Source organism: Eleutherodactylus coqui, chromosome 5 (genome assembly GCF_035609145.1).
Source record: "Eleutherodactylus coqui strain aEleCoq1 chromosome 5, aEleCoq1.hap1, whole genome shotgun sequence".
Classification (NCBI taxonomy): domain Eukaryota; kingdom Metazoa; phylum Chordata; class Amphibia; order Anura; family Eleutherodactylidae; genus Eleutherodactylus; species Eleutherodactylus coqui.
Genome location: NC_089841.1, coordinates 98,507,558 through 98,795,915, shown reverse-complemented (window position 1 = coordinate 98,795,915; position 288,358 = coordinate 98,507,558). Strand labels below are relative to the sequence as shown.

Sequence of the window (288,358 nt, the reverse complement as noted above, 5' to 3'; positions counted from 1 at the left end):
TTTTTGTGCACCTACGTGCGCAATTCCCCCCCCCCCCCCCCCCCGCGCTCCATGCATGGTAAAAATGCGCATGACCGAAGCTTCGTGTGTTACCATGCCGTGGCTGCGGGTCCTCCCGGGGTGGCTGGGCACTGGGTCCCATGGTCGAGGTGCGTCCCCCCGACTTGTTGTCCGGCTGCGGGGGGCGTGGGTGGCTGGTCGGCGCGGGCCTTTGATTGGGGATCCGTGCACAAGCTCCTGTAGATTGGATCCTGCCGGGAGGTTGTCCCTCTTTCTCTCCGCCCCTGGGCGGAGGCCTCTGGTTATAAGGCTGGCAGTGGGGTGCATTCACTGCCAGTTATTGGTTTTTGTCAGCGTGCTTGCATCCTGCCTCTGTCAGTCTCCTGTTTGTCAGCTTGTTTGCTAGTTCTGCCAGGTTATCCCATTTGCCTCGGTCTGCGGTTATTTTCTGTTGGGTCAGTTCATCTGCCATTCCTGTCGGTATTCTACCCTGTTCCATCTTGGTACACCAGTCCTTCCTCTCAGTCCCTAGTTAGTGTAGGGACCACCGCCCAGTTGCCTGCCTGGGGTTAGCCAGCAGTGGAGGCAAGTAGGCAGGGACAGGGGTTGCAGACAGTTCTAGGGCAACCCGGGCTGGCGTATCATCGGGTAGGATACCATAACATAATGTCTGGCCCTTAAAATTGCCCAGCGGGGTTTGTTTTTGCTCTCCAAAAAAGGCTGTGAGTAACCTCGCAAGTCAGTTGCAGGGTTTAGTGGGCGTGATCCAAGACCGGTCCGGTCGTATATGGTGGCCCAGGAGTAGCAGCAGTATGTGCATGTTTCTGCTGAACCTTCCATCCCTGAGCCTAAGTTTCCTCTCCCTGAGGAGTTTTCCGGGGAGAGAAGTAAGTTTTTTGTTTTTCAGCAGGCATGTAGACTATATTTCCGGATGCGGCCCAGATCCTCCGGTTCAGAATCCCAGAAGGTGGGATTGATTATGTCCTTACTGCGGGGTACCCCCCAGACATGGGCCTACTTCTTACCCGAGAGTTCGGCTTGCCTGCAGTCTGTTGATTTATTTTTTTCGGGAACTAGGAGGTATTTTTGATGAGCCGGATCGGGCGGGGTTAGCAGTATCTCATTTCATGGCGTTACGTCAGTGGCAGCAGTGTCCTGAAGACTATTGCTCTAAGTTTAGACAGTATGCCGGTGAAACCTCCTGGAACGATAGTGCCCTCAAAGATGTGTTTTTGTCGGGCCTTTCTGATGCTGTCAAGGATCTACTTATTTCCCATCCCGCTCCTGCAACACTTAGTGAGGCAATGGAATTGGCAGTAAAAGCTGACAGGAGGCATAGATCTTGACAAAAGAAACGACAGGCCTGCAAAACTAGCGAGTCCTGCAGATCTGCTCCTACTTCTCCCATGCCAAATCCTGGAGCCGAGCCTATGGAAGTGGACCAGCTAAGTCCCAAGGAACGGTGATGGTTCGAGATGACTCACCATCTTTGCATCTACTGAGGGGAAGCAAGACATTGGGTAGCAACCTGTCCACAGAAGCAACGGCAACGTCGGTCTAAACCGGCGGAAAACTACAGATCCTAGGCGATTGTCAGGAGAATCACAGGTACTCCTTAAGTTGTTGGTGCCTTTTCAGATTGGCTTCCCGGATTTTATTCGGTCTGGTCAAGCCTTTATTGATTCGGGTGTTTCCACCAATCTGATTAATTTATATTTTGTCAGACCCCTGATAACCGAATTCCCCATGCTAAAGTCCCCCCATACACTTTACCAGTATTGATTCAACTCCTCTGTCCGTAGGTGTTATCCAATGAAGGACTCCCATTCTACAGTTCACTGTGGGTGTTCTCCATTCTGAGAATCTGTCCTTCCTGGTTATGGAAAGGGTGTCTGTTGATGTGGTGCTTGGTATGCCCTGGTTGGCACTGCACAACCCCCAATTTGATTCGTCCACTCAGGAATTGACACATTGGGTGTTGTCCTGTCATAATCACCTAACTACTATATTTATGTGCTCAGCAGATACCGTGCTTGTCCCGGAGTATTTGTCTGATTTTCAGGACGTATCTCCAAGAAACTGTCTGAGATTTTGCCTCCCCATAGGGAGTTGGACTGTGGTATTGATTTGATTCCCGACAGTCCCATCCCTAAGGGAGCCATTTTCAATTTGTCAGGGCGTGAGCATGAAGCCCTTAAGTCCTTTATCTCAGGGTCTCTGGCCAAATGACATATCCGGCTATCCAGGTCCCCTGCCAGAGCAGGTCTCTTCTTTGTAGAGAAGAAAGATGGGACATTGAGGCCTTGTGTGGATTATCGGGCTCTGAATAAAATTATAGTGAAGAACCAGTGCTGCTTACCTCTAATTCTGGACTTGTTGAGTCAGGTGGTAGGGGCCCACTGGTTATCCAAACTGGACTTAAGGGGGTTTACAATTTAATTCGCATTCAAGAAGGAGATGAATGAAAGACCACGTTCAACACCCAGTTAGGACATTTTGAATGTCTGGTTATGCCCTTCGGACTCTGTAACGCCCCCGCTGTGTTTCAGGGTTTTATGAACGCGGTCTTCCACGACTTCTTGGGGGTGTTTCTGGTCATATATCTTGATGACATTTTGGTGTATTCCCTAGACTGGGATTCACGTGTGTGACACTTGAGGTTGGTTCTGACCCGTTTGCACGAGTACCAACATTTTGTCAAGTTGGAGAAATGTATATTTGGTACCAAACAAGTATCTTGCCTGAGTTATGTGATTTCACCCATGGAGATTCAGATGGAGTCTGATAAAGTAGCAGCAATCTTTCAATCGGTCAGAGCAGATTGGGTTTTGCAAATTTTTACCGAAAGTTGATTAAGAATTACTCATTTATTGCTCAACCCTTGACTGTTCTTACTAAGAAAGGGGCCGACTTGGTAAGATGGTCGCCTGAGGCCCTAGAGGCTTTTAGTCATCTAAAAAGAGCATTTACTACTGCCCCAGTGTTAGTACAGCCTGACGCGCGGCGACCATTTTTCGTTGAGGTAGATGCGTCTAAGGTAGGAGCAGGAGCTGTGTTGTCTCAGGAAGTCAGTGGAAGATCCGGGTATTGCCCATATGCGTTCTGTTCACAGGAGTTTAGCTCGGCGGAACGTAACTATAACGTAGGTAACTGTGAGTTACTGGCGATCAAATGGACCCTTTAAGAGTGGCGACACCATCTTGAGGAAGCCAAACACCCCATTACTGTGTGTACCGATCACAAATACTTGGTATATCTCGCCAATGCGAAAAGACTCACCGCTCATCAAGACAGGTGGGCGTTGTTTTTCGCCAGGTTGAATTTCCTCGTGACGTATATTCCGGGAGAGAAGAATGTGAAGGCGGACGCCCTGTCACGGAGTTTCAGGTCGCCGGAAAGTGAGACAGTTACTCCTGAGAATATCTTGGCACCTGGGGTGGTGGTGGCAGCTGTAGAAACTAACCTCGTCCCTCAACTACAGAACTGTCAGCAGGATGCTCCTTCGGGGGTGCCGATGGTTTGTGCCAGAGACCTTACGTCATTGAAGAATCTCACTCTTCGGTTTTCGCAGGCCATCCAGGGCTACAGGGGACTCTGGATCTTTTCTTTAGACACTTCTGGGGGCCAGGCATGGCTCAGGAGATCCGCGACTTTGTTAAGGGATACTCAGTCTGTGTACTCAATAAAAGTCGGCGGCATCCTCCAGAGGGGCCTCTGAGACCGCTACCGGTGTCTTCTCGCCCGTGGTTGCAGGTATCGGTAGATTTTATCACCGACCTACCGGAATCTCAGAAGTTCACCACTATTTTAGTGGTTGTCGATCGGTTCTCGAAGAGGGCACATTTTGTGGCGTTGAAGAAGCTACCTTCGGCAATAGAATTTTCCAGGATTTTTGTCAAAGAAATCATTCGCCTACATGGGGTTCCCCAAAACATTGTATCTGATCGTGGGGTTCAGTTTGTTGCGCAATTTTGGCGAGCCTTCTGCAGAAACCTGGGAACGTTGCTTTCCTTCTCATCATTCCACCCGCAAACCAATGGTCAGACTGAGCGGAAGAACCAAGATTTAGTGCAATATCTACGGTTGTTTGCTAGTGAAAGGGCTCATCAGTGGGCAGAGTTCCTGCCGTTGGCAAAGTTTGTGCTGAACAACCGCACTTGTTCTTCCACTGTGGTGTCTCCATTCTTTTGTGTATACGGGCAGCATCCTCGCTGCCTTACAGCGATTCCTGCTCCGTCTGTCTGTCCTGTAGCTGACGTCGCCACAGATACGCTGCAAGGAGTATGGAAAGAAGTACAGAAAAACTTGGAAGCAACGGGGGCTCGTATGCAGTTGCGTAGTGGGAGGAGTCTGTTAGTGTCTGGACCTTACAGCGTAGGGCAGAAGGTATACCTGTCTTCTAAAAATCTCAAATTAAAGGTCCCGTCTTTAAAGCTGGCGCCGCGTTACGTGGTGCCCTTTGTTGTCACACGTGTAGTGAATCCTCTCGCCTATTAACTGGACTTGCCAGCTACATGTAAGGTTCACAGGGTCTTTCATAAGTCTTTATTGAAACCTTTTGTCCCTTCGGTGATTCCCCGCGGGGATTCAATACATACAGCATGGACCTTGCCACTGCACGGATGTCCTATCTTTTGCAGGTGCAAAGATTTTGCGCCTGTAAAAAATGGACATGTGAACATAGCATAGGAACAAGAGTGTGCACAAAAAACGCTCGTCTGACTTCGCTCTTAGGATGTACATATACATCCTTGGGTGTAAAGGGATTAATTGGATCTTGGGTTTTATGAACTATCAGAATCCTTTACCACTCCCAAAATCTTTTAGACAAGAATTCTGAAACCCCAATCCAAAAAAGTTGGGATGCTGTGTAAAATGTAAATAAATGTAAAGAAAAAAAGAATACAATGATTTGGAAATCTCAGGCCGGTTTCACACGGGCGAGAAAATCGTGTGAGATTTATGCGTTGTGAGACGCACAAATCTCACACAGATGTGAACCCCATACTTTTGAATAGACAACAGCTATGGCACAGTTCACATCACAAGGGAATGTTCTCCAATGTATACATTTAATATATGCTATTTAATAGCATATATTGAAAGTATACCAGAGATTGGAGCTCCAAGAAGAAAATTTACATATTTGCTTTGCATTCTGGGATGAATGAAGTCTCTGTGAGCGGTAAGATTGCTGGGTTTAGCCGGGTCTAGCTGCCCGGAGGACATCGACAGACTAACGGCGTGCAAAGTTGTATACCTACTAGCATCTTATAGGTTATATATAGAGATGAGCGAACGTACTCGTCCGAGCTCGATGCTCGGGCGAATATTAGGGTGTTCGGGATGCTCGTTACTCTTAACGAGCACCACGCGGTGTTCGGGTTACTTTCACTTTCATCTCTGAGACGTTAGCGCGCTTTTCTGGCCAATTGAAAGACAGGGAAGGCATTACAACTTCCCCCTGTGACGTTCAAGCCCTATACCACCCCCCTGCTGTGAGTGGCTGGCGAGATCAGATGTCACCCGAGTATAAAAATCGGCCCCTCCCGCGGCTCGCCTCAGATGCGTTGGGAGTTAGCTGAGGGAAAGTGCTGTTGTGTTGGAGCTGCTGTAGGGAGAGTGTTAGGAGTGAGTGTAGGCTTTAAGAACCCCAACGGTCCTTCTTAGGGCCACATCTATCCGTGTGCAGTACTGTGGAGGCTGCTGTTAGCAGTGTTGCACAATTATTTATTTTTTTCAAAATCGGCTGTGCAGAGCATTGCGCCCTGCAGTAATACTACAAGGACAGAAGTGGTGGTTAGGCAGGGAGAGTGTTAGGAGTGAGTGTAGGTTTCAAGAACCCCAACGGTCCTTCTTAGGGCCACATTTAACCGTGTGCAGTACTGTGTAGGCTGCTGTTAGCAGTGTTGCATTTTTTTTTTTTTCAAAATCGGCTGTGCAGAGCATTGCGCCCAGCAGTAATACTACAGGGACAGAATTGTGTAGGCAGGGCCAGAAGACATATATTATTGATTGAATATAGTCAGTGGGCCTTTTCTTTAAAAAAAAAAGGGAAACATTCTATTTGGCCTGCCTCTGACAGTCCTCAGCGTTCTGGGTACGTGTGTGGTGGGTGGAGAACGTAAAGAAATCATACGCAGCCAGCTACGTTTAACAGCAGGCTTGCGCCAATTTATTTCCTGCCTGGGAAAAATCACCGCTCTGCTGCACTTCATATAACACTGCAGTTCTGTGGAACACATTTCTTATCTGATTGAATATAGTCAGTGGGCCTTTCCTTTAAAAAAAAAAAGGGAAACATTCTATTTGGCCTGCCTCTGACAGTCCTCAGCGTTCTGGGTACGTGTGTGGTGGGTGGAGAACGTAAAAAAGTCATACGCAGCCAGCTACGTTTAAGAGCAGGCTTGCGCCAATTTATTTCCTGCCTGGGAAAAATCACCGCTCTGCTGCACTTCATATAACACTGCAGTTCTGTGGAACACATTTCTTATCTGATTGAATATAGTCAGTGGGCCTTCCCTTTAAAAAAAAAAAGGGAAACATTCTATTTGGCCTGCAGGCTTGCGCCAATTTATTTCCTGCCTGGGAAAAATCACCGCTCTGCTGCACTTCATATAACACTGCAGTTCTGTGGAACACATTTCTTATCTGATTGAATATAGTCAGTGGGCCTTCCCTTTAAAAAAAAAAGGGAAACATTCTATTTGGCCTGCAGGCTTGCGCCAATTTATTTCCTGCCTGGGAAATCACTGGTAATACAGCTTGCTGAGGGGTAGGGGTAGGCCTAGAGGACGTGGACGTGGCCGAGGACGCGTAGGCCCAAGTGAGGGTGTGGGCACAGGCCGAGCTCCTGATCAAGGTGTATCGCAGCCGACTGCTGCGCGATTAGGAGAGAGGCACGTTTCTGGCGTCCCCACATTCATCGCCCAATTAATGGGTCCACGCGGGAGACCTTTATTAGAAAATGAGCAGTGTGAGCAGGTCCTGTCGTGGATGGCAGAAAGTGCTTCGAGCAAGCTATCATCCACCCAGAGTTCTGCACCGTCCAGTGCTGCAAATCCGAATCCTCTGTCTGCTGCTCCTCCTTCCTCCCAGCCTCCTCACTCCACTACAATGACACATGCTCAGGAGCGGGAACACTCCCAGGAACTTTTCTCGGGCCCCTGCTCAGATTGGGCAGCAGTGGTTCCTCTACCACCAGAGGAGTTTATCGTCACTGATGCCCAACCATTGGAAAGTTCCCGGGGTCCGGGGGATGAGGCTGGGGACTTCCGGCAACTGTCTCAAGACCTTTCAGTGGGTGAGGAGGACGATGACGATGAGACACAGTTGTCTTGCAGTGAGGTAGTAGTAAGGGCAGTAAGTGCGAGGGAGGAGCGCACAGAGGATTCGGAGGAAGAGCAGCAGGACGATGAGGTGACTGACCCCACCTGGTGTGCAACGCCTACTCAGGACAGGTCTTCAGAGGGGGAGGCAAGGGCAGCAGCAGGGCAGGTTGCAAGAGGCAGTGCGGTGTCCAGGGGTAGAGGCAGGGCCAGACCGAATAATCCACCAACTGTTTCCCAAAGCGCACCCTCGCGCCATGCCACCCTGCAGAGGCCAAGGTGCTCTAAGGTCTGGCAGTTTTTCACAGAGACGCCTGACGACCGACGAACAGTGGTGTGCAACCTTTGTCGCGCCAAGATCAGCCGGGGAGCCACCACCAACAGCCTCACCACCACCAGCATGCGCAGACATATGATGGCCAAGCACCCCACAAGGTGGGACGAAGGCCGTTCACCGCCTCCGGTTTGCACCTCTGCCTCTCCCCCTGTGCCCCAACCTGCCACTGAGATCCAACCCCCCTCTCAGGACACAGGCACGACCGTCTCCTGGCCTGCACCCACACCCTCACCTCCGCTGTCCTCGGCCCCATCCAGCAATGTCTCGCACCGCACCGTCCAGCCGTCGCTAGCGCAAGTGTTTGAGCGCAAGCGCAAGTACGCCGCCACGCACCCGCACGCTCAAGCGTTAACCGTCCACATAGCCAAATTTATCAGCCTTGAGATGCTGCCGTATAGGGTTGTGGAAACGGAGTCCTTCAAAAGTATGATGGCGGCGGCGGCCCCGCGCTACACAGTTACCAGTCGCCACTACTTTTCCCGATGTGCCATCCCAGCCCTGCACGACCACGTCTCCCACAACATTGTACGCGCCCTCACCAATGCGGTTAGTGCCAAGGTCCACTTAACAACGGACACGTGGACAAGCACAGGCGGGCAGGGCCACTACATCTCCCTGACGGCACATTGGGTGAATTTAGTGGAGGCTGGGACAGAGTCAGAGCCTGGGACCGCTCACGTCCTACCCACCCCCAGAATTGCGGGCCCCAGCTCGGTGGTGGTATCTTCGGCGGTGTATGCTTCCTCCACTAAAGCACCCCCCTCCTCCTCCTCCTCCTCCTCAATCTCTGCCTCGCAATCTAGATGTGTCAGCAGCAGCAGGATGTCGCCAGCAGTCGGTGTCGCGCGGCGTGGCAGCACAGCGGTGGGCAAGCGTCAGCAGGCCGTGCTGAAACTACTCAGCTTAGGAGATAAGAGGCACACGGCCCACGAACTGCTGCGGGGTCTAACAGAGCAGACCGACCGTTGGCTTGCGCCGCTGAGCCTCCAACCAGGCATGGTCGTGTGTGACAACGGCCGTAACCTGGTGGCGGCTCTGCAGCTCGGCAGCCTCACGCACGTGCCATGCCTGGCCCACGTCTTTAATTTGGTGGTTCAGCGCTTTCTGAAAAGCTACCCACGCTTGTCAGACCTGCTCGTAAAGGTGCGCCGGCTCTGCGCACATTTCCGCAAGTCCCACACGGACGCTGCCACCCTGCGCACCCTGCAACATCGGTTTAATCTGCCAGTGCACCGACTGCTGTGCGACGTGCCCACGTGGTGGAACTCTACGCTCCACATGTTGGCCAGGCTCTATGAGCAGCGTAGAGCTATAGTGGAATACCAACTCCAACATGGGCGGCGCAGTGGGAGTCAGCCTCCTCAATTATTTTCAGAAGAGTGGGCCTGGTTGGCAGACATCTGCCAGGTCCTTAGAAAGTTTGAGGAGTCTACCCAGGTGGTGAGCGGCGATGCTGCAATCATTAGCGTCACCATTCCTCTGCTATGCCTCTTGAGAAGTTCCTTGCAAAGCATAAAGGCAAATGCTTTGCGCTCGGAAACGGAGGCGGGGGAAGACAGTATGTCGCTGGATAGTCAGAGCACCCTCCTGTCTATATCTCAGCGCGTTGAGGAGGAGGAGGAGCATGAGGAGGATGAGGAGGAGGATCCTGAAAGTGATCTTCCTAGTGAAGACAGCCATGTGTTGCGTACAGGTACCCTGGCACACATGGCTGACTTCATGTTGGGATGCCTTTCTCGTGACCCTCGCATTCAACGCATTCTGGCCACTACGGATTACTGGGTGTACACACTGCTCGACCCAGGGTATAAGGAGAACCTTTCCACTCTCATTCCCGAAGAGGAAAGGGGTTCGAGAGTGTTGCTATACCACAGGACCCTGGCGGACAAGCTGATGGTCAAATTCCCATCCGACAGCGCTAGTGGCAGAAGGCGCAGTTCCGAGGGCCAGGTAGCAGGGGAGGTGCGGAGATCGAGCAGCATGTTCAGCACAGGCAGTGCAACACTCTTTAAGGCCCTGGACAGCTTTATGGCTCCCCACCAAGACTGTGTCACCGCTCCCCAGTCAAGGCTGAGTCGGCGAGAGCACTGTAAAAGGATGGTGAGGGAGTACGTAGCCGATCGCACGACCGTCCTCCGTGACGCCTCTGCCCCCTACAACTACTGGGTGTCGAAGCTGGACACGTGGCCTGAACTCTCGCTGTATGCCCTGGAGATGCTTGCTTGTCCTGCGGCTAGCGTCTTGTCAGAGAGGGTGTTTAGTGCGGCTGGGGGAATCATCACAGATAAGCGTACACGCCTGTCAACCGACAGTGCCGACAGGCTTACACTCATCAAGATGAACAAAGCCTGGATTTCCCCAGACTTCTCTTCTCCACCAGCGGACAGCAGCGATACCTAAGCAATACGTAGGCTGCACCCGCGGATGGAAGCATCGTTCTGTATCACCATCCAAAACGGTGACATTTCTGCTTCATCAATCTGTGTATAATATTCCTCCTCCTCCTCCTGCTCCTCCTCCTGAAACCTCACGTAATCACGCCAAACGGGCAATTTTTCTTTGGGCCACAAGGCTCACTCATATAATTTTTCCAAACAATTTTTATACGTTTCAATGCTCTTACAAGCGATGAAACTTTAACTTGAACCAATTTTTCGTTAAACTGGGCTGCCTCCAGGCCTAGTTACCACTTAAGCCACATTAACCAAAGCGATTAATGGGTTTCACCTGCCATCTTGGTTGGGCATGGCCAATTTTTTCTGAGGTACATTAGTACTGTTGGTACACCAATTTTTTTGGGCCCTCACCTACAGTGTAATCATTGTAATTTCTATGTTCTTCGCCTGCACTCATGGTACAGAAAGGTGTGTGGGGTTGGCCTACACTTTTGCTACATAAATGTAACTGGGGCCTTGTCTATACTGCAGCTACTGAAATGTGAAAGAGACTGTTATCTCCCTAAACTGCTGCAATGGGAATTGTTACTGGGGCTTGTCTTGAGTGCTACTATTACTGAAATGGAACTAAGACTGCGCTCCTCCTATACTGCTGCTTCGGAATTGTTACTGGGGCCTGTCTTGAGTGCTACTATTACTGAAATGGAACTAAGACTGCGCTCCCCCTATACTGCTGCTAGTGATATGTTAGTGGGGCCTGTCCCTAATACTACCGCTGCAAAGGTTAATAATTCTGGGCTCTGCCTATACCGCAGCTAATGGTATGTCACTGGGGTGTGGAAACAGAGGCTTCACAAAGACATGATGGCGGCGAGGCCATTTCCCACCAACGCTGTTACTGTTAAGGTGCATATAACCACGGACACGTGGAGAGGACACATAGTGCCTCCAAAACATCCCCCTCCTCCTCCAACAATGAAAACATTCTTGGCAAATACCTTTGCATTGGTCCGTCTGGTGGCAGTCCAAGAATTTCACCTCTAACGACACAACAAGAGAGCACCACCACCATCCCCCCGCCACGGACCACTTAATCATGGCCACATTCCGAAAACCAACTACATAAAACCGCGCTACTAGGTCCGCAGTCACCACCACATTACCACCAACGAGGTTACTGTTAAGGTACATATTACCAGTCTGACTGGGGCATGCAGTGTGGGCCGAAGCCCACCTGTATTGTATCTGACGTTAGCTCTGCTGAGTAGGGCACTGCAATGGGATATATTTATGTACCGCCGGTGGCTTCCTGGCACCCACCCATGCTGTAGGTGCACACGGAGTTTAACCTACATCTGTCCACTTCTAAAGAACCCCAGTCTGACTGGGGCATGCAGTGTGGGCCGAAGCCCACCTGCATTAAGCACGACATTACTACCTCAGCTGTGTTGGGCAATGCAATGGGATATATTTATGTACCGCCGGTGGCTTCCTGGCACCCACCCATGCTGTAGGTGCACACGGAGTTTAACCTACATCTGTCCACTTCTAAAGAACTCCAGTCTGACTGGGGCATGCAGTGTGGGCCGAAGCCCACCTGCATTAAGCACGACATTACTACCTCAGCTGTGTTGGGCAATGCAATGGGATTAGAGATGAGCGAACGTACTCGTCCGAGCTTGATATTCGTGCGAATATTAGGGTGTTCGGGATGCTCGTTACTCGTAACGAGTACCACGCGGTGTTCTGGTTACTTTCAGTTTCCTCTCTGAGACGTTAGCGCGCTTTTCTGGCCAATTGAAAGACAGGGAAGGCATTACAACTTCCCCCTGTGACGTTCAAGCCCTATACCACCCCCCTGCTGTGAGTGGCTGGGGCGATCAGATGTCACCCGAGTATAAAAGTCGGCCCCTCCCGCGGCTCGGCTCAAATGCCGTGTGAGTTAGTGAGGGAAAGTGCTGTTCTATTGGAGTTGCTGTAGGGAGAGTGTTTGTAGTGAGTGTAGGCTTCAAGAACCCCAACGGTCCTTCTTAGGGCCACATCTACGTGTGTGCAGGCTGCTGTTAGCAGTGGAAATTTTTTTTTTTTTTCTCAAAATCGGCAGTGCAGAGCATTGCACCCGGTATTAGGGACAGAAGTGGTGCTTAGGCAGGGAGAGTGTTAGGAGTGAGTGTAGCCTTCAAGAACCTCAACGGTCCTTTCTAGGGCCAAATTTAACCGTGTGCAGTACTGTGCTGGCTGCTGTTAGCAGTGTTGCATTTTTTTTTTTTTCAAAAAATCGTCTGTGCAGAGCATTGCACCCTCCATTGATACTACAGGGACAGAATTGTGTAGCCAGGGCCACAACACAGTTATTGTTCATTGAATATCCGCAGTGGGGCCTTCCCTTTGCAAAAAAGCGAAAAAATTATATTTGGCCTGCCTGTGTCAGTCCTAAGGTCTCCGTGTACGTGTGTGCTGCGTGGAGAACGTACAAAAATCAAACGCAACCAGCTACGGTTTACTGCAGGCTTGCGCCATTGTCTTTCCTGACTGGCAAATACCTGCTCTGCCAGAGTTAATAACTCTGCTACACTAAAGTTGTGTGACACTTTTTCAGGGCCACACCACAGTTATTAAACGTATTGTTCATTGAATATCCGCAGTGGGGCCTTCCCTTTGCAAAAAAGCGAAAAAATTATATTTGGCCTGCAGGCTTGCGCCAATTTATTTCCTGTCTGGGAAATCAAATCACTGGTAATACAGCATGCTGAGGGGTAGGGGTAGGCCTAGAGGACGTGGACGCAGCCGAGGACGCGGAGGGCCAAGTGAGGGTGTGGGCACAGGCCGAGCTCCTGATCCAGGTGTGTCGCAGCCGACTGCTGCGCGATTAGGAGAGAGGCACGTTTCTGGCGTCCCCACATTCATCGCCCAATTAATGGGTCCACGCGGGAGACCTTTATTAGAAAATGAGCAGTGTGAGCAGGTCCTGTCTTGGATGGCAGAAAGTGCTTCGAGCAAGCTATCATCCACCCAGAGTTCTGCACCGTCCAGTGCTGCAAATCCGAATCCTCTGTCTGCTGCTCCTCCTTCCTCCCAGCCTCCTCACTCCACTACAATGACACATGCTCAGGAGCGGGAACACTCCCAGGAACTTTTCTCGGGCCCCTGCTCAGATTGGGCAGCAGTGGTTCCTCTACCACCAGAGGAGTTTATCGTCACTGATGCCCAACCATTGGAAAGTTCCCGGGGTCCGGGGGATGAGGCTGGGGACTTCCGGCAACTGTCTCAAGACCTTTCAGTGGGTGAGGAGGACGATGACGATGAGACACAGTTGTCTATCAGTGAGGTAGTAGTAAGGGCAGTAAGTCCGAGAGAGCAGCGCACAGAGGATTCGGAGGAAGAGCAGCAGGACGATGAGGTGACTGACCCCACCTGGTGTGCAACGCCTACACAGGACAGGTCTTCAGAGGGGGAGGCACGGGCAGCAGCAGGGCAGGTTGCAAGAGGCAGTGCGGTGTCCAGGGGTAGAGGCAGGGCCAGACCGAATAATCCACCAAGTGTTTCCCAAAGCGCCCCCTCCCGCCATGCCACCCTGCAGAGGCCGAGGTGCTCTAAGGTCTGGCAGTTTTTCACAGAGATGCCTGACGACCGACGAACAGTGGTGTGCAACCTTTGTTGCGCCAAGATCAGCCGGGGAGCCACCACCAACAGCCTGACCACCACCAGCATGCGCAGACATATGATGGCCAAGCACCCCACAAGGTGGGACGAAGGCCGTTCACCGCCTCCGGTTTGCACGCTGCCTCTCCCCCTGTGCCCCAACCTGCCACTGAGATACAACCCCCCTCTCAGGACACAGGCACGACCGTCTCATGGCCTGCACCCACACCCTCACCTCCTCTGTCCTCGGCCCAATCCAGCAATGTCTCGCACCGCAACGTCCAGCCGTCGCTAGCGCAACTGTTGGAGCGCAAGTACGCCGCCACGCACCCGCACGCTCAATCGTTAACCGTCCACATAGCCAAATTTATCAGCCTTGAGATGCTGCCGTATAGGGTTGTGGAAACGGAGTCCTTCAAAGCTATGATGGCGGCGGCGGCCCCGCGCTACTCAGTTCCCAGTCGCCACTACTTTTCCCGATGTGCCGTCCCAGCCCTGCACGACCACGTCTCCCGCAACATTGTACGCGCCCTCACCAATGCGGTTAGTGGCAAGGTCCACTTAACTACGGACACGTGGACAAGCACAGGCGGGCAGGGCCACTACATCTCCCTGACGGCACATTGGGTGAATTTAGTGGAGGCTGGGACAGAGTCAGAGCCTGGGACCGCTCACGTCCTACCCACCCCCAGAATTGCGGGCCCCAACTCGGTGGTGGTATGTTCGGCGGTGTATGCTTCTTCCACTAAAGCATCCTCCTCCTCCTCCTCCTCCTCCTCCTCCTCCTCAACCTCTGTCTCGCAATCTAGATGTGTCAGCAGCAGCAGGACGTCGCCAGCAGTCGGTGTCACGTGGCGTGGCAGCACAGCGGTGGGCAAGCGTCAGCAGGCCGTGCTGAAACTACTCAGCTTAGGAGATAGGAGGCACACGGCCCACGAACTGCTGCAGGGTCTGACAGAGCAGACCGACCGTTGGCTTGCGCCGCTGAGCCTCCAACCGGGCATGGTCGTGTGTGACAACGGCCGTAACCTGGTGGCGGCTCTGCAGCTCGGCAGCCTCACGCACGTGCCATGCCTGGCCCACGTCTTTAATTTGGTGGTTCAGCGCTTTCTGAAAAGCTACCCACGCTTGTCAGACCTGCTCGTAAAGGTGCGCCAGCTCTGCGCACATTTCCGCAAGTCCCACACGGACGCTGCCACTCTGCGCACCCTGCAACATCGGTTTAATCTGCCAGTGCACCGACTGCTGTACGACGTGCCCACACGGTGGAACTCTACGCTCCACATGTTGGCTAGGCTCTATGAGCAGCGTAGAGCTATAGTGGAATACCAACTCCAACATGGGCGGCGCAGTGGGAGTCAGCCTCCTCAATTCTTTTCAGAAGAGTGGGCCTGGTTGGCAGACATCTGCCAGGTCCTTAGAAACTTTGAGCAGTCTACCCAGGTGGTGAGCGGCGATGCTGCAATCATTAGCGTCACCATTCCTCTGCTATGCATCTTGAGAACTTCCCTGCAAACCATAAAGGCAGCCGCTTTGCGCTCGGAAACCGAGCCGGGGGAAGACAGTATGTCGCTGGATAGTCAGAGCACCCTCCTGTTTATATCTCAGCGCGTTCAGGAGGAGGAGGAGGAGCATGAGGAGGATGAGGAGGAGGGGGAAGAGACAGCTTGGCCCACTGCTGACCGTACCCATGCTGCTTGCCTGTCATCATTTCAGCGTGTATGGCCTGAGGAGGAGGAGGAGGAGGATCCTGAAAGTGATCTTCCTAGTGCGGACAGCCATGTGTTGCGTACAGGTACCCTGGCACACATGGCTGACTTCATGTTAGGATGCCTTTCTCGTGACCCTCGCATTCAACGCATTCTGGCCACTACGGATTACTGGGTGTACACACTGCTCGACCCACGCTATAAGGAGAACCTTCCCACTCTCATTCCTGAAGAGGAAAGGGGTTCGAGAGTGTTGCTATACCACAGGACCCTGGCGGACAAGCTGATGGTCAAATTCCCATCCGACAGCGGTAGTGGCAGAAGGCGCAGTTCCGAGGGCCAGGTAGCAGGGGAGGTGCGTAGATCGAGCAGCATGTACAGCCCAGGCAGTGCAACAGTCTTTAAGGGCCTGGCCAGCTTTATGGCTCCCCAGCAAGACTGTGTCACCGCTCCCCAGTCAAGGCTGAGTCGGCGGGAGCACTGTAAAAGGATGGTGAGGGAGTACGTAGCCGATCGCACGACCAGCCTCGGTGACGCCTCTGCCCCCTACAACTACTGGGTGTCGAAGCTGGACACGTGGCCTGAACTAGCGCTGTATGCCCTGGAGGTGCTTGCTTGTCCTGCGGCTAGCGTCTTGTCGGAGAGGGTGTTTAGTGCGGCTGGGGGAATCATCACAGATAAGCGTACCCGCCTGTCAACCGACAGTGCCGACAGGCTAACACTCATCAAGATGAACAAAGCCTGGATTTCCCCAGACTTCTCTTCTCCCCCAGCGGACAGCAGCGATACGTAAGCAATACGTAGGCTGCACCCGCGGATGGAAGCTACGTTCTCTCTCACCATCCAAAACGGGGACATTTCTGCTTCATCAATCTGTGTCTAATATTCCTCCTCCTCCTCCTGCTCCTCCTCCTGAAACCTCACGTAATCACGCTGAACGGGCAATTTTTCTTAGGGCCACAAGGCTCACTCATAATTTTTCTAAACAATTTTTATATGTTTCAATGCTCTTAAAAGCGTTGAAACTTTAACTTGAACCAATTTTTCGTTAAACTGGGCTGCCTACAGGCCTAGTTACCACTTAAGCCACATTAACCAAAGCGATTAATGGGTTTGACCTGCTCTCTTGGTTGGCCATGGCCAATTTTTTTGATGTACATTAGTACTGTTGATTCAGCAATTTTTGTGGGCCCTCGCCTACAGTGTAATCAAATGAATTTTTAGCCCACCTGCATTACAGCTGACGTTACATCCGCTGTGTTGGGCAATGCAATGGGATATTTTTGTGTACCGCCGGTGGGTTCCAGGGAGCCACCCATGCTGTAGGTGCACACGGAGTCTAACCTACATGTGTCCACTTGTAAAGAACCCCAGTCAGACTGGGGCATGCAGTGTGGGCCGAAGCCCACCTGCATTAAGCACAACATTACTACCTCAGCTGTGTTGCGCAATGCAATGGGATATTTCTATGTACCGCCGGTGGCTTCCTGGCACCCACCCATGCTGTGGGTCCACAGGGAATTATAAATGCATCTGTTTCCACTTGTAAAGAACCCCAGTCTGACTGGGGCATGCAGTGTGGGCCGAAGCCCACCTGCATTAAGCGCGACATTACTACCTCAGCTGTGTTGGGCAATGCAATGGGATATTTTTGTGTATAGCCGGTGGATTCCAGGGAGCCACCCATGCTGTCAGTCGACAGGGACTTCACAATAGGGAGTTGTACCTGCTTGTGTCTATGAATTAAAAAGCCTGGTCTGACTGGGGCATGCAGAGACACCTTGACAGAATGAATAGTGTGTGGCACATAGGTTCCCCATTGCTATGCCCACGTGTGCAGCTCCTGATGGCGGTGGCACAGGATTATATTTCTCATTGCTTCTGTACAGCATTGTGGGCTATCGCCCCGCCCCTTTTAAAGAGGGTCGCTGCCTAGCCGTGCCAACCCTCTGCAGTGTGTGTCTGCGGTTCCTCGTCATGGCAGACGCACTTCTAAATAGACATGAGGGTGGTGTGGCATGAGGGCAGCTGAAGGCTGCGCAGGGACAGTTTGTTGTGTGCTGTGGACACTGCGTCGTGCGGGGGGGGGGGGGGGTTGGGCAGCATGTAACCCAGGAGAAGTGGCAGCGGAGTGTCATCCAGGCAGTGATTGTGCTTTGTTGTAGGTAGTGTGGTGCTTAGCTAAGGTATGCGATGCTAATGAGGGCTTTTCAGAAGTAAAAGTTGTTGGGAGGGGGGGGGGGCCCACTCTTGCCGGTATTGTGGCTTAATAGTGGGACCTGTGAACTTGAGATGCAGCCCAACACGTAGCCCCTCGCCTGCCCTATCCGTTGCTGTGTCGTTCCCATCACTTTCTTGAATTGCCCAGATTTTCACACATGAAAACCTTAGCGAGCATCAGCAAAATACAAAAATGCTCGGGTCGCCCATTGACTTCAATGGGGTTCGTTATTCGAAATGAACCCTCGAGCATCGCGAAAAGTTCGTTCCGAGTAACGAGCACCCGAGCATTTTGGTGCTCGCTCATCTCTAAATGGGATATATTTATGTACCGCCGGTGGCTTCCTGGCACCCACCCATGCTGTAAGTGCACACGGAGTGTAACCTACATCTGTCCACTTCTAAAGAACCCCAGTCTGACTGGGGCATGCAGTGTGGGCCGAAGCCCACCTGCATTAAGCACGACATTACTACCTCAGCTGTGATGGGCAATGCAATGGGATACATTTATGTACAGCGGGTGGGTTCCAGGGAGCCACCCATGCTGTGGGTGCACACGGAATTCCCATTGCGGAGTTGTACCTGCCTGTGACTATTTATAAAAAACCGCGGTCTGACTGGAGCGTGCAGACACCTTGACAGAATGAATAGTGTGTGGCACATAGGTTCCCCATTGCTATGCCCACGTCTGCAGCTCCAGATGGAGGTGGCACAGGATTGGATTTCTCATTGCTTCTGTACAGCATTGTGGGCTATCGCCCCGCCCCTTTTAAAGAGGGTCGTTGCCTAGCCGTGCCAACCCTCTGCAGTGTGTGCCTGCTTTTCCTGTGGCAGACGCACTTGTAAATAGACATGAGGGTGGCGTGGCATGAGGGCAGCTGAAGGCTGGGCAGGGACAGTTTGGTGTGCGCTGTGGACACTGGGTCTTGGGGGGTGGGGGGGTGGGCAGCATGTAACCCAGGAGAAGTGGCAGCGGAGTGTCATGCAGGCAGTTATTGTGCTTTGTTGGAGGTAGTGTGGTGCTTAGCTAAGGTATGCCATGCTAATGAAGGCTTTTCAGAAGTAAAAGTTGTTGGGGGGGGGGCACTCTTGCTGCTATTGTGGCTTAATAGTGGGACCTGTGAACTTGAGATGCAGCCCAACATGTAGCCCCTTGCCTGCCCTATCCATTGCTGTGTCGTTCCCATCACTTTCTTGAATTGCCCCGATTTTCACACATGAAAACCTTAGCGAGCATCGGCGAAATACAAAAATGCTCGGGTCGCCCATTGACTTCAATGGGGCTCGTTACTCGAAATGAACCCTCGAGCATCGCGATAAATTCGTCCCAAGTAACGAGCACCCGAGCATTTTGGTGCTCGCTCATCTCTAGTTATATATCTTCACTACAATTATTGACTTTTAGAAGTTTAGAAGCGGACATCAGCTGACAACAAGGAAAAGGAGAGGAGCCATATGGTGAGCTGCAATGTTTGCTATAGGTTTACAGACCTACCAGAGGAAAAGCCAAGCTTCACCTGCCAGAATTGCAAGCTTGTGTCTCTACTGGAGGAAAAGGTGCAGAGTCTGCGAGAGAGAATAGCTACATTGAAACTCATTAACCCCTTAGTGACCAAGCTTGTTTGCACCTTAAAGGAGATGTCTCACGCCGAAACAGGTTTTTTTTTTTTAATAGCCCCCCCGTTCGGCGCGAGACAAACCCGATGCAGACGTTTAAAAAAAACAAAACAGATAGTACTTACCCGAATCCCCGCAGTCCGGCGTCTTCATACTTACCTTGTGAAGATGGCCGCCGGGATCTTCACCCTCGGTGGACCGCAGGGCTTCTGTGCGGTCCATTGCCGATTCCAGCCTCCTGATTGGCTGGAATCGGCACGTGACGGGGCGGAGCTACACGGAAGCGCTCTCCTGCACGAGCGGCCCTATTGAGAAAAGAAGAAGACCCGGACTGCGCAAGCGCGTCTAAAATCGCCAGAAGAGGCGATTTTAGACGGATCCATGGAGACGGGGACGCCAGCAACGGAGCAGGTAAGTGAAATAACTTCTGTATGGCTCATAATTAATGCACGATGTATATTACAAAGTGCATTAATATGGCCATACAGAAGTATATAACCCCACATGCTTTCATGAGACATCTCCTTTAATGACCAGGCCAAATTTTGGAAATCTAACATGTGTTACTTTAACATAGAATAACTCTGTAAAGGTTTTGCATAGCCAAGTGATTCTGACATTTTTTTTCACCACATATTGTACTTCATTTAGGTGGTAAAAATACACCGATAGAATTTGTGTATATTTATTAAAAGTGCCAAATGGGGAACATTTTGAAAAAAATTCATTTTTTCACATTTTCAACTGCAATATCTCAAATATGTACAAACATACTGTACACATTTTTGATGAGATATATATTTCCATCTGTTTACTCTATTCTGGACGCACATTGGAAAAACTTCAGTTTTTTAAAATCATTTAGAAGATGTACAAATTTAACATTATTAACATTTTGATGAACATTTTGTTTTCCTACAGCAAGCCAAGTTTGCAAAGGCTCATAGGTGTCACTAAGGGGTTAAGGAAGATGAGGATTTCCTTGGCAGAGCAGAAGAAAGTCTTCAAAATGTTGAGGGAAAAGAAATGTTCACTGTTCCTGCAAAAGCAGCTGGATGGGAGCATGTGACCCAAAGAAGCAGGAGGATCAGGAGTCACTCAGCTCCTATACTGTCCAGGAATCGGTACCAGGCTCTCATGCAGAAGAACAATGAAGAGGTACATCAAGAAATCACTTTGCCCACAAAGAACTGTGTAGTAAGCACACAGAGTCCTCTTGGATGGAGAAAAAAAAGTGCAGCTGTGAAGCAGAGAAGGAGAGTGGTGGTTGTGGGGGATTCCCTATTGAGAGGAACAGAGGCCGCTGTTTGCAGACCTGATACCTCACAAGAGGTGTGCTGTGTTCCAGGTGCACAAATCAAAGATGTCTCTGATAGGCTGTCAAGCCTGTTCAGTCCTACATTACACCACCCATTCCTCCTAATACATATAGAGACAAATGACACCGCAAAAAAGGACCTTGCAATTATATGCAGAGACTTTGAAGACCTCAGAAAGAGGGTGAGGGAACTAGGTGCACAGGTGGTCTTCTCATCCATCCTCCTGGTAGATGGCCATGGAATAAGAAGATGGAACAGGATTCTAGAGGTGAACAACTGGCTACGTCAATGGTGCCATCGGCAAAGATTTCGATTTCTGAAGCATGGAGTGAATTACCTATATGATGGACTGCTTGCTGTAGACGGGTTGCACCTTATAAAAACAGGTGAGCATATATTTGGCTGGCGCATTCTGCACTCATCAGGAGAGCTTTAAACTAGAACAATATGGGAAGGTAAGTGAAAGGCCAGGTAAAAATATACAGCTTATTAATACATTTGAGAACCTTGCTATTAGAAGTGGAAAAAAAGAACAAAGACAAAAAAATTAGAAGGAAAGTAGAGGAGCAAGAGACACCGATCACAAACTAAAATGTTTTTACACAAATGCACAGAGCATGGGAAACAAACAAGGGGAATTGGAGCTCCTCATACAGGAAGAGAAATATGATGTCATAGGCATCACAGAAACTTGGTGGAATGATACACACGATTGGAATACAAGGTTTTAAGGATACAACTTATTTATAAGAAACAGACTAGAGATGAGCGAGCACCAAAATGCTCGGGTGCTTGTTACTTGGGATGAAATTATCGCGATGCTCGAGGGTTCGTTTCGAGTAACGAACCCCATTGAAGTCAATGGGCGACCCGAGCATTTTTGTATATCGCCGATGCTCGCTAAGGTTTTCATTTGTGAAAATCTGGGCAATTCAAGAAAGTGATGGGAACGACACAGCAACGGATAGGGCAGGCGAGGGGCTACATGTTGGGCTGCATCTCAAGTTCCCAGGTCCCACTATTAAGCCACAATAGCGGCAAGAGTGGCCCCCCCCTCCCAACAACTTTTACTTCTGAAAAGCCCTCATTAGCAATGCATACCTTAGCTAAGCACCACACTACCTCCAACAAAGCACAATCACTGCCTGCATGACACTCCACTGCCACTTCTCCTGGGTTACATGCTGCCCAACCCCCCCGCACGACCCAGTGTCCACAGCGCACACCAAAGTGTCCCTGCACAGCCTTCAGCTGCACTCATGCCACACCACCCTCATGTCTATTTATAAGTGCGTCTGCCATGAGGAGGAACCGCAGGCAAACACTGCAGAGGGTTGGCACGGCTAGGCAGCGACCCTCTTTAAAAGGGGCGGGGCGATAGCCCACAATGCTGTACAGAAGCAATGAGAAATATAATCCTGTGCCACCGCCATCAGGAGCTGCACATGTGGGCATAGCAATGGGGAACCTATGTGCCACACACTATTCATTCTGTCAAGGTGTCTGCATGCCCCAGTCAGACAGCGTTTTTTTATAAATAGTCACAGGCAGGTACAACTCCGCAATGGGAATTCCGTGTGCACCCACAGCATGGGTGGCTCCCTGGAACCCACCGGCTGTACATAAATGTATCCCATTGCAGTGCCCATCACAGCTGAGGTAACGTCTGATTAAATGCAGGTGGGCTTCGGCCCACACTGCATGCCCCAGTCAGACTGGGGTTCTTTAGAAGTGGACACATGCAGTTACAACTCCCTGTGGACCCACAGCATGGGTGGGTGCCAGGAAGCCACCGGCGGTACATAAATATATCCCATTGCATTGCCCATCACAGCTGATGTAACGTCAGCTGTAATGCAGGTGGGCAAAAAATTAATTGGATTACACTGTAGGCGAGGGCCCCAAAAAATTGGTGTACCAACAGTACTAATGTACCTCAGAAAAATTGCCCATGCCCAACCAAGAGGGCAGGTGAAACCCATTAATCGCTTTGGTTAATGTGGCTTAATTGGTAACTAGGCCTGGAGGCAGCCCAGTTAAAATAAAAATTGGTTCAGGTGAAAGTTTCAACGCTTTAATGAGCATTGAAATGTATAAAAATTGTTTACAAAAATTATAAGACTGAGCCTTGTGGGCCTAAGAAAAATTGCCCGTTTGGCGTGATTACGTGAGTTTGCAGGAGGAGGAGGATGAATAGAATACACAGATTGATGTAGCAAAAAGGTACCAATTTTTTATGGTGATAGAGAACGATGCTTCCATCCGGGGTGCAGCCTACCTATTGCTTAGGTATCGCTGCTCTCCGCTGGTGGAGAAGAGAAGTCTGGGGAAATCCAGGCTTTGTTCATCTTGATGAGTGTAAGCCTGTCGGCACTGTCGGTTGACAGGCGGGAACGCTTATCCGTGACGATTCCCCCAGCCGCACTAAACACCCTCTCTGACAAGACGCTAGCCGCAGGACAAGCAAGTACCTCCAGGGCATACAGCGCGAGTTCAGGCCACGTGTCCAGCTTCGACACCCAGTAGTTGTAGGGGGCAGAGGCGTCACCGAGGACGGTCGTGCGATCGGCTACGTACGCCCTCACCATCCTTTTACAGTGCTCCCGCCAACTCAGCCTTGACTGGGGAGCGGTGACACAGTCTTGCTGGGGAGCCATAAAGCTGGCAAAGGCCTTGGAGAATGTTCCCCTGCCTGCGCTGTACATGCTGCCTGATCTCTGCACCTCCCCTGCTACCTGGCCCTCGGAACTGCACCTTCTGCCACTAGCGCTGTCGGATGGGAATGTTACCATCAGTTTGTCCGCCAGGGTCCTGTGCTATAGCATCACTCTCGAACCCCTTTCCTCTTCGGGTATGAGAGTGAAAAGGTTCTCCTTACACCGTGGGTCGAGCAGTGTGTACACCCAGTAATCCGTAGTAGCCAGAATGCGTTGAACACGAGGGTCTCGAGAAAGGCATCCTAACATGAAGTCAGCCATGTGTGCCAGGGTACCTGTACGCAACACATGGCTGTCCTCACTAGGAAGATCACTTTCAGGATCCTCCTCCTCCTCCGGCCATACACGCTGAAAGGATGACAGGCAAGCAGCATGGGTACCCTCAGCAGTGGGCCAAGCTGTCTCTTCCCCCTCCTCCTCATGCTCCTCCCCTTCCTTCTCAACGTGCTGAGATATAGACATGAGCGTGCTCTGACTATCCAGCGACATACTGTCTTCCCCCGCCTCAGTTTCCAAGCGCAAAGCGTCTGCCTTTATGCTTTGCAGGGAACTTCTCAAGAGGCATAGTAGAGGAGTGGTGACGCTAATGATTGCAGCATCCCCGCTCACCATCTGGGTAGACTCCTCAAAGTTTCCAAGGACCTGGCAGATGGCTGCCAACCAGGCCCACTCTTCTGTAAAGAATTGAGGAGGCTGACTCCCACTACGCCGCCCATGTTGGAGTTGGTATTCCACTATAGCTCTACGCTGCTCATAGAGTCTGCCCAACATGTGGAGCGTAGAGTTCCACCGTGTGGGCACATTGCACAGCAGTCGGTGCACTGGCAGATTAAACCAGTGTTGCAGGGTCCGCAGGGTGGCAGCGTCCGTCTTGGACTTGCGGAAATGTGCGCTGACCCGGCGCACCTTTCTGAGCAGGTATGACAAGTGTGGGTAGCTTTTCAGAAAGCACTGAACCACCAAATTAAAGACGTGGGCCAGGCATGGCAAGTGCGTGAGGCTGCTGAGCTGCAGAGCCGCCACCAGGTTACGGCCGTTGTCACACACGACCATGCCCGGTTGGAGGCTCAGCGGCGAAAGCCAGCAGTCGGTCTGCTCTGTCAGACCCTGCAGCAGTTCGTGGGCTATGTGCCTCTTCTCTCCTAAGCTGAGTAGTTTCAGCACAGCCTGCTGACACTTGCCCACCGCTGTGCTGCCACGCCGCGCGACACCGACTGCTGGCGACGTGCTGCTGCTGACACATCTTGATTGCGAGACAGAGGTTGCGTTGGAGGAGGAGGAGGAGGGTGGTTTAGTGGAGGAAGTATACACCGCCGCAGATACCAGCACCGAGCTGGGGCCCGCAATTCTGGGGGTGGGTAGGACGTGAGCGGTCCCAGGCTCTGACTCTGTCCCAGCCTCCACTAAATTCACCCAATGTGCCGTCAGGGAGATATAGTGGCCCTGCCCGCCTGTGCTTGGCCACGTGTCCGTTGTTAAGTGGACCTTGGCAGTAACCGCGTTGGTGAGGGCACGTACAATGTTGCGGGAGACGTGGTCGTGCAGGGCTGGGACGGCACATCGGGAAAAGTAGTGTCGACTGGGAACCGAGTAGCGCGGGGCCGCCGCCATCATGCTTTTGAAAGCCTCCGTTTCCACAAGCCTATACGGCAGCATTTCCAGGCTGATCAATTTGGCTATGTGCACGTTTAACGCTTGAGTGTGCAGGTGCGTGGCGGCGTACTTGCACTTGCGCTCAAACAGTTGCGCTATCGACGTCTGGACGCTGCGCTGAGAGACATTGCTGGATGGGGCCGAGGACAGCGGAGGTGAGGGTGTGGGTGCAGGCCGGTAGGCACTCGTGCCTGTGTCCTGAGAGGGGGGTTGGATCTCAGTGGCTGGATGGGGCACAGGGGGAGAGGCAGTGGTGCAAACCGGAGGCGGTGAACGGCCTTCGTCCCACCTTGTGGGGTGCTTGGCCATCATATGCCTGCGCATGCTGGTGGGGTGGCTCCCCAGCTGATCTTGGCGCGACAAAGGTTGCACACCACTGTTCGTCGGTCGTCAGGCGTCTCTGTGAAAAACTGCCACACCATAGAGCACCTTGGCCTCTGCAGGGTGGCATGGCGCGAGGGGGCGCTTTGGGAAACAGTTGGTGGATTATTCGGTCTGGCCCTGCCTCTACCCCTGGCCACCGCACTGGCTCGGCCTGTGCCCACACCCTGACTTGGGCCTCCGCGTCCTCGCCCGCGTCCACGTCCTCTAGGCCTACCCCTACCCCTCAGCATGCTGTATTACCAGTAGTGCAGAAACAGAACGCTGTAATTAAATGTGCCGCTTATTGGCCTGTGGTTGGAGGCTGACTTCACTTATGGAACGCATAGCAGAGGCAGAAAAGAATTTTGCGCAAGCCTGCTGTAACACTTAGCTGGCTGCGTATGAATTAGGACAACTACCCCCAGCAGAGACCCAGTACACTTGTGGACAGGAATACAGCGGTGATGTAAGAGGCAACACAGAGGCAGGAAAGAATTTTACGCAAGCCTGCTGTAACACTTAGCTGGCTGCGTATAAATTAGGACAACTACCCCCAGCAGAGACCCAGTACACTTGTGGACAGGAATACAGCGGTGATGTAAGAGGCAACACAGAGGCAGGAAAGAATTTTGCGCAAGCCTGCTATAACACTTAGCTGGCTGCGTATGAATTAGGACAACTACCCCCAGCAGAGACCCAGTACACTGAGGACGGTCACAGGCAGCCCAAATAGATTTTTTTCCCCAAATGTTTTTGCAAAGGCCCACTGCCTATATTCAATCAATATGTCTTCTGTCCCTGCCTAACCACCACTTCTGGCCTTGGAGTATGTCAAAGAACTGCAGAGTGTTGCACTGTGGACTGCAATACAGCGGTGAAAAAGCCAGAAAAGAGCGCTAACGTCTCAGAGATGAAAGTGAAAGTAACTCGAACATCGCGTGGTACTCGTCTCGAGTAACGAGCATCTCGAACACACTAATACTCGAACGAGTATCAAGCTCGGACGAGTACGTTCGCTCATCTCTAGTTTGTAACCAACAAGTCATGCTAGAATAATTTAACTTCCTTCCTGTTTAAACTAGGGACTGGGGGGGAGGGTAAAATGAGAAATAGTGGGGTAGCCAGTGTAATTAGCGATCTGGGTCCAAGCAAAGGGAATGGGGGACGAGCAGGGGGTGGGGTTAGTACAGTTAGAACTGATAGATCAGCCATAAGTACGAATAGCAACAAAACAAATTTAAAAAACAAAAAAAATGAAATAAATTGTATGATCACGAATGCACGAAGTCTGATCGGTAAAGTGGGCGAGCTTGAAGCAAGAATGGCTGATGAAAGTTATGATATAGTCGGAATTACTGAAACATGGCTTGATGATAAGTGCGATTGGGCGGTGAATTTGCAGGGGTACAATCTCTTCAGAAGAGACCGAAGGAACCAGAAAGGGGGAGGGGTATGTCTGTACATCAAATCGAACTTGAAGCCGAGGCTACGGGAGGATATAGGGGTAGGAAACGAACAGGTGGAATCTCTGTGGGTAGAAATACAGGGAGGAAAAAATAACAAAATCCTGATAGGGGTCTTCTATCGACCACCAAAAGCAACAGAAGAAACAGAAGACTTACTACTAAGGCAGATAGAAGAGGTGTCAAAACGATACGAAGTAATTATCATGGGGGACTTTAATTACCCAGATATAACATGGGAGAACGAAACCTGCAAATCTCACAGGGGTGATAAGTTCTTGAGAGTAATTAAAGACAATTACCTGAACCAACTTGTGCAGGAACCAACAAGAGGGAGGGCCATTCTGGACCTAGTGCTAACTAACAAACCGGAACGTATAAAGGGGGTGCAGGTTGAGGGGCACTTGGGGAACAGCGACCACAATATAATCAACTTCCAGCTGTCAATCAATAGGAAGCCTTATCAGGGAGTGACAAAGAAACTAAACTTTAGTAAAGCAAAATTTGATGAGCTTAGAACTACTATCGGTAACATTAATTGGGACAACATCCTCAAAAATATCAGTACGGAGGAAAAATGGGAAAAGTTCAAAAGGATCCTAATCGCCTCATGTGAGCAGTTCATTCCCTTTAAAAATAAAAGAAACTCAGCTAAAAGGAAACCAATGTGGCTCAACAAGACGGTACGAGGGGCAATAAACGAAAAGAAGAAAGCGTTCAAACTACTAAAGCAACAAGGCAGCGAAGAAGCGCTAAAATCATACAGGGAAAAAAACAAAATATGCAAAGATACGATTAAAACTGCCAAGGAGGAAGCGGAAAGACGGATCGCAAAAGAGAGCAGAAACAACCCGAAGCTATTTTTCAACTACATAAACAGCAAAAGGATTTGCAGGGAGAGCGCTGGCCCTTTAAAAAACAATGCAGGAGAAATCATTGATGATGACGAAGGGAAAGCAAATCTACTAAACAGTTTCTTCTCAAGTGTGTTCACCAAAGAAAAGGAAATGCCACACGAGATGCAGGGGAATAAAACGAACCCCTCACAAAATATCTCATACCTAACGCAGGAGGAGGTGCGGAAGCATCTAAAGAAAACTAAAATTGATAAATCACCGGGCCCAGATGGATTACACCCAAGGATACTAAAGGAACTAAGTGACGAGATAGCTAGGCCGTTATACCTAATATTTCTAGACACTATCAAGACCGGAGTAGTACCATTGGACTGGCGCATTGCCAACGTGGTTCCAATTTACAAAAAAGGGAGCAAAAGTGAGCCTAGTAACTACAGGCCAGTAAGTCTCACCTCAGTAACGGGAAAAATTTTCGAGGGGATTCTGAGAGACGCCATCGATGAGTACCTCAAGGAGATTAAGGGAATAACTCCTCATCAGCATGGATTCATGAAGGGTCGCTCATGTCAGACAAATCTGATCAGTTTCTACGATGAAGTAAGCTCTAAGCTGGACCAGGGAGAATCTATTGATCTTGTATATCTGGACTTCTCTAAAGCCTTTGACACCGTGCCACATAATAGGCTAATATACAAAATGAGGCAGCTCGGACTGGGCGAAAACGTGTGTAAGTGGGTAAAAAATTGGCTCAACGATAGAAAGCAGAGGGTGGTAATAAATGGTTCGTACTCTGATTGGACCACAGTCGCTAGCGGGGTGCCACAGGGTTCAGTATTAGGCCCCACTCTGTTCAACATATTTATTAATGACCTGATAGAGGGGCTGCACAGCAAAATATCAATATTTGCAGATGACACAAAATTATACAATATAATTAATGCAACGGAAGACAATGTGCGGCTACAAACGGACCTGGATAAGATGGGGGCTTGGGCAGAAAAATGGCAAATGAAGTTCAATGTTGAAAAATGTAAGACTATGCACATGGGCAGGAGGAACGGATGTCACAAATATTCACTTAATGGGGTACCGCTGGGGAAAAGCGATATGGAAAAGGATCTGGGGGTATTAGTGGATAATAGACTAAACTGGAGTAACCAATGCCAGTCAGCCGCTGCAAAGGCAAATAAAGTCTTGGGGTGCATTAAAAGAGGTATAGGGGCGAAGGATGAGAACATTATCCTTCCATTATATAAGGCACTTGTCAGACCTCACATGGAATACTGCGTACAATTCTGGACACCGGTGCTCAGGAAAGATGTCACAGTGCTTGAGGGGGTTCAAAGAAGAGCGACTAAACTAATACATGGAATGACGGGACTGGAATACCCAGAGAGGCTGTCCAAATTGGGACTATTTACTCTAGAAAAAAGAAGGTTAAGAGGCGACCAAATAACCATGTATAAGTACATGAGGGGACAACACAAGGATCTCTCCCGCGATCTGTTTACACCCAGGACCACGACGGTAACAAGAGGACATCCGCTACGATTAGAGGAAAGTAGGTTTCATCACCAACACAGAAAGGGGTTCTTTACTGTAAGAGCAGTTAGACTGTGGAACTCTCTGCCGGAGGAAGTGGTGATGGCAAAATCCATAGAGGAGTTTAAAAGGGGACTTGATGTCTTTCTGGAGAAGGATATTACAGGATATAAATATTAGGTTAAGTGTCAATCCTGGTATATAGGCAGGTAGGAACTATTAGGGGTTGATCCAGGGAACAGTCTGATTGCCATTAGGGAGTCGGGAAGGAATTTTTCCCCCAAAAGGGCTAATTGACTTCTGGCCTTGGGGTTTTTTGCCTTCCTCTGGATCAACACAGTAGGATAGACAGGCTGGACTAGATGGACAATGTCTTCATTCGGCCTTACATACTATGTTACTATGTTCTATGACAGAATCACCGACTGGGTTGATCAGAAAAATGTAGTAGATATCATTTATCTTGACGTTAGTAAAACATTTGACAAAGTGTCTCATACCATACTTAGTGTGTTCACACTTCTAGCCACTATAACCAATGGATTAAAACCACTTAACGTAAAACAAAACCTCAGACGTACTTAACTGTTGATGCAGCACACTCAGGTAAAAGACATTCCCCAGGCCTCCTCCTCCACACGTAGGTACGTCTATTAGATTTGAAGATGGAGTAGCATGATTCATCTTTCCATAGAATGTTCTTCCATTGCTCAATTGTCCAATGACAACACTCCTTGAACCATTGTAGATGGGCCAATGCATATCGCTTCATCATGGATTGCTTGTGTGAACCGACATAACTTGTATATCCAACATCGTGCAGTTCCCATCACAAACTATGGCTGACCCCATATTATATTATTTTTATGAAATGCAGGAGATTTATTTGATGCACTTGACTAACAGTCTGATGTTACCCATTCAGAGTGAGCAGAAGGGACTGCTCACGTGACACATTATAAGCTCCGGGATCCGGGCCTGTCTTGGCAAAGGGAGGCGAGTATGGAAAAAAGGGATAGAGTCAGCAGAGCTGTAGCTGCATAGCCATGCAAACAGCCCAGTTGAATTTATGCAGTGACAAGGCCTTTTTAAAGTGGGCACAGTGCCATCTTGCACTGCAAAAAAGTGGGCATCAAAGTACAGACACCTGTAGAAGAAGCTGCCGATGACCATAGAAAGACACAGGAACATTGGAGCTAATTTCACCAGGCAGGTGTAAATGTTGGAATTCTACCTTCCCAGACTTGACTCTTGGACGGGGGGCATGGGGCTGATCAGGAACATCTTCCCTCCTATTTTAAGATTTCTTCATAACTTTACAGGCAAGAGATTTTCTTAGGTTGTTGTAGTTAAAGACAAAGGCAAATATTGTGTCATGTGCTTAAAATATAGCAGAACGAGAACATCCAGACACTTTATGCCTGAGACAATAAACTTGGGGAAAGTTGCACCACATCAGCTCTAAAAGCAGTAACCAAGGAAACCGAAGAATATTATATGCTGCGGTCTAAACATGGAGCTGCACCAGTAATTACTCTCTATGTCAGCGCTTACATTTATGTAGCAGGTCAGATCTACTTCAGTTCTCTCCCTCTCTGACATCATATTCTAAAATCAGCAAAAAATAATCAAATGAAGCCAAAGATCCAGAGTAAGAAGTAAACAAATAAGTACATGTGTTTGCAACATTTCATAGAACGAGTCGGAATATTTACTTGTAGAACTTAACACAGTGTCTAAATGGATACATAGAAGGCATGAAATCTGATTGTGATCACTTATTACACTGAACCAAGGAGATGTGTTATTTTATGTTGCTTGTATAGCACCAACATGTTCCACAGCGCTGTATAAAGATTGTCGTGACTGATACTAATCCTTTACTTAATAGGGCTCACAAACTAATTTTCCTACCTCAAAAACACACTAAGGGCTCATTCACATAGGCATATTTACGGTCTGTATTATGCACATATTGATTGCATTGAGAGCTGGAAGTATTGACAGAGTGGTACAAAATGTCGAAAAATGAGAGAAAAATCATCCTAGAGGAGCCAGTACTGCTTCAACAGTAATATCTAAGTAAAGACAAAGACCATGGAGCTGCTGATAAGGCATCTCTGAATAGTCGAAAGTGAAAGCACAAGTTAATCCCGAATAAGCAAACAACAAGTGGAGTGATGATAATGTCACCAGTCAGGTCCTAACTAGAGATGAGCGAACGTACTCGGATAAGCACTACTCGTCCGAGTAATGTGCTTTATCCGAGTACCTCTCTGCTCGTCCTGAAAGATTCGGGGAGCGCTGCGGAGCTGGGAGCTGCAGGGGAGAGCGGGGGGGAACGGAGGGGAGATCTTTCTCTCCTTCTCTCCTGCCCGCTCTCCCCTGCTCCCCGCTGCGACTCACCTGTCAGCAGCGGAGCGCCCCGAATCTTTCAGGACGAGCGGAGAGATACTCGGATAAAGCACATTACTCGGACGAGTAGTGCTTATCCGAGAACGTTCGCTCATCTCTAGTCCTAACATAACTCTCTCGCCAAGACTGGACATTGACCTACAGAGCAGTTAGTCATTCACCATCTATCTCTTTTGACCATACTACTACAAATGCACGCCAATCCGTGAGACAGGATAGTTTGTTTTTTTAACCGTTTCCAATCCACTGTCTGACCTGTGAAGACATTATGATTTAAGGCTGTACAGCTCTGATGTTGGAAGACGTCCATGGGGTTCTCTTACTGTATATTGCCAGTCTCTCTGCTGTCGAAGCCTATCCAGCGTGTCACCTCATGCAGTACTGGCTTTAGCCAGCGTTGTATAATGGCAAAAAAAGAGTAAGCCCCCTAGAAAAAACAGGATACAAATTGGATTGGAAAGGGTTAAACCTGAATGACCATATTCATCTATAGAGAGGGCCTAAGTAGAGACAATTCTCAGCATTGATCTACAGTTTATCCAATATAAATATACAGATAATGTTCAGCACAAGGTTGCCATTTGGATACAGTAAGTAGCCCTCCGGCAACTGAATATAAGGTTGACTATAACATAGAAATTGCTGATTAGGTTCTAGACGTATGGCATTGAAGTAACTGGAAGATTAAGGACCTAATAGTTGCAAAGCGTCATTATTCATAAGAGTATATTATCTACATTTCTAAAATATTCCTTAGTAGTTTAAAGTGCTTTTAGTGAAGGGTGAAGCTTCAGACAGGTTTGATATCTGGTTATTCTTATACCATGTTTCCCTAAAAATAAGACACTGTCTTATACAAATTTTTGCCCCAAAAGAGGCACAGTGTCTTATTTTCAGGGGGGGAAGCTTATACTCATCTGGTCCACAGCATCCCGATCCCGATAGTGTCCTCCGCGCTGAAATCTTAGCTTCTTTCTGGTGACGGGGCTTTGAATACCCTGGCGTGATTGGATCAAGCACCAACCAATCACAGCCGGAACTCGATGAGCCAATCACAGCCATTCAGTGATGTCATTTTAATGTAGGTTAGCTAGAGCTTATTTTCAGGGGTGGGGCTTATATTTCAAGCCTGCCCTGAAAACTGGGATAAGGCTCATTATCGGAGTAGGTCTTATTATTGGGAAAAACTGTATCAACCGAAGACTATCGGTGGTTTCACATCAGTGCTTGGGGTTCCACTTTCCTGCTCCATTAGAGATGCAGAAAAGGGGAATCTCCGCAGCCGAATGTCTCTGTCTCATGATGGAACTAAACAGCGTCAAACGGACTCTATTGACTATAATGGGGTCTGGCCGCTTTCCACCCTGCTGCCCAGCTTTTGGATGGAAAAAAAAGCACTGCATGATGGTATCTGTGACTAAACCTCCGTCCGAAGGTGCCAATGCAGCCTATCAAAGGTCTGTGCTAATGCCTGTGTTCATATCATATAAAGTGTCACCATTTTATACTAAGTTTGTTTGTATATTAATATATTGACAAAGAATCCCTGATTATTTACTGTGTCATGCTTTTTTTGTCCTTGTAAAACAGGGGTGATCAACCATTTGGGGCCTCTGGGCTCCAGTGGAAGAAGGCTTGTCTTTCCGCCAGTTTGTAAAGATATAATCAAGCATGCATTGCATTTTCCTTTAGTTGCTCACAGAAAACACCTCCTTTTCCTTTGGGACTACATATTAGCACTACACTATGTTTTTTCTTCTTTTATAGTCAACTGATCTGTGAAATACACTGAACGATCGCTGGATTAGAAACAGCTGGTGCGTGACATTTCCTGATCAGTAACATGGTACCACGTGATAGGAATGTCACGATCTGCTCTCAGATAAGGCAATGTGCTGACCTCTCCCCTTTGCAGCAGAAGACAATATTTGTCAATCGTGGGTAAATAAGGTGACTAAAGTAACTTTGACTGCAGGCAAACAGTTGGCGCTTGAAGGTGTGCTGCCAGTATTTCCAAAACAGTTGCGCTTGTCGGTTGTTCTCAAACCATGGTATTGAATGTACGAAGACTGGTTGAACCATGGACAGACATCCAACAGAAGATTATATAGTGGCAGGCCACATGTGGTTGATGCTAGAGGCAAGTGTTGGGTGGCACATCTTGTATCATATCAATAACTTGCCACAGTGGATCAACTGACCTAGCAGCACAACAGCGGGGAAGTTAGACAAATTTTCACAATGATCATGTGGCGCACCTTGCATTGACTGCGGTTCAATAAAGGATGACCGACACGGGTTTCCCTGATGGAGCCATGAGATCGCCCCCGACGCCTCTTATGGGCCCAGGAAAGATGTCAATGTACCTTGGATACATTGCAGAAGGTAGTGTAAAGTAACAAGTCCCATTTTCTGCTGAACCACATGGATGGCTGTGTCTGCATTTGGCATAAACAGCATGAAGCTGTATCCTATAGGTGTACTGTTGGGGTTCAACAGGCCAGTAGTGGCGGTATAATGGTCTGGGAGCATTATACTGGCATGGCCTAGAACAGATGTCATCATACCACAATCCTTGAATCATGAACACTACAGGGACCTGTTAGCTGACCATCTGCACAATAAACTTAGCACATTTTCCTCTACCACAGTGCCATTTTTCAATAGAACAATGTTATGTGTCATCAAGCTTGATCACTATGGAGCAGTTGAAGAAACACCACTATGTATTCTCCACACTGCCTTGCTCCCCAAAAGCCCATAAAACATGTTTGGGATACGCTGGAAAAGGCTGTGAGATCTGCTACCACTTAGCGGCAAAATGTGCCCCAACTGATGGAGTTGTTGCAGCGGGCATGGGTTTAGTAGAGTATGGAGGATGTTCACTACCTTGTGGAATCTGTTCTCTGATGTCTGAAAACTATGATCGCCCAAAAAGGAGAACCGATCAATTACTGAGTAGGTGTTACTAATGCAGTGATCATTCAGTGTTTGCTAAATTGCATTAGTGCTCATTGTCATGTGATTAGCGATTGGTGCTATACTGCAGTTTTTAGGAAGATGAATATGATATAGTAGATTATATTTTATTGCTTCAGTTAAACTATTTTTATTTTTCTTATATACCTTATATTAGAGGAAATTTCGGTAACTGAAAAATCCATCCCCTACATTGGGCCATGGCTATATTGACAGAAAAATAGAAAAGCCATATTTATTTCAAAGAGGGAAGGAGAGAACAAAAAAAAAAGTAATAAAAATAACAGCGCCCTCAAGGTGTTAAGAGGGTTTTTGGTCGAATTGAATGCTAATGGATCATAACACTGAGTACTATGATCGCGAATGGGCTAAATGAGAAACTAAGTTTTGCACCATTCCTTTAAGTGACATTTCTGTAATTGGTTGTGTTCTCCTTTTATTTGTGTTTTTAGTATATTATCTCTCTTTTTTTAGATTTGTATAGGTTAGGCTTTACTCTGACGTCCGTATATCAGCCAGGTTTTCACGCCCAGCTGATATACGCTGTCCCTCTCTACAGGGGGAGTAGGCAGGCTGGGCCAGGAGCAGTGCACTGAGCTCTCGCCCCCTCTCCACTGTTTGCAGAGCTAAGTTCCGCCCCTGTCCCACCCCCTCCTATTGCAAATAGTCGCGAGGTGTGGAGAGGGGGTGGGAGCTCAGTGCACTGCCCGCCTCCTTCCCCTGCCAAGAGGGACAGCGTATATCGGCCAGGCGTGAAAACCCGGCCGATATACGGACGTCTAAATAAGCCCTTATTGTGAACTCTCTCCTTAATTTTGGTTGACCTTGTATATTACCACCCACATTGATACTACAGTTTCTGAGAAAAAAATCCCAAAAATAAGTTTAAAATAAAAACCTATTTTTTTTCTCGTATTCATTATGGATTGATAATTTATTTTCATATGCAGTAATATTTATTGGAACTGTATTATGTGAGTTATTGTGTGTGTTTATGGTTAATCTATTTATTAATGCATGATGCGATGTTGCTGGACACGGATTCTCGCGGTACTTCTGCTGTGCTCACAGCAGAAGTATCGTGGTATGGATGGCTTACAATTACTGCAATGGAAGCCGGCCGCGTGATTTTCCTCAAAGAATAGAACATGCTGCAATTCTCCCCTGCGAGCGGAAAATCACAGTTGATTTTCGCTTGTGGGCAGGGAAGGATTGTTTACCACAGCATGTCTATGGATGGACATTGCTGCGGAATTCGTGGCGGGCGTATGACCGCAAATTCCACAGTGATAATATATCCATGGGCATTAGCCCTTACTTCTTTTATAGGAATTAAGAAGGTAAGTAGCAGCTAGGTGCTGCTGATCAAATGCCCTTGATTAATTGATCACCAGCAAGTGTGACCACCACTATAAAAATAGAAGTTTGGGCAGTTTACTGATATGGGGCATTCAGGAACGTGTTAATACGATGCCAAGGAGCGAAGACTCCAGCAATGATCTTACAGAAGCAATTGTTGCTACCTATCAATCAGAGAAATGTTATAAGACTATTTCCAAACAATATGGAGTCTATCATTCTACGGTGATGAGAGATTATTCACAAGTGGAAAACAACATTCAAGACAGCTGGGAATCTTCTTAGGAGTGGACGTCCCAGCAAAGTCACCCCAAAATCAGACTGCAACACTCAGAGAAATTGCAAAAAAAACCACAAGCTATATTTCAAAAGACCTCAGTTAGCATGTTAGATGGTCAAGTTCATGACAGTATAATTGTACAAAGCCTGAACAAGTAAGGCTTGTATGGAAAGGTTGCCAGGAGAAAGGCTCTTCTTTCTAAAAAGAACATAGCAGCATGGCTAAAGTTTGCAAATTTGCATCCGAAGAAACCACAAGACTTCTGGAACAATGTCTTTTGGACAGACGAGATCAAAGTGGAGATATCTGGCCATGATGTCCATCGCCATATTTGGCAAAAACCAAGCACAGCATATTAGCACAAACACCTCATACCAACTGTAAGGCCGCCTGCAGACGGGCGGAAATTCCGCCCTTGGAAGCTGCCATAGGATTGCGTTAGCAAACGCAATCCTAGGCAGACGGCCGCAGTTTGTCCACGTGAAATCTCGCGCGGCAAACAAACCGCAGCATGTTCTGCCCGACCGCTGGCTTTGGTCTGCGCATGCGCCGGCACATGAAAGAGCCGGAGCTGCGGGGCGAAGGTGAGTACGCGCCGCTCTCTGTAGGCGCTCGGGTCGGGTCCTGCGGCAAGAATCCTCTCAGCCGGATCTGACCCGCCCATCTGCAGGCGGCCTTAAACAGAGAACGGTGGTGGTTTTACAGCTAAAGAATCTGGGCACTTTGCAGTCATTAAGTTGACCATGAGCCAAAGTATTCTAGAGTCAAATATGAGGCAATATATCCAAAAGCTAAAGCTTGGCTCAAACTAGTTCATGCAACAGAACAATGATCCAAAACACACTAGCAAATCTGAAATGACTGAAAAAAAAAAAGAATCAAGGTGTTGCATTGGCCAATTAAAACCCAGACTTCAACCCAATTGAAATGCTATGGCAGGACCTTAAGAGAACTGAACATAAATGAATGCTCACAAACCTCAATGAACTAAAGGCCCTTTTACACGCAAAGATAATCTTTCAAATGACTGAAAGATTTAGTGATCTACCATGTTTCCCCGAAAATAAGACACAGTCTTATATTATTTTTTGCCCCAAAAAGGGCACAGTGTTTTATTTTCGGGGGGCAAAAGGGCGTTTTACTCAACTGGTCCGCGGTGTCCGGATGGTCCGTGGCATCCCGATGGTCTTCAATGGCGCTGCGGCAAGTGTTCTCCCCGTCTGCCTGCTCAGCTTCTTTCTGGTGAAGGGTCTTTGAATACCCCACCTCCAGCAATGTGAGCACAGTGACTGGCTAATCACAGCGCCAGCAGCCAATCACAGCCGGCGCTCGATAAGCAATCGCAGCTATTCAGTGATGTCATCCACTGAATGGCTGTGATTGGCTCATCAAGCGCCAGCTGTGATTGGCATCCTTCCATCCTCCTGAGGTCAGTTTGGTGGGGAGTAAAAGATGACTAGGGAACGCAAAGCAAACCACCCCACAAAAACAGTCTGCCAATAAAATGTCACAATATGACATCACCCTAGGAGTCAGTCATGACTCGGTGCTCTGCACTGGGGAATTTTATCTTTTTTATATATTACTGTAATAATATGAACTTCTGTTAGCTGCTATGGATGATATAGAGTGACTAAGGGGTTAAGAGAAGGTCAGGGGCCCCAAGATAAACTTTTGCACCCAGGCCAATGAGCCTTTAGCTACACCCATGATTACATTCTTAGGTATTTTGAACCTCTTCCCATAAGATGAATTTGGTATGAATTCAGTTTCTGTTAATGCCCCAATATGTTTGTTGGGTTATTGAGTACCTTAATATAAATTATTGTGTTTATTTCTATGTATTTTATATCCTTATTTTTGGTGGTCAATGACTGTTACTGTTTTGTGGAGAGACAATGTTTTATGGACTGACTACTGCTTTAAACAGTTATATATAATTGTGAGGTAATATATAGGATATATAATATATATCTACCCACAAATCTGTTATTGAAGTTTGGGAACCTTGTGGTGTTAAACTAATTGCATAGCAAGTGAGAACAGGTGTAGAAAAAGGCAACAGTAATTTTGTGTGTTGCCACACTTCTTCTGGCCTTACATATCTAGAACATGCAATCACTCAACCACTCATATAATACACTGCAATATTGTATATCTGTATTGCAGTGTACTTTGCCTGCCATCATCATCACATTAAGCCCTACCTATTGTAAGGCCTAAAGTACTAAATTGGCAGACCTTGGGGCTTTCATTAGGCTCCCAGCTACCATAATAACTCATCGGCACCCCACAATCACATTGTGTACGGGGCAGTGATGGACCAAAGGAAGATCTCTAACTGCTTAGATGCCACGGTTGCTAACATCCACCGAGTATGAAGCGGGATCAGTTACTGCGCCTACTCCATACACAGACTGCGCCATCTGCCATAAATATATGACAGATGGCACCAAGTATATAAAATGTATGATATAACATAGGAAAATAACATTTCAAAAACATCAGCAGTTTTTAAATATTGTAAATTATGATCCAGTTTCATTTTTGGTGCTAAATATACAACCCCCATACAATGCCATAATATGTGTGTCTGCAAAAGGCCTAATATTGCAAATAGAGGTAATCTGCAGCAGGAACGTTTTCTACATTCATTTGGTATGGCGTTTTCCAAGTGATTTGCCTTATACCTTCATGTTACTGATTTTCTGTGAAGCTTACATTTACAGCTAGACGCTGCTTCTTGAGAACATTGCACAAGTTTGATTTGAGGGAAAGAGAACTTGAATCAATGTTTAAATGATATGTCTAGACTGCATCCTGCAGCACAATACAGAATTCCTTAACAAAGTTCTAGCATGGTTTAATTGGAGCCCTGTTTGTTGTAAATTTCTAATCATATTAAAGTGAGACTGTAGTATATGTAGCTCCCCATTTTCATTATTTATTTGGCTCTTTATGAGTCTTCTAGCATCTCCGATGAATCATTTTATTGTTACCCTACAGTATATATTGATTGACACTGATACATTACTTCTCATGCTTTCGACATGGTTTTAGATTCAGTAGATGGGCTACTGACACATAGTCATATGCATGATTGAAATGTTTGTGTTCCTTTCTTCTGGAAAAGAAGGGGTTTGGCAGGGAGGTGGATTATTTTCTTTAAAACGGATTTTCCAAATATTGTTAATGAAATATCTTCAGGATAGTTCATAAGTAGTTGATCAGCTGAGGTCTACCGCTCAGGACCCTAGCTGATCAGGTGCTCACTGTCAGCGCCACAACACACAAACATTTGGACTCAGTTAGATCTGGCCTTTGTGTAGTGGCCAACCCCTATGTAGTGACCAGTGCTCGTGATTGCAGACGCAATTCTGATTGATTTTAATTACAGCTGCACCTGCAATTATGAACACTGGCCACTAGACAGTGGTTGGAGCTAACTGCTTGCGTTCCACAGTCCTGTGTCTTCTGGCCCTGACATCAGGTGACTGATCAGCTGATTGGCCAGGGTCTCGAGCGGTGGACCTCAGCTGATCAACTATTTTTGAGCTATCCTGAGAATATTTCATCAATTATATTTGCCTGGAAAACCTCTTTTAAAGAAAAATCCTGTGCCCCCTTCGCCAATCCTTTCTTTTACAGTCATACAGCTATTGATGACCTATCCTGATCATAGATCATCAATAGTATTTGCCTGGAAAACCCCTTCAATTCTTGAATATTTTTTAACTTGGCCAATATCATTATATTACTATCAGTGGGCATAATCATTGGTGGTGTGAAAGGTTCAATCATACCTGGACCTGGAGCTGGACGGAGCCTAAAGTGTCCCTCTGCCCAATATAAAGAAACCAGTACTATATATCACATGTGATAGTTGCATTGGGTCCAGGAGCTTCATGTCACACCTCTGTTCAGTATTATGCCTTGTAAGACAATTTCTATATAAGTTAAAGGGAATTCCACCAAGTCAGACATATCAGATAAAATTATTGCTATGGTTCCTTGAGACCTGAATCAGACATTTTCAGCTATAGAAAATCACCAGCAGTACCAAAAGGAGTTTGTATGGTCTACTTGGTACCCCACATTTTCTGTTGAAACTAATTTTTACATTTCTCACAGCAGAAATTGGTCCTCTAAGCCGAAATCGGTTTGGGGCTGGCTAGACTTGAGTGCAAAGTCTATACGAATCTCCCCATTTTTCATCCTTAACTTCTGCAAAGAGATGTGGTCTTTCCTGGTTGGATTCCTGGGTCATGGTCAATAGAGTGATCACCATTTGGTGGTGGGTGCTCTGTTGCAAGGAAGCTGCAGCAAAGTCAGGAATGTAGCAAGGATAGTCAACAAAATAGCAGCCAGGATGCAACAAGCCTGAGGATGATATGAAACTGAAGTCAGTAGAGAAGTCAGAAGTCAATTGTAGGCATGGAACTACAGGAATCAGGGCACAAATGCAAAGAATATGACGGGTGCATATCCCAGGAACAAGGCCATGGTACAGGTCAGAATTAGCCAGCAATTTGGCCAAATATCCAATCAAAGACAAGAGAATGTAGTTTGAGCTGAGCTGACCCCAGGATCAAAGGACTAGAAGAATATTGAAGGACCCCTTTGTCATGAAGGATATCTACATCAAGCCATTGGTCCATTTGAAGGAGCACATATCCCTGTAGAGTAAAAGATCCATTGTGGCATTTGGGTTTCTGAAGAGTCACTTAGAGGAATCTGAAGTTTCTAGACAAGAAAAATTCCATAATATTTTTCAGCTGCACTGGAATCCAGCAAAGCCATAGTGGCTTCCTGGAGAAGCTTGGAAACACACGGTAACTCGAAGCAAATTCTTATCATCGGGGAAAGCAAGTGTCAGGCCCAAGGTCATCTCTCCTCTCTCATCTAGACCTAGGAATCCACAATGAGGCATAGGCCTTGTGTCAGATGGTGTCTTTCGTCCTCCATTGACAATGCTGTATAGCCCACTTGCATGTGCTCGTCTGAATAGCATCTGGTGGATTATTACCAGTAGGAGCTAGACAGGGAAAACATTAAATATGATCATTTGCTTGACATCTTTTCCTGAACCAAATTCCTATTCTGGTGTCCAGTGCAGAAGAAAGGTCAAGACCACCCCCAGTGCATCTTTAATATAGCCCAGTAATACTCAATGGAAGCCATAACAAGGGCTGATTAGCTGAATTCACTGCAGAGTTCAATTCCTTTTAAAATTGAAGTAGCAATAAATTATAGCAAGTGCTTTTCCCATGGGACATATGGTATGGGCTGTAATCTGAAACTGCCAAAAGAGGCTATGTTAATGCTTAATATTATATGTCAGCTGATGGAACCTCTATAGACTGGGCAGCAGAGACTGGTAACATCCCACACTAGTGTATGCACACTCCACCATGCAGCAGCAGTGAGAAAAGGTGATGTAGGTACACATATATACTTTTATCCTTTTCTGCATGTAGAACTATGTTATTCATGCAGCATGTAATCTAAAACAAGGAAATACAATGACAAATAAAGTGGCACCTGTCATGCTTGACAAGGACAGCATGGCAACCACTAGGATTAGGTTGGACAGGGAGATGGAATTCATACCAGAGCAAAGGACAGTGAAGGGTTGAGACCAATCCCCGATCTAAAAGTAGCAGAGCCTGCCTAAAGATCGGATCACCAACCCTGAAAAGTGTGACGCTGCGACAGGAACCTGAGGCTTCCCTGAAATGACCCTAAATGGAGTAAGAGAGAGGAGACAACCATGCAAGGAGATAAGGGTACAAACTGACGCTGAAGAAGAGATGACACAATGCAATGACCAAAAGTTACCATTCCATACCACCACTTAAGACCAGGAATACCAGGAAAGTGAATGGTATAACTGGCACAGAGGAGCCAGTATAAATATCCGAACAAAGTTACTGATAGGCTGGCTGAGATAACAAACAGTCCAGCCAGCCAATTAGTCACTAGACGGAAGGGAGATGTTCATTTTTCAGGGTCCTGCGACAAATTAAACTGAGCATGTGCCAGCAAATGCATTACGTGGCCCAGCACTAACACCCTGACATCAGCCCAGACCTGCGCCTGTGCCCTGACAGGACCTTTACAATGCATAGATCACACAAAATTGTTCTTAGTTCCATGATTGTTACAGAATGTATCTCCGTGATAGATTCTGTTTAATATGTGATAGAAAAATGTTGGTGATCTTTCCCGGCAACAAGACAATACAATTCTTTATAAAATATTCCACTCTTAGCACTGTATTTCGGCAAGACACCGTTCTTAGTATTCTGATGCAGTTACACAATTCTGAAAAACACTGTATAAAATTGCAGGTCTGCAAATTATTTCCCTAGAGCTGGGAGCTCTACCGACAGCCAGTCTGCTCCAGTCCTCTCCCTCCGTAGCCCAACCGAACTGGTATCTGTAAGAAATCTTGGAGACTGCATTGTGTTGGTATGCACACATGGAAAAAGTACAAAAAAAAACAGTTGTGGTACAATTATCAATACCATTAAAAAAGGAAAAATGTTCTAGGAATTGTTCCTAGAAGCAATTTCAGTAGAAAACAAACTGTGATTGCCATGGTTTTGAAAATAGAAAACACAGAACATCTTAGACATAATGCAGTGTTTGTATTGCATTGTGTTAAGTACAATGTAATACCTAAAAATAAAATACTGCAGTGGTCAAATCATGGCAACAGTAATATTTGTGAACACAACTTTAGGCTCACATATATGAAGCATCGTCGTACTGTGCTGACAGAGGGAAGTGGCAGAGGATCCAGGTCATGAGGGTAGTGGGGACAGATCCAAATGTACCTTGTTAGCAATTGTATCTGTTAGTTTTACTGTTACTAACTTTAACTATTACTTTTAGTTTGTTTTAGGAATCGCACAACCCCTTTACCATATTACAATCTAACAATGGTCATGACTGAAAAACAGCGTCCGATACTTTTTAAACAGGTTGTTTGGCTTAGACAACCTTATCCAATATACCCTTTTGTGGTATAGGGACATCTCTAAGGGGGTCTGCAGCTCAGGACTCCTGTCATTGAGTCAGAGCTGAGAGCCAATAACAGAGAGTGGCTCTGGCTTTTGTACAGTCATGGCCTAAAGTTTTGAGACTGACACAAACTTTTCACAAACTTTGCTGCTTCAGTGTTTTTAGATCTTTTAGTCAGATGTTTCTATGGTACACTGCAATACAATTATAAGCATTTCATATGTTTTACTCTTTTATTAACAGATGCACCAAATTTAGGCAAAGACTCAATATTTACAGTATTGAACCTTTTTTTTCAAGACTTCTGCAATTTGCCCTGGCATGCTAGATATCAGCTTCGGGGCCAAATCCTGACTGACATTAACCCATAACTGCCTAATCAGTGTTTGAAGTTTATCACAACTTCTATGTTTTTGTTTGTCCACTCACTTTTTGAGAATTGACCACAGGTTTTCAATGTGATTGAGATCTGGGGGGTTTAACTAGCCATGGACCCAAAATTGCAATGATTTGTTCACCAAGCCACTTAGTTATAACTTTGCCTTTTGACATTGTACTCCATAATGGTGGTAAAAGCATTATTCACCACCACATTGTTCCAGGATGGTTGGGAGAAGCTGATCTTGGAGGATGTTTACCATTCTTTATTCCTGGCAGTGTTCTTAGGGCCCTTTTACATGGGATGACCTGTCAAGCGCAGATGCCCAACCGGTTGCCCCAATGATAACCGTTACTGTGCTTTTACACAGGGTGGATCATTGCTAATGAATGACTGCCTGTTTACATGGGCCGATCCGTTGTTCAGCTTTATGCATGCATTAACCGGACGAATAACGAGAAGTGAACAAATTCTTGTTTGTCGTTTAGTTGAGGCATGCATTTACACTGAACGAGATTGTTCCGATTCTTGCTGGATGTGAGAATCTAAACAATTTATCAGCCCTTATAAAGGGCTTAGGCAAAATTGTGAGTGAGCCTACTCCATGAGATGAAAAGCATCCACACCCATGAATGGCCTCAGAATGCTTTAACAAAAGATTCATGGTAGCGCTCACCTTTTCTCCTCTGGACAATCATTCTTCCAGTTCTTGCAAACAGTCTGAAGGGGGCTGCATTAGTGAAAATATTGTAGACTATTGCAGAGCATAAATTAAAGGCTCATTTACACATAATGATTATCACTCAAAATTTGCTCAAAAGCCATCTAAATGCACAGCCATCGTGCACTGTTCATGCACTATTCGTTCATCACTTATTTCTTGCAAGCTCGAAATGAGCAATGAGCCTTATCAGCGCCGCACACTAATTTTCTCAGTGGGTGGCACTGATAGCATTCTTTAAGCTGGTATCCCGCTGGGACTTCCCAGTGGGATACCAGCTGGAAGCTCCAAGAACAAAAGAGCTGTTTAGTGCTCCTGCTGTTTCTCAGAGCTATCAGCTCAGCAGGACACCGAGAGAACAAAGCAGCTATTTGCATTTACAAAACAGCTGCTTTGTTTTCCGAGTCAACAGCTGTGTCCTGCTCCACCTGCATAACTCTTTAAGTAGCTAATTAGCTACTTAAGAGTTATGCAAAGATGATCGCTCAAAACTGTCATTTAAACTGTAGTCTAAATGCACCTTTAGATTATGGTGCTGTTCCGAGGTCACAGCTTCTTTTTAAATGCATATAATACTACATTGTTGTAGGGAAAATTGATGGCTGACTGCAGCTTCTTCCAGTGATAGAAGTTGATGGTCAGGGGTCTCGGAAGCCGGACCCACAACAATCAGCTGTCACTGGGATAGCTTCATGTCCAAATGGGACAATGCCTTTAATCCCTTAGTGGCATCTGTCATAGATTTGTGGCAAGTTTGCACAGGATGTTTATAGAGCGGGTGCAGAGGTTAAGCTTTCTCCATATGCAGAAGGTGCCAACTGCTTTGTACATCTGAAACCCATCTGCAATGGCCAGGATTGGAAATAAACTGCAATCTTAGGTCTTTAACCCCTTACTTGTCATAGTCAATAGCAACCACAACATCTAAGTAATTAAACGTGTCACCATAACACCCCCACCCCCATCCTGCAACATGATTGCAGGGTGCTGATTGGTTGCTATGGGAGCCAGTGCCAGGGCTTAGTAAAATAATACTGGGAAATACAATGCACCACAATACAGAAGCTTTGCATGGTAAACTAAATGCAAAAAAAAAATAAGATTAGCAAAATATATGAAAAAACATTAAAAGTTGAAAAAACTCTTCCCATTTAACACAAAAAACCTAAACAATAAAAATAAACACACTGGTATTGTCATGTCCAGAAACATCCAAACTATTAGAATATCATGCATGATATTTATCCTGCATGGTTAACACCGTAAAAAGAAAAAAAAACAGAACTGCTGTTTTTTTGGTCACCTTCTCTCCCAAAAAACTGAACAAAAAGTTGTATGCATCCCAAAATAGTAACAATAAAAACTACAGCTTGTCTGGAAAAAGAAACCGCCACACAGCCCTATTTATGGAAAGATAAAAAAGTTAGAATATGGTATCTATATATATAAAGCTGAAAGCCTTCACTGACTCACTCACTGACTCAATCACTGACTGACTGACTCGCCACTAATTCTTCAACTTCCCGATGTCATAGAAACATAAAACTTGGCACAAGCATAGATTATGTCCAAAATAGGAAAAGTAATTGGGTCCCAACTCAATTATTCAATTCTAGCGCAAAAGAACTAGCGTCCAAATTTTACGTACGGAACCTCATTCTCCAACTTCCCGATGTCGTAGAAACATGAAATTTGGCACAACCATTGATTATGTCCCATATAGGAAAAGCTTATGGGTCCCAACTCGATTATTCAATTCTAAGCGAAAAAGAATTAGCGGCCAAATTTTACATATGTAATCTAATTCTCTCACTTTCCGATGCAACAAATAATTACACAAATTTTTCCCGCACAAATGTGAAATTTGCCATGACCATTCTTTGCGTACTAAATATTGGAAATTTAAAGGGTTGCAACTTGATTATTCAATCCTATGCATAAAAGTAAGTGACCGCCTTTGTAATTTAACTAATAACACACATCTGTACTGCACAAACTTGAAATTTGGCATGACCATTCCTATGTTATGCAACTAATAACATATCTGTACCCGGCAATATATGAGACAGGTATCTTCTCAGCAAAGCAAAACGCATTTATCTAAAGTAACTATGACTTCATAAGATTTTCCTTGTAAACACCAGATAAACACCAGTACCAAATTAACTTGGGCGAAGCCGGGTATATCAGCTAGTATAAGATAAAGCAATAATTTTTTTTTGTAAAAGCAGTAAAACATGAAAAAGGATTTTAAATTTGGTTTATTCACAGTTGTACTGACCCACAGAAAAAAAGGTAACGTGTCATTTTTACCACATAATTAACGCCATAGAAAGAAGCCCCCAAAAGCCCCCAAATTTGTGCAATTGCATCTTCTTACCATTCCACCTTAGAAAATGTTCTTTTAGGGTTGTATATCAAATTGTGCCATTAAGAATTACAACTTGTCCCACAAAAACAAGCTATGAAACGCCTATGTCCACTGAAGTTTTTTTAAAAATTGTGGCTCTTGGAAGATGGGATGAAAAAACAAAAAAAAAGTCGCTGTCAAAACCACCGGCGGTGCAAAGTGCTTAAGACTTTATATTAGGGTCAGTTTAAACAATTTAACAGTGAGGGGTTCTCTACACTGGTGTATGCACCTCTATGGGCGCTGCCACAGAGCATAGATGTGCCTGAACAAGGTCGAAATATTTTTTTTTCCACCTTTCAAACTCAGCGCTAGCATGCGCAAGTTTGAAAAAAATAGTGGGAAGATAGGTCCTGCCCTATCTTTCTTACATATAGTATTAACTACGTGCGAGAAAGCTAGGGCAAGTCCTATCTTTTCTCGCTCATACTATTAACGGGCGAGAATCTCGCTAGTGAAAACAAAACCATTGAAATCAATGGTTTCGTTTTGTCCCATTATATGGTTCTGATTTCCATGACTGTATAACAGAAGTAAAACGCGCCCATCTGTTTAACCTCTAAGGCTGGATTCACGTGAGCGTATACTCTTTTGCACCATGTTTTGGCACATCGGGTGTTGTGTATTTACATGCACAACAGGTTTTTACTGTACTTTTTGTCTGCACACGTTTTGCGCAATTGCATGCACATAAAAACACGAACCGATGCTCTCAGCCAATTGAAATGGCCAGTTAGTTTTATGTGCTCTTTCCTTGTGCAAATGCGCAAGGAAATAGAGCATGCTACCTTTCTTTTTGCACAGTGGAATTGCTCACACCAAATGCAGGCATGTAACTGAACCCATTGAAATCAATGAGTTCTTTTTTCTGCATCTTGCGTGCGGATATTTTTTGTGCGCAAATACATCCGTGTGAATCCGTCCCCAAACCATACAGAATTAACCAATGAAGAAAACAATAGATTTAAAATCACTTGAAAAGCATAAAAATACCGTAATCAAGCGGGGTTTGTGCTAAAATAACTATATTGTATGATATTATCGAAATTGTCCAGCTGTATCCTCAGGGCAGGCCATCAATAGTAGGTCATTGGGGGTCCCCAGCTGGGACCCTCTCCTATCAGCTATGCGGATGCATGAATGGAACTTTAACTATAGTACCAATCCTGGCTACTGTGTTGGGAATGGATCTGCCTGCTTCCTACAGAAATCAACTTAGTGCACATTCACATAGCTTGGCGAACAGCTGATTGGTGAAGGTCCCGGGTGGTGGACCCCCGTTGAATTGCTATTGAAACTGGAAAATCCCTTTTAATGTTTTAATGCTCAAGTATGTAAAATAAAACCTAAGACTGTACAAATAAACTTGACTGGAAAGTTCTTACTGTTTTGCGTCTACAGCTTTTACACAAATCTATATGTCTTCATGATTACAGACTACAAACAAATCCTGTATAGCCCAATCTTGCACCTATATTCTTTTCATCTGTCCCCTACATTTAACCTACCAAGTACAAGTTAGCGGGAAGTAGGGTACAGATCAGACTGCATAGGTTTATTAAAGTTTTCATCTAGCATGTTGTATTTTGGCTCACACTGTTACACAGTGACGCACCCTCAGGCACTGACTTAGTGCAGTACCGCTTGAAACGCGTAGGAGTGTTGTGTGCTGTTATTGCCTTTGTCATTTTTTTATGGATTAATAATAGAGTTGAACTTTTTAAGGAAGTGCTGCGATTTTTTTCTATTTCTGGAGCACTCTCAGGCATCCCATAGACAGGGGACATTATTCCCGGTATGAAACTGCCTAAGTATAAGCAGTACGTGACCCAAAAGTACACAACAAACCCTGCGAGGCTTGACCAAACTGCAGTACTACTAGATATGGCACAACTTCCCCCTGCGACGTTCAAGCCCTATACCACCCCCCTGCAGTGAGCAGCTGGGGAGATCAGGTGTCACCCGAGTATATAAATCGGCCCCTCCCGCGGCTCGCCACAGATGCATTCTGACATAGCTCAGGGAAAGTGCTGCTGATGCTGGAGCTGCTATAGGGAGAGTGTTAGGAGTGATTTTAGGCTTCAAGAACCCAAACGGTCCTTCTTAGGGCCACATCTGACCGTGTGCAGTACTGTTGAGGCTGCTTTTTGCAGTGTTGCACCTTTTTTTTTTTTGTATATCGGCCGTGCAGAGCATTGCGTCCTCAGTCTGCAGTAATTTTACATAGTATAGGGCCAGTAGTGCTGAGGCAGGGACAGTGAAAAACGTGAAAGACATATACTGTCTATATAGGCAGTGGGCTTTTTCAAAAAAATTTGGGACAAAAAAATATATTTGGGCTGCCTGTGACCGTCCTGACTGTACTGCGTCTCTGCTGGGGGTAGTAGTCCTAATTAATACGCAGCCAGCTAAGTGTTACAGCAGGCTTGCGCAAAATTCTTTCCTGGCTCTGCATTGCCCGTTACATCATTGCTGTCATCCTGTCCAGAGGGAAACAGTCTGCAGTAATTTTACATAGTATAGGGCCAGTAGTGCTGAGGCAGGGACAGTGAAAAACGTGAAAGACATATACTGTCTATATAGGCAGTGGGCTTTTCCAAAAAAATTTGGGACAAAAAAATCTATTTGGGTTGCCTGTGACAGTCCTGACTGTACTGCGTCTCTGCTGGGGGTAGTAGTCCTAATTAATACGCAGCCAGCTAAGTGTTACAGCGGGCTTGCGCAAAATTCTTTCCTGGCTCTGCTGTGCATTCCGTAAGCGAAGTCAGCCTCCAACCACAGGCCGATAAGCGGCACATTTAATTACAGCGTTCTGTTTCTGCACTACGGGTAATACACCATGCTGAGGGGTAGGCCTAGAGGACGTGGACGCGAGCGAGGACGCGGAGGCCCAAGTCAGGGTGTGGGCACAGGCCGAGCTCCTGATCCAGATGTATCGCAGCCGACTGCTGCGGGATTAGGAGAAAGGCACGTTTCTGGCGTCCCCCGATCATCTCACAATTAATGGGTCCACGCGGTAGACCTTTATTAGAAAATGAGCAGCGTGAGCAGGTCCTGTCGTGGATGGCAGAAAGTGCATCCAGCAATCTATCGTCCACCCAGAGTTCTGCGCCGTCCACTGCTGCAACTCTGAATCCTCTGGCTGCTGCTCCTCCTTCCTCCCAGCCTCCTCACTCCATTACAATGGCACATTCTGAGGAGCAGGCAGACTCCCAGAAACTGTTCCCGGCCCCTGCCCAGAATCGGCAGCAATGGTTTCTCTCCCACCGGAGGAGTTTGTCGTGACCAATGCCCAACCTTTGGAAAGTTCCCGGGGTCCGGGGGATGAGGCTGGGGACTTCCGGCAACTGTCTCAAGAGCTTTCAGTGGGTGAGGAGGATGATTACGATGAGACACAGTTGTCTATCACTCAGGTAGTAGTAATTGGAGTAAGTCCGAGGGAGGAGCGCACAGAGGATTCCGAGGAAAAGCAGCAGGACGATGAGGTGACTGACCCCACCTGGTTTGCTAAGCCTACTGAGGACAGGTCTTCAGAGGGGGAGGCAAGTGCAGCAGCAGGGCAGGTTAGAAGAGCCAGTGCGGTGGCCAGGGGTAGAGGCAGGGCCAGACCGAATAATCCACCAACTGTTTCCCAAAGCGCCCCCTCGCGCCATTTCACCCTGCAGAGGCCGAGTTGCTCAAAGGTCTGGCAGTTTTTCACTGAGAGTGCAGACGACCGACGAACAGTGGTGTGCAACCTTTGTCGCGCCAAGATCAGCCGGGGAGCCACCACCACCAGCCTCACCACCACCAGCATGCGCAGACATATAATGGCCAAGCACCCCACAAGGTGGGACGAAGGCCGTTTACCGCCTCCGGTTTACACCGCTGCCTCTCCCCCTGTGCCCCAACCTGCCAATGAGATCCAACCCCCCTCTCAGGACACAGGCACTACCGTCTCCTGGCCTGCACCCACACCCTCACCTCTGCTGTCCTCGGCCCCATCCACCAATGTCTCTCAGCGCACCGTCCAGCCGTCGCTAGCGCAAGTGTTTGAGCGCAAGCGCAAGTACGCCGCCACGCACCCACACGCTCAAGCGTTAAACGTGCACATAGCCAAATTGATCAGCCTGGAGATGCTGCCGTATAGGCTTGTGGAAATGGAGGCTTTCAAAAGCATGATGGTGGCGGCGGCCCCGTGCTACTCGGTTCCCAGTCGCCACTACTTTTCCCGATGTGCCGTCCCAGCCCTGCACGATCACGTCTCCCGCAACATTGTACGCGCCCACACCAACGCGGTTACTGCCAAGGTCCACTTAACAACGGACACGTGGACAAGCACAGGCGGGCAGGGCCACTATATCTCCCTGACGGCACATTGGGTGAATTTAGTGGAGGCTGGGACAGAGTCAGAGCCTGGGACCGCTCACGTCCTACCCACCCCCAGAATTGCGGGCCCCAGCTTGGTGGTGGTATCTGCGGCGGTGTATACTTCCTCCACTAAACCACCCTCGTCGCACACGGACGCTGCCACCCTGCGCACCCTGCAACATCGGTTTAATCTGCCAGTGCACCGACTGCTGTGCGACGTGCCCACACGGTGGAAATCTACGCTCCACATGTTGGCCAGGCTCTATGAGCAGCGTAGAGCTATAGTGGAATACCAACTCCAACATGGGCGGCGCAGTGGGAGTCAGCCTCCTCAATTCTTTACAGAAGAGTGGGCCTGGTTGGCAGACATCTGCCAGGTCCTTGGAAACTTTGAGGAGTCTACCCAGATGGTGAGCGGCGATGCTGCAATCATTAGCATCACCATTCCTCTGCTATGCCTATTGAGAAGTTCCCTGCAAAGCATAAAGGCAGACGCTTTGCGCTCGGAAACGGAGGCGGGGGAAGACAGTATGTCGCTGGATAGTCAGAGCACCCTCCTGTCTATATCTCAGCGCATTGAGGAGGAGGAGGAGGAGGTGGAGGAGCATGAGGAGGAGGGGGAAGAGGAGGTGGAGGAGCATGAGGAGGAGGGGGAAGAGACAGCTTGGCCCACTGCTGAGGGTACCCATGCTGCTTGCCTGTCATCCTTTCAGCGTGTATGGCCTGAGGAGGAGGAGGATCCTGAAAGTGATCTTCCTAGTGAGGACAGCCATGTGTTGCGTACAGGTACCCTGGCACACATGGCTGACTTCATGTTAGGATGCCTTTCTCGTGACCCTCACGTTACACGCATTCTGGCCACTACGGATTACTGGGTGTACACACTGCTTGACCCACGGTATAAGGAGAACCTTTCCACTCTCATACCCAAAGAGGAAAGGGGTTCGAGAGTGATGCTATACCACAGGACCCTGGCGGACAAGCTGATGGTAAAATTCCCATCCGACAGCGCTAGTGGCAGAATGTGCAGTTCTGAGGGCCAGGTAGCAGGGGAGGCGCAGAGATCAGGCAGCATGTACAGCACAGGCAGGGGAACACTCTCTAAGGCCTTTGACAGCTTTATGGCTCCCCAGCAAGTCTGTGTCACCGCTCCCCAGTCAAGGCTGAGTCGGCGGGAGCACTGTAAAACGATGGTGAGGGAGTACGTAGCCGATCGCACGACCGTCCTCCGTGACGCCTCTGCCACCTACAACTACTGGGTGTCGAAGCTGGACACGTGGCCTGAACTCGCGCTGTATGCCCTGGAGGTGCTTGCTTGTCCTGCGGCTAGCGTCTTGTCAGAGAGGGTGTTTAGTGCGGCTGGGGGAATCATCACGGATAAGCGTACCCGCCTGTCAACCGACAGTGCCGACAAGCTTACACTCATAAAGATGAACAAAGCCTGGATTTCCCCAGACTTTTCTTCTCCACCAGCGGACAGCAGTGATACCTAAACAATACGTAGGCTGCACCCGCGGATGGAAGCATTGTTCTCTATCACCATAAAAAACGGGGACCTTTTAGCTTCATCAATCTGTGTATTATATTCATCCTCCTCCTCCTGCTCCTCCTCCTGAAACCTCACGTAATCACGCCGAACGGGCAATTTTTCTTAGGCCCACAAGGCTCAGTCATATAATTTTTGTAAACAATTTTTATACGTTTCAATGCTCATTAAAGCGTTGAAACTTTCACCTGAACCAATTTTTATTTTAACTGGGCTGCCTCCAGGCCTAGTTACAAATTAAGCCACATTAACCAAAGCGATTAATGGGTTTCAGCTGCCCTCTTGGTTGGGCATGGGCAATTTTTCTGAGGTACATTAGTACTGTTGGTACACCAATTTTTTGGGGCCCTCGCCTACAGTGTAATCCAATTAATTTTTTGCCCACCTGCATTAAAGCTGACGTTACATCAGCTGTGCTGGGCACTGCAATGGGATATATTTATGTACTGCCGGTGGCTTCCTGGCACCCACCCATGCTGTCAGTCAACACAGAGTTGTAACTGCATGTGTCCACTTCTAAAGAACCCCAGTCTGACTGGGGCATGCAGTGTGGGCCGAAGACCACCTGCATTTAACATGACATTACCTCAGCTGTGCTGGGTACTGCAATGGAATATATTTATGTACCGCCGGTGGGTTCCAGGGAGCCACCCATACTGTGGGTCCACAGGGAGTTGTAACTGCATGTGTCTACTTCTAAAGAACCCCAGTCTGACTGGGGCATGCAGTGTGGGCCGAAGCCCACCTGCATTTAACATGACATTACCTCAGCTGTGATGGGCAATGCAATGGGATATATGTATGTACCGCCGGTGGGTTCCAGGGAGCCACCCAAGCTATGGGTGCACACGGAAATCCCATTGCGGAGTTGTACCTGCCTGTGACTATTTATTAAAAAAAACGCGGTCTGACTGGGGCATGCAGACACCTTGACAGAATTAATAGTGTGTGGCACATAGGTTCCCCATTGCTATGCCCACGTGTGCAGCTCCAGATGGAGGTGGCACAGGATTGGATTTCTCATTGCTTCTGTACAGCATTGTGGGCTATCGCCCCGCCCCTTTTAAAGAGGGTCGCTGCCTAGCCGTGCCAACCCTCTGCAGTGTGTGCCTGCGGTTCCTCCTCATGGCAGACGCGCTTATAAATAGACATGAGGGTGGTGTGGCATGAGGGCAGCTGAAGGCTGCGCAGGGACAATTTGGTGTGCGCTGTGGACACTGGGTCGTGCGGGGGGGTAGGGCAGCATGTAACCCAGGAGAAGTGGCAGCGGAGTGTCATGCAGGCAGTGATTGTGCTTTGTTGGAGGTAGTGTGGTGCTTAGCTAAGGTATGCATTGCTAATGAGGGCTTTTCAGAAGTAAAAATTGTTGGGAGGGGGGGGGGCACTCTTGCCGCTATTGTGGCTTAATAGTGGGACCTGAGAACTTGAGATGCAGCCCAACATGTAGCCCCTCGCCTGCCCTATCCGTTGCTGTGTCGTTCCCATCACTTTCTTGAATTGCCCAGATTTTCACAAATGGAAACCTTAGCGAGCATCGGCGATATACAAAAATGCTCAGGTCGCCCATTGACTTCAATGGGGTTCGTTACTCGAAACGAACCCTCGAGCATCGCGAAGATTTCGTCCCGAGTAACGAGCCCCGAGCATTTTGGTGCTCGCTCATCTCTAATAAAGACCATTTTCAAAGTTTTTTTTATTATAGAATCACTAAAGCAATACACTATGCTACCAAAAGTAATTGGACACAGGAGCAAGAATCAAAAGACGTATTTATTTATGTACGTTAATGCCTAGTGGGGCCTCCTTCGGACCTAATGACATTGGATACGCTGCATGACATACTTTCTACTAACATCTGATACACTTCATTCTGCAAATGTCTGGCAAGTTCTCTCAAAGAAGATGGGCGCTGTTCATATTTCCTGACCCGACATTCTAGTTCATCCAAAAAACGTTCGGTAGGGTTCAGGACAGCACTTTGTTGGATAGCGTTGGATTTGTAATAAGAGGTGTTGTCTTGTTGGACGTATTGCTGACCATTCTTAGAGAATTGCCACATTGTCAGCAGCACATTATTGTCTGGAACAGTAGTTCCCAAAGTGGTCTATATGGAGTCTATTTTGACTTGCTGGGGGTCCATGTCAGCAAGAAAAATTTTTTGGGGTGCACATTATGTAAACGGGGGTCCACGTGAGCGGACTCCATTTAGGCAGGTCATCATCAACATTTAGGTGTTCTGTAAATGACATAATACACCTTTCACAGATTGTGTACATAATACTTATAATAGGCTTTAAATCCCTGCCTCCAGAAACACATGTGCCTTCAGCCAATCACAGCCAATGACAATGATGTCATTGAATGGCTGTGATTGGCTGTGGTTCTGGAGGCGGGGATTTCAAGCCTTTCATAGAGAAAGCAATAGTCTGCCGGGAACCAGGAGGGAGCAAGAGCCTGCAAACACCAGGAGGGAGTGACAGCCTGCAGGAGCGGCGCAGATCGTCTGAAGAAGTGAGTAATGCTTTTTATTCTTTGCTCCACTGTATTACCGGCGTATAAGGTGACAGTTGGGGGGTCGTCTTATACGCCCCGTCGCCTTATACGCCGGTATATATTTTTATTTTTACACATTTCTGGATGAATTGCAGGGAAGGGGTTATATATTTAACCCCTTCCCGACAATTCACCCCGCGCACGCCGGCAGCCCATTGCTTTCAATGGAGCGGCTGTATTGCCGCTCCATTGAATTCAATGGGCAAACATCGTTCTTCTCTGTCACAGCTGTTACAGCTGTGGCAGAAAAGAAGGATTTGTCTTCTATATGTTCTCAATGGGGTCGGCGCTGCTGCCGCCGGCCCCATTGAGCGCATATAGAGAAGATTTATGGCCTTTAGAAGGACCGTTAGGGTTCTTGAAGCCTATAATAACTCCTAACACTCTCCCTATAGCAGCTCCAACACGATAGCACTTTCCCTGAACTAATGTCAGAATGCATCTGAGGCGAGCCGCGGGAGGGGCAGATTTCAATACTCGGGTGACACCTAATCTCGCCAGCCACTCACTGCAGGGGGGTGGTATAGGGCTTGAACGTTGCAGGGGGAAGTTGTAATGCCTTCCCTGTCTTTCAATTGGCCAGAAAAGCGCGCTAACGTCTCAGAGATGAAAGTGAAAGTAACCCGAACACCGCGTGGTACTCGTTAAGAGTAACGAGCATCCCGAACACCCTAATATTCACCCGAGCATCAAGCTCGGACGAGTACGTTCGCTCATCTCTAATTATGAACTATCTCAAGAAAGTTTTTGATAGATTTCTCATCTCTATATCCTGTGGAAAGGGGTTTTAGCGCGGTCGCCAATCTAATTATGAAAAAAATAAATTGATTACAAATCACTGGACATGGAGATGTGAGACGATACCTCACTAATGTGAAGCTAAACATTGACCAATTGCTATCAGAGCGTCCGGCTCATCCCTCCCATTAACAGCATTATTTGTGTATCGATTGTATGTAAGCATTTTACTAGGTTCTGATTTGTTTCGTCCCAAATCCAAATATTTACTTGCATTTTGTGTCTTTTCCATAAAGAACTGAATAAAACTTGTACGTGTTTTTCTTGTTTTACAATTGTCCACTTTACAAAAAATATATGACCTGAATTTTGTTCCCATTCTAGGAAAAATAGAAAGAGTCTTAAATGCATAGAAATCTTAGCAAATTTAATGGTTCGGCAGGAAAAACCTAATAAAAATGGTAATCCTCCCGAAAACCCTCTACCTCCTATAAGTACTAGCTATAGATATCCCGCAAAATGTTTTCAACAAATTGAAGAGTTTGATCATTAAATGTATTTGGCAAAACAAAGGGTAGAATATACAACTCTAATCAAGCATAGGAAACTTGGAGGTATTGGTCTACCAGACTCTGAAACTTATAAAAATGCAGTTCATCTCAACCAAATAATTGACCTAACTCATGCTCCAAAAGACAAATTATGGGTTGATCTAGAACTACAGTCTTCAATGACTAAATTTCAACATTTGGTCTGGACAACCCCTTATAGTAAACCCAATCTTAAAGAGACCGGAAATCCAATAACAACCCTGTTACTTAAAATATATGGCAGAAATTCAACAAAAAACTAAGATTAATCCCAAATATTAGCGGATTCACACCCTTCCTAAACCTAATACCCAACAAATGTAAACTATCCAGCTATCAAGCACCCCCAATATCTCCTCCACTTTCTCTCTGGAGTTATATGAAAATAATACATTTCTTTCCCAAAATATGCTTAAATATAAACTAGGACTCCCTCATCTTAGCCACAAAGACTTTCATATTATTAGGGACTCAATCTCCCTATACCAAGCAGATATACTTAATACTAACCAGGACTTACTTTTAAAAAAAAAAAAAAAGGTGGAAGGATTATCGCTCGAAGAGGAAAATATCTAGAATTTACCAAACCCTTCTGTACAACAAAGAAACCCCCTCCTATATAGCTAGCTGGGGGAGAGCTTTAGATATATCATTCTCCAGAAAAAGTGAAACAAATCTTACAAAACTCACACTCAAGCTTAATATCCACGCGCTTTCAGGAACTAAACTACAAGATCATATCAAGATGGTACAACCCCCCCGAACTTCTCAATAAAATAGATCTAAACTATTCTTCATTTTGCTAATTAAACAGAATCGTTCACTTTTAATTTGCTCTTCTAGTAATGCTCTGCATGTTCGCAGAGAAACTCTTTCTTGTTCTTCTTTCCCATTTGCTTCCCGGGTGTCGATCCCGATAAGCGGATTTCCCTTTTTCTTTCTGTACCCACCCCAAAATTTATAAATAAAGAATTTATACAAAACAAAATTGTACATGTTTTTCCTTTTATAGACCGCCTGCACACGGGCGGAAATCCCGCGGCGGGATTTCCCGCGGGATTTCCGCCGCTCAAAGCCTGCATAGGAGTGCATTACAATACGCACTTCTATACAGACGGACGCGGTTTGGCCGCGCGAAATGTCGCACGGCAAGCAAACCGCGGCATGTCCTATTTTTGTGCGGGGCTCGCAGAGCCTCGCACAGATACGTCACTCACCCGGCCACCGGCTCCGGTCTGCGCATGCGGGTGTGTACGCGCTCGTCTCTGCAGGCGCTCGGGTCGGGTCCCGCGGTGAGAATTCTCGCCGCCGGATCCGACCCGCTTGTCTGCAGGCGGCCATACAGTTGTCCACTCTACAAAAAACACACTTAAGTGAGCAGCTCTGTGGCAGCTGGGAAAAACCCATCTGACTTTAATAAGTTAAGGAAAATTCAATATTATTCAATATTATAAGCGCTGCGGAATAAGTTGGCGCTATACAAATAAAGATTATTATTATTATATTAAGGCGGCTGCACACGGGTGGATTTGCATTGCGGAATCCAGAGCGGGCGTCCACCTCCGGATTCCACAGCATACACCATCCATAACATGCTATTGAAAAATGCTCTTTTATGCACAAATCAATTGCGATTTTCTGCTCACGCAGTATGTTCTAATTTTTAGCAAACTCCATGTGGACGGCTTCCATTGAAGTCAATGGAAGCCGCCCAACCTGCTCCCCTTACGCAATTGGCTTTGCAGAAAGGTCACAGATTCCACATGATCGCTAGGTGATGACATGGAGAAAGCATGGGTTTTGTATTTTTTAAATCTGCACTGTCCGACAGCGAGAAGAGTGGATCATCCGCTGTACAGAAAAGAAGAAGAAATGACAGGTATGCGCTGATGCCAGCTGGGCACAGGGTTGGATTCTGCTGAGGGCTCCTGGTCATGTGCAGCTGGCCTTAAGCAGGCAGGGGGTCTACGGAAATAAAAAAAATCGGCAAGTGGTCTACGGGGCAAAAACGTTTGGGAACCTCCGGTCTAGAATGTCAAGGTACACCTCCATATTCATGGTCCTTGCCACTACAACCAATGGACTGAGACAATGCCACGTAAAACATCCCCAGACCACAAGGGAACCTCCGCCATACTTAACTGTTGACACAACACACTCAAGCAAAATGTGTTCTCCAGGCTCCTCAACACCCATCTAATTTGAAGATGGAGTAGTATAAATAGTAATTCTGTAGAGCGTTCTTCCATTGCTCAACTATCCAATGATGACGCTCAATATGCTTTGTAATGGACGGCTTGTGCGCAATGGTACAACCCGTATATCCAATAGCATGCAATTCCCGCCACAAACTATGGCTGATACCTCCAAGGGTCTAAATGAAACAAAGGGGGTCAGTTAGCGCTCCACATAACATCAAATGAGTTAAAAACCAAAAAACGAAAAAAATAAATAAATAGATGGTGGGACTTACCCCACTAGTACCTCCATGCCCCAGCAGGTTTGTAGTAACAAATCGATATTCCTCCGTGTTGTCCTTTCCCCACTCTTTTAGATCAAGGGAGCTGCTTCGGGTGCTTGGATTCCCCAATAAGAGGGGGTCCAGTAGTGAATATTACAAGGATGAATAATAGAAAAAATCATATCGTATGAGCTTCTTTTATTAAAATATGCAACGCGTTTCAGCTGCTAGAGCCTTTATCAAGCATAGTTCATGACATAAATACAATCATTTATATACAGTTAAGAATTAACACTTACATGCTAAAGTGAAAAATCTGGTATCAGGGGGCCGCCATGTTGGGGTGGAGTTCATGACCCAATCGGTGTCAGAGCGAGGCTAGACGTGGGCGTGATGACGTACCCACGTCACTGCATTAGACCTGATTGAAACGCATCACACCCACGTTTAGCCTCGTTCTGACGCCGATTCCGTCATGAACTCCGCCCCAACATGGCGGCCCCCTCACTGTGGCATGTAAGCGTTAATTCTAAACTGTATATAAATGATTGTATTTATGTCATGAACTATGCTTGATAAAGGCTCTCGCAGCCGAAACGCGTTGCATATTTTAATAAAAGAAGCTCATACGATATTTTAAGAAGAACTCCGTGATCCATCCCTGGAAGCGCTGGGTTTTTTTCTTCTATACCCCCAAGGGTCTGCATCTTATGTAGCATGGTTTACAACATGTGAAGAGCTAATAAGGCATGATCTATTCTACTGATAGGGGTGTCCACATACTTTCGGCAAGATATTGTAAAACAATGGTTAGCAAGGTGGACATTGTCTTTACGGCCAAATTTAATGCAGTACTTTAATTTTCCAAATAGAATTGCTGAAATCTCAAAGGAAAGATAGGGCGTGATGTTAAAATATATTCAGCTAAATGCCTAAGAACTTTTTAAGCCGCAAGTTAAGGACGGAAGAAAAATGGCACTGTCAGGAAACATGTTGATCTTAAATAATTAAGAAAAACATTTCAGCATGAGAAGAATGTCCATCCTGCGCTGGATGCTGTCCTCCTACAATGAACAGGATCACAATTATGCTTATTGCTTAACATTGCAGTTGGATTTTTGGCAGGAGTCCGCGTACACGGTCAGAGCCAAACAAATGACATTCATCATTGCATTTGAAAAACATTATTTGAATGGACTACCATTTGGCACAATCATGATGCCTAATAACGTCTAGATGAAAATGACTGGGAGAATATGAACTGGCTGCCACAGGAGCTACACCATCGTATGTCGACGTAGATGAATAATAGGAATAGCTGTCACCTGTGGGTCTTACGTATAAAAGATACAATGGTCTGTGTAATTCAGAGCACATCATACTTTGCTGCAAATTACATGCAGCCAAATCGCGTGACTCTGTGACTGTGCCGCTATACAGCAGCGCATACAATGGCAGGGGAACAGATGGCGAAATACTATTATTACCGTTATTATTATTCAATTTACTTTTTAGGCACTAATTCTGTGACATAAAACCCTGAACCCCCAGAACAGCGATGACCCATTTTTACTTTGGTCAAAACCAGCATTGATATAGTTAACGTGGTTGCCCTACAGTAGCTTCAGCGCTCGAAATACTCACTGAATTATGTAAGAGGGCTTGTATGTAGTAGAGATACTGTTCCTAGTGTATTAACAGTGTTGGAACCTGGTGATTACACACTGGGTAATACCACGCTGCCAGCTGTGATAACACCGAGTTCCTTCAACATTAAACTCATGGTGAGTAAAGACTGCAGACAAGGCTTGTGCAGCATACCTGCCAAGATTCCTGCAATGTGCATAGATATGGAGCAGGTCATTTCTTTCTAGTTATCTACATATGAAACCAGATCGGACCCCCTGTGGAATGTCTTTTGGCTTTCCTGAACTCGCAGGTCCAATTCTATCCTTGGCGTTATGTACACTGAATGGCCACTTTATTAGAGATACCCATCTGGTAGCACGTTGGGCATCCTTTAGAACTGCAGCAATTGGTTGCGGGATTAGTTTGACAAGGTGTTGAAATCTGCAGGAATATTGGTCCATGCGCTTCTTGCAGTTGCTGCAAATTAGATGAAGGTGCTCAGAACAGGTGATAGGAAGGGTTTATCAATGCATGCCGCTTGTGCCAAATTTTGACCTTCCCATCAGCATGGTGCAACATAAATCTGGATTCATCTATTTAGGGCTCACGTCCACAGGCAGTTTTTTCACATGTGCAATGCACAGCAGCAGCGTACACAGTGAATGGAGTCAGTGAAAGTCAATGGATACGTGCATGTAGACACTGCGTGTAGATACACACAAGAAATAGATCACAGCATGCTCTATTTCTCAGCGTACCACGCAGCATGGGACCTATACCTTTGTATAGGAAGCGTATGCAAGCGCTGTCCATACAGCAATTTCATACGCAACCCCGCTATGAAACAGTGCAGGGATTTTTTTTTTTAAAAGACAGAGTCACACTTCACTTGTGTGATATGTGGGCATGCGCAGTACATTCGCTACTGTTAGGTCTGGCAGACATGGGCGTCATGCTCTGAATCTGTGATTGCCTTTTTTCCAGCACTGTCATGGTTAAATTGGTTCTGTATCTTCCACCTAGCTGCAGATTGTTGTTCATCTCTTCACCACTATATGGAGGCCTCAGACCTGATAGCCCCTGCTGCAGTGTTGCTGTATGAGCCTTCATATATGCACATGTCACAGCTGCTGTTTGTTCCTGTGTTTGCAGTTTATGCTTTGTCTTCAGTTTGCTCAAGTACTTCCAGCCTGGTCCTGCACTTGCTCACTCCTTGGTTCTCCAAACAGCGTGGTGTTATCCAACTTCCTGGTGATCAGTCCTGACAGGGTTAATCAGCACCTAGATTCCCGCGCAGGGCCGCCCTTGTCAGGGCAAATTCTCTGCTGTTGATAGGCAGGGTTCATCTCCTGCTTTCAGTATAGGGCTAGATCCCCTGGTCACCTTGCATTCCAAGTCACGCCTTCCAACGGTGTGCATCTGGGTTTTCAGAGTTGGCTGTCTGCCCTGCCGATCTGTTCTATTTACTGGTTGGGCGAGACAGTGGATCCACATCAAATCGCTAACAGCTGCCCATACGCTGTCTCTGCCACCAATCTGCTGGTATCCTTCTGCAGCGTTTTACCATTGCGGCAGTGGACAGGAGGCCTTAGACGATGTTTTTCCACTGCTCAGTGATCTAAATTTTGTGTTCTTTTGCACACTGGAGTCTTGTATTTCAGTTTCGCTGGAATTGGTCATCTGCTGTTATAGCCATCGATGACTTGTGCATTTCGTCACAGTAGTTGGAGGACCAGCATTTTATTCAGTTGCAATTTGCTTGATTGTGCACCGTGCTGCTCGTCAGAATGATTCTTGACATCTTCCTCTGACCCCTTTCCTCAATGACCTACTTACGTCCACAGGTTCCCCTTTCAATGGAACGTTTTCCTCAATCACACCATTCTCGGTTTACTCTCCACACTGTTACATGACAAAACCCACAAGGTTGGCAGTTTTTTAAATACAGGCCTCATTTATCCTAGCACCAATGACCAGGTCTTCTTCCAAAGTCACTCAGAACACTTGATTTTCCCATTCTAATGTGGATTCACACAAACCATGTTCACTTGTTTTTTTTTTTGCTGCACTCTGGGGTCACATGTCTAATTTCAAGGCAGCTCCAATCGTAAAAGGGCCAGTGTCTCTAATAAATTGGCCATTCAGTGTATATGGTTCATACAGAGAGCCTAAGGTTGGATTCACATATGATGTTCCTGCTGCTCTGCAGTTTTTTTTATATATATGTGACTATGATTATTATTAATAATTATATTCCAGGCATTAGGAGGTTCATGAACTATTAAGGAAACTCTCTGCCAGCTAAATAACTGCAGCTGAAAATATCTAGAAATCTTTGAAAATTTATGGAGGTTATGAAAACAGGAAAGTACGTGGCTACGGTAGAAGAAATGGTAAATGAGTATATGACTACCTCATAAAGAAACAGCATCTAATAGGGATTTATCAAAGATGGTGTGAAGTGCTGAATATACTGTACAGTAGCAGAGCTGAACGTGTCATTTAATCCTTTCACTGCCTGGACAATTTTCACGTTTTTGACAAACACAAATCAAACCTGATTGGAACATTTAAAAAAAAATCATGTTATCCCCCCTCATGCCTATACATTATCTGAAAGTACTCCGTCAGCATATTGTAAAAATGCTACCCAGCACTTTACAGTCATGGGTGTCTTCATGCAATTTTGCATCAAAGCGTAAGGATTTGTTGAAAAAAGGCATATAAATTCCTGTGTATGCCCCAAACAGAGGATACACAACACTTCCTGAATACACGGACACATTCATATGTCATATGTTTGGTCCATGTGCTGTCTATGAATTCCACGGACAGCACATGATCCCATTATATAGTTTATGAGGCTATCCACACAAGTGATTTTTTTTTTTTATATACAGACCAATGGTCCGGGTAAAAAAAATGCTGCATGTTCTATTCTCATACATTTTTACGGAGACCAATATTTAAGACTTCCTGTATCCCCCTTGGGGTCATCAGAGGTTGTACAAGGGGAGAATTGACAGGAAGCGGCTGTAATTTTTCTTTGTCATGTCGGATCTCCAACTCTCCTCCCTTACAGCAACAAAGAACTATGACATAAAAGTTTTCATGCTGCTCCCTGGGTTCAAATGACTGCTGCACCTCACACATTACATCTAGTATAATGAGCCTAAAAGTTTCTGGGTTGTAAACCCTTTGCGACATCCACCGTATATGTAAGGCTGTCAGCAAGAAGTTCCTGCAACTCGCCGTACATGTACAGCACTGTGATGATACGGGCTCAAGAGCTGAGCCCACACTATTGGCATAGGGTGTCAGCTTTATATTACAGCTGACACTCTGCTGGAACGGTCAGAGGGAGGGGGCTAACAATGGCCCCCAGGTCTGCAGTCTCAGTACATCTTTTAATAGGATACATGTCAGCAATACTTTTGTATTGGAGTGTATTTTAGCAGGGATTAGGCAATCACATAGTCAAGTTCCATAGTGGGACTAGTAAAAGAGGGAATAAAAGTTCAAAAAACAGTTTGTAAAAATAAAAATAAGTTCCAAAAATTGCCTAATTACGGATTGTGCCGGCTGCACCATAGCTTTCAGGTTCTCTTTGGGTCTGGGGTGATGTCTGCTTGTCACTCCAGACCATGTGATATGGCAGGTGGCTCATGCGCAATGCTATGCAGCTGTTAAGCTGAATGGGTTAAATGACGACTCATTTGCAGCATTAGTTGCCTCCAGAACACTCACAAACCAGTGTCCCTTTAGGTGTTTTTTGATATTGGGGAACAGATGGTAGTCAGACAGAGCCAGGTTGGGGGAATAGGGTGGATGGGGTATTAGTTGAAAGCCTGAGGAGGTCATTTTTGCAATACTTGCACCTGCAGCGTGTGACGAAGCGTTGTCATGCAACAGGATGTCACCTTTGGAGAGCTTTCCTTGACGTTTTCCTTAATATTGTTAATAGCTTTGTTAATAACGAACAGTAATATGTTGCATTAATGGTTGAACCCTTTGGAAGGTAGTCCACGAGCAGAACTGCTTTCTTATCCCAAAAAATGGTTGCCATCTGCTTCTGCGCTGACCTTTGCACATGGAACTTCTTTGGCCTGGGGGAGCCACTGTGCCTCCATTCCTTAGACTGTTCCTTTGTCTCTGGATCATAACAGTAGATCCAAGTCTCATCACCAGTTACCAGTTTGTCCAGGAAATCTGACTCATTTCTTGCAAAATGCTCCAAAACAGCCACCGATGTCTCCACACATCCCCTCTTCTGTTCAGTTGTCAAGTTTTGGGATCCACTTGGCTGTAAGCGTTCTCATTCCCAAGTCATTGGGGGTAATGACACCAACTCTCTCACGTGATATCCCCAGATATGTAGCAATACTTTTGGCTGATATTCAGTGGTACTCCATGATCACGTCTTGGATGGCTTTGCAGGCAAGGAGACGGAGACAGGTCTTCCACTGAGTTTCTCACATTCAACACCGTAATAACCAGTTTTAACATTTACAACCCAACGTTTAACTGTCTCATATGAAGGTCCACTGTCACCCAAAGTCTGTGACATTGCATCATAGATCTGCTTTGCACCTTTTCCTTGGAGAGACAGGAACTTGATTATGGTCCTATGCTCTTCCACACTGAACATCTTTGTAGATGCTACCCTGTGCACTTTGCACCGGAGGAAAAAAAGATAAATTAAAATCATAGGTAGTTGATTTTTCCATCATTGAATATAGACAAATAGACAAGTACACCCTGCAATGTACAGCTTCCTTGTTCAATTTTTGTGGGTAAGGCTCAATACTTACCAGCACCCCCTCATACTGCTTCTAATGTGACCACTGACTGTACAGCATGATTTGTAATAAAGTACTCTGTTCTAGAATTTAGTTATTAAGACTTCAGTCAGGTTATTACCTTGTCCTAGTTAGATTTAGTATTTAGCATTGTCGCCAGTTAGTATTGTTCCGGTGTCTCTCTCCCGTAGTGAAATCACATAACCAAGGAAAGACACTTGTTTAGTACCAAAAATGCATTTCTCCAACTGGATAAAAAGTTGGTACTCACGCAAATGGGTCAGAACCAGCCTCAGGTGCTGCACATGTGAATTCCAGTCTGGGAAATACACCAAAATATCATAGAGATAAATGACCAAAAATACCCCCAGGAAGTCGTGGAAGAGCGCGTTCATAAACCCCTGGGGGCATTACAAAGTCCCAAGGGCATGACTAGATATTCAAAATGTCCTAACGGGGTGTTGAATGCAGTCTTCCACTCATCTCCCTCTCGGATGCGAATTAAATTGTAAGCCCCCCTTAAGTCCAATTTGGAAAAGCAGTGGGCCCCTACCACCTAATTCAATAAATCGGGGATTAAATCAATACCACAGTCCCATTCCCTATGGGAAGGCAAAGTCTCAGACAGTTTCTTGGAAAATACTTCATGAAAATCAGACAAATACTCAGGAATAAATATGGTATCTGCTGAACACATGGATATAGTAGCTAAATGACTATGACAGGACAACCCCCAATGTGTCAATTCCCGAGTGGACCAATCAAATCAGGGATTGTGCAGTGCCAACCAGGGCATACCAAGCACTACATCAACGGACATCCTTTCCATTACCAAGAACGACAGATTCTAAGAATGGAGAACACCCACAGTGAACTGTAAAATGGGAGTCCTCCATTGTACAACACCTGCAGACAGAGGGGTAGAATCAATACTGGTGAAGCGTATGGGAATCTTTAACGCCGAGAATTCAGTCATCAGAGGTCTGACAAAACTTAAACTAATCAAATTGCCGGCAGCACCCGAATCAATAAAAGCTTGACCAGACCGAGTAAAATTCCGGAAGCCTATCTGACAAGGCACCAACAACTTAGGGAGTACCTGTGATCTGGTTTGTGCCAGACACCTTGCGTCCTAGAGTCATTGAAGAGTCTCACTCATCTGTTCTCGCAGGCCATCCGGGGGTTCAGGGGACTCTTTGTACTAGACACTACTTATGGCCGGGCATGTCTCGGGAGATCCGCGACTTTGTTAGGAGATCCGCGACTTTGTTAAGGGATGCTCTGTCTGTGCATGCAGTCGGCGTTGGCGTCTGGAGGGGCCTCTGAGACCATTACCGGTGCCTTCTCGTCCGTGGTCGCATTTATCGGTAGATTTTATCACCGATCTACCTGAGTCTCAGAAGTTCACCACTATCCTAGTTGTTGTAGACCGTTTCTCAAAAATGGCACATTTCGTGGCGTTAAAAATGCCACCATCTGCGATAGAATTTTCCAAGATTTTTGTAAAAGAAATCATTCGTCTACATGGGGTTCCCAAGAACATCATATCTGATCGCGGTGTTCAGTTTGTTGCACAATTTTGGCGAGCCTTTTGTAGAAACCTAGGAAAGTCACTTTCCTTCTCGTCAGCATTCCACCCGCAAACTAATGGTCAGACTGAGCGGAAGAACCAGGATTTAGTGCAATATTTACGGTTGTTTGCTAGCGAAAAGGCTCATCAGTGGACAAAATTCCTGCCGATGGCAGAATTTGCGCTAAACAACCGTACTTGTTCTTCCTCTGGGGTATCTCCATTCCTTTGCGTATATGGTCAGTGTGCCCCTGACCTCTTTTGATGCACCCCATGAACCAATATTTCTTGGTATCAGCTGACTGACGCTGGTTGCTCCAGTTGAGTTTATAGTTAATTTAATTCCCCAAGTCCTTTTCCATGTTTTGCCCAGTGGTTTCCCATTTAGTGTGTAGTACTGACATGTATTTCCCCTAACCATATGCATAAACTTACATTTATCAATGTTAAACTTTTGCCACTTTTCTGCCCAAACCCCCAACTTATCCATATCCATTTGCAACCGCCTTGTGTCCTTTCTTGTGTTAATTACTTTACATAGTTTTGTATCATCTGCAATTATTGATATTTTGCTGTACAATCCCTGACAACCTCATTAAGAAATATATTAAAAAGAATGGTAGCCTAGTAGGGATGGTGATCAGAGAATGTACCATTAATACCACCCTCTGCCTTCTGTCACTGAGCCAGTTACTTACCCACTTACATAGATTCTTGCCCAGACTAAGTAACCTTTTATATGCCACAGCATCAAATGCTTTGGAATAATCAAGTTATACGAGATCTAGTCTAGAATGTATCACCTTGTAGCTAATCAGATTGGTTTGACAGGAGCAAATCCTCATAAGTCTATTGTCGAGACTTGAACCTAGGACCTCCTGCAGTCCAGGCGGCGTCTCTTCCTACTGAGCCATCAGGCCTTTGAACAGCTCATTCTTGTTCCCTTTTCCTGCAATCCAGTCCCTGTCTTAGTTCCACCCTGTTCCTGATTGGGCATGCTATAACAGTTTGGCCTTACCATTCCCTCAGTGCAAGATTATTGTGATCTTTTCCTTGATCAAGCATCACCTCCTAAACCTGCTCCTCTCCTGCAAACGTGACTACCTGATAACGACTCCTGGTTTCCATCTGACTACGCTTCCTGCTTTAGACATTGGCACTGCAAACATGACTATCCAGTAACGACTCCTGGTTTCCTCCTGACTACTCTCTGGTCCCGCTGCTCCTATGCAGCACCGGTAAGACGTTATACACGTGCTGATATGCAGTTATAGAGCTCTATTCCTTGAGGTACTTCAGGATAGCATCTCTTAGAGAGCTTTCATACATTATACCCATAATAGAAGTTAGACTTACTGGCCTATAGTTTCCAGGTACGCCTTTTAATCCCTTCTTGAATATTAGCAGTACATTTGCTATGCGTCAATCCAGTGGAACATACCCCGTCACTATAGAGTCCTTAAATATAAGAAATAATGGTCTGTCTATCACATTACTTAATTCAACAAGAACCAGGTGATTAGTCTATTTTAATCCTTTTTAGGCAATTCTGCATTTTTTCCTAGTGACATTTAGCTTTATCACTCTGCATTTTATCTGATATGTCATTTTCCTGAGTGAATACACTGGAGAAAGAACTATTTAACAGATTTGCTTTCTCCTCATCACCCTCTACAATTTTTCCCTCATTACTTTTTAAAGGCTGAACACTTTCAGTTTTAATCTTTTTGCTATTTATATAGTTGAAGAACAGTCTGGGGTTAGTTTTACTCTCTTTGGCAATAAGTCTCTCTGTCTCCACCTTTGCTGCTTTTATTTGCTTTTTACATAGCATATTTTTCCCTTATAGCTTTTTAATGCTTCTTTGCTGCCTTCTTGTTCTAGTAATTTAAATGCTTTCTTATTGTTGTTTATTGCCCCCTTTTCATCTTTATGGAGCCACATTGGTTTTCTCCTATACCTAACCCTTTTAATTTCTGTACGGTATGAATAGCTCACAGTGAGTATTTTAAATGCTTTTAAACATTTTCCAATTATTGATTGTCCTCTTATTTTTAAGGACATTATCCCAGTCAATAAGGTTAAGGCCGGCTGCACACGAGCGTGACGGGCTCCGCCGCAGAATATTCCACGGCAAAGCCCGTCACGGCGCCCCCCAGAGACCCCATACTTACCAGCGGATCCGACGTTTTCGCTCCCGCACGACGCTTCACCGCCCACCGCCGCCGCATCACATGACACGCCCGCCGCGGTAGGCGGGAAAGCGTTTTCATGCTATCTTCCGCTGTGTTACAGCGGGAGATAGTGTGAACGGACGGCTTCCATTGACTGCAATGGAAGCCGTCAGCGCGTACACCCGCGGCAAATAGAGCATGCCGTGGGTGAGAACGGGAGATTTCACGGTGCGGAATTCCGCGGTGGAATTCCGCAATGTGTGCCCTGAGCTATTAGGTTCAATAGAACCTAATAGCTGCGGGCAACACAGCGGATTTTCGCCGCGAATTACGCGGCGGAAATCCGTTCGTGGGAAGGAGGCCTTAGGGCATCTCTGAGCTGATCGAACTTTGACTCCTAAAGTTTTGTATTTTTGTAGATCCTTAATAAGACTCCCTATTGAAAGACAAGTGGAAATGTATTATATTATGGTCACTATTTCCCAGGTGTCACCTGTCCTGCACCCATGTTATTCTGTCACATATTTTGGTTAATATTTAGTCTAAAATGGCCGCTTCTATAGTTGAGTCCTGTGCAAGTTGGATAAGATAATTATCTTTAGTTATTGACAGAAACCTATTTCTTTTATGAGAGATTTCGGCTTTCTAGTTTATAGCCGGATAGTTATCTGAGGCTATCTGCCCCTCTATCTCTCTGGTTGCCCTCCTTCCAGTCCCTAGTTCAAACACTCTTCCAACCTTCTAGCCATCTTCTCCCCCAGCACAGCTGCACCCTCCCCATTGAGATGCAGGTCATCCCTACAGTACAACTTGTAGCCAACAGAAAAGTTGACCCACTTCTCCAGGAACCCAAATCCCTCCTTCCGACACTAACTCTGGAGCCACTTATTTACCTCCCTATTCTCCCACTGCCTTCTGGTTCAGAAAATACTACTTTGAAGGTCCTTGCCTTAAGCTTACCTCCTAGTTCCCTGAAATCATTTTAAAGGATCTTCCACTTACCTCTAAGGCCCCCTGCACACGGGTGGAAATTCTGAGGCGGGATTTTCCCACAGAATTTCCGCCCAAGTCCGCCTGCATAGGATTGCATTGCACAACGCAATCCTATGCACACAGCCACGATTTGTCCACGTGCAAACACACGCGGAAAACAAAGCGCGGCATGTTCTATTTCTATGCGGGTCTCGCAGAGGCTCGCACAGAAATGTCAGTAGTGACGGGCCGGCTCCACTCTGCGCATGCGCCGGCTGGCCGGCAGCTGGCGCATAGCAGAGACGAAAGACGCCGGGAGCGGGTGAGCCGCAGGTCTCTGCAGGGGCGTAGGTCCGCATCCCGCTGCAAGAATCATGGCAGCGAGATCCGACTCAATCGTCTGCAGGCGGCCTAACTTTGACTTTGGTGCCAATGTGTACCATGATTGCTGGGTCCTCCCCAGCCCCCTCAGTAATTTGTCAATCGAATCAGTGATATGTCAAACTCGAGCGCCAGGGAGACAAAACACTGTTCGACGATCCCGATTCTATCCCGAGTGCCGTGTCTATCCCCCTAATAATTGAGTCTTCCACTAGCAGGACCTGTTTAGCCTGCCCTGTGCTCCTATTCCCCTTCCCACTTGAGCAGACATCTCCGTGGTGGTCAGAGGCCATGTCGTGCTGCAGCAGTGCCAATCCTGTAATTACAATCATTGGTAAAGTTTGCAAAGTTGTTGGGGTGTACCCATTTAAGAATAGCCTCCCTGGCATTCTTACCTCTACCCCTCCTTCTAAGGCCAGGCTCACACAAGCTTTAGATTACCACGTATTAATACAAGCCCTTACGTTGTTATGCTCTCATTTGTGTGTAAGCATTGTGTAATACGCGAGTGCAAAAAATAATGTAGCATATTCTATTTAGCCGCGTATTACACACATTGTTCTATATGGGCATGTAATCAACGCCACTCATTTTGCAATTACATTGCCTGTGGGCAGCGTATATATGCGTCATTGCGAAGTGACTGAATTGGAAATTTAAACAGAAAAAAACAACAGGAAGACACGTATGACGGTGTACATGAGATATGCTGTGATGTACAGTACAATATTATTGCCATACACGATGATAGGATGACTCCACTGCGGTAAAACCCTGCAGGGTTGTACGCACACGGTCATGTTAGTCTAGCCCAACTGTCACCCAGCTAGCTCCCTGATCATCCTGCACTCCCATATTATCATCCACTCCCACATCTACCCCAGAAAATGTCTAATCAGTGAGCAACCACTTTCCAGGTTGCCAATGGATCTCAGTGTTGCGACCTGCGCATTTAGATTCATGATCTGAGCTTCCAAATGTACAATACCCTTACATTTCCTGCAGCAGTATGCACCCTTGAATGGCTTGTAAAGGACTACATACATGACACTCCCTTCTAAAGTCTCCTGACTTTTAAGTCACCTAATTTTAAGTCACACACACTTAAAACAACCACACTTGAAACAAAACACACGTCACCACACTCCAACAGTCGCAATGTCGTCTGATTTGAATAGCTATCAGCAGCAATAACTCCTGCAATGAAACCTCTTTTTGGAAAAAAAGATAAATTAATAGTAAACCTAAAGTGAAATACATTAGACATTTCATTTAAGACAGACGTTACCACATTTACATGCACACTCGCTGAACATAAAACAAGAAAATAAATCCTCATTCTGGGATAGTTGGCACAGACATACAAATTGTTTCTTTATGTCCTTAGTGGCCAACTAGGCACCAAATAGAATAATAATGACCATGGAACACCTAGATATACCTGTGCCAACATTGTACTGCCTGCCATATTAATCAATTTCAAAAACACAGACATAGTTTACCACAATACTACCAAGAGGAGTCTTTTTTTTGTAATATCTGTAATAAACGGGAGCCTCCTGCTTATACAAAGTACAGAGCATCCCACCCCGAATATTATAATGCATTATAATGAACCAAGGTGCAGTTTCTTGACAATACTGTGAGTCTCTGTAAGTCTTGTAGAATTAGCCCCCCTTTTATAAATATACTCTATTGTCTTTATTTTTTTTTCTTTTTAAGCCAAACACAAACGTGGATCTAATAAAAAAAAAGTATAAGGCTTTCCTTGGATCAGATTCACATACAGGGTGTAGGTGTATTTATTGTGCACGTTCCCAGCAAGAGAAACCAAGTAATCTTGTAGATATGATACCTTTTAATGGCTAACAAAAATACATGATGTTATAGCGAGCTTTCGAACCTCGAAGGATTCTTCTGCCGGCATAATGAAATAGATCCGAAGAGGGATGCATATATATACACACATACTTATGACGAGGCACAGACATGGTGATTAATTTGCACTTAAAAGAATGCCACAACAGGATGAGTAGAGAAATAAATAAATACTTAAATAGTCCTCTGATAAAGATGTGAAGGTTTTATGGTCTCTGAATTAGTGTTAGGGGGTCACCAGGCCAGAGTGTGATCTGTGCTATAGATTTCTTATCCTTCCCAGTCATGCATGAATCCTCTTGAAGAATTTAACCCTCTGTTAAAAGTGTCAAAAGTTGTTATAAATTTGTACTCCGAAATTCTTTAATGGCTTTGTGATTTAAAATTGCCTTTAAGTATAATAACATGTGTTCTATGTTGTGTCTGTGACTAGAAAAATGCTCAGCTACAGGTAATTCTGTCTTTCTTTCTTTAATCGTGTGGCGATGAGATCTCATCCTCACTTTCAGTTTTTGCCCTATTTCTCCAACATAAAGGCCCACAACAGAACATTCACTGCACAGGATCGGGTACACAACATCGGACGTGGAACATGTGAGTGTCCCCGGGATCCTATAGTCCTGTTGTGTGTTGGGAATTTGTGTCCTGCCAGTCTTGCAGGGAAAAGTTATTTTTTGTGTGTTGGAGGGCAATGCACTCCTGATTATAAAGTTCCTCAAATTTGGAGGTTGCCTGTAACACAGAAGGGGAGGGTCTGGGTATATGGTTTTCAGCCAGTCATCCTTATGTATTGTATGATGGAGTTTCTTTGCTGTTTTCCTTAGTACCTCCAGCTGTGAATTGGTGACTACTAGAGGTACATGACCGTTTCCTTCTTGGTGTATTTTTTGTTATGTTTAAGGTGGGATGTTTTTCAAAGTCAAAAACACTGTGGCCAGATTTTTGCTGTTAGTCTACAGAAAATCTATTAAAAAATGATATCTTTACAAACAGCACCAAACTATATAGTAATTTGTGACTGTGTGTCAAAATTATAGACACCAGGTTTAACAAAAGCTGCAACTAACCTTCTAGCCTATATACAATTGAAATCCAATTTATTGAACTGCCATTGCAAATTAGCTTTATTTACTAAATTCGCAAACTTTCAGCTCTTTGCAAAAAGTAACTAGTCAAACAAGAACAATTTAAATAGCTCAACACAACTAATATAGCAAGTGGTTTCTCCAAATTCAACACAAAATGCCATTTTAAATGACTACTGAAGTCTCTGAATTATTCAACCACTGCGATTCTGTGGAGCAATGAAGCAAAACTGGGTCTTTTTGGGCCTATGGATCAGCAGTATGTCTGGAAGAAGAAGAATGAAGCATGCTGTAAAAAGAACAGCCTGCCTACAGTGAATAAATGGTGGTCGCTTGATGATGCTCTGGGGCAGCTTTGATTCCTCTAGAATTGGAAACCTACAGCGAGTCAAGGGCAAGAGGGATGCAATCAAGTATCAGGTAATCCTAGAAGAAAACGTCATGTCTTCTGTGAGAAAGCTGAAGCTTGGGCATTATTGGACCTTCAAACAGGACACTGATCCCAAGCATACCTCAAAGTGCATCAAGGCTTGGTGTCAAAAGTAGTCCTGGAAGATACTGGAGTGGGCATCACAGTCGCCTGACTTGAACCCCATGGAAAGTCTTTGGTGGCATTTGAAGAAGGCAGGTGCAGTAGGCAAACACAAGAATATTAATGTACTGGAGGCCATTGCTCATGAGGAATGGGCTAAGATTCTTCAGGAACTCTGTGAGAAGGTGGTATCTGGCCATGTATCACTTTTGTAGCAGAGCATAACAGCAAAAGGTGCTCTACTAAGTACTAAAGATACATGTCATGAAGGGGTTGAAAAATTCTGAGTCTGCAGTAGTCATTAAAAGTGTCATTTTGTGTTTAATTTGGAGAAACCACTTGTTATATTAGTTGTGTTGAGGGGTTTGAATAGTTCTTGTATATTTTGTTTTGCAAACAGATGAAAGTTTGTAAATTTAGGAAGTAAACCCAATTTGCAATGGGAGTTGAATAATTTTGATTTCAACTGTAGCCATTCTGAAAGCATTCTCTTTTTTGTCGGGGGGCTGGAATTCCGTAGCATGAAATTATGCCGCGGGCATACACGCGGACGGCTTTCATTGTAGTCAATGGAAGCCACCCGTCACGCTATACTTCCGCTGTAGCACAGCGGAAGTATAGCGTGAATACGCGTCCCACCCACCGCTGGCCGCATCATATGACGCTGTCGGCGGGTCATGTAACATTGCTGGCTCGTCATGCGCTCAACTGCGCATGTACACCGGAGCGCCATGCGGGACTTCGCACAGCGGATCCGGAGGTAAGTATGGAGTCTCTGGGGGGCGCCATGAACTCTGCTGCGGTATTCCGCTTGCGGAGCCCGTCACGGCCGTGTGCATAAGGCCATAAGGTATGATAGAAGCCAGGCGGACCCAATTATAGTCAATACTATTGGGTGCCATTCATTTCTACAGATCTAGCATTCCACTTCTCTTGCCTATGCCGGTACAGGAAGACAAAAAGCCAAATGCTTGTGTGAACAGAGCCTAAAGTATGAAGCTGCCACAACAAAAAGGGGGTAGCACATCAGTGGCCAAGGCATATTAGTATTATAAAATGCCAGCACAGATATCTTTAATATTATAAGTTCTAGAATTATACAATGCAGTAAACCTATAATAAAGAAATAAAGGCTACAGGCAACTTCCAGAACGGCAGAAAGATGTCTTATTTATTCTAGTCATGGTGCCCTCAGCTATAGAGCCAATTCCTTACAAGAAAGCTCTATGCCAAAGGCATCCCAATGACAGATTTCGTGCCCACAATTCGTGTGTTAACAAACTAGTGCCTGAGACATGATATTTCCAAACTGCCCCTCACAGTCTATCCCCCCTCCTCTAATTTGTTGGACTCCAGTGTTATAGGTGCTTACTATTGGGAGAAGGGATATAAAATCAGCCAGGCTGAAACCGCAACAACAAAGCAAGGAAGCCAGGGGCCTGCTGAGATACTATCAGCTAAAGTCTCACTCCCACAGGGGTGGGGACCCTGGGGGGACTTGTAGGTGAAGACTAAACAAAACACAACAATCCCAGTGTCAAATCGCATGGGGCTATTCATATTAGAGCTGACATGGATAAACCCGATGACATCATATTTACCATTTAGGAGTTGTGTTTTATCATAGTGTAATATTGCAGAGTCATTTCGTATTTCACATACCAGAATGTAATGTTTGTACTTTAGCAGACGCAAGGGTTAATTGTGAAGAGAGGGAGGGTCTAGGGAATAGCATGCTTCAGTATGTTTGTAGACAGGATGGGTGTGAAGGCTTTTTGCTATAACTGCCCCCTCCCAAGGTATGTAATATAGACATATATTCGAGAGAGAGATTCTGCCGCGTTTGTATTTAGAAAGTCTCCTTTTCCCAGGCAGAGGCGCAGACAGTAGCTTGTTTCCTGTCCTCCCTTAAAGGAGATGTCCCGAGGCAGCAAGTGGGTCTATACACTTCTGTATGGCCATAATAATGCACTTTGTAATATACATTGTGCATTAATTATGAGCCATACAGAAGTTATAAGAAGTTTTATACTTACCTGCTCCGTTGCTGGCGTCCTCGTCTCCATGGAGCCGACTAATTTTTGGCCTCCGATGGCCAAATTAGCCGCGCTTGCGCAGTCCGGGTCTTCAGCTTTCTTCTATGGAGCCGCTCGTGCCAGAGAGGGGCTCCGTGTAGCTCCGCCCCGTCACGTGCCGATTCCAGCCAATCAGGAGGCTGGAATCGGCAGTGGACCGCACAGAAGAGCTGCGGTCCACGAAGGTAGAAGATCCCGGCGGCCATCTTCAGCGGTAAGTATTGAAGTCACCGGACCGCCGGGATTCAGGTAAGCGCTGTGCGGGTGGTTTTTTTAACCCCTGCATCGGGGTTGTCTCGCGCCGAACGGGGGGGGGGGGTTAAAAAAAAAAAAACCCGTTTCGGCGCGGGACATCTCCTTTAACCCTTCTCTGCCTAGGACTAGAATAACCCGGCAGTCTTATAAAAGCCAGTATGTGAATAGACCGTGCACTATGTGATTTACTGCGTGCACTCAGGTAGTGGGACACATTTATAAATGATGTCATTGTGGGTCTAGTTTTACATCAATAAAAATGGTGCAGTTTCACGAGATAAGCACCAAATTCATAAAAATGAAGCATGGAAAAAGGTGAATTTGGAAAGTAAGATACATTAAAATACAACCTCTGAAAGAAGAAATGTCACAGTGCAAGATAAATGAATGTTGCATCGGAGGCATTTCTGTTCTGCAAAGGGCTGTCCACAAAAAGAGAAAACAGACTCTTTGCTGTGGATTTTGGTGCAGATCGCACCCTTTCAGTTGAATTCAAATTAAAAAAATGAAATCTACTGCAGATCAGCCATGTGTGAGCGTGCCCTTATTCCAGAAAAAGTGCTATTCTTATTTGTGGCTTGTGTCTGATACTGCAGCTCATCCCAGCTGTAGTGGACAGGGTTGAGCTGCAATACCAGAATAAGCTCATTGATAAAGAGTGGCGCTGTTCTTGCAATAACAGCAATCTTTTTTTCTAATCCCAATGAACCCCTTTAGTGGCTCATACACACGGCCATAGTACAGATTTGTAATATGATGCCTGTAGAATTCTATGGCCTATATTGTATCTTTATATGTCTCTGATTTTATATGGAGGTACACGGATGTTTTTTCTCATGGATTCTATATGAAAAAATATTTTGACATGCACCACTGCATGTTGTATTAAAGGGGTATTTAGGGCACTAAACCCCTTTTAGTACTGATGACCTATCCTCAGGAGCCAGGGTCAGCTGCTCAGGCTTCCTAAGATCCCCTGATCTCGCTGCAGCGGGGCCAGAGTTCCGCGTTGGGGTCGGAGCAGGAAAATTCTATGGAAGTTATAGCTCCTATTTATTTCAATATGAGCAGAGCCTTCTATTACATTTCCAGCTCCAACCCCAATGCAGTCAGAGCAGTCAACATCGGGCCCACTGCAGTGAGTGCAGGGGGCTGAGATCAGCTGATTACTGGGGTGTGATCAGCAGACCTTCACCGAATAACTACTGATGACCTATCCTGACAATAGGTCATCAGTACTGAAAGTGGTTAAATACCTGGAATACCCCTTTACTTAAGAAGGCACCATATAGCCAATTATGTAGGGACAAATGGGACAAATGTTCCTGCAAACACTTGTTCGCCCGCTAATTGGGCCGTGTAAAGGGGCCAACGATAGGGTGATAAACAAGCAAATGCTCTTCTGTCAGTTTATCGTCTTAGTTATGCAAACATAAAAATGCTCACTACTTGGCTGCCCATCTGCCCACGTAAAGCAGAAAATGTACAGCTGATCAATCACAGCTATAGGGGGATGAACAATTGTGTTAACCATCGGTCATCCCAATAGAGCAGATAATCTGCCCATGCACTTGGAAGTACAAGTGCTTACTGACATGCTCATTGTCGGTCAGTGGTTGTTAGCATGGGCAGATCAGCCCATGTAAAAGGACTATTAGCATCAGTGTGCCCTATATACAGTTAACAGCTGAGCTCTAAATCTACGCACAATGAACGCCTTGTCTATGAGCAGAAAATAGTGCATACACTTTTTTTTGTATTTTATGCACACTACACCACTAAAACAAAAATGGAGAGCCATAGAAACATGCAAAAAGCAGCGATCGGGCACTATATAGATTTTGCACACTTACACAATGATCCCACCTCTATTTCATGTTCTCCATGGTGCACTTCATACCTGCAGAATTCAGGCAGCAGTCACTTACATAGACGCAGGTAAGAAATTGGTCGGTTTGAAATGATTTATCCAAATTCCATGTCACATAAAGTATCGCAAGTTTTTACATTAGTATGCAGTTCCATAAAGGAAACCCTTCGTCAGGCTTAAATCAATTATGAACAGTTCAAGATCCTTTGGTGGCAAACCCCTTGCACACCACACAGCCTTACATAGCAGTCAGTGGCCTCTCTCCTTGTGCCGTATTATTGGTAGATGTTGGATCAATAGTTTTCTATTCCTTCAGTGTAATATACTGTTGAATATGTTGGTGCTTGCTTGAGATAGACCAGTAGTGCACATATGTTACCATCACCCCATTCATTCAGGGACCTTCAGGATCTTCATTCTCATGGTGGACTCCCACCAATCACATACTTATCCCCTTTCTTATGGATAGGGAATAAGTCTGTTTCAAAGGACAATCCCTTTAAAGAATTTCCTTTTAATTATTCAGTTCTTTTTTCACATAGACAAGATGACATCCCACCTTGGGAGCAGCATAACAAGGTTCTGAGAGCCACAGGCTTCAGTAACACATCTTGTAACATCTGTCACGTATGATTAGACTAGTCATTGCAACTGAAGATGATTAAATTCCGGAACTCAGACCGGCAGCTGGATATACAGGATATCTATGTTCAAACGTAGGTGACTAGAACGGACTAATACAAGGAACTCTGATAATAGTGACAATGTATTGCCTGAACCACCCAAACTGGAACAACTACTCAAGTGGAGCACCCGTCCCAAAAAGGGTGACCCCACTACGGGAGAGAAGCCGAGTCCAGGTCTGAGATGCACAAGCGACACCAACCATGGGACACCAAGCTAGAGAGTACTGGAGTACTAAACCATGAGCTACAGGGAAATTTAGCAGTAAACTTCTAAATACAGAACCTCTGAGCACAAGTCGACAGAACATTGGCCAGAACACCAGAAGCATAACCGGTATCGTTTGCACAAAGGAAACAGTTTAAACATCCTCACAGAGAAACTGATAGGGTGACTGGGCAGAAAGACAGCCCAGCCAGCCTATCAGCTTGAAACCAAAGGGAGATGTTAATCCCTTGGTATCCAGTGCTAAATGACATTGTGCATGCACTGTCCAGCATATCACATGGCCTGTGGCTGACATTGAGATGTCACCCCGGACCAATGCCAGTAAGCAAGGAGTCACAGCGCTCTTGGGCCATGACAACGTCCCACTTAGACAGCAGCACAACAAGGTTGTAAGAACCACGGGGTTCAGTAAGGAATCTCACAATGTATGCCAAGGATTAGCCATAATACCAAGTCTTGGATTATAGCACACGATGCTCTGTGTAATCTAGGCTCACCAAGATGTCCGTGTATGGAGAGATTATTTCCATTATAGCAAGGGCAGAAATGACCTGTTCACATATATACCGAGACTAATGAGCTTTTTCAATGGGTGTTCCTATAGGTTCATTTTAAACAATGATATCTATAGAATCAACAAAAAGATGATTTAGTCTTTTAAGCGAAATACTCCCAGAACCAGAGTTTACCAAAGAGTCTCCAGTTTAGAAGCGTCCTCTCCTATTACTAGTAAATATTTATGAACCGTGATGTATGTCTTGTTGTATGTACACAGCTTCCCTTTCCATAGAGGACAGAAAACAAGAATCCAGAACACAATCTGATGATTTTATCCCCCTGCATGTGCAGCTAGCAAATGTTTTATTACAGATGCAGAAGATGTTCACAGTATATCGAAGAAATGTTTCGGGCAACGTAACCTTATATCAAAGGTCAAAAACATCAGGGTCTGCGTAGAATAACAAGAGTTCAATTTCTGAAGGGACTAGTGGTTGAATCAAAAGCAGCACACTGGTGGGGTGTGGGAAGGGGCCCAAAGGGTGCTTGGATGGACTGTGTGCATCTGATGCATCTGTAATGATAAAAAATCCACAAACTTTTGCAAACTCAAGAAGTGTGAGCAACCCTATCTTTGGGCATTGGCTACTTCTGAAAGTTGTGATGGTGCGACCTTGAGACTTTGCATCACATTAATTCCTACCGGGGTAGTGCTGCTGGCTGCAGCTGAAGTAAATGTGCAGCTAAATATCCTTTTACCCATAGCTGTACATATCCAAACATTACTAAAGAAGAGGCCTTGTGTCTCGAAATGTGTTTTACTGCTGGTTTATATCTCAATAAAAACAGAAGCAGAGTATATCTTCTCATCTTAAGTTGTCATCATTGGAAGGTCGCGCCACACACCGGTTTTTCAGCCTGTAAATCCCGTACAGGCAGATTTTATCACAGATTTGCTGCGGATACATTGCAAAGGATGAAATCTAGTGATGAGCGAACTTTTGAAAAGTTCAGTTTAGCTGGTTCGGCAAACTTTCGCAAAAAGTTTGGCTCGGTCCAAATTAGTTTGAATCGAACCAGAAGTTCTAAAACTGGTGTATAACAGCCATAAACATCCTATTTAACACTCTGAGAGCCTCTGACACACTAGTGTTAGAGATGAGCGAGCGTACTCGCTAAGGCAAACTACTTGAGCGAGTAGTGCCTTATGCGAGTACCTGCCCGTTCGTCTCTAAAGATTCGGGTGCTGTCGGGGGAGAGCGGTGAGTTCCGGGAGTGAGCAGGGGGGAGCGGGGGGGGGGGGGAGGTGGGGGGGAGAGTGAGAGAGAGATCTTCCCTCAGTTCCTCCCCACTCTCCCCCACCGCTTCCCGCCGGCACCCGAATCTTTAGAGACGAGCGGGCAGGTACTCGCATAAGGCACTACTCGCTAGAGTATTTTGCCTTAGCGAGTACGCTCGCTCATCTCTAACTAGCGTATTTGTGTCCGTGTTCTGTCCAGGTTAATTCACGGATAGCACACAGACCTATTATAGTCTATGGGGCTATGCACACTGCTCTTTTTTTTTTAAGGCAAACGAATGGTCCGCATGAAAAAACTCACTGAATATACCAATCCTGTCCACTGCAAACAGTGTGTGGGGTGTCCATAGATCAGATAGCACGTGGTGGTGTCTGTGTGGTGTCCAATGCGAGCTGTGCTTGAACCTCTGGGGCACAACTCCCAAACACGGTAAGTTATACACCAGTGTTCAGGGCTAGTGTTGAGTGAACTGAACCAGTAGAACGGTTTTGGCTAGAACTTTGCTAAAAGTTTGGTTCAGGTTTGTGCTGAACTAAACTTTTAGAAAAGTTTGATCTTAAACAGGTTCTACTGGTCTGGTTCGCCCAGCAGCAGGGAAATTCATGATAAGGAGCTGAAGAATTACCATGTTGTGGTTTTAAAAATTTACACACTGATTTTTTTTGCAGTGTGCAGATCCCCTTGTTCAGATCCCATCCACTTTGCTGCTGCTGTTTTTCAACACTTGGATGGAAAATCCACAGCATGTCGTGTGTGGATAGGTGCTTTCACATCTGCGGCAGGGATTCCGCTTTCCTGCTCCATTCGGGGGCACAAAGGGTAATCCCCGCGACCGAAAGGTTCCATCCACTGGACAGACTCCATTGGCTATAATGGGGCCCGCCCGCTTTTCGACAGAAGATAAAGCACTGCATGCGCTGCATTTTCTTCCAGTATTTTCAGCCGGATCTGCGACTGAACCTCCACTCAGAGTTTCCAACGCAGATGTGAAACCGGCCTATGTTGGTGCTTCAATATGACATATACAGGGTTGTTACAAATGATCTTCCCGATGTGAATCCCTCATAACTCACATTTAATGACACTCAGATACATGAATTTGATATCAATAGAAACAGCAACTCAAAAGTTTCATTAAGCAAAACTGTCCAAGAGTAAGATGTCCGTGTTGCCCCTAGCAGCCAATCACAGCACAGCTCTCATTTCTCAAGATGCTAAGGGAAAATGTAAGCTGCACTGTGATTGGTTGCTCTGGCCAACAGACAGTCTTCCCGTTAGACAGTTTAGCTAAGTGAGGCCCAAAAACACTTATTCTGCTGTAGTCATTGCCAGGGGAACAGGAGGCATAATGGCTTCCAATGAAGACAGGAGAGTGTTTGTGTACTTGCTTTTCATGTCCACCAGTCTGTTAGTGTGCAATGTCATTGTTGAACACAGTTTAGTGAAGATCCCCCAGTGGTGCTACAATGTTAAGGAAAAAGGTTGCATCTGTAAGAGAAAATCATCCATCCGTCCACCATTAAGGCTGCCTCCAAAATCTCGTTACAAAACATCGCTCATGTGAAAGAACCCATTGGAAACCACGGGCTTCACATTGTAGGGAGATTTTGTAGCCCGTGCGGATGCAGCCTAAGCGTGGAGACAGTGGAGCGCGTCCAGGCAAGTTGTCACGGAAAGTACTCAGAAATCCACCGTCAGAGTAAGCAGAGATCTGGACGTCCCAAAGCCGGCCATGTGGGAGACTTTGTTCAAACGTGTGTGATGTTATCCCTACCGGTTGTAATTGTTACAGACCCTGAAACCGGATGACAAAGCGAAGCGACGTACGCAACAGTATGCAAACTGTAATGGAAAGCGATGGCTTCATGGAGTCTTTAGTGATGAAGCCGCCTTCCACCTCTCTGACGTTGTTACCAAACGTAATGTCAGAATCTGGGGGAGGAAAACGACACCTGTCTACGAGGAGCGCGACTCCCTCAAGGTGAACGTGTTGTGCGCTATAACCTGCAGGAAAGTGGACGGCCCCTTCTTCCTCCATGAGGAAACGATTTGGACCTGGACGCTACAGATATGTCTTCCAACAGGACGTCTCCCCCCCACTTTTAGAATGAAGTCAGAAGCGAGCGGTGACTACCAAACAGATGGATCGGCCATGCAGGTGGTGAGGATAGTGAACGTCTTCCTCGGCCCCCACGTTCTGCGGACCTTACATTTTGTGATATGCCCTCTTACCACCCTCCATGTATGATCTGGCAGTACCCATCTCCGAAGCCATTGCATCAGCCAGTCGTGATCCCTACAACATGGCTACAGGCTCCATGTGTGACAAGAGGGGGTCACACTGATCACCTCTGAGGCGGAAAACATTTTTTGACGCCGTGCAACAAAACTTTTTGAGTTTCTGTTTCCATTGATATTAAATTTCTGTATGTCATTAAATCTGTTACATATGAACCCGGTTCTGGGCTGGCATGGGGGGGATGATGCATAACAGGCGGGTGTTATTACAGGGCGGGTAGACGGTGAGACGTAAACAACAACCCCTGTAATATACATGTTATGGGCACCGGCTCCTGCACTGTATCTGCACCTTTGTGTGATATGTGCTGTCTGTACATGATTCTATACATTGTCCAGCAGTGTGGCGCCTCCACAGGCCGCAGCAGCTGCAGGCACACTGTCAGCTAGCCCGTCCGCCTCACATCCAGGCCGCACTTTCCTCCCGCCCGGCCCCCTCCTGTGAGCTATCTCCCGGCCGCGGCGGGCGGGCAGCCGCTTCCACGGAACAGCCAGTTGTTTAAAAATCCTTCTAGAACGGTTTCAAATCCCCCTTCCTCCCCCCCCAGCTCTGAGGAAAGTAGAAGAAGGAGGAGGAGGCTGAGGCAGCCTGTGTGCGCCCGTCCTGCCGGGGAGGAGGAGGGAGCAGCACAAGAGCGGAGGGAGGGGGAAGAGCCCGTCCATCAAACTGGTTGCTATAGCGAAGGGGCGGGGCCGGGCGCCGGGCAGGCCTATCAGGGTGGGCGCTGCTGGTGTCGCCATGGTGACGGGGTTGTTCCCGGGGAGGCTGTGATCGGTTGACAGGTGTGTGACAATCGGAGCTTTCTGCAAGCATGTACGCCAAAGGCAAGAGTAACAGCGTACCGTCCGACAGCCAGGCCAGGGAGAAGTAAGTGCGCCCAGCCCGGGGGGACGTGTGCGGGGGGCGGAGGGGGCGCCGGCCGGGGCTCACACAAACTTCTCCCCGTCGCAGCCGGTGCACCGGTGCGGGGAGGGGGGAAAGTAAGTTTGGGGCAGCAGAGAGGTGAGTGCGCTGCCTCCTCGCCATCCGCCCCCGTGCAGCTGCTGGTGGGTGCAGTGCCCACCTACCTACCGACCACCAGGCAGCCCGTCGCTCGGGCGCTGCAAAACTTTGTCGTGCAAAACATTTGCACAAATCGTGCGCTTCCCAGAACGCGCTGTGTGAGCGGGCGTCGGGCGACCGCGGGGTGCGCGCCCCGATCTGGGCTGCAGCACCAAACTTTCCCGGCTGCTGCATGTAGAGCGCCGTCGTCAGGTGCGACATCCCGGGGTGCACGACCGGGACCAGTCCCCTCCGGCTGCAGCCTGCCCGGAGCCGCCGCTTTGTTGTAGGACGTGCGATGCTTGGAGGGAAAGGAATCCTGACGGTGCGACATGATGAGCTGCAGCCCCATGTAACAACTTCCCAAGTCCCGGCCATGCGCCCATCATAGCAGGAGCCGCCGGACCTGGGGGAGCTGGGCTAGTGGGGGCAGCCGTGGGCTCCCCGTACTTGGGAATGGCTGCTTACAGGGAACAATAGACTGCATTCACAATTACCTTCAGCTTTACTACCCTTGTAATGCACTTGCTATCTGGGCAGTCAGTGCTTGTGTGTGGACTGTGTCAGAGCTCTGCGTGTCTGCAGATCTATATGGTGTGTAAAGCTATATATATGGGGGATATATATATATATATATATATATATATCTCCCCCATTCAAAGCAGATTTACTGTATTTTGTTTTTTATCCATTGGTCATTCCCTCCTAATGTTCCTGTCTGTTCTGACATTTCGATACTTTGTTTCATTTTTAGTTGCAGTTTGAAGAGGTTGTCCAAGTACACATTTGTCTTCTTCCTTTTTTAATGGAAGTGCATGCCATAAAATAACAAAAGAATAGACACTTAACTTTCTTCTCCCTTACCCCCCCCTCCCCCCCCCCCAGGAAGTAGCCGGACAGCTCCTGTGAATCTCCTGCTGTCAGCACTTGCCAGAAGCTAGGTGACATCTGCAGCCAATCAGAGGCTGCCGCGTCCCATTCCTGACATCATGGCGCCCAGGATGTTGGGCGCTGATGCTGCAATAATGGTCATCTGACTTCCTGACAGCACTGACAGCGGGAGATTCACCGGAGCTGCTTCCTGGGGAAAGGAGAGGGGTAAGCATTGATTCCTTAGTTATATTGTAGCATGTCCAACCATAATAAATACTAATAATCCTTATACTTGGGCTGCCTCTTTAAAGGGCACCTGTCACATCCCTACAGCACCATAAACTAAGTTATGAGCAGGGAGCCGGGCGCTGGATTTTTTTTTTTTCCATACCTGATTCCTGTAGCGCCCACCACTGCAGATCACAAACGGTACTGCATGTCAAACTTTTTCCCAGTGCCGCGCACGCGCCTCCCATAGATATGTATAGGAGAGTGCATGGGACACTGAAAAGAGCCAGATCTCCAGTAGCTGGCATCGCAGGAAGCGGTGAGTATGAAAAATTCCTCACCCTGCTCCCTGTCACCCTAACAGGACCATAACTTAGTTTATGGTGCTGCATGGAGGTAGCCGATTCCCTTTAACCTATTAGTGCCCATAGTAGTCAGTTGACAACTTTTGTTGTATTTGAGTTTTTTTAAAGTCGGTTCTCCGTGTTTCCATGATTGTCAAATGACAACTGCCTTCTAAAACATATTGGACAAGTAAAAAAAGAGCTATTTTATAATGTGCTTGCAACATATTTCACAATGCAAAACAAAAAGTTGTTTATTGTGGAGTGTTGCAGTGTTGGAGTGTTGTCAGTGTAGTGTAGTTTGGACCATGTGTGTATGTAAACAAGAATGCACATGCTGAATGTATCCAACCCTGAGATCCCTCCATGAGCGTGCCACAAAAGCTCATTTTGGTATAGTAACATAGCATGTTAGGCTGAAAAAAAAACCATGTCCATCTAGTTCAGGCTATTACACCCCCCACCACCCCGGTTCTCCTCCGGTGCTAGCTTTGGAAACCATCAGCAAGCATATGATTTGTTATAGGTAAGGTGACTACCATGACAGCTAGGCTCATTGCCTAATGCTGAGGAAGCCGTCCCTGTATATCACACTTTCCTACATCACAGAAGGATGGGATCTTGGAGCCGTGAGGAGAGGAAGCATTCCCTAATCTTGGGGATTGTTCTCCCTTGCCAATTGTGCTGATGTTTACTATTCTTCTGAGTCAAGATTTAGGGAAGAGATCTCCTAACCATGGTATACCAGGCTAAACACGTGACTATGTAGATATCAGACTAAGAGCATGGGGTGCTCTTCTATTAATAAAAAAGGAAAACTGATACACTATATGACCCCGATAGAGGGTCGGAGGTGGCGGTGCCCGAGTGCCTGACAAGGAGATTGAAAGACCACCATAGTGTGAGTCATGCCCTCCCCTTCAATTGAAAGGATGAACTCTGCTGCAGAGCCACTTCAAAATCTGCCCCAGTGTGTTAGTTTTTGTAAGTGTTTTTTTAATGACCAGAGCTATGAGGAGGCTTGAAGGCTCTAATGAACCAACAGACCCTTCACATAGCGGCGTGCAGAATATTCCGCCCGGTGTGATGGCACCCTAAAGCTTCCGTGTTAGGAATTCTATCTTCCATCTTCGAAATGAAAGCAGGAAAAATGGAACCCCTTGTCATACGGTTCTGTTCTATGATGGAACCAAATGACCCCCTTGACTAGAACTGGATCCATTCTGTTCCTGTCGCCCTTTCCAGCATTTTACCAGATGAACAAGTCCTGAGTGCGGGACTTTTCTGTCTGTCGCTTCATGCTGGATTAGTCCTGGAAGCTCTGAATGGAGTCTTTGGTGCAGATGCGAACAGAGGCTGAAACACATAAAAATATTTCATCCATAAACAGCAGCTTGCTGATTGTTTCCAGGTAGAAAGGAGAATTTATTTTTTCCCTACTGTGCTTAGCCTGGAAAATAGTAAATGCTACAAAAGATGTAATGTAGCGCTATGATGGGGAGGCTAGGATGCACACCTGCTATGTTACCAGTTAAGGCTTTTGTATGTTGCAGTAAATATAATCATGCTCACTAAGTATATGTTGTGCCTTAAGGAATCTTGAGAATTGCTGTTATAATGGGGTGTTGTATGGGATTAAAGCTAATCACTGGTGGTCCCAGCCGACAGCAACGCCTTTTCCTGTAACCCGCTTATCCTGTGGTGAAGGGGATGCTACGCCTATCACCAAAAAGGGGTTGATGCATGTTTCAGAGTCTCTTTGGGGGAGACGGCATTGAAGGTCCAGATGCTCTATAGGCTGTGGGGTTAATGGTAGCTGGAATGAATGGAAAACGATTCGCAAGAAAAATGTCAGTCTTCAGTAAGAAATGCAGTCTAGTCCCCTCCCTAGAGACCTGTGAGGCTGCATATGTATTTATTTGTGTAAGCAGTGTTGCTATCTACTTTATGTAGGCCTTCGGCTGTACAGTAAACATTGCTGTTAACTTTCCCTCCGGCTAATGATGGCGAGATGACTCTGCTTGTTCTGTCCAAATCTATACAGCAAAGCTAGTAATCGAGCTACAGAGTCTGAGCAATAATGGCTTATTGCATGTGTTCAAACATTTTTAAAAAAACTGTTAAGATTAAAACCTGGTTGATATAAAGTCCTCTTGTAATGAGACTTTCCCTCTATGCTGGATCAACGCATTCCGTTACTTCTGCATCTTTTTTAGATGCACTCCTGGCTTTTGTTTATAATCTGTGTTAAAGCTGCATGTGTGAATACAGTCATAAATAAGTAGTTTTAGGTAATATACCCAGGACTCGGAGAAAAACTCAGCGGTACTACGTGAAAACCACAAGCAAACTTTCTTTTATCGGCACACAGAACACCGCGGGGTTAGGGCATGTTGTGGTTTGAAATAACAGCAGTGTGGCCTAGAAAATGTGCAGCCTGTAACCTCCTTGTGTGATCTGGATTTATAAATCCCAGTGACTTCAGCTGCAGGTTTGTAGCTATGTTTTGTATGTATAGCAAACTGCAGCAGTGAAATGTCCCCAAACTGGACATAAGAGTATTATGCCATTGCCTCTTTCATAGTAATGATTTTTTTTTTATCAGGTTAGTGGGGTATGTGGACATAATGGGGGGGGGGGGGGGTCACCCGGGGGGGTCACCCCACTGAGACCCCTGATGTGAGTGGACAGCAGCTGACAAGCGGTGAATATCACCCTGGCGCACTCATGCATATATTACATGAACGGCCATTGGTCTGATTGACTTCATGTAATATCAAAAGGGGTCCTGGCCTACAGGGTCATCTGTTTAAAGAGGTCTTGGCACGGAACACAATCAGCGGGGATGGCTGCATGGCTCTTCACCTGCAGCCCTGCTGACTGTATCCCAGTTTTAGTTTTCCTCTCTTCGTCCGAGCAGGCTCTTTTTGGGTCCAGTTCTCAAACTTTCAAATGGGTGGCCCCCGCTATTTGCTCTTAACAGGTGAAGTTGGACTTGATTGATACGCTGATATCCATAGAGTCGGTGGAGAGGAACACCCAATTGACATTGAGAGTATCGGGAACCAGACCTTAGAAGAGCCTGTTCATGGGAAGGGAGGCAAGGAGGGGGAGGGGGTGGGGTGGACCCTGAGCTTGAGTCACCAAAGCTGGGGCTGTAGAATCACACAGCCAGCCCCGTTGTCTCTGTCCCGTGACAATTCTTTAAGAGGTTGCACCAAGATTGTAATTGACTCCCTATCCGCAGGATAGGAGATAAGTGTTCTGTGCGACTCCAACAGCTGGGACCCCTACTAATAACTGTGGTTCAGAGTCCAGTTCTTGGCCGTCTCCAGCAGTTCCATAGAAATGAATGGGGCAGCAGCATCCTCAACTGCTGCATGGGGGACCTAGGAAGTTCTGTTCCTGTGATCATAGAGGTCCTGGCAGTCGGACCCCTACCAATTTACTCATATCTGTATTTTATTGCATAAGCCAATATTATAAGCACTAGAGCCTATCTAAAGTGACCAAGAAACTGCAGGAATGTAGTTGGTACCCAGTTCTCTCTACATTTACTGCACATTTTCCAGCAGTTTGTAGTCGAGGCCTTATAAAGTAAAGTTGACTGGGTGGGGGGGGGGGGGGGGGGCGGCTGAGACCATCAATGGACGTCCTAATTCCTACATTTCCTCAGTGATTTTCATATGGCTTAATTTCTTCAAAAATCCACTGATGCATGAGTTTAAGTAAAAATTGCCCTAAAAGCAACATCTTAACCTATAGCGTACTTGCGATTCTGCAATTTCAAGGCAGGACGGTTTACACAAGCTCCTTCGTGTACGTGGGATATGCCCATAGGGGTTGTTCGCACATATCATGCAAATGTTTAAAACCAAAATGTGAAAATAAATTGGGATTAGAAGTGGTAACCAAACTCTTAATTTATGTTTGCTTTTACTAAAGGATATTGGCATATTTATTTGTGGCAGTTTTTTTTTTTAAAGTGACGACCGGAAGCGCAGCCATATTGCTTGTCGCTTTGCAATTTGCTTCTCAGCAACTGTTGTAAAAACGTGTTATTTTGTTATTGATGAAACATGCTGAGAAAATGATGGCTATAACCATAGGGGCTCTGTGTGCCGCCGTACACGCACCGCGCATATGGCTCTGCCTTGTGCATGAACCTTAAGTAAGACAGACTGATTATCAAACTTCAGCTTCTCCTGGAACTTTTGATATGCTTAATATTTTTAAAAAAAAATGTAATATATATAACAGGAATTCTAGGTTTATTTGGGTGGGGGTGGGGGTACCCTTCTTTGGACCAACATTTATTAACCAGAGTGGATAGTGACTACAGGATTATTTTGTGCTCTGGAGGACCCAGAACATCCATGCGTTACGTGAACGGCCAATTAATTTCAATGGTAACTGCTATGTAACTCCTTATTTCTCCAGTAGAGGTGCTGCTGGGAAGCTGAACACTTGCTTTAGAGTTCCTTTACAGCTGACTTCTAAGGTTCCAACAGACATTATCATAAGAGTCGGCCTAACAAAAAGCAATTGTCCTTTTTATATATGGGAAACTCTAACGTAACCTGCAGGTTGTTATGTTTGTATTAGTCTTGCTGGTTGTCCTATATATGCCTGGCTTGTCTTATGTGGATCATTATTTGGTATTCTTGAGCATGTAGTTGTTTGTTTCTGTGCATGAATGGAGAAAGTATAGGTTATGATCAATTGCCTTGGAGCATCTTTCTTCTGGTTCTCTGCATGGCGGTAGTATTTTGTTTGCTTTGTTACATGTTGTGTAGTTATGTATGTAGTACGCTACTGTATCTTCTCTAAAGAGATATATATCGCATCAAACTTTTAGCTTCCATCCAGTAGTGCTGATTACACTCTTCAGTCTACAGTGCAATTTGTAGTAGCACGTCAAGTCATTTGTCACTTGTCACCGTGAGCTGATGCAGGACTTGATCAGAGTCGGTGCACAACAAATATTATGTAATCTCCGTCCAGTTGACATTGCTTTAGAATTTAAAGGATATGTGACCATTTAAAGGGGAAAAATGGCAAAAACATTACACTGCGGAATACAGGCTGCACTAAACGGCAGCTATGATTAGCATTTTGTGCCTACTGGAAAGTAGTTGGGTTGCTGGTTAACCTGCAGCCTCGTTATCTGAATTGAATTATTAGTGAACGTATCAGAATGTAATAATCATAATATAATAATAAAGAAGACAAGCGGCCCAAGATAAAATAATGAATATTAAATATTGTTGTATAGAATGGCTTTCCATGTAACCTGTTGTGTGGACTACTGTACTTGGAACTTTCTAAGCTACTGCAGTCGGGACCCTGGGCAAAACTTATACACTTGCTTTGCCTTGAGCAGCACCCGAGGGGAGGATGCATGACATGGGGAGTCTCTTTTTTTTGTGTATTTCTGTTATTAAAATTGCTCCGTAATGATATGTAATTTGCTTCCAAATTGGAGCCTCAGTTAAAGGGAATGTATAGCTTTAAACTATTGACAGGATATTGGTGGGGGTCTACATTAACCCACACTATTCTACAATTTACTGGGCTGATTCACTCATGCAGACAGCTCTGTTCCTACTGCAGTGGTCTGGGTCTGGTTTGGAATTGCATATAAAAGTTCCCAATCACTTCAGTGTACTTTGTACTGGCTAAATAATACAGTTGAGCAGCAGGGGACCAGCTATCAATAATTTTAAAGCTGGACCCGACCCCCCCCCCCCCCCCCCCCCCCCCCCATTAAAACATACACATTAGATGAATGTTGGCCAAACCTGCTATTTGTAATGAGGCCGGCCAGCCTTTCAGCCCACAGCTATCTAGCGTTGGGGTTACTTTACATTGGATAGATGTTGGGCACATAAGCGCCCAACAATCGTTCCAACGACTATTTCTCCTAGTCGTTCTAGTGACTATCGCTCCTGTGCTTTCACACACAAGCAATAGTCGCTCAGTGAATGGAGGTGAAGCGTGCTGGAAATCTCTTCTGGCCACTCAAATCCATTCACGGAACAGGCAGTCAATCAAATATGAGCAACTGCCTGTTTACGTTGAGCAAGAACTGTCTCGCTAGTTACTTCCTTTTCGGTTAGCTGAAAGAAAGGGACTAGCAACTAATGAGCAATTTCTTGCGTAGTACCCTGTCCTTCCCATGTTTGCATGGAAGAACTATTGCTCAAAGTCCCCGGTTTGAATATTTTTTTCAGCTGGTGGTTGACGTGTGTGAAGCCACCCTTCTTCTCAGTTCAACCAACCATAATAGCTGTAGTAATCCATTTGTGGTGTACTGACTCAGAATTGCACAGAATCTCTCGTATTACTGTTAATGTGTGAAAAACAATTAATTTAGACTTGTGTTCTTCATTTTGCTTTGTGTCCACAGTTGGAAACCAAAACGATTAGCTTCGTAGATTTGCTCTGTTTGCCCAGTCTGCCCTCCGTTCACTTATTGTCCACAGAAGCTCAGACGTGGCATCCATCCTGGGCTAGACACTTGAATGGTAGCGCTTCCATCAGATGGACCATAGATAGTGTTTTCTGCTGAATTACCATGTGATCATACATCTTTCCTGTGCGTTGAGACGACCTAAAGTACTACAAATGGTGAACATAGAAATGGTGTGTTGATTAAATGACAGTGAGAAAGTGATATCAAGGTGTTACTACCTGCTGGAATCGCTACAGAACCGAGAGTCCCAATCGCTTTAAGCTGGAGCTACTTCTGGCTAGAACAGACGGTCTATAGGACCCCCACCTATTCGGGCACATTCGCCTCTGTGTGGCTCTTGCCTGGTACTCCTGCTTGCAGCTTTCTTGGAAAGATAGATGGATATACATTTCTGAATTCAAACTTCTGATAAGCTACTGTAGTAAATCTTGGCAGGCAGAGCTCTAACAAAGTATGGGGGATAGCAGAAGCAACATGCGCCTCTTGATGACTGTAGATTTCCAGCTATCTCGATGTAAGTAAGCTGCAGCAAAAGCTAAAGCCTTACCTTATGCAGGATTTACCTTTTAGGCATGCGACTTGTGCAGAGGGCATATCATTTGTCACTGCTGAAGAGGGCACCACTCATCCGGATGACCTGAACACTTGCACCCATAATTCCACACTCTGTGCCCAAACTTATGGAATGGCATTTGTGCTAGATCCAGCTACATTTATTGGTAAATTTATGAAGCAGTATTAGTTAGGCAACTATTTGGGCACTACTTGACACTGGCATCAATGTAATATACTGCACAAGGCACCATCCACCCTAAGGCTGGCTGCACATGGGCATATTTGCATTGTAGGCTCCAGGGCTGGCTTCCGCCTCCGGATTCCACAGCAAATACCGCTCAAAACATGCTATGGAAAAGCGCTTTTTTTCCTGCACACGAGCGGAAACCAATTGCAATTTTTCTGCTCGTGGGAGAAATCGCAGCATGCTCTATTTTTGAGCAGTATCCCTAAGGATGGCTTCCATTGAGGTCAATGGAAGTTGTCCGACCTGCGGCCCTTCCACAATGAACATTGTAGAAGCATAACAGGACCCGCCCTATTGCCTAGCGATGGTGCAGGAAAATTTGTACCGCACATGTCCGCCGGCGAGCCGTCTGGATCATCCGCAGTACAGAAAAGGCCGAGAACTGACAGGTACGCGGGGTCACCAGCTGGGCACAGGGTCCGATTCTGATGCAGGATCCTTCAACTGGAATCCTACCCAGTCATGTACAGCCGGCCTAAGGCCAGCTTTACCCCAATGCCATTTATAAGCTGTAACCTCCGGTGCCAAGTGTTACTGATTCTTTAGCATTCTTGGTAGAGGTGGCAGGAAATGGAGTCTCATCTGCACAAACTGCATGGAGTCCAGGTATAAGGTGGTCAACTAGTTTAATCAGCTCTGATACATGTTTCTGGACAGGGCCTTTGTTAAAATAAAAAAAATAAAAATAAAAAATTAAATTTTTTATATATATATATATATATATATATATATATATATCTATATACATACTCACTGTATGAAAATACAGGTTACATTTAATATTCAGGTTGAAAGACCTGGAAGAAGTAGGAACACGCAGGTCCCAGACAGAAATTTTAAGTTTAATTACTTATTAACATAAATAATACAAAGCAAATTGCAACTTTAAGTATAGAAGAGGTCATTACTTTCCTGCAATAATAATATTTTGGATTTAAGATAAAACAGAAAACAAGGTAATAAGGTAACCGATTGGCAATCGAAAAGATTCTGCCGCTGTTATGTGGTAAATGAGAAAGTTATCTGAATTCTTCAAACACGTTCAGGGTTTCACTTGTGGATGGATTTTTGGAAGCATTGGGGGAGTATGTGGAGGATGTATGATGTAGTAGAGTGCATGGGGTGACGTTCATGGACCCAAGCTTACCAAGGTTTCCAAATGCTTAAAAATGTGTCTTGTACCATTTCCCCAGTTTGCAATTTCTTCAAAGCGGCCCAGTTGTGAAACCCACTCTGCCCATTGAGACAGAGAAGGTGCCTCAGATCTGCGCCACATAAGCGGGATTAGGAGTTTAGCAGCAGAAATCAGGAAAGTTGGTGGGTTTCTGTTAGAGGGGTACAAATAGGCGGGCGGTTATCACAGGAGGATATTTACTAGGGATAATGGGATGTGAATTGAGCATATTTTGTTGATATGTTCTACTATTGGTGACCAATAAGGTGTAATCATCGGGCATTTCCACCAGATGTGTAGCAGAGAGCCGCTATTAGGGCCACAGCGCCAACAGCAGTCTGAGGTCGTAAGTTTTAATTCAAGATGTTTTCATTAACTTTTTCAGCAGTGGGGTAAGACATAGATGCATGTTATACTGTGATGGATACAATAGGATACTAGATCTTTAGCAAACATTCTTCAAGCATTGTGGTACATAGGTCTGGTTCTGAGGATTTAATTTTAGTTCATAAGAAACGTTTATAATATCCTGTTGCATCTTGGTAAAGGAAGAGTTTGGGGGAAAAGTTGGAAGCAAACCTTGTTGGCTTTATGAGTAATTTAAGGTTTGGTTCTTTAGCGTCTCTCTCCTCCTACATGGCTCCCTTAGCACCCCGAATTTTTGTGTAGTGGCTATACACGCAGGACTCCCCCAGGTCGTAGGTTTTAATTTAGCTAGGTGTCTTATACCATCTCGTAAGAAGTTTATAAGAATTTTCCTGGATTCGAACACCTCTACTAAATTCGTGGGAGTTGGTAAGTATTTTGACGGTATCTTCTCTGGAGAAGGTGGTCTTCAAGTCTCTCTCTCATTCCCTAAGGTTATGTGGTTACCGAGCCTTTTATTAGTAAGTGTACCGATTAATGCGGAACATGACCGCCGCTATTGAATGCATGCAAGACATTGAGTTCCTGCTGGTTCGGACTTGAAACGCGTTGTATCTGTGCCGATTAAACCGGTTGACCACGTTCTATCTAGCACTGATGATGCACTACCGTTCTGTGCTTCTGTTGCCTTTCTGATCATCCATTCTGTGACTTTCCCGGATAGACAGTGACGCAACTGTCTATATGGTATGTTGTGTGAAACACAACTACACAGCTAGCGAAATTAAACTTCACCCTAGCCCAGAGGCCTCTGAATGGCGTTCTGCTGCTCAAAGTAAGACAAAATTTGGATAAAGGCCACTTCAGACAATGTGCTTGCCGTTGATGGAATAAAAAATGAGGTGGCGCTGTAGCGGACCAGGTCTACTGTGACAGAGCTGTATGAGTGTTATATCTGAAGGATCTCCTCATCCTCAGCATGTTGTAGTGATTCAAGCTGGCTCGTTGCGTTCAGCGGTGGAAAACATGTTTTTTGCGAATGGAGAGCGCTGTTAAGAGAAGGACTTATCGTACACTTGTAGCGTGATTTTATGTAGCTGCAGCGCCACCTATTGGTAACTTTTTTACTCCAATTTTTATTCTCCTAAAGGTCGAGCACATCGTTTGAGGTAACCTGCGAATATGTAGGAAGCCGCAAACCATTAGTGTCCCCTCCACACCCCCACCTTTTTTCCTTAAATTCCATAGCTGGTTCTCAGTACACTTTCACTAATTGTGAGGTGTTCCATTTTGGGAAGGTTTTATTCTTCCCTCTAATGGGACCGGAGTCTCCGTTTCAATAAGTGGGTGAGACATGGCCTGAGCATGTCAGTACTGCAATATGTCTCAATCGGTTTGCCTTGTTGTAAGCGCCTGTTCCTAGTAATTCAGCTAATTTATGTGCCCCAGAAGCCGGGCTTCTCGATAAATAGTCCTGACAGGTTAATCATTACCAGTGGCAAATACTTGGAATATCCCCCTGAATAGAAGCCACACTTGGGTTTACTACTTGTGACTGACGCAGCTTGGCATGGAGTAACCTCAACAAGTTTGTTTCTAATATTCAGTCAGTGATGTGTCTGCTATAGATACAGGTTTATTAGCATCTGAAAAAAGGTTCTATAGTAACCTAAAGAAATAAATGGTGGTGGAGTCTTAGTTGTTACATTGTAATGAATGAGATTTTTCTCGATGCAGTCTTTATTTTACAGCCCTTGGGACCATAACCTTACAGGTCACTTGGATTGATGCTTGCAAATTGACTATGTACTTTGAGCTTCATTTATGAAAGCTTTGAGAAGAACATGAAGACTCTGTGAGGGTGCCCAAGACCACCAGGGATAATGATATTAATCACTTCTCTGTCCTAGACCCCGGGGATCCAGGATAACCTGGTTTCTAAGGATTAGTACAGTAATGTAGGATGTAAAGGCCCATTTAGACACAATGATTATCGCTCAAAAGATGTCCCCGCTTGTCTTCTGCATCCAGCTCTTCTCTGCTCGGAGCACCCGGCTGTTATGCAGCCGAGCGCTCCGTGCGGGGTATGGAGAGCAGAGCTGGACTGCTCAGCCTGTCATCAGGGAGCGGGATACAGCTGCAACAATAGTATCAGCTGTATCCCGCTGTGAATCCCTGATGAGGCTCATCGTTGTCTTTCAGAACAACGAGAAGAGACGGTTTAACGAAAACTGCACGGTTAGTGCAGATATATACAACGATTATCACTCAAAAGACTGCTTTTGAGCGATAATCGTTTTCTAAATGGGCCTTAAGGCATATGTTTATCTAGTTCAGCCTATTACCCTCCTCCCCGTTCCTTCCCTCCAATGTTGATCCAGGGGAAGGCAAAAAACCTCAATTGGTTAGAAGCCAGTTTTCCCCATTTAAGGGAAAATATTCCCTTTTGACTCCAATCTGACAATCAGATTAATCCCTGGATCACCAGCCCTTCTGAGTTAATGATTCTAACATATAATATTGTATCGCCCAAGAAAGGCATCCAGGCCCCTCTTAAACTTTTTTATCAAGTTTGCCATCACCACGTCCTCAGGCAGAGAGTTCCATAGTCTCATTGCTCTTACAGTAAAGAACCCCCTTCTATGTCGGTGTAAAAACCTTCTTTCCTCTAGAAGTAGAGCATGCCCCCTTATTATGGTCACAGTCCTGGGTATAAATGGAGCATGGAGATCTCTATATTCTCCCCTGATGTATTTATGCATAGTTATTAGGTCACCCTTCAGCTGTCTTTTTTTCTAAAGTGAATAACTCCAATTTTGATAACCTCTCTGGGTATTGTAGTCCACCCATTCCATTTATTACCTCAGTCCACCTGTGTACCCTCTCAAGCTCAGATATGTCCTTCTAGAGTACCGGTGCCCAAAACTGTCCACAATATTCCATGTGTGGTCTGACCAGTGACTTGTAAAGGGGGACCAGGGACTTAAATGACTGTCCAGTAGTTACAAAAGCGTAGCATGCTCGTTGCTAAGAACCCTTGACTATGATCCACAGTACAGAATTGTACCAAGCAGCGGTAATTCTTGCTCTGGCAGACCCATGCCTTCTCTATATAGAGCTGATCACTGCCATGAAACCATTCATTACAGAAAGGGTTTTCTATGGTGGCAGCTGCATAGAAGGGATTGTCTAAAGTTAGGAAAAAAAAGTGTGCCCGGAACAGAGTTGCAATACCAAACCTAGTCCATAGACAAGAGCGGCGCTGTGTAACCTCCAGTTGTGGTAGGAGCTCTGTTATGTAGAACCGCAGAGGGTCCGGACGTTGTGGCTCTAATATACTGCTTTTATCATGGCCGCGTGAAAGTGGTCTTTGTGCTGGCACATGTTAGTGTAGCTTTTAAGTCGTGCAAAATGCAGCTGGCTTATTAGGGGGCTTAGATTTGATATAGCAATTACTGCAGAAAATCCATTTCATGCATGCCAACCCTTTCAGATGGATGGGAGGAACGCAGAAATTTCTGTAACCAATGTGCCGTGTGTGAATGGACCCTTAAAGCCTGCGGACTTGTACTGAGGGGACATGGCCATATTCTCTACAGAAGCATTCTCATCACTCATAGACTTTTCTGGAAACATACGGTAACATTGGTGAATGCTGTTTGCCAATATCATGTACAAGAAGTAAAACTCCACCCAGATTTCCCGTTGCCATGGAAACACTCTATGTGGGAAAGAGTTATTTCCGATGGTAACTCTTGCCTGTTTTAACCCCTGAAAATGCTGATCGTTGCCTGTGAAGTCTAATCAAGAAACCGGTTCTAATTTTATCTCCTGTGACACCACATTGGCACATGTATTTCCAGTCCTACAAATTCCTAATTTTGACCCTCCCACTCCACCCCTTTAACCGCACTGTAAAGGCACCACCCTGGTACCTCATATGGCCTTGCTGGTTTTCAGCTTTTTGCTCCTAGGGAGATAATAATAGCTGCTGTGCAAACTCCGTAGTTTCCGTCATGGATATGGATGCCGAGAGAAGAGTAGAAGTAACACTTGGCAATATGACAGAGAGAAGAAACCACACTCGTCACATTAAAGGGGTTTTCTCTCTTTTTATGCAAATAAGGCTAAACCTTCATAGAATGAAAAGTTACGTGATGCACTTGATGCTTTTATTCTGCAGCGTCTCAAGATATCTGCTTGCAGTCAATGAAGAACGTCCGAGGAATAATTACTTATCATCATGTAATCTGGTTCACAAGGATCCACAGCTTGTTCCCAGAGAAGTCTGATTTTAGGGGGGTCTCACATGAGCGGATTCCATGATCGCCGCCCACCCAGGATAGAATTGTTCGCAGGATGGGGGGCAGATATGGATTTTTGTATACTAGTATGGATTTTATAGCGTTTTAACTGCGGAATGCGTTATTCAGCACAACTATGGCGTTTTTTTTTTTCGTTTTTTTTTTTTTCTCTTTCCATGTGAAAGGTCCTTTAGGCTAACTTCACGTGGTTGAGCTCAATATCGGGCCATGAATCCTGCTCCTATATTGCGCTTGATATGCATATGCAAGCCCTGAGGATGCGAGGCGCTTTCATAGTAAACCCACTGACATCCCTTTTGGGGTGCAGGGATCCTCCGGTGCCGTTGTCACTGCCTCTGCAGAGAATTGCGGAGTTCTCCCATTGCTTTGAAAACAATGGGTCTGCAATGCGAGAACATGCAGAAAGATAGACTATGCCATGATTTTGTTTCCAACTTGGCATCGCGTCTCGGTGCCATGCAGGAAAACGTATGGTGATGTGGAATTGAAAATGGCATAAACCTGCCTGCAATTCTGCATCCAAATTTGCAGTTAGACCTGTTAGATTTTGGCATGAAGTGACATACGGATTCGGGTACATCCTGCGTCCTAATTCGGCCCGTGTAATGGGTCCCTAACAAGCAAGGGGGACTTGGATCAACTGGCCAGGTTCACCACTGCATTACTGACCAGCAGTAACTAACGCTGACCGGTGTATACAGTGCATCTGTTTAAGGGCTCCTGCACACTAGTGTCTTTCTCCTACTGTTTTTTTCACCCGTGTGTGCGTGCGTTATGTTTTTTTGTTTTGTTTTTTTAACCTGAAAATCAATAGGGCTTTGTAATGTTAAAATTGCATTGCACGAAAATCACCATGCGTTTTTAATATTAGAAAGTCCTATTGGCTTTCGTGTTAAATGCAGCAATGTCGCATTAAAAAAAACACTGTGCGAAAACCATATTCTTTTTGGTACATTTTTGTTACAAAATTCCAGTTTTAGAAAACAGAGTCAACTAAACTGACTAATGGGGAAATAAAATGGCCATTCTTGACATGTCTGGTCCAGGGATCGTCTATGGATATGACTGGCTTACAGAGCCCTTTCACACCTCATCGGTTACGTGGCTTGGTTTAGTTTTATGTTTTTGTGATCTACTATAGCTGTTTAAATCCAGCGTTTCCTTTGCTTCCCCAGTTGCATTTTGATCTCCCGGTTGGTACATCCCTCCTAACCTGGCCGCTCCTCTCATCGCTTTCGGTTTCCTTTCTGCATTTCCCTTTATGTGTATGCATGCTGTCTTCCTTTATTCTGAGTTTATACAACTATGTTCCTACTTAATTGATGGTGTCCTAAGACTGGCTCTCCTATAGATGGATGCATTTTGTCAAACACTATATAGCCCCCTTATTAGAAACGTCCATCTAGCGGCGCTTGGACCTTCTTTGGTCTTCAGAACTGCAGCAATTCATAGTGGCAGAGAGTCCACTAGATGTTGTGCCTCGAAACCATTCCTTCACCTCCACCCGTCTGACCAGTTCACCCCTTACAGGAAGGTTTCTTCAAGTTATGTTGCTTGCACCAAATTCTGACCCTCCCATCAATATAGTACAAAAGAAATCTGGATTGGTCTGAGCAGACAATGTATCTCCACTGCTCAGTCATCCAATTTCTGCACGCTTTTCCCCACTGAAATCTCACCTGCCTGTTTCTCTGTAACAATGGCACTCAAAGTGGTTGTCCTCTGATCTAAGAAACAGCGAGTTGTGTGTTCGCACATGTAAGTTGGAGCACTGGTGTTGTATACGGCTGTAATTTGTTCAATTGTGCTCCAGCTATTGGTCAGAACGATTCTTGGCATCCCCCTCTGACCCCTTTTGTTGACAAAGTTGTGTATTCTTTTGCTGGATCACGCCATTCTCTGTATACTCTCCACACCACTGCATAAAACTACCCTGCAAGGTTGGAGTCTATGAAAGAAATCGTGGCCGCGACAAGTCTAGCTCTATTCCTGCCTCATTTGAAGTCCCTTCTTTGATCTTCTCTTTCTAATGTGGATTTACACTCAAATTGATCCACGGGAAATTTTGTTCCTTTGCTTTTATTCTGCACTTCGGGGTCACTGGACCAATTTTCATGCAGAGTCGCTCCCATCGGGAAAGGGCATCTGTCTCTAATAAAGTGTCCGTCAGTGCATGTACAACCTGTTATTTTATTATGATGTGTTGCATAATATTTGGGAAATGTCTATGCTAATTAAAAATTCTTTACCCAATTATTCTGGTGACATGTTTATTGTAATAATTGTATGTAATCATCATTTTATATAATAACAATGTAGGGAGACCTCTGAATATCCTATGTGCTTCACATCAGCGTTTCGGGATTCTGTTTTCCTGCTTCGTTCGGAAAACGCCCCCGCCAAATGGTCGGCACTGTTCCGTTCCCCCAGAACCAGAACCAGAACCCCACTGACTATAATTGGGTTTATTTGATTTCCAGCCAGCAGTCCGGCATTTTGCTGGAATTTACTGGATGAAATGGCGCAGCTGCTATCCAAATGAATGTATTCTATTTCCGATTAATTTCGGTTCAGAAATCGGAAGGAACAATTGTTTGTGTGAATATACCCTTGTGGCATTAGTGGTATCAGAATTGCTGTTGTGGATTTTCTTGCATACTTGTACACCTATTGTGTTGCCTTAAGGCTGGTCCGCACGGGGCTGATTTGCAGCAGAGCGCCTCCGAACCTGCACCATTTGGGATAGATTTTGTAGCGGGTTTTATCGAGTGCTTCTGTGTGGAATTCCCCCGCTTGCTGAGGGGAACTGAACTCCGCAGTGATAAAATTTGGAATGCTGCAGAATTGAATCCCACACCATGTCCATTTCGGCACGGCTTTGGTGCGGATTCCTTCCCCAGCTTGTGGATGAGCTTTTCAAAATCCCTTTGCTACTGTAAATGCCATGCAATTTCCATGCAGACGGTCCGTACGGAAATTCTGTGGCCCATCTGGACCCCTGCTACTTAGGCCTAGTACACCAGATGGGAGTGAGCACTGCAATGTGGCCTATAAATTTAAAGGCTTCTGTCATTGTCAAAATTGTATATACATTTTTATGTTTCTTCTCGTTTCCGTTAATATTCTTCTCGCCAGTTCATATATATACAAGATTTTATAGCCTGTTCACAAAAATGCAACATTTAAGAAATTTTAAAAGCTGCATTAGTATCTTGAGACTCCATTATTGTCATCATCCGATTTTATTTATAGAGCTCCAATGTATTAGGCAGCAATTTGCCGAGAATTTCCTCGCTCGCAACTGTCTCTGACCCATTGGAGCTCACGATCTGATTTACAGAACTTGTACTGAACGCAGTGTCTGTATAAGAGAGACTGTGTTGTAATAGAATAAATTGAGATAATATATATACACGTGTGTGCGTGTATAAATAAACATAGTATGTGTATATATAATACTTGAGTTTTTATTTTATTTTTTTTCCCTGAAGCGTGAGATGAACAGAATTGTTAGACAGCATGGAGATTGTTAAGCCCTTCCTGCCACAGGTATCGCTCACATTTTACTGCTAATTGCCAGGCTGCACCTGGGTTTGCAGCTTGATACTATTGCAAGTCCAGGTGCAGCCCAGCAATTAACGTTAAACCACAAACGTTAGCAGCGGCAGGTAATGATTGTGTGCTCGCACCTTTGTATGAATTGTGTATTACTTTAACAGATCACTGGCATAATTTACTCTGTAATCCTTAACGATCTGATTAATTTTCGGGTTGTTCGCTACAGCATCTATTTAAGCGAAAATGGATGATTCCAGGTGATCAGTTGTTCCGCGGATTACAGGGTGATTAAAAAAAAAAGTGGTGAAAAGTAAAAGCTAATATATTCCTACAGGAAGTGACATACAACATCCAGAATGACATGAGGAGATGAAGAACTCTTCAAGTTTATAATGCACCTTGCAGATGTTTGATGTGGGCGCCATTGGTGATAATTGACGACCTAAAACAACGCACCTCCACTGCAGTGCAATCCATAACAGGATCTGCCAGAATGCGTCCGGGTAGAGTTGGATCACCAATTTGACATTTTCTGAGTCACCAATTGTGTGCACATCGAACGTCTGAAAGGTGCAATACAAACTTGAAGAGTTCTTCTATTTTCCTATCATTATGGTCATTGTATGTCAATTCAGATATGCTTTACTTTTGCTCCATTCTTTTTGAATTCTCCCCCCCTCCCCCCTTTTTTATTTTTTTTATTTTACTGCTTCAAGTTTTTATTTTTATAAGTCCACGATGGTAAACACTTGTAGATGTAATGTTTTAGATAACGATCACCCAAGATATTCCATGCTTCAAATTAACTTTTCCATGACTGCAATACGCCTTTTTGCTGAGTTCAATAATGGGCTTTAAACCTATACATGTATCTTTTTAAGACTGATTACAGACAGCCAGGAATGAAGAAACCTCAGATTCTGTCAGTTTAACTCCTTACATGCCACAATCTATTGATTTTTGCAGCATGTAAGCAGATAACACGGGGAGAGGGTTCTTTCTATCACCCGTTGGCGCCCTGCAGTGCAATCACAAGGTACCAATGTGTTTTCATGGCAGCCAGAAACCTGACAAAGGTCTGCTATGTAACTTGGCCTATTAGACGCCGCCTCACACAGAGTCTAATATGCTGCTCTCATTGGCTCTGCAGAATGCAGTACATAAGTAATGCAGTGTACTGTCCTAGCGATCGAACGATCATTTTCAAGTCCCCTTCAGAGACCAAAAGATGGTGTCAAAAATAGTTCAATGAACATTGTAAATGGATAAAATACAAAAGACTTTTTAGAAAAAGCAACCCATGCTGTGGGTATTACCATGTTCATGACCCAGACAATGAAAACGTTTTAATTTTTCACGCACTGTGAATGCCATAAAAATCTTAAAAAGGAATATCAGAATTTTTTCTTTTGACTGCCTCCCAAATACAAAAATCACATGAAGCTCAAACTCTTCCCACAGAAAACAAGACCTTGCATAGCTCCGTTGCTGAATAGAAAAAAAAAAAAAGATGCGGCGAATACAGATTCAGAGGTTTTTTTTTTTTTCTTCTAAAAATCTTTCTTTTTTTTTATTTTTTTTTTTTGTGCAAAATTTGATTTAAAAAAAAAAGAGAAATAAAAAATCTAAACTTGGTTTCGAAGTAATTGTACTGATCCACATAAAGCCATCATGTTTTGACCGAATGGTGAACACGAAGAACAAAAACAATGGCGGAATTTTTTTTTATTTATTTTTTTTAATAACGGTCTTCCCGAAGAAATGTAATTAGTTATTCAATACATTATATGTACCCAGAGTGGTGCTATTAAAAAAAAAAATACAGCTAGTCCCACAAAATAAAAAATAAAAAAAATGCCCTCCTACGACTATGTCTACAAGTTATGAATCTTGCAGTGTGACAATGAAAATCACTTGGTCCCTAAGGCACAAAGTAATTCGAAGTCCCGTGTTTCCCACAATGTAAGTGATCTTGCAGTAAGAAATCTCTCTATCATTTTGTATCCCTCTCCTGAAGGAAGATTAAATGTTTAGTAGCGTCTAGCTTTTAGGATTGGCTCATTGGCGTACTTTCACTTTAGTGTATTACAATTCTTCCCTATTGATAACTTCTGAACTACAAATGGAACATATCGGCAAAAATTTCCAAAATTATTCTGTCACCATTATTTTGGATATAATTTTATTTTTTTTCACACAACTTTCACTCTTTCCTATAAAAGTACTAGAAAGATAAACATTGGCTGAATGCCTACAGTCGTCAGGGCATGCTGGGAGTTGTAGTTTCACAGAACAGAGAGAGCCACAGGTTGGAAACCATTTCTTTAAGCATTGGGCCTCATTTATTAAAAAAAAAAAAACAGCGGTAAAACTCTGGGAGAAGATTTATGAAACTGTCCAGAAGTAAACCCGTCTTTGTCCATACCAACCAATTGGTGCGCAGCTTTTATTTCTCATAGTGCTGTGGTAAAGTAATAGCTGCTCTGTGATTTGGTTATGATGGGCGACAAAGACCATTTTTCTTCGAGACCATTTCATAAATCTGCTGCAGTCGGTATTGCCCATAACAACCAATCACAGTGCAGCATCCATTTCTCAACAGCAGTTTTAGAAATGAAAACCGAGCTCTGATTGGTTGCTGTGGGCAATAGACTGTTTTCATAAACGAGGCCGAGTGTCTGCAGACAGTAACAATACTCCCAACTTAAACGGGTTGTCCCGCAGAAGCAAGTGGGGTTCAGCACTTCTGTTTGGCCATATTAATGCACTTTGTAATATACATCGTGCATTAAATATTGGCCATACAGAAGTTATTCACTTACCCCCTCCGGTGCTGGCGTCCCCGTCTCCATGGCGACGAGCAAACTGCTTCTCTGGTCGCACGAACAGTCGGGCTTGCGCAGACAGGAATCCCCTTCTGTAAGTTCCTTTCTCACGAGCTGCATCCTGGCTCCTCCCCCTTCTCAGCATCATTGCGTAGCTCCGCCCCATCACATGGTGCCGATCAGCCAATGAGGTGGCGGGAATCGGCAATAGAGCTCAGACAGCTGAAGAACATCCACAGTGCACCATGGGAGAAGACCCGCAGTGCACCATGGGACAAAAATGGGGTGCACCTTGGGAAAGGACCGGCGGCCATCTTGAAAGAAGAATTTTTATAAGTTCATGAAACGAGCTAATGGTGAGTAGAAACGCTCTTTAAAAACGCTTTCCACGGGTAGTGTAGTATGTTTGCTTTAGAAGGGGGACTGGGAAGAGAAAAAAATTACATTTCTGCCGCGGGACAACCCCTTTAAAGCTTACTTTTGCCACCTGCAAAAAATTCTATACGTTGAAACTAGTACACTTTCCATAGTTGTTTGCAGTCCTCCTATTTGAACGATCCTTTTCCGTATAAAATGGCGCTGCGGTCTTTCATATCCGCCTGTAAACAGTTTTCCTTCTATGTTTTAATCTTATTTGCTTTCACTTTCCATTTAATCTGGATGTAAACGGAAACCTCTCATAGTATTACTTGGGTCTAAATTTTAAAGGCCTCCATCTGTTGTTCTTCATTCTCCTATTCTGATGTGTTGACTTTCATAATCTATTTACCTCATGTACGAAATTTAAAAAAAAAAATTCTCGCTTCCATTGCTAAGAAATGTCCAACCGTTCTGTAATGACACACTAACAAAAATACGCCCCCCCCCTTCCCTTCATTGTTATCTGTACGACTTGGAGGCAGGAATCTTTAGGATAAATTTCACTCCATTCTGCTTTAATTTTAGACTTTCAGCCTCGAAAAGAAGGAACAGGGAAAAACAAAAATTTCAACTTGTTGGCCCAGTTTTGTGACTAAATACAATTTTCAGGGCAGATCTTCCGCAGACTACAGCTTGACCCTCACGGCGCTTGTCAAACAGGCAGATAATGACCTCCTGCTACCACGACAGTCGCCGGAACAAGAAGCCGATGCATGTTTATCTCCTGAGGAACGGCCTCTAGGTTAGGGAATTGCGAGCGCTTGTGTATGCCGTGTCGTCCTGTTAAGCTGTTTCTACACAGAGAACGTTTCATTTCCTTACCGACAAATGGGAACAGCGAGAGGCCAATATGAAGTGGGTTTTATTCTAAGCACTGGCAAACACAAAAGAGCAAATGTACACTGAGAAACCTCTAGAAACATTTCTCTTCTCAGGACTCTGCTCCTGGTACATGATGATCACATCTTTCACCATCAAGGGGATATTGAGCGTTGGCTAACTTTTTTTATGTTTTTCATATATGCATATCATTTCTCCTTCCAGGAAGAAAGAGAACCTATTTCTCTAGTGCTACCTATTAGAAATTAGCTACCCTAAGGGTCCATGGCAAGAACCTGGGCTTCAGGAGGCTTCCGCATTAGATTATGGACATCCTTTGTGCCTTTCAGAGTTTAGGCAGGAGATTATACCGCTTTTCTGATCATCTTTGAGATGGTTCAGTTGAGAGGTCAAGTCCTCGAACTATTGCCTGCTCTTGCTGGGATCAGATTTCGCTGCTCCTCAGGGTATTGCGGTGCACATGTGACTGGGGTTATAAAAGCTGGGGTCAAGGCTGGTGACTGGCATTGTTACCAGTCTTGACCCAGAGCTGTGAAAATAGAACTTCCCCCTCCCTTCTTTCCCTGTGATGTTTAAGTGCCATGGCCTTTTGATTAAAGCTGGGGTAAAGTCGTTCCTTTGATAGATGGACTGTCTTTTGTAACTTATGGGAGTCGGAGTCTATGGTTGGACTCTTCATTATTTTCAACAAAGTTTATGCTTTTAAAGTTAAATTTGATGTTTTGAGCTTTTTAATTAAGAACTCTGTGGCCATTTAGTTCCACCAACTCTGTGCCCGTGTAATTTCTTAATAAAGGGCTTCACGTAGGTATATTTTGTTGTAAGTTTTGAATATATCGTAAAGCAGGCTCCATAGATTAGTTGGCCATCTACCGGTATGTGGTTTTGTCGGTATTGAATGAAACCCATGAACACTTGAAGCGGAGAACATACTGTTACTGATCTGCTAAGATATGAAGCCAAAGCATAGTAGTCATTGGTACAAATCAGTGCCATTACTAGAGATGTCAGTTGACTTTCAATGGAGTTAGACTTTGCCAATGTATAAACGATGCTAACAAACATTGTAGTAAGAAGTGTGTTCCATCTGATGACTCTTCTGCCGTTGGAGCTGCATGTTTCCTCATCTCTGGCATTGTTCTGCTTCTGTCATTGCCCTGTATAGTAACTCATGGCTTTGGTTCATGAGCGGAAGTCTAACCCTAGTGATCTCTTTGCGGATGCTATGTAAATCATCAACTGACAAATAGGGGACGAAGTACTTTGAAGTCTCCCAGAGGAAGAGGAAGCTGATGGGATTATCAGTCATCCATCAACTTCCCCTATATCTGACCACTCTTTCTTTACTGTGTCTACCAGTAACTTGTTGTCTGCTAAAGCTAAATTGCTCATGTTTGATGAATGTTAGAAGTTCAGATGTTGATCTTGCTGTGTATAATTAACATCCTTCTGAATGTTGCGGGATAAGACAAATTCGGTGTATATGTTAAATCACATTTTGAGATGGCTTTTCAGAAGCTGTCGTGTGTGTACATTATAAAATTAGCGTATTATGTAGTACCAACATATTCCGAAGCACTTTACGAATCGGAGGATTCACGAACAAATCAGATGTTGCACACAATATGAAGTGCCCCACTCACAAGAGCTTACGATCTATGAGGGAATGGGGCTGACACGAGGTAGAAGTGCTTCTTCTGTATAATGGTATTATACATAAAGCTGTATAGATCTGTGTATATAACGGGTATGAAGTGCACTAGGGTATACACAGTGTGGGGAATATAGTGGTATGAACGATGTCGGGTTATGAGGGGGAATGTCAGAGCAGATTTAATGGGGAATATTCTCATTAGAAAGAATAGCATGGGTTGGGTGGTAGACTGAGATGAGGGAGGAGGTATAGGGCGGTGCAGCATTATGGATGAGAATAACTAGTTTTAAATTGTATTCCTTAGACTACCTACACACCGGCGAGGGTGATATTGTGTCCTCCAACGTGCATCTTCATGCCGCTCGCCCATTGAATCCTGCACCTAAAAGCCGCATCAGAGGATCGCCACTTTACAGAAGTGATGGGAGGAGTTTTTTTTTTCTCTGGCAAGAACACCTCCCATCACTTCTGTAAAGTAGCGATCCTCCGGCACGGCTTTTAGGCACAGCGTTCAATGGGCAATGCGTTACGAGGAACGCGAAAAGATAGGACACATCTCGCAACACCCCAAACTCGCACTAGATTCTTGATCATGTAAAACCAGCCTCGGTGGACATGAGGAATGACACAGAGCCATTATTTCATTTTGTATTCTACATTTTTTGTAAACCGCTTCCTCCTCTGCAGGCTCCATCTCTAATTTCTGATTTTCCTTTGCTGGTGGGTGAAGATTGGCTGCTACTATCCCTTGAAAAGAGGAGAGCAGGATCTCCTATCTATATCATGTATAGAGAAGCAGCAGTAGCATGAGATATCATAGAGAAGTATTGAGCAGTGTAGATGTGATTCTAGTGCTGTAAGACTATAAAGTACTCACTATTGTGTGTGTGTGTGTGTGTGTGTGTGTGTGTGTGTGTGTGTGTGTTTGGCTTTTTTTTTTGGGGGGGGGGGGTTTGCCTCCTTCCTCCTCCATAGACTTCTATGAGCAGCATGTAATCTGATCTGTCAGTGAGCTGTTAGTTCATTTTCAAGATAGAGTTCAGCTGGATCGAAAACCATACTCTGCTGAGCTTTCCTATACAGTGTAGTCTGCTTTTTTCTCACACTACATGGTGTGTGTATATAGAACATGTAGAGTAGAATTTTGAATATGGGGGCCCAAGTATCACATATGGCATACGTCAGTTCTTTTACGTTTGGCACCTACACGAAGGATAAAACGTGTTGCAAACAGACATTTTCATATTCTGTTTTTTTAAAGTGTTTTTAAAAATGTCTCTACTTAATTAAATGCATCATGGAGAAATATTTTTACTTGCCACGCTTCATTGGCACATGGCTAGAAATATCAGTGTGCCAAGTGCTTTCAGTCAGTGACATGACTACTTTTGTCGGCATGCTATGTGGTTCACCTTCACTTATTACGGATGCTGCTTCCTGCCTGATGGCGATTCCTTGAATAACAGTCGATTAGGAAATTACTATTTATGCTCTCACAGTATGTAAAGTGGCTCCAAACTGGATGTAGTCCTGAAATAAATCTGTGTCTAAGTTTGGGCAAGTATATTATATTTATACCAGCAGCTGACTTGCAGAACCATGGGGTGAACTCGCTGTAAATAAATGGTTTATTTTTATCCCAGGTGTGAACCACCCTTGTCTCCAAATCCTCATCACTACTCCGTCTTGCTGATTGCAATTCTAGTAATACGATTCTCCCAGTGGTACATTTTGTTTCTCGAAATTGCTTCGTTTAAGGAAAACGGACCCTCGAAATGGATTAATATTGTGTAAAATTAGTTGGAATTGCAGTTCCTCCAATGATTACATTAGGAAAATACATTAAGTAGTGGTTTCTATTCTTCTTCTGATACTAGTGTGATTTGGGGGTAAAGGGTTGTCTCAAAGGTTTCCTGCTGCCCCATCATGGACTTTGCAACCTCACAGATGCCCAAGCACAACGCCAACCCTAGAAGTGCCAGGCCTAACTCCCTTTAGTGACACCATAGTTCCTTTTGTGTTTTGTGAGTGGGAAGGAGAGCCATCGAAGCCTCATGCCCCGACTCGGGCAAACCACGCTGAGTGGAGGTTTTGTACAGAATTAGGCCTGGTTACTAGTGGCAATTCGGAGACTTCGCAATGTTGACTCCCTGCCTGTTTGTAATGTATCCCCGAAGATAAACCATTAACTTTATTAATAGTATTTAACAACAAAAGACTTCTGGCCTGTCTCTGGGGGTTTCAGTCGTTAGCTTTGTAAATGTAGGTTGTAAACTAGTCGTGACCCATTTCTGGGTGTTCAGGCCTCAACATGGCAAATAACGATGGTAAAGAAATCCGGAACCATGCACATGGTGTGACACAGTATGGACTTGAATATCGGGAATAATCTGTAGTAGTAGGAGGATGATAGTTGAGGACCTTAAGAGACTAATGTAGAAGAACTTCTCCTATCAAGGAGTTTAAGACTGTAAAGCGGCAACTGTTTCTCACACAACGCCTCACAGGAAATTATCTCCAGTACCTCTCTTGTCCGTGCGTAGCTCTCAACTGTCCACTTTCGACAACTCTACTACTCGAAGCCTCGCTCCTAATCCCCTCCCACTCTTAAAGCCATATATAAAACGCGTATTGGTTCAACACAAAAAAAAAACCCTGCTCTCCCCACCTAACACTAGGCCTTCTTAAAGGGCATCTGGCACTGGCCAATGTGTGTGATGTAAGACCTCTAGAAGGTGCCCTAACAAATAGTTTGTGTACTGTTCTGCTCTCAGTAAACCTTTTCCACCCCGAATCCTCTGTCTGTAAAATGGCACGATCTTCCACAGCATACACATGTATTTTAGCTGTCTAAATATTACTAAACTAGAACTACACTTTAATTTCTTGATATTCGACAGGCATTGAAGGCTCGATCTACTTAGCCAGCATTTTGATCAGAGGGTTGGGAGACCTAAATAGAGGAGATTCCGATGCTAGCAGGTTGCATGTTATGTCTGCATTCCTAACAGTACAGTAGCTCCTTGTGCACTAATCCTGGTACATTAACCATATCTTCTTCGAATCAGTAGTGCCCGCAAACTGCTGATACAGAGACACACAAAGGTTGATTCTCCACCCCCCCATGTTTACACAGTAATGTTTCCATAGTTTTCTGTTGGACATGGCATTGATGGGTTTACGAGATCCTTTTTTTTTTCTTCTGTTCTTGTAATGTATGTACTAAATGGTGTAAGCAAGCTCTACTATGGTATTTCACACCTTGGGATGGATGGTTACTGCAGTACTTTTTTAAAGGAGTCATCTAAGATAGTCTTGAGAAAAACAAATGTCACACCCTCTCCTCACCTAATTTAGGAGGAGCACACATCTTAACAAATTTGGCACATTATTTGCCTCCTATGCACTTTAGCGGAAACCTACCCCGGCTGTGAGCATGAGCAGATCTCCACTATAATTTATGTACATTATTGCCATAACATCTGGGGCCTGTTATACTCTACCCCCTCCTTTTATGTCCCACCCAGTTTCCAATTGCCAATTTTCAAAAGTGCCAAGATAAGGAAAAATAACAATAATAGTGAACTAGGACCCTTGGAGGAATACATTGAAATATAACTTTATCAATGAAAATTGTCTGTCTTCAGCCAACTTTTTTTTTTTTTTTAATTTAAATGTAGTGTGCCCCAAAGTTTGCAACTTTTATACCAAATCTTCTGGCACAAACCTTTATAAATATGCCGTACAGCCTTTTTTACAACAACTTAAAGTGAACCTGTCTTGTCCCAACCACAACGTTTGGAAGCGGTTTCCATTTTATAATCGGCGTTTCAAGCACTGGTCTTAACTTTATGCCTACTAGCACACTATGTGCCTAATACTCTGTCAATGCCATTACTAAGTGCTAAGGGCACCGTGGTGGTTAGATAGATAGAATCACCACCGCGGTGCCTTGCACTTAGTAATGGCATTGACAGATTTATACATTTAGCACACCATGCTATCTATAAAAATTTATATAAATTTTTTTTTTTTTTTTAATTCAAATTTTTTTTCCAGGTGGGGAGGCAATAAACGCATTCAAACACTAGCTGTAGGTCAGTTGGAAATTATTAAATGTACTACAAACAGTGCAAATTTTATTTATTTATTTTTTGTTTGTTTTACTTTTCTTCCTTCTTTGGTGTGTGTGGTTATTTGGTTTATTTTTTTTTACAAAATTGCAGCTTGCTCCAGGTAAAGTGTGTTTTTTTTTTTTTTTTGTTTTTGCAAGGTTCCTATAGGTGAAAAAAAAACTCGACAGAAAAAAAATTGCATGCAATTTTTATGTTGCTCATGTTATTTATTTTTGTTTAAATGTGATAAGACAGTGTGAGGGAAGTTATGTGGATATTATTCTTATACCAGAAGTGTACAACTATAATTTTGACTATTGTACACTAACATTACAGTTCTGCTGCCTGTAGTCCTAATCATTGTAATGTTAACAGTAACGTGTACTCTCTAGCACTTCTACTTCTTTTGTGCTTTTGCTTTTTGCACTGAAGATACTGTAGATGTAGCCGGACGTTGTAAGCTTTTTGTGCTCTTACATGTATGCCTGCTGCTGTCGATGTCCGCCAGATACTGCCGCTACATTGAAAGTCTTTCTTTATACCGCTGCATACCCCATTATAACTAATAATACTAATTCATATCCATTACTGGTTGACCCTATCCAATTCAGACTGACTAACCGAAGTCCGTGAATGGGAGGTGTCTGTGGCAGAGGGGCCCACTAGGCAACTATTTCACTAAAGTTTTGTAGGAGATTTTTCCAGCCATCCGAGCTCTTTGCCAATCTGCCTGAGGGGTCATTTTTTTTTGTTGTCTTCCAAGGCTCTGCTCCTGCCTCTAAAGTACATTCTTTGTAAAGCGGTACCATATGTATGTGATTAATGGTGCTGAAAGTCCCAGTTAAAGTGGCAGCCTCTTGTCTCTCCCATGAATACGCTGTTTGTCTCGTTCTTGTCGGCAGCAAGCATTGTGTTTAAATATTTTAAAGTCTTCGGAGGCTTCTGCTGGTTCCTGAAGTTTTCTTTTCGCAGTCTCTGTGTATGAAACATCTGCTCAGTGTATGGTTTTGTCTAACTCTAAGCTATTTATTTCATATATATATATATATACCCCACCAACATTGACTGTCACGTGCCACGGATTGGCGTTGAAATTAAACTTTTAGTAGCTTTCCAAATTATTTGACTTCTTTTACATTTTTCTTTTTTATTTACTTTTTGCTTGTTTATTTTTTACTTGTTCAGCCAACAGCTATGTCTACCGCCCACTCCATACACATTCAGTTTGGCCGAGCCTTCATGGTTTTAAAACCATTTTTACACTTTCCTGTCTCTGCATTCCCTAGCTGTCAGCCTGGCAAGTTGACGCTTGATATGTGCATCCGCCTCATCTCTGCACTCGGCACACATTAACAACTTGGGGGTTTGGTCACACTTGGGACCGCTGTCTTCTCCCCTCTAGATGGGTGGCAACTAGAGAGGAGCGACCGTGCTCGGCCACGCCCCTTTTTCGCCCGAATACCGCGATTTTCGAGTACTTCTGTACTCGGGCGAAAAAATTCGGGGGTCGCCGTGGCGGCGGCACGCCTCTCCCCGCCCCCCGGCGCACTTGAGTACTTTTCACCCGAGTAGTGAAGTACTCGAAAATCGCGGTATTCGGGCGAAAAAGGGGTGGGGCCGAGCACGTTCGCTCATCTCTAGTGGCAACACCTAAGGGATTCACTTCTACACAACGTCTTTAATAAAACTGTCTTTGCCAGTGTTTATCTGCATCAACATGTAGCCATATTCGCACTGTTGTCAGAGGCTTCACAGTGCACATACAAAACACCTAGCCGCCTAGCCACTAACCAAACGCAGGACCTTGAATCCTAACTAACCACAGGCTTAATGCTTTAACCTAGCATACCACTGTCCAAACCGTTCCTGGTGTCAATCTAGACTGTTCTTTCCAGTCAGACATCTTCTATGCTCAGTCTTGCTCCCTTACGCGTCCACAACACATGAAGAACAGTGTTTGCGCATGCACTGAATGCAGACATGAGTCAAATGCGTGTATTGAGTATCCACCTCCGGGGCAGACAGCAAGGGAACATGTTGAGTAAAAATCCCCTCCCCTGCGCCCCCTGGACATCAATTATGTTTCGGGAGGGGGGGGGGGGGGGGGGGAGGAGGAGTGACATCAATTATGTTTCGTGTGGTGTTTTTGTTTTTCGTGCGCGTGAAAAACCCAGTGAACACGGATGTAATAGTCATAAAAACGCACATGCATAAAAAAAAAAAGACATGCAACACTTGACATAAAATGGTGCGCTCTTCACATACACCCGTGTGAAAGAGCCCTAAAACTAAAAATAAAGTTTTTGTTATACCCAATTTGAAAACTCTATGCATGAATGTGGCTGTGTCGGGAACGTGTGACCGATCGTGGAGATGGTTGGGGGGTCAGACACCACAGATGTAAGTCCCAGATAAATGGATAGATTTCCCCTGCTACTTGTCCTGATCTTGTAAGATTCTAGTTCTGTGCCAGCACTGTGGCAGCAATGTTAATATAGAGAGAAATATAGATAGATTTTATATGGCTATCGACAATAATGCCAAGTTTTCATTGGCAAGAACTGCTATTAAAACTACTTGAATCTTGCCAAATCTACTTATTCACATTGCGGAGTCTATAATATTAGCGAGGAAAATCTGTTAGGTTTGTGAACGGGTGAGTTGAAGAAACAGGTGTTTCCAAAAAGATGTAAAAATATGTTATAGAAGTGAACTTAATGTACCACTATATCATAAACCATCAGCGATCGGTGACAGGTGTACTTATGGGAAACTGCAGGGAGCCACTCAGAAGCTCTTAGGACTGATTATGTAACCCGTGGATTGTACTTGACTAGAAAGTTAGATTATACTTTTTCAAGCATTTTACTTTTTCCTTTGAAAAACTTTTTTTAATGTGGTTTTTTTTTTTTCATATTTATCGTGTATTTTTCAACTATAAATGCACAATATTTATATTATCACAGTATTACCCAGGTGGGCATCAGTGACCTGAAACCCTAAACTAGCGTTCTCCTAAAAAGTGTGACTATCATTGGTTGCTTAATGAAGCATCTCTTAACACTGACCGGATTAATTCCGCTTTGCAATTCATTTTGGTTTATGCAACTGTACCAAAACCCACTGATGCTGAATTTTCTCCAAGCACATGGTTGTATTTGGGGGCTGTGTCACATAGATAGGACAAGAGTGTCCAAAGAAATCAATGGGCTCATAGTGGGTTTTCTAGGATTAAACTATTTGTGATTTCTCCTCGGGATAGATCAGCAGTAGTTGGTGTGGGTCCACTGCTCGGTATTCCTGTCCATGCAAGACACAGCGCCATATATTGTATAGTGGCTGTGCCTGGTATTGCAGCTCAATCCCGTTCACTTGAATGGGACTGAGCTACTTTTAGACCATGTGACTGCTGAAAGATGTTGCAGCGCTAACCCAAGCAACATTGCCTCTTCAATAAGCTGATCGGTGAGAATCCCGAGCAATGGCCCCCTCGACAATCGGCTATTGATAATGTATCCTGAGAATAGTTTAGTCCCAGAAAACCCCTTTAAACAGTGGGATATTTTTTTTTCTACATATGAATCCATTTCGTGCACTGCCATCCATACACAAGAAGTGGCAGTATGTATGTGACTTCCTTTTGCGGTTGTTTAATCCAATCGGCGGGACATTATTACATCTATTCTCCCCAGTTCTTACTGTTCAAGCTGCTTTTCTGTTACTGGGACGTGAAAGACTTATCTTTTTTGTTCCCCTGGCTTTTAATAGTCATCCTGGTAATCAGCTGATCTATTAGGATCCGGGACCTGCAATCCCTGGTGATTATAGCTGAAGGATTGACCAGCCATACATGTACCCGCAGCAGTTGCTGCCGCCTAGGAAATGTAGTATTACAAGGCAGTCATTTAAGTGAATGGCCAACGGTGTAATACATGCCCAGGACACACTTGGCAGCTCTCTGTTCTTGCTGCGACTCCTATGGGGCACATAAGTTGTTTTAATCATACAAGGTGCCATCACTGGTGGCATTCTCTAAACTTTTTTTTTTTATAACTAAATTGCCTTCAGTTTCTAGTAGTTTTTTTTAATTTGTTGAAACTAATGAATGTCCTAATTTGGTTCATTTAGTTTGTAGATTTACAGATTTGATACATTTTTGTTTGCGCTGCTTTTATGACATTTGCTAGACTAAATATGAAATGTCGAAAAACAGGAATCTTGCGTTTGGTTGAACTGCCTTTTACATTTAATTAAATTCAATAGCTTTAAATGATGGTTTTATTTTTTGATTTTGGAACATTTAGTTTTATTGCAATCTCTGTTTATATGTTTGGTTTGTTTTTTTTTCTTTATGATGGAAGAAAAGATTGCTATGGGAATATTACAGCAACATATTTGCATCTCAAATCCTGATTGGGCATTCCCGTGACCAATACATTGGGAATCTGTCATTTTCATGGAAGGGGTTACTTCTCTTGTGGTCTCTTGACAACGAAACAAACTTTCCGAGGGTGGTGCACTAAACATTGGTGAAGGGCCCACAATTCTGTTTTTTGTAGTATACTTCCACATGGGGTGTAAATGTGCTGCATTTATAGTAGCATAGTGGGCGAGATTATGTTAAACAATACATCAACCGTATCCATAGGGTACCGTTCATCTGACGGAGGACAAAGAGTATGCAGGATGCTCTTTATGATATGGTGGCCACTGCGAAAACAAAACGCCTAAGTCGGAATGTATGCTGAGTAGAAGTGCAGATTGTTACATTCAAGTGGGTAATCAAAGTGCAGAGCAATCTCATTGTACCAAGATAACGAGAGCCAAGTTCTAATTAACAAAGGTAAACACAACTTCATAGATAAAGATGCGATTATATTCTTCCTAATCAAACGAACATAATTGCTATTGTGTATCTCTGTTTACGTAGTGCTACTTTTCACTTATGACCTGTGCCTTGGTGTGATAAACTAGCTGCAAGCTCAAGTGGAAGGCTAATATACCTAAGTGGAAAGCTATGCCAAAAATGCTAATTAGAGTAATATTGTCAAAATCGACTTTTTGGTCTTTATTAGCATTAGTAATCCATGCTTATTTCACTCCCCTCCTTTTTTTTTTTTATTTTTTTTTTTTCCTGGTATAAACAATGAATTTGGCAACCCTGACAAAAAAAAACTAAAAAATATATATATATTTTAATATATTTTTAGGAGGAGAAGGGTGTTTTTTGTTTCTTTTCTTCTTCCATGTAGAGTAGCTATTGCACATTCAGGTTATACTCCTAGAGAGGCTCTGGACTGTTATACTCATTTGTAGCATATCGTTTTATGTTGGTATTTCTATTCCTGATCTGTATAGAAACATGTGACTCGCGACTACTGTTTCAATCAGTGTACAAAAAAAATCACCTACCTCATTGGGTATTTAAACTGTATAAACCATGGTCCCATTCAGGGCTGTGGAGTCGGTAAGCCAAACCGCCAATGGGAATGTGGCTCATTATTTGTCTAATTCAAAAGAAGATATCCAAGGAATATCCTCCAAAAAGGCCTATCTATAGAAGAGGGAAATCTGAGGACGTGACAAACCTGTTATTACAGAGCATCCAGTGTCTCCTATAGAAGAGGTCCCAACTAATGAGATATGCTAGTGCAAAGCCTTTTTTTGCCACCTGTAACCATGTCTGACCATGGATGGATAATAAGACGCACACCATCAGACAATATATTAACAGTAAGAGTAAAGGGGTTGTATACATTGCAAAATGCCCGTCCAAAGATATACATGGGGAAAGCTGTACAAGAATTAAAACGTAGCATTTGGAAACTTCTTAGTTCGGTTAGAGCTGGGCATATTAGTAATATACATAGTATCAATATTGAGCCCTTAACATTTTGGGGACTATGTCTTGTGAACCTTGGGCCACGAGGTGGGAACTTGGATTCCAAACTGATGAGAGAAGAGGCAAAGTTAATAATCAGATTAAACCGTAGAAGCTCCGTTGGACTGGACAAGGGTTTCTCGTTTTCTGCCTTCATTCGATGGGTTAATTATAGAACTATCATTTCTTTTCATTCTTTACTTTCCATTATATCATGTTGACTACGGTTTACACCTTCTCATCCTTTTCTCACAGACCTTGAGGAGAGAGATTTAAATGGCTTTTTGAAGGGAAAAAAAAAAGATTTATAACTATATAATTGCTTTAAACAGTATCCCTCATAATTGGGTGACTGATCCGATTGTAAGCCTGGGAACACAATAAAAGAGCGCGTTCTCCCAGGTTCTGGCTGCTGTACAAGGACCTCTGTTAGCATTGATCTGGTGTTTTGTCATTGTATCTGACCGACTGGATGATGTGTATCTTTGTATAGAGAAGTCTGTTATCTTGATTTTGTCTGTGGGTCCGTTTAGACCTACAGATTTCTCATTTGAACAAGCAAATGATGTCAGAGGCAGATACATCGTTGGCTCATTCAAATGAGAAATCGGCCATTCACTGAATAGGAGACTGAGAATGACCGAATGATTGGTATTTAAAGGGGTTGTCCCGCGCCGAAACGGGTTTTGGTTTTTTTTTCAATAGGCCCCCCGTTGGGCGCGAGACAAACCCAATGCATGTGTTAAAAAAAAAAAAAGTTTAGTACTTACCCGAATCCCCGCGCTGCGGCGACTTCTTCCTTACCTTAGCAAGATGGCTGCCGGGATCTTCACCCACGATGCACCGCGGGTCTTCTCCCATGGTGCACCGTGGGCTCTGTGCGGTCCATTGCCGATTCCAGCCTCCTTATTGGCTGGAATCGGCACACGTGACGGGGCGGAGCTACGAGGACCAGCTCTCCGGCACGAGCGGCCCCATTTACCAGGGAGAAGACCGGACTGCACAAGCGCGTCTAATCGGGCGATTAGACGCTGAAATTAGACGGCACCATGGAGACGAGGACGCCAGCAACGGAACAGGTAAGTGAATAACTTCTGTATGGCTCATAATTAATGCACGATGTATATTACAAAGTGCATTAATATGGCCATACAGAAGTGTATAACCCCACTTGCTGCCGCGGGACAACCCCTTTAAACCAAAGGATTGGTGAACGAGCCAACGATGATTCTTATGCCTGTATAAACCAAATGTTTAATCGTTTGATCGTTGGCTCCTTTACACTGAAGATTATCTTTCATTTTCACTTGTTTGAACATTTTTTTGAATGATAGTCTTTCCATTTAAAATGGCATTAGGTGTAGTATGTGTGTTTTTTGTTTTGTTTTTTTTTTCCTTCTCTTTTGTGTATGTCCTGGCTTGAACTGGCAAGCATGCCATTATTTAACGCTGGTCCTTGATACACCCAATGCTTACTGGGAATGCGCTGGCAGTGCTACTGGACTGGGCATTAGGGAATGATCTCAGTTAGTGGACTGTGCTGCCCATGAGTGGTAAGCATGTAGAATATCTCCTTACTGGGTGAAACTTTGTATGTGATCCCATTGGTTGTTGGATCGCTTGTCCTGGCTATATGCCCTGTAAGAGTTGTCCTTGCGGCGCTGCTCTCATTATAGACCCGTTCTTTACCCTGATGTCTGGTTGGGCAAAACATCTTTGGGTGGGAGGGAGCTACATTTTAGCTCAGGACTTTATTGCTGCTCTCTTTATACACATAGGAGATTGTAGTCGGTGCTTAATCCCTTCATACTAAAGCATGATAGAAGTTAGTTTGGCGACTACCCATTTCCATACCATACTATGATTCATGATCCATGACTGCTTTAGTCTATAGGAGCTGTAATTTTAATATCCTCTTATTAGAGAAGTAAAAAAAAAAACCTAATAAAGGTTGTTCTACTTTGCTGGGGTCATAAACAGGCTTTTGGTTGCCCTTTGGTAACTTTGTTCTTCTGTTAGTGTAATAGTCTAGTGTGACCCTGGGCATTCCTTAATTATTTGAGGAATCAGAGTTGGAGGTTTTATAACAATTTTCTCAGACTCCATCTCTGACTCCTTCATATATGACTCATGTTTTTTAAGTGATTTACTTATTAAATTGGTAGCATCGGGCTTTTCATCACCATTACGATATAATAATCAAGCTATATCCTACATTCCACATCCTAATTATCAATGTTTTTGATAAATAAGGGCTTATATGAGAGATGATATGCAATAAATTCTGCATTGAATTAATTATACCATACATATAAAAACCAGAGTTGGTACATTTCTACCGACTCCACCAAAATAGGACTCTTGACTCCACAGCCCTGATCACATTATATATTTTCCAGAAAGGTAAAAATACTCCACCCAGCATTTTTAGGAGTGATTTTAGCCACAGAGGAGCACGCAATTTGCAGTCATTTAAATTAATAATATGTAGGCATAAATGGGATTAAAAACTCGCTGCTTATACAGGAGAACATTCTTATAACTTCTGATGATTTTCCCTAACATTAAGTTACATTCACACATAGTGGATTTTTTTTGCAGTAGATTCCTAAGAAAAATCTGCGTCAAAATCTGCACTATTGTTGCGGATTTACCGCTGATGCACCGCACACTTCACCTCTTGAATTGAAAGGGTGAATATTGTGGTGTGGTTTTGGTGCGGTTTCTCTGTTCCCGAAAACTGCACCATTTCCACTGTGAGACTGTACCGTAAATGGAGAATTTGGGGAATTCTAAAACCATTTTACATCATGCACTGAACATAAGGCTCTATGACGTTATGCAAGTTGTCCAAAAGAGGCATGAAGCCACATAAGGGAATAGACGAAGACTAATGCAGAGAAAAGCAGTTGGCACGATTGGTTGTACATAGTAACCAATCAGATTACTGCTTTCATTTTGTAACTTGCGTTAGGAAAACGCGCACAGTAACAAGGCTACCTTTTCTTCCCCAACACAGTAATAATGCCTGCTTAAACCCGCATCAGTATGTATGCCCCCTTTAGTACATTAATAAGGTTACTTCTTCTGCCCCCATCAGTAATAAGACCACCTTTTCTGTCGCCACACAGTAATTATGTAAGGTGGTGTCAGTAGTAATGCTCCCTTTTCTGCCCCAATTAATATTAATGTTCCCTTTTCTGCCCCAATTAATGCTTCCTTCTCTGCCCCTATTGGTAGTAATGCTCCCTTTGTTGCCCTCATCGGTAGCAATGACCCGTTTTATACTATAAAATATAAGACTAGATATTCGCCTCTCACTGTCCCTCCACTCCGCTCCACCCCTTCCTTTCTGCAGCCGATCCTCGACCTCGATGTCTGATGGCAGTGGTTGGGAGCACCCGTCATATAACATCTAGCACTGTGATTGTGTTACCGGGCTGAGCAGAGTGACGGAGGAGAGCGGTGTGGACACACGCCCAGATCGGTCTTGTGTAGAAATGCGCATGAGGCTTTTGTCAGAATGCGGTGTGACCCTAGCGCAAGGGGTCCTGTCACTGCCCATGTAGTCTAGACTAGGGGTCCCCAACTCCAGTCCTCAGGGACCACCAACAGGTCATGTTTTCAGGATATCCTATAGTAAGAACACCTGTGGCAATGTCTGAGGCATTCACAAGAATTACATCACCTGTGCAATACTGAGGAAATCCTGAAAACATGACCTGTTGGCGGTCCCTGAGGACTGGAGTTGGGGAACACTGGTCTAGACCATGATATAAATGTGTTTTCCAGGTTGGTTAGCTCTGCTTGTTAGTAATTTCTGTTTCGCTCACGCACACTTCTGGCATTTCAGCCGTTTTAGACGTAGACAACATTAGTAAGCACAGCATGTACATCCCTGTATGTGAAGACCTGCTCTTATCTACCTAAATGTGGCCATCTGTTTGAATTTAGTATATCTGAAATCCAATTTTTTTTTTTTTTTTTTTGGCCGTTAAGCCATAATTAAGGTTACAAACGACTGTTGCAGTCATTATTTACAAGATTCCACTGCTACTTCATTTACGTCTCGTAGGCTAAATAGAGGTTAGAATGTTAAGGGGTTTCTAATGCTTGGCATACATGTTTAATCCCCAGGCCGCTGGCTATGTTCACACAGTGGCTGTCCTCATTATACAGTGTATAGACAATGAGTGCTATTTACCTTTACCCCATCAAATTATTTGCCTTAGGCCGGGGGTCACACTTACGTCTTTTTTTTATTTTCATTGTTCAGCTCCTTCATAGAAGCCTAACAATGAAAATGACAAAAATGTTTCACTGACGTGTTCAGTGCTTCATTGAATATAGTGAGATCCATTGGGTTTTCGACTTCCTACCTGGCATTCTTGCGGATAAAATAATTTCGCATGGTACTCTATTTTGTCTGGGATTTTTTTTTCCTGCATCAGACCCAGATGTGAACACAGCCTTACTTGAGATTCTGTGGCACGCTCCAGTAACAATGCACAGCGAGCACAAAGGACCCACCTTGCCATTCTGTTGGCCCGTAAGTGATAAGACGACATATTTTTCCCTTCTGTAACACGTCATACATTGAAGCATGCCACAATATTTTTTTGTGGTGTTGCACTAACAGGTCATCCTTATTTAAAGGGGTATTCCCATCTTAAAACATGTTGACCTATCATTAGGATATGCCATAACTTTGGTGGTGGTCCAGCCTCCAACCGATCCTAAGAACGAAAGGGCCGCTAGTTGACTCTGTCCGTTTTAGTCTTTCCTTGCACAGTGGCGCTCTCAGCCACTCATCTGTGCCGTGAGCCCCACTATAGATTGTGAGCTCTCCTGCTGCACTCGTGCCATGAAATGCTATTCTAAGAGTTGTAGTTTCAACACCGGTGAATGGCTACAGATTGCAATCTCCAGCTTTGCAGCCCACCAAGTGTACTTCCATACAGGATGAAAAAAATCTGCTGCAAAATCCACGTCTTGATGCTGAGTTCACCCCTCCGATTTGAAAAGGGTATGAAAATCTGCAACAGAAATTGAAATCCTGCTGATTTTTTTTAAAACTTCCAGTTGGCAAAACTTTGCAGCATGGGGATGAGATTTGTTCAGAGCTCATCCACGTGGCAGATACAGTAACTTGCTGTGGATTTTTCTTGTATCTGTTCAACATTTTCACCCTGTGTCCCTTTAACCTCTCCCCACCCTGAGGTGTGAATGTACGCCCTGGGTGAGAAGGGGTTAATAAGAATGAGCGTACTGCTACGTCCTATGGATGACACTGGCTCCGCTTCTGAGCCCCTGCCATCTGCAGTGGGAGCTGACTGTGACTGACGGCTGGCTTTCTGCTGCAACAACCGGGATCGGCGAGAACACCGATCCCCTGTTAAACCTTTACATGCCGCAATCCATGTTGATTGCGGCATGAAAAAGGTTCATAGAGGGAGAGTGCTCCCTCTGTGACATCAATGGCTCTCTGTCATGTTATTGCGGAGGGCTGATGGGTTGGCATGGCAACCAGGCGTGAGTTGCGATAATGAATTACAGTACAGAAGTACTGTAGTATCAGAGGGATCATAGCATTGCCGGTTTAAGTCTCTTACAATGTAGAAAACAGTAAAAAATCCACTTTTTTTGTGCACTCTCCCTCCTATTTAAAAAAAACAAAACAAAAAAACATTTTTTTTTTCTCTTTGTTTATTTTGCCTCCCAAGAAAAACGCAATACAGGTGATCAAAAAAGCCATATGTACCCCAAAATGGTACCAATAAAAACTATAGCTTCCTGCAGGAAACAAGCCCTCCTAAAGCTCCTTTGAAGGAAAAATAAAGTTACAGGAATTTAAATGCAAGAATGCAGAAAAACGGAATAAAAAAAAAAAAGGGATTTTATTATGCAAAAGTAGAAAAACCTAAATAGATAAAAATGCAGTTGTTTACGGGATGCTGCCAGTGGGCTATAGGGAAGCACTGTCTTAAAGAGGGTTTACGAGACTTTACCCATCCTGACCTATCCTTGGGATAGGTCTTCAATAGTAGATCGTGGGGGTCTGCCACTCAGGACCACCAGTGATCAGCTGATATCAGTACAGCTGTTATTAGGGATGGAGCGAGACATTGACCTCTCCATCTGCATTGCAGCGGCTCGGGTTGGTCATTGCGGACATGGCTCCCATTGAATTCGATTTTTACCAACCTGGGCTGCTGCAATGCAGATGGAGCTGTTGACTTCCGGCTCCATCCCCACTGATGACTGTCCCAATATCAGCTGATTGCTGGGGGTCCTGAGCAGCAAACCCCTATTGAAGACCTAGCCTAAGGATAGGTCATCCGTAGTAAAGTTCCGGAAAACCCCTTCAGTAATGACATGTTTTGTACAGGAAGATTAGTAAATTTGGCATCTGTGCTTGTGACTTGTATCCTGCCAATGTTTAATTATAAGTTGTTACTGTTGCGAGCAGCAGAGGGGTTTTCAAGTAACAAACAAATTCTTAGATCATGAAACTGTTGCAGCCAACACCAACATGAGGGGAGGGAAGAAAGTCCTGTTATTTTAAGAGCATGGCAGCACCTGCGCTCCGAGCGTGCGTCTGATATGAGGCTCTAGGCCACGATTTCCTAAGCACCCTTGAAGTGTACAACTTCAGCGCTCAAGAACTAAGGAGCTTCATCCCTGAGCGCAGGTGTATAGGTGCTTCATCGAGAGGGCTGCTGATTGATACCTGTAATGAAGCAGACATGGCCAATATTTACAGTGTGTATCTCCAGAGTCTTCCATATAGGTGACGTTATAGGAATGGGTCACTAATCCCATGAATAACTGTTGCTTTAGGAAGGCTATATAGATAAAATCAATTATTATGAGGTCTGTTAAACAAGTCAATGGGGTATGGCCTTGACGTTCCTCCTGGTTGTTAATACTTCTCTGGATTGGATATGTGCTAATTTGATTCCTACAGGATTTCCTATTCCTCCCAAATTATATGTTGTGGTTTTGGGATTTTTTTAGGATGTATCCTCATGCGTTTTGTCATCCTCATCTATCTAATCCCATGGAAATTTCACAAATTCAAGTAATTCTGTTCCCCTTCATTTTGCTATTGCAGGGGAAAATTTGACCCTGTTATTTCCTAAAGACTATTCCACCCTATACAAAAAATGGGCTTACCACTCTGGTAAAGGCAACCCCAGATAGTGATCCTGTTATAGAGATTCTAAAAGTATCCCTACCAGGCAATGAACATAATGGGGTCTGATTTGGGTCCCCACACCTTTCCCCTTCATTATGCCAGAAGGAAATTTGGTATTCAGCACTGCATTGGTAAGATCTGTATTGATTGGCGTAAGTGTACGGTCCTATGGCGAAAACCTTCAATAATACTGCTTTATACATAAGCTCATACTTTTGCATTTGATTATGTGGCAGTAGTTTGCTTTTATTCATGGTTATTGAATTAGAGGTTTCTTTTATATTCTAATAGATCGTAAAATAATATTTTTACTTTTATGTATTTTAAGGTGCCTTTTGATTTCCAGGGTACTGTACATATAAAAATAGGGGGTTTTAACTACCGGTACACTATATATAAAAAAAAAAAGTGGCAGTAACAATAAACCTCCTACTAAATAATTAAATTTATACAATGTGGAAGAGGTCCCTTTACATGAGTAGTTACAGATTACGAGGGAGGGGGAAGGATAGTGGATGACGGTAGAAGATGCTCATGCAGTGGTGGTAGCAGTGTTATTGCAGATAGTAGGTTTTTCTGAAGAGGTGAGCTTTTTTTCAAATTTTTTTTTTTTTTTTTTTAAAGCTTTCTAATATTGCGTAGAGTCTGTTGTTGTGGAGTAGGAAGATCCAGAGTATAGGTGACCCTCAAGAGAAATCATGGAGATGATTGTGTGAGGAACAAACAGCGGGGAGCAGAGAAGTTGGCCTTGTGAGGGCCGGATAGTGTGTGTGCGAGGCGTTATTAGGCTATTGGGTCGGAGGTGTATGGATTGGACCGTCTCTTGTTTTTCATTGGTAATATGTTCAATTGGATTCTCTGGACCATGGGTAGCCAGTGAAGGGGTTAGTAAAGGAAGAGGTAGATAAACCGCGCAGCAGAATTAAGAACTGGTTGGAGGAGCGCAACAATGTTGTATGGGAGGCTGCAGGAAAGGATGTTGCAGTAGTCTAGGCAAGATATTATTAGGGCATGAACTAGCATTTTCCTTGATTTGAGGCTGAAGAAAGAACATATCCAAGATATGTTTTTGAGCTGGAGGTAGTAGGTGGTGGAGAGGGCTTGTATGAGCGGTTTTAATGAGAAGATGGAGTCGAATGTTAGTCCAGAACAGCAGACTTGCGGGACTGGTAAAGTGTGGAGTCATTGATTGTGATTTGATAAATCTGTTGGGGCTGTTGAGTGAGATGGGGAAAGATTATGAGTTCAGTTTTTTTTCCATCTGGCGGTCTGAAAGTGAGAAGAGTGCAGAGAGCATATAGCCGACAAACACTCTTGGATTCTGAATAGAGGAGCAGTAACCTCAGAGACGTATGCTAGATGTCAGTGGCCCATAGGTGGTACTGAAAGCTGTGGGATTCTGTGAACTGTCCTAGGCCAGCGGTATAGAATGAGAAAAGTAAAGGAGCCTAAGACAGAGCCTTGAGGGACACCAACAGAGAGAGGGCAGGGGGCGAATGTGAATGGGAGACTAGAAGAAAAAGAATGGGTGGAGCAACCCTGTGGTTGTGCCTAAAGGTAAAGGCTAAGGGTTGCTTTAGACGAGCAAATGCGCTTACCCCAGCACAAGAAATTTGTGCAGTGAATGAAGTTGATTTGCCTGTGTTTTGGGGAATTGTGCTGTTCTTTTTTGCGCACACAGGGCCTCTTCATATGTGCGCGAGCCCCCCAACCCCTTCCTCCTGCCCTGATTTAAAAGGCTAATTGGCCTACTGAGGTTCAGAGGTGGTTTTTCTCCCTGCGGTCTTCCACAATGTTTCACGCATCCACTTTCGTATTGCACATGCATTTGTGCACCTCCCACAGACTTCTATGCGGACCCTTGGAACGCAAATAAGCTGGAAAATAGAGCAGATAGTATGTTTTTTTGCATGCTACGGAAATGTGCCCAAAAAAGTCATGTGAAAGATCTCCTGTGTTCTATTTTCTGCATATTGTGTGCGTATATCTTGCGTGTGTAAATACATCCATCTGAAGAAGCCCTTACAGTGAGGTCAAGGTGTTTGCGTGGGAGACCCTTGAATAAATGTTAACATTTAATATTGCAATTCCTCATCGTTCTAGTTGTGAGGAGAAGGAAAAGCCTGGTCAGACAAGGCCTCCTTGGCAAACTCTGCTGTTTGCCAGCAGCCGAACATGCTCCTTTTCATTGCAGCTGCATTCTTGAAGACTTTGTGTCTACGATGAGACAACTCAACTTTTTTTCTTTTTTTTTAGCAGTTTTTTGATCAGTATTCGTTCACACCTTTTAAGAAAAACTTGGTACAGATTAATACATTTTCACTTTATTTGCTTATTATCTGAAAAGTGACAATACAATAAAAGAGAAGCGCTTTTTCCCACATGACTAGTAATGTGAGTACAAACGTGATCCCTGCAAGTTTTTGGCTACTAGTCTACACTCAACATGATGAGAGTTAATTACATTGGCAATGCTGTGTAAATAATGTCAGCACACATCTGAAGCGGTGTATCATTTATCCAGTAATTGAATCATTGTCCTGACTTCTATTCGGTAAGCATTGTTGGAAAAACAAACTCTGCCAATTTTTCAAGGTATAGATATAAATCATCTGCCTGATAGGAGCCTGCGTTTTGCAGTGGCATTTTGTAATAGTTCTCAGTAATCTGTCTAAGCAATCTATTTGAAAATGTGCGCTCTCTTGAGATGCGCTTTTTAGATTACGGTCTTGGAGACTTCTTTTTTTTAAATTTTTTTTTTAATTCTTTTTATTCCCAGCCTTTTTTTTTACCCTCCTTCAAACATAGCGGGATGCGGACTGTTGCAAAAAAAAAAAAAGAAAATTATACTGACAGTATCTCAAATTTTGCTTTATCTACTTAAAAGCGTTATCCAGCTTTAAAAAAAAAAAAAAAAAAAGCTTGCTGAATTCATTACACGAATAGTGTTTCTCCAAAAATAAGACCTACCCCGATAATGAGCCCTACCTACACTACGTGTGTTTAAAAAAAAAAAAAAAAAAAAAAGGAAGAAAAAAACAAAAGCAATACTCACCCAGTAGACGTTGTTCTGGTCCCCTGAGCTGGGCTGTGGCACGCCTGAAAGCTTCCATGTACTCCTGAACGCCGAGTAGTTCTTCCTGGTAGCGGAGCTTGAATACCCCACCTCCAGCAAGCCATTTGCTCTGATTTGGTTCATCAAGTACTGCGTCAGCCCATCAGAGCCGGTGCTTGATGAACCATTCACAGCCATTCAGTGATGTCATTCACTGAATGGCTGTGAATGATCAAGTGCTGGTTGTGATTGTCTGGCACTCGATCCATTCACAGTGCTTACTTGCTGATGGCGGGGGAATTCAAAGCCAAGTAGAGAGATGCCAATAGGGAGAATTGCATAGCAGCTTGCCACACCGCCGGGGACACAGATGCTGGCTGGGAGGTGAGTATTGTATGTTTTTTTTTTTTTTTTACCTAGTCCCACACTCGAGTATAAGCTGAGGGGGGCTTTTTCAACATTAAAAAATGTGCTGAAAAAGTCGGCTTATACTCGAGTATAGAGTGTGTGTGTGTGTGTGTGTGTGTGTGTGTGTGTGTGTGTGTTAGTGTTAAAGCTGGATAAACCCTTTAAGATGCTCTATGCAGAATTGGTAAAGCTTTGGCTACTTTCTTCCAGAAAGCAACTTTTTCCAAATGCTATACAACCCCTTCAGGTGGATTACTTGAAAATGTCATTTGTAGAAAAGCAAGGTTAAAGGAAATCTGTCGGCTACTTGAAGCTCTCTAAGCTAAGCCTATGGGCTTAAAGTAGCTGACCTACTGAGTCCAAGGATGTGGGTTTTATATTTGCCTTTCCTGCCATTCCCCTGTTGTCAGCATGCAAACCTGCTCCTGAATGCACTAAATGGCCTACATAGTTCTCCTATTCTGTGCATAGAATGGGAGAACTACTTGGTGAGCGCTTTAATGCATTAGGTGGGTTTGAGGACTGATGACTGGAAAACTGTAGGGAGGTAAGTCTAAAACTTACATCCCCAGACTCAGTGGATCATCTACTTTGAGCCCATAAGCTTAATTTATAGGGCTCATAGTAACTGATGGAGCCTCTTTTTAAAGGGGATGTCCTATCTTAGCAACTCCTGATCTCATACCTTGTTGGGGCATATCTATTTCACAGAATGGGGTCGTACAATGCCTTCCTTGGGAACGCTGTGCGCGCATCTTGTGCCATGTGTTTTTGAAGTCGCTCCATACTGCCGTCAGCCTTTTAAATGTTTTCAGATTCATTGTGTGCTTTGATCTCCCAACATGGGACTGTGGCATGCTGTTTTTTTTTCTCCATCATTGAATGTCTTAACACATTTGCGTACCTTGAGGTGTATATACATCACTTTTGGGAGTTAGTTGAAACATTGAAAAGTATATTCATGTTCTAGTAATTCAATAAGGTACTGTAAATTTTCTGGACAGCTTAGCGAAATATCAGGACCGCAGGTTTTTATGGGCAATTCATTTTAAAGACCCGAAATGACTCAAAATGATTATTTATAAGTGCCACCTGTTTATGTCTACAGCTCAGATATGAGACTATAAGCAGCATTTATTGGGAATGGTAGTCTCCTGGTCAGAAGAATCATACACCTCCTTTTTTTTTTTTTTTTCATTACTGGTCAGTGTTAAGGGAAGGGTCTCGCATGAAACCCCGGTGATATGAGAGTGTGGGCGCCTCAGAAACTTTGGATCCTCAAGAAAGTTATTTGACAAAAATCCTCAAGAAAAAAAGTTGACATCAAGGGTATAAAGTGAAACCCACCTTTCCCCCCTCACAAAGGCAAATTTGACTGTGTGACACTTACCTTTTTGGACTTTTTTTTTTCTACTGGTTTAGTTGTTTGAAGTTTAAGGGGGATAGGGGAAGTCTCTACTTACCCTCTGGGTACTGACTGGTATGAACCCACTGCGTACAGACTGGTACGAACCCACAGTGCTCTGTACTGATTGGTACGAACCCTGAAGCACTTTGTCTGTAGATGGGTTGCTTTTTTTTCCCCAAAGAGTCTCTTGTTTGGCTGACGTGAGCTAGTTTTCTTCTGTAAAAGGATATCTTCTGAACATTCACAATTTTCCTTTGTAAGTTAACGCTTGGAGAAAGCAGTGGTTATCAGCGGGTAAAGCATTCTGGGGGAGACGGAGCTCTAGATTAGTTCACTGATGACTGGCTGAAAGTGCCTTAGACCTTGGTCTACCATGGTCCTAAGCTGCAGTCCTTGATATACATTATCCTACCAAACCTGAGCAAGAATCAAAAGTAGTATTTATTTCCATATGTTTAATACCTTTAGTAGGGGCTCTAATGACATCAGATGCTTTCCGTGACATCTTACAACTAACACCTCATACACTTCAGCTGGTATTTCCCTCCATCTTTCAAATGCTTGGCGAATTCTCTCAAAAAGATGGACACTGTTCATATTTTCTGACCTGACATTCAAGTTCATCCCAAAGATGTTCAGTAGGGTTCAGGCTAGGACCCTGCAGCCAGTCTGATGATGGAACATCCATATCCTCAAACCAATGTAAAACCGCGTTGGATTTGTAAGTTCCCCTGGTGTCCGCACTGACGTCCCCAGACTCAATGGGTCACCTACGTTCAGACCATAAGCTTAGCTTATAGGGCTAAAAGTAGGGGATGGTTTCCCTTTAACTAATTATTCTTTAACACACTATTCCTCTGTGTGTGTTATGTAGCAAATGTTTTTTAAAACACAACTTTACTTGGCTTACAGCATTGAAGTACATTGTAGTTAACATGAAGTACCAGTCATGTTGAAGATTGCTACATCTGTAGACCCATTTATTAGACGAGGGGTATCCTCATGTAGAACTGTGGTCAGGGCAAGACCATAGGGGGCGTATGGCCCTTGGAGCAAAAGGATCGAGATCTCCTCAAAGGATTGTCCGTAGACGAGAGACTATAATGTATATTTTTAACAACTAGACGTCTTTGTTTTTATTTACCATTTCTTAATTGCTTACTTGAAATCTCTATTTAAAACAGCACTTTGTATAATTAATTACCATCAGTAGAAGTAATTGTGAACACTGTGTGTGCTCTTATTGCCATGTAAGTGTTGCATTGGGACCATAACTGATAACATTGATTATTGTACAGAGAAGCTGCCTTGCCAAGGCTTTGCCTTTTATTCCTAAATTACCATTGTGCTAATTAATAATAAACTATAAATGGTCTATTACTCAGTGCAATTATTTTTTGTAGTTTCAAATAATAGTTCTGTTTTCCGGTTTGATGGCCATTGAAACTGTGTATGCATTGAAAGATATACATATTTATAATCCTAGTGTAATGATGCCATTGCTAAAGCAAATACAGACTCATTAGTTCATGTGACGGGATGTGTGAGCTTTTGAAACCAAATCCTCAGGCCCTATATGCTTGGAGCCCTACAGAACTGCACAGCCTCCATAAGCTGCTATACAGCCTCCATTGGGTCCTGAATGTAGCAAACTACATTTTTTTTTCTCCTTTTTTTTGTAAAGGGGAGAATACCTTCATATGTACAAAGTCCCACGGAAATATCACAAGCTTTCTTGTCCTTTAACGTGAGCATGGCCTTAAAATATGGCCTTACAAGATTGTTTCCGTTAGGGCTTATTCAGACGACCGTATATCGGCTGCGTATTCACGCCGGCCGATATACGGCGTCCCTCTCTGCAGGGGGAGGAGGCTGGAAGAGCCAGGAGCAGTGCACTGAGGTCCCGCCCCCTCTCCACCAACTCTCCACCCCCTCTCTGCCTCTCTGCACTATTTGCAATGAGGGGAGGCAGGACGGGAGCGGAGCTAATTACCGGAACTTAGCCCCGCCCCATCCCGTCTCCTCATTGCAAATAGTGCAGAGGGGCGGAGAGGGGGTGGAGTCGAGGCAGAGAGGGGGAGGGAGCTCAGAGCACTGCTCCTGGCTCTTCCAGCCTCCTCCCCCTGCAGAGAGAGACGCCGTAAATCGGCCGGCATGAATACCCGGACGATATACGGTCGTCTGAATAAGCCCTCAGTCTTGTAAAAATGAATGAGAGTTACGTAAAAGTCGTTTCCATCATCCCAGCCACCTCTCTACTCACTATTTCAACAGGTGGGGCAGTAATCGGGTGACCCATGTTCTGATGATGGATGCTGGCCTCCACTTCTGGCACACCCTGGGGATATGCCATTACTGTTCAGGGCTTGAAAGCTTGACTTCAACATCAAATAAATGTCCTTTTTGGTCCAAAGACTATATAGAACAGTTAAGGTCAGCCAGATTTTGCCCAGTCTGTGGCTACTATGTAAGCGTTTATCCTAGGGGTGTTCACATTGTCTGGCCACTTCCTGATGTGTAAGATGTCACTCTTCGTAATATAAACTAAGTCGTAATACTATAAATTTAAAGTAAAAATAAACAAATTTCGTAAAATCAAAGATGATCGGTGTTACACTTTGGGTGATTTGTCCTGTAATGACCCCAATACAGAGGCAAAAACAAAGAATAGGTCATCCTGCCGTTAAAAAAAACATTGCTGTGAAAATATGACCATGTAAATAGATACATAGATTTACATTAGCTCCATATTTCGGTCCGCAAAACATGACCCAAATGTGGAGTTAATGCGGATTTTTAAAATAAAAGTCAACCATGATGGCTGATTCAACTAAGTGAGCAAGCATAACCCAATGACCACTATCAATCAGGCAATAGCCGTCCTATCCGTTGTTGCCGGTCTTTGATGCCGTATTGATAGTCGGCTATACATCAGCCGGGATATGAATGAGTAGAAGGGTAATTAATTGAGTTGAGTTTGTTGCTTCCAGTTTAGTGATTTCTTCGTATTTGCTCCGGGAGCTTTCTCTGTCTTCTCCTAAAATTTGCATGAAAAATGTAAAGTGAGAGTGTTTGCATAGTTTGCACCTGTAGGTTGTAATCAAGTATAATCTTGTAATCAGAAGTAATATGTTCTCTTTATCTTTGGCTGTGTTTTCAGTTTGCATACTTCTAGTGAAGCAGGCTAGACTTGGGTTTGTGGTTAAATATTGTATATGGTAAATAAGCAAACTTTTTGCTTCTCTTGTATGTGACTATATAGATCTCTCCATAAGGGTGCGGGCAGACGAGCGCATAAACGGCGCGTTTTTGCGACCAAACGTATATACGTGACCATCTGAGGCAATGGTTTCGAATGTATTCGTTCACATGGGCGATTTTACGGCGCGTAAAAACGGCAATTCGAAAAAAAACGGAACATATGCGACCGAAATACGCGCCAACGCATATTTGATCGCCAAAAAGACCGTTTGCAAAGTAGGAACAAACGAAAATACGCTTTCTAGCTCTGGTCGTGATCGGTGAAAAACGATCGCTCGGGCGATTATACGTTGCGCTCGTGCGAACGTAAATACGCCTACGCTCGTCTGCCCACACCCTAAGGTAGATGGAGAGAAGAAGACAAAAATACCCAACTCTTCAATTCCCTGTTAATCCAGGTTGGCAGTCAGTCTGTCTTTCTGTTTTACAAGCTGCCTTCAATACCAGCATATTACCCCTGCAGTGAATTGAAGGTCTCTTTGATCACATGCTATACTTAAGGCCCTCTTACACACAACGATTATTGATCACAATTCGCTCAAAAGCCACATTTTGAGCGATAATCGTTGTGTGTAAATGTGTCCATCTTTCACTTTTCTGACAAAGGATGGTTTTTATGTTTGGCATAAAATCCATAGTTCGGCAGAAGAGCTGATAGCAGGGACTTCACATTGTGCTCTGCCCGGGGAGCGCTGATAACATTGTCTTAGCTGGCAGCACTGCTGCAGAACAAAGGGAATGTATTCAGAGAACAGACCACCTGTTCTCTGATTATAGCTCCTGGTGGCTCACATATATTAATAAGCTACTAATTGGCATTAGTACCAATTAATATTTTATGCAAAATGATCGTCTTTGTGTGTAAATGAGCCCTTACAGGCTGTTCAACTCTGACAGCCTGTAAACAAAGACTGGAGGGTGGTCACCAGCGTCTCTGATGGATCGGCAGTGGATTAAAGAGATTAACAGTTTTTGTTGTTGTGTGTTTTTTTTTTTTTGTTTTTTTTTTAGTTTTTTTTTTTTTTTTGTTTTTTTTGTGTGTGAACAATTGGACAACTACTTTTTAAAGGCAGATGACCAGAAAAAATAATACTATATGTGTAATCTTTTTATTTTTTATTTTTTTATTTTTCTTAATGATGTGTAGAGATGAGCGAGCGTACTCGCTAAGGCAAACTACTCGAGCGAGTAGTGCCTTATGCGAGTACCTGCCCGCTCGTCTCTAAAGATGCGGGGAGCGGCGGACAAGAGCGGGGAGGAAGGAGGGGGGGGGGTGCGAGATCTCTCTCTCACTCCCGCAACTCACTGCTCTCCCCCGCCGGCAGCCGAATGTTTACAGACGAGCGGGCAGGTACTCGCACAAGGCACTACTCGCTCGAATAGTTTGCCTTAGCGAGTACGCTTGCTCATCTCTAATGTTGTGTCAACAAAATATCCACTTGTGCTTTTTCTTTTCAGCGTATTCTTTGTATAATAAAGTTATGCAATTTTCCAATAGACTTCATTCCTCTGGAAGTAAACCATGATGGTCTCCATTTAATGATTATAAACAGAGATATTAACCCAATAACAACCATGTATGGTGTTTGGTTCTGGGCTATGAACTCCCGCCATTGTAAATGCTGTGCATGGCTACCGGAGGTAGCTGGGGATTCTATAAAGAATACGGAAGTGCTTTTAACCACCTTTTCGTCTTCTCTTCTGCAACCTACATAGCACCATGTACAGAATAGAGGACACGGCAGTGCTGTTCTCTCCTTTTGGATTTGGCTATTATGGGATCACTTGGAGCCCTCCAGAATGGCAGAGCTGCTGTATCTTCACATCCCACTTACACATCCCACAGTGACATTAAGCATTGATGGGGCTCAGCTGTCTTTGCTATCGCCTGTAACTAACGCCTTTTATATGGATGCCCCAGACATTGTGACCCCCCCCCCCCCCCCCAAAAAATAAAATAAAATTTTTAAAAAAACTATATAAATTATATTCTAGCTAGCATGTACTTCAATTATAGGGGAAGAAAAACGCGCTTACCCACTTTTACGTAGGCCTATAATTGCCCAAATAATCACTCAAACAAGCGATTTACGGATGACTTGTCAGTTTGTGTACACACGACCCTGACGGGGCATGGAGTGAGAAGGGTCTCAGTAGACACTAGTCATTCCGTTTCATCACACTCAAATGGAACTATGGAACTACTGATAACGGTTTCTTGCTCAAAGGGAGTCGCTCAATCTGAGTGATTGCCTGTTCATCATGAATGTAGGCGGGCGGCCAGAAGAGATCGCCAGCTGCTCTGCCCCCATTATCTGACAGCCTATCGCTGCTGTGTAAAAGTTCAGGAATGATAGTCGCTGGAACAGCTGTGTGGCCGGCAATAGTACAGTGTAAAGGTACCGTTGCGCAGCTTCACCTGAGATCTAGGTTGATCTCCTGAAAGTGTTACTCATTTTGTTCCCCCTCCCCCCCCCCCCCCCCAAAAAAAAAAAAACTATATTGGATCACAACAGAGATAGAAAAAGCAAGTGCAGACGGAGCTCTTAAAGAGAGGTCAATGAGCCCAAATTATGTAGTGTAGAACACAGTCATATAGGAAATTTTCAGGTATACCTTGGAAGGATAAGGCTTTGTTCACACTTGTAGACCTCTGGCCACTTTCGAACCCTATTAACTTGTAATGGTGTCAGTCATGATTTCCATTAAATTTAGTGGGAAAAACTTCACTGAGCGAAACCTCTAATGCAGAAGTGAACATTGCCTAAAATGATTAAAACTAGTATTTTGACTTGTTTCATTACGCAGTGATGCCCATTGTTGACCCAGTATTGTACATGCAAGTTACTTTGAAACAATTGGGTACCATCAGATGGAGTTCCAATAACTTTAGGTTTTTTTCATTGACCCTGTAAATATAAACATGCTCCTAATCAACATTTATGAACCCAGCTACAGTAGAAGATCTCAGTGAGATGTTGTAGGACTTGCTACAATAAATGTTTTTGGCGTTCTGTACAGATTAGTCAAGCATTCTTCTGGGGACGTGTATTGCTAATGCTGCTGTATTTTATGTATTTTTATTTCTTGTTCCCTCTGGCTCTGCTTATTGCTGCTGCCTCAGCAATCCTTCTCCATACATTTTTAATGCTCTTCTATGTAGGGTGGTTTCAGGTCCTGAGATTCGTTGCGGTTTAACAAGCGTGTTGTAAGGGATATATTTTTTGTGTGTAACTGGGGGGTGGGGGTGTTCGAAGGATATAGATAGTGAATGGCCTCCATGTCACAAATGGTCATAATATATACTATATATTACTCATTTTCTACCTGCCTAGTCTTTTGGTAGATTGATAATTTTGACATTTGTACATAACTCGTCTTCAATGCTGCCACAACTGGAAAACTATAGGGGTAAGGTGGTTTTGATAAGTCCCACTTTTTCCTTTAGTGGTGGTCGCCTTGGGCTGTGTGGTCTTCTTAACATTTATTTCAATACTGTAGTTATTTATCTACAAGCCATCATGAAAGTCCAAGTGTTTCCTCCAGCTTACCTAATAACAGACATTGTGATGGTCATGTTGGCCAAGAACCGCAATAAATATATCTATTGTATGCCTTTTACGATGAGCCTAATGAGGTTGAGTGTTGCTCATCACTTATCAAAAGGAACGATTTTCTCTATGCACAAATAACATGAGTGTTTGTTTATTATAAGGGCATACGTATGGAGCCCTTAAAGGAGATCTCCCACATAGAGCACATGGAAATTAATAGTCTATTATGCTCTCATTAGCATATCCGTCTAGGGGGCAGAGCAGAGTGTCAATGTCTCTTGCTTTGTTAGACCTGGCACATGTATGTATTAAATGGACGCACATTCCTTTTACTTATTACCACTGTTTGGAAGCCAAATGGGCAGTGATCAGCTGATCACCCAACCAGCTTCAAGGAGATCAGACTTAACCAATCTACCTTATAGACAATGTAGTGGGATCTTGTTAGTTCTCCAGGGACTTTGATGATATTTAGTTTTTTGGCAGTTTCAATGGTAGATATCTGCAGGCCTGGACTGGCCCACAGGGAAACGCGTAACTTCCCTGATAGGGCCTGAGACAGGAGTGTGCCTTCAGCGGGGCATGGTGCACTACATTGGATGCACTACAGTATGTACAGATACAGCCTATACACCCATATAATAAACTGGTTAGTTTTATATACAATGGTGGGCAAAAAAAAAGCGTTGCGTTCTCTATTCTCTGTTTGGTACCCATAGCAGAAAGTAAGCTATAGAAAACATCAGTGAACTGTTTTTTGTTTTTTTTCTTTCATCTTCGTTTTTTTCCTCCCCCTATCTTACAAAAAATCTTAACTTTTTTTTGTTTTCCTTCCTGTCTTATCCATAGACGTAGCTGTCTGATATATTGATATGTTCATATTTTTTACTGTTAAAAAAGCTAAATATGTTTGGCAAAAAATCAAATTTTCCTTTGCGATTTAGTTGAGTGAGGGCTTGTGTGTGGGTTGTTGTTTTTTTTTTTTTTTTTGCGCCGCAGGACATCCTTTAGTTTCTGTTTAGTACTATTTTGGAGTATATACAACTTGATTGCTTTTTATTAAAGGTTTTTCCTGACAACATTCACTGTGCGGTAAAAAAGTGTTCCTTTGGTAAATCGTATCTTTTACAGACACAACAATACCACATATGAGTTGGGGTTTTTCATTTTTTTTTTTTTCTTAATAGAAAAAAAGATATGGGAAAAGGTGGTTTGTGTGTTACTTTTTTTATTTATTTTTTCTTCGTTCTTCTCTTGTCAAGGCCCTCCGGGGGACTTCATTTGTGATGATGTGATTACAATATTGGAGCAAAGGGATAATTTTTTGCAGAAAACTAACCCCTTGAACGGAGGCTCCAGAACCCTGTTGCGTCTCTTGGATACAAGATGTGATACGGGCGGGCATGGAGGCATACATGTTCTGTATGGTATCCTGCAGCATATTGCTCCACATCTGCTGTATTTGAGCCTCTAGATCGTGCAAACTCATGGGCTGTAGATATTTGCGTCCCAGGCGGTCCCATACATATTCTATTTGCGATAAATCGTGCAGGGCACGAAAGTGTGACAATGTTGTGGGGAAATTCCTGTGACCCCCCCCCCTCCCCCCCACGTGTGAGAGGAACACACGTGGCTGCAGGATGTCCTGAACATATCGGTGAGCTGTCATTGTCCCTCATACCACTAGGGGTGACCGATGTTCTGGGGGGTCATTGCATATGACAACCACAAGAGCAGTGTGTCACTCCACAACAAAGACAGGATTGAGGAGCTTAGCCCTTGATCTCCAAACACGAACATGGCCGTTGTCCGTGCCCAAACTAAACTTGGATTCATTGCTGAAGACCACTCCATTTCACTCCACGACAAACTAGTTTTCTTGCTCATAACACCACTGCAAATGGATGTGACGGTGGATGGGTGTCAAAGGGCGTAAATGTAATGGGCGCCGTGAGACCAAATGTCCTTCAGCCAAGTGCCTGGAAATGGTTCTGACAGACACCGGGACCTGTAACAATGGTGCACCTATCTCTGGATGGCAGACAACAAAACAGTTGGCGCTGCTTGTACTTGTTGGACTATCAGACGATCCTCTCCACTGGTGGTCTGTCGAAGACCTCCTGAGCCAGGTCACCTTGTGTGCCCTCATGCAACCACTTCTCGCATTCCATCGCATCTCTTTGATTGCGTTGTAGAGGCATCTAGTTGTCAACAAGCTCTACACAAGCGGAAGAAGAGGTCACTACACACAAGTAGCCTCCAAGAGCCATCTTATAGGCCAAGGGTGGAACCACTTTTAGGACCTCAGGTGGCAAGACTGTTCATCTAATCCTACCACAACTCTAATTATTTGCAAATCTGCCTGAGATGTAACTGCATGCCGAGTTTTGCGGCAAAACAAGAACTCATTCTAGGGGCGGGATTTTGTTTTTAAAAAAAGTGTAGAATTAACCATTAGGCCATAAAAGAACCTGCATCATTCTGAAATAAAGAATTCTAATTCTAATTGTTAGCAGTGGTTTCCGATTTCCATATTTATCAGGACTGGTCTAGATTCTGCTTTGTAGAGTAATGTTTGATCACATACAAATCCACTTTTAATTATATCAATGTTTCTTTTTGCTTCCCCAGATTAGCTCTATATGTGTATGAATACCTGCTACACGTGGGGGCACAGAAGTCCGCTCAAACATTTTTGTCAGAGGTGAGTAATTTTTGTAAATGCAACAATGGCTATTTGTATTATAAAGAATTGATTGTATGTCCCTGAGTTTATTACATTAACTTAGCTAACCAAAGTGTTTATACAATTAAAAAAGAATAAAAAAAAAACCCTCTGGTTAAAACCCATGCCGCTCACGCACCGTGCCGATGCTTCAGTCAGATTTCATTTACTTTTCTGTAGTATTGATGATCTGTAGTGGCACATGACCGCTGCAGCCAATCCCTACATGTACAGCATGTGACCACTGAGGCTGCAGCAATCACCTGCTAGTACAGGAGAATAAACAGAGGCTACTTAGTCGCTGTGAAAACTGCAGAATTTATAAATTAAAAAAATATATATAAATATATATATTTTTGTATATAAAAAAATATATATATCTATAATTATAATATCAAACTATTAACGACCACTTGTCCATCAAATTTATGTGTGTGACTTACATGCAGAGCCTGGCAGCACCTGTGATGTCAGTTACCGGCTCTTGGCTCCACCCCCTGATCACATGACTGTGATGTAATCACAGGTCCTTTATCCCCATTCTGCACTGAATGAGGAAATATGGGCAGACTATATGCCCCACAAACCCCTGTGGTCTCAGTTACTATGGATACAGCAGTACTCAGTCTGGCAGTTTGTAGTTTGTTGTAAGACAGCTAGACACCTGTGTGGAGACTCCAATAAATTACACCTCAGAAATGTACACATAGCATATTTTTCTGTGTATAAGATGTGTGGTTTTTTTTATTTATTTTTTGACTGTGTGTGTGTGTGCGTGTGTGTGTGTGTGTGTGTGTGTGTGTGTGCGCGCATAATTTTATAATATATATTTTTGGTCAAAAAATCCCTTCACGTCTTATACACAGGATGCCAACATTATAGAGTAAGTTTTCGTTGGAAGTGATTAAGCAAAAACGTACACTAACATGCCGGCGCAGAGAGAGCAGTGACAGGGAGAGGGAGAGCAGCGGCTAGGTGAGTATGTCTGACGCCGTCACGCACACACAAATAGAACCACTGTATACTCAGCAGCCATGTCCTGTCAGCGCTGGCCTTCCAGATCTGCAGTCTCCTGCACTTGGTCCCCATAGCAACCTGTAAACAGAAAGTGAAGGGGGAGAGCTGCAGAGAACCTGCCGGCAGCCATGAGAGGATGGCTGGTGATCAGTCACATGGTCTCTGAGCTGAATGAGGAATTATGGGCGGACTACATCCCCCACAAACCCTTGTGGCCTTAGTTGCTATGGATACAGCAGTACTCAGTCTGGCAGTTTGTAGCTGGACACCTGTGTGGAGACTCCAATAAATGACACCTCACAAATGTCCACATACATAGCTGGCGGTGCATATTAACCAACAACATTGAAGCATAGTCCTTCACATCTCCTGAACGTGATATCATGTCATCTCAAGTGCTAATGCCGCCAAAACCAGTCCAGCCTTCATCTAATCGTCAACCGTTGTCAGTGTTGAAACAAACCATCGCTGTCATGCAAACGTGTTACCACAGAGGGTTCAACGTCACCATGAAGCTATTGCAGCTTACATGACACAGCGACAAGCCACGGTTTCACCTCAGCCACCAACTGAAGTTTGTAAAACACATGCAGCAGATATGTGAAAACAACGAGCGAACATGTCTGCTCAGCAAGCCGCTGAGTTTTGTAAATCTTGTGTAGCAGATATGCGAAAGCTACAAGCGAACAGGTCTGCTCAGCGAGCTGCTGAAGTTTGTAAATCACGTGCAGCTCATATGCGAAAGCAATGTGGCAGAGGTGTGTGTAATGTGCATGTAGTAGAGCTGTGTGTGTGTGTGTGTGTGTGTGTGTGAGACGTGTGTTTTTAGCTCTGCTAAACTATCCCCCCCCCCCCCCCCCCCCCCCCCCGCCTGACAGCAATGCAGGCTCGGCATATATGCGTCGGGCTTAGGTCATCTGAATGGGCGCACAAATGTTAGATTTGTGTGCCCGTTCACACGTTTTTACGTTGCTGGCGAATCTAAAAACGCAGACTCCCATGTGAATAAGCCTTTAAACGCATGTTTTATCATATGGTGACACATAGACTCCTTTTATGCCACTGTACATCTTCCTGCAGACATATATGAGACCTTAGATGGTCAGTTCTCCGAACCAAATTCTAACTGAATATATTGCATTACTAGAGTAGCTGAAAACTACTTTTTAGAGTATTATGGTGGTCATAAAGTTTAGATAAGTTCATGTGGGCACAAGTACTGACTTTTATTTTCCTTTTGTCATCCATAACACATAATGTATACGCAGTTTGCTCACTTTGGTCCTAATACTGTTGTCTTATCACTTGTTTGCCTTGTTGTGCACACTTTGTTCTAATAGTAAGAGTATGCAAATAAATGGTAAACCACAAAGTGCTGTGATGTTTAATGCAGTGTAGTTTCTTGTACTGTATGTATGCAGTCTCCTTGCCTCTCACATAGCCGCACGTGTTACTAATATTAAGGAGCTGTGGTGTTGAAGCGGAGCCAATGCAGCTTCCACATACATAGATAAAGGATTTTTGCATTGTCTGGTGCTTCTTCTGAAGTACAAAAAGTGAACGTTGCTGAAAGGGCATGTGTAACTTTAAAGGCGCTTTAAGGCTGGGTTCACACGGGGCGGATTTGCTGTGGAAATTCCGTGCGAAATTTTGCCGCGGCAAACCCGCATGCGGCCGCTAGTCCCGCGTCCACACGGGACGGCAAATCCGCTGCGGCTAAGCTGGCAGAAGTCGCCGCTGCGGCGCGGATTTGCCGACCGCAGTATGTTCATCCCCCCCCCCCCCCCCCCCCCCTCTGCGGCCACGCTCTCCTCTATGGGAGCGCCGGCCGCAGTGGAAGAGCGAGTGGCTGGGTCGCTTCAAATCGCCGCGGGTTTTGAAACAGCGGTTTTCGTGGCGGAAATCTTGCGGTTTTTCGCTGCGGCCAAACCGCGGGATTTCCATCGGGAATCCGCCCCGTGTGAACCCAGCCTTATGGTTTTTCATTTATTTGTATTATAATACCTGCAATCATTCAATAGAAACGTTCAAAAGGATGAAGATTCGTCCAGTCATGTGATAACTGCAGTGTAACTGTAATGATCCATGTAAGTGTGCGTCCATCACATGACCAGGACAGATTTAATTCTGCAACAAGTAAACCATATTTCTTTTAAATAGCAAACGAAGATGTTTAAAAGCATATGCTGTGTGTTTCTAAAATAATGGCGCGAAAAGAATGACCTGAAAAGTTAGAAGAACTCTTCAAGTTTGCAATGCACCGTACAGATGTTGGAGGAAACGTTTCAGCAGTCCTGTCGTCATCGTGAATGTGGGCGCTGTTGGTGATACTAGGCAACCTAAAACAACGTATCTACGCTGCAGTGGGGTTGATAAGCGGATATGCCAGGATGAGGCTGGACAGCGCTTGACTACCGACCTGACATCTGCCTATCACCAATGGCGCCATGGAACCTCACTTTGTAGAGTTCCATCTCTTCAGGTCATTCTGGCTGTTGTATGACAGTTCGTGTATGAATAAATCTGCTTTAGTTTTGCACCATTCTTTTTGAATTGCCCTGTATTAGAAAATTGTATAATGTTTCTTCATACAGTTAATAATCTTTATTTGGTTAAGCCATAAAAACTATTTAAAATGTTAAATTACAGGTGAAGGCTATTTTTCAGGATTAGGGCTTATCCACACTTTCGTATGTCAGCCGGATTTTCACGCCCAGCCGATATATGGTGTCCCTTTTTGTGGGGGGAGGAGGTGGGCCGGGAGCAGTGGACTGAGCTCCCGCCCCCTTTCAGCCCATCGCCACTATTTGCAATGGGAGGGGGCAGAATGGGCAGAACTTAGCCTCCCCCTCCTTCCTGTGCAGCCCCTCCCATTGCAAACAGTGGTGAGGTGCGGAGAGGGGGTGGGAGCTCAGTGCACTGCTCCTGGCCCAACCCACCTCCTCCCCCTACAGAAAGGGACACCATATATCGGCTGGGCGTGAAAACCCAGCCGATATACGGACGTATGAATGAGCCCTTGGGTTAATACCGATCAATCACTATATTGTTATTCAACTTTCTAATATACTTTAATAGAAATGATTTTTTTCAGTACGTCAGCAGCACAAAACGTTCTGGTAGTTTGCAACCAAGGATCAGTCTGGAGTTCAGGCTGTTTCGCTCAGTCAATATTGCCTTGAGTAGATCCAATTGTATCCACTTCTCAGTTGAATGCAGGTCTAGGTATTGATTTGCTGCCTGTGAATGTAGACCACAGTGTTTTTAGTCAACGACGGCAAAATATAATATCTTTAAAATGACAGAATATGAATACAAAAAATCTTAAAAAGTTGTAACGCTTTCCATATAGCGCTTAATGGTGCTTTTACACAGAACAGTTATCATTGTTCCAATTTGAATGCTAATTGTTCAGTGTAAACACGGCCAACGATTGAACGATAATTTGTTTGCTCATGCAAATTTGTTCATTTTATGCCAGCATGAATATCATCGTTGGCTCGTTCACTTTGAACCACTATGGTTCAGTCGTTCTCGTTCACTGATTCAGTGAGCTTGAACAATCCTGTTTACGTTTTTTTCTTTCTTTTTCCTCGTATAAACTGGCTGCCCGAGCAAACTGTCTCATTGTTCTCTTGAGCATGCCATTTAGTGCTGTGTAGAAGTATCCTAAGTATAATTTATATAAAAATGCAAAACCTCTTTAGGTTTATTAGATCCTTGTAATTGGTAGTCAATCCATATAGTGATTCTGGTTGCTATACTTGTCAAAACCTTATATCTCTAACACCACTTACCTTTAACGCCTTCCCGCTCCAGGGCGTAAGTTTACATCCTGGGAACAGCGCTAATCATAAGCGGTCAGTGATAGCCGGCCTCCCGCTGCGACAGCAGGGGTGCATCGGAGATGCAACACCCGCTGTTAACCCCCTTCCCTAATCTATGTAGATCGTGGCATGGGAAGGGTTCACAGAGGGAGCGCACTCCCTCTATGATGTTGTGCGGCTCTCGTGATACAACCGCAAAGAGCCCGGATGGTTACCATGGCAACAGGACGCCAGATACCGGCGTCCTGTATTGCCATTGCCTATGATCGCTGTAATAAGCGATGAGGCACTGCAGGAGAGAAGTTCTGCAGTGCCTTATCACAGCGATCATCGGTGGTATGATGTAAGTTCCCCAGAGGGACACAAAGGGTGTGTGTGTGTGTGTGTGTGTGTATATATATGTGTGTGTGTGTGTATATATATGTGTGTGTGTATGTATATATGTATATATATATATATGTATATGTATATGTGTGTGTGTGTGTGTGTGTGTACAAAAAATAAAAATATTAAAAAAAATGTAAAAAAAAACCCCACCCCTTTTTAGGTGCTTTTTCCCATATTGGCATACAAAAACATGTAAAAAAAAAATTTAAATCCCACATATTTGGTTATCGTCGTGTTCGTAACGACACATACAATAAGTTGCACATTCGTTTTATCCTGCACGGCAAAAAGTGTGTTTGAAGGAAAAAAAAACCTGAGGCAAAATGCTAATTTTTAGCATTTTGCCTCCCAAAAAAGGCAATAAAGGTGATCAAAAAAGCCATATGTACCCCAAAATGGTACCAATAAAAACTGTAGCTCGTCTCGCAAAAAATAAGCCCTCACAGAGCTCCAGACATAGAAAAATAAAAGTTACAGTACTTTGAATGCAGCGATTTAGGAAAAAAAAGTTCCCAAAAAAGGGTTTTTTTTTATTGCAGAAAAGTGGAAAAACCTAAAAAAGATAAGAATTTTGGTATAGTTGTAATCGTACCGACCCGCTAAAAAAATGTATTGAATCATTTATGCTGCATAATTAACGCTGTAAAAAAAATACCCCAAAATCTATGGCAGAATTGATGTATTTTCTCTCCCTATTAAAAAAAAAAAAAAAAAAGGTTTCCAATATAGTTTTTGTACCCAAAAATGGGACCGTCAAAAACTACAGTTCGCCACGCAAAAAGCAAGCCCTTATACGGCTGCGTCGACCAGAAAAGTAAAAGTTATGGCTTTTGAAAAATGGAGATGAAAATCCAAAAATCGTTGCGTCCTTAAGCCCAAAATAGGCCATGTCCTTAAGGGGTTAAAGTGGCCCTCTGGCCTGGGGGTAAAATTTTGGTCCAAAAATCTAACAACCCATATGGCACTGGTACCAGTGCACTATGCCTGCTCTGTGACTGTCCAGCACCGCTTACGTAATTAGTGCTGGCCTTTCACAGAGCAGAGTGTAGTCTGGTTAGAAAATGTCAGCAGCCAGCCATCTGGGTTCCCCCAAAACTGGGACTGGGACCAGTGCAAAGGATGGATGGAGGAGAAAGTCAAGTGCAGATAGTATATGCTTTCCACCCTTAGAATTCTGTCCTAAAACTGGAGGGTCGCTTTGAAGGGGTTATCCCAAGATTTCTTTTATTGCCTTTTTTAGATGGGGAATAAGTGTCTGATTGGTGGGGGCTCACAATAAAAAGGGTTCCATGTCCCCCCCCATGTTAATGGAGCCATGGCCAAGCATGTCTGTTGCCACTCTATTCAACTCTAGTACTGCCGAAGAGAGCGGAGTACGACGCTTGGCCGTGGAGATAAATGGAGCGGCAGTACACATGTAGATCTGACACTCCATAAATATGGAACACAGGACCCCTATTCTTGTGATCGATGGCGGTCCCAGTGGTCAGACCTCCGCTGATCAGATACTTATTCCATATTCTTTGGATTGGGGATACATTTAAGATCTTAGTATGATCCCTTTTAAAAGCTTTGGACACTTTTTTGCCATTCTTTTTATTGCATTTTATGTCCTGTATAAAAATGTAAAACGTATTTAATGGTTTCAATGCAAATTTTTTTTTTTTTTTTTTTTATTGTTTTGCCTTCCGCAGCTTGCTAGTAATGCACTTCAAGCTGCTCAATGCCTTTCTGTGTCAAGCCCGACAACCAGGCTCCCTGAGGATTCTTTCTACATACCTTCTCTCTACTCACCTAAACATTCATCTAAACTATAAATCCATTCAAATACGAGGGGGTGCTGATAAGTATTGAGCCATACCCAGAAAGAATTGATCTAGGAAGCTGAAACTGCCGCACTATTCTGCATATTCCCCCAGGATGTCAGGGCACCTGTGACATCTCTCCTGCAGCTTTTTAAGTCCCTGCAAATAGAATTCTTCCTACTGCTGGTCAAACCACTCATTTGCAGCTTTAGTTGCTTCCAAAACACCCTCAAACTGTTGTCCCTTTTAGGTGTTTTTTGAGATTATGGAACAGATGGTTGTCAGATGGAGCCAGGACGGGTGAATAGGGTGGATGGGGCATTAGTTAAAAGTATAAGGAGGCCATTTTTGCAATACTGTCACCTGCAGCGTGTGACGGGGCATTGTCATGCAACAGGATGTCACCTTTGGAGAGCTTTCCTCGATGTTTTTCCTTAATATTTTGCCTCGGCTTAGTCAATAACGAGCAGTAATTTGTTGCATTGATGGTTGAACCACGAGCAGAACTTCCTTCTTATCCCAAAAAATGGTTGCCATCTGCTTCTGTTCTGACCTTTCTACACAGAACTTCTTTTGGCCTGGGGGAACCACTGTGCCTCTATTCCTCAGACTGTTTCTTTGTCTCTGGATCATAACCGTAGATCCATGTCTCCTCAAAAGATACCAGTTTGTCCAGGAAATCTGACTCATTTCTTGCAAAATACTCCAAAACAGCCACCGATGTCTCCACACGTCCCCTCTTCTGTTCAGAAGATCCACTTGGCTGTAAGCTTTCTCATTCCCAAGTCATTGTGAATAATGGCACCAACTCTCTCACGTGATATCCCCAGATATGTAGCAATACTTTTGGTGGTCCTCCATGATCATGTCTTGGATGGCTTTGCAGGCAAGGAGACCGGCCTTCCACTGAGTTTCTTACTTTCAACCCTGAAATGGCCAGTTTTAAAATTTACAACCCAACGTTTAACTGTTGCATATGAAGGGCCACCATCACCCAAAGTTTGTGACGTTGCATCATGGTTCTGCTTTGCACCTTTGCCTTGGAGAAACAGGAGCTTGATTCTGGTCCTACGCCCTTCCACACTGAACGTCTTTGGAGATGCTGCCATGTTCACTATGGACCAGGGGAAAAAAGACTAACTAAAATCATAGGTAGTTGATTTTTGAACCATCGAATGTAGACAAATAGAAAAGTACACCCTGCAATTTACAGCTTCCTAGTTCAATTTTTTTTCTGGGTAATATTTATCAGCACCCCTTTGTAATTTTGAGTTTAAATTAGCATTCAGCAGAGGAGAGAAAATCGGACAGATTTAGCACAGAACAGCATCAAACAGTTAGCAGTGTGTTGTAATGCATGTAAGCTGCAGAAGGAAAATGCTACAAAAGTTTACCGATTGCAAGTATGTTTTAGTAGTACATACAAAAAAAATTAAATTTCTGCAAAGGTGTCCCTAGCCTTTAAAAGAGCTGTAGAGAAAATAAGGTTTTTGTTTCTCATTATGTTGATGGGACAGTCCTTGGCCTGGTACTCCCTATGGGCTGGTGTAACAAGGTGTGCCAAATGATCCTTCTGATGAGAAAAAGAGGGAACAATTGTGCAACTTTGTAAAGTTTTTCACTGGGAATTTCCCTTTTGTAGATTAGATATTCTTTTTCTTACAGACTTTTGACAAAATGTATTAGGCCATGGATAACTTACTGAGCAGAGAGAACCATTTAATGGACCTTTTACAGTGAAGAATTATCATTCAGATTTTTGTTGGATTGTGCAAATCTGAACGATAATCCTTGAGTGTAAATGCTGCTGGTGCCTGAATGACGAATGATCTCTTATCATTCGTTTATTGTTTGTTTCGCTCACATTGTTTGTGTCTGAAAGTGATCTCTGGCCCACGCTACGTCCATTCACTAAATAATTATCACTCCAGGAGCGATGATCGCTGGGACGACTGTTGGGTACGTGAGTGTCCAACAATCCGTCTGTCTTAAAAGGCCCCTTTCACATTAGTGTTTTGCCTCCATTGATCCTTTTCATCTTTGTTCCCTTTTATGTAGCAGAGAAATGGAATTCAAGCTGAAATAAACATTTTTCCCCCATCGATTTTAATGGGGTTTCAAAAAAAAACAAACAAAAAAAAAACTGAATAATTTTAGTTTTTTTTTTGTAGCCAACTATATATCGGACCCCAAACCAACAGATGTCGAAGTCAATATGGCAAGTGTTAGTAACTTTTAGGCCACATTCACATAGGCAAACATTTTTCAGTGCTATGCAAAACCTTCTTGATTCGAAAATGCATCACATCATTCTATGCAATTGCGAGTGTTTCCCATTGGCTTCAATGGGAAACTTCAGATAACACGGCATGGGAGTGCCATGCGATCGCTTTTAAGGTCCCATTGAAATCAGTGGGCAAGGCGTTCCAAGGGAACACCCTAAGATAGAACATGCTGTGAGGCAAACTCACTAGTCTAAATGAATCCATTCAAAAGAATTGATTTCCTATCCATGCATGTTTTATCTGTGTTGTACAAAACCTACGCGATAATAGCGTTCATGTATATAGACCCTCACTGTTATATGTGATATATGCAAATAATACATAAAGTATGCAAGGTTTCATTCAAATTGCGTTTTGCACCTAATCTATGGCCTCCATTATGGAGTTCCATCTGAAATTCTAAAACTGGTTTCAGATGGAAGCATCTACAGGTTCCCATTACTGAAACAAAGACTAAAGCTTCAAAGCTGTGGTCTCCGTTTCTGCAGGTTACCGTTCATTTCCAGTATTTTAGTTGGACATCACAGTGGAGTTGACTGCACTATTCTTTCTGGCTAAAAGTCTAGAAATGAACGGAAACCTACTGATGCCAAAGCGATTGCATATCGCACATCTTCATGATGGTCAAAGTTTTGCCATTTAAAGATTGTGAACTTCAAGACTATGCTAATGATTGGTTACAACTTCTTGCATCATTTCCTGGATGCTTTGACTTCCCTGTTAAAATTCTTTTTATTTGTTTTTGTGAAAAGGGCATGAAAAAATACTGACTTTTCACAGCAGTCCGAACAAACCTTGTAATGTAACCACTAACCCAGGGTGGCGGAGCGCACAGGCTGGTGGCACAAACTCACCAACGTTAGGCTGTTTAGTTTGGCAGATAAACTTTTTATATGCTTGGTACACTGGTTTGGGTGTAGTAGTAGATGTATGTTACCTCCACTGAAGCCCTGTCAACCCCTAGCTTCCGGTGGAGACATAATGCACCAGTACCGATTATATAGCACTAGTCAGGCAGTTATTTCAGTGTATTCTTCATTCTTAAAGTTATCTGTGTTTTTAGAAAGTTTAAGTTGATCAAATCACAGATTTTTCATCTGAATGTGCACATTTTTTCAGTTATCCCTGTATTTACTGCAATAGTTTAATATTTCTACACAGTATATTCTAAAGGCTTTGTTCTTTCCATATGCTGTCCCATTCTCCCTCAGTCAGTAGATGCTGATATATTCCTAACCAGTTCATTTTAGCATGCATCTTTAACTTTTGCTTACAGCTTGCTTTTCCTGCTTCATGGCAGATGGGTCAACCCATGGGAGAGCACATCGAGGTTTGTGTTCTACAAGAGAGCATTTAGAAGTGCTGAAAATACATAAGCTGGGAAAAGTGGTTTATGAGTTACTAACAGTGAGGTTGAATAATCATCACTGCTGCCTACAATAATCCTAATACTTTATGATCTTCCCTGTGCATTTATGTCACTTTCTCAATGCCCATTTTCATAAGCAGGCAGCACTTTCTGATCAGCGGTACGATCCATTTATACTCTTAACGTATGGAGAAATTGAGAATACCAATAAACAAATGCTGATAGTATAAAGCGAATCTATTGCTTATGAAAAACCTTTTTGAATGTTGCCCACCCCCTCCCCCCACATTGTCCTGTGAATGGTTCCCAACATGATGAGAATCCATTGAAAATTGGACAAGTCTAGTAGTGATGTTGGGAAGGGGGCGATTTATTGTTTAATCTGATAGTTATGATTAATAAACGTGTTCTTGAGTGTTTATACCTATTTTGGATTTGATATGTTCAGAGCTTTGGAAAAGTGCCGTGTTTTAAAGTATCACTTTATATTTCAATTCAAAGGTTATTCTCACCATAGGCCTTTTATGGCATATCTCAGCATTGGGACCCACATCTTTCTACAGAAATGGGCTCCCATGACCTCCATCCCGACTAGTGAGGCAGCCACCAATTGCTGCAACTAGGCAGGAAACATATGGAGAGGCGGCTGTGCATTTGCACGGGTCTCTTCATTTAATTCTATGGAGATTCCAGAAACAGTCGAGCAAGGAACTCGCACCTATCAGACATTTGTAGGACATCCTCTGGATATGCCATAAATGTCTCCTTAAAGGGGTTGTCTCGCAGCAAACATCAAAATTTTACATTACCCCATTCCCCCTGTCACCCCCCCTGGCATAAAATAGCAATTTAAAGCGGTTTTTAAGCCGCTTGCTACTCACCGATCCGACGAAATATGAACTTTAAAAGATCTTCTCCCCAAGATGGCCTCCGGTCCTTTCCCAGGGATGCACTGCTGTTTTCTCCCATGGTGCACCGCGGGTCTTCTCCCATGGTGCACCATGGGCTCTGTGCGTTCCATTGCAGATTCCAGCCTCCTGATTGGCTGGAATCGGCACACGTGACGGGGCGGAGCTACGCGATGACGCGTAGAAGGGGAAGCCGCTCGGGCCGGACCGAAGAGAAGCCAGAAGACCCTTCTGCGCAAGCGCGTCTAAAAACGCCAGAAGACAGCAGAATTAGACAGATCCATGGAGACGGGGATGCTAGCAACGGAGCAGGTAAGTTAGAAACTTCTGTATGGCTCATATTTAATGCACGATGTATATTACAAAGTGCATTATTATGGCCATACAGAAGTGCATAACCCCACTTGCTGCCGCGGGACAACCCCTTTAACTCCTGGCAGGATATTGTGTGACACAATACCAAAATACTAAAATATGGTACTGCTGCTGCTTATTCAATTAGTAGGAAAATAATAGATATTAAGAGGTTATGAGGGTGCTAAGGCGAGCCACTATCAACATTACGCAGGCAACATCCTCTAAGCTCCCCTTCTCATCCCCCATCTTCTCATTCAGGTGATTCTTATACTCCGAAGATCTATGACCTGGGACAGTTGCATCTATATAGCAGATTACTGGGCTTAAAGTAGTAGTTACAATTTCTGCAGTTAAAGTGGTTGTCTGCTTCCTGCAGCAAAACATCCAGAAGTGAGACCGTGTCGTACATTGTACAACAGTTGTGTTAGTACTGTGGACCTGAGTCCTCTTGAAGTGAGTAGGACTGAGCCTGCAGTACCAACCCGGGCCACTGAAGAATGTATGGAGCTGCCCGCTTCCTGCAGCAAAACAGCTAGAAACAGCTTTAGAACTGCTGCGTTTATGCCATAGCTACCTACTTCTATATTGGAAAATTTTTCATCGGTCTACATCCTAATAGTCAAGCGCTTTTGCACAGCAGTGAAACTAGTTGCAGATACAGAAATGAAAAGGGCAGGAAGAGGTGCAGCAGATGCTGTGGGGAAGGGGTTTGGGCAAACGGAAATTGTTTTGAGTTTTTTTATTTGTTTTTATTACTCATGGAATAACAATGTTGCAACAGATATTCTTAGAATCTAGTATTGTGTTATAGTATTGTGTTATTCCTCCTGGAAATGTATGAAGAAATTGACACCTGGGAATTACCATTCATATTTTTACTTGGATGCGTCCCTACGCAGTCTGACAATGTTTGCATTGATTAGACAGGGCAATTGACAACTGGGCACTAATATCGCTTTTGTCCAATCTAGTCATACATTTTGAGGAATAACAACAGAGAAATGGTAGAACATGGAATTCTAAGGAAAGCAGTTGCAGAATTATTATTTCATGGGGAATATGAGTATTTAATAGACACGTCAGGAGAGGAAATAGATGAAAGATTACAGATACAATGACCCCTTGAGTAGTAGTCTTTAGTTTAGAGAGCTTGTTTAACGTTTAACATGTAATGACCCATGCAGTAGCTGAAATAATAGTGTAGTGCGTGCGTATGTATGTATGTATGTATGTTGCGTATGTAATATATGGATATATTTGATCCCTACTTGTGCAGTTTGTAGTCACTGTTCTAAATGACTAGTTCTCACTAACGGATTCACTCTTTTGTACTTTAAAAAAAAAAAAGTCCACTTTCATTAAGCGATAGAGAATGTAAATAGCTGGTGATAATGACCGAGTTGGTCATGGAATCGGCATGTCCTCTTTGTGTACTTGCTATGTACTTCCCAGAATGTTGCCCACCGCCTCGGTGACTCATCATTGTAGATGTCGTCTCTGTTTTGTTTTCATAAACTCCTACTCAGGATGTTCGAGTATCTATCTAACCATCTAACCTTTTAAGTCACGGCTGTACGATTGGAAATACTTTCCGCATACCCCCTTACACAATTTACTGTAAAGAGTATTGCCTCGTGGACAAGCTCTATATGATTTACTTTGCTTTTCCTTTTTGACTACAGAGCAAAATCTTTTCTGGCTGTTGTGAGGCTTGTAAATGTGTTCAATAAAGAGGAATTTCATAAGCTCATAAAATACTTGCTATAGACGCCTGTTGTATATCAATATCGGGCCTTTTCATTGCTAATATATACTTTGGGATGTCTGGATAAATTGCTAAATTTAAGATTTATAGAATGTCACTATTGTTGTTAGTTTTACATTGTGAGACCTGGTTATGTGCTTGTATAAAGACTACGTGATAACACTCCAATAGTTGGATGGATTGAGGCTTGGGTGTAAGTGTGGGATGATAAACCTGCTGTACAACAGATGTATATTGCATCTCTCTGACCTCCCAGGTCTACAGTTTTTTCCATGGGTTGTAGCACTCCGCTTGTTGCACTCTTGTAATTAGGAGGGTGTACAAAATGAAATGGTTATGTCAATCATTGGTCATGATGCTGATTGAGGTTTTCCCTGGAGGGGTCATGTTTTTTGTATTCCTCAAAGACTTTTGTACTAAAACCACTGGGTACCTCTAGGAATCCCAGCAGTCAGGAGAATGAGGGTCCTCTGATTCTACATCTATCCAGTGATGCAGTCGCTGCGTCCAAGCTTTGATTTTATATGGAGCGGAAGCCATACATGTTTTTGACTTTGGCTAGTTATCTCTATAGGAGTAAGGCCTCCCTCACACAGATGTTTTCGTACAGAATTTAACGCAGTCTTTTTGGCGCTGTACTAAACGCTGTATAACGCTTCCATTCATTTCAATGGGACTGTTCGCACAACTTAGTACCACGTCTTTGGCAGTGCTAAACGCAACTTCTACCTGCACTACCTAAAATTAAAAATAAATAAAATTTAAAAAAAATCAGTACTCCCCTATCGGGCACTGTCCAGTTCCCTGCAGCTACTCTCTGGAGCTTCGGGCAGGCTGCCTGGCACTTGTCATCACCGAGGGAGCATCTTTTGCTAATAAAGGGATTTCAAGACCCCCGCCTACAGCAAGACATTGCTATGATTGGTTCCTCGAGCGCAGGCTGAGCCAATCAGAGCCAGTGCTCGAAGAACTAATCACAGCCATTAATTGAATGGCTGTGATTGGTGCATCCAGTGCTAGCTCTGATTGGCTGAGCTCATGGCTCTCAGCCAATCAGAGCAATGTCTTGCTGGAAGCAGGGTCTTTAAACCCCGTCACTAGCGAAAGATGCTCCATCGGCACTAACAAGCCTGCCCAGAGCTCCGGAGAGTGTGCTGAAAACGCTGGCAAAACGTATGCCAGCGCTGCTGAAACCGCTGTAAATGCAGCGTTTTTGTAAACATCTGTGTGAGAGAGGCTGCTTTCACATTTGTTTCAGTTCAGGCTTTTCGTCTCTGTTCCATTTTTCGAGGAGAAAAAACAAATAAAACAGAAAAAAAAACTAATGGGGTTAAACAAAAGGTTAAAGGGGTTGTCCCGCGGCAGCAAGTCGGGTTATACACTTCTGTATGGCCATATTAATGCACTTTGTAATATACATCGTGCATTAAATATGAGCCATACAGAAGTTATTCACTTACCTGTTCCATTGCTGGCGTCCCCGTCGCCATGGTGCCGTCTAATTTCAGCGTCTAATCGCCCGATTAGACGCGCTTGCGCAGATGGGTCTTTTCCCTTCGGCTCGGTCCGGCAGCAGCGGTGTTCTGGCTCCGCCCCCTTGTACGCGTCATCACGTAGCTCCGCCCCATCACGCGTGCCGATTCCAGCCAATCAGGAGGCTGGAATCGGCACGCGTCATGGGGCGGAGCTACGCCATGACGCGTACAAGGGGGCGGAGCCAGAACACCGCTGCTGCCGGACGGAGCCGAAGGGAAAAGACCCATCTGCGCAAGCGCGTCTAATCGGGCGATTAGACGCTGAAATTAGACGGATCCATGGCGACGGGGACGCCAGCAACGGAGCAGGTAAGTGAATAACTTCTGTATGGCTCATATTTAATGCACGATGTATATTACAAAGTGCATTAATATGGCCATACAGAAGTGTATAACCCCACTTGCTGCCGCGGGACAACCCCTTTAACTGAAAGTCTTCAATTAGCTTCTGTTCTGTTAGATTCCAGTGTTTTTTGGATGGGAAAAATGGTGCAGTCCAGTCTGCAGTGTTATTTTTCCAGACCAAAAAATGGAAACCTTATGGAATGGAAGCAAGTGGAAGCCTTTCCCTTTTTTTAAAAATCATTGGGGGGAGGGGGACGGGGAAGCGGAGAGAGCGCGAAACGGATCCATTTTTTATTTCAGTTTCACTTTTCCAAACATGGAGCATTGAGATGGAAAGCCTAAACTGAGCTCTAACAGGTGTGAAAGCAGCCTTACGGAAACCTAAACATTACTTAGGACACTAGATAAGTGAGAAAGCTGAGCCGTAACATATGGAAGTCGAAGACATCAAGTGCATCAGCCATGGAGGATTGTGGACTGCACTGTAGATCGTATTGATGCTCTGGTAGGCCTACTCTAGTTAACCTCTACAATGACCAGCATGCCACACATGACGAAAGTCGTTATCTGTTTATTCTTTCTAAAAAAGGTTTTTATTTTTATACATCAGCTCGGCCTTGATTTTACTTTATGACCAGTTTACTCAAAACACCAAAATGAAGGTACAAGGGTTGCAGACCAAGTTTTATTATTTACATCAATTTACTGCCAGATCACGTCGTAGCCATTGGCTAGTAATGTACCAGTGTGTATCCAAGCATCATGCAGTCAAATGTCTGTCCACTTTGGCTACAGACGTGTGGAGATAAATGTTTGTTAGGTGCTGGGGCTAAATTAGTAGATGTTGTGTTACTGGTTTCACGCTGTTTTTTCAGTGCTGGCGTGCAGTCTTGTGCATTGATTCGCCAGTTATTTGGTTCTGCTCCCAATCACATAGGAGATTGATGGCTATTGCAGACCCACAATTGGAGTAATCTGTAGCCAGTTGGTTTTAAAGCTGACAAAAGTACTTCATGTATGAATGCATTTTGTAGATGGAGTAAAAAAAATCACAGTAGTTCCAAAGATGGCAAAAAGTTAATTTCTTTATTCCTTTTGGAGCTGCTAAAATGTTGCATTGATGCTTGCAAGTATAATGGAGGAATTTTACTAAGCCCAGCATATCCTACGCTGGGCTCAGTTGAGTTTACCCAGGCGCATGGTGCCCCAAATATGTGAAGAGGCGCTCACTTCTTCATGTCTTTGGCTTATCTTCTAGAAAGACATTTGCGCCTGGTCCTGACTAGACGTAGGTTTCTGGTATAATTTATCCCAGTTTGGGTTGTAAATTCTACATAAATCTATCAGTCTGGGTAATCCTTGGCCCTTCCCGACCAGCCCTAACCGCTGACAAAAAAAAAAGTGGCGGACAGCGCTAATTTTGCTACTATTGTACGCCAGTTTTCTAGCGTACAGCCTTCTGTAAATGTTCCCTAATATGTTTATAGTTGTTAGTATATACCGTATATCATGTTCTGATTAGCAGCACCATCCCTCGGGAGTGATTCTAGTAGCCTGTATCCAGACGCTCCTCTTTTAGTCCATAAGCTATTACCCCTGATCACTTGGAGGTATTATTGCTCCACTTTTCATGTTAACTGCTCAGGCGTTAGTGACTTTGTTTCTCCGCGCTTCAATAATTAGATTTAACACTTAAATGTTCTTCTTTATTTCAGATAAGATGGGAGAAAAATATCACGTTGGGCGAGCCCCCAGGATTCCTACACTCTTGGTGGTGGTAAGTTTGTATTTGTTGATTTGGATCTCGAACATTGGATCTATACGTTAGGAGTTACAATGTATTGGGAAAAATAATCACTTAAAGGGAACCTGTCATGGAGATTTTGGGGAGTGGACCAGCATTCGCATCGGACAAGGCTACTGGAAAGCTTTTTTTTAAAAATCCCCCTCTCAAGCACTAAAATGCTAAATAAAAAGTGTTATACCTTTTTTCAGAAGTTTTCCCATGCTTGTGTAAATCAGGTGGAAGAGTCAAACACTAGGTGCCCTTTACATGATCACGCTTCATTATAGCTCGGGCGACTGAAGTTCAATCCACCTGACGACATCAGACACCGCTCATGTCATTGACTGATTGTACTGCGCATGTGCGGAAATTAAAGAGCAGAATCGACCAGAATGAATTTCTGTACAATTATAGTAGAGCGCATGCAAGAGGACGGGCGTGTATTATTGGGGAGAACCGTTCAATGAACAAAATTTAATGACAAAATCCCTGTAAAAATGTGAACTAAAATCTAAAATTAAATATCAGCAGTTGTTATATTTACTGTTGCCCTATTATATATTCTATATAATATAATATATATATATATATATATATATATATATATATATATATATATATATATATATATTAATATATTACTTGTTGCCCTGTGACCTGTCCATCTGCTCAATTAGGGCTCACAGAGGATACCTTGCAGACCCCTTTCTGTAAGCCAGAATGGGGATGTGCTATGCTATGCTCCTGCACATCATGCATTCAGGGGTGTTCCATCCATGAGGCTAATTGAGCCTCCTGCCTCAGGCAGCACCTCCAGACAGGGGGCAGTGCGTCAGACAGAGGAAGAGGAGAGGACCTGAATGTGGTTTAGTTGATAAATCCATCCAGACCTGCGATGATGTTACAAGGTGCAGAGTTCTGCAGTGGAGACTGAAGGTCCTGTAATAATGGATGTTTGGGTGAGAGCTTATTACCAGGGAAGTGCTGAGACTTGCAGTTCTTTTGTTTTATACCTTCTGACATTGCATTATAGCAGCCTGGGTGATCTGAAAGTTGTAGTTGTATTATACCCCCTCCCTATTATGGCTTCTAATATAGCAGTGACAATATGGACGTACTGAGAATTGTAGTTCCTCCTCTTGTAATATGTCGCAAAGTGCATGGGATTTTTCGAAATCCTGTTCATATTGCTAAAAAAAAAACAAAAAAAAAACTTTTAAAACAAACTGCTTTGTAAATTTACCTGCTTTGTAAATCCTCAGTATGCCAATTTTTGGCTGTAGATTTTCAGTGTTACTTCCTTTAATGATGGGGTGATATCCACATTACATGGATTTGGTGCAGCAGCAAGATCTGCTACTTAACCTTACAAACGTTGTTCCTAAAAAATAAAACCCTAAATAAAAGTGTGCTCACCTCCTCAGTCTCCCTTTGATTCCAGCGCAGATGCTCCCCTGCTTTTTGCTTATAGACTGCCAGCAATGATGTGCTGTATAGGCATGTGACTACTACAGATGACCACTGGCCTCAGCGGTCATGCGCCATTCGTGTTGCCATCTTTGCGCTGTAGGGAGGAGGTTTTGTTTAACTCAAGACAATTCTTCTGCTGCTTTGTTGAACTATTGGCCAATAATTTTCCCAGACGGCACCAGATCGTCTGCGTGGCATCTGGGACACGAAACTCTCTGTGTATACAGGCTACGAAGTGCTCTCGGGGCATTGTTCTGGAAGAGTACACCCTCCGCCCTTACTTTGTTATGTACAAAACCTTCAGCAAGGAGCCAGCAAGAGATGAAGAAAATTGCTTCATGATCCGCTTATGGCCGCCTGCACACAAACAGATTTTTCCTGTGAAATCTGCGGCAGGCATCCACATAGCGGATCCGCAGCAAATACCGTTCATAGCATTCTATAGGAAATGGATTCTTCCTGCACACTCTCGGAAACCAATTGGGGTTTTCCGTGAGCGTAGGAAAAATCACAACATGCTCTATTTTTTTCTCGGATTCCACACGGATGGCTTCCATTGAAGTCAGTGTAAGCTGTCCAACTTGTGGCCCATCTGCATTAACATTGCGGACAGGTCACAGATTATGCATCATCGCCTACCGACTGCGCCGGAAAAAATAAACCTTTGATAAAACAAATGTGTACAGTGCACATCAGGCGGCTCACCGCGATCATCTGCAGTACGGATGAAGAGAAAAAGACAGGCACCCGTGGACGCTCGCTGCTGTCAGGATTGGATTCCACCGTGGGATCCGGCATGCGGAATCTGACTCTGCTGTGTGCTGGCGGCCTTTCCTTAGTAACGGTCCTTTTACATGGGACAGGCTGTCGGGCAAACTACTCACGACACGTGTTCCTGTGATACTCACAGCGCTGCCGCCATGCATCCGTGATGGTCAGGGAGTGTTCTTCCCCGCCCCCCTCCATTCTCAGTAAGCACAGTCCTATAAAAAGTGAATGACTGCTGTTTACACTGAACTGCACGTCAGCCAGTTTTCTTCATGCAGAAACAGAGCAATTCTTAAGTCGCTGCATGTGTTTACACGGGATGATTATCATTCAAATTCCAGTGGGTCGGGAAGGGTATCGTATCTCCTCAAGGAGAGCACCTAGGAGGTGTGTCAGTAGACTTATAAGGCCATTCATGCTCCTCTGGGAATTATGCAAATAAGGAAGATGGAACAATACCTCTGCAGGGCCACCTACTGGAAGGCAGCATTTCTGCAAATCAATGTCAGACTCTTAATACAAGTCTTGATAAGAATGACTTGGAATAGAAAACCAAAAGCAAGAATCCATACACAGACAGCTGTTTCGGGTTATTCGTCCCTCATCAGTGTGCAGTAGGATTCTGGCTTGGCTAGTGAGAGGCCTATGACATGGGTCAAGAGGGGTATCCTCTCTTCTTAAGGAGAGCACCTAGAAGGTGTGTGAGGAGACTTGGGGCTCCTGCACATTTTCGTTTTTTTACGCGATTTAGCTGCATTTTTTCAACGCAAAAGTCAATAGGACTTTCGTATGTTTAAAACTCATTAAGATTTTCATGCAATGTGTTTTTAATAGAGATGAGCGAACGTGCTCAGCCACGCCCCTTTTTCGCCCGAATACCGCGATTTCCGAGTACTTCCGTACTCGGGCGAAAAAATTCGGCGGGCGCCGTGGCGGCACGGGGGGTAGCAGTGGGGAGTGGGGGGGAGAGGGAGAGGGAGAGAGAGAGGGCTCCCCCCTGTTCCCTGCTGCTACCCCCCGCACCGCCACGCCTCTCCCCGCCCCCCGGCGCCCCCCGAATCTTTTCACCCGAGTACTGAAGTACTCGAAAATGGCGGTACTCGGGTGCGTAAGTACTCGAAATGAGTACGTTCGCTCATCTCTAGTTTTTAACATTAGAAAGTCCTATTGACTTTTGCATTGAAAAAATGCAGCTGAATCGCGTAAAAAAACCTCAGGTGTGCAGAAGCCCTTATAAGGCCACCTATGTTCCTCCAGGAGCGCAGTAATCTGAACAATTCTGAATTGTGGGCCATATCTCTGACTGTGATGGATATTGTATATTAGGTATAAGTAGATACTTTTCTGCATGCGTTACATTGAAAAAGGTTTAGCTTGGCGTGTATATAAAGTCTACCGCTCCAGTTGGATCAGTGAAAGCGGTTTATTGGCCACACAACATACAACCCTATCCATTACAGATGGCTTACGTGGTTCAAATAAACGTTCTTAATTATGGCAACAAATAAAACAGTCTTCGTTACATAAAACTTAGACATTACGAACAAATGTTCTTAATCACAACATCAGTGCGATGATGAATATTTTTTTGGAACGTGGGAGATATCTGTAATGGAGATTAGTTTTATTTGTTGTGTGACCAATAAAGCTGCACGGCTTTAATTGTTCCAACTGGAGTGCTGGACTTTATGCACGGATGTAGCAATTCTTAACCTGACTGGCACATAGTGATAGCTTGATTTACAGCATGCTAGTACATTTATAGTTATGTTAACTTGACATTTAATGAGTTATAACTTTTGCTACATCTGTAGCATTTTCCAGCATCCTCGTGCAGTCGTGTACCTGACGAACAAACGGATGAGATTTGCATTTTTCCTGAATTGCAGTGCTGCAATCCTTCCTTACTATGTGCATAAAATGGTCAGCCATGCATTAGAAGCAAGACTTGCGGTGATCATCTGATTACTAAACTGGCATATGTTTAAAAAGTAACATAGTATGTTGGGCTGAAGGGAGACCATGTCCGTCTAGTTTAACCTGTTTCCACCTCCCCCTTGTTGATCCAGAGGAAGGCGAAAAAACCTCAATGAGGCAGGAGCCAATTAGCCCCCTTGGGGCAGGGGGGGGGGGGACTAATTGGCAGTGATGGCATAATGGCAGTAAGAATAATCCCTGAATCAACATTTTGATAGTTCCTACCCGACTCCAAGACCCAAATCAAAAGGGTCTGTCTTTGTGAGAGAACCCCTTCTAAGCTTCTTTATCCCTTTCTTAAAAGGGGTTACCAGACAGCATGCTTTTTAATAGGGCTGACCGTAGTAAACTAATAAACAGAGCTGCACTTGCCCCCTCTGCCACCAGGATCCAGTGCCGCAGCCCTGTAGTTGCCCAGGCATTTGTTGCGACAGTTGACGTAGACAGAAGTCTGGTGTAATTAGACGACCCCTTTTTAAGGATTTGTTGTTCCTTGATAGAAAGAATCGTATAATTCTCTGTGAAATAGAAACCTGATGGGCCCACTCCCATTGTCCATCAGTTGTATCTGTTAGTAGCAGGAAAGATCCAATACAATCTGTTTTTTGTTTGTTTTTTATCACAACTTTTGTAAGAAATGGAAGCCTTAACACCAGTGTGTAATTAATACTCGTTGACAATTAATTTCCAGAGCTGAGAGGTTGAGTGTCTATGGATATACAGTGCTTTTATAAGGATGGCACATAATGAATCAGGCTATAAATGTGTACGATTTCTGCTAACCAACACTTTACAACATTTTTGAAGTGAGAAATAGAATTTTTAATTTTTTTTTCTAAAATCTTTTTGATGGGTTTTAAACTTGCACTGAAGAATATGTTGGCGCTATATAAATAAAGATGATTATTATTAATAAACGTCAATGTCTGTCATGTTCAACAAAGTGGCTAACAAAGTGAGACTTCTGGATTTTTCCGTTTCCACATTTCTAGTAATACTCCTGTCCAGGCTTCTTTTTGCCCATTTGGTGCTGAAAGAACACTGCAGACATATACCGTATTTTTCACTTTTTAAGACGCATCGGATTATAAGACTCACTTAGGTTATAGAGGAAAATAGGCAAAATATATATTTTGAACTCCCCAAGACCAGGCAGGGAGGTATTACAGGAGGAATAAAGAGCAGTAGTACCACCTCGGAATGAAGTATATACCACTAGGTCAACCTGTCATTCAGCATCCAGGGACAGCTAAATGTAAATTTAATGGTAATCTTATTACTTGTCACCTAGCTGTCCAGGAGCCCTGAATGCCATCTTTACTAGTTATAGCAATGAATGTGATATAAATGCTTGCATAACTCTGCAGTTGGCATTCAGGATGCTGGAAGAGCTGTGTGACAATGGAATGATGATTCCATTAGTTGTCACCCAACTTTCCAGGAGCCCTGCACGGCACGTCTGATTATGGTGAGGTATGGGGGTATATATTTGTGCACAATTAGTCACTGATGTATACTCCATGCAGGCAGCTCTCTTTCCCTCCCTTTGCTATGTAGCTGGGAGATGTAAGAGCCGTCTATATACTTACATCTGATTGATGGAGTGTGGAGGGGGGGGGGGGAGTAGCAGTTCCCTCTCACTAATCAGCTGTTGTATGTGCGTGCTATAGAGCAATGCAATCCTTATCACACTGTTGGCTCCATAGCAGCCACCGCCCAGTCCGGTTCAACGCCGCCGTAAAGTTAATGCAGTTTACATGACACAGCGAGTCACCTCAGCCAACAGCTGACGTTTGTAAAACACATGCAGCTCATATGCGAAAGTAACTTAGCAGAGTTGTTGCGTGTGACGTGCATGTAGCAGAGTTGTTGCGTGTGACATGCATGTAGCAGAGCTGTGTGACTCATTGCGCCACCAGAAACATCGGTACTATAATTTCCCAACAATTACCAGCATCTTTATAAAGACAAGTAATTTAATTTTTCCTTGCGTAACTTTCTATATGTGTTATACGTGAGTAATGGGTAGGAAGTAAACCTGCTGATATCTGGTATTGCATTGCTAGTTAAACTTGTATGTATATTGGTCCTCTTCTTTGAAAGATCAATTCCGTTTCCAATACAGTTTTGGGCAGTTTTCCCAAAAAGATTTCCCTGTGGAATAAACCTGTATAGTCTTAAGAATTCATGTTTATGGAGAAGGCAGAAGAAAGAGCAATCGAAAATGATATGACTGCTGAATCTTATTTTGGAGTCGGATATTTACCAGTCTAAGACTGTATACTTTTCGGCAGTAGAAAGCCGAGCTGCCCGTTAGGATCAGTGTCAGAGTTGTAATCTATCTGTGTTTCTTCTTATAGCTGTACCTGTGTAGTCGCTATAATAGCTTATCTCAGTACTCCTTGTTTGCCGTATCTGCACGTGCATCCAAAATCAGGAGACCCACCAATAAGTGCATGTCTAAAGCTTTTATGGAGACTCGCAAGAACTACTATTAATCATCTTCAGCAGTGTGTGTCTGAGCACATCGGCTCCAACAAGCAAAGAACAAACAGTCTAGATGCCTGGATTTTCATTAATAATTTAGTTTCTTGGCTTTAGTAGCCGTTTTACAGCTTCTGTCCTATCCTAAAGGGGTAAAAATCTGGACTTCGTTCAACAGAGTGGAAAATCAAGATGGCCGATGAAATCCTTTGGGAAACTGTGAGGTCATCCTTCGTTTTATATTGCATATGGCCTTTTTTTTGTCAGTACTTGTCTTTTTTGGGGCTTTTGAAAGCAATTGTGTAATTTACAACTCCATGTGATTACAGACTTTAGTTATTTCTTCAGCTCTAATTTTTCATGTTTCTCCCGAAATCAAAATTTCAATACGTCGTTTAGATGTCCTCCATTTTCAGGATGTTAATAAGCAACCAGGTAAAAACCAGTATGGCTGTCATAAAGATTGTCCTCAAGTTGGCAACTCTGGTCATACAGGAAACTCCTTTGCTCCCTCTTCAAGCAGCCAGAAAGGTATCACTAATGTCTGTCTTTTTGGAACTCTGTATAGAGGAATATGGAACACAACCACTTTAACATTAAGTGTGGATTAATTTTTAAAAATATCATTAGATCGAAAATCAATATAATCTTAAGAGGCGCTAATTTTTATATATATATATCATGTTATTAAGCTATTCTTCCTTTGTGTCTTCCAGTGTATTTTGGGATCTTTACTGTGCTGCTCCAGAAAGAAGAGAAACCTGTGAACATTCAAGTGAAGCAAAAGCCTTTCATGATTACGTAAGCAGATGACACTTTTTACTTTCTTGTTTTTCATTCGGTATTCCGGTTTCATTATCACATGTATGTGATTTTAGTGCTGCAAAGTCTCCTTGCATACCTTGGGATTGTAATAGATTTGCATACTGCGTCATCAAAGATTGTCATGTGGTGTTGCACTGTAGGCATCTTGCAGCCATCATGGCTACCGGTTAAGTTTTTAGCTACTGATTAGAAAAGAAGACTAATGATGTCTGTTGAATTTGCAGTTGGTTTGGTATGAAGACGTTTCAGTCAATATTATGTAGTATAGTTAAAGTTGCTGTTTGTTTCACCAGGATGTCTTACCAGTTTTACAGTCTGTGCGTCTTCATTTTCACTTAATTGGCCTATAAACTAAGAGTTAAAACTGCGGACACTTAAAACTTCCACTTTATAGTTCCCAAACTGCAGGATTTAGGGCTACATGCTGTTTTTAGCTGAGGTGCTCAACTGGGCAGCATCACGTAAGGGAATATCTGCTTATCCATATGCTAATTTGCCAAACTCTAGTTTTGTTGAGTCTATATAGTAAACACGCTTGAGGTCAACTGCATTTAAACAGCGTCTGCATTCTACAATTAGTCCATAAGAGGTAAAGTGCATCTACAGGTTCACATAAAGTCACACTTTTAAAATTCATTGCCTCTCGATTTATTGTGCTGTTAAATGCCATCTGTTTCATTTAAAGGGGTTTTCTGGGACATCAATATTGATGGCAGCTTATTGCAGCTCAGTCTCATTAAAGTGAAGAGAACCGAGCTGCAGTAACCGGTGCAGCCACTAAAAAATATACAGAGCTGTGGCTAGCAAACAATGAAGAGGCCACAGCATTCACCCAGGTGCCGCGGATCATGAGGTCGTTGGGAGTTCGACCACTATTGATCTTGTATGGGTGGCTTATTCTTAGGATAGGCTATTCATATTTAAGTCCTGCAAAACCCCTTCAAACACTCATTCCAATCTCTGGTGAGATCAATTTATATACCAGTCCAGTGCTCCAACAGGATCCATGGAAATCTTTCAGCTGTTAGAGGTGTTGCATTGCATGCATACACAGTTAAGTGTTGAAAAAGTTCCATATTGTTAAATTTGTTAAAGATCCTATTGCTTTAATGCGGGCAGGGTTTGAGGGGTCCCAGAAACAGAGTCAACCTGAGTATTGGTTGGTGCTCAGAATAGTGCGGGAGGAGTATAAGGGGAATATTCTGTTTTCCCCAGTAGCTGCACAGTCAAGCATCTGCGATGGTTGGCCATAAAGACCACAAGCAGTAGGGAGAAGAGCATTCTGTCTGCAACTGTTCATCTCGGGTAAACGGGACTTGGCTTACAATTCTCCAGACTTTATTCCGCTCTCCTGCACTCCGTTCCCACTGCTCTGCCTCAGAATATTGACTGTTAAGGGCTACTATTCAAACTGTTAATAACCCGTTAGCACAGCGGGGTCCAGAAAAGCGCCTTCTGAATCTCCGCAGCTTAGTTCGGTGCAGGTGTGTATCCAGCAGCCAATCGGGAGCTGTGGGCGTTCCCTCTAGAGCCAGCCAGCCCATGTCCCCACCCATAACTCTGGTTATGGACAATTGAGTCCTTCCTTCACACCCTCTGGTGCATACTCTGTGGCCTGTTTTGGTCTAACCTGGGGCTGATCTATATGGAGCCTGGATGTTAGAGAGAGGGCAGGTCCAAACATCCTCAAGCGAAGAAGGTAAAACCAGGAAAGCAATCGCTGTTGCTTAGCCTATAATACACCTAAAGTAAAATAGATTGGGCCTCTCTGTTAATGATGAGCGAACTTTTAAAAAGTTCAGTTTGGCTAGTAAGCTGAACTTTTGTAGAAAGTTTTGGTTTGTTCTGAATTAATTCAAACCAATCTGGAAATTCACCTAAACCCCTAAAATGGTATATGACACAGTCTAAGAGGCATAGAAGCCGTGAGCTATAGAGACAGTCTTACATAATAATGTTCAGGACTAGTATTGAGCAAACCAAACCAATGGAACCTTGTTTCTGGGAGAAATTTGCTAAGAGCTTGGTTCGGGTTTGGTTCAAAAGATTTTTGACAAATTTTTCATAACATAGCATTTGTAAACATGAGCTCGCTTCAATGTTGGTTGATATGATTAAACTCTGAGAGCTCCATGACAGCCTCCACAGTTGAACCGTGTGGTAAAATACAAGACCTAAAAAAAACAAAAAACTAAAGACATTAAAGTAGAAAGACAAATAGACCATAGAACAGACAATACAGGGGGACACAAGGACATAGAGTATATACCCTGAGGTGGGGGGGTTGGGGTATCAGGGTGAGCCCCAGTACGGTTAGCGCTCAGTTCAGGTCTCTTTCGGTGTTACCCGGGCAGTTTGGGTTTGTGATGAACAGAACTTGTAGACAAGCTCAACCCCAAAATGGGGTTCTACTGGTTCGATTCGCTCTACACTACTCTTGGCCAAGCAGGGCGCGGTGCACCATCATTTTGTTCTGGAAGGAGTTTTAAGTGTCATTCAATGGATGCAATAGCGTGCTACCATGAGCATCTTATTTGGTGACAAAATCACTTTTGTGTAATTTTCCATAGGGAGAACTCTGTTTATTCTGTTGTCAGATCATTTTATTACAGCAATGTGGCAATTATATAAATGTAATTTTCTGAGCATATGTTTCATGGCATGCAAATGCTTTTGTTTGGCCTGAACATGAAGTATTTTACAATTTTCTGCGAGGTACAGGATGAAGTGTGAAGGAGTTATTTTTGGTGGTTGGTGCTAAATCATGAAACAGTGGAAAAGAAGCATAAGCTTCCTGAATTATTTACATTTGTGTACTATTGATGCTTAGCTACAGCATTATTTTCAAGATCTGCAGGATATATAGAAATAGTCAGCATAAGAAGTTGAGTAACTTTGCAAATATATTGTGTTACTTTATTTTGTACTGATTGACTTTCTTTATGTATTACACTCCAGAGCTGCATTTACAATTCTGCTGGTTGACCTTTTGACCCTGTCAAATAGTCTAAATATAGGTGTACTGAGGGCTGTAACTAAAATTTGAAGACAAGTAAAATAACAAATTCATTAATTTTCTGGTAATATGGTGCTTAAAGGGATTGACTCGCATAACCAACTTATCACCGATGTGTATGAAAAGTATCTGATTGGGGGCGGGGGGGTATTACCACTAGGACTCACCACTAGGGATCCCAAGTGTCCTGGAATCAATGGAGTGGTGGTAACACATGTAACACTCCATACATTACTATGGGACTTATGGAGATGGTTATGTATAAAGGCTTTCTCCAAACCTCCAGCGATCAGATACCGATCACATATCCTGTAGAGGGGTGATAAAATTGTTTCCTGGCATAATCCCTTTAAATGTAGGCCTGTAATTTTATTAAAGGGAACCTGTCACCGGAAAAATTTTTTAAATCGTCCACCATAGTGTAACTAGGTTCCAAAAGTTTGGTTGGACAAAAAAGGAGACTTTTAGCTTCACCAGAAATTTTTACTTTGAAGGTTGTGTGCCCAGCATGCAAATGTGCCATCTTAAGGCAAAGAGGCGGTGCCATCATACCTTCAAGTCAGCGTGTCACAGCAGAAACTCTGCCTCTTCCCCCCCCCCCCCCACCCCGTGTATTGCCATAAGCACTGGTAGGGTTGAAATCTCGCAAACGCACCATGTGACTTTCCAGCACATGTGCATAGCGCCGGTGAAGTCAAGGTGTGTACACCACGTTTCACTGCACATGTGTAGAGAAGGTATGGCTGAAGGGCGCACAGACTGGTTTCTGCTGTGACACGGTGATTCGGAGGGATGATGGCTCCACCTCTTTGATTCGAGATGGCACATTTGCATACTGGGCGTGCAAACAACAAATTAAGAATATCTGGTGATGCCATGTGTGGCCTTTTACACTATGGTGGTAGATTTAAAATGATCTTTCTGGTGACAGGTTCCCTTTAAGTTCATAAGATGTTATAATAGTGTGTTTACAAACTGACATTAATTTGCTTCTCTGTCGTGAAATATAGAGTCTGACCTCATGAAGTCCAAATGGTCCTTTTCGGTTATGACTCCTTTAAGATTCTCTCATGTACTATGCATAAGTTTAATTAAATGTATATCCGCTCTCATCATTTCTAGTGGTATAATTGAAAGGTTGGGTAAACTGACCTCCAAAAAGCAGGATATAAATAAGTTAGTGGCCATCTGTTCCCACTACGGTCTGGAAGACACTTTTTAAAGCGTATTTCCCTTTAAAATAAAAATAATCCACTTCGAAATATTAAAACTAAAGTTGTTATCTTCAGTCAAGCATAAAAAGTCATAATAATTGTGTTGCCTCACTGCATTATTCTGCAAGAGTAATCTCGGCTGTAAATGTTTTATTTTTTTTTATTTTATTTTTTTTTCATCCATCCTCATTGGATTTTGATGTTCGAATCCCTTACAATCCTTTTCAATGATTTTGCTGTTTTCCATTTGATAAAGTCCTTATGAGACTTTTACATATTCTTGTTGTTATCCTGTACCTTCAAAGGGGTATTTAAATTATTTAAAGAGTAGCTGTACTTTTTACTTTGGCGCGTTCCTGCTCTGTTGGCCATTATCGGCTCCTTCCGGCTGCTGAAGATGACTCCATGTAGCGCTTGCTCTATATGGGGCCGTCTTCAGCTGCCGGAAGGAGGCGAGAACGGCTGACTGAGAAGGAGCACTCTGAAGTAAAGGTACGGGTACTCTTAATATACGGGCATAGTGCTCTCGGAGTACCAACGATCCTCATGTTATGGCACATCCAACTTCTGAGACCCCATCAATCCGGGATTGAAGGAACTGTGATGCTTGTCCAGAACTGGTCTTGCAAACATGGAGGCAGATTTATTATAACCTATAGAATACAAAAGTGGAAGCTGCCATAGTAACAGTGGGCTTCTGGGAAAAAAACAAGAGCTGAAAACAAGTTACTTCTGCATTGTTCCTTTAGTGCGATGTGTACTGGGTACTTCCAGGAAGCTCATAATTTTCTAGAAGTGCTCTTATTTCAGCCCACATTTTTGTTTTTAACGAGACGTAGATCAACATGACGTCAAGAGATTATCGTGATCACTTTGGCATAGGAAGATTAGGATAATATCAGCTACTGAATCTTGTTAACACAAATCCTTTCCAAGTCCCATCCTGGCCAGCTGCTGAGAAATGGAGAGGAGCTGTTGTGGTCTTTAAGGGCCGACTATACATCATGTCTTTCAGACAGTTCTCTCCACGTTACCGGGTGGGGTAACAACTCCCATATTTTATGTGTATGAGTAGAGGTGTTCCCGTAAGTGGAGAGAACCGTGAGTTTGTGACAGTCTCTGATTATGGGGCTGCCTATAAGACAGAAGAGGGGGGTCTGGAAATACTGATTTGATTTATTTTTTCGTAAGCTGTCATCTTTTTGTAATTTTGGATTTAGGGGCATACATAGAACTCATGGAGCCCCATAGCTTGGATGTAGCGTATAAACATGTGGGTTGTAGGTGACTGCCAGAGGTATCCCATGGTTTATCTTTGTATTATATGGGCTCACTTTTGGCATTTTAGGTGTCAATTTTGATTTTCATCAGTTCTTGGATGGTAACCCTGATTTCCAAAATATCTTTTTGAGGCCACCAAGGCATTTTGCCACTATGTGCAGAGTTACAGTATATACTGTTGCATCTAACTTTGACTGTAGTCAGTGGAGTTTTTTTGTGTATTTGGGATGGAAACTGTCTGTCTTATCTGAGGTATCTTTCTATGGTCAATAGTTTCTGGAACAGTGATGTCTCTATGTTACTGATCCCTATCTTGATGTTGGTATCCAGAAAGTTTATTTCAGTAAAAAAGTAGTTGAGTGTTTAGTTTCTGGTGGAATTAAACTGATCTAAGTGTTTTATAAAATGGTTTTTCAATTTTGCCCAGACTTAGGATGGTCATGCACATTGGCCAATCGCCTAATTTGTGTGGGTACCTCCTAAATCTCTCCGATGGCAGTTGTCAGGAAAAATAAGGCTCAGATAGTTGGATCGTTTTTTTTTTGTTTTTTTTTTGTTCTCTATGGTTCTCCCTTAACCACATGCATTGCTTGCAGAGTTTGCTTTCCACTAGAAATGTGTAGCTGAAGTAATGCCATGAGCTGAGAAATGCTAATAGATAAAGAACTTGCCCCAATTCCAAAGACTACTTGGAGCCTTTTTAATTTTTTTTCTCTCTGTTAAAGTCTAATTTCTGTTTAAGACAGTGCAATATTGTTTTATGTGCAGATATTAGATGTGGATTGGAGACTGTGTACACTAGAGGTTGATTAATCAGGAGTTCCTGCTGTTACTTCCCACACCCTTAAAGGTAATCTGTGGCATAAGTGCCCATTGACTTACCATGAATACGTTGTTTTTCTTATACTGCACATGTGAGGAGCACCTAAACATCAACGGCTCCTCTGTGTAAATATTACAGATCACTTCCTACGGGGAACAAAACACATTCATCTTGAATAACAGATTGGAGGATTTTTCATCGTCTTCGCTGCGCTGAATAATTTATATACTAAAAATATATACATTTCATAATCATTACTTAAAAAAGACTCAACATGTACGGGAAAGCTTTATTTTTTTTTCTTTGAGTGCTGCATTAGTCCATTCCTCCAAAAGCCATTTTCTGTTGTGTCTAAATGGGCGGCCATCAGGCACTGTTTGTGCACTATTCGTTTATCGTTGACTTTTAGCAAGCTAAAAGTCAGCGATGAGCCTTAGCGCGGAGTTCTCCGTGGGATACCAGCTGATAGTATTCTTTCAGCTGGTATTCCACATTGAGCTCTCAGCTGTAGCTCCGAGAACAAAGCAGCTTCTGCTGTTCTCAGAGCTATCAGCTCAGCGGGATACCAGCTGACAGCTCCGAGAACAAAGCAGCTGTTTGCATATAGTTATCGGAGTTATCAACAGTGTCCCACTCCGCCTGCATTTAACTCTTAAGTAGCTAATTAGCTACTTAAAAGTTTATGCAAAGATGGTCACTCAAACTGTCGTTTGAGCAATTTTTGGGTGAGCATCTTTCAGTGTAAATGGGCCTTAAGGGTCCTTTCAGATGGAACAACAAACTGTATAAGGTTATACCATTTTGCCAGGAAGAATGGTATCAATCAGTTTTCAGTTTATTTATGCATTTCCAGTAATGGCAACAGAGGAACCGCACGATTTAAAATTGGAAGAAAGATATTCCTGTATTATTGTTTTATGGGGAACATAATTCTTTGCTAAAAGAGATCTGTCAGGAGATCAGGGAACCGCTTACTTTGACATGTCAATCGGATAACCATTCCTGGCAGTGGAGTGGATAAGCATCTATGGTCACCACTCGGCTCTCAACTGGCTCCTTGTTTCTTGAGATGGATCTAGAGATGAGCGAACGCGTTCGTCCGAGCTTGATATTCGTGCGAATATTAGGGTGTTCGGGATGTTCGTTATTCGTAACGAACACCATGCGGTGTTCTGGTTACTTTCACTTACTTCCCTGAGACGTTTGCGCGCTTTTCTGGCCAATTGAAAGACAGGGAAGGCATTACAACTTCCCCCTGTGACGTTCAAGCCCTATACCACCCCCCTGCTGTGAGTGGCTGGGAAGATCAGGTGTTCGCCTAATATAAAAGTCGGCCCCTCCCGCGGCTCGCTTCAGATGCCTGGTGAGTTAGATGAGGGACAGTGCTGTTTGTACCGGAGCTGCTGTAGGGAAAGAATTGGTAGTTAGTGTAGGCTTCAAGACCCCCCAAAGGTCCTTATTAGGGCCACTGATAGCTGTGTGTTGGCTGCTGTTAGCAGTGGCATTTTTTTTTTCTCAAAATCGGCTCTGCAGAGCGTTGCACCTGGCATTAGGGACAGAAGTGCTGCATAGGCAGGGAGAGTGTTAGGAGTGAGTGTAGCCTTCAAGAACCTCAACGGTCCTTTCTAGGGCCATATTTATCCGTGTGCAGTTCTGTTCAGGCTGCTGTTAGCTGTGCTGCATTTTTTTTGGGCTTCTCAAAATCGCCTCTGCAGAGCATTCCACCCTCCATTGATACTGCAGGGAAAGAATTGTATAGGCAGGGCCACAACACAGTTATTATTCATAGAATATACGCAGTGCTGCCTTTTGGTGGGAAAAAACTGAAAACAAATCAATTTGTCCAGCCTCTGTCCGTCCTAACGCCTGTGGACACGTGTGAGCTGCGTGAAAAACATTGCTAAATCATACGCACCCAGCTACGCTTTACTGCTGGCTTCGCCATTTGCTTTCCTTAATTGGGAAAAAAAATACCTGCTCTGCCAGAGTTATAATAACTCTGCTACCCTCACGTTCTGTGACACATAAGCAGGGACACAGCACAGTTATTAAACTTCTCATGTTCATTGAATATACGCAGTGCTGCCTTTTGGTGGGAAAAAACTGAAAACAAATCTATTTGTCCAGCCTCTGTCCGTCCTAACGCCTGTGGACACGTGTGAGCTGCGTGAAAAACATTGCTAAATCATACGCACCCAGCTACGCTTTACTGCTGGCTTCGCCATTTGCTTTCCTTAATTGGGAAAAAAAATACCTGCTCTGCCAGAGTTATAATAACTCTGCTACCCTCACGTTCTGTGACACATAAGCAGGGACACAGCACAGTTATTAAACTTCTCATGTTCATTGAATATACGCAGTGCTGCCTTTTGGTGGGAAAAAACTGAAAACAAATCTATTTGTCCAGCCTCTGTCCGTCCTAACGCCTGTGGACACGTGTGAGCTGCGTGAAAAACATTGCTAAATCATACGCACCCAGCTACGCTTTACTGCTGGCTTCGCCATTTGCTTTCCTTAATTGGGAAAAAAAATACCTGCTCTGCCAGAGTTATAATAACTCTGCTACCCTCACGTTCTGTGACACATAAGCAGGGACACAGCACAGTTATTAAACTTCTCATGTTCATTGAATATACGCAGTGCTGCCTTTTGGTGGGAAAAAACTGAAAACAAATCTATTTGTCCAGCCTCTGTCCGTCCTAACGCCTGTGGACACGTGTGAGCTGCGTGAAAAACATTGCTAAATCATACGCACCCAGCTACGCTTTACTGCTGGCTTCGCCATTTGCTTTCCTTAATTGGGAAAAAAAATACCTGCTCTGCCAGAGTTATAATAACTCTGCTACCCTCACATTCTGTGACACATAAGCAGGGACACAGCACAGTTATTAAACTTCTCATGTTCATTGAATATACGCAGTGCTGCCTTTTGGTGGGAAAAAACTGAAAACAAATCTATTTGTCCAGCCTCTGTCCGTCCTAACGCCTGTGGACACGTGTGAGCTGCGTGAAATACATTGCTAAATCATACGCACCCAGCTACGCTTTACTGCTGGCTTCGCCATTTGCTTTCCTTAATTGGGAAAAAAAATACCTGCTCTGCCAGAGTTATAATAACTCTGCTACCCTCACGTTCTGTGACACATAAGCAGGGACACAGCACAGTTATTAAACTTCTCATGTTCATTGAATATACGCAGTGCTGCCTTTTGGTGGGAAAAAACTGAAAACCAATCTATTTGTCCAGCCTCTGTCCGTCCTAACGCCTGTGGACACGTGTGAGCTGCGTGAAATACATTGCTAAATCATACGCACCCAGCTACGCTTTACTGCTGGCTTCGCCATTTGCTTTCCTTAATTGGGAAAAAAAATACCTGCTCTGCCAGAGTTATAATAACTCTGCTACCCTCACGTTCTGTGACACATTAGCAGGGACACAGCACAGTTATTAAACTGAGATTATTCATTCACTAGAGGCAGTGGGGCCTTTCGTTTTCCAAAAAGGGCAAAAATTATATTTGGCCTGCAGTCTTGCGCCAATTTATTTCCTGCCTGTGAAATCAAATCACTGGTAATACAGCATGCTGAGGGGTAGGGGTAGGCCTAGAGGACGTGGACGCGGCCGAGGACGCGGAGGGACAAGTCAGGGTGTGGGCAAAGGCCGAGCTCCTGATCCCGGTGTGTCGCAGCCGACTGCTGCGCGATTAGGAGAGAGGCACGTTTCTGGCGTCCCCACATTCATCGCCCAATTAATGGGTCCACGCGGGAGACGGTTATTAGAAAATGAGCAGTGTGAGCAGGTCCTGTCCTGGATGGCAGAAAGTGCTTCGAGCAACCTATCGTCAACACGCAGTTCTGCGCCGTCCACTGCTGCAAATCCGAATCCTCTGTCTGCTGCTCCTCCTTCCTCCCAGCCTCCTCACTCCACTACAATGACACCTGCTCAGGAGCGGGAACACTCCCAGGAACTGTTCTCGGGCCCCTGCTCAGATTGGGCAGCAGCGGTTCCTCTCCCACCAGAGGAGTTTATAGTCACTGATGCCCAACCATTCGAAAGTTCCCGGGGTCCGGGGGATGAGGCTGGGGACTTCCGCCAACTGTCTCAACAACTTTCTGTGGGTGAGGAGGACGATGACGATCAGACACAGTTGTCTTGCAGTGAGGTAGTAGTAAGGGCAGTAAGTCCGAGGGAGCAGCGCACAGAGGATTCGGAGGAAGAGCAGCAGGACGATGAGGTGACTGACCCCACCTGGTGTGCAACGCTTACTCAGGAGGACAGGTCTTCAGAGGGGGAGTCAAGGGCATCAGCAGGGCAGGTTGCAAGAGGCAGTGCGGTGGCCAGGGCCAGGGGTAGAGGCAGGGCCAGACCGAATAATCCACCAAGTGTTTCCCAAAGCGCCCCCTCGCGCCATGCCACCCTGCAGAGGCCGAGGTGCTCTAAGGTCTGGCAGTTTTTCAACGAGACGCCTGACGACCGACGAACAGTGGTGTGCAACCTTTGTTGCGCAAAGCTCAGCCGGGGAGCCAACACCAACAGCCTCACCACCACCACCATGCGCAGGCATATGATGGCCAAGCACCCCAGAAGGTGGGACGAAGGCCGTTCAGCGCCTCCGGTTTGCACCCCTGCCTCTCCCCCTGTGCCCCAACCTGCCACTGAGATGCAACCCCCCTCTCAGGACACAGGCACTACCGCCTCATGGCCTGCACCCACACCCTCATCTCCGCTGTCCTCGGCCCCATCCAGCAGTGTAGTTCAGCGCACCGTCCAGCCGTCGCTTGCGCAAGTGTTCGAGCGCAAGCGCAAGTACGCCGCCACGCACCCGCACGCTCAAACGTTAACCGTCCGCATCGCAAAATTCATCAGCCTTGAGATGCTGCCGTATAGGGTTGTGGAAACGGAGTCCTTCAAAAGTATCATGGAGGCGGCGGCCCCGCGCTACTCAGTTCCCAGTCGCCACTACTTTTCCCGATGTGCCGTCCCAGCCCTGCACGACCACGTCTCCCGCAACATTGTACGCGCCCTCACCAACGCGGTTACTGCCACGGTCTACTTAACTACGGACACGTGGACAAGCACAGGCGGGCAGGGCCACTACATCTCCCTGACGGCACATTGGGTGAATTTAGTGGAGGCTGGGACCGAGTCAGAGCCTGGGACCGCTCACGTCCTACCCACCCCCAGAATTGCGGGCCCCAGCTCGGTGCTGGTATCTGCGGAGGTGTATGCTTCCTCCACTAAAGCACCCTCCTCCTCCTCCTCCTCCTCCTCTGTCTCGCAATCAAGATGTGTTAGCAGCAGCATGTCGCCAGCAGTCGGTGTCGCGCGGTGTGGCAGCACAGCGGTGGGCAAGCGTCAGCAGGCCGTGCTGAAACTACTCAGCTTAGGCGATAAGAGGCACACGGCCCACGAACTGCTGCAGGGTCTGACACAGCAGACCGACCGCTGGCTTGCGCCGCTGAGCCTCCAACCGGGCATGGTCGTGTGTGACAACGGCCGTAATCTGGTGGCGGCTCTGCAGCTCGGCAGCCTCACGCACGTGCCATGCCTGGCCCACGTCTTTAATTTGGTGGTTCAGCGCTTTCTGAAAAGCTACCCACGCTTGTCAGACCTGCTCGTAAAGGCGCGCCGGCTCTGCGCACATTTCCGCAAGTCCCACACGGACGCTGCCACCCTGCGCACCCTGCAACATCACTTTAAGCTGCCAGTGCACCGACTGCTGTGCGACGTGCCCACACGGTGGAACTCTACGCTCCACATGTTGGCCAGGCTCTATGAACAACGGAGAGCTATCGTCGAATACCAACTCCAACATGGGCGGCGCAGTGGGAGTCAGCCTCCTCAATTCCTTTCAGAAGAGTGGGCCTGGTTGGCAGACATCTGCCATGTCCTTGGTAATTTTGAGGAGTCTACCCAGGTGGTGAGCGGCGATGCTACAATCATTAGCGTCACCATTCCTCTGCTATGCATCTTGAGAAATTCCCTGCAAACCATAAAGGCAGCTGCTTTGCGCTCGGAAACGGGGGCGGGGGAAGACAGTATGCCGCTGGATAGTCAGGGCACCCTCCTGTCTATTTCTCAGCGCGTACAGGAGGAGGAGGAGGAGCATGAGGAGGATGAGGAGGAGGGGGAAGAGACAGCTTGGGCCGCTGCTGACGGTACACCGGCTGATTGCCTGTCATCCTTTCAGCGTGTATGGCCTGAGGAGGAGGAGGAGGATCCTGAAAGTGATCTTCCTAGTGAGGACAGCCATGTGTTGCGTACAGGTACCCTGGCACACATGGCTGACTTCATGTTAGGATGCCTTTCTCGTGACCCTCGCGTTGCACGCATTCTGGCCACGACGGATTACTGGGTGTACACACTGCTCGATCCACGGTATAAGGAGAACCTGCCCACTCTGATTCCCGAAAAGGAAAGGGGTTCGAGAGTGTTGCTATACCACAGGACCCTTGCGGACAAGCTGATGGTAAAATTCCCAGCCGACAGCGCTAGTGGCAGAAGGCGCAGTACCGAGGGCAAGGTAGCAGGGGATGTGCGTAGATCGAGCAGCATGTACATCGCAGGCAGTGCAACAGTCTTTAAGGGCCTGGCCAGCTTTATGGCTCCCCACCAAGACTGTGTCACCGCTCCCCAGTCACGGCTGAGTCGGCGGGAGCACTGTAAAAGGATGGTGAGGGAGTACGTAGCGGATCGCACGACCATCCTTGGTGACGCCTCTGCCCCCTACAACTACTGGGTGTCGAAGCTGGACACGTGGCCTGAACTCGCGCTGTATGCCCTGGAGGTGCTTGCTTGTCCTGCGGCTAGCGTCTTGTCGGAAAGGGTGTTTAGTGCGGCTGGGGGAATCGTCACAGATAAGCGTAGCCGCTTGTCAACCGACAGTGCCGACAGGCTAACACTCATCAAGATGAACAAAGGCTGGATTTCCCCAGACTTCTGTTCTCCACCAGCGGACAGCAGCGATATGTAAGCAATACGTAGGCTGCACCCGCGGATGGAAGCTACGTTCTCTCTCACCATCCAAAACGGGGACATTTCTGCTTCATCAATCTGTGTCTAATATTCCTCCTCCTCCTCCTCCTGCTCCTCCTCCTGAAACCTCACGTAATCACGCTGAACGGGCAATTTTTCTTAGGGCCACAAGGCTCAGTCAAATAATTTTTCAGAACAATTTTTAAAAGTTTCAATGCGCTTAAAAGCATTGGAACTTTAACTTGAACCAATTTTTCGTTACACTGGGCTGCCTCCAGGCCTAGTTACCACTTAAGCCACATTAACCAAAGCGATTAATGGGTTTCACCTGCCCTCTTGGCTGGCCATGGCCAATTTTTGGGATGTACATTAGTACTGTTGATACAGCAATTTTTGTGGGCCCTCGCCTACAGTGTAATCAAATTAATTTTTAGCCCACCTGCATTACAGCTGACGTAACCTCAGCTGTGTTGGGCAATGCAATGGGATATTTTTATGTACCGCCGGTGGGTTCCAGGGAGCCACCCATGCTGTAGGTGCACACGGAGTTTTTAATACATCTGTACACTTCTAAAGAACCCCAGTCTGACTGGGGCATGCAGTGTGGGCCGAAGCCCACCTGTATTACGCACAACATTACTACCTCAGCTGTGTTGGGCAATGCAATGGGATATTTCTATGTACCGCCGGTGGCTTCCTGGCACCCACCCAGGCAGTGGGTCCACAGGGAGTTTAACCTACATGTGTCCACTTGTAAAGAACCCCAGTCTGACTGGGGCATGCAGTGTGGGCCGAAGCCCACCTGCATTAAGCACGACATTACTACCTCAGCTGTGTTGGGCAATGCAATGGGATATTTTTGTGTACCGCCGGTGGGTTCCAGGGAGCCACCCATGCTGTAGGTGCACACGGAGTTTTTAATACATCTGTACACTTCTAAAGAACCCCAGTCTGACTGGGGCATGCAGTGTGGGCCGAAGCCCACCTGTATTACGCACAACATTACTACCTCAGCTGTGTTGGGCAATGCAATGGGATATTTCTATGTACCGCCGGTGGCTTCCTGGCACCCACCCAGGCAGTGGGTCCACAGGGAATTATAAATGCATCTGTTTCCACTTATAAAGAAACCCAGTCTGACTGGGGCATGCAGTGTGGGCCGAAACCCACCTGCATTAACCCTTTCCAGTCCACTGTGTGATCTGTGAAGACATTAGGGTTTAAGGCTGTACAGCTCCGTTGTTGGTAGACGTCCGTCGGGGTTCTCTTACTGTATATTGCCAGCCTCTCTGCTGTCGGAGCCTATCCTACGTGTCAGCTCATGCAGTACTGGCTTTAGCCAGCATATAGCGCCGTTGTATAACGGCAGAAAAAGAGTAAGCCCCCTAGGAAAACCATATACAAATTGGATTGGAAAGGGTTAAGCACAACATTACTACCTCAGCTGTGTTGGGCAATGCAATGGGATATTTCTATGTACCGCCGGTGGCTTCCTGGCACCCACCCATGCTGTAGGTGCACACGGAGTTTTTACTACATCTGTACACTTATAAAGAACCCCAGTCAGACTGGGGCATGCAGTGTGGGCCGAAGCCCACCTGCATTAAGCACGACATTACTACCTCAGCTGTGTTGGGCAATGCAATGGGATATTTCTGTGTACCACCGGTGGGTTCCAGGGAGCCACCCATGCTGTGGGTCGACAGGGACTTCACAATAGGGAGTTGTACCTGCCTGTGTCTATGAATTAAAAAGCCCGGTCTGACTGGGGCATGCAGACACCTTGACAGAATGAATAGTGTGTGGCACATAGGTTCCCCATTGCTATGCCCACGTGTGCAGCTCCTGATGGCGGTGGCACAGGATTCTATTTCTCATTGCTTCTGTACAGCATTGTGGGCTATCGCTCCGCCACTTTTAAAGAGGGTCGCTGCCTAGCCGTGCCAACCTCTGCAGTGTGTGCCTGCGGTCCCTCGTCATGGCAGACGCAATTCTAAATAGACATGAGCGTGGTGTGGCATGAGGGCAGCTGAAGGCTGCCCAGGGACACTTTGGTGTGCGCTGTGGGGGGGAGGGGGGGCGGTTGGTCAGCATGTAACCCAGGAGAAGTGTCAGTGAAGTGTCATGCAGGCAGTGATTGTGCTTTGTTGGAGGTAGTGTGGTGCTTAGCAAAGGTATGCCATGCTAATGAGGGCTTTTCAGAAGTAAAAGTTGTTGGGAGGGGGGGGGGCCCACTCTTGCCGGTATTGTGGCTTAATAGTGGGACCTGTGAACTTGAGATGCAGCCCAACATGTAGCCCCTCGCCTGCCCTATCCGTCACTGTGTCATTCCCATCACTTTCTTGAATTGCCCAGATTTTCACACATGAAAACCTTAGCGAGCATCGGCGAAATACAAAAATGTTCTGGTCGCCCATTGACTTCAATGGGGTTCGTTGTTCGAAACGAACCCTCGAGCATCACGGGAAGTTCGTTCCGAATAACGAACACCCGAACATTTTGGTGTTCGCTCATCTCTAGATGGATCCCATCTGACTGATCTACATGTTTATCCATTGTCTGATATGTAGTTTGTGTTTTTTAGAAAACTTCTTGAATTTACAATTGATGGAGGGCTATTTTTAATTTTGAAGCCCCCTGTACTTTGAGCTGCATCACATTGTAAAGTGTGAGCAGTAGCGACGTGTTTGTAGCCAGCATTCTGGGAACATATTGTATTTCTTCATTCATACATCCAGGATACGCACAGGAGCTTACTATAAAACTGATGGGCGTTTAAGACTAATCTTTATTTACTTTCTCCTCCCTGCTTCTAATATACCAGTAGCTGACATTTCAGGTTTAGTAAGTCGTAGTCTGTGTCTTACAAATAAACTTTATGTTGGTTGTGTAAGTGCTTGGGATATGCTTTCTGCAATTGCGCAAGCAAAACCAAAGTAGAAATTTAGCAACTATGCTACATGTAACAAGAATTTTGTATAGAACTCCTCAAAGTGCCAGAGGTCTCCACTGATCATGTTATGACGTATTCTCATAATATTACAGAATGCCCTTCACAGACAACAACTCCCTAAAATATCCAACTTTATTAATAAAGTGAAATAGCAGGGCTACATGACAAACAGGACGCACACAATTTTGTCCCTATTAGACACAGTAACTAGCGAGACTTGATGTGAAGGAAGATGGCAGCCTAGCATCCAAGCAATTCTAATGACCCAATAAATGATATGAAGTCTCTTCAAGATGGTTGCAAAATCCAATAGGCACTTCAAAAGAACCAATATTCAGGATATATATGCTGAGTATTAGAAGAATTGTCTCAAAGAATAACCTGGTCCCTACACAGAAACCAGGTCCTAATTAAAGGATTAGAAAAGATACAGTCACCAATTAGATGATAGTCAGTTCAGTTAAATCCCCGTGGAGTAACCACACTAGGGTTAGCGTGACACTCCTAATAAGGAGAAGACTGACTCAAGTTAGCCATCCATTGAGAGCAGATGGACTACTTCATGTTATGAAGCCAAAATTGCCTCAAAAATGGGGATCTTGTAATCCCGAGGGAGTGTAATAACTCAAGATCTCTACAATGAAGATCAATTGGCTCGTAGAAGTAAACTGACTCATTTGATGTTAAGAAGCAAAAATTGCTTCCAAAACAAGGACCTGATAATCCCAAGAGGATATAATAACTCAAGATCCTTACAAATGAAGATCAATAGGCTCCTAAAGATAGATTGGTTCAACACATTTCTCTAGAGAAGTACTGGTTCATCAGGAGCCCAATAAGAAGGAAAATCCTTTCCGCTATAGAAATAGATCTATTGATGATGCTAATCCTCTAAATTTGCCCTCTATTTCGGACCCGGTTTCTGTGTAGGGACCAGGTTATTCTTTTAATACTCAGCATATATATCCTGAATGTGTTCTTTTGAAGTACCTATTGGATTTTACAACCACCTTGAAGAGACTCCGTATCATTTATTGAGTCATTAGAATTGCTTCGATGCTAGGCTGCCATCTTCCAACACATCATGTCTTATTGGTGAGTCTAATAGGGACAAAAAATTGTGTGCGTCCTGCTTGTCATGTAGCCCTGCTATTCTACTTTATTAATAAAGTTGGATGTTTTAGGGAGTTGTTGTCTGTGAAGGACTCTGTATAATTCTGATAACCCCTCTGCCTCAGTGATTTTTGAATATTACAGGATGGAAATACTCCTTTACTGCCTATTGTGACTGAACAAGACCTTTTTATATTTCTTTATTGCTCTTGAGCATTTAAGGAAGGGACTGAAATTAGAAGAGAGCTGTAAATGACCTTGTATGAACTAGACCTACAATTCCATCGTGCTGCTTGGCCGTGTCAACATTGGGGTCTATACAGAATAAGTGTTTAGAATCTACTGATATACAGAGTTACTAATAAGAAGGAATAGATTTGGGAATTTAATTGCAAAAAAACTACAAAAGACAGCTGTACAATCCGCACATCACTGAAAAGTGGAAGGTTCAATTTCTTTTTCTTTTGACATACCAGTAAGTTCCATTTTCTGCCACATCTCATCATAGAAGAGCTAAAATTAATTTAAAAAAATGTATATAATTAAGGATGTATTAATATTGGCGCAGCATTCCAGCGGTAGGACAGTTTCTTTCCCCTTTTTCGTGAATGCCACGTTCATCAACACACCAAGAGCTTTGACCGAAAGCCATATTGTTTTATGTATTCACATGTACACTGTGTCTGTATTCATATACTTTATATAGATGGGAATAGTCTTAGAATTATAGAATCATAGAATGGTAGAGTTGGAAGGGACCTCCGGGGTCATCGGGTCCAACCCCCTGCTCAGTGCAGGATCACTAAATCATCCCAGACAGATATTTGTCCAGCCTTTGTTTGAACACTCCCATTGAAGGAGAACTCACCACCTCCTGTGGTAACCTGTTCCACTCATTGATCACCCTCACTGTCAGAAAGTTTTTTTCCAATATCTAGTCTGTCTTCTCCCTTTCTGTTTCATCCCATTGCTTATAGTCTTTCCTTGTGCAAATGAGAATAGTGCTGATCCATCTGCACTGTGACAGCCCTTCAGATATTTGTAGACTGCTGGGTTATTCATTCACTGAGGCTACTGAGATACTTTATAACATGTGACTACATTTTGTTTAAACACCAAGTTTCGGTCCAGCGATGAATAGTCCCATTTCAGACACTGTAGTGTTGAGTTTTCTTAATCTTGTTGGAGACTCTCCAAGCTGGGCAGTTTAAAGCATCCCCATAATACCTCTGAAATGTCTTCATTCTCAATGAGTTCTAAAAAGAAATGGAAGATTTGCAATAACTTTAAAATTATATAAAAAAAACCTATCATTTTAAAGGAGAAGAAAATGAAAAATATTACGGCAAGAAGGTTAATGGTTAAGAACAGGAACTTTACATTTATTGTACAAAACCCGAACCTGAAAGGTTGACTTTCCTGTCTTGCGTCTATTTTATCACTACATGGTGTTCAGGTTTTCTAAACGAAATGTCTTTGCAGTAAATCTTGGTTATAAAGTGCTGAACTCCTGTTTAGAAGATCATGTGAACCTCTCTAGTCATGGATGACAGGAAGCAGTCGCTTCTAGGTTATTACCCTTTTTAAAGAACCAGGTTTCTCCTATAAAGCTGCTTTTAAAGACTCTCATCAAATAGCCCCTCAGAGACCCGACACAGTGATTTTCCAAGGAGAAGTAGTTGTTGGCTATTCATTTCCCTAGAGTAGCTGCTACAAAGAAAATGATGTATTACATGGATGACTTGCGTCCACTAGGGTGATGGCCTATACTGGTAAGTGGCTCTGGCTCAACAAGGAAATACCCACTGTATGGTGTCCATATGGTCTAATATTGAATATGAAGAAGTGTGGAGACCCTTTTGAGATGTATAATCAGTAAATTGTGTTCTAAGCCGTCTAGGCACTTGATAGCGCTTGGCCAAACAAACCAAATGCAAGTGGCTCCAAGGCATCTCTACCCCCTTTTTATCTCTGGGGAAAGCAAAAGGTTTGGACAGGTAAAGGTAGAACCAAATCTATTTTTGTCTCCTTTCATCGTCGTCCTTCACTAAATTATCGGTGGAACCTGACCACAAAAATCCAAATGTGGAAAACCACATTGGTATCTGACCAACTCCGTGTTGCTACACCTGTAAAATTAAATTTAGAAATTGTTATGGCCTTTTGTGCGGAGATTACCTGCAGATCTAGCTCAAGTTACTTAATCAAAGGATATACTACAATGCTCTTACTATAGGTCTTGACTTTTCACTTGCAGCCTGTGGGTTTCAGTGGGTTTCCTCTGAATGCATTTGTAGTACAGGAATCGGTCGTGCAGTTTCAGATTTCAGTATGACTGTTCCTTTCATGCTGAAATCTATCGAAGAACGTGGGTAATCATTCCTAAATTAGAAAATGTATACTCCTTTGTAGATAAGATGATCTGCTGGGTTTGCCCGTGTAATAGGTTTTACAGGAATATCTACACAAATATGTACGTTTCATCTTGTCAGATGCACTTTAATCTACAGATATCTAAAACAGTGGATGCCAACTGTGCCCACTAAACAGTCCCCTGAATTTAGGGGCAGCACCATGTGATGACTCCTAATGCCAGGTGATGCTGTGTACAGCATATGATTGTCCTTGGCTTGGCGTGCATTTACACTGCAAAGATTTTGAGCGATTATTTTGCATAAACTACTACTTGGCACTAATACCTATTGGTACCAAGTAGCAGCATGTGAGCCTCCAGGAGCTGTAATCAGGGAACACGCCTCCCACTGTTTCCAGATTACATTTGCTTTGATCTGCCTGCAGGGCTGACACCTGCTAATACAATGTTATCAGCTGTAATCAGCTCTCTGCGGGCAGAGCACAGCGTGCGGTCCTGCTTATTAGCTGTTCTGCTGAACGATTGTTTTCAAGCAGAACTGAAAACCGTGGTTCTGCAGAAAACTGAAAACAGTCAGTCGGCAGAAAACGGAAAGATGAGCACATTTAGATACGATTATCGCTCAAGACTGCTTTTAAGCGATAGTCGTTGTGTCTAAATGGACCTTTACTCATTAATGCTGATTTACCTAGAGTGTGCCAGCTGTGCTGGCTTTGCTGTTGTGGCCCTGCTGACGGCAATGATGTGTCCCTGTTTCCTCTTAAAGTCGACTCTTGGAACCATGGATTTGTCAAGTGAGTGGTCCCCTTCACTCACTGTCAATGGGTGATGTCAGACTTAATTGGCTAGGACTGGTGGGGACAACCCACCTAACACATTCACAGTAGCAGAAGCCAAATCTAAAAGAGCCCATAAAGGAGAACAAAAAGACCTTAATTAAATCAGTGGGGCCGCGACTGCAGAGCTATGCTGCCAGCCCTAAAGACATGAGGGGTTGTCCTGAACTTTTAGTATTGATAACCTATCCTCAAGATGGGTCATCAATAGTTGATTGAGAGGGATCTACCACTCTAGGTCCCCACTGATCAGCTGATCGCCCAGCTCTCTGCCGGTGCAGACAGCGCTGGAAGCAGATAGCGTTGTCTATGTCGCAGCGGTTTGAGTTGGTACTGCAGACTCAAGTCACATTCAATCAAATTAGCACTGTCAATTCAATAGGAGCTGTGTATGTAGCACCAAACTGGCCCACTGTAACACAGATAGCGCTATTTGCTTCCAGCGATGTTTGTAATGACAGCAATTTTGTAAATCGGTTGACCGGTGGGGATTCAGAACACTGCAATCCTGCTGATCAACTATTGATAATCTATTTTGAGGATAAGTCATCAACAGTAAAAGACATGAACAACTCCCTTAAGTGTTTGCCAATTAGTTGTTAACTCTCTGGGGTTACTTTCTCAAAATTTGAGGGAATGATGTTCTCTTGATCTTGTAGTCCACAACCGAGCATTTTCTGCAAGATTAAAAAAAATCTGAAAAATTTTAATCTTGTTCTTTAGTTTGTCCATTTACTAGATCAATTTTATAGAGCGGACTAAGGTCAACGTTTCTTTACAAACCATGACTAGGAGTGTTGAAATACTAATGTTAGCGGGTTAGTGTGGCAACAAGTCGCAACTCGGCACAGCCATACTATTTGCATAGCACAGCCTCTGTTCAATGTTAATGGCAGTGGCCATGCTACATAATTAGTGTAGCACAGCTTAAAGGCAATTTGCAGGTTCAGCACTATTGATCAACTAAAAAATGTTTGCTAAAGAAGATTTGTGCTTTGGGATGGACAAATCAGAGTTCTGACTAGAATTCTATCAAGATGCTGTGACATGACCTATAAAGGGCTGTGCTCACAAGGCATGCCAGAAATATTTATTAACTGAAGCACATATGCAGGGAAGAATAAGCCAAAATTCCTCCTCCAATATTGTGCAAATCTTATTTGAAGCTGAAGTATATGTTGGGTGGAGTTGATTGCTATTGAAGGACGATCTACAGGTTTTTAGACTCCAGGTTTTCGCTTACTTTCCCCCTCCCCACCCCCACCCCCGCCTCCTGCACTGTGTAAGGTTTACCCAATGTGCTTCATAAATGACGTGAACGATACAGCACTGTGTGTATTAAAAAATTGTTAGATTGCGTTTGTCTATAAGTGTTGCTTAGATAACAGAGCACATTTTTTATTAGCAAGCAAAGTGGAAATCCAAGTACTTCCAAGGGGTTCCTTTTCTTTTTCTTGCTACTATACAAACTAAAGAATGGCTAAATACTTCACAGTTGAGGAAAGTTTAATAATGATAATTAATATCAATAAATCTTTGAAGTTATTTTGTGAATCTTTGAGAATGCTCCCTAAAGGCGTAACGCGCCGCACTTTCCACCCGAAGCCCTGAATGCCAGTTTGCAGTCATTCGTGTTGATCTTGATACCACAACCGCCTTTATATTTTCTCCCCAATGCCTGTCACGTTAGGAGTACTTGAGGCAATTATTCTGTACATCCAGATCTGTATTAATAATGTAGATGTCTCTATCACATGTCTACATCTTGTATGGTGCTGCCATGAAATCCGTTTTAATGCTCCAAATGATCTTCCTTTTGTCTCTTGTCGAGTACCTGACTGTTTCTGAATGGCAGGTGATTAATTGATAGCAGACTCCTCTGTAGACTAGAGTTGTGAGAGATTGCGGATGAGTACTGTACTAAAGACCGAAGCGAAAATTCCTACATTTGCTCTATTTAATTGTGTGTTTTTTATTTTGTTTTTGCTAATTACTTAACTTCCTACCGTACAATAGATCCTCTTTCATCTTTCGACTTTGATGTTAAGTGGATATACATTATGTACTTCATACAACATAAATATCTGGGATTCACTTGTCAATTCTGTTACAGTAATTGTCAGCTTCCAGTGTCTGCAACTTATCCATGTATAAACTTGTTTTACGGTTCACACTTGATACATTATTTTAATGCCGATTACCACATTCACATAAAAAAAAAAATAATTATATATATATATATATATATATATATATATATATATATATATATATATATATATATATATATATATATATATATATATATATATATATATATATATACACACACACACACTTTTATAGTATATTAAAATCTTTGAAGCTGCCCATACATATGCATGCTCAGCGTGACCCAGCGTGCAGATATGCTGAATGTAGTTGGGGGAAAAGGCGCCGCTACGAGACTTTTCTGGCAGCAACTTAAATCCCCCGAAGGAAAAGGATTGTGCAGTTGAAATTCAACTTCATGATCCTTATCTATCCCAATGCCCACCATCAGAAGGCCACCATACACATAAGATGATCAGCTGGTCCTGTTGAAATCATCAGGTTTGAACGATCTACAATACCGTTCAAAAGTTTTATGCAGGTGTGGCAAAAATGCTGTAAAGTTAGAATGCTTTCAAAAATAGTACTGTTAATAGTTTACCAAAATGCAAATTGAATGAACAAAATGGCAATCTAAATCAAATCATTATATGGTGTGGCCTCCCTTTGCTACAACACAGCATCTGTTTTTTTAGGTACACTTGCATAAAGTCAGGGATTCTGTAGGATTATAGTCAAGTGTATGATTAACCAATTATACCAAACCGGTGATCATCATTTTTATATGTAGGTTGATACACAGCCATTAGCTGAAAAGAGGCTTAAAACTGGCTGAGGAACAGTCAAACTCTGCTACAAAGGGGAGGTTGTGGAGGACAGTTTCATGCAATGACTGAGCACAACAACAAGACCCAGGGTAGTTCTACTGCACCTGCAAGGTCTATCCAAAGCAAAGATTTCAAAGCAGACTGATTTCAAAAGATGAAAGACATATCCATTCAAAATCGGAAGATGTCCAGCAGTGCCATCAGGTCAGAACTGGCAGAAACAAGTGTGACCCACGTACACCCATCTACTGCTCGAGGAAGTCTTATATAGTACTGTTTATCTAAAGTGTTTGGTTACCCCATATTATAGCATTATGGTATATAAAATAGAAACCTCTGATGAACCGATATGCAACAAAAATAGTCCTATACCTCATGATTGTGAATTAACCGACTAGGCTTATCTGCCTGAGGCCTTTGGCAGTCTATGGTGGCTCCTCATGATGAAAATGACTTCACAATGAAATTCAGGAGCCGCAGACAAACAGTTCTTAGGTAAATTTGAGCGTGCATGCAGAGAATTCTAGTACTACTAATAAATGTTTAGTGTTCTAAAGTGATATAATGAGCTCTATAGTTGACTTATGTTGAAGAGCACAGGTGAGCATTCTCCGCTCCAAAACATGATTAGTCTTCAGGAAGTAAGATCAGACGAGGGACAGTGATGCGTGATTCAGATGTCATGGGAACAGGGTATTTTCAGGAATCAGCCTAGTAAAGCAGCTTAAAGTTTTAGGACACCAGTGCTGTACTAGATCCTCCATTACCTCACCAGTGCTAGAAATACGGCTGTAGGAACAGCAGAGTGATTTGTAGTGGCTTCTCTCTCTGCGTTGTGCCGTGATCAGTCTGTACACGTTATTCTGTGATTTTATATGAGCCATGCACTTCTCAGCCAAGGTACAGAAACACACCTTAGCTATCTGTAAATATCACTGCAGGTCAGGTGGTAAAGTCAATAGCAACTTCACCTCCGCCAAGTAGAGCAAAAGTAACTGTATGCCACAGGTACCAAAGTCCATTCTACTGCTCTGTCAAAGGCCAGTCCACATGAATAGTGAATGGGAGGATTGACATTGTTGTTATGCCTGTGTCCTATTTCTGTGTAATGTCATATCGAACTATACTTGAAAGTAGAAGAAGCACATTAAAATCTTTTATAGGTGACATGATGGAGTCTGCAGTGAAATATAGGTGGAAATGCGATTACCCTGAATGCTCATGTCTACTTGCTTATTTATTTGGCTATTTGGACAGTTACTTTCTTTTGCCGGAGATATTAAGAGGAGAACCTGAAGGATCTTTTTATTTATTTCTTTAATATTCATAATTACGGTATGTAGAAAAAGTTTTCAAACTTTGGGAGGTAGTTTTACTTTTGCTTCCATCCACACCTACCCGGTCATCCGAGGATATGTAGCTGCATGAAGGAAAATGATGATGTGCAAGTAAAGCACTTGTCTATATTCTTCGATTTTTCTATACTACAAGGCTTTGAACATCCAAATAGCTTACTTTTGGCCCTGTGGGTAAAAACTTCGTTTTTCCAGTAACCTGTTTTTTTTTTAAACATGACTGTTATAAGGACGAAATACATTTTTGGAAGCCTCAACGTTAAATCATGCGTGGTATTGCTACTACTGTTTTAAATCAACATTCTCTTGGCAGAGCGATATATTAATGTCATGTCCCCTATATTTCAACATAAATTGGCCATAAACTTGTCCTGACCACCTGATGTCCATTTTAGCAATGAATGCGGCTGCCAATACAGGAAGAATCACATAGTAGTTTAACCAAAACCCGTGACGCACCATTTAATGTGGCTGACCAATAACCACATATAATACACACAGCGAGATTGTGGTGATGGGCCAACAGGAATATGAGAAAGCTAAATGTATTTTTTTGGTCATGAGTTGTTTCAGTCTAGTAATGGAGCAGTATGTGTCGAAGTTGTGCTCTATTCACATCTGTGTTCAAGTTTGTTTTCCAGTTCCATTCTATATGCAGGAAAATGGGGGGGAAAAAACTCTGCGGGGAATGGATCTGACCTATGACAGAACCGAATTGCGCTGGATGGAAGCTATTGACTATAATAGTCATTTGGCTTTCATCACATCCTCCAGCATTTACCCAGATGAAGTGGCTCAGCACGCTACACTATTTTAGTCAAGGATTTTGGGGTGGCTCTGCAAAATGGGTCTAAACAGAACTTCAGATGCCAGTATGAACAGAGCCTTAGTTTCTACAGTACCTTTTACAACTAATGTAAATCTTTTAAAATAAATTCAGAAGCCATAAGTGGGGTTGTCTCTTTTCAGATAAGAGTCACCACCACAATGAGCTGATCTCCACAAGACTAGCTGCTGGAAAGACTGGTTAGAAAGTTGATTTTGCTGGTGAAAGCCATAACCAGGTAGTCATTTCCTTTCCAATGCAAGGGAAATGCAGTATTACATGGCTGCCATTCAGAAGAATGGCTATCCATTATTTAATACGTCAACAGCTCGAGTTTACCAGAGTTCTTACAAAATGGCTGTAAGTATCAAAGGACTGGTCCTATAATGTCATTATGCCCCAATAGGATATATAGACAGTAGAGATAAGCGAGCATACTTGCTAAGGGCAATTGCTCGAGCGAGCATTGCCCTTAGCAAATACCTGCCCACTCGAGAGAAAATGTTCGGCTACCGGCACAGGTGACAGCTGAGTTACGGCAGTGAGCAGGGGGGGGAAGGGGATAGAGAGATCTCCCCTCTGTTCCTCCCTGCTTGCCGCCGGCAGCTGAACCTTTTCTCTCGAGTGGGCAGGTACTCGCTAGGGGCAATGCTCGCTCGAGCAATTGCCCTTTGCGAGTATGCTCGCTCATCACTAATAGACAGGTGTCCAAATGCACAATGCATGGAAATTTTTTTCGATGCATTGAGAACCTTTTTAGCAATTCTGTCCTGGATTAATGGCATTTTCTGGTCCCTAAAAGGACATGAGATTTAGGGTTTTTTTTCTATACCACATAATTCTATTAATGCTCAACCATAATACTCTATTCTAAAATGGTTACAGGTATTAAAAAATGTCTGCACCAGTCCATTTCTGATGGAATTCTGCTCTTAAATTATGTATCCCTAGACCTCCTTTCCATTAGAGTTTCTTGGGCTAAATTCAAGATCACTGCCACCAAGATGGCCAAGAGGCATCACCATGGTGCCAAAAATTTTTACCCTTTATTATCGAAGTGTTCTACAAAGTTTCCTACCTCTATCTTTTTTTTTTGATCATTCAGAGTGGCCTTAACTTTTTGAATTACCCTCTGCATTGAATTGACTGTCTTCTGACTATGCTACGTGTGGCATCTTAAGGCTTCTCCTTAGGTGACCTGTCAAACAGGTGCTGTTTTGTGGTATGGGATGGAGAATGAAGTTTAATATTTACATAAAGCGGATCTGTTTGAGGAGCAAACATTGTAACAACGTAGATGGTAGGCGATGACACTTCTTCCTGCCAAGAACCGATTGATGATAGAAGCTGCCATTCATGTATTTTTCTTTTTTTTTTTTTTTCCATTATGTTTTATAAATTGGTTTCATTCATGTATGTTCAGCATGTATGGAGGATGCCTTATCCACTAGAATGAAGTCCGTATCTTTGACAGCCCTAAGTAGAATGAGATCAGTCAGCCAAGACAGTGAAAACAATTCCGTATAAAAATCTACAACTTGGCGGTAAACATCTATTCAACACCTGTCTGGATTAATAAGTAGATGCTGCTGATCAGGATGGAGGGATCACGTCTGGAGCCAGGAGGACGCTTCATTTAGTGTGTCCTGAGCTGTCTTGCCGCTCGATTATGCTGTGCCAGTCACTTTTTAATGACAGGCTTAACCTGAAGGAGAGCCATCCACCGGATTCAGATTTTTCACTTGCCATATAGAATTTAAGTGAGCTAACTTGCAGTTGTTTTAACGTTTCAATATAAATCTGTTCTACTTTAGTTTTTTTTAGAGATGTAAACTATTTGCTACATTCCGTCAATACATGTTACTTGTAGAGTCTTCGCTTACAGCTGCCTAATCCCTCAATAGTCCTGCCATTGGTTTGTACCGTATTTAGATTTTTATTGTCGCAGATCTGGTTATACGTGTCAAATCGATTCTGGTTTGGTGTAGCAGGGTTGTATAGGATTATCAAAACATGACTGTTTTTGCTGCTATTGTCCTTTTTATGAAGTTGAGCTCCATTGAAGTGAATGAAGTCGAGCTGCAATGCCATGCAACTTTTGGACAGGTATGACTATTTCTGGAAGAAAGCAGTCTTGTTTTTCTAATTCTGGACAACTCCTTTAATGGATTGCAAAGAGACTAGTAATGGACTTGGTCAGCATTACAATGTCTAAAGCTGTAGCAATATGGTCAACCTGGCATAATAGCGTAATAATGATCTTTGTATGCCATTGTAACCGTACAGTCCCTTTGAACAATTCTGGCCAGAAAGGTTCACTTCTTAGCTCTACTTATATCTTCGGAGCAGGGTTAGCCTAATGTAAAAGGAACCTTTCCTGCTGCCAGGTTCTCTTCTGGAAGTATATTTCCAGAGGCCACACAATAATGGAGAACATTAAATCGCCAAGCCAGTCATATGCCAGACAATCAATGGGGACGAGTTATGCCTGTGTTGAGCACCCACTAGTACTCCTTCTACTGCCATTTTCTATTCCTCCTTGATGAGCCCGCTGCGGAAAGCGGGTGAAACACATACCCTACGTAGCTTTTTAATTAGAGTTGACATACTTTAATGGTTTGCTGTACCATTAGGTCTTCCTAGGGTCATTTTATTTAGGGTTTAACTTTTTTGTGGTCGCCCTTATCAAGGCAACTGCCCTACTCTCCTGACCATAGGTAGTGTTTAAATTTAATTCCTGGCCATAGGGAGTGTTTAAATCTAATTCCAAAAATAAGGAGGGTAGATATATAATAATATTACTTTGACCCTAGTTGGATTTGAATCTCATACCGTCATGTATCCTGTGTTAATATTCCAATGTGGATTGACCAATTTTCCATTCTTGATATATCCATAGGCTTTTACTTTATTGATTATGTATGGTTTGCTCTTGTACAGCTTTACTGGTTACTCTCCTGGACGTATTTGCCTAGTGGATATAATAATATATATTAGTCTATTGCTTTTTGAGACTACATTGGCAGTTGTATGTTTTCTTTTTCGCATTCACCTTACATGGATGTGTGTTTTTAAATAAGTTATTAAAAGTTAAGTTTTATATTCGCTTTATCCCATAGGTGATTTCTCATATATATCTAGAGAGTTGAACCAAATCTGTTCCAGATAGGTATATTATAAACTGCTATGTGCCTACTATTCTTTTCACGCAGTGGTGTCCCAGGATGCCAGGTATATTGATTTCTATCGAAGCTGAAAGAGAAGAAGAAAAACAAGCTCTCAGACAGCTCCGTCAACGGAAAAATAAAGTTATGATTTTTTTTTTTTTTTTTTTTAAAGTGGGGAGTAGAAACCAAAAATGAAAGGGAAAAAAGTCTGTGTCCTCAAGTAGTTAAATAAAACTATATCCAAAAGAAAAATATATGGCTGTGTTGAGCCTGTGCCTATAACCGTTCTGGTACTCTTTTATACCGTTTATTTGCTACATCATGTTTCTTGGAGAGCTCATTGAAAGTGCCTTATCTTGTATATTACAGCTATAGTGTCAGATCACTTACACATATGGATTCACCAGCTGGCACAGGCTGGATACAGGGCGGCCAGAAAAGAAGCTGTTAGTTTACATTTCTGTGTATGTAATATATTAAGATCTTGCCTACCAAGCACTTGTATACTTTATTTTCACTTTTTACAGAAAATGGAAATCCATTTGGAAGATCTTGTTTTTATAGTCTCTTGTTTTTGCAAAGTGTGAAAATACTTACCGTAATCTGGCTTTTTACATTTACATTGTGGCTTCCGTTATAAACTCCAAGCGGTGCCAAGTCAGTCATACGGCAAACGCCAACAGTTCCCAACAAGCCCTGTTTACTTGTAGTAGGGTCCATCCTGCGCTAGTCATCTCGTCAAATGTGACGGATCTGTGGCGGAGGCTCCGGATGAAACGGCCTGTACCGATGTCAGAAAAAATTTAGTTCTGGTATTAAATTATTTGCATTTACAATCTAAATATGTCTTTATCTATGTGGCCTGTTAAAGGGATTGCTTGGTTCAGACAGCCTTTTTCTAAAAAACCCCTATCAAAATTTTGTGATACGGGAAGTAAGAGAAATGATCATTGAGTTCCACCTCAATAGGAGAGAGCTGCAATACCAAACCGGGCTACTGCCAAATGGACAGCGTTATCAGCTTGGCAGCCCCCCACCAATAAGACTTATTACTTATTCTATGGATGGGTAAGCTATCGGATATTTAAATGTGGTCTCCAGGTGTTATAACTTGAAGTGCTGCTTTCACTGTTTGTTTATGATCCAATTTTCTTCCCATCAAAAATGAGAATATATCCCAGGTCAGGGAAGAGAGAAAACATTCCCAAACATTTCCTTAGGGATTTTTTTCCCTGCTTTTTTATTCTGGGATCTGTTCCCATTTTTTGATTAAAGGAGACACATGGGACAATGGATCTCCTGAATGAGGTAAGAATATGTAGAAGTGCTCTCCATTATATATATGATTCAATAATGTGGTCCCTGAGAGACGATTTCTCTGCGCACATACTGTACTGTCCTGGATTTTGTCCACCGTCAAACAGCACTGTCCAGACAACTTCAGTCCAAGTGTGAGCATATGTGCAGGTCATTGCAATTAACTTGATTTCGCAAAGCATAGATGCAAATTTGCAATAATTTATGTTTGAGATTTTAGATTCATTTCTGTTTAAAGTACAACTGCTTTTGGTAAAGTTTGAAAATTGTATTGTCGGAGCTCCGAGTGAAGGACAACTGAAGCTAACTTAATAGAAATTTGGCTGCACTCAGCTGTCAGGAAAGTGAATTGTTTGTTCCATAGCGGACCATTTTTATAAGTAGTAATGTATAGGAATTAAAGGGGTATTCCAGAGACCAGGTGACGTCTTCAAAACTTTACCAACAGTTCCACTTTTACCAATTTTACCAATTATTTCAAATTCCATCTAAATAGTCAAACTGAACTTCCAATATCTTTTTTTGACAACCTGCAACACCGCCGCTTTCCAAGCATTGCTATTTAAAATGGCAAACAGGGAGTGGAAAAACTACATCTCCGACAATGCTTCCCTATTGCCAGTTACTAACAAGTGCGCATTCATGACTGTACAAGCTGTTGCCATTACAGAATATTGAAGGCACTGGGCATGCCTGATGAGTAAAACAGTGTAGTATCCAATGGTTATGACCGCTCATGGAGAACTAAGCGGGGGGGGGGGGGGGGGGGGGGAATATCTCTGCAGCTTAGCAAAAAAGTTATAACATGAGATTGCAAACTTTACATGTTGTCGCCTTGAAGAATCTGGCTTTCACCTTGAATATCTGGAATACCCCTTTTAACCCTTTCCAATCCACTGTCTGACGTCTTCCTACATTCTGATTGAAACCTTTACAGCTCCAATGTCAAAAAATGTCCAGCAGGGTATTCTTACCATCTATTGCCAGACACTCGGCTGTCAGAGCCTCTCTGGCGCACACACACTGGCTTTAGCCAGCAGATTGCACCATTGTATAACAGCAAAAAGTTGAAGCCTTTTAGGAAACCCAGAATCCAAAATTGGATTGGAAAGGGTTAAAGTGTACCTGCATTTTCAGATAACTTCCCATAATAAGCAGCCATTAGTTTATATATGAGGAATAACACTATTTCTGGCCATTATATGACTTTTATATCCTGCATTTTTTTCACTGAGCAGGCTGTATATCTAATGCTCCATCCTCTCCTCTCAGGAATGGTGGGAGGAGCTGCTAGTATATTTATGTTGTGTTCTACAGACTATTCTCAGAGAAATGCAGAGATCTTACTTTCTATTAGTGTGACACGCATGGCTGCATCATGTAGGAGTGTACTGAAAGATTTAGCAGTGCATTTGCGTATCAATCGTAGAGGATCGCACCATTAGCTCTACTTGCAGCTCTCCATGTGGGAGCATCTTTTCCTCCCTCTCCTCCTTGCTCTCTGCACACAGTCCAATGAGCAGGATGACTCAGCCCCCTGCTCAGCGGTTCTAGCCTGCCCTTGCCATTTAAGAGCGATCGGGTAGTGGGCCGCAAGGTGTGGAGACAGCATTCTAGAGAGATTTTTCAGCACAAAAACATTATTTTAGGTAAATGAAGCACATAGTCAGTGTGACAATTCGCAAAACTACTATCGCAGAAGGACAAGTTGGTTGAAAACTTAGTGGCCTTTAACGAACAAAACAGAAAATAAGTAACTCAAAATTGGTACAACATCCTTAAAGGGGTTTTTGAGACATTGAAAAAAAAGGGGCTAAAGGCAGGAAATAGGATAAAATGACAAACTATCCAGTACTTGCCCATTGAATGTCCTGCCACTCTAATCCCAGAAGCTTCCGCAGGGGTCACATGTCTTTCATCATTCATGTGACCACTGTAGCCAACCACTGGCAGTATCCCCATTAAAGCCAGTGATTGGCTTCTGCGGTCTTGATAAATAGCATATGACTGCTGCAGGCACTTCTAGTACCGGAGGAGCAGCGGGGACTGAATTGGCTGCGCATTTAATAGAGGTGTACTGAATAGTGTATTTTATATCCTTCCTCGCTGTTTAGTCACTTTTTTGTAAATGTTCGAAAAACTACTGGTATTGCAATGTTGTAGGAAGCCGCAATACTCTTTAAAAAAAAAATAAATACATAGGTTGATTATATTTCCTGCAAAGTACGTGAAAGGTGGAGCCCCACTTTAAGGTCTGGAACGAGCTCCATGGCATCTCCTTTTTGAAGGGGCTTTTATTCTGGAGAGTGATGCAATCCTCATTCTGCAACCACCCAGATGACTTGTGTCCTTATCTACGGAGATCATTCTGCCTCTACCATCCCATATCCTATTTGTAGATTACATACATCCAAGTCACCGCTGTTGTACCAAGAGATGGAAAGGTTAATGTGTTTACTTCGGCCCCCACGATCTACCCATCCTCCCCTTTTTAGGTTTATTTTAGAGCAATGCAAAACCCGGCACTGTGCATCCCCAGCATGCTGTGGTTTAATATGACTTTCAGACACATCTCGACTCGTGTGAAGTACTATACCTTAGGGGCAGGCTCGCTGCCATGGCAACACTTTGCGTTTTTAATTTTGTGAAATGAGGCTACACATGACTGACAGAAGTCTGTTTCTTCAGTATCGATTAAGCCTTGTTACTTCTGCCTTTCTCCAGCCTGTTGTGCACATCCAGCGCTATCCGCAGACATCCAAATTGAAAAAGAGAATTACAGACATTAATACCGCTCAGAATTAATGCAAAACGTGCATGTGGCGAGTTGTTTCCATCAAGTCCAATTATTCTAAAAAAAAAACAAATCTGAATGTTTTATCACTTTTCACCTACAGAGAATGGAGTTATCTGACAGTTCGGACATTTCATTCTGTTCCAATCGCATAAGAATGGTCACGACTTCTGCATCTGTGTTTTTTTTGTTTTTTTTCTGAATTCTAGTGCTGTGATGACTCATTTTCTGCAAATACAAGTTCTAATGAGGACCCGAGGTGGCTGACTATTGGGTCTTACAGCCAAATAACCAATTCTAGGTGCAAATTATGTGATGTGGGCAGTTATACAATGTATCAATTATTTTTAAGTTGGTACTTGTTTTATTTGCCCTTTCACCAGCTTCTCAGGGGCTTATGGTAGGAGAACTTGTTGCAGAAAGTTATCACAGTCAAGTTAAACTATACTACATCTGTACTTCTTTATGCCCCGTTTCCCCGAAAAGAAGACCTTACTTATAAGATTTTACTTTTTTTTTTTATATCTATAGCTAACTGGAAACTATTTACATTGACTTTTTTAATAACTGTAGCTAGAGCTTATTTTTTGAGTAGGGCTTTTATTTCAAGCATCCTCAAAATTCCTAAAAAATCATGCTGCATCCTCAAAAATCTTGAAAAATCAGGCTAAGGCTTATTTTCAGGGTAGGTCTTATTTTCAGGTGACTCTTTAGTGGTTTCATATTTAACGAGTCAAGAGTCCCCTGAGACAGCTAAGGTCATATGTATATTTTAATACTTGCCTTAGTGCTAGCCAACCTTGGCTACATGCAAACTGTGTGGTGAAACGGCGCTAGACTCCAGCTTGTAGGGGAACATCCGGTAGATGTAGGCTAGGGGCATTCAACCCCCCCCCCCCCCCATCCCTTAGGTCAGTCTGACTAAATGATCTTCTGCCTCCATGCAGCAGTATATTGCGAAGCTGCATGAATCAAGCTCCTCCCCTCCGATGTACTGAGGCACTGCTGTCAGCCCATTGGCATCCCCACAACACAGTTGTTTAGTTTTGCCACTGTATTTGTTATAAGCTTTGTTCTAGAGCTGTATTTATGTTGAGTTTGATTCTAATGCTGTATTGATTTTATGAGCTTGGTTCTGGTATTGTATTTATTACTTGAGCTTCTCTGGTGTGGGTAGGCTGATCTTGCTGCTATATGTTCCGTTATTTTGTGCTGGATCTGCGAGGTTCCAGTGTAGATGTGAAGACAGCCTTTGTGCTTGTTGGGTATTTCATTCTAAAAACTTGCATATTAATATGGAGTTTGTCCACTCTTGCAGCTATAACCACCTCCCAGTCTTCTGAGAACAATGCCATCAAGATACTGGGGAGGGTCTATGGGAATTTGTGCTTTTTTTTAAGCCAAAACTTGTCTTTATGAACCTCACTTTGTACACAGAGATACAGTTGGGCTGCAACAAAAAAAGGGCTTTTCTAAAACTGTTGCTACAAAGTTGAAAGCAGAAAATTGTCTAAAATGTCTTTTGTATGCTATTGTGATAGAGGTTGGCCCCTTACTAGATAATAAGTACCACGTCTAGATAGTGGTTGTTATAGCAACATACTAATACAATGCAATTAGTAGTTCTACATCGTTCTCTTGGTTTTATAAAGTCTTGCCCTCTGACCGTAGAAGTTGGCTTCCTGTACTGCCTCACCATCCTGAAAATGGCCACGTACCTCTCCATTGGCTGACTATTTTCAGGATGAAGCTGCGGACGACTTCAGTGAACCGGTCGCATTCCGAGAACACCTTTCTACTACTCCGGGACCCAGCAGCCATCTTGCCAGGCATTCTGGAGATAGGTGTGGGTCCCAGAGGTGGGATATGCCATAAATGTCAAAGGCGAGAATACCCATTTACTGAAATAATCTATGTACTTTCGTTGCTCTACAGAACTGTTTCCTGAAATTACTATTTCTAGTCCACTTTGGACAATCCGTTTTTGTTAGAATGGTTGATGATCATCTTCAGTCATCAGCTGTAATCTATACTGCTAACTTGCAGTTTCCCTGCAGTACCGCCTTAGGAGCATTAAATCAGTGGACTATCTGTGTAATTCGCAAAACTGTTGGGTTCTCTGTTTTACTTTTTGTAGCTACCCTTTGATAATTGAGGGTCCGGAACAGGAAAGCCCCCTATATTACCTTACAATACCCCCAAATTAGTTTGTCTAAACCATACAAGCTTTATAATATAGAAGTGTACATGATTAACGTATTTGGCCTCACCACAGTCTACGTGGAGGAGGTTAGCCATGCTTTCTGCCATTTGAAAAGCATTGACTCTAATGCGCCTGTCTTCTTGCTAGATAGGCCCTGTTAGACACATTCTTATTCAATGCTCTTATTTCCAGGCATTGAGTAACCTCCTAATTGTCCCCAGATAATTGCACAATTTACGTATTTCTTCACGTTTTACAATGTAGTAAGGTAAAATAATATATAGAGTTCTCCAAATGGTGCTGTCCTGTTATAACTCACATGATTGTCAGCAGATGGAGAATCATTTCGGACTCTGAACCTGAATCTAATGCATTGTTTTTAACTAGACAACATCATTTTTCTTTAGAATTGGAGAATTTCCCAGTAATTCAGAGTCTGGACTGGAAACTGTATTTTATGCAGAGATGAGCTGGCCTTTGTGATAAGCGCAATCTATTAAAATATGTAGCTTCTGTACATAATTCATATCCATGGCTCTAACTAGCAGTCGTAGCAGTTGTGTTCATATCTAGAAGTCGCTCTGCACTTGCTATGAATTTTAAAGAGCCATTCCGGTGAAATTCCTTTTTCATTAAGTATGTAACTAGTCCCCCAGTATATATGTCAGCTGGTAGTACCTTGTTTAGTTATTCCTTTCTATCTGAAACTCCTGGAGTTCTTCTCCCGTGATCTCATTCTGACAACCTGAGATTTACTTGGCTTTATGTGCTCTCCAAAAGTCAGTTTTTCGTTCAGTATAATTCCTGTGTGATGGATTGTACCACATAAGCTCTTTATAGGGGGACACAGACACTCCTGTCAGTTACTGATGATGATGATCACTCCGGTATAATGGAGGAGATACAGGGGGTGGACTAAAATATGGAAACACGTTATGAAATGCATGTCTTAGGATTTATTATCCCATGTAACTTATTTCAATAAGGCCTTCACAGACTGATTTTAAGTGGAGGTAATATGACACAGATACTGCCAGGGAGAAGCGAACATCTGCCTGAGCAACAAGGTTCCTGTAGTCAGGGGTTTGAGCGACTCAGCTGCTGTTACCAGCTGCTCCCAAAACCACCCAGAGCAGGGCAAGAGGTGAAGTAAACACAAATTTGGTGGGAAAACTCTCAGCCAAGCAGGGGTCAAAAGAGCAGCTTAGTGAATGCAACCTTTTTAGGGTGCATTCACACATTGTGGAAACACATTGCGAAAACTGACGACTGTGCATACACATGACATCAATCTGCGGTGAGAAGGACTCGCACCGCATGTGCCTGCTTGCTCAGTGCAGCGCTCGTACTGTGACAGGGAAGTATATTGCATCTTCAGTGGGCAGAGTTGGAGATATCACTAAACTTGGAATGGGGCAGATTTTCAAAGAATGGGGGAGAGAGAGAACCCAGATTGCATGCAGTGGTGGACCGCCCATCAGATGGTCCACCGCTAATTTGCATTTGGCCGGGATAAGCATGAACACTAATATCCCGACCATGGAGGCACACTGCAAAGAAATGATGAGATCTATGGATTCCACATAATTGCGCACATCGTATGGTATAGTCAATTAATAGGCCAGAAAAAAGGTGACAGACTTCCTTTTAAAGAGCAAGCAAAACAAAAGTGTGAAAATTATCATTAACAGCTTTTATATAGAATCCCAGAATTTGTAAATATCCGTATATAGGCTCTTTATAGCTAAAGCCGTTGGGTACACATTAACCTATATGGGCACAAAACAAGTTTGTATTTCGGCACTGACTTGGGTACCATCCACACCCCAATAAACGTACTTATAAGCTACTGTGAATTCCCATAAATTAAGTCTAATCCTCCATGGAGAAAGTACGGTTGTTGAGCGCGCTGTCGTCATGATTCTCCCCGTCGTGTAGCGATTTGTGATGTTATAAGCCCCTTTCCCAGCTGTGCTCCTATTGACATTTTTATATTGTCATAGTTTAGAGTTCTGAGCTCGGTGAAGTCTCTCTATACCTAAGGCAATACATTCTTCTTGGAGAACGGAGTCTTGGAAGATTATAGTCAGACTCTATTAACATTATACTAGCAGAGTTATTTAGCGAAAGAAAACGCAATGTATAATGCATCACATAACTGCGCATTATACCCGCTGGTTATTTGCTAAATCGGCTAATGCTGTTTGGTAAACAGGAGCCACGTGCTGCATTGTGTGTTCAGATCAGTCTCTTGGAATGCACAGTGGCACACAGGTGGACGGGGTGACCTGCTGGGGCCTTGCATGAACTTTGACTGCTTTAATACAATTTACATGGGCTTTCTTAGAGCTTATGGTTGTTTTTGTGGCACAGGCTGATGCTACTCTGCAGCTCTGGTCTCAATAGAAGCATCACTGATACAGCAACTATTGACACTGCCACGTTGTCCTACCCGTCTTGCATTGCATGCTTTAAACCTATATTTGCATTTCCCTTGCTTGATGATGGTTGTCAGGAAAGGTATAGTTTCTCCTTAAGGAGGGCATCTAGAAGTTATAAAGAAACTTTTATAAGGCCAAACATGCTCCTCTGGGAAATATGCAAATGAAGCACATGCTTCTACCTATCAGAAGGCAGCATTCTTGAAAGTTAATGTCAGGCGTATTAACAAGCCTTGTAACAATGAGTGGGAGTATAAGCCAAAGTCAGAATATTCTCCAGAAGGAAAAGAGAACTGTGCACATACAGACTGGTTTGAGGTTTTTGCTGGCTTGGCTAGGTGAGAGGTCCATGACCTAGGTCAGGAAGGGTATAGTTTCCTCCTCAAGGAGAGTAGCTAGAAGGTATGGGGAGACTATGGAAAATTTATGCAAATGGTAAGATAGAACAAAAGCCTCTACAGCGCCACCATTCCATCCGCCATTTGCATATTTCCCAGAAGAGCATGCATGACTTTTATAGATCTCCTCCCACATTTAATTTGGGTGGTTTCCCTAAGGAGAAATCGTACTTTTCCTCACATGTATAGGCGAGTGTTATAGTGCATTTACATGGGAAACAGAAAGTCGCCTCCAACATTCTCAGGCGTCATTCGCATTGCACAGCACACGGACACTCTGATCGTGTAGTGTGTGGAAGACCTGAAATCTGTTTGTTCTATTCTCATGCGAGATTTGTGCGAAAATAGAACACACTGCGAGAGAAAAATCACCCATTTAAAGAACACCCATTACAAATAATGGGTTATATGTTCGTGCAAGTTGTGCCAGTCTCACAACAAAATTCACACCATTTTTTTGCCCATGTGAATGTACCCCCTGAGAGTGTATGTACAGACGCACAAAAATAAAACCTATTCTGTGCAGTGGGTCTAGCTGTTGTTGTTAGCCATTTAGTTGTTCATCACCCTCGGTGAACCTAAAGTCGAGCTCCCTCCATGTTTTTCGCTTTTGCACGGCTTCTTTCAGTCATTTGATATTTATGCCAGTATCAGCTCTGACAGTATCAACCATCGTGTCCTTCGGTGGCCAGGTCCTCTTTTGCCACTGATCTGGCCAAGCAGTATAGATTTTTCTGCTCGCATTACATGGCCAAAATCCGTGAGTCTGAGTCCGGCCATCTTACCCTCCAGTGATATATCGTGTCTTATACAACCCAGGACTTCACTGTTTGTTACTCTCGCCGCCCAGGGTATACACAGCAGCTTTCGCCAGCACTAGCTTCACGGCTGCATTTTTTTCTCACAGTGGTGCTGTGATACAAAAAATTGCAGCATTTTCTATTTTTCATTTTGAGCCCACAGACATTTCACCCATTATTTCCAATGGAAAAAAATGGCATCACACTCACATGTACATGGGAGTGCTATATATAATATAGTATAATATTTCTCTACTGAAAATACATGCGATTGTTCACGTGAGTGAAAATATGCATTGAAACTGCATGTTCATCAGTGCGATTTTATCATAAATCACATCGCACTCGCATTTTTAGAACCGCAATATTGATCCAACTTTCTCAGACCAATGTCCGGCTCTTTGGTGTAAATGTACCCTCAGACTTTTGGCTAGCTGTCGGGGTGGAATATTTTGGACTGATTTGGTGCGCACCCCTGCGGCTAGAGTGTACATGTTACAATAATATGTAGCATCTATGCTATCCGTTCTTTTAGGGAGCTCCATTCTATTTGTATAATGCTCCTTTCATTGTGTGCTGAACTTTTCCTGATCCTCGCTCAGACGTTGCCTGGATGTATGAAGGCAGCGTTGTAGTGCTCTGTGTTGCTATAGAGACATGCACAGTTTGGTATTCTCACCATTTCTAGGAAAATATTCGCACTACTGGGGACATTTTCATCTAATGTGGTTTTTCATCTAGAATCGCATTGCTATATCCACTTCTACACCACAGGATTACTTATGTGCTTAAATTCATTTAAAACGCGTGAACACAGGAAGGAGATTTAGTCTGATAAGTTGATTAAACATAACATAGGTTAAATAAGAGGTAGCCGAGAATTCATCTACAGGTTTCCAATTCATCTACCCTTTCCAAACAGAGGAGGATCAGAAATATTACAGAAAAGAGCTATGTAGAGCAAACATAAGTGAGTGTGTGAGTTAGTGAGTGTGTGTGATGGCATGCTAAGTGTGCTGTTTCTTAAGTGTGTGTGACTTGGGATTAGTGTAATTGCAGCTCTCTGTATTTTCTTTGCAGAGCACAACTCTGTATTTTCTTTGCATTTGTTTACTTATGTTTACATTTGTTCACTTTGTTTACTGCTGTAAACACAAACTCAAAGTAATCTTTTAGCTTATACTTTGTACTATATTGTCTTTTTTCCCCCTAGAGGTTAAATACAGTGTGTTGAGGGGAATTATTGGAGGGTTATAGTGTTACATTTTAAAGCACATGTAGTTTTTAGTTGTTTTTTTTTTTTTTTCTCTCCTCTGGATCAACATATGGGGGGGGGGGGGGAGGGTTGTAATAGGCTGAACTGGTTGGACATGTCTATTTTCAGCTTACTATACTGTATTACTATGTAAATTGGATTACCCCTAAAAATCTGCAAAATGTAGTCATAGCTACTGATTTTTATTGTAGTTTTTTTTTTTTTTCTTGCTTTGTGTATCTCTGGATCTACATATACAGGATACGCTTAAAATCCTTCAATCTGGATTTGACAGGAACTGACACGTTTCAGATTACCAAGTAATCGGGTTGATATGAGGGACATTGATATACTTGAAGGTAAAATAAGAATACGCTGATATAAATCTGCTCTTGGTCTGGTAAAATTCCTGATTACTTGCATTTATGTTCTGGGTGGTAAGAGTTTCTGAATTATCATTTACTATACTGTTATTGCCGTGGTCCGTGTGGGGAAAATTACTGCACGTTCCATCCTCCTCGGGATGAGGACCCTCTGTGTTCACTGCCTGTGCTGTCCCATGCGAGTTACATCCAAGATGCTTGGACACAGCTCACACTTGTCCATCTGACTTACAGCAACCGGGCTTGGACAAACAACGATGGCCGGTCCACATCAAATCTTCGCCAAGTGGTGCAGATTTTGACTGATTTTAGAGCGGACTCGCCATTAAGTTCATCCCTTCTTTGTAGGAGTGAAATCCACAGTGGAAGTCCGCGGCATAAATTCACATGCTACAGATTTAAAATGCACAGCGCTGTTCAATTTGCGCTGAGGATCTTCTAGAGACTGTGGATGGGATTTCTTAAAATCCCATCTGCAATGCTTAAACTGTAAATGCTGTGGCTTTCTTACAGGTAATTTAGCTGCGGCATTTCCAACCTGTGTGAACATACCCTTAAAATCGGCACCACAGATCAGTCGACGCTGCATATTTTTTTCAGTGTGTGGACGACATTCCTCATATTTTGGCAGCAGAAAACTTACCCTTAGGGCTCCTACCTACTTGCGTTTGTTCCATTGCCTTTTTTGTAAAAAAAAAAAATTCTAATGTTAAAAACGCATCATAAGTTTGGGCTTTGCGACTTTTTTGTGATGCATTTTTTAAAGGGGTTGTCCCGCGCCAAAACTTTTTTTTTCAACCCCCCCCCCCCCGTTCGGCGCCAGACAAACCCGATGCAGGGGTTAAAAAAGAACACCGCACAGCGCTTACCTGAATCCCCGCGCTCCGGTGACTTCTTACTTACCTGCTGAAGATGGCCGCCGGGATCTTCTCCCTCGGTGGACCGCAGGGCTTCTGTGCGGTCCATTGCCGATTCCAGCCTCCTGATTGGCTGGAATCGGCACGTGACGGGGCGGAGCTACACGGAGCCGGCATCCTGCACGAGCGGCCCCATTGAGAAAAGAAGAAGACCCGGACTGCGCAAGCGCGTTCAATTTGGCCATTAGACGCCGAAAATTAGGCGGGCTCCATGGAAACGAGGACGCTAGCAACGGAGCAGGTAAGTGAAAAACTTCTGATAACTTCTGTATGGCTCATAATTAATGCACAATGTACGTTACAAAGTGCATTAATATGGCCATACAGAAGTGTATAGACCCACTTTGTTTCGCGGGACAACCCCTTTAACATTAGAAAGTCCCATTGACATTCGCGTAAAAAAAAAACTGCAGCGTTTAAAAAAAATAAATAAATAAATAAAAGTGGGTAGGAGCCCTTGGGGTGCCTTCACACTTGCGATCGCGATATCATTGCGTTTTTTTTAAAGACGAATGGCAATAGGACTTTATAATGTTAACTCGTCGCACAAAAATCGCAAAGCACAAACTTATGATTTTTGTGTGATGGTGTTTAACATTAGAAAGTCCTATTGCCATTCACATAAAAAAAACAAAAACGCAGCAATATTGCGATTGCAAGTGTTAAGGCCTCCTTAGGCCTGCTTCTCACGAATGGACACACATTTGCGTGCACCTGAGCACTGTGTATTTACGGAACGAATAATGCTTTATTGTGCGCACATCTCTGTATTTTACGGTAGTTTTTGCCCCCACAAGGCATGTTCATTTGCGCACAGCAATCAAAGACGCAGCAATGGAAAATAATTAGTCTCAGATGCGGTTTTCTTTTTTTTTTTTTTTTCTTCCCAGTGGAATTGTGCAGTGTTATATGCATCTCCTTGTGTATTGCGTGCATTGACTAGGAGGACCTTTTGGTGCGCAAAATGCACATGCAGATCTAGCCTTACTAGCAGAATTACTGTATTATAAAAATGTTTTAGGCTGGCTGTCCACGGGTGACAGTTCATAGTGTGATCTGCGGCGATAAATCGCATGCGGATCATGTTTGAAACACTTTCCATAGGATAACTATGGAAAGCGCAGCCTGATGTACACGAGTGGGAAATCCATAGCGATTTTTCCGCTTGCATCTAAAAATCGTGACATGCCGGGATGAACCTATCATTATGATAGGTTCATCGCAGAAACTCGCGGTGACTTTGTTCTCTCGCGGCGGAAATCTGCAGCGTTAAAGCGCAACGCCTGTGGACTGGCAGCCTTAGAATATCCCATTTCAATGCACATTTATTCTTTTATATTATAATTTTATTATTTAGCTTTTTTTGTCCTCCGCCTTTTGCTTCTGCGAATACAAGGTCCGCTCCCCAGATTGGGTTGTATGTTCTTGCGCCTCTCCATGATGAGGAGTTTTCAATCAACACACTAATGCAGGGAAATAAAATCAATACATACTTTTTAATTGAATCTCTGACCCTCTTTTCTCTTAAAGGTGCTAATCCATTTAACTAGATTAAAGAAGTTAATACAAATGTTTATTAAGCATTTTATGGCTTCCTACACCAATACATTTAGGCAAATAGCGCAGCAGTGTGGGTTCTATTTGTATGGGCTTGTTTGCTTAAATGTGCTATTTGAGGTTTAGAATGAGCTCTATATGGCGGATGTGATGCGCTGGATAAACAAGACGAAGCCGTCTTTTATCAACCTTTGTTTGTTTGTACGTCGGCATCTTCACATATACAAACAAGCATGAACATTATGATTGCGGATTATTATATTGACCCATAAATGATTATATAACACCTTACATATACTAAACAGAACAACATGGACACCAGTTCTGAGGATGTGGTTGAACAAGTTGGATTATAACATTGGCAGTCAGACAGGTAGGGGCTTTAACCAAATGATTGTATGTGTATTATGGCCACTTTATAACCTCCATGAAATAAACTTGTGAAATGACCTTTGAATCTGCAGGTTAAAAGAATTTGTCTGGATAACTCCTTTTTAAAGCTTACTGTACGGGTGATGATCTCCTAACAAAGCCACTCTTGTGCGCGCCATACTTGCCAACATTTGAATAGCGAAATATTAGTCCCAGTCTGGCTGGAAATGGGCCATAATTGGCATAAATCATATCCCTTCACAGATATAGATTAAAATTTAATGTCTTTTATTAGTATAATTTAAAATTGTGGGCTCACATATAACACTTCTTAACGATACAAAAAAGAAAAGGACAAATGACAAATAAACAAAGAAAGAAAAGGCCCTAGTAGAGTTGTGTAGGGTAACGTATCTCTCAGATAGATATTTGGAGATCGATCCCGCACAAGTATATGGAAAAGGATAAAGGTCCAGATGAAAAGGGAATGTTATCCGAGTCCAAAAAATACGCGTACTTAGATATGAACGCGGTACGAAGAATAATACCTCTTTAGGGCACAATATTGTAATTCATGTTGCTAAAGCAATTTTTTAACCTCCCATTAGTAGCACAGTTACCGCGTATACGGGTGCTAATTACATGGGCTCATTACAGGTCAGCGGTACTGACCAGCACGAGCCGTTTTACTAATTATACTAATAAAAGACATTAAATTTTAATCTATATCTGTGAAGGGTTTCTGCAAACAATATATAGATTTTCATACCACTGTGATTTGGCATAAATCATATCCCTTTAACAGCCTTAAGAGGCTCGCAAAAATGAAAACCGGTGGGAAGTAAAAGTAATATCCTGCTGGCCACTTCTTTCCATGGATGTGTGTGAACGTTTTTTGGACACCAGAGACCTCTCATGTCTAAAGTTACTCTATACTTTTTTTCCTTAGTAATTAAGACTAAGTAAAATGTTACTATTGAAAGTAGCTTTCCATAAAGACATTGGGATAGTTGAAGTAATTGTGTACAGTCTTCTGTTTTTCCGATATGTCAGATGCTGAAGGTCTGGTCAACGAGACCAACTGATCACCATAGAAGACCACCATGACCCTACTGATCGGCTCTTAGGCTAAAGGGTCTCTCTAGTGATGCTATTACTGCTTAGACTGCTCTTAAATGTATACTTTTGTATTGACTGCACTATACCCAATCTCCTATTGTATTTTGATAATTAGTTTTACATTGTTGGGTTTTGTCTTTAGAATGTAAGCCCCATTTACACGGACAGATGATCACTCAAAATTCATCAGAAACAGACAGTATTGAGAGATCCTTTTGCATTAGGTACCAATGGGTTAATCAGCCCATTAGTAGCCAACTAGCTTCTTTTGCATGTATTTAGAGAACAGTGGGTGGTCTGGTCTTTAAATACATCACTATTCTCCAGCAGGGCAGCAGCTGAAAGAATGTTATCAGCGCTGCCTGCGGAGAACTTGGTGTGCGGTCCCTCCTATCAGGGACAGTGGATTTGAAGCTGAGCTGAACTCAGCGATGGATGAAAAGTGCAGGTAAGTGCATGATGGGCACACATTTACACGCAACGATTATCGCTCAAAGGATGGCTTTTAAGTGAATTTTGAACGATAATCGTTGTGTAAAAGGGCCTTAAATCTGCACACAAGTGGTGATATGATGTATTGGCAACTTTGTTACAATTAGCAAGGAGCAGGTAAAAGTGCTGTGCGCTGTCCTGGTACCCCCCACCCTGACTTGGGGAAATTCACACTTGGTTTGGTTAATAAATAGCACTGAATCGGCGTTCAGCTATTTCCAAGCATGTGTATCCTGATGCGTAGTCCTTGTAAACACTGGATTCCTGTTCATAAACCGCATGGAGGTCTGTGGTATATATTTGCCAGCAGCTAGAGAGACAAGTCATGTTGATGTGTGTGGCAATTTTTCAGGAATCTTAAGATGCCTTTTGACACACATTTCCATTCTTGTTGATTTAGGACAGCTTGACCTTTTGCCTCTTGTGTTTACCATACTTAGTCTCCATTAATTGCAGAGCGAGAAGTCTCTACAACTAGCCCTGTTTTTCGTACCCAACCCACCTGGAGAATGTCCGCAATGACAGAATTCCGAGTCACTGTCGTTATATGTATTCAGGATCAGACCGCATAGCACTTTGTCCTTCTACTAGAAGATATTCATGCTGCAGAGCAGTCGGGGCACTGGGTCAGGTCAGTTCAAATTCAGAACTCGTAGGGAATGTTTGCGCTGGATTTTTCACAGCAGCAACTTTGCACCAGATCCACACAAAATGATGATCCTGCTTCCCCTTCTGTTTCTCACTGTTGGCTAACTGCACCTCTCGCAGTGAGGAGGAGACTGAATGGAGCAACGGTCACACATGCACGGTGCCCCGCCATTCATCTTCAACGTGACTGCTGGAAATAGCAGAGTGCTTGTTCTCCACTATTTCCTTCAGCCCCATTGAAATGAATGGAGCGCAACTGGCGTTCTATCCAGGAGTTGTGGGTGCAGTGAGCCCACAGTGATGGGAAGAGGGGGACACGAGACCCCCAACAATCAGACTTTTATCATTTGTCCTATAGGTTTTAAATGTCAGTTGTTGTATAACCCCTTTAAAATTAGCTGCAACTGGGTATACAGCACATTAAGTGTCACGTTAACATTTGCAACATATGTAGTATGATTCATAGTAGCACACTAAAGGGGATGTATCATTGGAAAATGATGTCTTAATTAAATCAGGATTTTGCTATAAAAATTATTATTTAATATGACTGTCTTGAGACATTGCTGTTTTCAGAATAGGCAGACACTTCTTGTTTCCAGTAGCTCACTTGTTGGCTTTGCTATATAGATTGAGACAGAATGAGCAGAGTTATCAGATTATCACTTAATGGGCAGTCAAGTTGATGGCTTTGTTGTACTGGTGTAGGCATAGAAAAGGTACAGTAGTAAGGGTATTTTTACACAGGCTAACTGTCGGTCAAAAAAATCACTCAAAGCAAGGACTTGAAGCAATGGCTATTCCATGTAAACGCAGGACCCAACAGGGTACTGAGCGAGAAAACGCTCATTAGTTGGTTGGTTTCACCTCACTGAAACAAAGCGAGTAGGGAATTACTACTTACTCAATGTGCATTAAACAGGCAGTCTCATCTTTGAATGACTACCTGTTCACGGTGAATCTAGGTCGGCGGCCAGAATAGATCTCCAGCACGCTCCACCTCCATTCGCTGAACAACTATCGTTCCTGTGTGAAATCATAGGACTAATAGGTATTGAGCTTCTGTGCCTGTCAGACATCTCGTGTAAATTACTTTAACACTATATACACAGATAAGGCTGTGTACTGTGTGGATCTCCTCTGTCACTTGCTGGGCTCTGCAAAGAGGGGACTGTACTCAGTCAATTAACCCTGATTCATTACAGCTTCCATAAAGAACACATCCTGCTGTACGGTCTATACAGATTAAAGGGGTTGTCCAGTTAAAAAATAACTTTTAAAGCCGCATCATTTAAAACAACAAAACTAAAGGATACTGCGCCTCCTCAGCCTTGACGATCCCGCTCTGCAGCCCCCCGATTCATCTGGTCTCTGCTGATAGCAGAAGTAAAGTGACTGTAACCTGCTAATCACAGGCTGCAGTGTCGCCGTTTGGAACTCCTGCCATTATGGGTGCCCAGGATGTGAGCGCTGATGCTCGGAGCATGGTACTCTGCAACCTCTGATTGGTAAATAGTGGTCACCTGACTTCTGTCAACTGAGACCAGGTGAATCATGGGGCTTGATCACCAAGGGCTGAGGAGGAGGAGTGTAAGATCCCTTTTTGTTTTGTTATTTAAAGTGATGTGCCTCTAAATTTGAAAACTTCTTTTCTAACTGAACAACCACTTTAGTGTCTGCAATATGGCCGCTCCAAGGAAAGTTTTTAAAGAAAAAAATGTAAAATTAAAAAAACACATTATTCACTTCCACAATCTTGCATATAATTAATGAAACTAAAATACATGATACATTCCCTTCAGCCCATACTGTATGTCTCATACAATTTTCCCCGAAAATAAGCCCTCCCCCTTTTTTAGGCTTTCCGGGGATACTTGAAATATAAGCCCTAACCTGAAAATAAACCCTAGCTGCATTACATAAAAAAGTAATACATTACCCAGCGGGTTTGGTCCAGGTTCCTCCCGATGCTCTCCAGGGCTCCGCCGCGGTTCCCGCAGTCTCGGCTACCCATACAAGATCACTTCCTGGTTACGGGACTCATAAATCCCGCCTCCACGAAGTGATGGCTGTGATTGGCTCTCCGAGCGCTGCTAAGCCAATCAATGCAGCACCTGATGAACCAATCACAGCCATCGCTTTGTGGAGGCGGGATTTATGAATCCCCTAACCAGGAAGTAATCTTCTGTGAACAGCCAAGGACTGTGGGAACTGCTCTGTAGAGTAGCAGGAGGGACCTGGACCAAGCCTGCTAGGTAAGTATAGTAAGAACTAGCGCCTTTTGGGGGGGCAAAAATTAATATAAGACAGGGTCTTATTTTCAGGGAAAAACAATATCACACAAGTTAACATTTTGTCCTTGCGGCATTACTGATAGGACCGCTCTTTATGTTTTTAGCTGACTACTGCACACACATTCACCTCATAATAAATACTTTTCAATGTTGTTTATTCCTACTTCCAAACCATCATGTTTTCTGGAGGTTTATGCTATCTTGAAATACATTTTATTATGTGTTGCCCCTTAATACTAATACATTTCAGTCTTGCCGTGTACGGGAGATATATTTTAGGCAGTGCCATAGACTTGACAGTATCCGACAGCCACATTGCTACCGGTATCAGTTTTCTCTAGTCTTATTTTTGCATTTAAGAATATAAATTCTATATATTCAGTCTGTTAATATTTTTCTTCTGAATATATTATTTAAGCCAATGGCTAAAGCATCCAAAAATGTATTTCTGATCTAGAAGCGGCCAGCTCTGCCTTAGCATTGTATCGAACATACATTATTTTATCCTTTCCTGCAGTAAGACATAACCTTCAAGGGTATCAGTGAAGGCAGCATCTGAGCCATGCAATGTAGCTCAAGGAATTATTCCAAGGTCATCCTTTTTCAAACCCTGTCTGTAATGATAAACATATGTCTAGACCCAATTGTCAATAATAAAGTGTAATTCACATGCATGCTACGATATATCACATGGATGTAGCATGTACCCTATAGGGAGGCTATAGCATAGGCTTAGAAGGCTCCTGTGTTGGGTTTGGAAGACTAGCATATGTGCCTGTGAACTCGCAGTGTGCTCTATGTGATGAAATGTACATCGCCTGTGTTTGCCTATCTTTTCAACTGATATGCTTCTCATGTATTCAGGAAGTCGTCTAATGGCACTTGGAGGAGGGGAGCTCATTAGCTTCCTTCCTGAGCAGTGTAATTTTTATTTCCTGCCGTAACTGTGTCCTCAGCCAGAATCTACGACAAAAAGAAAATGCTTGCCTGTGCAAAAACTTTTTCGTTGCTATTCAACCTTGAATGAGACAAGAGCATTTTTATGTGTTGGAAATGTTGCAGAAATTGGCAGGCATGCAGGGTTTAGGTCTGCTAAGTAGTGGCTGGAGAAGGCTTTGTCTAAATTGGAGTATTTATTATCTACTGTAGTATCCAACATGTTCTATAGGCCGGCTCATGAAGTTGAATGTTGAGGTCATGGGGAAATTTTAAAATTTCTGGGGTGTTTTCTCAATCCTATACAACATCATAAAAAGACGTGGGGGTTCCTTGGGTTGGGTTCACATCAGGGTTTCATTTTCCGTTTTTCTGATCCATCATATGGGCAAAAAAAAGGCTAAAAACCGGATCCAGTAAAAGCCCTGTTGATTTAAATGGTACTTATTTGTCTGTTTGCTTCCATTCCATTTAGTCTCTTTTTTATTTAGATTTTATTTTTATTTTTTTTACTTTTGCCAAAAAAAAGACTGAAGTACTTCTTTTTTTTTTTTTTTCGATGCAAATGGAAACTATTCGGTTTATATTCCTTTTGAGCTTCCGTTTAACAGATCTATTAAATCACACCACTCACGTGCACTTGTAAAACTAGGGCTACCGATCTGTGACCGCTTCATGGAGACAAACATTCGTGTTAACAATCGGTTGTCCCCATAGAGCAGATAACCTAGTCTTGTACATGGAGGGAACAAGCGTTGACCAACATGCACGTTATCAGTCAGTGGTTGTCAGCAAAGGGCAGATTACCTGTCCATGTAATGTCTGGCCACTTCTATCAGCACTCCTATTTATTTTTGATTGTGGACATGCCCTAAGAGTGTATTCACACTTAAAGCCCATTTACACGCAAAGATAATCTTTCAGATGACTGATTAGATTAAAAGATTTTGCATCTATTTGCATAAAGTGTTAATGGCCATTAACACTTTATCATCATTTGCATTTAAAAGGGCATCCATGAGCTGTTTGCAGAGCTCAGCGTGTGATTAATCACACTCCCAGCTGTGCACACAGCTGCATTGTTTTCCTTGTGGCTCACAGCAGATTACAATGTTATCTGCCGCCTCCTGTGGAGATAACAGCCTGCAGTCTATTGAGAGATACTTTAAGTTCACCTTAAAATCTTCGTTCAAAAGAAAAGTGCATGATTATCACTCTTTCGAATTTTGAGCGATAATTGTTGCGTGTGAATGGGCCTTTAGCTGATTTGATAGACCTCTTGTTGCGGATCTGCTGCAGATTTCATCCTTTCAATTCAAATTGAAGGAGCGAAATCTCCTGCAGATCTGCACCAAAATCCTCAGCAAATGAACTACATATGAATGCACACTAAGCCCTTTATTGGGAAACTCTTTAAAGCTAGCTTCACATAGGCTATAAACGCTACCGATTTCTGCACGCAGCATTTACAGTACAAGCCACATCGAGGAGGTTTCAAACATCTCCCACACATTGAGCAAAAAATCGGCAGTGTTTTTGAAAAATTCTGCAGACTCTAAATCCACAGCATGTCTATTGATGCTGCGATTTTCAACCCTTGAAACACAATGGTTAAAACCATCAGCAGATCCGCAACAATCTACTCAGCAATATCCGAACCCTTGAGCTGCACATTTGCTGTGTGAAGGTACGTGAAGGGTGATGAAGAACGTACACAGGTCTACTCAAGATTTACCAAAATACTTATGCTCTGCCTTAGAGTTTTTACAGATTTTTTTTCTTCTTCTCCTAATAAACATATTGCTCATTTTTGAGGATGAAATTGACAGGATATAAGCTGATTTTAAAAAGGCTATAAATGAGAAATATTGGGTTTTTAGAAGAGAACATTTGCCATAATTTTCTTCACTTAATGTGAAATGCTTGAAGTCTTAGGGATGTTTGTGTTTTTGTAAATTGCGTTTGACATAAGCAATGTTTAATGCCTGCTCATCAAATGTACGGTAAAAAAAAAAAAATATTGGGTGGCTAAATGTTCTAAAATTGAACACTCTTAATTTGTGCTCGGAGTTGCCATGCCAACATAATGTTATGCATAGCATTTAAAGAAATCCTTACTATAATTTGCTGTTAAAGGCACAGTAACGCAAAAATAAGCAGTAACCGTATATACCTTTTTTTACCTAGTCTGTGTATGCGGTTCCCTGTAGCATGGTGGATTATTACGCAAGTAAGACAGAATTGGTATTTATGCAGTTCCCTAATATTCTTATTATAATAGCCCGTAAGGAAGGTTTCACCCTTTACGTCTTCCAGTATATCTGACACATCTTTCAGCCGATGCGCTGGATTGATGGTTTCCTTCTGTGCTCGCTAAGGTTATTGCTACAAACAAGTATTCAGCGGGCGTCCTGAATTATCTCCCATGTCCGTGGCAGGGTGAATTTATACAAACTGATACATTTTGAAGGTGATAAGTCTTGCGGTGGCCCTGGCACCTGCAGCTTGTCTTCAGCTGCAAGTTATGCTTTACAGTTCAGCACTACTTGGAGAATCACAGCTTTCTGACGCCTTTACTGCTCCGCCGGCTGACAGTTCAGCATCTGCACATTATTCCACTTCCAAATTGATCTTTTGGAAAGTTAAAGCAGCCGCTTTGTATTGAGCTGTACATGGAGAAATCATTGGCTTGGCCGGTGAGAATAAATTCACAGTAGACCCTTGAAAGCTGCTGTAAATGACAGCAAGTCCCATTAGCTCCGGCTGCCGCTTTATTGTCTCTTGTTTTTGTAGTTCTATTCACAGAACGGGCTTCTGGGCCGAGAGGCTTCCAGACCAATCCCTGTAATAGATTTGTGGCCCATGGACTGCATTTGCCCAGTGTTTCTATATACAGCATGTTGCTTTATGGATCTAACGTGTGTATATATAATTAATATTGAGGTGCAGTCCTGTCCTGGCATTAAAAACAGTTAAAGTCCTAGGTTACCAGTTCTGATCCCTATCATGCCTTAGCCCTGTTATCCAGCACTACATTAGCTGTATTTCCTATAGGCACAATAGCATTGTTATTCTCAGTGGCAGATTATAATAAGGGCGCTTCGGGTGGCCGCCCAGGGCTCTATGCTCTTAGAGGCCATGGCCACTCGGTGCCCTACCTATTGTGCTGCTCCATGCATAGCCTGCTCCCCCCCCCCCGCCCCATCTTCTGCGCATGCTGTACTGAATGCAGAAGAGGCAGAGGAACGGGCTATATTCTGACTGCCATATAAGCAGGTTGCAGCGCCTGGAATACAGCTTCCACTGTGTGGTTGACCAGGCTGGGACTGTGGACTTGAGGGGGCTGTATTACTTTGGTGGCATGGAGGGTGATCTACTACTTTGTGGGGGCATGGAGAGGGATCTACTACTTTGTTGGGGCATGGAGGGGGTTTTATTACATTGTTGGGGACACTGGGAGGGCTCTAACTTTGTTAGGCGCATAGAAGAGGCTGTTTTATTTTGTGGGGGCAAGGAGGGAGCTCAATTACTTTGTGAAGGTGCAGCGGGGGTTCTTACTTTGTGGGGACACGGAGTGGACTGTATTACTTATCTAGGGCACAAAGTGCGTATTACTAACTGGTACTCTTTATGGCACAAAGGGTTTTTATTTTTACTATTTGAAGACATGGAGAGTGATATTGGGAGTAGAAACCTAATGGGGAGAATGTGCAAGACAAACAGGCAATATTTGTAATTAAGCCCTATTGCAAAAAGATTGTCAGCCCAAAATGCATACATTTGCGAAAACTAATTCCACCCCACCCCCCCTAAAAAAAAGAAGAAAAAAAAAAAGGTGTCTATATCCTTTAATGAACCCTGTTAGTCCGCCAGCTACATCCTCCAAGTGTCAATATATTGGACCGTATTTTCACATTGATATTGAGGCTGTTTATATCGATGCAAAAATTGCAGTAATTTAATCCAATTGATTGCTTTGTTAAATTCCTACATTTTTGTGTTGTCTGTCCAACTCCAGTCTGTAGGCTGCATTTAATGGTGATCTGTAGTCTTATAATACCGCAAAATTGCCTATATATCTGCAGCAGGGGATTCTGTGAAAATATACATATAAAGCGTAATTATAATGGATAAGGGAATTCCAAGATGAGCAATTGCCTGTATATCGCTACCTTGTTGTTTTATGATGACCCTTAGTTTTACCTACCTACTTGACAGGTACTTGTTTACTGATAGGAATATTTCTGAGTGCTAATGTTCCAGTCTTGTTTATGCAGCGTCTAATATTTTGGTATGCAAAATCTTTCAAGATGGCTGCGGGCGCAATAAGGATCGGTTAGTAGAAATGTGGTGGAGCTGTCCCTCAATCTAGGATGTCACCACATTAGAGAACACTCTCCAACCAAGGGATTAAAAGATTTGTATTCTCTGCATTCTCTGCAGGTTCTAATGTTAACGTGGTCATTAGGAGATGATGAGATTGTAAAATGAGGCAGCAAATGTCTCATACAGTTTAATTCTACTTCTATGTTATTTAGTTTTATTTTCAGTAGCTTGGCAATCAATGTTCCCCATAGCTTGGTCAATATACACCCCATGCTTTAATCTATTCTGGATCTTGCATATATTTTCTGCAGTTACTTTTTTTTTTTTCTTCTTGTTTTAGCAAAACGCGGTGCAAATTCCATCTTGTTTTCTGGGTCCGTGAGATTGTTACAGCCTTGTTTCTCATTCAGGTCCTTGTACTAAATCATTACTGCCGTGTGAAGCCAACTGTATCACATTTTCATTTAGTTATTTATCAAGCTATCCAGGAGCAGAGATGCAAATACATTTCCTCCATTCGTGCAATCTAGTTGATCTTAATGTTTTAAGTCAGGCTGAATGCTGTTTAACACGTAGATGCTTGCTCCCGTCTTTCAGCTTTATGTAAACCCGAGCCCTTATTTTCTCCTTTTTATTAAAGTTTTTGTTGTGTTGGCTTCAGACATTATCATGCGGGCTTCTGTTCACGCGACTAGGATTACAGTTTAGTAGTCACATCTTACACCTAATAAGGTACCTATAGTTATCAGATGGAGCTCACCATTTTATTAAACTAGTCTTTATAACTTATAGATCCCATCAGATTTTCATTACTGGCTGATTTTTGACTAGATGTAATAAACTTGGTTGAAACCATCAACCAGTTCTAGTTTGTTCAAGATGAGTTTTCTGACTGGTCATTTTCATTCTGTTTGCTTAAAGGATCACTAACTTTTCAAACAACTTGTGCCTATGTGATCGCCATTGGGATTATTATAATTATCAAAACAGTTATGTTCTTTATTAACGTAAAATGTCATTTTTGTGCTGAAAAATCCTTCCCCCTGTCTTCTAGCTTTTGATTGACAAGGCAAACAAGTGATGAGCCATCCTGCTCATTGAACTGTATGCAGGGAGTAGAGGGGAGGTGAGAGTAGAGGGGAGGGGAGAGTCATACAGGGGGAGCTGCAAGTAGAGTTATAAGATCTTCTGCTATTTTCAAACACATTGACTGCTAAATCTTTCTATATAGTCCTGCCTGGTGGGTATGTGGGTGTGTGCGCGTGCGTGCAAGAGATAGAAAGCAAGATCTATGCTGTTTTCTGTATACAGTCTGTAGAACACAGCAGAAGCTCCTCCCACCAGTCTTGAGTGGACGGAGAATTAGCTATATACCCTGCACAGGAAATGTGGGCTACAAGTCTTGTTATGGGCAGAAATAGTGTTTATTTCCCATGTATAAAAGTTATCTATTAAGGCTGCCTGTCCATGGGCGTTGCAGAGATCCGCCGGGGGGCAGGAGACAAATCTCCACGGTGAGCCTATCTGACACAGAGAATCATGGCGATTCGCAGCATGCTGCGAATTGCCGTCCGTGAGCGGAAAATTGCCATGTTTCTCCGCTTGTGAACAGGGGGGCTGCACTTTCCATAGCAACGCTATGGAAAGCATTCACTGCGTTCCCTGCGGCCGGATTATCGCCGCGGGGAACGCAGTGAAAATTCACCCGTGGACAGGAGCCCTAACTCTGGTATCCACTAACTCCCCGCCTCACTCCCTATTTTGCAATTGAAGATGCAGGCTCTTATTTCTGTATTCTACTGGTTGCATATGCTTGGCAGCAGCATAATTTCTCTCAATGGCAAAGACACATGGCTGAGTGGTGTTCTTGGCTGTCTCGGTCTGCCCCATAGAAATTAATGGAGTGGGGATTTGATGTATTCGCGGTGGTTCTCTAAAACCATATTGTTCAGTAAAGAACAGAAAACTTCATTTTTAGCAGTAAACTATCGGCAATTACAGCATATATATTGAGATGACCTTCACTCGCTCATAAACTTCTATGAATAGTCTTAAAGGGGTTTTCCTGGGAAATGCTATTGATGAACTATCATCAGGATATGTCTTCAGGGGTCTATCTAGTCTGGTCCACAGCGCAAGACCCAGGATGATCATCTGATTGGGCACCTACTGTCAGTGCTAAGTGGAAGGGGCTGCTACGACCCCCTAATTTAAATCAATATTTCCCAAGAAAACCCCTTTTAATAAAATAGAATTGTTATATAATACAGTTTAATAGGGGTCTAGAATATTGTAGATATAAAAAGTAGCATTTCGTAGATGAGGCTATGAACAAGTAGCAACCAATGAGCAACTTTTTGCTCAGTGTGAACAGGCAGTTATTCAACTTTCATCAACTGCCTGATCACAGTGAATGGAGGCGGGCGGCCAAAAGTGATCTCCAACACGCATCATCCCCATTCAATAAACGACAATTGTACTTTTTGGAAAGCACAAGAGCGATAGCCATTGGGACAGCTGTCTGGCACTTCTGCACCCGACGTTCGTCCTGTTTGGAAGCACCTCTTACACAACTCGGATCAATTACCTGGAAATCTATTCAAATAAATTATCTGGGTTTGGTTAGGGCTCATGTCCACGACTCTGCTTTCACTGCGTATTATGCGTGCGTTGCAAGACTGAGTGATACGCGGGAAATGGAATCACTGAAAGTCAATGGACTGTCATTGATAGATGCACATATGAATGTAGATACGCATGAGCGATAGATTGTACCGTACTCTATTTCTCTGTATATCACGCAGTGTAAGCCCTATACATAGGTATAGGCCATGTATGAAATGCTGTCCATATGCAATACATTGTGTATGGCTGTGTTTTTTTTTTTTGTTTCCCCGACCCCCCCCCCCCCTACGCATCCCGTTTTAGAAAAAGAGCAGGAATTTAAGAAAAAAAAATTACACTTTCCCATATTTACGTGTGATACATGGGCATATATAGTGCACTTGCAGCCATACGTAGTCGTTTACAAAATCTGTAAACCAATACGTTCGTGGGCATGAGCTGTTAATCTCTCTTTAGATGTGTTTAGTCACATCATATGACTGCTATTCTTTTCTTCAAACTCACCCATGGACTTGATTGGGTGATTTTTTTTTTTTTATTTATTTATTTTTTTTCCATTTGAAGATCACACCAAAATTGGACATGCTGAAACTTTATTTTTTTTTTTCTTATTTACTTTCCATCCGAGTAAACAAAAAAGAAACACTGACTATGAGCATTCAAATGAATGGAAACTATTTCTGTCCATTTTTTTTTTTTTTTACCCTTCTGCAAATCAGACAGAAACTTTGTTTATACGCGTATGCTCTTAGGGACTATTCACACAGGCATTTTAATACTTGGTGTGTAGAAATCTGTCCAGTTTTGCTTGTGCTTTTTGAGATTTATTTATTTTTGCTCGCTTTTATATCTTCCATGCGTGCATTTTCCACACGTGTGTAAAAAATAAATAAATAAAAAGGCTCCCTAATTTTTTATTTTAATTATGGTTGCTATGGTTTCATGTGTTTTTGAAATGGATCACACTTCTGCTATGCTACTGGCAGTCCATTTTTTAAAACGCGCGCACACACAGACTTGAATGGGTGATTTTTGTTCAAAAATTGCACCAAAATAGGACACGCTGCGATTTATTTATTTTACCCAAACTGTTCGTTCAAATAAAAAAAAAAATAATTAAAAGCTGGTGTAAATATTCCCGTTCAAATGAATGGGTTCTATTTCCGTCCGATTTTTTTGGGGGGGTTCCGTAAATCGAACACGTGATCATTGCCTTAGCCTGTCATAAGTGCGTCAGCGTTGCTGATCTGTAGTCAGATGTTGGCGTGCATCACCAGAGGGCTCACTAATTTAACTGTATTAACTAATTGATGTATTAGCCGTCCCCTATGCACCAAAGCATATCTATATTTTAACAGTTCATTAAAGCTCTGCTAGTCCAGCTATTATTCTAGTATGTGTGTGTACTGTATTTGTGCATTTCTGTTACTTTTTTTGTGTTCCTGTGGTAATAAGGGGAGTCTACATCTCCCCGTCTTCTGAGCACTTCTACATTGCAGCTACCATCGATTTACTTTTGTTTTTCCATATCTGCTTCTGCTCTTAATTTTGCCCTTGTGTTCTGTTTTTTTTTAATGTTTTTCTGCAATACTATTTGTTGGTTTCCTATGAGCAGCACCAAGTCCCCAAATAATGCAGCCTGCTGGTGCTTTCTGCTCTGAGCTGTGACAAGGACAAGCCAGTTACGGATAGTAATATTCAAGACTGTCTCTGTTCTAACCTAGCCCTTTGTTGCAGATGTTATTTTCCCGCTAACCCCAAGTAGATAAACTGTGTCTTGTGGTTTCCGAGAAAAGTAGGAATATGTCAGTTAGACTCCAGCAGAGTTTATTCCTTGTCCCTCTGACAACAAAAGTATTTTATTTTTGACCGCTTTCATAATCTGCATTAAAACAGAGTTTGAGAGTGCCACCTATTGGAGAATATGAGAATCGGCCGCACTCCTCGCAGAAATGGACTGAACATGGCAAAGGCACGGCTAATCTGCATTTATGTATTCTTCACGGTGCAGTGATGGCTTTTTATATAGATTACATTCACTAGATTGGTCATATGTTATTGGTAAAGTTTAAGGAATGTAGTATTCGATTACTGACCTGCATAGACTGCAACTGCTTATTTGCGCACTGCAAATGCCATTAGAGGGAGTCTATTGTATCCCTTTCTATTTAATGTTTTCCACTTTATTTCCTGCATGTGGTTACTTTTCACAGTGACACATACACATACATTTAGTGAACGTTATACAACACTCTATTGGAGCTGGGCGTAGGTGAAGGTGCCCGTGCCCCTTCTTTTATTGTCTGTGGAGAAGAACATTGGCTTTATCAATACGGTCTCACCCTAGAGTGTCCTTCCTCATAGCAACCAGAGTTAAGAGTTTGTTTCCCAAATCCCACCGGCAAACTGCTGGCTTTAATCTGATTGGTCACTGTGGGCAGCAAGGACACTTCGGGTGAAAAACTAAAGTCCCATTGTTATCCTCCAACTGGTTTCCTGCTAGTCTAAATATAAAAATGGTCACAAAAATGTGGGGGGAGAAAAATTAGTCTGTTGCTAAAAAATATTTTCCATGTTTCAATACTGGATTTTGTGATAGTCATGGTAATAAATGTAAAAATTATCAATGGTCTGCTGGTATAATTAAGTGAAAGTGCAAATAAGGGAGATTGCTTTTAATTCCCAGTCATTGTAACAAGACTTGTATAAAAAGTCTGACTTTGGCTGGAAGGAATGCTGCCTTCCAATAGGTAGCACTGTGGAGGTTGTATTTCATCTCCCTTATTTGCATATTACCCAGAGGAGTGTGCATGGCCATTTGAGTCTCCTCACTCACCATCTAGGTGCTTTCCCTAAGGAGAAAAGATAGCGTAAGTGAAAGTGCGCACATGCATATAATTTATAGTCTGAAGCCGCAAATAACAAGCCCAAAGTAGTTAAAGTTGTTGTTTTTATATTTTTTATTCTTCTTGATTGGTCTAATAGTAGGAAACTAGATCCATATTCTGTGTCTTCTGTATTGGCTATGTTATTAGATGCTCTTTTGTAGAACGAATGGACTGCAAATTTCAGCTTTATTCTACACAATCCATGCAAATTCTCTAATGGCCTTTTATACTGGAGCATTTGGTTATTGTGGATCGTACTTGAGTGACTTGGTTGGTTAACTGTTGCACCATAGGGTAGTTAGCATCTACAGTAGATTACAATGAATACTCTTTGGTTTGGTAATCTACCTGAGTGATCGTTATAGATCAACATTTGTTCTACATTTTAATAAACTTTCTTTGCGTTGTTCTTGTACAGTTTTATAGTATTGTATAGTTAGGGCATTTTGCTAAACTGGGCCAAGGAACATGACCAGTTGCTAATTAATCTATGAGTTTGTCTTCATTTTATGTAAGGGAAAAAATCTAAACCCAACTGTGTTAGACTGCGAATGTGACATGCACATTCGCTTAGAATTTTATGTGTACTGATTAGAGATGAGCGAGCGTACTCGGAAAAGCACTACTCGCTCGAGTAATTTGCTTTATCAGAGTATCGCTGTGCTCGTCCCTGAAGATTCGGGTGCCGGCACGGAGCGGGGAGCTGCAGGGGAGAGCGGGAAGGAACGGAGGGGAGATCTTTCTCTCCCTCTCTCCCGCCCGCTCTCCCCTGCTCCCCGCTGCGACTCACCTGTCACCCGCAGCGGCACCCAAATCTTCAGGGACGAGCACAGCGATACTCGGATAAAGCAAATTACTCGAGCGAGTAGTGCTTTTCCGAGTATGCTCGCTCATCTCTAGTACTGATCTATTCCAATAGTCTCCTGACGCAAATAGGAATTGAGTATGAGACTGGTCGGAACACTATTTATGGCCGTTATGACTTGTACATGGATATTTTGACCTGTTTTTCACTCTGCAGGCTTTATCTCTAATGTTCACTTTTCTCTGAGCTGGTTGGAGGATCCTCCAGCTATGATGTGTTCTATGCACTGCACGCAGAGAAAACTGCAGATTCTGCCCGCCAACTCACTGAAGCACACTTAGATAAATAATATCACTAAAGAAGACAATAGAGAAGTCTTTAGCAATAAAGATTTCAGTTGCTGTAAATCACTTACAAATAGCTTCAGGCACATCTATGGAGAGTTGAGGGGGAGGAAAAGATGGAGCAAAATCATACTGACTTCAATGGGCAGCATAAGTCCTCACCCTCCCTCCACTTCCTGTGTTCCATCTTGAGATCTTTGAGAGAGGAACTTGACTTGACAACAGGCAGTGGACAGTAAATTTGAAGGAAGGGAGGCCTCTAGTGGCCAGCACTTTGGAGTGATTTTTCAGCATTTTATTTAAAGGCGTTGTCTCGCGGCAGCAAGTGGGGTTATACGCTTCTGTATGGCTCATATTTAATGCACGATGTACATTACAAAGTGCATTAATATGGCCATACAGAAGTTATTCACTTACCTGCTCCGTTGCTAGCGTCCCCGTCGCCATGGATCCGTCTAATTTCGCTTTCTTCTGGCGTTTTTAGACGCGCTTGCGTTGTGCGGTCTTCTGCCTGGTGAACGGGGCCGCTCGTGCCGGAGAGCTGGTCATCATAGCTCTGCCCCGTCACGTGTGCCGATTCCAGCCAATCAGGAGGCTGGAATCGGTAATGGACCGCACAGAGCCCACGGTGCACCATGGGAGAAGACCTGCGGTGCATCGTGGGTGAAGATCCCGGTGGCCATCTTGGTGAAGGAAGAAGTAGGAAGAAAGAAGTCGCAGAGCGGGGATTCGGGTAATTTATTTATTTATTTATTTATTTTATATATGTATATATGTGTATATATATCATGTATATGTATGTATATGTATGTGTGTGTGTGTGTGTGTGTATGTATGTATGTATGTATGTATGTATGTATGTATGTATGTATGTATGTATATATATATATATATATATATATATATATATATATAATCCCTTGGGTTTGTCCTGCGCCGAACAGGGGGCCTATGGAGAAAAAAAAAAACGTTTCGGCGCGAGACAACCCCTTTTAATAAAAGCGCTTTGCACCTTTTTGTTAGTTTGTTACACTGTATCACATTAAGCACAAGTTGTCTGAAAAGTTAGTAAGCATTTACGTAAACCGTTGGTCATAACTGATCTGATGCTCAATATTCTGTTTCTGAGAGTTGGTAATATAGAAGGCAGATCAAGAAAGGCACATATGGGGAATAGGCAATAAATAAGAATGGATAGGTCCAGAGAAATGAAATACACCCGTGCATTGTAAGTTGGTTAAATAGGTGGCATTTAGAAGAGACAATGGCATTTTATGACTCTGCTAGAAGTATATTAAAGTTTGAATAGCAAAGTTGTTTGTGTCAGCACAGGTAATGAGTTGTATTTTCTAAAACAATCCCCAGACAATGGAAAGACATCAGCGCGCGCATTTCGGTGCCACTCACCTATTGAAACCCCATTAGTATAATGACTTCTTGATGTTACATCAATGTGCTTTATTTATAAAATATTGAGCAAATTAAATTGTCTATAGTATGAAAGAGAAGGGAGGGAAGCTGCTAAATTACAGGTGTAGCAAACAAAACCATTGATAATTGCATCAATAAATTTTAGGTCCCCTGCTCTGTGCGGAAGAGATATGCAGCGCCTGCCATTAATGCTCACGCTGTGCAAGTAATGCCATTACAAATATATTGCAGGGGTTTGTAGTTATTTATCTGGAGCCCCCTCCATCTTCATGGAGCCATTACATTGACTGCTGTGTTCTGCACTAGACTTCTAGAGGAAGAAGAGGTGAATCAAGCCTGTGCTTCGTCATGATGTATGAACAACTTGGGGATTGGTCACTTGTGTCACAGCTTAGTATGCTTGTAAGCCATTGAAAACCACAAATCGTTCTATACGTGGCAAGGATCACATTACTGGGGGGCGTACAGATCAACTGACCTGGTCCAGGTTTAGGAACCCCGGTACAGAATAGCCTTCATGCCTGCTATTCAAATTTGGGGGGATAATGCTTCTCCTAGTTCGTATAGGGGCAAATGTATGCACCGAAACGATGGGCCGCCACCCCAAGTGTGGAAAAAATTATATATATTGTATTAGACAACAGTTATAACGTGAAGTACAGCAGTTCGGCTCTAGTATACGTTGACTATTATATGGTGACTGCAGTATTTAAGATACCAGCTCTTCACAGTGATCACAGGTGACCTCTCCTCTATTCCTCAGGTGAGGTCTACTTTCCTTTTTCATTCTCCATCAGCGTCCAGGCCATAATGAAGACTATTCTAGTCATGACTGGTCCCTGTACACTCTTCCCATTCTGCTACTATCCCCAATGCCCCTCTCAATGCTCTGCCATAGTAATGGTGTCCCCCTTTGTGCCCGTGCTTGCTAATAGTACCCCATTCTATGGCCCCTACTTAATACTATCCATTTGTAGCCCCTGCTTGGTTGCAGTATCCCCCCTTTGTAGCCCCTGCTTAGTAAAAGTGTCTCCCTTAATAGTTACACTACTACACACTTTTCTGGCCACGAGAATACTTCTGGGCCATTTTTGGGTATTATAGACCCTAACAAATATCGTGTTTTTGTTTGTTTTTTTTTTTTTACAAACTAGTATTTTTGTTCCGAATGTTACTTTTGAAGGGAAAATGGTGGAGTTTTTCTGTCACATTGGGGTGTTCCAAGGACTTTTTTTTTTCTTTTTAATGTCTTGGTTTCAAGAGCAACTATGGCTGGGAGAACACCTCTCTGAATAGATGTCTTGGGTTCTGGGGGGGAAGTTCTGCATCTGTACCACCAATTCCCAGGGCGAAATTTGTATGCTTGGCTCTTTTTTTTTTTTTTTCCATTTCCTATTGGCTCCTGGGTAGTAGTTAGTGTCCTCTTCTCTCCCCAATTAGGGAAAAGGGGAACACGATATTGAAGATATGAAAGCAGGTCTGACTCTATTTTTATTCTTCTCTTTGCTTTGTGTTTGTGTTTTGCTCTGGTTTTGAGCACTGGATTGGCTGTGTATGCCTGCTAATTAATTGATTAAATAATGAAGCCTTCATCCTAATGTTAACATGATGCTGTTTGATATGACACTGGTCTTTCAATTGGCTCTGTTCTTTATGTCATATTAAGTAACAAAGGTATCGCACTTCAGTCTCATAAACCAAATAATGCAAGCCGAAGACTTTGCAGAATATGGATGAAGAAACATGCCTTTGCTTAGTAATAGTGGCCGTCCCACTCGCTGAACCTCTGGCCAACGGTACAAATCTTCTGACAAACTTAGTCACACTGACATAGATGTCACTGGAGTGCTTAGTGCACCGTCTAACTCCTACCTTCCCCCCGCCTGTCACAGTACAGTGTGCAGGGGACCGGGGAAGGAGTCTGATAGTGTACTGAGCCCTCCGATAGCATCCATGTCTGTGTGCCTGAGTGAGTTTGTCAGCTTTTTACTGTTGGCTAGTAGAGCCTTGTGTGGCACAGGAGAACGCAGTCCTAAGCTCTCGCTCACAACTTGAAGGTTGCGGGTTCAATCCCCGCTTGGTTCAGGTAGCCAGCTCAAGGTTGACTCAGCCTTCCATCCTTCCGAGGTTGGTAAAATGAGTACCCAGCTTGCGTGACCAGGGAACTTTACCTAGTAGATCAGTAGTTGGATGGGGCTCCCCCTGCCCTGCACGCACCATAGCAGTCGTGTGTTCTACCTCTATTGACCGCACACTAATATATAGGGATCCTTACGGGCCAGGTATTGCTGCTTGCTTGGCATATACAAATAAGCTCCTAGGAGAAAGAAAGTTGGCTCTCCAGTACCATCTATTGCAACAATTTACCTCCTACATGAGTGCTTATTTGCATGCATTTAAAAGCCAGCTCCTATTGGCACCACGTATTGGTAGGGTATCTGCTCTAGTTCTATATAATTCTTCACCAGGTTTGTAAGAGGCCCTAAGACACCCCCTATACATATACACTGTTAGACTTGGCAAGTCCCTGGTTGGCCCAGAGTTGTCTTTTTCTGTCATGTTGGTAATGTAATATTCAGCCATTATTTCTACCATTCACACTGCCTTTATTCACACTTGAGCCGTCTGCTCTGTATAGTTAGTGGAATATGTGCGGTTACAATGGGATGAGTGATATTTAGAAGTCATACAAGGAAGCCATTGAATTGCTGATTATAATCCTTACTATTAAAGTGAGCCTCCAGCTTTTATTAAAACGAGCTCTGTAGTCATTGAGGAAGGGATACATCAATGGACATGAACCAGCAGAGTAATCTTTGTATAAACTGTAATGCTTTATGTACTTGACAGCCACATTGTGTATATATTATGATAATGTATGTGCCAACCTTGAATCTCTCTTGTATGTTCTGCTGTTTCCTTTTGAAAATTCTATGTAAATTGCAGGTAAAACAAAACCGTTTCTGTTGTATGCAACTGTAAAATATTCATTCTGTAATGCAACTTCATTACCCATTTTTTAATCCGTTTTTTAAAATTATTTTTCTTCTTTTTGTATTTTTGATGTGGGCATAACTTCCGATTTCTACCTGGAAACCATCAGCAAGCTACTTTTGGCAGATATATTATACCTAAAGTGGGTGTCCCTTTTTTTGCAGTTTTTTTTTTTCTTACCGGGAAACAGACAGCTCCACACATTGTGCAGTGGTGTAAGTTGGTACTGCAGGCTGTGTCCTGTTGAAGTGAGTGGAACTTGGCCTGCAGTACCAACTCGGGACACCGCAGTGTACGGAGCTGTCTGCTTCCCGCATTAAAACAGCTAGAAGTGGGACAACCGCTTTAAAAGGAAATCTAACAAGTCTAACTAGGGTAGTGTTCTCCAACTCCCGTCCTCAGGGACCCCAACAGGTCATGTTTTCAGGATTTCCTCACTATTGCACAGGTGATGTAATTATTGTTGGTGCCTCAGACATTTCCACAGGCGTTCTTACCATAGGAGAGCCTGAAAACATGACCTGTTGGTGGTCCCTGAGGACTGGAGTTGGGGACCTCTGATCTAGGGGATTGGGGAACAGTTTACAGGATAGCTGCATGTATGCTGACAGTATCTCAAGCTTGTAGGCAAAAAGTTTTATTCCCCGTGTCACGGAAACTTCCCTGAGGGCAGGATATCTCTGGAGTGCCCTCAGCACTCTCTGTTGAGCTGTTGTGCAGCTTTAATTGACAGCTGTAGTAACCAATCAGGAGACCGTTACAGCTGTAAATATGAGAAGCTCAATGGAGGGTGCAGTGGGCATTTCATTAAGGGCACGTGTGGCAGTTTGAGGGATGAAACCTCTTTTCCTACAAGCTGGTGATGCTGACCTCATACATATGGGTATGACAGAGCGGTCATCAGTTTTGCAGTGTTCACAAGCTGTTGGTCCAAAGGCAACTATTTCTCCCAGTTCTATACTAGTGTTGAGCAAACCAAAAAAGCCGAACTTGTTCGGTGCAAACTCAATCCTTGGGTGGTTCATCTTGGCCAAATCCACCAAAACGGTCTCCTTCTCCACTCATTGATTATCACTATTGCCTTGCATCACTTGGGTCCCAAGTTCAAATCTGACCAAGGACAATATCTGCATAGAGTTTGTTTGTTTTTCCTAGTGTTTTATATCTATTTATTCCTGATAGATAAAAGGTAATTTATTATCATATACATGTATTAAGAGAAAGAGGAAGAAGCATGGTGGCTCAGTGGTTAGCATTGTTGCCTTGCAGTGCTGGGGTCCTAGTTTCAAATTTGACAACATCTACATGGAGTTTGTACATTCTCTGCGTTCGTGTGGGTTTATTCCTCATGATGATAATCCCTTTTATTTATATGGTGCATACGTTTATGGAGGAGGACGAGTCAGATGTTGTCTTTGGTTCGATTTCAAATTAGGACATCAGTAGGAGTTTTCAAAAGTACACTCCTCACTACCCTATACATATGAACTTTCAGTTTGGCCGAACAGTCATCCATTTTCCATGGATGAAGTGACTTAAACTGCTATCAGACAGCACTGGTAGTGACTTATCTCCAGGTACCATAAAAGCATTGGGTGTTCACATTCAACATGCCCAATCCTTCTTATATCCATCATATATTGGGGGACCGCCAGGAAGCCCCCACACGTACAATAGTCATCTGGTCCCAGCGGGTTCGGACAACTGTTCTCTAAACTTTATGGGGAACTTCTAGGTATCTTTGTTTAGCATGCTGAATGGTGCCTTCATGTGGTTTAATGAGCTGCAGGGTATACAAGCCATTATTAGAAGAAATAGTCACAAGAAAGGTCCTGGAACATCGACTAGTCTTTTTGACAGTCCCCACGTAGAAATAGCTTTTTTTTTTTTTTGGCTTTTTTTGGCTTTTTTTTTCTTTTCTACTCTGAAAACAAAAATTCACACTAGTTTTCTAACTTTTCTGCCTTCATATCAAATTCTAGCCATGGGAGCAACTTCACTTTGGCGCACACTTGTGAACTTCTCATCTATTTTCTTGGCCCTTTCTGAGCGATTATTTATATGCTTTGGCTACCGTGTAATATGGATTTGTATTTGTCAACAGATGCAGATGTTTTGTCATCTTTCTTTAATGGAAGACCCCATAACTGCTGCTAAATATTTTACGATGCATAATAAAATATTAACTGTATTGTGCTCGATCTGTTTATTGAAACCTCTCTGTAATCTATTATGAATATTAATGTTAGTCTCGGCACGATTTGCATGTTCTTTCCTATTTTATGTCGTCGTAGTGCTGTATCTAGAAGACGTCTAAATCAGTTCCCCCTACGTGTTAATGACTTGGCTTTATTTAGAACTTGTTGGCATACTTTCAGCCTTATTGCCTGTTTGTTGGCACATTAAACTCTGTGTGCTGTTAACCTGTGGCTCTCCAGTTGTTAGCCAGCTCCAACATCCAGCCCGCTGTGCGAGTTAATAGAACCATGATCCACACGGCTTTTCTTCTACGCTGCATAAGCCCACATGTTCTTGAGAAAAGCCCCAGAGGGATCAATGATTTCTCTCTTTCTTCCGTGTATTCTCTCTGTGGAATGCAAACCTCTGGTGTAAAATACCCATGACATAATGCCTACCTTTCAACGTAAGAATCTAAGAAAAGGCTTAAATTGTCTATTTAAATATGGATAAATATCTACATCGTTATAGGAGGGCTGAATGTGTTCTTGTAAGAGTTAATTAGTCGGTGCAGAATTAAGTCCTCCTTTTAAATATTGGAGAAATACTATTTTTGTCAATTGTGCTACTTCTAAAAGTTTTTGCTGTCTGAAATTATATTACTTTTGCGTCCTGTTTAATTTTCTGTTATTGAAAGAGAACCCGTCCCATTGAACATACACACCCTCACATGCATACAATCCAGCAGATATAACCCCTGGCAAGGTAGTAAAAGTAGTTGAGGCAGCATAAATTAGTAGTTCACTGACAAAAAGCTCCCTTTTTTGATAAAGAAATGAATACGTAACCTTTATACATATACCTATAAAGAAAACGAGGGGAGAAAAAATATATAACCTGCTTATAACCTAATACACTCTACGACTATCCCTAACAATAGCGGGGCACCTGTCCTGAGAAGGGCGACCCCAGGTTGAGACCTGGCTCTTATCGCACTGCTACACCCTACTCATAAAGGCAGGCAAAAGTGTACAATAGGAACTAAGAGTGCAATGTCTCCAACAGGAGACACTGGCAAACAGATAAAGTGGTGTTCAATGATATCCAAAATACCAAGGCCCTCAAGTGGTCCAAAAATCATATGACGCCTCCACAATAAAGTAGTCAAAACAAAAATCTGTCCTATGCAGTTTGCTCACAGATGATGGCAGCGATTACCCACTGGACTCCTAAATCCAGGATGAACAGAAAAGGCAATAAAATGAAAATATCCATGTTATAATGGATCTTTTCCCACAAAACTTTATATCGATTGCTCAGCTCACCCTACTCCATAACATGCTGTACATCAGTTAGGCATATTCAATATGACAGGTTCCCTTTATAAAGGGATTCCCAGTTTTATGAACTATTTTAACAAACTGCACAAGTAGAAACTGCAGAATGAACTGTTAAGGAAAATGCTGATGATCTGTTCTTTTCTTTGGTTGCATAGTATATTAATTAGCTGTGTAAGAGCGGTTTCACATCTGCGTCGAAACCTCAGGATGGAGGTTCCATCACAGATCCGACTCAAAATACCGCAAGAAAAAGTGCTGCGTGCAGCGCTTTTTCTTCTGCCCAAAAGCTGGGTAGAAAGTGGATGGACCCCTTTTGTAGTCAATAGGCTCCTTCCGCAACTGTTCGGTTCCGTCCTGAGACTGAGCTGTTTGGCTGCGGGGATTCCCTTTTCCTGCTCCATGGAAAGCAGAATCCCCAACACAGGTGTGAAACCAGCTTAGGTCAGCCTGAAGTCTTCTGACAGTTCTGCCGAACAGTCTTGGGAATTTCATATTACCAGCATTATAGAAAATAGCTGTGATTTAAGTAATTCCGTGCTACAGTGTATGCTTTGAAGCAGCCATAAAGGTCAGAAGAATGCTAAAATATTTAATGGTCAAATGTAACTTCCATTGATACCTTTTATTAAATGAATAGCCATTGTATGAAATAACTTCTGGCTGGACAAGCGCCAGTGCACCTATACTCCTCCAGATGGCTTTTCTTTCATTGATTTCGATAGAGGGCATTATTACTGGACCAATAAATCTGAAGCTGGCTCCAGGGAGTGGTTTTGCTGGCTCCTCGCATTTTATTGTATTTTGTCTACAGCTACTTTATACACGTCATTGACACTTGTTGTCACTGCTGGAGGCCATGGGTTGGGACTCTTGTTGATTGCTAGAACAAAGGAGCCTCCCCGCTCTTGTAAAAATCTCCATAGTATTAATTTCAGTGGAGCAAATGGATAACACATCTATAGGCCCCATATACTGTACTTTAAACAGTCATCAAAACCCACTGATTTCAGCAGAACGGGCTGTCATTGGTATATGGAGGCCTCCCAACTTTCCTCCAACAGATAATGTTGCAGGAAAGAAGAATTGGGCGCTTGATTTAATGCCCAATCCTTTTGTCTCCCCTGAAGATAGTCCGCCACCAAAGGCTTTCTCCATGTGCCCATGTAAAACATGATCGCTCCGCTAAACCGAGTATTCGTATAGAATGTGGAATTTTGGAGAAATGGCTATCATTCTAGCAAGCTTTTGACTGTCAACTGTTTAAAGCTGTTTTGACACCTTATGAGTTGATAAGCAAAGAAGCGTACAAGACTTGGAGCATCATGGGGCCTTTTCGTCCTGGCAATCGGTAAGCGCTCCAGTATATGGATCGCTACTGATAACTTTGCAATGACTTTTCTAAAAGGGGCATTTCCCTCTCTGCTGTTTATAACTGAGATGGGAACCTGCTACCATGGCCACTTGCTACTTGTCCAGAGCCTACGGAAAGTGCCAAGTGCTTAGCACTTTAGTGTGAACTATGGAAACCGCTAAACATTCAGCTCTTTCCGACAGGTGGCCAAAAAAGATCGGTCAAGTTTTTTTCCCTCTTGGCCATGAAAACTCAAGATAGGAATACCCCTTTAAAGCATGTTAGACTCTATTCACATCACGGTAAGAGCCTTCCATCAGCAGGCTATTCAATGATGCTCTAGTTCATACTACGCAGAAGTGGGCTGATGCATACTAGCCCAGAGTTTTCCACTGTCATACACCAAATCAATGGGGGCCTATGGATAAATTCACTTTGTACAGCAGGACCTTTCTTGGTGCATGGAGTGAACGTACTCTAGGTCCTAAGACTGACCACTTTTTTTTTTGCATATACTTTTAAATCAGTGTAGGTAACTTTGTACATTATGGTGGCCTGCATGTATATATGTGTTCTGGTGTTGTGCTCTCGCATGACAGAGTTACAAATAAGAGTGATACTAATGTCAGCAATTCTTGTCCTTTCAGAGTGCCGCAGCTGCGCCCAGTCCTGTGTTAGGAAATATGCCCCCGGGGGACGGAATGCCAGTGGGTCCAGTTCCTCCTGGATTCTTTCAGGTATGCACAGACTAAACATCAACACGGAGGCCGCTGACTGCAGATTCTTCATTTAATTCTGAATACAATGTAATCTCTTGTTCTAAGCTGCTAGGACGCCTCTTATGGAGTGTCTGCTTTGTGATGCCTGATAATGTCTACCGTGGGTAGTGCACCTTCTCCACCTTCTATTCTATCACTTATAAAGCATCGTCAGACATTACTTGCAGGCCATCACAGCAGGACGGCACTGGAGGAATACATTCTATACATTAAGGTTCTGCTTTCTATTGCAGCAGAATAGCTGGGTTTTATCTTTTTACAGCTATTTTCCCCTAACTATAGGTGGCTGTTTACTTGTATAACTTTGGTTGATCTATTACTTTAGAATGAGATTTATTAAGATGTACTTTGCATGCAATATTTCATAGATTTTCACAATAACCGAAAATTGTAGATAGTGTATTTAATAGCAAATAGCCATTCTAGTACCTGTTTGTCAGCATTGAGGAATCAGCCAAATAAAACAATCTGCTTCTTGTCAAATAGACTGTTGACAGCAGCGACTAATCGTTGGCACCACAGACACACTTGAGATGATAATTAGTCACTTGATGTCTCTATGAAGTCACCATAGTGGTCATTGATTGGAAAATTAATCATGCCACATAGGCAACAAGACCATCAGTGGTATTGAAATAGGCAAGCAGAGGATATTGCAAAGATACTGTAGATTTGAAGAGGTTGTCTGGGTCTTCTCTTATGGATGAGCTATGTTCAGGTTGATTGACAGGGGTGTGCCATTAAAATCCCAACTGATCAACTAATCCCCAGGTCTGCTGTGGCCCGGGTTGGTACTACGGGTGCAGCATTGAATTCTCTGGGAACTGTGCCTGTAGTACCGAATAAGGCCACCGCAATATGGACAGTGCTCTCTACTTCCATTGCTGTCCCCACTGATCAGCAGGGATACTAAACAGACCCTGAATGGGTCCTTAGGCTGAGTTCACACATGGCAACCACAGACAAAAACCATGCAGTTTGACTGTAAATCGGCATGGTTTTCAAATGGATTTGTTAATGAGTACACGATTTTGCATACAAACGGTCATTTTAATCTCAGAATTGTGTGACCGTTAATCAATTTGAAAACGACACCGTTTTGTGGTAAAATGACATCATGGCCCTGTTTTCAGCCGCTATATGTGGACTATTACTGTAACAAGTGGCCAGGAAATATTTTTATCCACTGAACCAGAGCGCCCCCTTAGGTAGGGTATGTGCACACAGCATAATTGGTATGGTTATTCCACAGCGGAAAGTCTACACCAAATTTCATATCAAAAACTGTTGGCACAGATTTTGAGGCGGATCCATACCAAAAAGTGCTACATCGTGTACATTTACCCATAAACCTTGTGTGTGGGTAATTTTAACAAACCCATTTGGAAAAGTAAAAAGGGGGCTTGGAGATCTAGAGACTCTGCTTCCACCAAGGAGATGGCACAGGGCTTGCAGAAAGACTGAAGCAACTGTAGAACTTCAGGCCTAATGGACCAATAGGGACAACTTTCAAGTTCACCCAAATAAAGAACTTAATGCCATCTCCGTTTACGTCTGGGCAGGATACGTCACGTGAAGAATGGTTAGATCCAGTCCTACTATTTATATAAGCAGAACAATTGATTCAGACTTGATACAAAGTGCCCAGACGGCGTTCATTTCTGCTCTGTCATGTGGCATGGATGAATTTTATTTTTGAACCTTGTTTTTCTGCCAGTCTAGGCCGGCTGCACAGGAAGTGGCTGCGCTAGTTTATTAAAATCCACGTAGTCACGGTGATGTATGAATGTCTGACAGCTGATAAAGGCCATCCAGTTGCCTAATTTGAACTGGATAATATTGCCGTTGATTGCAAACTGGAAGGATTGTCAATAGTTTGTCCCTGTCACCCGTGGGCTTCTACATGTAAAGGGCAGAAATTAGCTTTGACATGCTGATGACAACATACTGTAAATATGTACAACACATGTGACCTTTTGTATGTAGCCAATTAGCTTTGCATTACTAATTTCAATGCTGGGAGTTGACATTGTGCCACCGGTTGAAGACCCTCGTGCTGATCTTGTCGCATGCATGGACCTTAGATTGCTTCTAACTAGTTACATTTACTCATGCTCATTAGCATTAGACTAGCCTAAATTAAAATTCTGCCAATCCCAGGATTCGTGGTACTCCCCTCCCCTGTAGTAGGTCCTGCATAGTTAAGGCCCATTTACACACAACGATTATCACTCAAAATTCGTTCAAGCAATGGCAAATTTGTGATATTGTTGCGTTTAAATGCTGCCATCCTTCACTCTTCAGCTGAACGAGGATTTTAAGGTGAGCTGAAAATCCATCGTTCAGGCGGAGAAAGATAACAGGGACCGCACACTGTGTTCTGCACAGGAGTTGGAGATTACATTGTATTCTGCCAACAGCCCCTGCGAGGACAATGCAGCTGTGTGCAGAGTTCAGACCACATGCTGTGCTCTGCAAACAGCTCCTGGAGGCGCTTTTACACGCTAATGAATTTGATGAAGTGCTAATGGACATTAGTGTCCATTAACACTTTATGCAAAATGACTGCTGAAACTGTCAATCTTTCAATCGTTTGAAAGATTGGCTTTGCATGTAAATGGGCCTTTAACAAAAACACAAATCATCTGATATTGGTTGCTCTTTTGTGGCACCATTACTATAAACAGCCATGTTTTTTTTTCCAATTTCTCATAGGCTGACATCCTAAAGTCTATGAACAGCTTAAAGTATGTTTTTGCTTGTTCCAGTCCTTCAACAGTTCAACTAACTTATCATATGCACTGAATGGCTAGGTTACTACATGCACCCATCTAGTAGGACGATGGACCTCCTTTCACATTCAGAACTGCAGTAATTCGTCATGGTGTAGATTTCACTAGCTGTTGAAGTTATTCTGAAGGGATATTGAACCCAGGGTGTGCCAAGGAGATATTGCCCACACCATTACTCTACATCCAACGGTTGACACATTACAGGAAAAGTTCATACATTTATGCTGCTTGTTCAAAGTAATGACCCTCTCATCAGCACGGTGCAACAGAAATCTGGATTCAATTGATCAACTATCTAATTTTTGCACTCTTTTGCCCACTGGAGTCTTGCCTTTCTCTTAGACAACAATGGCACTCAAACTGGTCATCTGCTCTTATAACCCATCTGTGCAAAGAAACAATGAGTTGGGCCTTCCCGAATGTTAGTTGGAGCACCGGTGCTGTTTTGGGCTGCAATTTATTTTACTATGCACCACCGGTTTGTCGGAATCATTCTTGACATCCTTCTCTGACTCTGAGTTATTTACGTCCCCTTTGATGGATATTTTTACTCAATGACCGCTTTCTCTGTATAATGTTAGAGATTTTTTGTTTATTTTATTTATTTTTGTCATTTTCATTTGAGGAAATGAACACTCATTCGTTCTGAGCTTGTTCTTTACGGTTCATCAGGATGACTTTAAGGGTGCGTTCACACGTAGCTGATCTGCTGTAGATTTGGTTGCAAATTTTGGTGCAGGTCTGCAGCAGATTTCGCCCTTTAATTAAATTCAAGTTGAAAAGGTGAAGTCTGTTGCAGATCTGTAGCAAAATCTGCAGCAAATCAGTGATGTGTGAACGCACCCTGCTAACGTCTTGGAGATCATCTTACCCAGTCGTCCTAGAAGCAGGCCTTCCTCTCCTTTCTAGGTCTACTCAGCACCTACATATGATTGACTCACAGAGAATTAAATTGGGCCACGAAAAGTTCACTTTATTTAGAGCCATGGCTCTTGCTACATTTCTTGCAGTACCTCCTCAATTATAGTCCTTCTCCCATCCTAGAACATAACTAGTATTTAAATATTTAGGTGTCTCTGTTACCTCCTCTGCTTACCATGACAGGAGCTTCAGTTATTACCTTTTTTTACGAGCCATTTCAGAGAACGGTGCAATTAACATATCGTCTCTTGCAGACATGATTGACAGCTCTTCGTTTAATGACGGCTATTTCCAAACCTGCCTTGCTTGTGTGCTGGAGAGCCTAGAGGAGACACCTAGCTGATGTTCTATTAGTCCTGAAGTACTGAACCCCCGCTCATCCCCGACCCCGCTGTCCTCTTCTGTCATGGTTATTTTCACAAGTTATAAAATGTTCAGCGTCAAGCAGATTGTGTTTTATGCTCATTACATTAAACTCTAAGTATCTTTTAGAAACTGTAAAAAATATCTTCTGTAATTTGACAGACTCGCTGAAGCAAAAATAGCTGTATTAAAATCAACAAGATAATGTACAGTTATAGCTGTAACATTTCCATGCCATCAAATCCGCCTGTTAGGGGACATTCTGGCCTATTGCTGGACAGACGAAGGTTTTGTAAGGTTTTTGATGCCTCCTCATCTGACATCTCCCGATGGAACAATTATTTTATTGCATATTATGTATGCGATTGGAGCGCCACCTAGTGGAAAAGTGTAACGAGAGTCGAGTATTCTTCATGTGATTGCTGGAACTTCAGTTGGATGAATTCTTAGCTGTTCAGCATCGTTCCGCAGACACAGAAGAGTTGGTTTAAGGTGCTAATTAGCAGAAATTAGGAAGAATTTATCTCGAATGTGTGAAAATTGATATTTTTATTGCTTTTTACTACTCTAGAAATGCAAACTCAAAAACAATCTAGTAAAGTACAAACATCAAGGTAGCAGCTAATGGTAAATAATGAGCAGCTTTTAGGTATGCATTCAGGATTACAATTTGGAAGGCTAGGGGACAGCGTTGTGATTGGTTAAAAGGTCTCGCCAATCCAAGTCCAAGACCCACGCCAATCCTAAGAACAGAAGCATCCCCGCAGTTAGCACAGGACCTCTCTCACCCATCAGATAAAATGGAGCGCTGGCCACACATGCATGGTCGCTGCTACATTCACCTCCATTTGGCTGATGTAAATGGTTGAGCAGTTGTACTTGGCGATCTCCAGCAGTCATACTAGAAGTGAATGGAGAGGCACTGCGCATGCGCGACCACCGCTCCTTTCAATCTTCACCACCCTCTTCACTGTGTGCTTACTGCACCCCTAGCAAGGAGGAGAACACAGGACCCCCGTCTTCAGGATCAGTCAGGGTCTCAGCAATGAGAAACCCACCAATTGTAAAGTTATTCCCTATCATGGGGATAGGAAGAACTCTTAGATATTAGGATATCCTTTTTAAAAAGGAACCTGTCATCACAATTTATACTATCCTCTTTGGAGAGCAGCATAAGATAATGATGGTCATTCTGATTGCAGTGGTATGTCTGTCTTGTGTATCTGTGAAGTACTTTGTCAGACATCTACATTTTATTAGTAAATGCGCAATTATGGAGGACTATAGAAAGTAGTCCTCCATATTCCTATGCTGTAGGCTAGTCTCACCCACTCCAGCCACTGATTGGCAGCACTCAGCTGTATTTCTATGCACAGTAATAGTCAATCGCTGGCCAGAGGATGGGGTTGGGGGTCTAGCCTGCAGCTCATGAATATTGAGGACTACTTCCTGTAGTCCTCTATATGAGTGCTGCTACCAATGTTAATGTAAGTTTCTGACAAACTGCTTTACAGATACATAAGACAAACCGATTACTGCAATGTGCTTGTCTGTCGCTATCTAATCCTGCCCCCAGATGGGTAAATATAAAGATGGTGACAGATTCTGTTTAGAGGCGCTTCAGACAACAGTTATTCTCTATATTATGCTTTAGTGCAGGGTAGAGGGTGCATGACAAAGGGATTTGAGGTCCGGAGGGGGACTTTCTGTCCTTGGGGAGACTATCGAGATGGGAGATGTGTAGGCCATGCAATTTTTCTTGGAAAATTAGATGCCTAAAACGATTTGAAGAACATATTTTCGAAAAACACCCCTGCAGGCCCTGCGCTACCTGGAACGTTGTCACAAGAATTGTGCATGAAAAGTCAGTGTGCTCAGCCTAAGGCTATTGCATAGAATTCGCCTGTAATTCATAACTGTTCGTACATTATCTAGAACCGTTAACATGGTTTTGTTCCATCGTATGACTAGATGGTAGGCAGATTTCTCTTCCATTCTGATGGCTTCACATTTTCAAAAAATAAAAATGTGGCTCAGTGACATAAATCCTTTTATTTATTTATTTATTTATTTATTTTAAGAGTGAAGCCGTATGTGTCTGAATAGGACACAGGGATGGGGGCTTTTAGTCTTTTTCATCCATTTAAAATGATCAGTTTCTGATAAATAATCTCAACTGAGAAACACAGAGTCTGACCCGGTGTTTATAAAAAAGACTACTTTGTAACCTAAAATAAAATTAAACCTTATATTTCAAACTAAAAAATAAGCGACAAGGGTAAAAAAAAGGGGGAAGTGAAATGACCGCTTTATCTGTGTCTGCACTGCCACCTAGTGGGATAAAGGGGGAATAGCAGCACAACACAAATGTGAACCAATTGGTAAAGGTAAATTCACATCATTCTATTATGCTGTTGGAAATGTTCCATAGAGACACAAATGAATTGAGATTTAAGTTACTGTTTTGTATCTCAGCAGTAGAATTTTTGTTTTGACTTAATCATAAAAGAATTGGATGGTCGCTGATGTGAGAAAAACCCCACTTTGGGTACAAGATCTTTGGTCGTCTTCTCCTTTTGATTTCTTCTTTGTCTCTTTTTTTCCTCCTTTTTGTTTGTTCTCCTTTTAATTCTTTTTTGCTATTTTTTTTTCCTCCATAAATTTGGAATTCTCTTGGTCTCTGCTATACAAAAGAGTAATACATTGTAGAAGTTCGAATGATAGTTATTTTTTTAATTTTTTTTTGGGTGGGAGTATATTGATATTCAATCTCCAGGATAGGTCTCCCATGTATAATCAGTGAGGGTCCCATTATGGCTACCTTACTCGTCAAAAAAAGAAGCCTCATGTGGTGCAGTGTGTTAAGGCAGCAGAAACGCAGTCCTAAGCTCTCGCTCACGTTCCATTCAATCTCCGTGTGGTTCAAGTAGCCGGCTCAAGGTTGAGCCTTTCATCCTTCCGAGGTCGGTAAAATAAGTATCCAGCTTGCTGGGTGGGGGCTTTACCTTTACCTTACTCGTCAAAAGAACACAACCGCTTTTGTGCTGCTAACGAGAGTGGTCATAGGGACTGAAGTAAAGAAAAAGTGGCTTCAATTCAGTGCTCAGGGGTCATCTGACATCGTGTCTGCGGCAATAGATCCAAAGAGAACTATTTTATTTTCATCAGCCTACGAACTGTTGCACCATTTCTTTTTGGGCCAGTCAATGTGTTCCTTTATTGAAAAAAAGATATGGCCCGAATAGGTTAAAGTTTTTCAAAGGTAGTTTGCGGGGAGTTCTTGCTGGTAACTTGGCTTTACTTAATCGTCTTCTGCCTGTAGCAGTGCTCATTTGGAAGTCTCGATCTTTTGATACTTCTAGAGGTGATCATTGGCTGAGTCTTTGCCATTTTGGCCATTCTTCGGTCCACTCGAACAGTAGTTCCCCACTTCCTTCCTCGTCTTTCAGGTTTGGGTTGCCACTTCAAGGCATTTGAGATCATTTTTGCTCAGCAGCCTATATCTGGCTGCACCTCACTATATGTTTTACCCTCTCCAGTCGCCTTTTTAATTAAAGTACGTCCTTCATCAGAACAATGTCTGGAGCGTCTGATTTTCACCAGTATTTATAAAGGGAATGCACTATAACCAACATGTGCAAAATTTGTTGCCCTCCTACCTTACAGAAGAACAAAAAGTAACACCCGTTATCCCACAGAAGTAATGGCTTCACCAATTTAACTCCTCAATGCTATTATTTTGAAAATTCCTCTTTCAATTACTGATTTAATTACGTCCTAGTTGTTGGGTCTGTTTTTTTTCTATTACTCTACTACATTTACAAGTAAATTACTTGCAATGTAGAATTATCACTTCTACCCAAAACAGTGATTTATCAGCTTAATGATGTTGGACTGCTATTTTTTTTAACCCTACTGTGTATAAAACGGATACCATTAAACAGGTAGACACTCATATATAGTAGCATAGGGTTGGGATGAAGGTTTTTGTGACTGCAGACTTCCATGATGTCTGCATCATGTGAGCCCATGGAGAAAGGGATTTCAGACCACTGGATAGTTATGCAAAGGGAAAAGTTCTGGGAGACACCTGTAGTTCTGGAACAAGCGGATCTTCATGAAATAGCTCACATGTAAACGCTTGTAACTGGGAAAAAATCTAAATACATAAAGGGAAAAAAAATAAATAAATAAAAAGGTATCAAAGTTAGTAACTTGTGTATAGAAAATGCAGCACTGATTTAATTGAGAAGTTACTATTTATATGCTACTTATTAAGTAGGGCTTGGTATAATATTACAGTCCGTTCCATCTGGGAGAGTGTATTGTTGGGCTCCATTCACACTAGCGTCATTGCTACAGTTTATAATTGATGGATTCTTTTGAGTGGAGTCTCTTGGGGTTCAGGTATTTTTGATTAGAGGAATACTGCTGGAGACTCGGCTGTTTTTGTTGTCATAAATATCTGAAGTTTTGAAGTGAAGGTAAAAAAGAAAGGGTTAATGTGAAGAAAGCTTTACCAGGCTGCTCAAACTATAATCTGATCACTCAGCTTTTCCTATTACCAATAATAAAAAATATCCCTGTCTAATTGTTTCCATGATCTCATTACCCTCCAGGGTCCTCCAGGTTCACAGTCATCACCACATGCACATCACCTACCTCACAACCTCAGCAGTTCCATGATAGGACCCCACGGTCAGGTAGGAGGCCACCTAGTGTTTCTTTTTATTTCTTTCCTTTTTTTATGTTGGAAGGGCAAATTCTAATAAAGTGCAGGACCCAACTTTTTACCTTGTTTTCTATGTTCTTCTAACTTGACCACTAAAAAGTATAAACTGGTTCCTGGAGTTGTTGGCTATATCCTAAAGTCTGCAGTAATTTGGCTACCTCGGTTATTGTCTCTCATCAACCTGGTTAGTTATTCATTAAAAAAAAATAAACCTAGTTTTTCTGCAAAACAATATTTCAGAGATGATAAAAGATACATATTTTTTTCTTTTACTTTAGCTCTGTACATATGCTTATTGCCCGGTTAACCCTTTCCAATCCATGTTGTATCCCGGTTTTCCTAGGGGGCTTACTCTTTTTTTCTGCCGTTATACAACGGCGCTATCTGCAGGCTAAAGCCAGTACTGCATGAGGTGACATGTTGGATAGGCTCCGACAGCAGAGAGGCTGGCAATATACAGTAAGAGAACCCCGACGGATGTCTTCCAACATCGGAGCTGTACAGCCTTAAATCATAATGCTTTCAGAGGTCAGACTGTGGATTGGAAAGGGTTAACATTATCTTGCCTTAATTCAAACATTTATAGAAATAGTTTTACACATATAACCATATATAGTAAAAGTCCTTAAATTTGCCATTAACCGTATAAATTAGCAAAGTTGGGGGCGCTCACATCTTATTTTTGTATACGGGACATCCCTGGGTTTCGTCGGAATCACATTTTCAGGATGCTGTTTTCAGGTTGACCACATTATTCTCTCTGGGGAAATGCCAGGAATGAACAGAAAATTGATCACATGGTAAACTCATTTGCATACTTTTCTGCAATGGAGGCTTAAGGAACTGTCCAGGGATTCCATCTAAACCTTGGGACATATACAAAAATATGATGTGAACCGCCCCTTATTGGCACACTGATTCATAACACACAGGAAGGGTAAGTGGAGACTTGCAGTTTAAGGTTCGTTCACATCACTGTTGGAGGTTCCATTAAGAACCTCCATTGCTGAGTTCCATTAAAAAAAGAAGAAAAAATGGGATGAAATAGCACAGCATACTGCACTATTTCATCCTGTAACATGCCAGAAGCCCAACCAGAGGCAGAACGGACCCTATTATAGTCAATTTAGTTGATTTCCTTATACTAATGTAATGGGAAAGACTCACTGAGGCACTTCCAATCCGCTGTGCATAGAATAGATATATGGTAATCTACTGTTACCCCTCATTTATGTAGCAGGAAGTGATTTTTAATATGGTCCTAGCCCTTTTCAGACTTAATAGTGTGTCTTCTGATGAATATTTCCTTTTCTCAAAAATGTTTGAGAAAAGAAATCGCATCCCTCATACAATGAGGGACTACTAAATAGGCAAAGTAAGCATCCGCCTATGGGCCCCATGCCTTTTAGGGAATTAGAATAATATTGATTTGATCTTGAATGAGAATTACAATCAAACTTTCTTACATTGTTTCCAAAAGATAGAAAAAAATGAATTGACTCCAAAGAAATGAAAGCCTTACATTGAAAACGCTATAGAGAAAATAGTGTATTACAAGGTTTCTCCAGTTGTAAACTAATGATGGTCTATCCTTAGAATAGGTCATCAATAGTAGATATGTAGGAGTCTGCCGTCTGGGACCCTGGTGATTTTTAGCACTGAGCTGATTTCTGCAGGAAGCAGTGGCCTGATTGTTATTGCAGGCCAGGTTCCCATTGAAATGAATGGACACTTAACCTGCAATACCAGGCCTGGCCACTGCAGTTGGAATGGAGCTGTCTGCTTCCTGCAGAAATCAGCTCAGTGCATGAGTTCACCGGCCTGGCAGACGGCTTATTGGCGGTGGTGGGAGGGGGGGGGGGGGGTAGTCCTGTACAGCAGGCCCTCGTGAATCCACTATTGATGACCTATCCGGAGGATATCCATAGTTTACAACTGGACAACAATTTAATGTAATGTACCCATTAACAACCTGAAGTACATAAACCATAGATATCAGGTTCATATGACCGTTTATCTCTGAAAAGCTCATCTTCTATCTGCTGTTAGGTTGTACCAAGTTTTTTTTACAAACTAGCTACATGTAATGTATAGTAGTAATGGTCATCTCCATCTAGCAAGCAAGGTGCACACTACACTACTTAGTTTAATGTTATCCCACTAGAGTGCGTGTGAGAAACCTTGAGAAACAAAGCTTTTTGTGCTGGTTTTCACGCGTTCTTACCCCAGATCCTAGTAGAGGATTCGCGAGTAGAAGTTTCGAGAACACTGCTACGCATGTGTACCTGGCATTAACCTTTTCCAATCCACTGTCTGACGTCTTCCTACATTCTGATTAAAGCCTGTGCAGCTCTGATGTCAGAAGATGTCCATCAGGGTATTCTTACTGTATATAACTGGCTGCTCTGTTGTCGGGGGCCTCTCCAGCATGTCACATACTGCAGTACTGGCTGTAGCCAGCAGATGGCACCATTGTATAATGGCAGAACGAGAGAGCCCCCTAGGAAACCCTGAATCCAAAATTGGATTGCAAAGGGTTAATGTTTTTGTGTAATAAAATTTCTTTATTAACCCTTTGCAATCCAATTTTGGATTCAGGGTTTACTAGGGGGTTTTCTCTTTCTGCCATTATACAATGGTGTCACCTGCTGGCTAGAGCCAGTACTGCAGTATGGGACATGCTGGAGAGGCCCCAGACAACAGATCGACCAGTAATATACAGTACGAATACCCTGCTGGACGTCTTTCGACATCGGAAGCTGTACAGCCTTCACTCAGAATGTCTTTGGACATCAGACAATGGATTGGAAAGGGTTAAAATTGTTAGTTGGTAAATTTTTAAAAACTTTAGGAGGGAATTTTCGAGGGGAACCCTGAGATTTCGACTCCCTAGGAAACCTCATGGGATTTAATCTGGCATTGCTCTCATGGCTCATTTCATTCATGAATGATCACTTGTCATTCCATCCTGCAAAAATGTAAACTATTCTAAAAGATTGAATAACTTTTTGTAAACACGTTGTATTACTTAGATTGCACTTATACAGAGTTACACTCCAGAGCTGCATTCACAATTCTGTTGATATTTTAAATAGTCATTGGGCAAATAGGAGGAGACTTGTCAAGCTAAGTCAGGCAAGTAGCTGCCCAGATGACTCTTCTTCCTGTTCCCACTTCTAAACAGTATAGATTTTCAGAGTAAAACCTAGCGGTTTGTAACAAGTGAGCCTGTTGGTATCGTGCTATGTGTGCTTCAGGCAACACGAATCCCTTGACAGGTTCCCTTCGAAAAAAACAATTTTGAAACCTATTTACTCCATTCCAGATACTTGTTTATTCCCATATGCCATCAGCTGAACACCTCTGCTGTCGTAGTGTGAAGAAAACTTTCAAGTCATTGTAGTAAAATACCGGTGTGACATTGAGGGTGTTTTATGTGCCTTTTGTTCCTTAGGAAGCAAATAACATGGTGCATAAAGTCAAATTACACTTGTGGACAAATACCGGGTAGTTTGTTACTTTATTGCTAGATCTATGGAAGGTAAACCACCGGCTTTAGTGGAATCCTACAACATAGTTATTTTGGTGTGTGTTAGAAAATGAAGGATAATGTCTGGATGGCGGCTATGGGTTACAATGCACTTGTGCTCATGATACGTCTCCCCTTTAGAAAACCCAGCGTCTCGGTGTAATCATCAGCACTGTGAACTATAACTAAGGAGTATATATGAGAGGAGAATTTCAGTCGCTACCGCTCATTATCCCAATAATCTGCTATGTTAAAAATCTGAGGGCGCCATCTATAGGAGGATTTTCTGTATACAGAACTGCAAGTGACGTTACCTTTCTAGTAATTGTACAATTTGGCATGTGGCCATCAGTCTTAAAGAGTGCAATGTATATCGACTGTTCACATTAAAATCCGAAACACCAAGAAGATACCGCAACACTCCATTGTTGATACGTTTCAGTCCATTACAGCCCCTAGACTGCCCAGACACATTAGATTAAAGTTTGATGAACTATCGAATTTCAAATCGGCATACGTTGTCAACAGCACAGTCCCTTGCCAAGAACTTGGGGAAGCTGTAGATGTGCATGCTCTCAAAGGGCTAGGACATCCAAATAGTGGAGCAGCACATAGGAATCCACAGGCGCTGAGATCTTTTCACATCTGCCATGCAGTTTTATTTCCTCCAACACACAGTACAACGTTACAAACATAACCGCTGGTCTTTGTCAAGCTCATACAAACCACATATCCACTATTTGATATGCGGAACTATCAAACTTCGTCTGGATTGGCCAACTATGGAATTTGTATTACCCCACTTACACTGAAAGATGATCACTCAAAAATCACTCAAACGGCAGTTTGAGTGACAGTTTTGAGTGATCATCTTTGCATAGCCTATAGTAGCTAATTAGCTATTAAAGAGCTATACAGGCGGAGCAGGACACCACCGCTATCACTCGGCAAACAATACAGCTGTTTTACATAAGCAAACAGCTGTATTGTTCTCCGGGCTTACAGCTCACGTCCCGCTGTGAACTACCAGTGAGACATGAGCTGGAAGAATCTTATCAGCGCAGCCGACTGTGATAACAGCCTGCGCCGCTGATGAGAGTTCATTGCTCAATTCTAAAAAAACTGAGCGTGTAAATGGGGAATTTGGGAGGAACATGCTAACAAGCCAAACAATCTAAATGTTATTTCATCATTACATCTACACAACATCTGTAAGGTGCATGAAAAGATAGAAGATCTCTTCAAACGTTTAATGTCGTTCAGCTGCGGTATGTCAATTCACGTAGGAATAAATTTGCTTTACTTTTGCACCATTTTTTAATTTCCCTGTATTAGAAATATTACTATTTATTAGTGTTAGAAGTAGGTGGACAGTTTTGTTTTTGTTTTTTTTTTTCATAAAGGAAGGAAATTGTGGCAATTACTGAATCAAATGTTCTCATAAAGGCCAAAGGAAAACCCAAGCAAGTGCATTGTACATTTGAGTGTATTCTCGAGGAGCAGGATATGGATGTGCAGCAGTGATACATCTTTGTATTACGTGTTTATAGCTGTTGGATGATTATTATGTGCAATGTCTTGAATAAACGTCCTATTCCTAATCGATACTATCATTTTGTAAAATGTAAAACTGATTTATAATAAACCTTTTCATTTACTATTGATTCTAATCAGTCGGTCCAGCCCAAAGCATTTGGGGAAAATATTCAGGTTCTACAGATGTTTTACATACTAGTTACCATCTTTTCTTGTCTTTCTAGCCTTTCATGTCCCCTCGATATCCAGGTGGTCCCCGGCCTCCATTAAGAATACCTAATCAGGTAAGCTTGAGCATTACCTCTCAAAATAATGTTCTGCATTATTCCTGTTTCACCTATCTGTAAGAAAGATGTTTTCTCTCTCTAGGGACTCGGGGGTGTCCCTGGAAGCCAGACATTACTTCCTAGTGGCATGGATCCTTCAAGACAACAAGGTAGGAGAACTAGAACTAGTTTGTTTTGCATGCTGCAAATTGCCGCGATTCTTCGCGGTGAGCCTGTCAGCTGGCTCCTGCTCCCCGACGGTGGCTCCCGCGGCGGATCTCCAATATTGCAACGCCCGTGGACAGGCAGCCTTAGGGAATCGATCACTTTCCTATAGCAACATAAACTAAGTTATGGTGCTGTTGGGGAATGTGACAGGGAGCCGGGTGATGCATTTTTTTAATACTCCCCCTCGCCCTTGTTCCACTGGTGTCCTCCTCTGTAAATCACATGACGCACGGAAATCCGACTTATCTTAGATTGCCATGTGCCCACTCTCTTGTAGATTTGTATGGCAATCTAAAAAAAAAAGTTACATTTTCATGTGTCCCGCGCAATCTTCAGAGGGGGACACTGCAGGATCCCGGGAGTAGGTGAGTTCAAAAAATACATCACCCAACTCTTTGTCACTTTCCCTACCAGCAACATAACTTAGTAACTTAGGTTATAGTAATGTGGGGCGGCAGGTTCTTTTAACGAGCTAAACGTTGTCACAATACAATTATAGGACACGCTATTCTGGTAATTGGCAGTATCCACTCCACATTTGTAAAATTTTTTAAAAGGTTTTTTTCTGGGACTTAAAATTAAAATTTTGCAGGCTTAACCCTTTCCAATCCACTGTCTGACGTCTGAAGACATTCTGATTTGAAAGCTGTACAGCCTGATGTCAGAAGACGTCCGGCAGGGTATTCTTACTGTAGATTACTGGCCGCTCTGTTGTCAGGGGCCTCTCCAGCATGTCCCATACCACAGTACTGGCTCTAGCCAGCAGATGGCGCCATTGTATAATGGCAGAAAGAGAAAGCCCCCTAGGAAACCCTGAATCCAAAATTGGATTGCAAAGGGTTAAATACAGAACATACATATAGTCACCTACACCTCCAGTGCTGGAGCACCAGTGTCCACCTCTCATAACTCAGAAGAAGCCAGCGGGTGGTCACATGACATTCATTGTACATATGATCGCTTAACCAATCACAGGCTTCAGCAAAGCTTCTTCCATGGCTGCTCAAGCATGTGATTGGCCAAGTGGTCATGTGCTTGGTATACAACATGTGATGGACCTTCGGTTTCTTCTGGGTTCTGAGCGGCAGGGACGGGCTTCAGCATTGGGCAGTTTTATTTTATTTTGCACGATTTCAAGCCCATCATTTTCTTCAAGCCCCGTAAAACCCCTTTTAATATTAGACTGTATCATCCAGTTCTGTAATTCAAACCTATATCATAGATGAATTACATGGGATCAGTACCCCTCCTGTTCTTCAGTTACATCTCATGCCCCATGTTCATATGCCATAGAGCAATCACACTCAAATTCTGTCTACATTCTGTAAAAATATCCTAATTCTTTCCTCCCTGTGCCATTGAGATGTAGTAGAATATTTCATATCTACAATGATGCCCCTTATTTAAAATATTTGTGACAATTGACTTAGACAGTCATCCATCAGAAATACGCTGGCATAGCGGAGCAGACGGTTGCTGTACCAGTAGTGTGGAAAGTGATGGATATATTAATGAAATCTTTGTTATTGCTTTCGGTGCGGTATGTAAGTCACATTATCATACAGTCACCACTTTGCTGTGTCATCGCGATCCAAGGTGATGATTCTGCTAACTACTGCAGGAATACATTTCCTAGTTTGACATTCAGTGTAAATGTGATCTATCTGTGCTGTCTCCACCAGGATGAAGTCTGGTTCGTTGGTTATATCACATTTTATAATATAACAATAAAATTTATTTTTATTATGTGTTTTTACTACTTCAGGGCATCCAAACATGGGTGGGCCAATGCAGAGAATGACTGGCCCCCGAGGAATGGTTCCTCTTGGTCCGCAGGTATGTAGTCTTAGTAGTGATGATATGTATATTAATACAGCCCAGCCAGTATGTATCTGTTATTGTGTGATACTAGGCTTTGACTTCCTTTACAGCAGATAGATAGGTCTGTCTGTCTGTCTAGATCTGTGTAGGTTCTATATGATTGTTATTCAGGCTCTCATTAACATAACTAGCACCATACTCTGGAGACGTTACTCCATCACATTAGTAAGATGTATGTATTGTGGTATCGCCTGATTGCAACAGCTGCTAACTAGATACTGGTTTATATGTTGGCGTGCAGAGAGCAGGTTTGATAATCATCACAAAGATTTTGTCCACCTCCTTAACCTCTAAACGGTTTGAGTGGTGCTTCACCCTAAGGCTGCCTGTCCACAGGCGGGTTTTGATTGCGTTCCCTGCGACAATAATCCGGCTGCGGGGAACGCAGTAAAAGCTCTCCATAGCATTGCTATGGAGAGCACCCCCACCCCCTCCCCTGTCGACGAGCAGAGAATCATTGCGATCTGGCAGGTAGGCTGACCGGCGGAGATCCATCTGCCAACTCCTGCTCCTGGGCAGCGGCTCCCGCAGCGGAGATCCGCCGTAGGATACCACAACGCCTGTGGACAGGCAGCCTAAATGGGGTGACTGGTATGCTTCCACAAACCCATCACCCAAAAACGGGTGACTGTTTCCTTTACTCATATATAGGAAATATTTTATAAGAAGCGTGAGCAGCGCAAATGGCGTGAGCCAGGTGACTGCCTTGATCTCATCATGTGGGCCCCACAGAGAGCACAATAGAGAAGTACTTGGCATTCAACGTGTTAATGACGCAGACTACTTTGGACATAAGGGTGCACCAATTTTTTTTATTTATTTATTTTTGTACATTTTCCTCTCTATTTTTTCAAAAGCCACAAACTTTATTTTTCAATCAACATATGTGGGCTTGTTTTTTGTGTGGCCAGCTGTAGTTTTTGATTGGTACCATTTTGGGGTATTTATAATGTATTGTATAACTTTTTTTAAAATTTTTTTTGAAGGCACAATGAAAAAAAAACACGGCAGTTATTGTACTGTATAAATGACCTGATGGCATTTTTCTTCGTGTCCGTATGTTTACAACGAATCCAAAATCATTATTTTAGTTTTTCAACTTTTACACTATAAAAACCCTTTTTCAGAAAGTAGGAGGATTTTTTTTGCATCTCTGCATTAAAAGACCTATCTCTTTTTTTTTTTTTTTTTTTTTTTTTTTTTTGCATGGACGGATCTCTGCGAGGGCTTGTTTTTTTGCTTTTGTTTTCAAAAAGTGTTCCTTTTTTTTAAACTATTTCTTTACGTCTTGTGTTTTTTTTTTTTTTTTTACAATGTTTTAATGTTTTATTTATTTATGTTTTTAAACGTCCCTTAAGGGGACATGAACTTGCGATCTCAGATAACATACTGTTATCACTATATTTGTATGGGGCATGCCATGGTAGACCCGAATATCATTGCCATTAGAACAGGATACCAATCAATCTATTAGCCCTCTTTGATTTCATGGCAGAGGGCTGATGACATCATAGAGGGTGTGTTCTCCCAATATTAACCTCCTACATGCCACAATCAACATTGATATGCTAAATATAAGTCGTTTCATACACCCTGGGACCAGACGGGTTAAAGAAACTCTAATGGCAAATAGTTTAGAGAACTGATCATAATGAATTTAGGTCTCGGAGCACCCCAAAACTCTGAATCGTGTTACAAAGAGTTAGCCTTTCCTGAGACACTCCACTACAACGGGAATAGCCAAATTGTGGTAGTACTCGTTTGTCTTTAGCTCTGCGACTGTTCGGTTGCCAGATGGTGACGTCTCGGGATTTAAATGTCCTCCAGCTTCTTCAAGGACAGAAGAATCAGATTAAGCTGTAATGATATTGATGTAGCTCACGGAATATCTCCAATCACAGATGAAACGGGCTGTAATAGAGAAAGAAAAACAGCTCTGAAGTCATACAAGTGAATAGGGCTGAGCTGCAGTACCAGAAACGGCCCATGGACAAGAGTGACACTGTTTAGGGAAACATGCAATCTTTTCCTAATGTCACACAACCCTTCCAAATACTGAGAAGCTGGTAGAGTGGGCGGTTCTTTCTAAGGGCTTACCGAACCTTTGGCAATTCTTTATGAAGTATTGGCAACTGAATGACTGACTGCCATCTGCGTGTGTTTAGGTGCTGTCAGCTGACACCTGTAGGGCTGCCATTAATGTGCTGTCCTGTTTTTCCCCTCTCCTCTTTGGTTTTGTTTTGTGATGGTCTGACCCCACAGAGTTACGGAGGAGGGATGCGACCGCCACTAAACGCACTTGGTGGCCCGGGAATGCCTGGGATGAATATGTAAGTGAATATTTCTAAACTGCATGAACATGCCACACAGTTTTTGATGATTTTGTGAACTTAAACCAGAAGTGGATCCAGCAGGAAGGAGAAGTCCTTCCTTTATATTTCCTGCCTCTTTTGAATCCACTTCTGGTTTTGGTTCAGATACCGCATGTGTGATTCCAGTCTAAAGTGTTTTCTCTGACAAGACCTCCATCATGTCAGTGACATCTGTCAATAAAAGTCTGATCTGTATGGTCTCGGTGCTGAGAACTGGGATCCATTTGTTCTGGAGGTCGAAATACAGGGTGTCCCAAAAATGTATATAATTTAACAGCTTGTAACTCACTGGCGGAGATCAATGAAAACTGGTGCAAAGAATACCTTGCTTAGTTGTCCATAGCAACCAATCAGATTATACCTCTTAAAAATGAAAGCACAGACCTGATTGGTTGGTATGGGCAACTAAGCCAGTTTTCCTTTGCACTGGTTTTGATTGATCTTCTTTTCAGGCTTAACATTAGAAATAATAGGTAAAACTTGACTAAGCTTTGAACAAAAGAAATTTGTCCTAAACTGTTACTGGAAGTTTAAAAACTGAGTTGAACTGCAAAGACCGATTTCAGACAAAGTTTCAAAACAAACCCACCTATACAACTTACTAATACTCTAATTGGAGATGAGCTTTAAACTAAAGGAACTGTTCAGAATGTCCACAAGAAACGTTCCATAAGACCGCGGACATCGGCAAGCCACACAAAGCAAGCAAGGTTGATGGAAAAGTATCTCCCAAGTCTGAGAAAATCTGTGTGTCAAGTGGTCCAGTGTCCATCACATACTGCACCACTGTTATTGGAAAGTTACATTTCAAGAAGAGTCCATTCTCCTACGAAGATGATCCAGACCAGAGACTACAGTTTTGCGAGTAGTACTTGGCGAGATGTGCAGAGGATGCACATTCTCCAAGAAAGATTTTGGAGCGATGAGGCTACATTCAAACTAAATGGCTCAATTAATTGCCACAATTGTACCTACTGGGGAGATGAGAATCTGTATATTACAGAGGAACATCATAGTAACTTACTAAGAGTTACAGTGCGGTGCACTTATTAATGAAGGGATTAAGTGAACCATTCTTTTTGGGCACTACTGACTGGTGCCGTTTACGTGATTTTGCTGCAGCGATCTGTCATGTCACGCATTCAAGAGGATAAGAAGTTTTATTTCCAACAAGATGAAGCCTCCACCCCCCGCACCCCCCTTCACCCACGCTACCATCAAGATGAAAGGTCCTACCTGGATGACAATCCAAACAGATTGATTGGATGAAGAGGTTCAGTGGAGTACCCCCATGTTCACCAGACCTCATGCTGCTAGACTTTTTTTTTTTGTTTAATCCTTAAAGGTAATCTGTCAGCTAGAACATGCAGTATAAACTGCAGGCATCGTGTTAAAGAGCAGGAGGAGATGAGCAGATTGATATATTGCTTTATTGGGACAGATTCAGTATAATTTGTATTTTATTCCTTTACATCTCTGATCATTCTTAGCACAGTCCAACGGGCGGAGCGATCAGTGATTGACAGATGTGTGTATGACTGTACATATAGGGTAGGCTGTTAGTCACTGATAGCTCCGCCCATTGGACTGTTCAGCCCAGAATGATCAGAGATGTAAATTAATAAACTACAAGTTATACAGAATCTTTCCCCATATCTATCTGCTCAGCTCCTCCCGCTCTATAACATGCTGCCTGCAGTTTGGATACTGCGTTCCAGCTGACAGACTCCCTTTAAAAGATAAAGTTTACGGCAAAAAAATAGTAACAGACAACAGATTGAGGGCAGCCATGGAAGAAGAATGCACAGAAATGTCAATTGAAATGATTCATGGAAGTTTGCAATTCCATTTCTTTGTGTAAACTGCAGCTCCTGCAGAACAGACATCAGTTTGAGAACAGGCATTGGCCAAAACAATGTATTCATTTCTGTATGAGTGAATGATTATAAAGTCAGTGTTTATTAACATACAGTTCAAAGTGTGTATACATTTTTGGGACACCCTGTTACTTGGTTAGCCAACTCCATCTCATTGAAGTTCCCGGTTTTGCAATGCATAGATGATGGCTGGTCATATATTGAACTTCTGGGAACTTGTACATTCTCTCTACAGTTTTACTGTAATTTTTCAGAGTAGATTATATCAGCAGTAAACTTGTTTAATCTTGATGTAAATGAATAGAGGGCAGTGCCAAAGTTTTCCACCTGAAGTTCATGATTACATCTTGCTGAAGATGTTACTATTGGTTATGCATATGACATGGCGCTGTAGTTTGTCACTTGTAGATCTTCTAGATCATTTAACTTGTAAATATGAGACTAGATTAACATTTAATACTTAGATCAGATTGTGGTACTGGTGATGATGATTTTTTATTTTTCTATTCAGGGGTCCTGGTGGTGGAAGACCATGGCCAAACCCCGGAAGTGCAAATTCAGTTAGTATACATTTATGTGATAATGCTTCTATTGTCTTTACTCACTTTTGACAAGAGACTCAGAACTAGTGATGAGTTAACTTTTGAAAAGTTTGGTTCGCCTGGTTTGGTCCAAATTAGTTCGAGCTGAACGTTCACTAAAACCCTTGAAACTGATGTATAACATTGTAGAAGAGCCAAAAAGACTACAACAAACAGGAGACGTGCCATAACTGCCAATATTATGAATAACCATAATCTTTATTAGTACATATGTGCACACATGTTAAAAACATTTAAGGCCTCCCTCACAGATAGACGCGGCAAAGTGCTGCAATTTCAAACATGGCACTTTGCTGCAATTTTACTTATTAGTTACAATGTAAAACTTAGTGCAAGTGTTTTTTACTAGACCGAGCAGTGACTGACTGGTTTGCATGACAGAATCCCATTCGATTATTATGGCTGTGCATGTACAAACATTAGGCTCCATTCAGTCAGCATCAGGGTCCGACTAGTGCGGCACGTGATTTAGGCATATAATACCAGTCAGATCTAGGAAACAGTCACCATGAGGAATCCAGTATACTTAGTTATTAGAGATGAGCGAGTATACTCGCTAAGGCTAACTACTCAAGCGAGTAGTGCCTTAGTCGAGTAACTGCCCGCTCGTGTCTAAAGATTCGGCTGCTGGCGCGGGTGACAGGTGAGTTGCGGCGGGAGAGAGGGATCGTTCCTCCCCGCTCTCCCCCGCCGCTCCCCGCCCGCCGCCGGCACCCGAATCTTTAGACACGAGTGGGCAGATACTCAACAAAGGCACTACTCGCTCGAGTAGTTAGCCTTAGCGAGTATACCCGCTCATCTCTATTAGTTGTGTGTAGGAGAGAGGGAAAAAAAACTATATATATATTTTCTGTAGACACATGGCAGTAGGAGCATGGCAAGCAGCACAAGTACCTAAACAAATAGCGCTTACACGAAAGGCTGATGGCCCACATGTCAATCTAACCCCCACTACTAAATCTTGTTCCACCAGGGAAAATATATCTCGAAAGTACTCCTATCGAACTGGCAAGTAAGATGACCAAGTTTGCAATGATTAGCCAATCCAAGACGCTTGTGTATGTAGATCTGAGAAATCAATGAAAAAAGAGAAGTATCATTTAGAATGACTTTTGTAAAAGCTGGTAAAGAGTAGTAAACCCCCAGGGGGAGAATATTGTAATTAATAACAGAGGAGGGGATGCTGTTCCGCAGCTCCTATGGTGCAAGTCAGGATAGATCCATAATCTTAGTCTTGCATCTGGGGGTTTGAATGAGAAGCTACTCTTCACCAGCTTTTATAAATCAATCTAAATGTTACTTACCTTTTTTTATTGATTTCTCAAACCCGTATATAGAAGCTTATTGGATAGGCTAATTGTTGCAAATGTAGTCCTCTTACTTGCAAGGTCGATAAGAGAAGTCTCAAAATGTGTTTCCCATTTGTGGAACCAGATGATCTTTATGACTCTTAGACCTTGTTCTACACCAGTGTTCAGGACTAGTGTTAAGCAAACCAAACCAGTAGAACCCTGTTTCGGGTTGAACTTTGCTAGAAGTTCGGTCTGCCGCGAACTCAAAACAGGTTTTTTGCAAAGTTCTACTGGTTCAGTTCGCTCAATACTGCTCGGGACCAATAAGTAATAATCATAATGTAGACTGACCTCTCAAGTCTTTTAATTACATGCCCTTATAACACCAATCAAATAAGTGCTATACCTGACTGAACTACCCACAGGGCAGTTCAGCCTTCAGGTATAATTAGTTTGCCTGGGATACTCTGCTTTGCATACAGCATTTACCTTTAGGTTGGGTTCCCATGGGGCGGAATTGCCAGCGGAATGTCCGCAGCGGACAACCCACTGCAGGGCACGGAAAGCCTGCCTCCTCCGGAATTCCGGATTCCTGTGCGGAATCCACCCCCTCATTGGGGTTCTTAAGAATCCTCCATGGTATCTGACATAAAATGTTCCATCCAGCATTTTCCTGTCTGGCTGCAAATGCTGGATCAGTGCAACAAGTGCATTAAAATCAGGTTGGTTGTGTCTGGCTTAGGCGTAAAGCTAGCCAGACACACCTGATATACGGTATGTGCACTCAGGGACATTTGGCTCCGTGTGTTGTTTTTTTTTGTTTTTTTTTAACGGGAAATAAGCACTTCTGTCAGTGGCTGATCTCCCGTAAGAACCAAGAATCAGCCCAATTGAAATCCAACATGCTGATCCTTTACACTATCCTCTGCCATCGGGGTAGAGTCGGTACACCCTCATACACATAAGTTAGTTGGTCGGTCCAAGTGAAATTGGCAGGTTTATATGATTTTTTTTTCCTCTTACATGTATGGGCACTTTTTGAAGCATCTGCTCCTGTGTTATGTGTGTCTGCTTCGTTTTTTCGTTATGTCTGTGTCGCAGGCTGGACTAATGTAACAATAGACGACAATATGTCCTGCAAGCAAAATTTCCCCACCAAGGAAGCAATCAATAGATGTTCTCTCTGAACAATAAGAGAGTAACTTTGATTTTTATTTGCTTTTAGATACCCTACTCGTCTGCGTCTCCCGGGAATTATGTAGTAAGTTCATCTGGTTTTGTTTGCTCATTGGAATTGATGTTACATTTTATTTAGTCAAAGAAATAGTTATCCAGATGTTAAGAGGAGCCCTTGAGTATTGTCTGCGGAGCGAACATCTGAGCCGTGTTTTGTCTGACGTTTAATGTGCATATGTTGATATTCGTTTGAAGAACCGTTACCAATCTGCGCACAGATGTAGGGAGAGCCAGGCTTTCCTACATAATAACATCCAGCGCAATCCATGTGACTGTTAAAAGGTACTTCAGAATCATTTGCAACAATGAGAATTTCGAAATCCATTGATTAATTCCGCTGTTTGCTCGGAGAGGTATGCAGTAATGTGGTCAGTTTATGGAGGACCTATAAAACTACTGGCGGAGAAAACATAGAAAACAACAGTATACGTTCCGCTTGTATAATTTAAATGCCTCTTTTATTGTAGCGTTTAACCACTTGTTTCATGTGGATTACTTATTGTGAAGGCTACAAAAACTTTCTTTTAACTATTAAATTAGATTATAAAATAAGTTTCAGGAAGGCTTCAAAAAGAATTTCCCATTGTACTTCTATTCTAGTTTAGCTACTCTTTTGTGTCTTTGCCATTTACTAAGGTGTTACTCGTTTATCTTTGGGCATCACTTGTTAGTCGAAGACCTTGCCAGCTGCTAACATAAGCGGGAGCTTCACGCTCCTGTTGTGTTCTCAGTAGATTTTGCAGCATAGTTCTGAAGAGATGCTGGCACTTGTACATGCATTAAGCCTCAAGATCACTTCTGATGTAGGAAGCGGGGGCAATAAAGGGACTTGGTTTTACGCTTTGCATTTTTTTGCTTCTCAAGTCGATTTGGCTGTATAAGCCATATCAGTCCCACTACACCTTTTCATGATAGTCTGGCTACCCCAACCTTCCCAACAGTTAAATACACCACAGAATAGTGAGTGTCTTCCAGTAAATATAATAAGTCCCCTCTCAAAAGAGTGATGATTAATATTTGGGTCTAATGAGGATCCGTCTTGTAGTACATTACATACTAGCTACTTTTGGCTTCTGTAGATGGCGGTGTCTAATAATGCAACAATAACCCTTTGGTAATCAGTAGAAGGCAATATTTGGTAGCCAGAATTCACAAAACTGAATCTGGATTTTTTATTTACATACATGTTCATATAAAAGGTGTTTTAACAAAAAAACATGCAAATTGTGCATTGATTTCTATTAGCTTGTATTGGGTATCCCTATTAAAGGTTATATGCAATGGATACTTTTTGGACAGTCAAGACTTAGTTTATGCTCCTGTGATGGAATATGAACCATTTTATACATTTGTTTGCAGGGTCCTCCTGGTGGTGGTGGTCCTCCGGGCACTCCCATCATGCCCAGTCCTGCAGGTAGGTTTATTCTCCCATTTTTATGGAAATGCATTGGCTTTGCTGCATACATGCTGTATATGTGTATATAGGTATGTGTGTCATCGTCACACAATTAAGGAGAGAAACAGAATTACCTGTGGCGGAGCACTTTTATAGTCACAGACACAACATGGAACACATGAAAGTAACCATATTAAGAGGCAATTTCAAATCGCAAAGCCATCGAAGAATTGGGAAGTACAAATTTATAACAACTTTTCACACTTGCAGTAGAGGGCTAAATTCTTCAGGAGGATTCATGTACACATACGTGGGTAGGCTCGAAGCTCACACACTATATAGAATATTAATCTTCACTAACGTGCCCTCTACACAGCTGCTGGATATGAGCACAGGCCCTCCTTTCATACATTATTTGTATCCTTCTGTTTCAGATTCCACAAATTCTGGAGACAATATGTACACATTAATGAATGCAGTACCTCCTGGCGCCAACAGACCTAACGTAAGCTGGGATGAAGTGCGGTAGATTCTGTTAATCAGTCTCGAGAGTTAGGCTTTAGCCAATCTTCTGCATGTTTTCGTAGATTTACATCATAGCTACAACCTGTCCTTACTGTCTAACCTTATATATTATGTCATATGAAGACTGTCAGTATACACACTGCAGTACTTACCTTATTTCTTTTATACTAGTTCCCCATGGGACCTGGATCAGACGGTCCAATGAGTGGTTTAGGTGGCATGGAACCGCACCATATAAATGGCTCATTAGGTAATCCCTGTATTTATCAATTGTATAATCTAATACAAACGTCAGATTTATGAAACTCTTTAGATGCACAGCAAGCTATTGGCAAACAACTTTTCAACCTCTACTTAGTATACTCCCATTTACAAGTGTCTGCATACAGGAAGCTACCATTCATTGATCATGGCTCCGAAGTTGTGCGCTTTGTGCAGCCTTTAGAGCATGTGTGGTATATATGGATTTTGCTGCAGTCACGTCCTTCAACACTAATTGCATCTCACTGGCTCTATGCTTAGCACTGATCTGTTCTGAAAGCAGAACTCCACTTTTGAACATTGATTTCCAGTTTAATCATATGTATAGTTTTCAACATCAGTACTTTGCTTCAGTTATTTTGTGCCTATTAAGGTAGTCGTAAAGGACTTAGATATTAAAGAGGTTTTGACAAGTTATAAGGCTATCCCCTATCCATAGGGTAGGGTATAACTTTGATTGGTGAGGGTCCAAGCGCTAGAAACCTCACTATCCTGAAAACGGGCGTCCTTGTATGAGTGGAACAGAGATCGAGGAAGCACACTGCCGCTCCATTTATACCGATGGAAATGTTGGAAATTGCTGAGTTTAAATACTCAGCAACTTGTGGCGCTCCCATTGAAATGCACGGAGCAGTAACATGCATGCGGGACCTCTGCTCCATTCATACAGGGATCTTCGGAAACACCATTCTCAATTGGTGGGTGGATAGGGTATAATTTTATAACTTGGCACAACCCCTTTAATTTCAATCATTTGCTGTCCAACTCTTGGCATCCTCACCATTCAGTAACTTGAAGGAAGAGCTGTGTTCTCTTCATTATACACCAGGCACTGTTCTTTACATTTTGTAGAGACTGTTCCTGATATTGCAGTTCAGTCCCATTCACTTGAATGATACAGAGTTCCAGAAAGTCCATGCGACCGATTAATTGTGATATCACAGGCTGAGGAAGTGGCCAAATTGCTTGCCTGAACGCCACAGTCCCTTTAAACAGCTGATTGGAGGAGGTTCTAGGAGTTGGACCTCCACAGATCTGACATCCAAGTCCAGGATAACGTTAAACTGTACTTTGTATGATTTCAGCATATCCTCAGCTGGATTCTGTTGCAGCTCAAGGATGAGTCTATTGTATTAATCCTTGGCTTTTCTCTTAACACCACATAAATCCACATCACTCTAATGATGCCAACCTTGTGACCTGTATGCTTGGGTGCATAATTATTAAGTACCATTGACTCTGAGAATGACGACTACTAAGCTACTTACAAATGACTGTAGGAATGGATGAAGAATGAAAATTCTTACCATGTGCAGTATTGTTGACTGCCACTGTTACTTTGTACGCTCTACCTTGGGTCAGTACATAGGAATCACTAATTATTGCTTTGTTTTTTTTAGGCTCAGGGGACATGGACAGTATTTCCAAGGTAAGTGATGAAATTCTTAAATCCTGTATCCTATGACCTTTTTTCATTAACGTTTCTTGGGCTCAGTCCAAAATTGCTGCTACCAAGCTTGTCAACAGGCACCACCATAGTGTCAAAAAGTTTTCCTCCACTCAACTAGGTGTTCTACAAAGTTTCCTACTTGTATCTCTTTATTGTTCGGAAGATATACTACATTGCCCTAGCTTTGAATCGCCCTTTACTGTACTGTATTGTTATGCTACAAGGCCTGTGTGACATTGTGTTATTAGACATCTATTATAGTTATTACATCTTTTCAACTCAAGACCTATAGAGTAAGGCATGCTGTTAACCCCAATACCCCATGACACCGCTACACTAGTCGTTGAGGCTATGATGTATGGCAACGTCCTTCCTGGAGAGCCAGTGGTTATCTGAGATTTCTCTGCAGGGAAGCCACCACATTATAATTTTTATTATTATTTTCGGAATGGCCAATAATTAAATATAAACCAAGTTTTGCACTGCTGTTTCCTAATTCCCGTAGACTTGAAAGTAAAGTGCTGTGTATACGTATGTGTAGACAACTCTCCACACATTCTCCATTTGAATGCAGCAGTTTTTGGCCACCTTGAGTGGAGCAACAGGTATCGAGGGTTCCTCCATTTGTCTGATAGGTTAGGTTCCCAACTTTGGAATCCACATCTACCAGACATTTATGGTGTATGCTGTGATAGACAGATCCACTTTATTGGCGAATATTCTACAAGGTGATTCTCCCGCTAGGAAACCCGAACAGTCCTCAGTTAGTTTTTATTTTTTGTCTGGTTCCTTATGAAAATTGATCTGCATTTACGTTGTATGTTACAAAACGAGGTCTGCCTAGAGCATCTGCTGAGAATGGCCCCTCGGCATCCAAGCACTTTTGTATGCCAGTCTGTATATTGGAAGACATCTGCTGATGTGACCTCGATAATGGCAGCAACCTCCTGCCATACTGTGTCTTTGAGAGCCTCAAACATAAACCGTATCGTACACATTTCTCCAAATCCACTGGAAGCCCCTCTGGACTATGAAAAGAATATGATAGGATTGCAGTTTCGCGTTTTAGCAGCTCTTTGACGTGGAATAAATAATGTTATGCTATTGCAGACTTTTTCAAGAAACTATATTCATATGGTGCGGATTTGCCACGGATTTCCCATGCAGACCCTCCGCATAGAAAATCTGTGACATATACAGTATTGGCAAAGTAGATGAGATTTTAAGAATCTGTTCTGCACGCTGAAGAAAAAAAAAATCCGCTGTGAAAATAGACGTGCAGTGCGGAACGGCGGGTCAGTTATAACTGCAGATTTTTGGTGAGGAATCCACCTCTTCAAATGAGGGGGAAATTCTGCACCAACTTCCATGCCAAACCCACACCAAATGGCACGGTTTTTGATGCAGATTTCATGCGGCGGAATGTTCACAGCAAATCCTTTCCCTTTGGACATACCCTAAGGATTTTAGTGACGATGCCAGCAATCGATCCTTCCTGCCTCCTGTGTGTTGAACCAAAACACTTCTGGGTGTCTCAGATTTTTTACCAGTTTGTGAATACAGGATTTTGTCACTGCACTTCCTTCATCATACTTTTTCTGAAATGCCCTTTGACATTGTTCGAATGAACCCATTGGCCAGAATTCATGAAAAATAAATGCATGCTGTTCAACTGGGTCACACAACTGTTTGGTGGTCACGTCTCAACGTCAAGGATACCGTCCACTTCACTGAGAGGTGTGATGGTTCCAGTTTGAAAACTGAAAAGTGCTCTATGGGCACTTAATTAAACGCTGTTTTCATAAATCTGCTCCTATCTTCGTCCAGGTCAATTTCTTAGGGAACTATACAAAAATTAAAAGGTTATTGAGTAATATTTGGGTTTCCTGGCAAGAGCTTTGCCCTGTACTTCTATGGGCTAATATAAGTGATTAATTATTCTTAAATTGACTTGTTTCCTTTCCTGTAGCACACAAATGCCTATATATGGATGCACTGTCTTGCTTAACGTTTGTATCTCAATCCCACTCGCAGAACTCTCCGAACAACATGAGCCTGAGTAACCAGCCAGGCACACCACGAGATGACGGAGAAATGGGTGGAAACTTCTTAAACCCCTTTCAGAGCGAGAGTGTAAGTGTCTTATGTCCTGTTTATTCTAGCGTACCATTTAGATGGCATTTTATAGAAAAATCACAAATATTCATGGATTTTAATCCTCTGCTGCGTTAAGAATAACGGCAGATCTTATTTGTGTTAAAGCTACCCTCCGGCTTCTGAACAAATTATGACTAGCACCAGGAGGTGGAAGACTGTATATTACCTACATTTGTTCTTCTCTGACGCTCCTCTGATCTAGTTCTTGACCTTCTTTTTGGTCATTCCAAGATGGCTGCAGCAATTTTCTAATTAACTAATGTACTCTGATTGCCCACTGCTGATCATGTGAGCAGCTCTGGCCAGTCAGAGAGTAGATATAGTGCATTGGTAGCTTACACCACCAATGGTGGTTCAGGGACAGAATTTTATCCCGAGACTAGAGGTTCACTTTAACTATAGATTTCTGAATTCTTTTCCTGTTTTGAAAGTCTTTCATCACTGTGGAAATGGTCAATATTTTCTAATTGTCCAATTCCTGGAGGTAAAAAGACACTCTCTGCTGCAGAGACAAGTTGTGGAAGTTGCCCGAGACCAAATACCACTGTAAAAGGTAACAAAGGTAAACTTGTGCTTATCCCATATATTAAAGGGCTTGTCCCGCGCCGAAACGGGTTTTTTTTTTTTCTTCAACCCCTCCCCCCCTCCCCCCGTTCGGCGCGAGACAACCCCGATGCAGGGGTTAAAAAAGAACACCGGACAGCGCTTACCTGAATCCCCGCGCTCCGGTGACTTCTTACTTACCCGGTGAAGATGGCCGCCGGGATCCTCTCCCTCGGTGGACCGCAGGGCTTCTGTGCGGTCCATTGCCGATTCCAGCCTCCTGATTGGCTGGAATCGGCACGTGACGGGGCGGAGCTACACGGAGCCCCATTGAGAAAGCAGAAGACCCGGACTGCGCAAGCGCGTCTAATTTGGCCATTAGATGGCGAAAATTAGACGGCAACCATGGAGACGAGGACGCCAGCAACGGAACAGGTAAGTGAAAAACATTTTATAACTTCTATATGGCTCATAATTAATGCACAATGTACATTACAAAGTGCATTAATATGGCCATACAGAAGTGTATAGACCCACTTGCTGCCGCGGGACAACCCCTTTAACAGTGTCCAGTATCCTAATACAACAATGCTTTGATAACTTGAGTGTGGTGATGTAACAAAAAGGCAAAATAGTCCAGCACTGGAATAAAATACAGTCTTTGACTCATTCAATAAATAACTCGGATTTTATTTCAGTGCCGGACCAGTTTTCCTTTTTTTTGCTTTATCACTGTAATAATAGCTCAACTTCTGGTCTTGGGTCAATTACTACTTATGATGATCTGATCTCGAACAAGAACTTCCCGCTTGTCTCTGCAGAAGAAGCAGAAACCTCTCGGGAAGAGAGAAATAAACTGACGAGAAGATGCTCCTCCAGGAAGGAGGCTCTGTAGGCACCGCCCCTGCTTAGAGTCCATCACAGTGTATATTGCCCTATGTAAAATAAGTCCACATTGCTAACTCTTGATCTCTCTACAGTATTCTCCTAGCATGACAATGAGTGTGTGATTCATCAACGTGTCTCGTCATGAAGACTGCAGTGAGTTAGCCCTCTTCACAGATCTGCCCTTGAGGAGAACCATTCATCACCATGCCATTTAACTTAAGGATCCTGGTCCCCATCACATGAAACCTTTTTTCTTTCTATATCTTGCCATTTACCCTGTTTGTGAAGAAGCGGGTCCAAGCGTAAACTCAAGCGACTGTAAAGAGCGGCATATGTAAAAATTTGCCCTAAACAGAACTGCAATTTATCATCTGTACATATATATAAATATATATAAATATATATATATTCCCACAGGACATTGTAAAAGGATATTATCACATGCCATCTTAAGTAGCGAGACATAGAGACTTCTGTTCCATCTTTTTTTTTTGTTTCCACGTTTACATTTTTGAATTATAAATTGTCGCATTTTCTCCCTGAACTATTTTGTGCTGTGTATATCACTGCTTAATAAGTTATTTTTTAAGGTAAACTGAAATGTTGTTCTGGTTTTTGTAAATGTCTGCAATCATGGATAGGAATAAAATGCTTACGAGTGCTTTTATTAAATTGCTTTTGATACAAGTTATCCTATGAATAACTGACTGATGGGTCTGGGAAATTCGATTATGTCATTTGAGAGACTTGTGTAAAGGTGCAATTTTGTATATAAAAATGAAAACTTCAAGAAAGACACAAGGACTTGATTATTTTAGTGCTTTGAAGACATTATACATTTTTTTTCATTCTCGAGAGTTGTTAATATTACAAAGATGATAACTAACACAAATAAAGCAACTTATTTTTCTTATTGCAGCGTAAAACCTATACTGGCCAAGAGTGAAGCCTAAAATATCCTTTACAGGCAGCATTAAGAAGCAGTATTGTGCATATCAATTTCTATCCAATATACACATTGGTTACACTACAGCCTGTCAGATACATGGAGGCTTGGGCATTATTCACTGGGGGTGAAAGGGGGATAGCTAAAAGGAATCGGTCCTTGGTAGTTATTCAGTAGTATTTTGTATGAAGGATTTGCTTTTTGTGTAAGGGTGAGATCACACGGCAATTCTGCGAAGTCTCGCAGCAATATACAGTAAGAGAACGGGGTTCAGCAAACAGTGAAAAGAATCTGCAGTGCAATCAAGTATTGCTGTGGATTTCGAAATCCACAGCATGCTCTATTTTTTGCTTAAAGGTCTTGGATGTTCACCATGGAATTCTTTCATCGCAACATGGTAATGAATGAATTCCACGGTCAAAATCTGCATCAAAATTGGAGTGTGGAATATAGTTCCGAATTTTTCCACGATGTGTTATCATACCCTAAGGGTGCCTTCACATACGAGTTTTCCGCAGTGGAATTTGCTGCGGAAAATCTGCAACAATTTTAGTGTGGGATTTACAAAAATATCATCCATATAGAGGGAAAAATTCCAAGCAGAATCCGCTGCGTATTTGTAATATGTGGTGGATCCTAAATTCACAGCATGTCCGTTTATACTGCAGTTTGACATTTGAAATGCAAAGATTGAAAGCCGCAGCTAATCCACATCAAAACCGACGGCACAATCTGCACCTTTTCAGATCTACCAATGTGCATTCTCTTCAGATATTCTGCAGCAAATCCACACTTATGCTGCAGATTTTGCTGTGGATTTGTCACAGGTTTAACCTTTGTGCTTTACACGTTGAAATCTGCATAAATTAACAGATTTAGAATTTGCAGCATATCCCAAGTACACTGCAGATTCTGAGCAAACTTTTTCTGCTCCATGTGGATCAGATTATTAAAATCCCATCCTCCTATATTGTATGTGAAAATGCTGCAGATTTTCCATAGCAAATTCAGTTGCAGGCATTCCACAGCATTTACGTCCCTTGTGAAGACCCCCTAAGGATGCCTTGCCACGTGGCGGAATCGCTGTGGGTATTCCACCAGCAGAAAACCCAAGGTAGCTAAATTCTTGCCTAAATGGGGCGACTTTGGCCTAATTTTGCGGAACTCTGCAGATTCGACATGCAAAATTTTCATACCATGTGACGGAGATTTCTGAAATCTCCACATGACTCGCACTGTGAATACTGCAGAATTTACACAGCATTTACTGCCTGTGTGAAGGCAGCCTAAAGGTGCTTTCACACACACACCGGAATATTCTGCAAGACCCTGCAGTATGTACAGCCTTGCAGAAAAATCTGCTCCAGAATCTGCATGTCTGATGTGGATTTTGAGGCAGATTTAAAATTTCTTCCAGCAATTTCGCCTAAAAATCAGCATTTAGACATGCAAATTTTAGAGCAGATTTTCCCACATGACCGTATATTCTGTGGCGTCTTGTTTAAATGCAGATTTTGACACTGAACTGTTGAATTTTGACAGCAACATATTCTGCAGTGCCTTGTGGAATACTTCATTGTGTGTGAAAGTATCTTCAGTGTTGGCTCATGCATCTTTCACATAAGGGTGATTTCCCCATACATGGAGCAGAGATACTAACTTGCAGAAGACAACTTCTCTGTGCTAATCCCTATCTAAAACTTGGAATTTAATTGCAAACCTACCCTCTCCACTAGAAGAAGAATACTGTAAGTACATTTTTTTTTTTAAAGGGGCAATGGAAATATTGGGATCCAGTCCAGGATTGTAGAGACACCTCCCAATATTATCTTTTCTTTCTTCATTGTACCAAACCCTATGGATCCATCTTTGGGCTTGGTCCACTGATTGACACTCTGGTCTTTGTGATAGTATTGGATTGAAAACTGATGGTTTCCCTGTGATGAATCAGAAACACATGTTATGATGCTTTCAACAGGATCTGTATCAATACCAACATACTGCATCGTAAATAAGTTAGTGGAGAAAACAAGTGCATTGCATGAGAGCTCCTTCTCATGTGGCAGGACCCAAGTGTATGTTACATGTGTGACATTTTTACTTTGCTGCCCTTAGGCTGCATTCCCACGAACGTATATCGGCTCGGTTTTCACGCCGAGCCGATATACGTCGTCCTCATCTGCAGGGGGGGGAGGATGGAAGAGCCAGGAGCAGGAACTGAGCTCCCGCCCCCTCTGCCTCCTCTCCGCCCCTCTGCACTATTTGCAATGAAAGGAGACGGGGCGGGGCTAAGTTCCGAGAATTAGCCCCGTCGCACCTCTCCCCATTGCAAATAGTGCAGAGGGGTGGAGAGGAGGCAGAGAGGGGGCGGGAGCTCAGTTCCATCTCCCCCCCCCCCCTCCCCCCCCCCCCCTCCTGCAGATGAGGACGACGTATATCGGCTCGGTGTGAAAACTGAGCTGATATACGTTTTGTGTCAATGCAGCCTTAATGACATATTCCAAAACTAAACTTTGTAGTGTATTCGGATGAAGACCTGTAGATAATTCATAGCTATAGGAGATAAAGCCTAAAGAAGTTGTAGAAGATTGGAAGAAACAGCAAACAGTTCATGGACAAGAGTCACACGGTCTGTAAGGGCCCATTCAGTTGGGCATATATCCCATCCATACATTACTCGGACAGTGGACAGACTTATTGTGGCCAATTATGCTAATCACATGAGCGCTTTTTCACATAGACCATTAAATAAAATCGCTACGTGTTCTATTCTGGTATGCAATACGGCCAAGAGTTGCACATGCAATGTCCATTGCTCCCACCCCACGGACAGCACACAGATGAATTTTTGGTACAACTCGTATACGCCCATCTGCATGGGCCCTTATTGCAGCTCATTTCTATTTAACCATTTGTAAGAGTGTTCTTGGGCTTTAAACCCACACTATTCCAAATGTACAATGTAGGTTTAAAGTTCCCATTCCTACAGTTTAGCAGGAGCTGGTTGGATGCCCAGCTGTCAGAGAAAGCCTGGGACCCAGAGGAGAAGATAAAAGAAGTTTATAAATATTTACATCTTCTCCTTGCTACTCTATATAGAACTCAATGAATGCTATGTGGTGTATGAGGCAGTGGACCTGGCAATGATATGATTGATAAGGGCTCATGGCATGAATAAGCTGGTCTAATGTCACAATGGCGGCTGGTTTACCCTGTAACTGGGGCTCCTGTGGATAATCCAGTAAAAATGGATAACTACAAAATGAAAAAAGTGTGAATGCCCCCCTCCCCTGATGTCTTTTATAACCTCTTCAGGGGAATATTATGTAGGAGAAAAAAAACAAAATGGAAAGACAAAAACCACACACATAGCCCATGCCAACTAAAACTGTTATCGTAGCCACCCTGTTCATTTGAGACCATACATATTCATTTGGTATACCTGACTTTAGAGCACACGGCCACATGACCATTCTTTAGGGGTATCTGTACATATAGCGATATTGTATCACATGACGACAAACTGCAATTGTAGTATTTGACTATGTGGCTTGTACTGGTAAAAGATGGCCACATGGCACACTAACACAAGCGCTGCTATTTTTGCAGAATTGTTTTTTGCCACTGACTTCAAATTAAAAAACAAACCAAACCAACGTAAAAACGAGGTAAATAATATAATATAATATACATACATATACACATCTTAGCCTGATGTACTGTGGTTTGTTATCAAAACAACTCTGCCCTCTTGTATGCATTATGTAACTACATGCTATGCCTCACACTCACTTATCATCACCATAGCATCTACAGGGTGGGCCACAGAAAAGTAGTCCAGCACCACACTCTTATGAAAGTTGTCTAAAAGAAAATCATAGCTACTAGAGATGAGCGAACGTGCTCGGCCCCGCCCCTTTTTCGCCCGAATACCGCGATTTTCGAGTACTTCCGTACTCGGGCGAAAAAATTCGGGGGGCGCCGTGGCGGCGCGGGGGGTTGCAGCGGGGAGTGGGGGGGAGAGGGAGAGAGAGAGGGCTCCCCCCTGTTCCCCGCTGCTACCCCCCGCACCGCCGCGCCTCTCCCCGCCCCCCCGGCGCCCCCCGAATACTGAAGTACTCGAAAATGGCGGTACTCGGGTGCGTAAGTACTCATTACGAGTACGTTCGCTCATCTCTAATAGCTACCAATCACAGCTCAGCTTTCATGTCTTATACTGCTGAGGTAAAATGAAAGCTGGACTGTGATTGGTTACTATGGGCAAGAAAGTCAGATTTTCTTTTCAACGGCTTTCATAGGCGTGTAGTACTGGAATAATTTTCTGGGGCCCACCCTGTATTATATGAAGTTAGTGGCAGGTTTATGCCACTATGGAGCCAGATTAAGGGCTCACTCAGATGGGCATTTTTTTTTTTTTTACATGCGTTTATTCGCACTTTTAAAAAAAATCATGTGACCACGTCCGTTAACACCCATATGTTCTATGGGTGCGAATTTTATGCTCATGTAAAAATCGGACATGTGACCGCTACCATTTAAAAGCATTGGTTCTATATAGATGCGAATCGCAAAGGCAAAAACCATGCGCAGCAAAAAAACACCCGTCTGACTGAGCCCTAAAGACTGTTTCCCTGTGTTGGTGTTAATGAGGTGCAGGAGCTGTGCAGCACTAAAAGGGTAACAACACACTGTGCTATGTTTGAGTCTACCAGATGGTAGAACCAGTGTCTGATAGAGAGGATGCTAATGTTTAGTAAGTGGCCAGATGGCCAAGGTTTATTTTATTGTTGATGCGTTCTGTCATTGTGAAGTGAATAAAAGCTGGCATAGACCAGTTTTAAGCCAGAATCTTGTGTCTTTGAGTATATTTCATGTGTGTGCCAACTGTCTTACCAGAAAGATGGTGATTCCATTGAGCTGACATTTCCAAATTGTCACTGTGTGTATGTGTATATATATATATATATATATATATATATATATATATATATACACACATACATATACACGATCTCTCTAAAGAAGATATTTAAACAACAAAAAAAATCCAAAAATATTTTGGTAGCCCCACAAAATAAGAAACAATAGGACTGTTATACCAGCACATGGGCAAAATCACTAAAAAGTATCTCTTCATTTTGGACTGAAGTACTCTGTTACAAAGTTGAAGGGGTTTTCCAGGCAGTTGACGCCTTTCGTGCAAGGATACATTGGGGCAGGGCAGAAACCACTGCTCTGAACCCTGTATAGTGGCTGGCACTTGTAATTGCAGAAGCAGCTCTTATTAAAATCAGTGGGAGCTGCGCCTGCTATTACATGGGTCAGAGCATCAGCTTCGGCTCTGACCCCAGTGTGTTCTGGCACTGACCATAGACTCTGCTTGGAATAGTCCCTCTACAAGAACAGGACTGAGCTGCAATACCAAAAAGAGAAAGGGTACAGCAGCACTCAAAAAAAACCCTTAGGGGGAGGTGGAAACAAGATACCAGCCACAAGAGTCAGAGGTGCAATACCAAACACAGCCCATGGACAAGAATGGCACTGTTTCTTAAAAGTCTTTTAAAAATGTCTGCTCTCTGTCCAGCCTGTGAGAAACGTGTGCTGGATTGTAATGAAGATGGGTTGTGTGCAGCCCGAGGTCTAAGGAAGGCTGTATGCTGAGCCGAACACCACCTTGACCTTTCCTGTCGAGCTGACTAATACAACGTGTTAACGTACCTGAAAGGAGCAACATTTGTGAACCTGGGTAACCCCCATAGCATTTGGGCCTTTAGAACAGTTGCAGTAATATACAGTGATCCCTCGCTATATCGCCGTTCAATGATTGCGGCTGCATACAGGAAATACAGTACGCCACTAGCGCTTGCCAATGTGAGATTGTACATGGCACACTATTGGCTGATGGAATGTGTTCTGTATCCTGGGCGCTGATTGGCACACTGATCGTAGTATCGTTCTGTTTGTTCACTTTTTCGATTGTTAGGCAGTTCATCCAGCAGTGTGATTTATGTAAATATAACGCCACTATGAGGGGGTGCTGATAAGTCTTTGGCTTTGTGTTCTTTTTTTGTTTCTATGGTAACAAATGTTGCATCACATGAAAGCCTTATGTCTCTAATATATGTTTTCAAAATGTTGTGTTTGTAGCTTATGGCAACAGTGATCTAGGCACGCGGGAAAACAAAATGGAATCTAAGGCGATATTCACAGCAAATGAGAGCAGGGGAGTGATACAATTCTTGTTTCTGCAAGGAAAGTCCGCGAGGATATTCATGGTGATATGTCGCAGACATTGGGGGATCAATGCCCTTCATATTCTACAGTTTAGAACTGGGTTGCCAAATTTAAAATGGGCCACTTCAGCACCAAGGATGGGGAACGTCCTGGACGACCGAGAGAGGTTGTTGTTCCGGAGATCGTTGATGCTGTGCACAACCTCATACTGGAGAATCGGCTAATGTCAGCTAAAGGAATAGCAGACATCATGGGGATTTCTCGTGAACGTGTTTGTGTCATTATCCATGAACATTTGAACATGAAGAAGCGATCTGCAAAGTGGGTCCCCAAATGTTTGACAACAGATCAGAAAAGCATGCGAGTGAAAACTTCCTGGTCCATTTGTCAGCGTTTCCGGACTGATAAGAACTTCCTGGATCGACTGGTCACTATGGATGAGACCTGGATTTATTTATGTGACCTTGAAACCAAGGAGCAGTCAAAAGAGTGGAGGCACAGTGGTTCTCCTCGCCCAAAGAAGTTCAGGGTGCAAACATCAGCCACCGAGGTGATGGCGTCTGTGTTCTGGGATGAGGAGGGTGTGCTGCTAGTGGACTACCTTCAAAATGGTTCCACCATCAATGCAAGGTATTACATTGAACTTTTGGACTAATTGAAGGCAGCTCTGAAGGCCAAAAGGTGCGGCAAGTTGTCCAAAGGAATCTTGTTCCTACGAGACAACGCCTCCACTCACACTGCACAAGCGACCACGGCAAAACTGGTGGAGCTAGGCTTCCAGCTGGTTGACCACCCACCTTATTCACCAGATCTAGCACCCTCCGACTATCATCTTTTTCCAAACCTGAAGAAATACCTCAAAGGTAGCAAATTTGATACCATTTCTGATGCCATGGCTGCTACGGATGACTGGTTTGAGGCACAACCGAAATCCTTCTTTTTGCAAGGCTTACAGAACTTGGAATAATTTTCATGTATCGCAGGGGTCTTTGAAAAGTAAACCCCGTGATAGATGAGGGATCACTGTAACTCCCATGTTGGCATCTAAATGTGGTACATTAACATGACTCATTTTCGTAGTGGATTTTGCCACCATTTTTATAATCAATGCAAAACTGGATTAGCTATTACATACCTGCCTTTGTTTTGTGTCATCTAATATAAATAAGCCTACATGCTTTTTCTTGCACCACACTTTGACCCCTTTGCCCTAACTTTGGTGTATGATGTTGGTGTCATTAGATGGCACAGATGCTCACCGATGCCGTAAAATCATCAAATGTCAGTTTAATGCATTCAGGGAGCTGTCAGGCGGGGTGCATGTTACAATGTTAAGTCTATGGGTGGCGCTGCTGTGCTTCAGGCATGCGCTGGAATGAGTGAAGCGTTGCTAAGCAACACAGCATACTCAGCTGCACCATACACTGCCCAACCAAGAGTGATAGAAAGACAGAGAGACAGATGAATAGAGAAAAAGACAGAGGGAGAGTGATAGAGAAACAGAAAGAGAGCAATAGAGAGACAGACAGAAAGAGAGAATAATAGAGAGAGAGAGAAACACAGAGAGCGATAGACAGAGATAGCAATAGAGAGAAACAAGACAGAGAGAGATATAGAATAGGGACAGAAAGAGAGAGCGATACCAAGACAGGGAGAGACAGACAACGAAAGACAGATAGAGAGACAGAGCAAGACAGATAGAGAGACAGACAACGAGACAGACACAGACAAACAGAGAAAAAGACAGAGAGAGAGACCCGTAGGTTTTTTTTATATTAGATATCTGCTCTAAATGCGCTCTAAATAAAGTGACGCTCTAAATAATCACCTAACCAAGCAGATTTAGAAGTTCACAACCACCACTTATGAAACATTTTACGTTCACGTAGCGAACATCGGGTTAATCCAGTTATGAAAATCACAGCAAATAACAAAACAGTAATGACTCTTCTAAATGTACTTTATTTGCCTTTGCTGTCTTATTTGCCCCTACTAACCAATCGGAGCCCAGACTTAATTTTGCATTCTGTGCTGATAAAATGAAAGCTGCGCTGTGATTGGTTGCTGCAGGCAGTTTTTCTGTTATGCAGTTTCATAAAACTGCCCCGCTATACCTACATTGTAACTAATTATGTGTTCCTGTAACAGTTTGATTCCGGTTGTAGAAGCGTATTGACTTGGCAACAGGACCAAAACCTCATAATCCAATCTATGGCACATTTTGTGCTTTACATCTCATCTGAATGTTTTGCGGCTCTTAACTGCTTCTCTGCAGCATCATTATAATCCATAGTAAAAAAGTATGATGTCTGCAGGGGCATAGTCATGCCACAAACTATCTCATTTCCTTCACCTCTATTGTAATTTGAAGATGTTAAAATTGCCAATTGGGATGTGTAGGGTCATTAGTAGGACAGCGCTTGGCATGTGCAAGAACAATGCTTGTTAAATGTTCCTTATAGTAGTTGGGTTTAAAGCGACCTTCTGGTCTTGGACAAAGATGGCAGAACAGCTTCTCTGACAACCTGATGCACACTGTGTTATTAGTATGTATCGGTAGTCTAAGACAGTCCTCAGGGACCCCCAACAGGTCATGTGCTCTGGATTTCCTCAGTATTGCACAGGTGATGTAATTATGGTCGGTGCCTTAGACATTGCCACAGGTGTTCTTACTATAGGAGATCCTGAAAACATGACCTGTGGGGGTCCCTGAGGACTGGAGTTGAGAAACACTGGTTTTAGACAGTACATGCTGCTCTGACTGGTCAGCACTGCTCATGTGAACAGCACGGGTCAATCAAAGCAGGTGTAGTGTCTAACACCAAAACCGTATTTAAATACAACGATTATCGCTCAAAATTCGCTCAAAAGCCGTCTTTTGAGCGACAATCTTTGTGTCTAAATGTGCCCATCTTTCAGTTTTCTGCTGAACGACGGTTTTCAGCTCTGCTTGAAAACCCTCCTTCAGCAGAACAGCTGATAAGCAGGACCATATGCTGTGTTCTGCCAGCAGAGATCTGATAACAGCTGATAACATTGTTACAGCTGTTCTCAGTTCTCACCCTCCCTGGCGAACTGATTAGCAGGACCTAATGCCCTGTCTGCTGTCCCTGGTGCTGAATTCTCCAAGGGGAGCCTGCACAATGGAGCTAATTACAGAGCTCAGACCTCCTGCTGAGTTCTGTAACAGCTCCCAGAAGATCATTTGCATACAAATAAAGCTGATGAGTACTAATAGCAATTAGTGCCTATTAGTACTTTTATGCAAAATGGTCGCTGATCTTTCAGTCTTTTGAAAGATATCTGTGTGTGTAAATGGACCTTAACTATATCTACTAATGCACAGTGTGCATGAGGTAGTCAAAAAAGCTACCACCACAGATTTGCGCATGCAAATGCACAGCATACAGTACAAGCAAGGTGGATTTAAAGAAATCTCATCCACATGTAGTGGCAAATTCAATGAAAACTGATATGTGGTACAGATTTGAAATCTATAGCACCTCATTCAAACAATATGAGTAAACTTATCAAGGTAAATTTAATGTGCAGCATATTTGTTTCAGAAAAAGTTTCAATTAACCTGTAAATCTGAATGGGGCTGTTATGTCCAAACCACATGTATTGATAGCATCCTAAAAGGACAAATATACACTACCAGTTGTAAATTTTAGAACATCTCATTTTTTTCAATTGTTTTTGACATTAACCCTTTGCAATCAAAGTTTGGATTCAGGGTTTTCTAGGGGGCTTTCTTTTTCTGCCATTATACAATGGGGCCATCTGCTGGCTAGAGCCAGTACTGCGTAATGGGAAATGCTGGGGAGGCCCCAGACAACAGAGCAGCCATTAATCTACAGTAAGAATACACTGCCGGATGTCTTCCAACATTGGAGCTGTACAGCCTTCAAGCAAAATGTCTTTAGACAGCAGACATTGGATTGGAAAGGGTTAACACGGATCAAGTCCAGCAAATAACGTGAAATGGTTCAAAGGTTCAAAATTGAGGTAAAAACATAAAAATATGATGACATTTTAACCTGAAATGCAACAATAGTCTTAATTTATGATTTTAACCAAAGGACTTTTTCAGGGAACACATCAAGCATAGCTGTTCTGCAATACAGAAGGCAAATTATGGTTTCAAATTGGATACAAACTTTTCTAACAGGTGACTTTTGTAGATTACTTTCAAACCCTCTGATTCTATATAAGCAGTGTTGGAACACACAAAACCCTCTAGGGCAGGATTTGGACAGTTTTGCTCGTTAGGATAAAGCACATTGCTATCATAATGGCAAGAAATGGGTAATTAATAGAGATGAGCGAGCACGCTCGGTAAAGGCAGATACTTGAGCGAGCATCGCTCTTCTCTAACATCTACATACTCGTCTGAGCAAATTCGGGGGGAGAGAGAGATCTCTCTTACCCCCCCCCCCCCCCACTCCCCTCCGCTCCCCCCTGCCGCCCCCTGCATTTGCTTGGACGAGTATGCAGTTACTCGAGAAGCGCAATGCTTGCTCGAGTATCTGCCTTTACCGAGCGTGCTCGCTCATCTCTAGTAATTAACCAAAGAAGACAGACAATTATAACCCTTAGCAGTGTAGATCTTTCCTAGAGAGAAATTGCCAAGAAAACCAAAGTGGCGGTCAGTACAGTTTTCTATATCATCAAATGACACTTGGAAACTGGAGAGAATTCTGACAGGAAGAGGTCTGATAGCCCAAAGGCCAATACAAAATCAGATGACAAGTCTTAGAGAGTCAACAGCTTGTGTGATCAGTGCCTCCCAGCGCAAAATCCTCAAGCACAGCTTAATGCAGCAAGTAATAAAGAAGTTCCCATTTCAGCTGTGAAGAGAAGACCTCTATCTGCAGGTTTATGGCCTTTTTCACACGGGCTACAAAAACGCATGTATGTGAAGCTCATGGCTCCCAATGGGTTCTTTCAGGCTACAAAACATTTCCTGTGAAAGAGCCCATTCGAAACCATGAACTTCACATACACGTGTTTTGTTGCATCACTACACAATCATGCGATTTTGTACCTCGTGTAAAAGAGGCCTCACAGGTAGAGTATCAGTAAGAATGCCACTGCTAGGATTGCAAAATTAGGGCTCTTTCACACGAGCGCTGTCCGCCCCCGCAGTATAGCCGCATGCAAAGCTTGCAGCTATACTGTTCTAAAGATTGTGTGAGCGGGTTCATTCAAACTACTTTGAAGTAGCCCGTTCACACTATCCAAGATGCGTACTTTGCAGCTCGCATAGGAGTGTATGGCAAGCATGCAGCAAAGATAGGACAGGTCCTATCTTTGTGTGCATCGGAGCTGACATGCGATTTTGCACTCACATGTCCTATCTGTGTTAGATGCACTAATTCAGCACATCTAACAATCGTTCATGTGAACGATTCTATAGGAACCCATCGGTTCCCACAGAACTCGTCTGAACAAGCCAGGCAGGAACCTCCAGTTGACCACTGATGAGTGGAAGAAGGTCTTATAGACTGATTAATTAAAATGTGACATCTTTAGTACACCATGCAGGGCTTTTGTACGCCATTGATTAGATGATTGGATCGTTCCTGAGTGTGTGACACCAACTGTCAAACGTGGAGGTGAAAACATGATGGCTCTTTTGCTTGATACAGAGTTGGCAACTTGCACAAGGTGACTGGCAAACTGGGCGAAAAAAACTACTATAGCATTTTGATACACCATGCAATAGCCTCTGGTCTACATCTAATTGGTCATATTACAGCAAGACAATGATCCAAAACTGACCCAGCAGTACAACAGAAGAGAAGTTAAGGCAAATTTCCACAATTACCATGCAGCATATGTTGTGCCGACTGGGGTTCAATAGCTGAAGACTGACAAAGGGTGCCCCTAATAACCTGGCATCATTGTGAAGAATGCCTTGCATGCTGCATGGGCAAAATGGATTCAATCTTCAAAATCTCATCCATGCACTGTGGACAAATTCTGCAATAAATTCCCACATAAACTAACCTATGTTTCAAATTTCAATTCAGCAACATGTTAATTTGTGCTGTGGATTTTCAGTGCGGATTTCACCCTTTGCATCCACTGTGTATCTGTATTATGGGAACATAAAAGCTATGGAAAGGACCTGAAATACTTTCACGTGAGTGATTCAAGGGGTTTTCCGGGTTTTTTAATTGATGACCAGTCTCCTGAATAGATCATCAGTGGTTGGTGTACAGGGTTCTTCCTCTTTGGATCCCCGTCCATCAGCTGATTGTCTGGCCTAGTGCACTGGCTGCAGACTAACCTTAGTCATTAGTGGTCAGAGGATGCAGGGGGAGCACCAGCTTCATTGCCATTAAATTCAATAGGAACACCACGCTGCTCTTATACTTCCTGGTCATCCGGGCCATGGTCCTGATCAGGAAGCGTAGGAGCACTGTAGAGCTCCCATTGTCCCAGTGAGCTTATGACAACAACTGGCCTACTGCTAGTTTTAAAACAACAGCAAAGACCCTGTTTCATGCTGTGGCTCAGCCAGTTCATAAATCCCACCTCCACAACGCGATGCCTGTGATTGGCTCTTTGACTGCTGCTCAGCCAATCAATGCAGCGTTCGATGAACCAATCACAGCCATCGCATTGATTCATTGAGCAGTGCATTGATTCGCTGAGCAGTGCTCGAGAACTAATCAGAGCCATCGCATCCTGGTGGTGGGATTTAGGAATCCCGTAACCAGGAGGTGATCTTCTGTGGGAGGCCAAGGACTGCAAGAAGCGTGTTGGAGCTCCGGAGAGCAATGTATAATAGGACCTAGTGTCACTTTTGGGGCAAAAATGAATATAAGACATGGTCTTATTTTCGGAAAACCACGGTAGTAAAGCTCATGCGGTTTTGCTGCGCAGTAATTGGCAAGTGGCACACTACTGCATGTGTGAAGCAGAGAGATAAATTTAAAAAAGCACATAAAAGAGAAACATAGTCCAGCATCTCCAATAAAATCATTTCTTTATTATTCCATTGTAGAAAAACAGGATAAAAAGTCCATAATGTCTCTAAATAAAAAGGACTATGCCTCGTAGAAAAATATTGAATGTCCTACCAAGCATGGACATTTACCAGTCCTTTGTAAGAGTCAAGGTAGGTATACCGTTCTAGTTGGGTATCATAAAAAAAAACTAGGCCACTAAGTGTGTCCTTTCCAGCCAGACCCCAAAATAATATTGTATAGCGTATATATATGAGGTGAAAATATTATCAGCTCTGACATTACCTCCATACTGTCACTGAATGAAACCCAGTATACCAAGACCAACGTTGCCAATAATAACACTAGAAGCAATAAGGGCTAAATAATACAATCACACCATGATCACAAATTACCAACCCCATACTTTACTGAATAAAAACCACTATACCAAGACCAACATCATCAATAATAAAACTATCTAATGGCTAAATACCCCCACACCATGCTGACTTAATAGCACCACAACTAATACCACTATGCTGTTACTGTTACTGAATAAAGACCACTACAAGATCAATGTTACCAGTAATAACACTGTATAAGGGCCAAATAATACTGCTAGACCATGCCCAAGTATTAACTATGCCACCATAGTGTTACTGAAACACTATGCAAAGACCAACATTACCACCATACTGTGACAATATAGTGATAGATACCAGCACTACACAGGTGCTCTGCAGACCGTATAACAGCTTACAGTATTTTTATATCTAGTAACACAGGTGACATCCTCTCTGGAGTTGTTCACTTTCCCTTTTCTCCTCCATCCAACCCAGATTGTCATGACAATATCTCCTGACCACATCTTGTCTCTGCAGAATTTGACATATAGACATCTTTGGCTCTTCGCTTCTCTGCACCCCCCTTATGTTTTCCACATCTGTGCAAAATTTCCCCATCTATTGTGCCCCATATATTAATTACACTCCACAAAGTAAGTGGCACTTTTGGTGATAATAATGCTGCTTTTTATGCTGAAAAATAAAAAAGGGCTTGTTTGCTACGTAGCAAGCTATAATTTTTATTGGTACTATTTTGGGGCACGTGTCATGTTTTGTATAACCTTTATTATTTTTTGGAGGGCAGGATGATGGATTTATTTATTTTTACTGTGTTCATTATGCAGTATAAATTACATGATAACTTTTTACTGCGGCTTGATACGATTATAACAAAATCAAAATTATATTTTTTGGGGGGGGAGGGGGGTGACACTTTTCTTTAACAATATAAACTCTTTTTGTCTTTTTTTTTTGCATTGCTGCATTCACAGATCCAAAACTTTTTTATTTCTCTCTGTGAGGACTCGTTTTTCTATGACAAGCTGTAGTTTTTATTGGTATCATTTTGGGGTGCATGTAACTTTTTTGATTGCTTTTATTGCTTTCTTTGCCTTTTCAAAGTTATGGAAAAACCCTCTGTGCCCCCTCAAAGTAATGAAACCCGCTCAAAGTCCCCTCAATGAAATAAAGCCCCCCTAAAAGTAACTTTCCAGTGCTTAGCGCATATACTGAGCATTGAGCAGAAGAATGAGGATGAGTTGGGCTATGCTTGTGGTCACATAAACTGACACAGACAGGCAGTGGGAGTGATGATATCATCTGTGATCTAACTGTTTGTCCAGACCAAGATGCGGGAGTGCAAGGGGAGGCATGATTCACTGATGGTCACTGTGGTGAGAGGGGCCTATGGGCTTTGCTAGCTTAGGGGCCCAGTCATAATTGCAACCTTTACAACCCGTATAGCTGTCACTGCTGTCAGTGAATAGTCCGGACACTTTAAATGCACACTAGATATCAGATTGGTGGATTTGGCCTATGTTCGTCTAATTCTTATGGCCACTGTTGGAACTGTGCAATCCAGTGTGGAGTTGTATATCTCCAGTGTGTTATATCAGCTGTGTGACATCTACTTCCTTCTCACATCACAGCTTATGAATAAGTGGTTCATTTTTTATGAAAAGTAGTAGTGTAGAACAAGTTATGTAGGCAGACATAGTCTTACTGCATAACATACTATGATAACATAATAGTTGTAGTGAAGTTTATATGAACCATTAACATGTAAATCTGTTTACTTACATCTCACAGTACACAGTATATTCTATGAGCTCTGATTTCACACTGTTATTGGCTGAGGTGGCAATGAAATCTTATCTGCGTGGAAAGTTTTCTTATGATCAAAGAGGTCACCTTGATATAGCTACTCTGAGAAAGCTCTGCAAGACTCCGCTTCCACAGAACAAGCGGCCATTTCAATATCAGCATTGTCCCTTTAGCAGGTCTATTGGGGGTTCACTAATAAGAGGACAATGCTCATTAACCCATGACCTGCATCTAGTATACCTTAGGCTGCATTCAGACGAACGTATATCGGCTCGGTTTTCACGCCGAACCGATATACGTCCTCCTCATCTGCAGGGGGTGGGGAGGATGGAAGAGCCAGGAGCAGGAACTGAGCTCCCCCCCCCTCTCTGCCTCCTCTCCGCCCTTCTGCACTATTTGCAATGGGGAGAGGCGGGCCGGGGGCGGGGCTAAGTTTTCCGTGAAGTAGCCCCACCCCTGTCCGGCCTCCTTTCATTGCAAATAGTGCAGAGGGGCGGAGAGGAGGCAGAGAGGGGGCGGAAGCTCAGTTCCTGCTCCTGGCTCTTCCATCCTCCCCACCCCCTGCAGATGAGGAGGACGTATATCGGTTCGGCGTGAAAACCGAGCCGATATACGTTCGTGGGAATGCAGCCCTCGTTAAGAAAAATATGCTTTTCTATCCAGCTGAAAATAATGACAGGGACAGAAACCTAGTGAAGCGGAGACCAACGAGGTCCCAGCCTCACACATTAAACACCATGGTAATGTCCAGGGTTTTGTCCCCATGCAGATTCCTACAAAGTAGATGGAAACTGGCACTGGATATAAATGTAATATATGGACACAACGTGAAAGAAGCCTACAGCAACAAATTCCATATATTCTCATCTGTACTGTCCCTTTACCTCTCCCCCATTGTCTTTTTGCTACATAGACTTTCTCTCTCCATAGACTTCAATAAGCAGATTACATCTGCAAAACGAATGAAAGTAGTGCAGGCAGCATATAAAAATACGTGCAGATTTATTCATAGATTAACGTTAGCTCTGAATTACAGACCGAAAAATATGGATGGAATACTGATGAAAAATACGCTCGTGTGAAAAAATGCGCAACTGAGGCCACACTCACGTAACCATAAGCGTGTGTCACGCAGCGTTTTATCGCTGTGGTGCCGGCGCTGAGCTGACCTATAACTGCATATGGCAGCGATTTTGCAGTCTTCCTGTTTTTTTTAAATTTCCCGCTCTGTTGCTTCTCAACAGCGCTTATAAATGCTGCCCAGACGCAATGTAATTACGTATGTACAGACTCGATTACGTGCCCATAGACAACAATGGGCTATATTGCGCGTAATATGCGATAAAATACAACATGCTGCGTTCTTTACGCATTTCATACGCAAGTGTGAATGGATCAATGAAAATCAATGAACTTTCTTCAACCCCATTCACCGCGGATCACACAGTGAAATTACGGTCATGTGAGCTCGGCCGGAAGAAAATGCCACCAAAGAAAGGACTGTTTGTAGCATGCTTCATATATTTGTACTGACATACAGCTAACAGCATATCAGCTGCAAAAACCACCGGGAAAACACTACTGGGGCCCCTCACATAGACTAGGAAATAGTGTGTGATTTGTTAGCTTATTCACACGAGTGTATATACACCACCCTATGATGCACGGGGCGGTGTATACGTCGTTGGGCTGTCTTCCCCTTACCTTTCCCTCCCCCTCGCCGCCTCTTTGCAAGGAGAGGAGGCGGAACGGGATGGGTGCTAGTGTGCTGAGCTCCCGCCCCTCTCCGACCCTTGCCGCTGTTTGCAATGGGAGCGGCGGGACAGGGGTGGGACTTAGCTGCATCCGGCCTTCCTATTGCAAACAGCGGCAAGGGGCGGAGAGGAGAAGATAAGGGGGACAGAGTTTAGCAGTCACGCTGCTAATCTCCCTTCTACCCCCTTTTCCTGCAGCTGTCATTGGCTTTCATAGGAGTCTATGCAGCTGCCACCGCCGTGAGAGAGCCCGTCCGGGTGCTTTTATGCTGCGGAGATACGCCTCCTGTGCACTGAGGCATTGTAAAGCAATGCATCAGAGGGGCAGCATATATCAGTGTATATAGCACTTTTTGCGCGAGCAGATAGTGCCACGGTCCCGTACATTGAAATAGCTAACTAGCCTAATTAGTTCCATATGTTCTAATTCCCTGTGCCAATGTAGTGTATTTTTTGTGCAACGGAATTGTGCACGCAAAATACGCGCATCTATTCCAACCAGTTAAATTTAATGGGTTCTATTCACTGCATATTATGCACGCAAGTATGCCCATGTGAATTTGGTCTAAAAATCAGCTGTGAGTAAACAGTAAATTTAATTTATATACTACATTCATTTTAACTAGTATTTTATACGTCGCGTTAGAGCACGCAGTCACATGACCATCCTTTATAAGTATCTGTACATGTAGCAATATTGTATTATATGACTACAAACTGCAATGTAGTATTCAGCCATGGGGCTTGTATTGGTAAGTAAATGGCCATGCAGCACACTACCAGTATGTGCAGCCTAAGGGCTGTTTCAGACAACCGTATATTGGCTGGGTATTCACGCCGGCCGATATATGGCGTCTCTGTCTGCAGGGGGAGGAGGCTGGAAGAGGCTGGAAGAGCCAGGAGCAGTGCTCTGAGCTCCCACCCCCTCTCTGCCTCCTCTCCGCCCCTCTGCACTATTTGCAATGAGAGGAGGCGGGACAGAGGCGGGGCTAAGTTGATGGGAATTAGCTCCGCCTCCATCCAGCCTCCCTTCATTAAAAAATAGTGCAGAGGGGCGGAGAGGAGGCAGAAAGGGGGCGGGAGCTCAGAGTACTGCTCCTGGCTCTTCCATCCTCCCCCTGCAGAGAGAGATGACGTATATCGTCCGGCGTGAAAACCCGGCGTATATACGGTCGTCTGAAACAGCCCTAAGGCTAATTCCAATGGGCTTGTTCACATCTCCATATATTGCATGTACATTTCATTTGCAGAAAAAGTACAGTACGCCCATACGTGTGCAAAAAAACTTAGTTCACTTCAAAAATACACAGCGCTCAGGTGCGTGTAAATATGTTTACAACGGTGTGAAGCCGGCCTTAGGGCTCGTTCACACGACTGTATGAGTTCAACCCTGTGCAGCGTTATGCTCATCGCAGCCCCTACGCTGTGCCAACACAAGAGCCGGCAGAGATCGTGTATGGCCTGCAAAAGGCACTGTGCATGTCCGGAATTATGACGTCACAGACATGCGCAGTGCGCCTTTTTTTTCAAATTTCTTTCTCCTGCGTTTTAGGCTGCCTGGGCGATATGTCACTGTGTTATACGCGGTGATAATCCGGCCACGGGTAATGCAGTGAACACTTTCCATAGGCAAACTATGCAAAACGCAGCCTGACATCCACAAGTGAAGAATCATAGCGATTCTTCGATCGCAGGATTAAAATTGTGGCATGCTGTGATTTGCCACGATTCTCCGCAGTGACCTGTCAGTGCTAGCGATATTCCATCCCGGCCGTGGACAGGCAGCCTTATACGGATGTCCCCTCGCAGCTCCAACGCAGGTGTGAATGAAAGTCCATAGACTCTCAGTGCCTCCAATCACTGCCTAATACGAGGTGACAATAGTCCGTGTGAATGAGCCCTAACTCCTAGCGGCAAAGAACGCAGGTATTACCAAATAGTTCTCTAGAGGAAATCACTGCAGGGTCACTTCCTAGGAATGTAGATCAAAGATTTCAGGTAAAACTGGATGTTAGGGCTAGTTTCACGTCTTTGTTCCAGCGATTTTTGAGCGTCAGCGATGCTTTTTTTTAGAATAATTTCGCAATATATTCTTGTTGCCCATGATAAAGTCGTGCGATCTTTTATCGTACAAAGTCAATAGCAGTTTCTGATGTTAAAAACGCATTGCTTGAAAATCACAACTTTGTGTGTTGCGCTTTGATGATAAGGAGGCTCCATAGGGAAACATGAGAGAGAAAAAAAATTGCACATTGCAGAAAGATAGGACATGCCGCATTTTTTCTCTCTCGCAACATCACATGAGTGAAGACATCGCTAATGTGAAGGAAACCATTGAAAATCATTGGTTTCATAATTCTGCTATTTTCCTCACTCTTACATAAAAAAAGACCAATAAGATGACACGCTCCATGTTCTCATGCGTAGCTGCTCCCAGTCCAGGTCTTGTAGCGCCTACAGGTGGCCCAGTCAATACTCCACAGGCAGTGATTAGCACACATGCGTTGGGTGGAGTAAGATATAAGTCTATGGGGGGCCAATCAGATGGGTTTAACATCTTGTGGTCCATAAGTGGATCTGGCAGCCTTCTCTTCGGTTACTAGACTGGGTCATGATTGAGAAGAACTGATGTTTGGGTGACTCTTGAGTAGTTTCCCAACTGTGGCCTGTTGTAACTGAGAGATGTTTGGCTGGTGACCCAGGGTATAATAACTGATAGACCTCCTGTGGTTCAACCAGTGTCCACAGGGGATTGCACACAATGGTGTAGACTTGTTCTCCATCTCCTACAATTAGAGGGCGCTAAAACATCCACAAGTTGGGAATGAAATGCTTGTAGAAGAACTGAGGGCAATCTCTGTACAGAAGACTTAAGACAATGGACTGGAGGCTCCCACAGATGGCTGTAAGGTAATGCTGAGTGTGTGGATCCTGTAGGCTTTGTAGGAAGTACATTACATACATGACCATGTGCTGTACTAAAATCGACCCCCCCCCCCCCCCTTTTTTTTTTTTTTTTTAAATTTAAATGCAGCCATGAACTTCAATGGGTGATTTTTGGCCGTGAATCGCACCAATACAAAACCTGCTATTTATTTTTATTATTTTGAGGAAGAGAGAAAAAAAATCAGGAAAAACCCTGAATATACCCATTCAATGGATTTTGTTTCTGTACTACTTCGGACCAATTTTTTTTTTGTCTGTAAATCTGACTAAAAAATCGTTTGTGTGAATGCTCCCTCAATGTCTCAATACCCCTTTAACTGGAGGCCTGTCTAGTATTCCAGCATTCACTTGAATAGACCTGAACTGCTATTAGACACAGCCAAGCAGAAGTATTGTTTCTGAAGGTAGAAGGGTTAAAAATAAATACATTTACTGACTTGCAGCCTTTTGAGCATTTATGTTGCTATACTTGCATCGTCTTTGAATATTTTTGTACTGATCTCCTCCTAAAAGGCCGTCTATACAGGCTGATGATCAATCCTAAAAGCATTCAGCTGGTCACCTGCGATCCTTGTCCCGTGTAAACATGCCGGTGATCAGCCCGCCAACGCTAGCTTGTCAATTCCTTTCCTTGAGCATGGATCGTGTTTGTCAGCGGCACATCCCTATTTGTAAATACATGAACTGCCAACAATGCAAGCTGTATGCGGACAAGCTATCGTATTAACTGTTTAGTCCCCAGTTTGCACGTGGTGATTGCTGCATGTAAATGGATGATTGAGCGCTGATTGGCCAGCACTCGTTAGAGCAGATTATCTGCCTGTGTAAACAGGCCTGTAGTGGGACAGGTTGTTTTTATTTCGGCTTCTACATTCTTTGCGTTGCAATCCTTGGCGAATCTGAGGGCGTTCTCATGTTTCTGTTCAGATGTTTTGAATGGACCTGTACTCTTCCTTCCTGCTGGATCCACTTCTGCCTGTGACTCAAAAAGCTGCATTAAAAACTGCGAGTGCGTTTTCCAAAGAAATGCTGTATGTGAAGTTACCATAAGGCTGGGTTCTGCACAGAAATTCTGCCTACGACTTTAATCCTGGAATTAGCCAGCAAAGTGGACACGACTTGCAAAAATCTCATCCACAGTCTGCAACCGATCTGTTGCAGCCAAGCCGCGCTGAAATTGATATGCCGCATGAAATTCAAAGATGCCAATTCTTTCCCCCTTTCTGCGGCAGCCACTCTATAGGGAGAGATGGCCGAAGCAGAAAGCAGGGGTTTGAAGCTGAATTTCTCCCGCGGAAATCTTGCGGTATTTCCGTGTGGTCATTCCGCGAAATGTCCATGGTATTTCAGTCCTGTGTGAACCCAGCCTGAGGGTGTCTTCACACTTGTGATCGTGATATGGCTGCGTTTTCTTTTAACGCAGATGTCAATGGGCTTTCTAATAACGCAGTGATATTGCGATTGCGAAGCCGGCCTTAAGGGTGCTTTCACACAGGTTGTAAAGGCTGCGCATTTTGCTGAAGAATTTAGCGAACTTGCAACTGGGTTTAGGATCTCTGCTGCGGCTTTGCAAATGCAGATCTGCACATGGTTTTAGCCCTTTTTAATGGGTGTCACTACTTGATGCCACTCTTGCACGCCCCTGTTTGTTTTTCGTTAATGTGGATTTAAATTCCACGGCGGAAAAATTTGTCATAAAGACTGCGATAGGGCATCCCATGCACGTGAATGGGATGCAGACCGTGTATTTGGTACAGATTCCATACTGTAATCCGCAAATTGCTGCACTATTTAAAAAAAATAAAAAAATGAAATCAAACGTTATGGAATTGAAGCGAGCATAACTAAAGCTCAGAAAATCGCACTGAAATCAATGGGGCTTGAAGCAGAAATGTTTCTTTCTGCTTTGCAGCATCTCTGACGAAAATGCAGAATATAAATGAAAAATGGTGATTAATGAGCCTTTTATATAATTTACAAAGGATTCTAATAGTTTTGTATTTAGAATCCTAGAATGGTTGGAAG

At 43.4% G+C, this 288,358-nt stretch overlaps 1 protein-coding gene across 2 annotated transcripts; it reads left to right on the top strand.

The window, feature by feature from the left end:
• Positions 1–83,929: 83,929 nt before the first annotated feature.
• SSBP2 (single stranded DNA binding protein 2) lies at positions 83,930–265,998 on the top strand. Of its 2 annotated transcripts, XM_066602953.1 has the most exons (18): positions 83,930–84,067; positions 139,637–139,709; positions 157,046–157,107; positions 164,532–164,616; positions 234,348–234,437; positions 243,175–243,258; positions 248,577–248,636; positions 248,722–248,788; positions 250,612–250,682; positions 252,990–253,057; positions 255,488–255,536; positions 258,096–258,131; positions 259,466–259,520; positions 259,937–260,007; positions 260,199–260,277; positions 261,689–261,717; positions 263,773–263,871; positions 265,419–265,998. In XM_066602953.1, exons 1-18 carry the CDS (start codon positions 84,012–84,014, stop codon positions 265,446–265,448), a joined length of 1,164 nt encoding a protein of 387 aa, XP_066459050.1. In that variant the 5' UTR covers positions 83,930–84,011; the 3' UTR covers positions 265,449–265,998. The 2 variants fall into 2 exon arrangements, with proteins under 2 accessions (XP_066459050.1, XP_066459051.1); XM_066602954.1 differs by lacking the exon at positions 243,175–243,258.
• Positions 265,999–288,358: the final 22,360 nt, after the last annotated feature.

What these genes read in the sequence shown, in the direction of transcription:
- SSBP2 (XM_066602953.1), top strand. Translation starts at nt 84,012, where the DNA reads ATGTACGCCAAAGGCAAGAGTAACAGCGTACCGTCCGACAGCCAGGCC. An exon ending in TGATAGGACCCCACGGTCAG is followed by an intron (nt 243,259 to 248,576) that starts GTAGGAGGCCAC and finishes TTGTCTTTCTAG; the next exon opens with CCTTTCATGTCCCCTCGATA. An exon ending in CCATATAAATGGCTCATTAG is followed by an intron (nt 260,278 to 261,688) that starts GTAATCCCTGTA and finishes TGTTTTTTTTAG; the next exon opens with GCTCAGGGGACATGGACAGT.